Source organism: Rhinatrema bivittatum, chromosome 12 (genome assembly GCF_901001135.1).
Source record: "Rhinatrema bivittatum chromosome 12, aRhiBiv1.1, whole genome shotgun sequence".
In the NCBI taxonomy this organism is placed as follows: domain Eukaryota; kingdom Metazoa; phylum Chordata; class Amphibia; order Gymnophiona; family Rhinatrematidae; genus Rhinatrema; species Rhinatrema bivittatum.
The window spans coordinates 10,036,687-10,260,639 of NC_042626.1; the positions used below are offsets into that span (position 1 = coordinate 10,036,687).

Below are 223,953 nucleotides of genomic sequence, written 5' to 3' on the forward strand. Positions count from 1 at the left end.
ACTTGGGGTAGTCACTGGAGCACCTTCTCTGCCGGGGCAATGACCGCTGCCTCTGCAGTGTCACCACCCCTGGCCAATATGAGCCACAGAACACCTGGATCAGGAATTATAATAATAATCAGGAACCCAGGTCTTCTACACGCACGACCATCAAACCAACCACAATCGGTTTCCATAAACCAGGAGGTCATTAGCATGTAACCAACCAATTGTTTTTTGTTATTTTGGAGAGGCCGGGGTATAACCGTTCGAGGGTGGCAGAGCATCTAGAAACCTGCGTTTGGGAAAACCTTGAGGGATCCTTCATTAGCCTTTTGCTCGGGTTATGCCATTTGAGTGAAAGCTGATGCGCAAACACGAAATGTAATTCACCTTCGTGTACCTCTCAGCCCGTTGAGCTTTCAGAGACCCAACACGCCAGAGCCAATAAAACAAAGGAATCTTTTATAGAATTCAGGAAACAAGTACAAATTGTAAGATTTCCCCCGTTTTGCTCTGATCTGAATTTCATGCCTGAGGAGGCAGTCATGTTCCAGGGTTGGGAAGCTAAAAGGATTCAGGTACTGCGGTTTCACTCCTTGTCAGAAAACCATGCAGGAAGGAAAAAAAAAAAAAGTATGAAAATACGGAGAATAAAATATCTTAGCACGAAAAAGGCGGCTGCCCTATAAATAAAAACAAGAAAGGAGACGAGACCTGAGAAAGAGGCAAAGTCGATAATTGCCTGGTCAGGAGCAGGGTGCAACTGAAGTCTCTGGAAGTGAATGCTAGGGAGGGGAAGTAACACCCCCGAGGTTCCTGGAGCCAAATGACTGGGTTCAGATGGAGGATGCCAGGGAACTCGGTGAAGGTGACTTTTGGGGTCAGGAGGAGATGGAGGAAAACACTGAAGTTTATTATGGAGGTGCAGGGGTGAGACCATGGAAGTCCTTGGCGGTGAACGATGGCGTGAAGAGGTTGGCTGATTCCTTTGTGATGGGAGAGAGATGCAACAAGCCCTATAAATAGATTTTCTTCCTTGTTTTTAGGTTCCCAGCTGAACTTCCATGGGGTATTTTGCGCTGGGTCGCCTTCATTATGCTGGCCGTCTCTTGCATTGTGATCCAGAGGTGTTGTGCCTAACTAAGTGGTAAGTTTCTCTGACATTTCATTTGGTGCAGGTGACCCCTGTAGCACCCTTTTGTGAAGATGTGCCCTAGTTCATAGGAGGGCTGTGAATACATGTGCTTGAGTGCAGGCTGGGGAGGAAGGGGACCCACCTCATTTTCACACCCTTGGGTGATTGCTCGGCTGCAGTTCAGACAGACTGTGACAGCGGGTAAAGGACCCTAAAGCCCATCTCTTCTTTTCCAATTCTTTTCCTGGTGTAATACTGCAGACCCCCAGCTAATCTCGGGCTTGCCTTACCCCTAGAGGCAGCGAGGGCTTCTATGCCACAGCATTAAAATGGATCAAGAATTGTGCTGCTTCAATATAAAAAAAAAGATATGGCCAGATTAAAATGAATCGTAAAAAGGTACATAAGGGGGTACAGGAGGTGCACTGAATAATAGTGGAGAGACACAAAAGTCATCATAAGCTTGAAAATGAACAAACAGGTGATACATTAAACAATTTCAGTTAATTTCTTATACTCAGCATATTAAAGACCTGTGCAGCAGACTGACCTGGTCTCCTAGAGTCGACTCAGGAGGGCTTTACTCTCCCTCCTTCCACACTGATGGCACATAATAATGGATTTTTGTAGAATGTTTTTTTCAGCTTTAGAAAATGATGCCTAAAATATTCTTTTAATGCCTGATAAGGAGAAACTCTTTGATTTACTGCTGTTCCTCCAGTACCAGAATCAAACCTCGGGTCCTCCTGCGAGTGGCGGCAGCAGCAGCCTTTTTCTTGGCTGCCTCAGCATTTAGACTTTGTCTTGGCTACTTGTGCATACACCGGGAATTCCTCCGGCGGGGCGTCCGTGTGCTGGATGCTGGCGTAAGTAGTGTCATTGCCTGACGGGCTGCAGAAGTTGGCAGATGACTTTGCGCCGTTCTTGAAGACCACTGTAGAGTACAGGATTTCCTTCTTGTTGTCGGGCCGAGATCCGGCCGAGGCACCTTCCTGCCTGTCATTTCCTGGTTCTGGATGGTTCCCCTCCTTCTCCTTCCTGGAGGCCTGCACCATTTGAAAGAGTAAAATGGTTACTATAAGTCTCCCTTCTTTCTCCACGCTGCTCGGGCTTCCTGCTCGGTTTACACATTTACATCAGGGTGGGAGGGGTCCTGAAGTTTAAGATGCCTGGACCTTTCTTTTCCTGCCACCCATTCGCTTAGGCCCCCGACACCTTCCTTCCTCTGTAAAACAGCAACCTCCGTGAGGGTCCTCGCCAGGAGGCTTCCCTCGTTCTGTGGTGCGGTGATGAAGATGACCCCTGCTGGGAATTAGATCCAGGGTCTCTGGCATGAGTGTGCACAGCACTGTCACTGGGGGCATTTTAAACTTTAATTAGAATTTTTACATTGATTCACATTTGCACTATCAATCAGTTTCTGTCACCAAAGTTATTAAGGACTGAATGAGTTTATCTAATCTACTGCTAGGTAGCAAATACAGAAATTCAGGTTATTTTGAGTGCAACATCTGCAGAGATGTTTTATTTACTTTTTTTCTTTTTTACAGAAGTTTGTCTTGTAAACTAGAGGCCACACCCATGAAAGTTAAACTCGGCAGACAGCATGACACTTTATGTCATCTGCAGAAATACAGCGTAGGCCAGTAGTATTCACTCCCAGCCCTCAAGGGCCACCAACAGGGCAGGTTTCAGGATATCTCTAATGAATATGCACGAGACAGATTTGCATACAATAGAGGTAGTGGGCATGGAAATCTCTCTTTTGCATATTCATTAAGGACATCCTGAAAACCTGACCTTTTGGTGGCTCTCAAGGGAATACCACTGGCATAGCCTGTTATGCTGGTGTTAGGTACTCTCTGGATTAGGAAAGCCAGCTGGCTCCATGTCATAAGGAACAAGATAATCCAGTCCTGGCTTTAGCCCAGTGTAGCTGTAATAACAACTAATCGCACTTCCCAACATTATATGAGGCCAAAATTATAATTTTATTGTATCATGAATGAGCTACTATGAGTAGAATGGCAGAGCGCTCACAGTATCTTTCAGTCTGGGTGTTTTGCAGTCCAGTTTTATATTTTTCCTCCTTTTTGGTGCATTCTATTGCATTTGTGAAACTCGGGTGCTCACCCAGCGTTTAATGCTCCACCCAGTGCAAACTCAAAGCAGTGTAGGTTTTCTGCTTCCCTCTGTAAAGATACCCCAGTGCACTGGGACATCCATTTTAGCAAGAACCAGCCCCAAGAGTACTTATTTTTGGCACGGCAAACAACTTGCAGTCCAGGCAGTATCTTTTATTGCACTGGGTCTTAATCCTCTCCAGTACTTACCTTTCCTGGGTCGCCCAGGTTGTTCATTTCACCATTGCTGGTCACCTTCCTGTCAGCTAAAAAATAGAAAAAGGAAGCAGGTGAGCATAATGGGGTTGAGGGTGGTTCTTTATTTTAACACGGGGAGGGTAGGTGGCTTGGTTATGGGGATGATGAATGAGAGTACTCTATGGTTTGGAGGAGGAATTTATATAAAATGTTTCTGATGTTTTGAAATGTAAAACATTTCTGTAATGTTACGTTTTTAATTGGTTGTATTTTAAATGTTTTATCTTGCCTTGGGTGTTTTGTACGGGAAGGCGAACAATAAATAAAGTTTGATGGTGATGATAAATTCTTCTCCAAACCCTCTGCATCACATTTCTCCAGCACATGACAGATTGCATAGTGAATCCAGCAAAGACTTTGCTAAGTGCAGGCGAGACCTACCTAGAGCCTTCAGTTTCCTCCTCCTCAGACAGTATAATCCCATCACCAGCAACAGCAGCAGGAATGACACCACCCCAAAGGAGACAGCGTGATGTATCATACAGCTGCCTGGCTCGCACGGAAAGGGAAAAGACAAGAGCTGTTAGATGCATTTAGAAGCTGGGCGGCAGAGCTTTGGCATTCACAGATTGATATCCAGCACGCCATTTCCGTCAGCGCTCGGTGATCTCAGCGTTAAGTAACCTCACAAGTACATTTCCCCATGGTCTTCATAACTTTTTTTTTTTTATTAACACAGAGATCCATATTCAGTGCAACATAGCTGGATAAGTTTGGATTTATCCAGCTAAGCAGTGCTGTTTCAATAGTTGGCCTCATTCAGTGGCTGTGACCTAACTAGATAACTATTTATAGGGCTAAATAGGGGAATGGGATGGGGCATTTCAGGGCAGAGCTACTTATCTGGCTAACTTAGGGGGTCATTTATGAAAATGCCATAATGCACCATAACACATGGTGCGATGCTAATTTGGAAAAGGGGGAGGAGTTTGGGGTGGGATTTCTGTGAAGCCATATTGCAGAGAGAGAGAGAGAGAGAGAACACCTAGTTATAAGGGCCCTTATAGTATGTAGGTATTTATACCTCTATATGAGGCCCACCTAGTAACTCGAGGCGAGGTTTAGGTAGTAGTCGTAGGGGATAGGGGCCACTTTGACATTCAGAGTGAGATGTATGAACAGAACAGTTCACTCTTATGAAGATTTGATGTCCTTCGGAGTGAGGAAAGTCACTCAACAATGAGATTTGTACCATGTTCTGTCAACCTAGCTTGACATCAACCTAGAGTTGAGAGAACATGGTACAAATCTCATCGTTGTGTGACTTTCCTCACTCCGAAGGTCATCAAATCTTCACAAGACTGCACTGTTCTGTTCATACATCTCACTCTGAATGTCAAAGTGGCCCCTAACCCCTACGACTACCTATACCTCACCTCGAGTTACTAGGTGGACCTCATATAGAGATATAAATACCTACATACTATAAGGGCCTTATAGCTAGTCTGTCTGTCTGTCTGTCTCTCTCTCTCTCCTCCTAGACCTGCTATAGAGGTCTCAAGTTAGCTGGATAAACTTATATAACTAACTAGTAGATAGCCAGGTATATTCAGCAGCATGGTCACACTGCTGAATATCGTGGCCAGATATGTTTATCCACATGTCTATTTAAAATACAAAACATTTTTGGCAAAAGTAAAAATTTGTTGGTTAGGACACGTCTTGTGAATATTGATAAGGTGACCACGCAGTGCACATCATGCTACTATATCTACCTACCACTCTTATTTTCTTCGCATTGCGATGACTCCATCATTCACCCTACAATAATAATTACAAATAAGATTAATAGTCAAGGTTCGTTCGGCTCTGCCAATCCCAGCTCTAGATTTGCAGATATGTTTTTTTTTCAAGGTTTAATTTCAGACTCTATGAGGACACATTTTGGTGGCACAATTGTGATTAACTTGTATTCATGATCAATAAAAAAAAAATGCCTTTGAGATCGTTGGAGATCTGTTCCCTTTCATCACATATCCTTCCTAAAAAAAATTAGATGACATTTACTTTTCCCACTAATCTTTTTATATTTTATTTTTGGCTTAGCCAGGTCTTATAAGATCATCACATCTATTCTCCTGAATAATAACTTTTGAGCCGTTCATCCAATTTCATTCTGCATGCTACCATCTCATTCTGCATGCACCCCATGATCTCTGACTCAGACATTTCCTGTACCTTCTTTTTCTTTCCTTTAGAGAATCTGGCCAGGTCGGTTCAGTTAAAATCTCAGGGAGGTCAGAGCACATTGTGATGTCATGAAGCAGTTTTAAAACTGCTTTGCCATTGGTTGACTGACCATTTTTAAAGCTGCCTTCCCATTGGTCACGGTTCAATGCATGTCTTGCCCAGCTTCCTTTAGAGAAAAACTGTCTCTAATGTTGTACTTATTGCATAGAAATTCACAGAATGAACATTTGCAAAACTATGTGCAAATGTCTGTAGCAAAGAAGGAAACGAGACGTCACAGAACATCCACAGGTCTCCTTGTTTGTTAACTGCCTTCTATTTGTAGGAAATTTAGCTGATGGGAATCATCAAGTTCCATCAATCAATCGATCAATCCTTATTATCATTAACTTTCATCTTCAGAAAAAGTACGTTTGGAAAGATGTGAAGGTTGCTCTACCTGTTTTAGATTACAATATAGGTAACAGAATTCTCAAAGATGTGGGACAAAAATAGAGGATCCCAAATGGCAAGAAGGTAGTTGGGGTAATAATGACAGCAATGTGCTTCCAAAATGAGATGGGAGTAACCTGCATGAAGCAGCAGTTACAGTCCGGTTACAACAGGTGAGCCAGCTGTGCCCATGAAGAAATGCAATTTACCACCCGGTGTTAGTATGGTTAACGCTGGGAACAAATCTCAGTCTGCAAGAGGTTGTATAGTCTGTAACCTAAGAGCATCTCCTATCTGTGCGCCCAGCAGTTAAGCTGCATAAGCAGATTTAGGAAACAGGGATGGTAACTTTCAAACCGGCACGTGGGCGCACATATGTGCACACATGCTGGCCCGCGCTCAGGGACACGGTCATTTAATAACATACGCGTGCATATTATAAAATAGCCTTGCCGTGCACACATGCATGTCGAAGTTTAAGTGGCTGCGCGCCCAGGCGCGCATATCCAGCTTCTGCCACATAAGTCGGAGAATTTTAAAAGGCTCGCGCATCCATGCCCTTGCCAGTTCAACCAGTTCATCCACCAGTTCACCCAGTTAAGACCTAGGTCCTCCAAGCCCACCTGGTTTGATAGCCTACACTCCCCTCCAGTTATCCCAGACCCTTTAAACCCCTCAGAAATGGCTGAGTGCTTTTATTTTATGGACAGAAGTAAAGTTACGTGGCGGGGGAGGGGGGACCTTTCATGTGATGGGGAAACTGGGTTTAAACGCTTATCTGGATGCTTTTTAAAACAGGGTTGGCACGTGTAAGCCCAATTTATCCGCTCATCTCCCAGTTGGTGACCCCGCCAGGTTTTTAAAATTCATCTGTAATTACACCTGCCTTGCCTTGGGTGCACACTGGTGCAGAAAACCAGAGGCAAACTTTTCAGTGTTTTGTTGCCTCTGTGGTCTTTAGGCAATCATTAGGGAAAACCATATTTTCCAGCTGGCCTCTGATCTGCAGGGCTGAGGCCAATGATGAGTATTTCACACCTCAGTAACACTGTCCATTAGTTATTAAAACTTCTGTAGTAACTTGGCCTGGTGATAAACTTAGCACCTCAACGCACATCAACAGCAAATAGTGCTGCCCGACTGTCAAGGATTTCCTGTGCATTAATCTGGTACCAAACAGCTTAGGCTGCTGCTAGACACCAGGGCTCTGGCTGGACCAGTCTGAATAATAGGGGTGAGCAGGCAAAAAAAAAAGTTGTTTCATTTTTCCACATGTGCTATTAGTTTTGCTTTATCGTGCTCCACATTTTTACAATTAAATTTATGAATAGCGGAGACTAAGAAGTCATAGAGGACTAGGGTTGCCAACTGGCTCCAGATTTTCAGGACAGTTTGATCCAGTCCTGGTTTTACTCCCCTGCATGCAGGAACTTACAGTCTTGTTTTTCTTAGGGAATGCAAAAGGGAAATCATAATAAGTCTCAGCATGCAATGGGGTAAAACCAGGACTGGATCAGCCTGTCCTGGAAATCTGGAGACAGTTAGTAACCGTATAGATGGCAAACAATATTTCATGAGCTTTTTGGGTCATTTTGGAAGGGAAATGACACAAAACAAAACAAATATTGTTGATGTTTTCATGGCATTTTAAAACGCCAGCACAACCCTCCTAAACAACTGATGGCAAGAGGCCTGTGAGCAAGCAAGACTCTGCAGTCGCCTGAAACTCCCATCCCGATGGGGCTGCATGAATGTCAGTTCATTTTGGATCTATTTCATTGGGGGCAGGTTAGGATGGCCGACTTGGATCTGGTGAAAATGAGGAGACATGCCATGAAGCCCGACTTAAAAGCATTCAACTGGATTTCGTTTTTTTGTTTAATTATTATTATGCAGGACAAAGTGGAACGAAAAATAACTGCTTTTAACCAAATGAGAGACGGTCCTTTTCCAGATGCAGTACATTTCACAGGGTTCCTAAAGTCCTGTAAACTGAGCTTCTGCTGACTGTCCTGTCCAGTTTAGGACCTGCAAGCTGGTTTAAAGCAGATTTTGCAGCAGAACTGGGGGAGCAGAAGATATTTGTCCAGAGCTGGTTTTCAAAGCTCTCATCTGTTTTAAATCTATGACAAAACGTATTTGCAAGGGTCTCCCTGTGTCCAGATATTAAAATACAGCAAGCTGCATTTATACAAGGCAAAGGGATAGATTTTTCAAAGAACTGAAGAGGACGGTAGCATGCAGAATGAGATGAAATGAAATAGGAAATGAAAATGAATGCTTGTTAATTATGTCTGTGTCCAGAAATAACATGAACAATCTGACTGTTAGTGTTCTGTTTCTGTTAGCTAGGATGGGGAAAAAATGAAAGGACAACCCCCAGAACCTTCAAACAAAACCATTCTTGTGCTACACCGAGCAGCCTTTCCCTGGATCCAGATGTTAACAGCACGAGAAAGAAGGGAGCCATGGTCCTCATAGGGGCTGAAGCAAGGACCCAGTCAAGGAGGAGAAGATTCAGGGAAAATAAAAGTGAGGGGAGTCTCTCTCCCACAGTTCTGCCTGCTCCCTCCTTCTTACCTCTCTCTCTCCAACCCCCCAGCTTCCACTGCCACCCAGTCCTAAAAACGTCGATGCGGGGTTTCCTGTGGACAGCTCAGTTAGGACATGAGGAAACGTCAGACATTTATCAGGATATAATATAGGTGTCCGTTTGGTGAAAAGAGAAACCTCACGCAGTGTGGCGATTAGGGTCAAACTCTATTCTAGCAGTCACTAACCAGATGCAAACTTTAGTGGTTCCCGCCAGCCTATTTATTAACAAGCAAGCTGCATTCTATTTTCTTAAAGAAAATATTGGTTCAGTTTTACTTACCGATGACAGAATGCTGAAAGCAATGGGACGGAAGAGGAGAGAGAGAGAGATACTCTGCCACCTCCAGCATCCATCCAGACCCCTTGCTAACTTCCCCTTTCCTGCTCAGTTCCTCATTTGAGCTATGACTGCATCACAAGACAGCACTGCTGCGATTAATCTGATGGGCTTGGTTTAGTTTAACCAACCATCTCTGACACACACACACATACAGCATGCTCCTGGACTGGCTCTGAACTGCCAAATGCATTGATTTTCTACCCTGGGGGCTGAATCCCTTTAAAGACCTTTTTGCTGGGACTATTTTAGTCTCATATTTCTATACCCCCCTTCCTCAAAAAGACCCAAAGTGGTTTACAATACATCATTCGATAGCAATAAATGCAATACAGCATAACACAATACAATAAAAATATCGCAATGTATTACAAAAAAATACAATAAAAACCCAGTGCTCCCCATCACCCCCTGCTCACTCCAGTGACCCATTCATAACCCAGCCCTGAAAGTGACCCTGGGAAGAAATCCCTCCCGTTCCTCATGGGCGCTCCTAAAGGGGTGATCCGCTGGATGACATCACAGAGGGGGCGGAGCTACCAGCCAGGTTCTGTCCAGGAGCAGCAGGTAGCTCGCCAGCAAGGCTGCCACTAACTCAGTGCATTTCTGGGGGCTGTGCACAGACCCAGTGAGGGCAGCTCTTGAATGCTGCTCACAAAACTTATTAAGTTAGCCCAATAAAAAGGGATCATCTGCACTCTGTGTGTTGAACTTTGTTTCTACGTCTTCAAGTGGACTAACCCAGCAGCCACACTACTTTATTAAAAACTGTTCTGAAGCCAGGGTTGACTGAAGACTGGACTGCACGTTCCATCAGATTTAGGGAGGGAGGTGGAAAGGGGCCGATTAGTTGTCACTGACCAATACATGCAAGAGACAAGCGTCTGCCTTCTGCTCCACCCTGGCTATTTCTGCACGGCTTGTAAATGGTTAATACCACTACAAGGACACAATTATGTACCTGAAATCTGATAAAAGTGGCTCTGTCCAGCTTTCGGTCCCATATGTTTCAAAATTCAACTATTAAAGAATAGAAATTGAATGCATAAAGGGGAGGACGAGAGAGGCCATATCCCGGGGATGTCACTCACTCACTACTCTTCTTAGTGATGCCAAGGACTCTGAGTGACAACGCGTGCATTTCTTAGCTTATTTTCAAAATGATATGGTACCCTAAATTATCCAATCCTAAAAGTAATAGGCTTGTGCCCCTTCCCTGAGCCTTCCAGTAATAGAGGGGACAAGCTCTATATCCCCGTGCTCTTCCCCAAAATCATTGCAGCCCCTGTGCCCACCCCTCCCTCTCAGCCATGCAGCAGATGCACTAGCAGTGGTAAGGAACAGGGAAGGAGATTACGGGTGCTCAGCAGGCAGCGAGTGAAAATGGGGTCACAGAAGGGAACGGGCAAAAGTCTCAGTGTTCACAAAGTGACTTTAATCTCTGAAGACATTAAATTACATTACATTCAATCCTGTAAATCATGATCGAGTTTTGAAAATCTTTTCACGATTTCCTGATAAGAATGACAGATTCCTGATTCTTCAGTTGTAAAGGTGCTCCTGAAAGTGAAGAGTAATTGAAATGTTAAAAAAAAAAACAAACAAAAACCAACAACTCTGGAACAAATGATAAACCAGACTAGGACGTCTTTCATGAATTCTGCTTTCTGATTGGTCACTGAAGTAAAATAATTTTGATTTACAAATATACAATAACTTATCTACAGCTAGATGAAACTAAGCCATGGGGGAGATTAAGCGACTTCCCCTAGCAAAGTACAAAACGTGAAGGCAATTTAGATAAAGCAGAGTATTAGCTGGACACGGATCAGAAAGGAAAGTGGATCTGAATGTTGCAGTAAGTAGCAGCAATGCAAAGTCCCGGGTAGTCCGAGAAGAAACGCCAGAGAAGAGGGGAGTTACAGCCTTAGCAGCACAGCATTTCTCAGCAGCACCACTAACAATGATGTCGTCACTGCTCAGAAAGGCTACTCGAATTTGGAAATGAAACAAGGAAGTAACTTGCTTAATATAAATGCAGAATGAACTGGAGATGTGGCTGAATTAGTCAAGCATCCTAAGCTGTTGAGAATAATTCCCGTTTTTCCTTCTATGGCATATTATATATGTTACTGAACCTCTGTGTAACACCTATACGGTAGCATTAAATGTTTCAGATGGATTCTCCCTTTAGGAAAGCAGGCAAGAAGTGAAGTCTGGCGATCACAGGCACTAACCAATGGTAGGGCAGTTTTGAAAATGCTTGATGGCATCACAACGTTCGGTGGAGAAATGAGCCTCTCGGCCACTGCTCTGAACCTGCACAGTACCAGGGCATCAGCACTGTCCTGAGAACCCCAAACCATTGGTTTGTTCTAAGATTATGTAGAGACTATGAGGTCTGCACCAAGTGGCCTTGGTCCCCAGCCTTTAATGTTAGTCCATCTCAGCTCTGCTCCTGCCCCGGGTGGGTAGACCATGCCACCAGGCGGCAGTGGGCAGAGTAGTTTTCATTACAAGAAGGAAGGACGTGTGCCCAGAGCTAGGGCCTCAGCTTAGCAAAAGAAGGGGGAGGCACTGCCCTGCCAATTCTTGATGAGGGAAGCAGAGTTCCTACACTGAAAGTGAGGATTTGGACTGCACCGGAGGTGCAGGAAGGACCTGTGCACCCCTTCCACCCATTCAGAGGAGCTTGCAGTGCCCAGCCAGTGAAATCCCTTTTTGCTTTTTTTCTGTTTCGTGGGAAGGAAGGTGTTTTTATTGCCCCCATTCTTTGCTCAGTGAGAGAGCGACTTTTCAAAGAGGAGTTTGAGAAGAAAACCATCAGGAGACACCCCCCCCCCCCCCCCCACACCGGAGCTTCCACCCTGGGACACGCGACACAGGCAGGTGACGATCCAGAGAGCCCTTCTGGAGTCAGGGACATTGCCCCTTGGGACAGACATGGATGGATTTGGACATTTTATTTATACCCTTTATTGAGTTTCCTCCAGTCAATACCAGTAAATATTATTTTGAATACCCATCCAGCAAGTCCTGACTGTTTTGTCCAGGTACCTGTCCCTAAGAGCAAGAGTAACACACACACACAAGGTTAACCTTTAACCTCACAGGAAGAATCCCCCTTCTGGCAAAAAGAAGAGTTGGGGAAACAAACAAACATGCTAGCCCATGGAAAGAAATGATTTCATGGCCCTTTGGAATAATCACTATTCCCCGAAAAGCATGAAAGAGAAAATGATGGGATAAGCTACAATCCCACCCCCAGAATCTATAGTTTAACCACTTACCCATCCCCCCAGACTCTGGATGTGTGATGTCAGCTTTGAGTTTATGAAGGTGGTCATCGCAGACGCCACTTTTTCTCGCAGTTGGGGTGCTCTGTTCACCACATACTTGACGAGCGCCACGGTGACAGACAGCAGGGACATCTCACTGGCTGCCTCAGGGTGCCGAGCTGTCCAGGTGTTGCTAATGGTAGTACAAGCCTCTGGAAAGTCCAGCACCACCTGAGAAGGCAAAGAACGCATTCTTCTTATTATGCATTTCAAATTCTGAATCACTGACAGAAGACTGTGTTTCTTTTGCTTTAGAAGATAAAACCTGTTTTTTTCTCAGGTGGTCTATACTGGGATTGCCTTGCAATTAGTGAATGAGCTGTTCTAGGGGGGGGTGGTGGATAATTCTGGTCCTTGAGAGTCACAGTGAGGTTGGAGATATCAGGATAACCAAAATATGCAAATTAGCCAAGTTCTTAGGTCAAATGCATACAAATGTATTCATGAATATTCATTGTGCTATTTATTTTTACATCCTGCAAATTCCACATAAATGACTGATGGAGCTTAAAATGTAACAATCATGAACCATAAAACATATTCAAAACAAACCACAATGAAATTAAAATGCATTAATAAAACTCTGCAAAATGCAAACTAAACAAAACAATCAAATGCCTGTTTAAAGAGCATGACTTCCAAATCCTCTCTCAGCTTCAATGGCAGTGCCTGGCACAACATCAGCATGGGAAAATGCTTGGACGCCTTCCTTCTGCAACGTGTACCTGCGAAATGATAGGATGGACAAGAAATTCTGGGCAGATCGCAGAGAGCACGTGAGAACGTATGAGGTCGACAAGCCAGACAAGCAATGTGGGTCTTCTTTGGATACAATTTTGTAAATTATGGGCAATGTCTGGTCACTGTGACATATTCATCTTAGTGTGCAAGATGTTTTACAAGCCCGGCTGCTATGGTGGCGAGTTTACATCATACCAGAGTCACTGTTTTGTAGGAAGGAGGAAGGAAGAAACAGTTCTTAACTTGGTTTGTGGGAAAAGCTCGACAGCTGAACAGCTAATTAGGCCATGTAATCACCATCTTGGCAGACCGGACAAGACAGACTCTTGTCAAGAAAATATAGGTATGGTCCCCAATGGTGAGAAGAGCAGCAAAGGACATTTGTAGACATGAAGTGATTAATGAGCGGATTTCTCCATCAGTGTACCTGCATCTTATCTATCGCAAAGATGCTGAATCTCAGCTAGACCAGCATACCACCAAGAAACATATTCTAAACCAGTGACACTGCCCTAGGCAATGGAAATGACAACTTGGAGTAATCAATAATAACGTTTGGTGGAATATTTCTGCATGAAGCAGCACTTACAACCCTTAAACACCTTGCTGGGCAAACTGGTTGGAAATTTTGGTCTTCATCTGCCGTCATTTATGTTACTATGTAAACAAGGCAGAGTAACTGGTGGAATGGGTTGGCTCAAGATACTGCTCACAGGAAATCGAGGTGCTCTTCCACGCACTATACGCAACCTGGAGATCAGTAGATAAGAGGTTTTCCAGAAGAGAACCCTCCCCATTCTCTGTTTCTTACGTACATTATGTAAAGCAAAGGCCTGATTTCCTGCAGCTTTACTCAATTAGATAAAATAGCCCTCATCTTAATTAAAACCCACCTGCTAACCCACCTTTGCAACCTAAATCTTATTCCTGGTTCTCCCCAAACACTTGTCTCATTTACCTTTACCAGGTTGTAAGCTGCAAGGAACAAGGACTTCCCTTATATGTAACAGCACAGCACTACATATGCCAAGTAGTGCTATAGAAATGTTTAATAGTAGTCGCAGTAGTAATGTCTTGAAAACCAGACTTGCTGATGACCCTCAAGGACTGGAGTTGCTCACTCCAGATGTTTAAAGTCGTAGCTCAGTGCATTTCTCACTATCTTTATTTTGCTTTTTAGCACACAGTAAACATACTTTTTTTTTACAAATCTGTCTTAAAATGGTCCCATGGTGTTTGATGTTGCACAAATCAGTAGTAGGCTAGCCCATACTACTTCAGAAGCAGCTGTTAACATCTGCTTTGTATTGCCACAGCAGCACTGAAGTTTGCTAATCCAGCAAGCAGCTGTCTCAGATGAAGAAAAAAACAAAAACTTACCTTTTCATTCCCCCAGTCTTGAGTTAGCTGCTTCATATGCTCCTTGATCTCTTTATTAATGCGGTCACCCATATCACGAAGCTGGGTAGCAATAAGCTGAGGATCAAAAGTATCCTCATCACCTGTATTGGTCGAAAACCCAAAAAGAACAGGGTCTCTCATTAAAGCAAACAGCAGCCTTGTCCCCAGCAAGAGCACGTCCTGCTCAATATTCTCATAAGAGCAGTCAACATTCTGCCACGGCAAACTGTGCTGGCTTTGGCGAGGGTTCACCCCCATGCAAGTTAAAACCTTATTGTCTCATACTCCATACAGGAGCCCCGCACACCATTTCAAAAAGCTGGATGGCTTTGCATGGCAAGTGAATAATGGAGGAGAACTTCTCAAATACCTCCAGCAGCACAGAGTCAATGGGGTGCCTGTAAATATCTTTTGAGATGACCAAGTTGAAGACCCTCAAACTAATTAAATTCATTTTTTTCTGATTTGGAAGGAGAATTTATAATACTCCCATTCCGGTAGGAAGAAGTGTCTTTACAGCAGAAGTTCAACATAGCCCTCTTAACATTTCAGCACTTTCAAAGAGCTCTGCCATAGCTAGGGTGCAACTGCTGATAACACCGCACTCTTTCTGGATGAAAAGCAGCTTTTAGTAATTAAAGCAAAAAAATACAAAACTGTTGCACGCAAAGCAGTTTGATAGAAATGGATCATCGTCAACTTTAGCTAATAAGCTCTACAATCTTAGGTTTTTTTTTTCCTTATACCATGAGTATGTGGCACATCGAGTCAGACCAAAGGTCCATTCTCTGAGAGTGGTCAGTCCAGTTCACTTGGCAGTACCCATAAGATCCTAATGGGGAGCTCCATCCCATTGATCACTCCCAGAAGTAATGTGGGTGAGGTGTTTATCTGCTTGAATGGGTGTCAAAGATCAATAAACAAAAAACGTAAACAAGTTGATTCCTTTATATTGGACTAACCAGGGCCATCTTTTGCTCTGACCTGTTCTTTCTGTTTAAACTTGAGAAAAAAGCTAGCCAAGAAAAGCATTAAATTAGTGCAATACAAGTGTAACCCCTTATTTTTATTACTGATCTTTATTTCCTAAAATAGGAAAGATCTCACAAATAACACCTGTGGGCTTTATCCCAAACTTTGTTTCAAGTGGCTTGGCCCCGATGAACCTGATTTGGAAGGACAGAAAATGAGCAGGGCCATCTCGTTACTCAAATGTCCTTTCTATAAAGAGGCAGCAGAGGATAGCTTGGAGATAACTGGGTAAGGGTTTCACCCACTGCCGTTAGTTTTACAGAACCAGCAAGATTTTACAAGCAGCTGAGGGGAAGACCAGGGCTGGGGGAGGGAGATTTGCCTTCATCCTTCACTGACAAACTTAGGATCTTCGGAAGTTCTAAAGGGACATTACACCAAGACATCTGATAACCTTCAAGCTTTCAAACTATGCAACCCCCGCCTTACTTTCATTGCCTCCCAGTGAATCCGACTGAAGTTGGCGAAAAGATGCTTCTTCGTTCTCCCCCAGGAGTTCAGCTAGAAGCGCCTTCACAATACACTCCGTTTGTTCCTCAAACGGCCTCATGACCTTCTGAGGGAGGATTTCCCAGAGCAAGTAGATTGGTTCTGCTGAAAAAGCCTTCCCTGGCCAAAGGACATGGAGCTCCCAGCTGGATCCACGCTTGAAGTGCCTGCTCGTCAGGCAGTGGGCACCATGAATGCTGTAAAAGTAACCTCATTGATCTTATCTGGTACATCAGCACTAACCTCACAGCTAGGTCCAATAAGAAGCCAGAGGGAAAGTACCTTCCTTTTGCTTTCTTAATCTGGTTAAGTTTCTACTTTTCTCCTCTTCCTGCATGCACTGAGGTATTTCTCTCTGCCTTATAATTCTAAAGGTCATGGTGAAATGTGAGCAAACCTGTTCCGGCTGTCTAATCTGTATTTTTCTAGGGCGTGTCCAGCATTGTGCTGATAACAGACCCACCACCATGGATACAGTCTTGCTTTCACTTTCAGAAAATGACGACCGATAAAGACCATAAGACTCATTTATTTGGTCCAATATCTATAACTGTTTGTGTTGTACATTTCACAACGACACTCTAATCAGTGAATTTACATCATCAACTGAACTTAACCTTTTATAAAATAGGAATAGTTCATTGCTCAGGGCTAGTCATCCTGTTTCATCAATCCCTGGCATTTGGCAGATTTGCCAATGTTTTTATCTGGGAATACAGGGCTGGCTCAGTTGAAGCGAATGAAGAACGCTCAACAAATCTGTGGCACTACCACAAATTACAAACATAAGCAATGCCGGGAGACAAGGACCACTTGGTCCACCCAGTCTGCCAATTTGTGCCTGCCCACTACACTGTCAGTCTTCCTGGATCTGTGGTCTTTTTGCATCTATCTCATGCATGCTTGAATTCTGCATTATCGTGGAAGACTGCTCCAAGTGTTTATCCTCCTCAGAGTGGCAGAGTATTTTCTTACATTCCTTTTCAACTTCCCTTCCTTCAGCTTTGTATGATGACCCTTTGTTCTACACCATCTCATTCAACATGGCACCTAACTGATAAGTGAGTATGTGTATCATGTTTGTCAGAACATGAAAGCATTCAAGTTTTACATAACTCAGTTGTCTACTCATTGCCTTTAGATAATCCATTCAATTCCTTCAATCCTCAGAAAATGAGAAAAATATTTTCAAGAATCAGTTTTAGGGATCCAATCTGAATACAGTTGCTACTAGTACACTACCTATATTTTTACAGATTATAGCTGCACTGTTCATTCTAGATTATATGAGTTCCTGTGAGTTAGCCAACAAGGGTAATGAGAGATGTCTGGGGACATATTACAGATACACTGAGAACCCCAGTTCTAAATACGATTGATCAGGAAAAATAAAGCTGTCCAAAAGTTAAAAAAATGGAGCGTAATAATACAGAAAAATACAGAAAGTTCTGGGGGTGATGGAAGATACTTAATATTATTAGATAAGTCTGTAGAAGGTACTATGGCTATTCTGCCAGGCCTTCTCCTAGATTTCTTGGCAGAGACTTCCTTTCTGCCAGTGACTACCAGAATCCTAGACCATGAAATTGCATTATCAACTTCCCACAAGGCTTTCTCATTTAATGACTCTTCTATGCCTACACTTGGTGCTTGCATTATGTCTATTCACCTACACCTGTCTCTACAATTACTCTTTAATCAATATCAAGCAGACTGGTAATTTATTACATATTCTGCTGCATCCTATACAATCACTTATAATCTACCTCATATCTCTACACATATCTATTTATATGCCCTCTCTCATTGTCACAGATCCCATGATGATTGTAAATTGTGATGCAACTGTAATTATAAATCAGATTATAATTTTGATTGTAATCTGTCTTGAGTCTAACTTAGAAAATGTTAGACTAACAATGTTTATAAATAAAATAGTATTGATTTATTAACAGTTCAAGACACATAAGTACACCAGACATCAGCAAAATATAATATACTGGGAGTGGAAAATGCCAGATACTATGATAGCAGAATATATAATGCAAGGAAAAATATCAGAGATCCTATCAAAATATATAATACTTGAATCTTTAAAGAACTAAACAAAGGGTGTTTATTTTCTAGAATAAGGGAATGGTGAACTTGACTGCATGTAGAAATTTTTAATACCAGCTTTTTGCTACAAAGAAGATTACAGTCATCACAGACACCACCTAAGCTCCAAATATTTATGTAAGTTCTTCTGAAACCTTCCCCTGAAAACAAAGCAACATGATCACCACATATGCAAATGCATGTCCACATTCTTGCCAACACATAGGAATTAAAGACTGACTGAATTTTGCAAAGTATACTGTATATCCATACGTACAATAAAAAAATTCTAATGAACATTTCAGTTCTCTTGTAATAAATCAAAGTTGTATGTGCTTGCATTCAAATGCTACACCAAGCGGTCTCATCTAGACTTTAAATCCTCATTTTGTTGCAATATAAGCTTAGCTGGGTAGAAGATGTTTCAATATGAGCAAGCAAACTCTTATTTAACATGGAAGTAGTAATTGAAATAAGCTTTTCATTTCTCATAGATTCTCTACAGCAGTAACTGGCTTGAGAGGATGGGTCTATCCAACAACTATAAGCCAGAGCTGTCCGAAGCTGCATGAAATTACAAAGTGGCCCTCTAGAGACCCCAGACTCTTCAACCAACTCTTCAAATGACTTTAGCCTGCCATCCCGTTACATTTGCCCCAATGACAAGTCCACATAGCTGACAGTTACCGAAAATATCCAAGAACATGCAAGCAGAGATGCAAGGATCATTGGAGCAATTTACAAAATGTTCTCTCCACATATTCCAAGATGCCTATAGACCGCCCATCACATATGTATGAGAAATCATGGGACTCGCCCTACGCATCTGCCTCACTCTAGTGCAGTATGGTGCGCCTTCAGACCTGTTCAGGTGTGCCATGAAAAGTCACCACTGCCTGATGCTCAGATTCAGGCCAGTGCCTGAGCTCTGTTCTCAGTACTTCACAGCAACAAGAGTCACCCGCAGTGTCTCTTAAACACGTAGGAGCTTTTTTTTTTTTCTGAGGACATGTGAAATAATCACGCATGTCCTCCATGTTAAGCGGAGTGCCACAGGGATCGGTGCTGGGACTGGTTCTGTTCAATATCTTTGTGAGCAACATTGCAGAAGAGTAAAGTTTGTCTATTTGTGGATGATACTAAGATCTGCAACAGAGTGGACACATCTGAAGGAGTAGAGAGATTGAAAAGTGATTTAAGAAAGCTGGAAGAGTGGTCAAAGATTTGGCAGCTGAGATTCAATGCCAAGAAGTGCAGAGTCACGCATCTGGGGGTTCAGTAATCCAAAAGAGCTGTATGTGATGGGGGTGAAAGACTGATGTGCACGGACCAAAAGAGGGATCTTGGGGAGATAGTGTCTGGAGATCTGAAGATGGCAAAGCAATGTGACAAGGCGATAGCTAAAGCCAGAAGAATGCTGGGCTGCATAGAGAGAGGAATAACCAGTAAGAAAAAGGAAGTGATAATGCCCTTGTACAGATCCTTGGTGAGTCCTCACCAGGAGTATTGCGTTGGAGCCCGTGTCTCAAAAAAGATACAAACAAACAAAAAGGAACCACAACAGATCCTGCATACGAAAAACCAAAATATACAAAAGGCATCAAAACCAATAATTCAACCACCACCACTCAGTGATAATTATGTGTTGTTGTTCTTTCTTTGATTTTTTTTGTTGTTATTTGAATTTTTTAGTTTTTAGTTTTCAAACCACATCAGCAAGCCTGACAATGTGCTTTGTTGAAACCAAAGCCGTTCAGTCTGATCAATCATCTGCAGTTCAGAAAATCACATAAGTGCTTTCAATATTTGAAAATTTTAACCAATGTTTTTAAAGCAAGGTATATCTGTTCCCATAAGCGGCTCGACAGCGGCCGGTGTTTTGCAACAAAGTTGCTTCATCAGGAGCCATTGAAGGAACGAGAAAACATTGGGCCCAAACTCGTTGCAACAATGTATTAAATTCTTCTGTCAATAAAAATCACAAAACTACAGGCATCATTTCAATGAAAAGAACTAAAGCTACTTAACTTGTCAGGAGTGATGTAACAAACCTCTTCTCGGAAGTAATGTCTCTACTCGTCTTCCTTCAGGGACAGAGATCGTATCACATCTGCAAAAAAGTTTAAATGGCCCACACTCATGTGAACGTGATGACGTCAACCAGCGCATGCCTTTCACATGACGTAAGACAAATGTTAATAGAAACCCAAAAAATTACAGAAAAACATTTAGTTGGCTGTATGTAGATGATGAATCCATTGTTGCTCAGCTCCTAATAATTGTACATTCAGATCACCACCCTGCCAAGCGGTAAAATCTGTTGAAAGATGCAAACTTTCAAATCATCAAATGAATGCAACAGCTCAAGACAATATGTTACCAGTGGAGCATTGATCCGGCGCATTCTCAAACATGATCGGTGCTCTATTAGCTGAGTTTTTAGCACTCGTTTTGTTTTGTCAACATATAGCAATTTGCACGGACAGTGAATAATGTAAATGACACCTGTCGATTTACAATCAGTTTCTTGTGTTAAGTAAACTTGTTGTTTTAATTTAGAGAAAAACAGTACTGATGTATGTATCATAACATGACAGACAGAACATGCCCCACAGGCAGAATGAGAGCCTGCTTGATAATGAGTGCTCCGAACTGAAGAGTCAGAGTGCACCATTTGGTCTCTCAGGCTCCAGCCTCGGTTATAGGTGAACCTAGGTGGCTTGGAAAATTCTTCATGTATTTGTAGAATATGCCAATTATTTTGAATCACTTGTTTCATCGTGTGTGACATAGAAGAGAATGGTAAAACATAGGTCAGGATTTCTTCAGAATTTAATGACCGTGGTAAAAAGAGCCATTCACGGTGGGTGTACTTAGCACGTAAAAAAGCCCATCTGATGCAACGCTTTGGGTATCCTCTTGCCAGAAACTTGTCATTTAAAATGGAAGCTTGATGATGATATTCAGTGATGGTAGAACATAGCTGTCGAATTCTGAAAAACTGACTTACTGGTAAATTTTCCTTCAATGAGCAGGGTTGAGCACTTGTAAAATATAAAAAAAAAAGTATTGCTACTAACAGGTTTGCGATAAAGAGTGGTAATGAACCCATCTTGAATCTTTGAAATCATAATGTCCAAAAATGTAATGCACGTACTTTGAATATTTGCTGTGAAGTGGAGATTAGGATTACATGTGTTAAGCCATAGCACAAATTTCTCAAAATCATCCAAGGTGCCTTGCCAAATCATGAACACATCATCTATATAGCATTTCCAAGTGGTCATGTATAAATTGGCTAAATCTGGGGCCGTCTGGGGCCGTTGTGGCACCCATTGCAGTGCCACAAATTTGTTGAAAATACTGGTGTTCGAATGCGAAAACATTTTTGGTTAAAGCTATTTCTAGTAGAGCCAGTAAAAAAGATGATGGAATCCTGTGTGGTATAGGACGTTGTTCAAAATACCTAAACGCAATCTCCATGGCTTCGTCTTGTGGGTTACTTGTATACAGAGCTTCCACATCGAGAGTGACTAGAAAGAGGTAACTGGTTTCATAATGTTGTGCTTCAAGAAACATAATCATTTGTTGGGAGTCTCTAATGAATGATGGAAGAGAACTTGCAAACAGAGCAAGAAAATGCTCCACAAATTTTGATAAGGGCTCCAACAGTGATCCTCTGCTGGAAACAATAGGACAACCCGGGGGATTTGTGATATTTTTGTGGATCTTGGGTAATAAATAAAAAATAAAACACTGGAACCACAGCTTGTTTTCTCAAAAGGAAGGATGCTTCTTGGGATGTCAAAAAACCAGCTTGGGAGCCTTCTGTAACAAGATGTTCAATTGTGGTAATTAGAGCACTCGTAGGGTCATTAGGAAGAACTAGGTAAAACTTGCTATCATGTAATTGTCGTTGAACTTCAGTAACGTATTGAATCCGGTCCAAAAGGACAATCTTACCACCTTTATCAGCTGGTTTGATGATGAGATCTTGATTATGTCACAAATCCTTTAAAGCTAATGCTTCTTGTCTGGTCAAATTTGAAAAAGTGCGTTTGTCAGAGAATTGTTGTCATATTTCCTGTTACACTACTTGGTGAAATGAAACAATGCTTTTCCTCAAATGATCCATACCTTCCCAGAATTCTCTTCAGTTACTAACAAAACTATCATTAACATACTGTCAAAATCCAAACCTTCAAATTGTCCTTTCAATCCCTGTTCAGGTTTCTTACTCAGAGACTCCAGAGATCACTTAGCCCCCGCTATCACAAATCTAGTGAATGCCTCTCTATCCCAAGGAATTTTTCCCGACTCTTTAAAACAAACATCTGTTCTTCCCATTCCCAAAAAGAAAAATCATGACCCCACAGATTTAACTAACTACCGACCAATTGCCTCATTACCATCCATTGCAAAAATTATAGAATCTGTAGTCCTACACCAAATATCAGAATACATCGAAGAAAACAATATATTACATAATAATCAACATGGTTTTAGAAAAGGTCACAGCACAGAATCCCTGTTAATATCATCTTTCGATTCAATCATCAGAGGCTTTGATTCCAATACTAATTATATACTGGTACTACTCGATATCTCAGCTGCGTTTGATACGCTAAACCACGACATCTTACTCTCTACACTATCTCAGATTGGCATTACAGATCTTGCATTACAATGGTTCTCTTCTTTTCTAACCAATCGTAAACAAAGAATCACCGTTGGTCCCTACTACTCTGACTGGTACAAGACAGGAGTACCACAAGGCTCCGCACTTTCAGCTCTTCTATTTAATCTTTACTTACTACCTCTCTGCCGCTTGCTTGCTGGATTAGATCTTAACTTCAAAATTTATGCCGATGATATACAATTCATCATACCTTTCACTGATTCCTGGTCAAAAACTTTCTCTTTATTACACCTATACTTATCCACAATAAAAACATGGCTATCTCACAATAGACTCAAACTAAACACAAATAAAACAGAATTAATTTACTTATCCACTGTACCTGACTCAGCTTCTCGCCCTCCACCAACATTCACTTTTCAGAACCAACTCATCAATATAAAACCTCATGCAAAAAATCTAGGTGTAATGATAGATTCAAAATTGACAATGACCGATCATATATCTGAACTCGTAAAAAAATCCTTTTACAAAATATACATGATAAAGAAACTTAAACCACTCCTTCATCCTAACGATTTTCGATTAATTACCCAAGCATTAATTTTATCTTCACTAGACTACTGCAACGCTATCTATCTTGGTTTACCACAAACAGCTATATGACCATTACAATTGATACAAAATACAGCCGCTCGCATGTTATACAATACACCCCGGACAGAACACATCACTCCTGTATTACAACATCTGCACTGGTTACCAATTTCATACCGTATTACTTACAAAATTCTATCTACTATACACAACCTACTGTACAACAATAACTCCATCTGGCTATGTTCTTTACTACGAATCTACAGACCCTCCAGACAGCTCCGTTCTATTGATAAATGTATTCTTGAAGTACCAACAGTAAAATCTGTAAGTCTAGCACTGACCCGCAAACGAGCCTTTTCTGTTGCCGGCCCACTACTGTGGAACTCTTTGCCTGAACATATTCGCCTGACAGCTAGCCGCATAGAATTTAAAAAACTGTTAAAACCCATCTCTTCACTCAAGCATACAATATATATTAGGTTTATTACACTACATGATCCTGAAAAGTTATCTGATTATTTTATGAATTTTAATATGTTTTGTATATGACTTTATGAACTGTCTTTGTAACTGTACAATATTGTTTGTGTACGTACTAACATGTAAACCGCCTAGACGGATAGTCCCCTACCCATTGTGCGGTATATAAGAACTGTAAATAAATAAATAAATAAAATAAATGTGGAAAAGTGCAACTTTGTTGCAGATGTGATACGGTCTCTGTCCCTGAAGGAAGACGAGTAGAGACATCACTTCCGAGAAGAGGTTTGTTACACCACTCCTGACAAGTTAAGTAACTTTAGTTCTTTTCATTGAAATGATGCCTGATAGTTTTGTGATTTTTATTGACAGAAGAATTTATTTAATACATTTTTGCAATAAGTTTGGGCACAATGTTTTCTCGTCCCTTCAATGGCTCCTGATGAACAGGGCGGGAGCAAGGGTGTCAGGCACCTTAGGCAAACCTTAAGTCTGGCACCCCCTCCCCATACACAATTTTAAATTATGCATTTATAACATATTTTACATGAAAAATGACATTCTGTGGTAAAATTAATATACAAGTTGTTGTGATAATTTCATGCACTGTTGTGATGCCAGCAAGAAAACTTTGCATCTTAGAATTCATATGGCATCATACCTATTGTGATATATTTTGGCATGGTCCTTCCGTATCAACACAGTACTATTTGCCAACACTCAAAGAATAACAACCCCACCTATGAAAAAGAATACCACAAATATTACACCAGAATCTAAAATATCAAGACACCTCCTATCAGGAAAACAGAACAGGCCAAGCTACTACAGATCCCTACAGAGAAACCACATGCTAAAAGAATGCTTCATCTCAGTCTTTGCATGCAGAACACAAACCCTCTCCAAAATACAGAATAAAGCCACATAAAGTATAAATAGAAATGTGCAGACAAAAACTAAACTGTAAAATGTATCACGCTAGACTCTATACAGTGCAACAATGGAAAAACAAAAATGTCACCATTCCACATGAAACAAATCATGTGGAAGATATATAAATAATTAATCATAATTATAAAATTATACTAATAAAATAATTTCAAAACAGCTGATGGTTAAAAGGGGAGGTGAAAGAAGCTATTTTAGCCAAAAGATCTTCATTCAAAAATTGGAAGAAGGATCCAACAGAAGAAAATAGGATAAAGCATAAACGTTGGCAAGTTAAATGTAAGACATTGATAAGACAGGCTAAGAGAGAATTTGAAAAGAAGTTGGCTGTAGAGGCAAAAACTCACAGTAAAAACTTTTTAAAATATATCTGAAGCAGAAAGCCTGTGAGGGAGTCAGTTGGACCATTAGATGATCGAGGGGTTAAAGAGGCACTTAGAGAAGATAAGGCCATCGCAGAAAGATTAAATGATTTCTTTGCTTCGGTGTTTACTGAAGAGGATGTTGGAGAGGTACTCATAATGGAGAAGGTTTTCATGGGTAATGATTCAGATGGACTGAATCAAATCACGGTGAACCTAGAAGATGTGGTAGGCCTGATTGATAAACTGAAGAGTAGTAAATCACCTGGACCGGATGGTATACACCCCAGAGTTCTGAAGGAACTAAAAAAATGAAATTTCAGACCTATTAGTAAAAATTTGCAACCTATCATTAAAATCATCCATTGTACCTGAAGACTGGAGGATAGCAAATGTAACCCCAATATTTAAAAAGGGCTCCAGGGGCGATCTGGGAAACTACAGACCAGTTAGCCTGACTTCAGTGCCAGGAAAAATAGTGGAAAGTGTACTAAACATCAAAATCACAGAACATATAGAAAGACATGGTATAATGGAACAAAGTCAGCATGGCTTTACCCAAGGCAAGTCTTGCCTCACAAATCTGCTTCACTTTTTTGAAGGAGTTAATAAACATGTGGATAAAGGTGAACCGGTAGATGTAGTGTACTTGGATTTTCAGAAGGCGTTTGACAAAGTTCCTCATGAGAGGCTTCTAGGAAAAGTAAAGAGTCATGGGATAGGTGGCGATGTCCTTTCGTGGATTGCAAACTGGCTAAAAGACAGGAAACAGAGAGTAGGATTAAATGGACAATTTTCTCAGTGGAAGGGAGTGGACAGTGGAGTGCCTCAGGGATCTGTATTGGGACCCATACTTTTCAATATATTTATAAATGATCTGGAAAGAAATACAATGAGTGAGATAATCAAATTTGCAGATGACACAAAATTGTTCAGAGTAGTTAAATCACAAGCAGATTGTGATAAATTGCAGGAAGACCTTGTGAGACTGGAAAATTGGGCATCCAAATGGCAGATGAAATTTAATGTGGATAAGTGCAAGGTGATGCATATAGGGAAAAATGACCCATGCTATAATTACACAATGTTGGTTTCCATATTAGGTGCTACAACCCAAGAAAGAGATCTAGGTGTCATAGTGGATAACACATTGAAATCGTCGGTTCAGTGTGCTGCGGCAGTCAAAAAAGCAAACAGAATGTTGGGAATTATTAGAAAGGGAAGGGTGACTAAAACGGAAAATGTCATAATGCCTCTGTATCGCTCCATGGTGAGACCGCACCTGGAATACTGTGTACAATTCTGGTCACCGCATCTCAAAAAAGATATAATTGCGATGGAGAAGGTACAGAGAAGGGCGACCAAAATGATAAGGGGAATGGAACAGCTCCCCTATGAGGAAAGACTAAAGAGGTTAGGACTTTTCAGCTTGGAGAAGAGACGGCTGAGGGGGGATATCATAGAGGTGTTTAAAATCATGAGAGGTCTAGAACTGGTAGATGTGAATCGGTTATTTACTCTTTCGGATAATAGAAAGACTAGGGGGCACTCCATGAAGTTAGCATGGGGCACATTTAAAACTAATCGGAGAACGTTCTTTTTCACTCAACGCACAATTAAACTCTGGAATTTGTTGCCAGAGGATGTGGTTAGTGCAGTTAGTATAGCTGTGTTTAAAAAAGGATTGGATAAGGTCTTGGAGGAGAAGTCCATTACCTGCTATTAAGTTCACTTAGGGGCGGATTTTAAAAGGCCCTCGCACCTATTTTGCATAGGCCGCCGGCGCGTGTAAGTCCCGGGGCTTTCGAAAAGGGGAGGGAGGGGGCGTGTCCGGAGGCGTTCCTGAAACGATGTGGCATTTCGGGGGCGTGCCCCGGCATTTCGGGGGCGGGCCCGGGGGCGTGGCGCCGGCCCGGGGGCATGGTCGAGGCCTCCGGACCAGCCCCCGGGACCGGAGGACGCCGACAAAGGTAAGGGGGGGTTTAGATAGGGCCGGGGGGGGGGGGTGGGTTAGGTAGGGGAAGGGAGGGGAAGGTGTGGGGAGGGCGAAGAAAAGTTCCCTCCGAGGCCGCTCTGAAATCGGAGCGGCCTCGGAGGGAACATGCAGCTCGCGCCGGGCTCGTCGCGCGCAGGTTGCACAAATGTGCACCTCCTTGCGCGCGCTGACCCCGGATTTTATAAGATACGCGTGTATCTTATAAAATCCAGCGTACTTTTGTTCACGCCTGGTGCGCGAACAAAAGTACGCGCTCGCGTATTTTTTAAAAATCTGCCCCTTAGAGAATAGCCACTGCCATTAGCAATGGTTACATGGAATAGACTTAGTTTTTGGGTACTTGCCAGGTTCTTATGGCCTGGATTGGCCACTGTTGGAAACAGGATGCTGTGCTTGATGGACCCTTGGTCTGACCCAGTATGGCATTTTCTTATGATCTTATGATGAATAGAATATCCAATAATTAAAGACTCATGCACATTTTGAAAGCTTTACCAAACACCAATAAAATATTTCAAACAGCAGATACATCATATACTACCCAATAATTAAAATGGTAATCAGTCAAGAAAAATGAACTTAAAAAGCCACCTTTACTTACCCTCTCCAGCAGTTTTCCTACTCCTTTCCCTTGCAGGCCACACCAGAAGCAGCAGTAGCTGCTGAAGCTGTCCTCACAGTCCTCTTCCTTAGGGAGAGGACTGTGAGGACAGGACTGTGAGGACAGAAACTAGAAAGACGTAAGAAATGCAAAATTTCAGCCACAGGGAAAAAAAGGCAGAATTGAGAATAATTGATTTGGTGCACATACCCCCTGCATTATTCCTCTAGTATCTTTAAAAATGGAGCAGCTGACTTATCCAGTTTGCTTAAAAATAATAGGTCAACATCAGCCTACCTTATGAAATAGCTTGGCATGAATCCTCAAGGTCCATATTCAGCCGCTGGCTGGCTGAGCACGTTAGCCGGATAAACATATCGATTTATTGAGTAGCAGTATAAAAAATCTTTTTCAATAAACAGCATCATGTGTTACATGGAAGCGATGTGCTAGACAGCGTGATCTCTTATGATTGTGAATTAAATTCAGTTCATTGAGAGACCATTTGAAACCTACAGCCCAGCAGATTTATCTTCTTTGGGGTTCAAACACCATTGCAGGATGCATCTGCTCTTGCTTAGCACCGAGTGAATAAACACATTTTATAGGCCTCTCATCTCTTCTACCCTGAGACTTCTGGAGTTAAAGGTAGCAATAAACATTTGCCCCACCCCTGACAGTCTAAAGAACTTAATATGCACCTCCTTACTTAAGTCTGTCTCTTATAACAGAGAAATATCTGCTTATTGTGTCTTCATAAAATTAAAGATTCCCTTCCATTTGTGTCTCACATCAGACTTCACAGCTCAGAAAGGAAACAAAGAAAGGCCAAAGGAGATATAAGAAAAGAGCACTAGAATGAGAGGAAATGAGCATAAAGGAGAAATAAAAAATGCCTGCCATTTTGGCCTTGGTGCTACACATAATGAAAAGAAAAATGCCCTCCTCACAGTAACCCCCCCAGCCCCCCCCCCCCTCCCCCAGATATGCCATCCTTCAGCAGCCCCAAACAGCTCTAGCCTGGGGGGGGGGGGGGGGGAGGGGGCGCGTAGGCACTCAGGATCAGTAAAACACAAACCCACATTCCATACTTCCTAGATACAGACCAGAAAACGAAACTCAAAAGAGCAAAGCCAACACCCTCAGCCCCACCCTTTCTCATTTCTACAGAAAGCAAGAAGCAAATAGAAACTAGAAGATCCATATATCATGATAGATGCAGAACAACTACCCAATCAACAAGCAGGACAGGGCTTATGTAAGGAACGGCAAGAGGGGACATTCCAGCAGCTCTTCCCTCAGGTGTACGGCTTTTACGGATGTTTCCACTTCTTGCAGAGACATGAACAGGTAAGCCTTCTCGCCCTGCACCACCTGAAGTCCTGCTGGATACAGCATCGCCTGCTACAGATAAGCCTTCTCACCTTGCGCCACCCGAAGTCCTGCTGGATACAGCATCGCCTGCTACAGGTAAGCCTTCTCACCTTGCGCCACCTGAAGTCCTGCTGGATGCAGCATCGCCTGCTACAGGTAAGCCTTCTCACCTTGTGCCACCTGAAGTCTTGCCTGCTGGCATAGTGACTGCTTTATCTCATTAAAACTTTTCCATCTCTTTTGGAACTTGGCAGAAAAGTCAAGGAAGATCTTCCAATTCTAGAAAATCACCTCAACTTTAGCCCTGGCCATTGACAGTCTTTCCTTTAGCCTGAAAGTGAAGTAGTTTAACAATTATTCAATTACAAGCTTCACTGTCTCATGTGTTTTTGTACAGCTCTGAGTAGGTCAAGTAGCACTATAGAATTGATAAGTAATAGCAGTACTATTGTCTGGGGCTTAGCACTATCTGCTGTCATCAGGGCAAATGCACAGTGTGCTCTCTCCAGCTTTAGTTGACCATCTGTTATCCAAGCAGAGATCACCAGCCGAAATAACAACTGCACTCTCTATTTAATGACATCACAAAATACAGTATGAAGCACTCCCAGCTCCTGCAAAGTACTGCTGCTAGAAGTCTGGTGATTCTGTTTGCGAGGCCCTTTCTCTCATGCAGCACAAGGAGACTTTAATCTTAGAATAAATTAGGGTGTTCTTTATTATTAGGAAATTGTCAGTTAAAAATGCAAAAGCAAAAGAACAATCAGAATAGCAATAGCAAGAAAGCATATTTTCTCTTGGTGTTTCATTATATAGGAACAAATCACAAATTTACATAGCTCATTATTTTAAGTTTCTATATATGATAAGATAACAGATTAGTTATGCCTATATCTTGTGACAACACAATAGTGATTTAATATTGATTGGAAATTAATAATCATCTCACATTTAGTCAATCTACAGATGCAAACACAAAGCAAGTATGAACAAACTTGCAACTTTCTGTACATAAATCTATGGACTTTGAAAGCTAATCACATGAATGAGCATGCATAGTAGAATATCTGAATACCAGCATCCTTCACAGGCTGTATGTAGTAAGTGTGGCAGTGTTTGCTATTCAGTGGCTCATCTGGTACCAGACCCTGTGTTCTGATACTTCTCTAGCTCATTGTATGATTACAGGGAATTATTTAGCTGTTCTGGTTGTTTCTCTACGCTACAGATGTCTTTTGCTAACACAGAGTTACAAAACTGCATAAAATTATTAAAGCTTATTTTTACTCTCTCTAGGGGCTTGGTAAGCTGTGAAAACCACTGAACTGTGAGCATGAATGGGGCCCTTATACCCAGCACCCCAATTGCTGTGGATTTTTGGCAGATCAGGAAGTGTAACCATGCGCGCTTGTTTTTCCTCTCCCACGTGCACTCGGACCACACCATCGGATTATCTTCCACCTGGCACAGACCCATCTACTGCTCTCCCCTTACTGCCAAAATACTCCAGCTCAAGATACAGGTATGAGGGGCGCGTTTGTTAAAACAGAATACTCTAGTGTTAGAGCCTGAGACAGTTCAGTTTCATTTACAGAACTTGAAATGGAAAAGCATCCTGTCAGCTTCCTAGCAAGCAGACATGAGTAACTTCAGAAGGGAAGATCACTATTCATAGATGTCATTTACCTGCTCCAAATATCTCTGATAAGTTTCCCACATTTCTCGGGTCTGTGGATGTGGAGAAAAGGAATTTAAGTACGATTGCAAGAATCACTTATGCAGTAGCACTATCCTGGTAGGTTTTTCCAGCATTCCCTGGGGGTCCCACTTGTCTTGCTTGAAAACACTTAGGAGATGGTGATATTTTCAGTGGTCCTACTAAACTAGTTACGTTGAGCATACCTCTTCCAATTCAGGGAATGGTGGCATTTCAAAGGCAGGCCTTTTCTCTTGAAGCCACTGTGTGTTGGAATAACCAGTCCTTCCTTTTATTTAGCAAAATTGGATAACTGCCCACATGTGAAAAAGTTCAGGAAGGAGATAAAAACATTTTTTTTCAAGAAGCCTATGGTATTGAGATTTGTTAATTTTATGTAATTTTTATGTAATATATGGGTGTTATTTGTTATATATTTGTTGATACTTCTGTATTATGTATGTACTTATGTGATCTGCACTAGACAAATTTTAAATTTGGAAGTTTATTTTTATTTTATTTACACATTTTATATACCGGCGTTCCAAAAGAAGACCACAGTGGTTTACAAAAATGACATTCATATCATAGGTTAACACAACATCTAAAACATGTTAACTAGAGAGCTAGGAAAGAAATTATCACGACTATTTCAATAGTTTTCATATATTAGTCATAGACTTGTCATAATGCACTATACATCACTCAATACTTGTCGTTCATTCTTCTAATATTAACAGTGCTTATAATCTTGTACTTTTCTGCATAATGATATTTTATGTTAGATCATATGCATTTTTGAAGAGCCAGGTTTTCAGCTCACATGTGAAGCTCTTTCTGTCTGTTATTTATTTATTTATTTAACAACTTTTTTTTTATACCGACATTCGAGGGTACATCATGTCGGTTTACAGGGAACTAGGAAAAATACAGTGAACAGTAAAGGGAGGGGAGCAATTACAATGAGGTGGGGGGGCAAAACCAAGCAGGAGGCAAAAAATGAGTAGGTGGTTCAATGGAAGCAATTAACATGAGAAATAAGGTTACATAATGTAGAATGGAATAGTAATAAACATGAACATGACAATAACATAAAAACGGATAACATAAAGAAACATAGAATAATTAACATAATAATAATCATTAATTATCAGATGTAACTGACTCTGGAAGTTGAATTCCACAACCTGGGGCCTGCTATGGAAAACATTCCGTGTATTTGCTTTAGATGAGTACTTTGCTTTGTTGGCACAGATAATAGTCCTTTGTTTTGAGATCTTAGTGTTTACTGTGGTGTGTATTGACGACAATTCATGCCTATTAAGCATGGGTTTCTGTTGTTGATAATGTTAAAAATTAGTGTTAATCCTTTATAATGGATTCTGGCTTGTACTGGCAGCCAGTGCAGAGCTATCAGCCAGGGAGTGATGTGGTCAAATTTCCTTGTTCCTAATTTAAGTCTTGCTGAGGCATTTTGTAGTAATTGTAGTGGTTTTAAAAGTCCCAACGATAGGCCAAGTAATAGGAAGTTGCAGTAATCAATGTTTGAGAATATTCGTGTTTGTAAAACAGTGCGGAAGTCCTGGAATGATAGAAGAGGTTTCAGCCGATGTAATATTCACAGCTCGGAGTATCCTGTTTTAATTAATGTATGTGATTTTTCATTGTGATGTTCTCATTGACCTGTATTCCTAGGTTCCATACTTGTGCAGAGGGGGTAATGTGAATAGTTACCCAGGTCTAGGGGTGGCAGATTAACTATAGGTGAGTTTCTCCTTAGCCATACGATTTCGGGCTTTTTTGTGTTTAGTGTTAGTTTAAGCTGCAACACTTCTTGTTGTATTGCCTTCATGTATGTTGAGAGTGTCGATGCTGTGTTTTCAGTTGATTTGGAGAATGGAACGTAGAACTGTATGTCATCTGTGTATAAGAAGTTGATTCCTAGTTTTGCCAGAAGTGTACACAGAGGAAGCATATAAATGTTGAAGAGTGTTGCCAAGAGTGCTGAGCCCTGGGGGACACCTGTATCAATATGAAATGTGTCAGATATGTAGTTGCCCAGTTTGATTTGGAATGTCCTATCTGCTAGCAAGGAGGAGAACCAGTTTAGAACACTTCCGTCTATTCCAGTTTTTCTCATCTGACAGCACAGCAGGGTATGGTCCACAATGTCAAAGACTGCTGTTAGATCTAATAGAACCAGGATGTAAGACTCATTATTGTCAAACCCTTGTAGCACAGAGTCTATTAAAGATATTAGTAAAGTCTCTCTTGAGTGAGCTTTTCTGAATCCAAATTGGTTTGGGTATAGAATATCATTCTCTTCTAGGTGGTTTTCCAATTGGGATAACGCTGCTTTTTCTAGAATTTTAGAGATAAAAGGCAAGTAGGATATTGGCCGGTAATTTTCTCAATCATCAATTCTGCCATTTTTATTTTTTAGGATTGGTTTGATCACAGCTTGTTTCTCTCCATAAGGGACCAATCCTTCTGAGAGCAAGTGGTTGATTATGGTTGCGATTGTTGGAACTCGCCGGAATTGGGTCTAGTGGGTGGATAGCTGGCTTAATTTTGGTAATGATTTGATTTATTTTGATTTTAGTTACTATGTCGAAAGTGCTCCAAGTGTTCCATTTAGGCTGCTCATGTTTTGCTTCGAGTTCTTTAGTTGGTGAGTCGGTGGAGAATTGTGTTTTTAACCTATATAGTTTATCTAATAAGGGGGTGGCATACCCATTGCAGGCAGGCATTCTTTGAGAAGTTGTAGTTTCTTGTGATGGGGGAAGATGGGTCTTTGATTAAGCATTTGATGGTTTTGAAGAGGAATTTGGTGTTTAATATTACCCCATGAATCTGTGTTGCACAGTAGTCTTTTTTTGCTTTATTGATTTGTGCATGGCATTTTGCTAGGAGAGATCTGTATTTTCCTAGGGGTTCTTCAGACAGGCATTTTCGCCATTGTTTCTCAGATTTTTCTCAGTGTCTGTTTGGTTTGTCTTAGTTCTTTGTTGTACCATGATTTCTTTTGTTTAGAGTTATTCTATTCGTTTTGGAATGTTTTTGTTGATATTGGGCTTAGGTTATCTGCAATTTCTCTGTTGATCTTTTCCCAGGAATCAAAAGCTGAGGAGGTATTAGCTTAATTAAAGTCAATTAGCTTATTTTTAATTGCTTCTTCAAGTACATTAGGTTGTATCTCTTTTTCTGAAGGTGAAGGTTTGATTATTAATGAAATTTGTTTGCTTAGGGTTGAGGAGGGTTATGTCCGTTTTTATTAGATGGTGATCAGACCAGGGCAATATTTTGTGGGATGTATTGATTAGACAGTTGCTGTAGTTGGCAAATATTAGATCTAGGATATGACCTGCTTTATGAGTGGGGTTGGTTACATATTGTGACCATCCCATTGCTTCCATTGTATTTAAAAAGGTTTCACATGCTGTGGTTTTTGGTGTTCTATGTACATGTAAGGTAGCTTCAGGTGATGGAAACACTTTGGTGAATAGCTCTATCAAAGGTGGGCAGTCTTTTTGAAGTATTCCAGGGGAGCAATAAATCATTCCTATGTTAAGTTGTGGTGATTTTAATATTGCCATCTCCTAGGGTGGGTTAATCTGTACTTGGTAAGGCATACGTTTAAGCTCTTTTTTACAGAGTATTAGTAGCCCCCTGCCTTTACATTTAGGTCTAGGGGAATGAAAGACATCAAAGTTGGGTTGATGAATTTGATTTAAGACTACATTGCTTTGTCGTTCAATCAGGTTTCAGCAATGCAAAAGATAGAGGGATTTAACTCCTCTAACAGATCATTTATCAGTGGGGGGGTTTTGGACAGTGACTGGACATTTAATAGTAGGAGTGTAAACATTAAGCACGATGAGATTATAAGGGAAAGATCAGTCTTGTATTCCTTACTTGGTTCTTTTTTGTGTTTTCCTTCTTAGTTCACCATATATACCCGACCAGGTATCTGTTCAATAATGTGTATTTGTTCCATTGCTTCTAGCAATAGTAAAGGTTACTGTTGTATGCGCATCGCAGGCTTGCACCTCAGGTGCACATGAAGGGGATCACAAAGGGGCAAGCTCCTTTGAGTGCTCCTTTATGTGTGCGCCTCTGGCGTTGCCGCAATCTTTAGGACTGGGGGGAGGGCGGGGGGGGGGGAGGGATAGAGAGCCGCTGTGGCACTGACAGGTCCCTCCTCTCCCTCCTTGTTCTGGGGGGTGGGAGGAAGAGCTCCTAGAGTGTCCCGTCACGGTTCCCAGTGCAGGCAGAAGGCGTTGGTGCCCCGGCCTAGTTGCCCTTGCCTTCCTCCAGCATCGTTGCCTCGATCTTCAGGGCTGGGGGGAGGGTGGGAGGTGGTGGAATATAAGTATTTTAAATAAATAAATAAATAAATAAATAAATAAATAAATACTCTTAAACAAGTGTAAAAAACAGTTGTCAAATTAACTCATTATAGGTATTACGTTTAGCCTATAAGGCATGGATTACATTTGAATGATTATATTTGGGTGAAAGGAATCTAATCAAGCAATTAAATCATTAATGGATTATTTTTAGGGACAAGTTGGGATATAAAATGATAAATATTGCATCAGATTAATGTTTTGCTGGCAGCTTGCAATCAATGAAACTTACTAGCCTTGGTTATGACTTTCAGTTCAATGCCTCAGGCAAACTCCTGGGGATAATTTTTTTCTGATGGCATATTTCAATTTCTAACTCATAAAGCTTTAACAATAGGTGAGCCATTCTGAATGCAGGATTTCTTCTCCACTATTTTGAAGGCTTTCTAATGCTGCTTTTAGCTCATCTTAAACCCCAGGCCAGCTGCTGATTACTGTGTGGGTTCTTCCTTCCCAGGTGAACAGTGAATGGATCCATCCCTTGGAAGAGGGAGTGCCTCACAAGTTGAATCTGGATAACTTTGGCAAGGAGACACTGACGGTTACCTTGATCGATGCCAATCACTGCCCGGGCTCTGTCATGTTTCTCTTTGAGGGTTACTTTGGTACCATTCTCTACACAGGAACTGTGCGTTCTTCAAGATCCCTGTAGAATCTGTTAGTGTTGTGTTCGTCGCTGTCCGACGTCTCTGCTCCGCCGACCTTACCTCGTTGGCGACTCCCTCCGGGGTTGATGGAAGGCTAGCTGCTGCGGCGTCTCCTGGCCGTCCTCCTCCGGCGTTCCTGGACCGGCTCGACGCGGCAAGCCGCCATGTTGACCAGATGCCTATGGGCGCGCGCACGGCCCGACTGATGTACTGGCATTGGCGCGTACCTCAGGGGTGTCCCCCTGAGATGACGTCAGTAGCTCCAGATATTTAAGGTCTCAGTTTTCGCTAACAAGATGAGTTAGCAAGGGGATTCGCTACCTCCGGGTACCGTTGCGGATGAGATTCGCTCTCCGCAAACCTAGCTACTCCGCCAGTTAGACACTTAAATGCCTGGAGCAGCAGCTAGGAGGTGCTCATCCATTTAAATATAATCTCTGAAACTTATTGCCAGAGCCTCTGGAACACATTTTACCTTGAGCATTGGGTTCCCGTTAGTAGAGGGAAAGCACACACCCATAGGAATGAAGTTAAAAGAATACACAACAGTAAGGAAAGTTGTTTTTAGATTGCCCACTGGAGCATGGTTCCCTCCTGTCAGAGGAGCAGGTGAATCAGACAGCAGGATAAAAATGAGGCTTTAGGCAACATTCACAATGATTACACGAAAACCCAATAGAAGTTCATACTGCTGCTTCCGACATTGCTCTGGCATTCGTAAAAGGCATTTCTCCTCCGTTCCCAGGTGATTTCCGTTATACGCCAGACATGCTAAGACGGTCACCACTGAAAAACAGAAAGAAGATAGATGTTCTGTATTTGGATAACACAAACTGTAATCCTAACCACCTACTGCCTTCCCGACAAGAAGCTACGAGGCAGATAAAAGAGCTTATCAGAGACCATCCAGAGCATGACATCGTGGTGGGTGCGTACCTAAGCCTGTCTGATTCTTCCTGTCTTCCCCGGTCCCCTCACAACTTACTGTGTGCCTCATCACTTACTCTGTTCCCTGTCCCCAGCAGCGTGATGCTCTGTATCGCAGGAGGAGAGGCTTCCTGGTGTCATCCTTACGGTTTCTCCCTTCTCTAGCATTTTATTCCTGCATTTCAAAGCTTTATTATAACTTGCACAGCATTCAGCAAGGTCTCATAATAACTGTGTAAGAAGGTCTGCTTTCAGTCAGATTTGATGCAAAATGTCCTCATATAGCTTGCAAAAACTTTTACAGAGAATAATATTAACAAGCCCAGCAATTCACTTCCTACTGCGATCTCCCATTTAAAATGATTAACCCCTGAATGAGTAAATGTTATCCCTGCCTATATGAGAAAACAAGATTTTCATTTATCAGTGGTAGAGTACCCCCCAAAATGATTTTTAATCCATATCTCTCTGCACTTGCAAGTCACTCTTTTTTATACATCTACTGAAACCAAGGCCTTCAGGATTGTTGCAGTCGAGAGCACTGTTAGCTCTTACTTCCTTTTATCCTGGTGAGGATCACGTCACGGGAAAGGGGAGAACTTGTTTAAACTTGGTGACTTTTTCTCCCGTGTTACTGCAAGACACCACTACCTAACATTTTAACCTAGCTGATTTTCTACAATGACATTTTTGTCTCTAGCTCACTGATTTATGGGGCTTGGCTGTACTAGAACGTCCCGGAACAGAATGCGGTTTGATTTATCAATGATATGCCCACCTATTAACATGATTAACAGTCTTCAACCCCTGGCCAACCTTGCTGCTCCCCTTTCCACAGATCGTGTCTTGCATGGCTCAAGGATGAGGGGCAATGTCTACAGGAGACCCACCACCTTCTTCCCTCCCCTCCTTCTACGGGCCCAAGCTTAGCAGCTCCCCTGGTGAGCCAGCGGTAGAGGGTTACACAGCACTATACCCTCAGCAAAAGAGCCCTACAGCATTTGTAACCCACAGGTTCATTTGTGATGGTAGAGTTGGCGCCTGTTTGATTTCTATGTGTGGAATGCACTGGTGTCCTGGGTCCCAATGGATCATGGCACGGGCAATCTTTATATTTTTACCCTCTGTAAGGATTTCCCTTTCTGAGTTTAATAGCACATGGTCTGTCTTGCAGGTCTTTACAGCTTAGGGAAAGAGACGCTGCTGCGTGATTTGGCTATGGAATTCCGGACCTGGGTGGTTGTCAGTCCCCAGAGGCGCCAGCTGATAAACCTGCTGCAGCTTGAGGATGTGTTTACCACGGAAGAGGGGGCCGGGAGAATCTGTGCAGTGGACCAATCTGAAATTCGATACTTCAGCTTGACCCAGTGGAACCGAATCCACCCAACAATCGCTGTTATCCCTACAGGCAGGGATGTAAAAGTTTGGCACAAGAATGCTCATGTGGTTCCTTATTCGGACCATTCCTCTTTTCAGGAATTGTGTGAATTTGTGGATGCACTGAAACCCTGCGCCATTGTTCCTGTTGTAAAGAGCAATGCGTGCGAGGCTCACTTTAATCTGGGCTCCCCCCGGAAGATCTTTTCCAGTGATACAATTCCAGAGTCAGTACGGAGGTTTATGATGGAGCCACAGAGTTTGAAAAGATACGTCTGGCGTATTCCACACGTTCCCAGAGGGGTTGTGTATGATGAGCCTCTGGAAAAAGAAGAACATTGCAAGAATCAGTTACCATCTAGGATCGATGGTAACTGTTTCCATCTAGGAAAGAGAAACGAGGCACAACCAGGCAAAGCCCCTTCCGTTTCAGCCCGAAAGAGAAAGAGATTCAGCAATGGCTTTTTCGGTTAGCACAGTATGCAAGGGTGACAGTAGAGGTAGAGAGAAGACTGCCAGAGCAAGATACATTAGATCCTTTAATATACTGGAATAAGTTTGTTAAGCTTTCAGTAAACTTTCTTATTTTACCTCCTTTCTTTGTAAAATCAAAAACAGTTGACAAAAAAAAAAAAAATATATATATATATATATATAAAATCTAATCTATAATTACACTATGGTAAATCAGCACTCATGTAGCATCTAGAAAACATTATAACTTTATTAAGAGACATACAAAATTTCACAAAACCAGCAATTCAAAGGACATCAACTATTCTTAAGCGCAGACTTAAAGCACAAACATTTTCTGTGTCTGACAGATGCCGAAAGGTCTGTTACTATCTTTTACCAGCATTCAGCTCCCTCCTGACATAAGACTAGCAACTAGTTTTGCAGGCGCCTCGTTTTGGTTCCCGTGAAACCGTGATTCGCCAAGAAATTAACCGAAAACGTTTTGCCAGTAGTGAGTGCCACTGACTCAAGGCAAGCAGACATAAATCTTAATGAAGATCGCTGTAATGAAATGGCACTTTTTTAAAGAAAAAATTGACAAATTACTTGCTAATTTTGATAATATTGTTGTGGGAGTCTCAGTTTAGTGGACCCTTGGGCCGACCTGTCAGAGACTGGGAAAAGGTGTTCAGTGTCTCTAGCAATCCACAGGTCGGGAGGCAGATGTCAGGCAGGACGTAGATGGTGCTCTTCACCCTGGAAGCTGGTGCTCCCCCGGGAGGAGCCCGTAGGAGCCCAGCCGCTGGGACTTAGGTGAAGTATCACCCCTGGAAGATGAAGCCCCCCTGGGAGGAGCCCGTAGGGGCCCAGCCGCTGGGACTTAGGCGAGTAGACTGGAGAACTGGACGGGAACTGGTACCAGACAAGGACAGCAAACCACGCTGTAGCAAGGGACAGGAACTGGAACCAGGCAGGAACTGTAGCAAGACTCGGGTACTGGAACCAGGCAGGAACTGTAGCAAGCAAGCAAGCAGGATCCAGGCAAGTACTGTAGCAAGCAGGCAGGAACCAGGCAGGTACTGTAGCAGACAGGCAGGAATGGAGCGAGTACCAAGGTGACCCACTTTGGGGCACGGAGCAACTGGGAACCGGATGGTAACCCCGTTGTAAGGCAAGGACTGAAGGTCCGCGGCCGGCTTATCAAGACCACGGCGTCTGACGTCAGGAATTGAGCGGAGTCACCAGTGGCGGGAAACGGCCTAGATAAGCGCCCAAGTAGTGCGCACCTAGAGGCAGGGCGTCCACGATAGGCTTCCCGGTGGCATGGTCCCCGCGGGGACGCCGCCGAACAGGCCGCAAACCACGCCAGCAGAAGTGGGAACAGGTCCAGGAACTCAGAGGTAAGGGTCTGGTCGCGGTGCTCGCGGCCAGAACCATAACAAATATTACACAGCGAACAATAACGCTTGACACTAGAGATGGGAATAAGTGGGAGTGCTTTGATGAGATTTCTGAAATCGAAACCGAATCCTTGTTAAAATCTATGAATCCAGCAAGCCACCCAATAGATACTATAAACATAGCCGATTTAAAATTAATTCCAGAAGTGATAGTGCCAGCTCTCACAAAATTGATTAATTGATTAATACATGTCTAACTGAAGGAACCCTTCCCTCGAATCTCAAGGGTGCAATAGTGTGTCCTATTCTTAAAAAAAAGAACCTGGATTCTTCAATTTTGAATAATTATCGCCCGGTATCTAACCTCCCCTTCTTGGCCAAGTTAGTTGAAAAAACGGTGCTGAAACAATTAAATTATCACCTGGAAACTAATGAGATTCTGTATCCCTCTCAATTCGGTTTTAGGCGACATTTTAGTACAGAGACCTTGCTGTTATCCCTATCAGATACGGTATTAAGAGGGATGAATCACGGGAGAGCGTATTTGTTGATCTTATTGGATCTCTTGGCGGCTTTTGATACCGTTAATCATCAATGTTTAATCATAAGATTATCGGAAATAGGAATAATGGGAACAGTACTAAAATGGTTTGAAACTTTTTTAACTAACCGATTTTTCCAAGTACAAGTGAATAAGATGGGTTCCAGCAAGATGGAGTTAAAGACAGGTCACCCCCCCTGTTCAACATATATATGTTGCCAATCTGTCGGCTACTATCAGGTCTTGGACTGAAGTATTTTTTTGTACGCAGACGACATCCAAATTTTACTACCAATAGAAAAGTCAGTAGAGGATACAAGTAAACTTTTATCGATATATTTGAAGGCTATCAAACAAGTGCTTGATCAGCTGAGACTTGTATTGAATGTTGAAAAAACTGAGATTATTTTACTTGAGAGAAAGATTTCCTCTAGAGATATAAACCAGATACAGCTCCACGACAATATTACTTTAAAATTCACAGAATCAATTAGGGATTTAGGTTTCATAATTGATCCAGAATTTACATTTAAAAAACACATTTCAATAAAGGTGAGAGAGGGCTATGCGAAACTGCTAATGCCAAGAAGGTTGAAACCATTATTAGAATTAAATGACTTTCGCACAGTGTTGCAAGCACTTGTTTTCGGGAGTCTTGATTACTGCAACTCCCTCTTGTTGGGATTACCGGCCTCTACAATCCGTCCGTTGCAGATCTTGCAGAATACGGCAGCCAGAATCTTAACAGGGGCAAAGAAAAATGAACATATAACGCCCACTCTAATTAAATTACACTGGCTAGCAATCGATTTTCGAATCAAATTCAAAGCCATGTGTATCCTACATAAATTAATCTTCGCTGACCAGGTAGATTGGCTGAATGCAGCCATTAAATTACATGCCCCACACAGAAATTTGCGATCAGCAAATAAGGGTTTGCTGACCTTGCCAGCCGTTCAGTCAGCGCATCTTAATCAGGTGAGGGAAAGAGCGCTATCTTTGGCAGGTCCTGGAATATGGAATTCACTTCCAGCTCCCCTAAGGCTAGAATCAAATTTTAAAAAATTCAAACAGGAGTTGAAAACTTGGTTTTTTAAGACAGCTTATCCGGGCTAGTTAATACATATCTCCAGCTTCAGTAATTAGTTGAGCTAAAGTTTTATAATGGAAGGTTTTCATTGATTATTTAAACATTTTATAATTTTTTTTATGGGGTATTTAGCTAATTTTTCTTTGGATGCTTGTATTAATTTTTAGATATGTTTTTACGCTGGAGAAGACCTGGGGGTTGGTAGGATATAAATGGAGCTATATGTTAGGAACTTCTATAAATAAGGTTTTAGAATTTTATGTTAAGAGATTTAGTTTAGTTTTTATAATGTATGCTAGTTTTAAGTTTTACAATACATTCTGGTTTTAAGTTTCACAATGGATGCCACTTTTAAGTTTCACAATGCATACTAGTTTTAGGTTTTACAAGTCATGTTAGTCTTAAGCTTTACAATGTATTCTATATTTAACTGTTTTGATCTGCTGTGAACCGTTTCAATGGACTCTGAGCGATGGTATACAAAAAAATGTCAAATAAATAAATAAATAAACAAATAAGTAAATAAATAATAAGAGCTTGTGGCCAATGGGCTCATTCAGCAACGGTTTAACAAGTTGCCTTGCTATTTTGCTGGGAAGTTATGAATTGTCTTTTCCCCTACTTTAACGCTATCTTCTGGTTAGGTTTATAGTTTTTTTTGGAGCAAACTATTTAAGATTTTGTACCCCTTACCCTTCCCCTGTTACTTGTAATTTCCGTTGCTTTTGTTCCATGTAAACCGAGGTGATGTTTCGACTAACATTGGTATAGAAGACTTTTTAAATAAATTAAATAAATAAGATTTTGTCAAAATTACTTTTCTGTTAATTTCTTGGTGATTCACAGCGATTTTTGTTTTTGGTATTTTATACTTTATGCTAGTCACATTTTTGAATTTGGGTTTTGCCACTATACTTTCACATATACATACATATAGATATATATATTCACATATATACATATATATATATATACACATAGGGGTAGATTTTATAAATTTACGCGCGCGCGAACAAAAGTACGCGCGTATCTTATAAAATCCGGGGTCGGCGCACACAAGGGGGTGCACATTTGTGCAACTTGCACGCGCCGAGCCCTGCGCGTGCATAACCCTTTTAAAATCAGGCCCATAAGGTTTCCTGATCTGTTAAACAAAACATATCCTATTAAAAACTGCAAATAACACTAAATTAAAACAGACTATTGTCATAAAATGAGCAATATACACACAACCTATTATACAGCTAAAACATTCAATCTTAGGGCAATCAAATTATACAGTAAAAAGCCATTTGGCTGTTATTAGATAATTTCTTAAAAAGTAGGTTTGAATTCCTTTTCTAATCTTCATGTTATCTCTTTCAATACAAATTTCCAAAAGCAATGCATCTGATAGCAAAGGAGCTAGATAGGAGAAGCAAGTACATTGAGCAGTCTCCAGTCTAATTTCAGACCAAGACAGCATCTAAGCAAGACTTGCTAGGAGGAGCAGAGGGGATAAGAAATTAGCCAGGTAGTTTGGTTGACCTCTAAATAATATTAATCCTGCCTAAGCCTGAAAGCCAATGCAGCTTTTCCAGCAATCGAGAAACAATGTAGTCTTTTCAATCCAAAAATCGATGTAGCCACTGTACACTAAGAGGCAGACCCCAATAACATATTACAGTACGAACATAAGACTTGCCATACAATAGTCAATCCTCGACAAGACCATAATATATGCACCACCTTATGCATTGGGTGTTCCAGAAATGGTCTCACCCGATCAATTTAAGTAAAAGGATGATTGAATTATTGCTAATACTTGGTTAATCATCATAAGCTTGAAATCTTGACTCCTGGCCGCGAAACCACTGTGGTGAAAGTGAACCCTTGTGCCATAGCATGGTTGGCACAGCCTAGTAGGCAAACCCACTGGGCCCACACCAACAGGTGGCGGGGCAGAGCTGGACCTTCACTAATACCACCCCAGTTCCCTGCAGGTTGAGCCTTTGGGTTCCAGGGGCCGGCTGGACTTAAGCGAGTATTGCACAGGGCAGTTAAGAAGAGAGAGTCCTGGGCAGGCAGCAATCAGACAGTAACCAGGTTCAGGCCAAGGGTCAGGGCAGGCAGCGAGCAAGATGTATTCAAGATCCGTAGCAGAGGTCAATACTAGGCAGACAAGAGAGAGACTGGTATGGGGCAAGACTGGAGGCAGCACAAGGCAAGATGGACGGGATGAGGCGCAGCAGTATCAGGGAAAGGAACGTGGCTGGAGAAGCAACATACACTGCACGCCACAGGAGGACCTGTTGCTTAGGCAAAGACTGAGTGACTGAGCCTTAAATCCCCAGGGCTGGCTGATGTGGTCTGAGAGTTCCTGCCACCGGGCCTTTAAGAGGCACCATGCTGTGCGCCCCAAGGGATTCCCAGGGGACCGGCGTGGCTTGCAGTTTGGGGCACGTTGGTGGAGCCCTAGGGTGAGGTCGGACGTGACCACCGATGCGGCTGACCGAGTATCACACTGTACCAGCCATGTGTGGAGGAAAGGTCTCCAGGGATGCATTCTTTTTAGGTAGCCATAGGGCCTCTAATGTATCCAAGTCAGCTTTCAGTTTGTGATCCTTGAGTCATATGGCCACCTGATCCAAACACATTAAAACTCTGAAATTCTTTAGGACAGTTAGGATTACTTTGGCCACAATTTGTAAATCAGTAAAGAAAAATGAATTCAAAGCCAGGATTTTAGTTAAGGTAGCCAGAGGTGCCCCCCAAAAGGTGTGATAACATAGAACCCGGAGGAACTCGACTTTTAAGTAAACTATAATAAGCCTATGCCTCTATTGTGAATCCCACCTATATCAAACAACCAAACGGGGAAACAAAAAGATAATTCCCGAACTCTGGTGCCTGGCACTGTATTTATGGGTGATCACCGCTTCATAGGTTATGACTCAGGCTGTATGCCAGTACCGTTTTTACTTTAAATAGTGTTAAATTGTATTTTTTGTTAGCACCAGCCTTGTTTCTGACGAGCTTAGTCTTCCAGCATGCATCAGATATTCTTTTCGTGCCTTGCCAAGATACATTGAGAAACTAAGTTCGACTCCAGTGACCAAGGAGTACAGATAACCCAGGTAGGAACCTGTGATTTCTGCTGAGAAATGATTGGAAGGGACTTCATGAGTTCTCTACAAGCAGTTCTTATTTGTATTCAGTTATAAGAAGCTGCTTTTGTCTTTCAGAAGCACATTTCACTTCTAGCAGATCGCTTTCATTTTTCGAGGATAGCCTACAGAAATGCTGTTCATTTCTGACAGTCTTCTTCTCAACTTGATCAAAATCCTTCCTTTCCCATTCTAGAAATCAGCACTTCCCTGGCACTGGCAATTTTCATTCAGGGGATTTGCTGGAGGTAAAAACGATTCAGGTTCAGATTCCGCGTGCATCTTTCATTTTGTTAACTTTGTTGAGACAAACAGCAACTATAAGTTGTTCTAGGGGATGAAGTAAAAGAGGACAAATATTTTCTCTTGTTGCCTCTTACCTGTATTTTGTGTTTTTTTGTTGTTCATTACTGTTCTTACTGATTTTTCTTTGAGGAGATTCTACTCACTCCTGTCTCAAGCTGTAACAAAATAAAGTCTGGTTTCAAATGTGTGCTTCAGATTACTTGTTCCTGACTATGCAAGCTCAACCTGTAACAGCCTTTACAGAAGTAAGATTCTTGTTGACAAAAGTTAGTTCAAGCATTTCGAGTTCTTAACTTCTTACTTAAGTCTATTTCCTTCCTCTCTGGAAGAACATGTAGAGGTGTCTACTGCTTCTTGACATTGGATTGCCATTCACACACAAATATTGTGGCATGCAAAATAACATTGGGTAAGAAAGAGCATTCGCATACTCCGAGAAGAGATATTGCTCCAGCTCTGCATTTAAAAGCGCAACCTGCTGAAGTAAGAGTTACAGGAACATCTGAAGTGAAAATATCAGGTACAGTCACATTTACAATCGCTACTGCAAACTCAGTGCAAAGTGACGGCTACATCTGAATACCGCTTCACCAAGAGTGAAGGATCTGGGGGTGAAAGCGACCAGGTGTGGTGGAGTTTTGTAAAGGTTATCCTGTTGTCTCTTAACACTGGTGGTCCATTTTCGTGCCTTACATTCAATGCTCTCCTCTCCTTTACAAATTTAACTCATTTTCTTCCTATGATTCGGATGGTATATTGCCCCTCACCACATCACATCAAATGCAAGAACTGAGCACACCCCCTTCTGGGCTTTGATGGACCTGGTTTGAAAGGTACATCATTTGCAGTGTCTCCTTGTTTGCCAGTGTACATGCTGGTCCTGTTTATACAAAATCTATATATATATATTTTTTAATCAAAAGACTGTAGTGATGCCTGGTCCTCTGTTTTGGTTTCGCAAGCCATCGCTACCATGAGCATCCGTTAATGCGAGTCTTGAACTATCTTTGAAGCTCATCTGCCTCTTTATCTTTTGCTTTCTTTCCTATTCATTTGTTCACCCTCATTGCGAAGGAGTGAAGGGAGAGCCAGAGATCGATGGGGTTTATGGCATTGTGGCAGGATTGAAACTGGGTAGGCCTGATGGGTCTTGGGCATCAAGTTGCCCAGGCACCTAAAGATTGATGCCTGGCACATGCCACCAGCCCAGGGTAAGCCACTGCAGTGAGCTGGAAAAGGGCACTGCCCATGGTGGGCCTGGGCTGGTAGAAAGAGGCTCTTGTCATTGCCTGCAGTGGGCCCCAGCCAGAAGAGAGTTGCAGCTTAGGGGTGCACACTGGAATATATATACATTTTTAATTTCAGTTATTTTTAATTTCGTTTGTGTTTTGTTTAGTTTTGCTTATTTCAGAGGGTAATTTAGAACAGGTTGCATAAGGCTAAAGTACCTGCAGGTTAGTTAGCTTTGAAAATGTGTAGGTTGTTCTGGTATGCTTGCACATACCATATGCAGAAAGTTAGACCTGCTCCTAAGCATGTGGAACGTTCTGCATGTATATTTTGAAAATTGAAAGTATTAAGTGCTTTCCCTGTCCCCCTCCCCAGAATGCCTTTTGTGAGTGCAGATAAAACAATGGGGTTTTGTGTGTACTTTTACATGCATAACCCCGATTCTCAAAGCACCACTTACACTCAGAAAAGGTTTTATGTGCATGTTGCTTTGAATAACAAGTCCTTAATACAAAATAAAAAAGTAAAAAATGTGAGCACCCCTCTTACCACCATCAAAGTAAAACCAAAAAAGTGCCCCCCAAGGCTTGTCACTGCCACATCCCCATTTCTTCCCCCCAATCTTTTTCCATCTGCAGGGTTCAAAATGGTGGCAGGCGTAATCCCCAGTCACTCCTACCCTGCTAGTGCCATATCCAAAATGGTGCTGGTCCACCTAAGATCACCACCTGACTCTATTCCTGCCGATCTGGCTAGTCCATTTCAGTTTTATTTTTACACTTCATTCCATGCATGGACTTGTACTTCTCTGATTTCCTTAAGAAAATTAGGTCTAAAAGTTAGTGTTACCAACCCAGGTTAACCGAACAGGTTAATCAAGTTTTGATTTTGCCCCATTGCATGCATGGATTTGTAGTTTTTACTTTTCCCTATTGGCCTCCCCAAGAAAATCAGAATTACAAATCTGGGAGTGCATAGGGCCAAAACCAAGACAGCATTCGCCTGCCTAGCAGAAATGGACCCGAATAGGCTTCACCACTTCCTCTAGGCCTGTTTACTGAGTTTTTCTCCAGTAGACAAAGAATGGGAAAAAACCTTAGTGGAGCAGGCCCTCTATCTTCCACCACCATCTAGTGACGCTCAGGCAGCTATTTTTAATTTGGGCACAGAAATCTTTCCCTATCACCTCCACAATGCTCCTTATTGCCCCGCACAAAGATGGTTGCCAAGGTTTTTATCTCCCCTTTCTCGTTCCGTCATCGCGGCAGCCGGCCCAATGATTGGCCACGAGGGGGCGCCTGTTTACGTCAGCACGCTAAGGACGTAGCGATTGGCTGTGCCGGGGCTGTGGGGCGGTGGCGCGGCTGCGGGAGCGCGCTCGCGGAGGCGCCGTCGGTGGAGCCGGAGCGGGACTCGGGGTTGCGGGCAGCGCCTCCTTGCTCTCGCCCTTCATCGAGCTCCGGAAGTTTCCTGAGGCGGGCGGGGGAGGTCCCCTTCGGCGGAGCTCACGATGGTTCTGGGCCTGGCGGCGCCTGCTTCTCCCCGGGCTCGGAGTTAGAGAGAGGCCGAGGGGCGCTTCAGGGAGAGAGGGAACGAGAGGGGAGCCGGCGGGGCCTGCAACGCAGCGACATCCCCCGGGATCATGAGCCTGCTCCGGGACTCCGCAGCAACGCTCGTCCGCTCCGTAGCTTCCGTCAGCGGCTGACAGTCCAAACACACCGGCGGTGAGTCCCGGGGCGCGTCTGTAAAGAAGGGGGGTACCGGAGAGTAGGGGGATCCTAGGGGAGGTGTAAAGGAGCAGGTGGAGGGATCTCAAGGGGTTAGGGCTCGGAGAAGAACAGGTGGAGGGATCTGAGGGGAATAGGGCTGGGGGAAGAACAGGTGGAGGGATCTGAGGGGAATAGGGCTGGGGGAAGAACAGGTGGAGGGATCTGAGGGGAATAGGGCTGGGGGAAGAACAGGTGGAGGGATCTGAGGGGAATAGGGCTGGGGGAAGAACAGGTGAAGGGATCTGAGGGGAATAGGGCTGGGGGAAGAACAGGTGGAGGGATCTGAGGGGAATAGGGCTGGGGGAAGAACAGGTGGAGGGATCTGAGGGGAATAGGGCTGGGGGAAGAACAGGTGGAGGGATCTGAGGTGGTTAGGGGCTGGGGGAAGAACAGGTGGAGGGATCTGAGGTGGTTAGGGGCTCTGGGAAGAACAGGTGGAGGGATCTGAGGGGATTAGGGCTGGGGGAAGAACAGGTGGAGGGATCTGAGGGGATTAGGGCTGGGGGAAGAACAGGTGGAGGGATCTGAGGGGGTTAGGGCTGGGGGAAGTGTGCCTCATCACTTACTCTGTTCCCTGTCCCCAGCAGCGTGATGCTCTGTATCGCAGGAGGAGAGGCTTCCTGGTGTCATCCTTACGATTTCTCCCTTCTCTAGCTAGTCTCTAGCATTTTATTTATTTATTTAACGAGTTTTAGATACCCTCATTTGGAAATGTCAAAATAACGCCATCATAACGGTTTACAAAATATAAGGTTGCAGGGATGGGGGGGTTAAACAAGAGTTTCAAGGTACCATCTGTTATTAAGTGAAGGGGATAACGTGTAAGGTTATATATAGTTCAGTTTTATGTTTCACTTCTTATTTGTAAGAACATAGATGTGATGAATTTCATTTATTCTTGAGGATGGATTGGAGGGTGATGTAGTTGTGTTGTTCTTTGGGTGAGTTGGTATGCTGCTTTGAACAACCACGTTTTTAGATCCTTTTTGAAGGTTTTTAGGTTTTCTTGAGTTTTGAGCTCAGTCGGTAGGGAGTTCCAAAGTTTTGGGCTACCAAGGGAGATTGCTCTTTTTTGGGTTGAGGTGAGTTGATTTGAGTGCGTTGGTGGTGTTTTTAGGAGTCCCTTATTTGCTGATTTAAGGTTTCTGCTTGGGGTATGTAGTTGTATGTAGGGGCTTAGCCAATTTTCATGTTGTTCATATATAATTTTATGTAAGATGGATAGGACTTTGTATTCAATCCTGTATCTTATTGGTAGCCAGTGAAGTGAAATAAGTGTTGGGAGTGATGTGGTCATGCTTTTTTGATCCTGTGAGGATTCTTGCAGCTGCGTTCTGCAGGATTTGGAGTGGGCAAATGGTGTTTAGAAGTAAGTTGAGAAGAAGAGAGTTGCAGCAGTCTATGTTGGAGAAAATTAGTAATTGAAGGACTGATCCGAAGTCATTGTTTGAAAGAAAAGGTTTTAGATGACGGAGTGTAAGTAGTTTATGATAACCATCTTTGATTTTTGTTGATATATGTTTTTTTAAAGAAAGTTCTCTGTCAATAATTACTCTGAGGTTGTGGGCATGATTGATTGGAGATATTATCGTATTTTGGTTCATGAGGTTGGCGGTGGTATTTGAGGAGAGTTGTTCTTTCTGTCTAATAATATTAATTCAGTCTTGTTGAGGATGAGTTTTAGGTTGGCTAGTATTTCCTTTATAACGTTTAGGTAATTGGCTGTTAATTTGTATGTTTCTTCTAGTGATTTTTTTATTGGCATTAATATTTGAATATCATCAGTGTAGATGAAGTGGGTCAGATTCAGATTTGAAAGGAAGTGGCATGGTGGGAGCAGATAGATGTTAAAGAGTGTCGCTGTTAGAGCAGATTCGTGGGGAACTCCAGTGTTTAGGTTGATTTTCTTTGAGAGGGAATTATTAAGTAGCACTTGGTAGGATCTTTGTGACAGGTACGAGGAGAACCATTGAAGGGTTGTTTTGTTGGCTCCGATTTCAGATAGATGGTTAATCAAGATAGAGTGGTATACTGTATCAAAGGCTGCTGATAGGTCAAGCAGGATTAGAAGGTAACTTTGGCCTTTTTCAAAATCTTTGAGTATGAAGTCGTTCATTGCAAGTAGTAGAGTTTCAGTGTTCATTTGCTTTCTGAACCCAAATTGACCGGGTAGGAGGATGTTGTTTTCATCTAGATGGTCAGTGAGCCGAGTGTGGGCAATGAATGGGAGGTTTGATATGGGTCGGTAGTTCAGTGGGTTTTCTGGATCTAGATTATTCTTTTTTAGAATGGGTTTGATGATTGCCGATTTTAGGCATTCTGGGTAGTTTCCTTCCATGAGGGAAAGATTTACAATTTTAGTTAACGTCTTGGTTATTGGTTCGAGATTTTTTTATTGTTGTAATGGGTATGGCGTCAATAGGGTGTTTAGCTGGGTTCATTTTATTAATGATCATTTGGATTTCTAAGGACGATGCTGTTTCAAAGTTGGACCAGGTTTTTGTTTAAACGTTCAGTAATTTATGGTCTTGTGAGTCATTTTTTTAGGTTGTTCTTTATGAGGATTTTGATTTTTTCATTAAAGAAGTCTGTGAAGTCATTGCTATTGATCTTTGTTGAAAGTGTTTGATCGTCAAAAGATGATTTTGTTAGGCTTTTTACTATGTTGAAGAGCATCTTAGGATTTTGTTGATATTTGGTTAATTTTTTGGTGTAGAAGTCTTTTTTTTTGGTTTTATGGATGAGTTTTTTGTATTCTGCTAGTTGTGTTCTATATGCGTTTAGTAGTGTGGTTTTTCTCCATGGTTTCTCTATTTTTCTGAGTTTCCGTTTGGCTGCTCTGATGTTTTTGTTGTACCAGAGATTCTGATTTTTTGATTCTTTTATAATTTTCGTTATTTGGGGATTTATCTTATCTGCTATTGTTTTCGTTATGGTGATCCAGGAAGATGTTGTGTTTTCTGTGTTTGATAGATCTATATTTGTTCAGTTTGAAGATTTGCTTGAAGAGTTTTAATGCAGAAAGGTGGACGATAATAGAAGGATTTGGTTGTGTTTTTTCTTGTGGTGTGTTTATAATTTGAATATAGATTTGTGTGGATGATAGAGTGGTCTGACCATGGTATTTTTGTTATCTTCGTTTGATGGTTAGACCAAACTTGGTAATGATGATTAGGTCTAGTGTATGACCTGCTTTGTGGGTAGGGCCATTGATAATTTGATTGAGACCTAGTGATGATAGTGCATCAATGATTGAGGAGCAGGCAGGCGAGTAGGGAGTAGAGACAATGTGTAAGTTGAAGTCACCAAGAATAATTCTGGGTTTGTTAATAGATAATTTGGTCAGGAAAAATGTAATAAGTGGTGAGCAGTTTTTTTCGAGAGTATTTGGGGGGGGAGGGGCAGTATACTAGGCAAATTTGTAAGTGTGGAGAATCAAATAGTGCAATTTCCAGTGGAGAACAATTGCTTGTTGGAATTAGTTTCATCCGTAGGTTTTTTTTTGGTGATGAGGTGATGAGGCCCTCCGCCTTTCTTTTTAGGTCTGGATAAAGAAAAAGTTCTATAGGTGGAGTTGTTGATTTGGTTAATTATTACTGTGTCTGTTTTTTACCCATGTTTCTGTGATGGCTATAAAGTCTGGATTTTCATCTTGGAGAAGGTCGTTGATGATTGGTATTTTTTTGATTATTGATTGAGCATTAAAGAGTAGGAAAGAAAGTGTTAGATAGTTACAGAGAGGTGGTGTTGTTGTGAGTAATGGTTGTGGGTTGATATTTGTTTTGTTTTAGATTTCATACCTCTTTCGTTCCGGTTGTTGTCAGTGTTTGGTCCATCTCTGTTGTCCTTGCAGATTTTGGGGGGTTTTGATGGTTTGCCATTCTTATTAACGTTCGGAGAATATCTGGAGATTATGTATTGCTGGCACTGCGGATTGCATGAAGGGGTGCACAAAGGGGAGAGCCCCTTCGGAGCGCGATGCCTGGAGGTGTCGCTGTCTTAGCGCTCCGGCGCTGGCGACGTCGGGTTGGTGGACGTGGCTAGGGATTGCGATCTCACGCTCTAAGGTCCCAGTAATTTAAATTTTCTTTTCTCTTTTGTTTCTTTCCTCGCCGCTGTCAGGCAGTTATTCCTGAATTTCAAAGCTTTATTGGAATGTGCTTGCGGACACACAGGGAAAATATCCCAACGTCCCGCGCCCAACCGTCCAAAACTTTCTTCACCCTGAAACTGCTCGTGGGAGTAACCCTCCCTCTTAATTTCTGGAAGAATGCGAAACCGGCCAACTGCGATCTCACTGTTGCAACCGAAGTCCCCTTGTCGTTGGCCTCCAATATGAATTGGATAATATCCTGCTCCTTGACCTCATGCACGCTTCGCCCGGTGCGTCGCAAAAAAACCTGACACTGCTGCTTGTCCCGTAGTATACGCCTTCCAGGTTGCTGGTGTGACCGATCTTTGAATCAGCTCCCATTCCTCTTCCTCCCCTCAAGCCATGTCGTATGCCGAGCCTCCCTCTCCAGGTGACCTCATATGGGGACGTTCTGTCGCAAATTATGTGAACGAACGTTGGTGCTTACACCCTCCTATCCTTCCCTTACTCCCGTCCTTCTCCTCTCCTTAGTAATCCCACCCTGATTCCATTTGCATATTATTTTATTAATTTATTAATAATTTTTATTATTTACTTTTTTTTTTTTTTAGCTGATGCTTAACCTGGCTCGTCCCTTTAATGCCTAACGCCATACTCGTTATGGTACACTTGGATGCTGAGTGTGGCCCGCTACACAATGGACACGCATGCCTAAATTTACATTCGGGAAATAAGCAAGTAGCCCTGTTGAAACGCCAGCACACGTCAGATCCGCTCAGGGCACTTCTGGCCTTTTGCGGGGGGGGGGGTGGTGGTAACGTACCTCGTGAAGCCCCTAACTTCCCGCTGCCAACGGCGCTTACACTCACTACCCTACCTACTCCTCCCCTTTATTGGTCATTTGAGTCAACCACAAGTTTGTCTTGTGTACCCCACGACATAAACCGATTCCCTGCCATTTTTTCCCTAAACCGCTCATCATAGTTGAGCCAAGCCCAACCTTCGTAATCCTTATAAGCACCCAGGAGACTATCACCATAAGCTAATAATGCCCCGTACTGGTCAGGCTGGTAATGGCTTACCACACTGGCTAACCGGAGAAAATCTCGAACCCAATTAATTATGTTCTTGGCTATTTTAGGTTCAGTGTAATCCCCTCCTTTCTTCTTGTTTTTTCTGCGCGTCTTCTTGTCACCCTGCCTGCTTGCTAATAATCGAAAAATGTTAACATATCTCCTTTTCCTTATCCCATGTCTTACGCGCTTTGGCACTCCCTCCCACAATTCAGTCAAGGATGCTAAAGCCGGGTGACCCATATCCTGGCTGGGGCCTGCTCCTGTAGCCCGGTCGTATTTTCCAGCCGCAGAACTATCCGAGGAGGACGTAGTAGGCGAGTCCGAACTATCAGTAGTGCTCTCCTTGTGGCTCCTCCTCCTCTTTCTACCCTTTGCCATGGTGTTGACACTATTCCCTGCCCCTTCGTTACCTTCGCTCACTCTTCGCAGTGATCCGGACATAGGTTCTCCTGCTCCACGCTCCTGTGACTCTCCCCTCTGTGGCCGCCCACCTCTTGGCTCCTCCATCCTTCTCAGCATGACGGAGCCGGCGCCTCCTCTTCATTGTAACCTGAAAGCACAGGAAACCCAGCAGCAGCATCTCGCCCCGACACAATCCTCCCCACTGCGTATGTACTCTCCTTACCAAGCATCCTCCTGGAAACCGGAGCTGACCGGCTCTGGGTGTATTCACTCTGGTGGGAAACTTTCTGAGGGGATCCCTTCCTGCTACCCCACGTGGGCCCCGAGGCTGTCCCCATGAATTCCCCGGCCTTTTGCCTGGCCCCTTTTGCCCCGGCATCACCCCCATCCCCCCAGTTCTCCTGCCTCAGCCACCATAACCGAAACATTGGCCTGCCTCTTTCATTGAAGCATACGATAAGCCGCACTCATCACATGCAGTCCTCTCTTCCCCACTTGTCTGTCCTGAGAGACGCTGCCGTTGTGCAATCGCTCTGTGCTCTCCCCCTCGGGTGGCTCGTCCTCCCTTGTTTTTGTCCTCAGCTCCTGAACCTCGACCTCCTCTGCTCATGCTCAAAGACTCAGCTCTTGGCGCCATGCGCCCGCGCGCCGGCTTTCGCGTCTTCGTTCCAGCCGCCATTTTGTTCCTTGGCGCCTCGCCGCCTCACGCGCCAGTAGGCTGGCGTCCGGTCAGGCCTCCTCAGACGTGGGAAGGAGACATGAGCAGCCCCCCTCAAGAGATAGGAGATGAAGGGCAGGTCGTGAGCGAGTCCCCCAGGTGGACTCCAGGTGTCCCCCAGGTGGACAGTGCACCTACCCCCATGTCGCTGGGGGTAGGTGCGCTGTCCACCTGTCCTATCTCTCGCCTGCTCTCCTGCGGCTCCTCCGCTTCTTCATGGGAGTAGGCCTCAGGGCCGCTTTCTCCCGAGCTAACGTCCGCTCGCGGTGGAGAACGAATCTTGTGTGCAGCTGCGCCCTTGCTGCTTGTGGGGGGGCTCCGGGACCGTCGATACGGGCAGGGATTTACGCCCTTTTCTGGCAGGGATAGGCACTGTCCCTGCCGCAGACCCTTTGTCTTTACCTTTGGGCATGGCCGAAAAGCGTGGCTTACTCGAAAAGCCGGAACTTGCGACAGCAAGGACAAGTCTGGCCTCCTGTTCAGCTAACTGCCCTTAGCTGAATGGCAACAAGGGGCTTAGTTGCTGTGTTTTGACGTGCCCTCCGCCTATTGGTCAACAGTTCCCGCCTCGCTTAACCCAATCCCCCCCTCTCCCTGCACTACTGCTCACTGTCCTGCATATTCCCCCAGGTTATAATCCCAGCACCATACAAGCTGTTGCTGCTTTCTTTTTCTCTCCAGCTGGGAGTGCTTGCTGTCAGTACAGAATGCCTTATCTAGGATCTGAGGAAACGGTGAAGGACCTGAAGAGGGCTTTATCTAATCCTCATGTCCAGACGGACCGCCTCCGATACAGAAATGTCATTTTCAGAGTGATCAGGTATGGCATAGCTTCTGAATCTCTTTGTGGAATGCTCATACTTTGGAGAAACTGCATTTATTTTCTGATCCTGCTTGATAAATAAGAGTTATAGAAGGGCAGACTAAAAGAAAGAGAGAAAATATAAAATTCTTTGTATTCTAGCATTGTTAGCTTAGATTAGCAACACAAATGTCTGTGAGTGAAGAAAAAGTTGGAATTAGGGCCTTGCTGTTTCATTTAATAAAAAGCCCAATGAATCACAAAAGTAGCATGCATCAGTGCACTGAAAACGTACAACAGGAATTCATAAGATCTTTGCCCATAAAACGGCATGCAATGTGTACAAATCTGAAAGCGTTAAGTCTTTGCATTCTTTCTTGCCCCTCTCTTGGCACGTATATTATTAGGTGCATGACCCAGGGAGTGGATGTCTCCAGTGTCTTCACAGAGATGGTTAAAGCCAGCGCTACAGTTGATATTGTTCAGAAGAAGTTGGTGTATCTTTACATGTGCACATATGCTGCGCTGAAACCAGACTTGGCTCTCCTGGCCATCAACACACTCTGCAAAGACTGCTCTGACCCCAATCCGATGGTGAGAGGCTTGGCTCTGCGCAGCATGTGCAATCTCCGGTGTGTGCTCCGTTCCTTGCAATTACACAAATAGAACTTGCTATTTGTTGTCTTTCCTTTAGCCAGCCTTTAATCACTAATACTGACGTAGGATCTATTTATGCAGGATGCCAGGCCTCCATGAGTATATTCAGCAGCCCATTGTAAATGGGCTTAGAGACAAAGCTTCCTACGTGAGGAGAGTGGCGGTCCTGGGTGCTGCGAAAATGTACGCCCAGCAAGGAGACCTGGAAGTCGGTAAGCTGCTACAGCTTTCAGGAAGGGAAAGGGGCTTTGTGACATCAGTAACTGCCTGTGCTGCTGGAGATAGAAAATAGATGCAAGTACCTTCTGCAAGATGAACTTGTTCGCAACCCACTAGGGCATAAAACAGATCATTCAGCTAGGAGTGAACTTTCACCTGCCTATAGAGCTGACCTGGGCTAGCACCGTGTCCAGAATTATAATTTCCTGTCAGCTTCAGAGTGGAGCTGTGCCCTGCGGTGGTTGATTCGTCCCAGGCTGCCATGAATTTGGAAGCAGGAAGTTTCTTTTTAATGCTCTGGATTAATTATTTGGAAAAGCCGATCTGCTGAGGTTTTCCCTTAGCTGCTGCCGAGGGTCGTGCTGGATTATTGAGTCGTTGAGTTTGCCTTCCCAGATGGTGCCCTGGTGAATGAGCTGTACAGCCTTCTACGAGACCCAGATCCCATCGTGATGGTGAACTGCCTGCGGGCGCTGGAAGAAATCTTGCAAAAGGAAGGGGGTGTGGTGGTCAATAAGCCCATAGCCCATCATCTTCTCAACAGGTCTTCTCCTTTCCTTTTTCTTCATCTCAATGTTTTCATAAAGCTTTTGACAGCTGTGAATCACAGTTGACTCCTAAATTCAACTGTTTGGATGATTTCAAGCTTTAGAGCGTTTTGCTTTCTAAGTTATACTAAGATTTTTCACTCTTACTAGAAAAGCATACTTTGCTTTTTTTTCTGCAAAACTGTAAAGTGCTTAACCCTGGTTGTGCAGGGAAAATAAACAGAAATTGATGGTGTTTCTTTAAGGTTTTTGTTTTTTTTAAACATTGCTGCTTCCAGCTCGGTGGGAACTGGGGCTTCCTTCACAGCTAGCTGGGGCATTGCCTGTTTTTTTTTTTCTTCCTCTCCCCACTCTTATCTAGCCAACTGACTAAAAGGCACAGACTGCAGCATCCTGCAGCTGAAACACAGAACACGTGCACCCTGAGTCAGTCTGAGATGAGCAAAGCCATCTTCCCTGAACAGCCCAGGGTGGTAAAGAGGAAAACTGATCGATCACACAGACGGAGAAACTCGGGGATTTTTTAATGGGATGACTCTTTGCAGTGTTGAAAAGTGTTTAACCTCCGATTGTAAACTCTTTTTTAGTGGTGTTTTTATTACTATGTGGATTATCTTTTACTGTACTATGTATGCTAATGACACAACATAATATTCTTCCTATTAATACCTTAATTTCCTTTTAATTTTTTGTTCTAGGATGGCGGATTTGGATCAGTGGGGACAAAGTGAGGTGTTGACGTTTCTTCTCCGTTACAAACCCCGAAGCGAGGAGGAAGTTTTTGACATCCTCAACCTGTTGGATGGTTTCCTGACTAGCAGTAACCCGGGTGTGGTCTTGGGGGCCACCAAACTCTTCCTGATCCTGGCCCGGGGCTTCCCTCTCGTGCAGGCAGACGTGCTGGGCAGAGTGAAAGGCCCGCTGCTGGCCATTTGCACGGCGGAGAGCAGGGAGCTCTGCTTCACCGCTCTCTGCCACGTGCGGGAGATTCTGCGCAGCTTGCCGGGCCATTTCAGTACCCATTACAAGAAGTTCTTCTGCTCCTACTCGGAGCCGCACTACATCAAGTGTCGGAAGATGGAAATCCTGTGTCAGCTGGTGAACGACGAGAATGTGCAGCCCGTGCTGGAAGAGCTGAGGGGCTACTGCACGGACGTCTCTGCGGAGCTTGCACAGGCTGCCATCTCTGCTATAGGTGAGGGCTCTAGCCATAGGGCTCTGATGTTTTCTCCCACTCGGCTAAGTACACTAAAGGATTTTAAGGAATGATAAATGTCTATTCTTTGATTTTGCTCACGGCTAATTCAGAATGGTTCCTGTCCACAGCCCTCTCTTCCCCGAATAATGCGCTGTGAGCCTCCCCAAAAACAGGTCTTAGCTCTATATACCTAAGGTGACCATATGGCATCATGTCAGTGGGGAAAGGCTGAGCCGGTCCTGGTATTGTGCCTTGTATGCTGGGAAATGTAGTTTTGATTTCCCTACTGAGGTCAATTTCCAACCAACAATTGTACCCACGTTAAAAAGTTGAAAATGATCCTCCTGCGTGTTTGTTTTTCTTATTACGCAGGCCGCATTGCGAGAACGTACAGTGAGAAATGTATGCTTATTTTGACTGAACTACTTGATCTGAAACAAGAGCACATCACTTCCGGTAAGAAGAGGCTTGGCCAGAGGCTCCTGGAAAGCCTTGATGCATTGTAAAGCTAATATCGCCTTAATACAAAGAACATTTAGTGTCTGATTGCTTATTTATATTCTGCCTTTCATGACTGGGCGGCCACTTCAGGTTCCATAGGTAGTTCTGTTCTGTTCGGATTAAATCCAAAACAAGCATTTGGGCTATTGGGGGTGGACCCCAGAAATGAATGGATTTGCACAGAAGCAGAAGGCTGCTCCGAGCTATTAGCCTAGTGCCTTTTTAATACAAACAGTCTCTGTGACTGGCTGGACTGAGGGAAATCCAACCTCCTGGCTGTTTTGCTTGCTAGAAGGTTAAAAGTGTTCCTAATTTTTTTTTTTTTTTTCTGGCATTTTGTTGTGTGCTCCAGCTGTAGTGCAGACATTTCGGGATCTCGTGTGGTTGTGTCCTCAGTGCACCGAGGCGATCTGCCACACTCTGCCTGGCTGTGAGGAAAGCATCCAAGACAGCGAGGTAGGATATTCTTCTGGCTGTCTGAGGGCAGCTCTCCCTTCATAGAAACATAGAAATGACGGCAGAAGAAGACCAAATGGCCCATCCAGTCTGCCCAGCAAGCTTCCCTCATTTCTTCTCCCATACTTATCTGTTTCTCTTAGCTCTTGGTTCTAATTCCCTTCCACCCCCGCCATTAATGTAGAGAGCGGTGGAGGAGCTGCATCCAAGTGAAATATCTAGCTTGATTAGTTAGAGGTAGTAGGAGTAGTAACCGCCGCAATAAGCAAGCTACACCCATGCTTATTTGTTTTTACCCAGATTATGTTATACAGCCCTTATTGGTTGTTTATCTTCTCCCCTGCCGTTGAAACAGGGAGCTATGCTGGATATGCGTGAGGTATCAGTTTTTTTCTTCTCCCCTGCCGTTGAAGCAGAGAGCTATGCTGGATATGCATCGAAAGTGAAGTATCAGGCACATTTGGTTTGGGGTAGTAACCTTCAGTCTCTTTCTATGTAGTGCACACAGCTCTGTCCCTGGTAGATTCATCCGCTTGCAGTGCCCCTACCTCCAGGGAGCTTCCGGTCTAAGCTTGAGCACAGAAAAGGTTACATGGCTGCTGAAGGTCACACAGTATATAGCTAGAGGGAATGCATTTAGCCCTGTAGCTTTCCACTCTCACTGCAACACTGCATTGCCACCGTTACCGCTTATCATTTCCATAGCACTACTAGACATACCCAGCACTGCATGTCTGCATTTGCCAGCGTGGTTCATGGTGGCGCCCCCTTTGCTGAATCTGGACAGAGGCTATGAAACTTCTGAAACAGTTGCGGATCTGTCTGGGCCCTGCTCAATGCAAGCTGCTGTGGAACTGGCCTCATCTACTAATGGGCCTGGTTTACCTTACTATAAAGATTTGCCTCTTTCTTCCTCTGACATAAAACACCAATTGATGTACTGAGACCCTCCTTGCAGGAGGAGAAACATCAGCAGCTATCCTGAAGCAGCGTAATAAAAATGTTTCTCTGAAGTTGATTCCTCAGTGTTTTACTCAGCAGGCTGCTGCTAAATGGAAGTAAATTAGTTAGATGGGCCTTGCTGGCAGAGTCCGTTTCTGTCTTTGTGTACCGTCCTGCAGCTTCCTCTCCCCATCATAGGAGACCTGGGGATATTGGATTAAGTAAATCTTTGCTACGTTTCATTAACTGCTGGGACCTCTTCTCTTTCCTTCCTCTCCCCTCCCCCCATTGCTAGGGTAAGCAGGCACTGATTTGGCTGCTGGGAACCCACGGAGCGAGAGTCCCCAGTGCCCCTTACATTTTGGAGGACTTCGTAGAGAATGTGAAGACGGAGATGTCTGCGCTGGTGAAGCTGGAGCTGCTCGCGGCGCTGGCTCAGCTTTTTCTCGTTCGCCCAGCAGAATGTCAGGACATGCTCGGACGCCTCCTGCATTACTGCATAGGTAGGTGATGCTGCGGGACTCCGCTCTATCCGGAGCCAAGAGCGCTATTGTCTGCCTGGACTTTAGGATTAAATTACTGGCCTCAAGGTACAATAGTTAGTTCCCGCCCAAGAGGGTTTATGGTCTCTGTGAGAGGCTTAATGCCTGACAAGAAGGGGCTAGGACTGTTCCATTCAGGCCAGCAGAAGGAAGGCAGTGACGCGTAGAAATTGTGCTGTGACATGTTCCTCGGAGCAGGGCTTAGGTGAGGGCAGGCCAGACATGAAGGGGTAGTGAATAGGTTATTCTAGCCTCATTCGGTCAGTCCCAGTACCCCCAGGTTTCAGAGATCACGGCTCCATCAGTCTGCAGCTTCCTTCACAAGCCCCTGAGAGCTGCTTGTCGGGTTCTGCATCCGCTCGAAGTGGATAAATTGCTGCTGGGCAGACTGACTGGATTTTGTCTTTTACTGTGTTACTTCTGCAGTAATGGCCAATTTTTGCTTTCCTGGCACATAAAACCTGTTTCTCTAGAGGAATGTAGAGTCTGATTTGGTGAACCTGTGTGTTTTCTACATGAGAGCGTTGTATACAAACCATGCAAGTCAGTAGGGATGTACTTGTAAACCGATGTAAGCAGGGGTGGGGAACATCTGCTCTGGTTGGGTTTTCAGGATGTCCCTAATCATGGTGCAAAGCGATCATTTGCATATTCATCATCATCGCTTTTCCACCAAAAAGAGTCTCTAGCGCATTCATATTCATAAACCCAGGCTGGCCTTTGAGGCCTGGAAGATGGTGAATTACTTCACTGTGTATTGTATTTTCCAGAGGAAGAGACTAACATGGCTGTCCGGGACCGAGGACTGTTCTATTACCGTCTCTTATTAGCTGGCATTGAAGAGGTGAAACGGGTCCTGGCTATCCCTAAATCAGACCCAACCTTGGGGGTTCTGGAGGATCGAGCAGAGCAAGCCATTGATGTGTGGGCATCCGACTTTAACACACTGGTGCCAGTGTACGGGAAAGAGCAGTGGGCTGTCCTCACGGCTCACTGGGTGGAGGGGGCTGTGTCCTCAGAAGCAGGTACGCTGCTCCTCCTCAGGCTTTCTTCTTCTACTACTGCAAAATGTGGTTTATTTCTTAGCCTCCATTCACCCCAATTCTTTTTTGCCCTCTGGAGAACAAATGACAGAAAGGGTTTGGGGTTTATGGGGTAGAAGCTGTCACAGGAGATACTTAGCAAAAAACCAAAAATATATATAAGGATCTGTAAAGAGAGATTTCATATTTAAAATCTGTAGTGAGGAGCATCAGAACAGGAATAGCACAAGGAATAACAGAGGCAAAAACTTGAGAGTTCAGGAATCCTCTTTTCTCTTCATGTTACAAATTGAAGTCATCTCTTCTTTTCAAGATTAACTCTGCAAAACCAAAAGTATTTCCGAAATGGGTTGACCAAATTCAATCTCTACCCCCCAGTCCCTCCCTACTGAAGCAGCTGATTTGTCTTTTGGCTGCAGAGTTTTCCAAGCACTGAATTTGAGTGAAATCAAGCTTCTCGTGTATTTTTCAGTCCATCTGAAGTGAATTCAGAGTTAGTTATACTAACTAAGAGCTGGGTTTGTTTCTATCTTCTCTGCAGAGCCCCTGACTTCACAAGAGAGTAAGACGGTTCCCCAAGGTCAGCCTGACCCTAGCCCTCTGACCTTAAAGTTGGATGGCCAGATGGAGCCAGAGCAGTTTGAGAAGCACTGGATGACGCTGCCTGCTGCTTGTGTGACGAGTACAGGCTGGCGAGGAGATGCCCAGCCTGATGCCCTGCAGACAGCATTACGAGCCGTTGGCATCCACACCATTGCAATGAGCAAGGCTGGTGCTCAGCCCTGGAAAGCCTATCTCTTTGCACAGAAGGGAGAGGACCAGCAGCTCTTTCTAGCAGAGCTGCTCCTGGCAGACCCCAAGGCAGTGCTGCATATCACGGTGAAACAAAGCGAGGAGCAGGAAGAGAGGCTGAGAAACTTTGTTGCCTTGTTAAAAAATGCTATTGAGGTATTTGTAGGTTTGAAGTCTTAACTGATTTAGCACAAATGCCAGTTTCTTTTTACATTTTGAGGAAGGTACTTTTGGAAGAGGCTTAAAACAATATAATAATGTTTGTATTTTTAGACCACCTTTCCAAAGGAGGCTTTTACAGCATTATTTGCATTCAGGTACCATAAGTACCTGTTCCAAAGAGCTTATAATCTAAGTAGGTGCCCAAGGTCACAAAGAGTACTGGTGGAGGAAGAGAGATTTCAACCCTGGCTTATCTGGCTCTCGGCCCATTGCTCTAACCACTAGCGCTGTGCATTTGTCACATTAATTTTGGCAAGTACAGGTCTACCTGGCCGACTGTCTAGTACCTGCACGAAAGGGAGAGAATGCGTGCATTTTTAATAACGAGATACACACATACTATCCATTGGCGCGGGTCTACTAGAAAGTTGGTGAGGTACATGTGACCTGGCTGAGAGAGGCAGTGGTTCTCAACAGGTGTGAGACAAGGTCCTGGGAGGTGTTGGCACAGGGCCAGCAGGAGGCTGCAGTCTCCTTATCAGCCCAGCTGGGAGTCGGATGACTTCTCTTAGCTTGGGCCTGACAGGAGGCTCCTCTCACTTCCTTCTCCTCTTTCTGGCCCAGTGGGAGGCTGTTTCCTCTTTCATCCAGATCAGAGTGAGACATTGCCAATTCCTGCTGTTCTGGGTCCAATGGGACACACTTTATATCTTCCTCCTTCTGAGTCTGGGCGCAGTGCTGCTGCTGATCTCTTCACCCCGTGGAGGGTGGGGATGCTGAGCAGATAGAGGTGGGAGAGGGAATGTGGGGGCTGCTGAGCTAGAAGGGGTGGGGCAGCTGGACAGAGAGGGGGATGGGATGAAGGAGGTAGGGAGGGTCAAGCAGGAGAGAGAGGGAGTTAGAGGGAAGAGGATATGGGGGGGGGGGGTCAGGAAAGTTAGACAAGGATGTGCAAGTAGATGATTGAAAGGGACATGTCAGTTTTGGGAATGTTCATTTCTTCTCTTTGTACTTTGCTTAGTGTAGGAGGAAATTAATTTTTGAGGTTTCCATTTCAGCTTTTGTCTCCACATTTGTAATTTGTGATCTTTTATTCTGTTTTTGGTGAAAGTTGGAACTGTGTGGGTGAGTGAGGCGAGGCATTTTACTAGTAGGTAGGGATTTGTATCAGTCGTATTTGTTGTATTTTCTCGTTCTCACGTAGGTCATGCACTGGTGGTGCACTGCTGCCTTTTCAAAAGTCGGGATACTGCTGTCTGAGTTCTTGAAGTTAGTATTGCTATGGTATGGCAGGTTTGCTACAGCTGCTGAGTGTTTGGTTTTGGGTTTCTTTTTTTTTTTTTAGCTTTTGAATATTTACAATGCACCTGGTGCTAAGGGCATTTGTGTTTCTGTTACTGAGATAGCACCAGAATCAGCATCTCTCTTTAATATAGTGAGTTGTATGGGGAAATCTCTGCATCCATTGTTTGGGGGGGGGGGGTGAGTTCCTGTGGATGCAGAGTATATTTTTACATTCAACACTTGACCATCATGGGTTAAGTGTATCGTGCATATAAGAATTATCAGCCAGATGTGTTCCAGTAGAAAAAAGGTTGAGAACCACTGCACTAGGCCATGCTTCCTCTCATCATACAGGTGCAGAGCTGCACACTCACATTTAACTTTTCATTATAGTTTTAGCTAGCGCTAGAAGCAAGGCCTTCATTTGCTTTTTTTTCTTCCCTGGCTTTTTCTTCCCTGGCTGCAGTAGCATAGTTTAAGAGAGAAAAGTGCAGGAAGTAAAGTAAGACACGGGTATTTATTTATTTATTTATTTGCTAACAAAGGAAATTTGCCAAACAATGTATTTTATCACCAATTCAAAAAGATTAATTTACAAACCAGCATGTTTCTTCTTAGTTTATGAGAAGGTTGCCAGTCCCCACTGCTCATCACATAAAGCACAGTGGGAGTGGTTTCAACCGTGGTTTGTGGTTAGAAAGAGAGAAAAGTTCTTCCAACATTCCCCTCCCATGCGTCAGAAAGATTTTGTTGTACCCCTTATGTCTTTGATACGTTTTGCAAAATAAAATAACTCATGGTGCTGGCTGCTGTTTATTTATATTCTACCTTTCTGATACATTGTACAGTTCTGTGCCCCTATAGGACTAAAATAAAGGTTAAAAATAAAAAGAAGAGGTCAAGAGAGGATGATTCCTTTTTTGTTGAACTCAGGGCCGGTGCAGTGAGCAAACCTTCAGTCGTGCACGTCCCTCCCAAAATTGGCTTTTGGCGGCAGCTCCAGCACATTGCTTCTTCCGTTGGTGGCAGTGGCTCCAGTACAGTGCTCCTGGCTTTGTCCCATCCCTCTGGCCCTTGGGCGGGGTGGATTTTGCCAACCCAAAATTTGGGTGCGCTAGGTAATCACCCAGTTTGCCTACTAGAAGCACCGGCCCTGCTTGGACTATCGTATAGGATTGAATGGTGCCCTTAGGTTATGCCTTGTTTTATGAATCTCCATTCTCTGGATATGTTGCTGATTATTACATTGGTGAGGCTGTGCCCTGCTGCCATTCCAGGGTAAAAGACATGGGGTGATGTGGAGGAAAATCGTGTACAAAGCGGGCCCCCCACCCTGGGCTTCAGAGCCAGGACTTGGGGGGGGGGGGGGTGTCTTCCAGAGCGGTTGAGGAAATTGTTTGTCTGCTACCGCGTTCACTTTGATATCACCTTTACCCCCAAACTACATCAGTCAGGGAGGTTTCAATGCTCTTGTATGCACCTTCTCTCCATGTCAAGCAGCGTTGCCAGTTTGCATGAAGGAATAAGCAATTTTTCAAAAAAAAAAAAAAAAAAAAGCCCAAAACACATGAAATTGAAACACCAATGTCTGTGTGATGATAACATTTATTGTGGGCATCTGTTTAGTGGAAATTTGCCAGGAGGGTTCCGAGAGGCACTGCTAGGCCTTGAGGCCCTCTCTGAAATTGTCTCACACTTTATTTTTTCTGGTATCTATCTCTTTGTAGTTTTAGACATCACAATAAAGAGTTATAAAAGATACAGGTCTTCAAGGTTAGCTAGTGTTCCCAGGACACTTAGGAATGTTAGTGTAAGCAAATGTTTCTTTTCACCTTGTGATCCTAAATCAAAGGATTGTTGTACTAATCACTAGGGCAAAATTGTATTTAAGTCCAGTCAATGGGATATCTGATTAAGTCTCTCAAACTTAGGAGCTGACTTCCTTATGGGCATAAGAAATAAAGGCTTTTGATCATGAGAAACACACTGTCACTACTGTCCTTGGTAAACTTTTACATTGCATCTGTGAGTCGCATAGATGACAAAAGAGCTTAACTTTTTGCATGGTGCAGAAGGTCTGCATGATGTGCACGAATATCACACTTACAAACGGGCCGATATAGTAAAAACGCGGGAGAGCGGGCCAATGCCTGCTCTCCCAGCGCACGCACAGGCCACTCTCCTGTGCACGTGATTCAGTAACTTAATTTATTTAAATTAGGCGTGGCGGTAAAAAGAGGTGCTAGTGATAGTAGTGCGTCCCTAGTGCCTCTTTTTTGACGGAAGTGGCGGCTGTCAGCAGGTTTGAAAGCCGACGCTCAATTTTGCTGGCGTCTGTTCTCGAGCCCACTGACAGCCACGGGCTCAGAGGCCGGCAAAATTAAGCATCTGGTTTTCGACCCAACAGCTGTGGGCCCATTTTAAATTTTTTTTATTTATTTTTTTTTTTACTTTCGGGACCTCAGACTGATTTTCTGTGCACTTTCCTGGTGCCCTGAGAAATTAGCACCTACCTTTTGGGTAGACAATTTCTGAAAGCAAAATGTGCGGCTTGGCTGCACATTTTGCTTTGAATCGCGTGGGAATACCTAATAGGGCCATCAACATGCATTTGCCTGTTGATGGCCCTATTAGGTTCGGGGGGGGGGGGGGGGGGGGGGGGTTTGATCGCACTACTACCCCTTACTGAATAAGGGGTAAAGCTACTGTCGGCGCGCACTGTACTGTATCGGCCCGAAAACTTGTACATAGCCTTACTCTCATTGCTGACAACAGACTGACTCCATGCTTTTAGTTCACGTTCCTCTTCCCACACTTTTAGTTCCTTCCTTCAGCTATAGTAGATCAAATCCACTTAGTAGTTTAGCAGCCAATAACTCAAACAGTAGGTATGGACAGGCTTTCTTACAAAGGTGATCTGCTGCAGGGAGAAGAAATGAGAAAAAAAATTAGATAAAATTAAGTGGTGTAGAACAACGTAAAAAAAACACGAACCCCACACATTGATTCCCCCCCCCCCGAGCACATCTCTGGCCCCTAAACACTCATTTCCCCCTCCCCATTCTCTACAAACACATCTTCAATCCCCTCACGCTCATTCTCCCCTCCCAACCTACTGATTCCTCCCCTCCTGCTACCTGGTTGTAGCCGCTGGCTACCAGCGACCTTTCACGTCTACAGCTGCACAGAAGGTTCTTGGTCACTCGCCACGCTTGTTGCTTGCGGTACTGCCAGGCCGGGTCTGCCCATGGGCTTCAGTTGGTTTACTGCTGCAATAGGATAGAGTGCGCCTGCTATGGACAGACCTTACCGGCAACAGCAGCCAATCACTGCACTATCAGAGCACAAGTCCCGCCCACCAAGCCCAAAACAACGCGATTGGCAGTAAAAATCGCCCAATTACAGGCAACCCGCGAATGACTAGAAAAAAAACAAACCCCCAATCTCGCGGGAAATAAGCGAGGTTGGCAACACTGTAGCATGCGCGATGATCACTTCCGGAATCCGGACCCGAGTGGCGCCAAGACTCGCGCGAGACTTTAAAAACAACGCGGGCGCATTGGCACCGTGCGGTGTCCGCTGTCCGGAAAGGGATAGGTGGGGGCCGCTGATGCTACCGCCGCCAGCGCGATAAGGTGAGGGCCGAGGAGTGAGCAGGGGAGCCTGGCCAGACTCTGATACTGAGCCGCTGCTGCCTCCGTGAAAGCAAGCACTCGCTCCAACCCAAGCCTCAGCGTGCACGTCCCCCTCCGCCTGCCCACAAACCCCCAGCAAGCCCTCCCTCTCATCCCCAACTTAGGCCTCAGGTTACACTCCCCTCCCCCCACAAATCCCAGCAAGCACTTCCTCACCCCCAACTCAGGCCTCAGGTTACACTCCCCTCCCCCCACAAATCCCAGCAAGCACTTCCTCATCCCCAACTCAGGCCTCAGGTTACACTCCCCTCCCCCCACAAATCCCAGCAAGCACTTCCTCATCCCCAACTCAGGCCTCAGGTTACACTCCCCTCCCCCCACAAATCCCAGCAAGCACTCCCTCATCCCCAACTCAGGCCTCAGGTTACACTCCCCTCCCCCCACAAATCCCAGCAAGCACTTCCTCACCCCCAACTCAGGCCTCAGGTTACACTCCCCTCCCCCCACAAATCCCAGCAAGCACTTCCTCACCCCCAACTCAGGCCTCAGGTTACACTCCCCTCCCCCCACAAATCCCAGCAAGCACTTCCTCACCCCCAACTCAGACCTCCTATTGTATTCCATTCCCCAACAACCCCCCAGCAAGCCCTCCATCTCACCCCCAACCCAGAACTCTGATTGCACTCTCCCCTCCCCAGCAAGCACTCCCTCTCACCCCCAACTCAGACCTCCTATTGCATTCTCCTCTCCCCAACACCCCCCCAGCAAGCACTCTACCCCTGCAAACCCCAACAAGCATTATCTCTTCTTCACCCCCCCCCCAAATCCTAGTAATTAAGTAGTGGTCCTCTTCTTCACTCTAGCAAGTATTCCCCCCCCCCCCCCCTTCTCCTCAGCCTGTAGTTCCAGGCTCCTGTTTGGCAGCTGCTCAGGTGGACCAACACGAGCCTGCAGAACCGAGTGGCCAGATGTGTGGCAGCAGCTGATAACGTGTCTGCTGGCTTAATGATGCCAGGGGAGGAGGTAATATGGCATCAGCTGATATGTCTGTTTGCTGATGCCAGCCTAATGAGTCTAGGAGAAAGCCAGTAACTTCTTTTTGTGGTATCGGGCCCTTCAAATCACAGGGCCCGGGCCAGTTCACCCTGCCCTCTCCTCCACCCCCCCTAGGATGGGTCTGAATGACGTTCTGGCTTGCTGGTGGGGATGGGGGGTGTTTAGCTGGCTGACTCCTAGGCTGAAGGAGGAGTGGTGTGGGAGTAGCTGGCTGATTGGGCAGGATGTGAATGAGTTGGTTGTCTCTGGATTGCTCAACAGGACACAAACTGTCCTAATTGGGGGCTGGAGCCATACAGCCAGCTGGGATGGGGAGTGCTAAGGAAAGCCCTTGGCAGGGTCCCTGTACTGTGCTTCCTGGTGATGGCCCTGCACCTACCTCTTCCACTCCCCTCCAAATCCAGATCCTTCCTCCCTCCTTTTAATTGGGATTCTATCTCCCAGACACTAGAAAATCTCATTTCATCCCCTGAATTATGGAACTTCCCCCTTCTGCTGCCCTCCTCACTTCATCCCCAGTCCTGTCTCACTCTTCTTTTCCTATCTTCATCCCTGGTATCACCTCTGTATGTTGATACTCAATCGCTTTCTGTCACCAAACCCAATTCAAATCCCCTTACCACCCCCTGCAAAAAAAAAAATAAATTATAAAGAACAAGCAAGGATGGGAATGCTGCATTATTTTTGTAATGTAATATATCAGCATTTAATATGCAAAAATCTGCACAGTTGTGATTGTTTTAATTAATATTTTTCTGAAAATGTCTAACTGCCACCTCTCTTGCGTGAAGGAATTTGTGTGGCCGCTTGTGTTGCTTATCAGATGGAGATGGCAAACACTGTGTGAATGATTGTGTCTCTGTGTGTACAATATTTTGGTCTCTTGAGTAGATAAAGGCTGTACTGAGGTATGTATTGGACTGTACATGGGGAGAGCAGTAATTAGATGTGTTGGCTCTGCTGGAGAAATTCACAGAATCCTTCCGTGAATTCTGTTACAGGTTTTCAGTGACATTGTATCTTTGCTTTGGGTGCTCGTAACTTAATTCCAAGATCATCTGGAAACTGTATTTAAATTATTTAGCCACTGTTTCCACCTTAGCTGAACGCAGAGGATGCTGATCCAACCACTGAAACTTTCCAAGTTAAAATTTAGCACCAAGCTGTAAACATGCAGGCACAGACTAGAAGTAAAGTGAGTTAGGGTCAGACGTACTGAAGGGATTTCTTCTTAGTACACTCTGGCCCTTGGTGTGTAGACAAACAGGGCTGCAGTGACTGCACAGTATTGTACCTAGAAGCTGCCAGGCATCATCACTTTACTTATTGTCCGTGTTAAGATCAATGCCTAAATGGCAATTTGGACTGTGCTTTATTCCTGTATCGAATAATCTTGTGATTTGTACAGGTACAGTTGGGGTGCAGAGATCTTAAAATGATGCCTAGTGTGTGCTGGACTATACAAAAGGCACACACGGTTGGGTTTTTGGGATATCTTTAGTGACTATGCCTAAGATTTATATGCAAGAGTTGGAGACTGTGCATTAAAAAACCTAGTGTATACAGATCTTTCATGTATATTCATTTTGGATATTCAGAGATCCAGATGGTGTTGGGAAATGCTAGTTTATACTGCTGTAGAACTCTGTAAACAGCGTGGATAACTAAAAAAAAAAAAAAAAAAAAAAGCTGTTATCCTTGCCCATGGTTAAATAAGTCATTTTTACTGTACCAGCAGGCAAGTGTTTGACTAATGTTTGATCAGGGGTCAGAGGCCTGGTCTGGTTTTCACCTCCTGTGAGGTTAACGTGAAGCCTTTATGCAGTAGTGGCTTGGCTTGTACCCATCAGAAATGGAGACAGCTGGTTTGTTCCAGCTTTTTCTGCTGGATGGACCCCTTTGTATGTAAATATAAACAAGCCTTGACTAACCTGCACATGAAAGCCAACCCTGGGAATAAGCTAATCAGGTTGAAAGCAAACTAAGCTAAACGCACGTTGCTTTCTAACAAGAGTTGCAAAACTGCATACAATTATTATTTTTTTTTAATTATTTCTTTATTGAATTTTCATTTAAAAATTTTAAACAATTATTACGGGCTTATTTTTACTCTCTCTAGGGGCTTGGTAAGCTGTGAAAACCACTGAACTGTGAGCATGAATGGAGCCCTTATTCCCAACACCCCAATTGCTGTGGATTTTTGGCAGATCAGGAAGTGTAACCATGCCCGCTTGTTTTTCCTCTCCCACGTGCACTCGGACCACACCATCGGATTATCTTCCACCTGGCACAGACCCATCTACTGCTCTCCCCTTACTGCCAAAATACTCCAGCTCAAGATACAGGTATGAGGGGCGCGTTTTGTTTAAAACAGGATTCTCTTTACCGAACTTGAAATGGAAAAGCATCCTGTCAGCTTCCTAGCAAGCAGACATGAGGAACTTCCGAAGGGAAGATCGCTATTCATAGATGTCATTTACCTGCTGCAAATATCTCTGATAAGTTTCCCACATTTCTCGGTTCTCTGGATGTGGAGAAAAGGGATTTAAGTACGATTGCAAGAATCACTAATGCAGTAGCACTATCCTGGTAGGTTTTTCCAACATTCCCTGGGGGTCCCATGTGTCTCGTTTGGAAACCCTTGCACCACCAGAAGCATCGGGAAATGGTACCTGCAGTGGTCCTATTAAACTAGTTACGTTGGCCATAACTGGTTCAGTTCAGCGAATGGTGGGCATTTCAAAGGCAGGACTTTTTTTTTGGTTTTTTTTGTTTCTTGAAGCCCCCACTGTGTTGGAATAATAGGTCCTTCCCTCTAATTAGCAAAGTGGGATAATTCCCCACTTAAACATCTTTACGCTTGTGTCTAACTCATTATAGATATTATTTTCAGCCTGTAAGGAATGGTTTAAATTTGAATGATTTATATTGTGGAAAGGGCATCCAAACAAGCAATGAAATCATTAACATAAGTAATTGGATTATTTTTAGGGAGAAAAGTGATGCAAGGTACCGCCCCTGGGTACTGACTTGCTGGCAGTTTGTTTGTGGCCCGGCCTTTCCTTATTCCCTTGCAGCTGATGAAACTTGCTAGCCCTGGTTGTGCCTTGGGCTAACTCTTGGCGGGGGTAGGAGTCGCTGGGAGCTCTTTAGGATACGTTTCAGGAAGCCTAAAAACTGGGTTCTCTCTTCTGCTGTGACTTTACCAGTCTTGGCAGAATCGCCACAGGAGACCGGGAGCTGAGTTGGGCCTGGGAAGTGGTGGTTCTCCTGCAAACCGTGCGCAGCTTTCCCGCCCCCTCCCCCCACGAGCAGCGCCAGGTCAGGCTGCTGCCGCCTTCTGTGCTGGCGCTCACCACCACCTCCTGCCAGCTCCATCAGCACAGGAGGAGGGAGGGGGGGTGGGAAAGGAAGCAAACCAAAAGGTACCGGGGGTGTGTGTGAAAATGGAAGGTTGTGTATAAGAAAGCCAAGGAGGGGTGTTAAATTGGGGTTGAGGAGATGGGAACAGTGGTTGTGAAAAATGGGCTGATGTGAGGTATGAAAGAGGGATGGGGAGAATTGATGCTTGGGATAAGGGAGGGGAGAGGGACAATTTCCTCTCCCCTCTGCATCCTCCTGAGATCTCAAACATCCCTCCCCTCTTCTTCCATTCTCCCCTTGGCTTCTCCGGGATCTTACCTCCCTCCTACCTTGTTCTTTTCTGGTTGGGAATCTCGGGTGTCAAAGTAAACTTTACAGACCGAAAGGAAGACTGGAAAACTGTTAGGGAGTGGAGTAACTCAGTGCTTAGAGCAGCAGGGAAGCCAGGGTTCAAATGCCACTCGAACTCCTTGTGACCTTAGGCAAGTCACTTCACCCTCCATTGCCTCAGATGAACAGATTGTAATCCCTCTGTACCTGAACGTAACTCGCCTTGCACTACCAATGAAAAGGGGTGAGCTAAAGCCAAAAAAATGCTATATTTAATATATAAAATGTAAGTTTATGCAAACGTGCCGCAGAATTACTGCAGGAAACTGGGGGTTGTGCCTATAACTTAGAACCAACACGTGCAGGATTTCTTCTCCACTATTTTGAAGGCTTTCTAATGCTGCTTTTAGCTCATCTTAAACCCCAGGCCAGCTGCTGATTACTGTGTGGGTTCTTCCTTCCCAGGTGAACAGTGAATGGATCCATCCCTTGGAAGAGGGAGTGCCTCACAAGTTGAACCTGGATAACTTTGGCAAGGAGACACTGACGGTTACCTTGATCAATGCCAATCACTGCCCGGGCTCTGTCATGTTTCTCTTTGAGGGATACTTTGGGACCATTCTCTACACAGGTACTGTGCGTTCTTCAAGATCCCTGTAGAACCTGTTAGGCACTTAAATGCCTGGAGCAGCAGCTAGGAGGTGTTCATCCATTTAAATATAATCTCTGAAACTTACTGCCAGTGCCTCTGGAACACATTTTACCTTGAGCACCGTGTTCCCGTTAGTAGAGGGAAAGCACACACCCGTAGGAATGAAGTTAAAAGAATACACTACAGTAAGGAAAGTTGTTTTTAGATTGCCCACTGGAGCATGGTTCCCTCCTGTCAGAGGAGCAGGTGAATCAGACAGCAGCATAAAAACGAGGCTTTAGGCAACATTCACAATGATTACACGAAAACCCAATAGAAGTTCATACTGCTGCTTCCGACATTGCTCTGGCATTCGTAAAAGGCATTTCTCCTCCATTCCCAGGTGATTTCCGTTATACGCCAGACATGCTAAGATGGTCACCACTGAAAAACAGAAAGAAGATAGATGTTCTGTATTTGGATAACACAAACTGCAATCCTAACCGCCTACTGCCTTCCCGACAAGAAGCTACGAGGCAGATAAAAGAGCTTATCAGAAGGCATCCAGAGCATGACATTGTGGTGGGTGCGTACCTAAGCCTGTCTGATTCTTCCTGTCTTCCCTGGTCCCCTCACAACTTACTGTGTGCCTCATCACTTACTCTGTTCCCTGTCCCCAGCAGCGTGATGCTCTGTGTCGCAGGAGGAGAGGCTTCCTGGTGTCATCCTTACGGTTTCTCCCTTCTCTATCATTTTATTCCTGCATTTCAAAGCTTTATTATAACTTGCACAGCATTCAGCAAGGTCTCCAAAATGCGAATAAAGATTAAAGATCTGCTTTTATTAGGTTTCTTGTAGAATGTCCTAATAAAACTCGCACAAACATTTACAAAACAGCATTAATAGACCAGAACAGCACTTCGCTGCCTAAGTGTCTGATTTACCTGCTTGTCTCACCTGCACTCTCCATTTTAAAATGATTTAACCGTGGAATAAGTAAAGATTACCCCTGCCCATATGAGAGAGCAAGAGTTTTCTTCTATAAAGTGTCCGACTGCCTCCCAAATTGGTTTATGAGCCGGATCTACCTCTACCTTTGTAAGTAAGTCTTTCCTTGCAAACCACCCTCTGATTGTCTCAGTGGAGAGTGGTGGTCGCTCTCCCGATTCTTTTTTCCCTCCCCTCTAGTTAGCTTAAGGGATTCTAGTGCCACGAGTCTTATTCATAACTGCCCAAGGTTTCTTTATTCTGTACAGCCCTTCCCGCTGGCCCTAATCTGATCATTACAGCAATGTTCATGAGGTTGGGGGCCCTGCGTGTCAGATCTAAATCCGGGCTCTAGCTGTCGCCCTTAATGATCGTTCCCTCCCTCCCCAACAGAGGCTGTGACTGCAGACCTATTGGCCTTTTCCTGCCATCGTGTTTCTATCCCAGGCAATCCAGATGTGAGGCAGGGATTACACTGGAGACCTTCCCCATGTCCCTGCCACTGAGCTGCCCTGGTTCTCCCTTCTTTCATCCTGGTGAGGGACTTCATGATGAGCAGTGCAGATGTGCAAGGTTCCTGGCTGTCTGGCAACACTGCAGACGTGTGGTGCTCCCCCTCTGCTGGCGACACCGTTATCAATGATGCTGCCTGTCGAGCCTTCATCGCTCCTGATACCCTCTCTTCCTGCACTGCTAATCCATCTGCTCAGCTACTCGTATGTACAGGGGGGTGATTGCAGGGACTGCGAGCTGCCTCGTGGCCACGCCTCTTCCTCTTTTATATTGGAGGTGGATCCGTGGCACTGCAGAGGTCGTGAGTCTACCACAGACTAATCCACTGATGGCCAACTCTGGTCCTCAAGGGTCACAAACAAGTGTGGTTTTCAGGATATCCGCAATGAATATTCATGCAAACATTGCATGCGCTGCTTCCGTTGTATGCAGATCTATTTCTCGCATAATCATTGTGAATATCCTGAAAACCAGACTTCTTTGTGGCTTTTGAGGACTGGAGCTGGCCAGCCATGATCAACCAATATTGCAGTGAGGAGCTAGGGCCTTTCTGCTGGGTGCGCTGTGAGGCAGGCGGCAGCAGAGTGATTTTGACACTTCTGTAAGCTTTGCCACTCTGCTCTTGCCAGCTTTGAAAAGAAACTTTAATATGCACATTGAGACAAAACTGAAAATATACATATAAAATGTATTTAAAGCACCTAAAGCTGCATATAATACTTTTTTCCCTGCATCATATTTCTCTCTTCTTTCATCTTCTGTCTTCTCCTGACTCTTTTCCCTCTTTACTCTTCCTGCTGTGGTTGGCTCTCCTTTTTTCCCTACTCTCTCCTAGCTCATTTTCTTTTGTACCTGTCTCTTAAATTTACCTCACTTGCTCTTCCCCTTTCTTATTACTCCATTGCAGCTTCTCCTTTCCTGTCATTCCCACCCTCCCAGCCTTTTCTTTCCTTAAACCTGTGCAGTTTCCTTCATCCTCTTTCCTTGTGTATCCTCTGGTTTGTTAGACCTAAGTAGTGCCTACCCCTAAAACTTGTGCTTGTACATGTTAAGGGGACGAGGGTATTTACCCTCCCTTCCACAGGTGGCACGAGGCCTTGCGGGACTCACTTTCTAGACTCCCATAGTGTCCCTTGTTGCCTGCAGGGGCCACCGCATCAGCAGTCATCTTTCCTTCATCCCCAGGCCTGCTGTGGCCGTATCTGGATCCCCTGCAGTGCGCAGCACTATGTAAAAGAGCACTACAGCATTTGTAATCCACAGGTTCATTTGTGACTATATAGCTGCCTCCATCTGGAAACCATTTGTCATTATACATCATCTGGGCAATCTTTATATTTTTAGCCTCTTTAAAGGTTTCCCTGTCTGAGTTTAATAGCACATGGTCTGTCTTGCAGGTCTTTACAGCTTAGGGAAAGAGACGCTGCTGCGTGATTTGGCTGTGGAATTCCGGACCTGGGTGGTTGTCAGTCCCCAGAGGCTCCAGCTGATAAACCTGCTGCAGCTTGAGGATGTGTTTACCACGGAAGAGGGGGCCGGGAGAATCCGTGCAGTGGACCAATCCGAAATTCGATACTTCAGCTTGACCCAGTGGAACCGAATCCACCCCACAATCGCTGTTTTCCCTACAGGCAGGGATGTAAAAGTTTGGCACAAGAATGCTCATGTGGTTCCTTATTCGGACCATTCCTCTTTCCAGGAGCTGCGTGAATTTGTGGCTGCACTGAAACCCTGCTCCATTGTTCCTGTTGTAAAGAGCAATGCGTGCGAGGCTCACTTTAAGCAGTATCTGGGCTCCCCCCGGAAGATCTTTTCCAGTGTTACAATTCCAGAGTCAGTACGGAGGTTTATGATGGAGCCACATGGTGAAGGAACAGGCTCCGGCTTGGGGAAAAAGACGCTGACTCAACAGGTTCCCAGAGGTGTCGTGTTTGAGTCCCTGGAAGAAGGTATTACCGTGTCTAAGAACCTTGGAACCCTCAGGCGTGCGCCAAACTGGTCAGAAACCGAAATCCCCGGTCCATCGGAACCCGATGTGGAAGCATCGCCCCCGTGTGGCCGGAGGGAAACACAGCAGCCCTGTATGCAGTGCAAGACCAAGAAGCCGTGTGAAGGGACTCTGCCGGCTGAACTCTCCGTCCCAGCATGTCAGGGCAACAGCAGCGAGAAAAATGCACCGGTCAGTGTTCAAGGCAAATCCAGCGAGAAGCGTTCTCTGCCGTTGTGTCCCAGGGTCCCTTTATTTTCAAGCAGTGGCAATTTGGCTTCAAATGCAGAACTATCCGCCTTCTTAGCCACACAGAGAGAGAAGTACAGTGCTGGGATGGATGGCAGCTCCCAGCCGTCGGGGGAGAACGTTTCACTTTCCTCGCACCTGAATCGTGAGGGCTGGACAAAGAGAAACACAATGGCTGTGCCTCAAGAGAGAGGGGGTGGGTGTAGCCAGAGTCCCTGTGTTACCGATCCATCTCTGCTGCTGGATGACGGAGCACAAGACTTAACGGAGAAGTACCGTCTGGTTCCCTTCACCAAGAAGCGAAAGTCCAGGGCTCAGTGCTTCCACGACTGCGTTGAAAACTATTTTAAGAGGGTCCTAACGAGCCAGCAGCCCTGGTCAGAATGTAATTGAGAGCAATCAAGCTAAAACCTGCTTTCCTGTTTATACACAGTCTGGCTAATATGTTTAATAGCATTGTCTGACTTTGAGTATAACTCTTGGACATTGATTGCACTCTTTCACTGTCTGCACATGGAACAGCTCCTGGAAAACAGAGACAGACAACAAAACTGTGTTCTTATAGTATAGAAGGTGCATGTCAATGTTGTCCTCTTATGTTTGTGCCCCTGCTCCTCAGCAATCGTAGATGCTTCCATGCTCCAGGTCCATCAGGGCCCCTCCCAGTGTCTGGCTTTGGCGGTGGTTCAGCAGGTGTGGCACATTGGTACCACACTCATTTTGGTTTAAAAAAAAAAAAAAATCAGCCACGACGATGGGCCCTGATGGCTGCATCTGGCCTGCTAGCCAGACCCATCATGAGGTGCTCATAGTAAATGAGAGGATGGTGCTGCTGCTATGATTATTAAACAAAAGCTCACCCTCTCTGTTAGATGACTTGGATATTAAAGTGCTACATTAGAGCTTGCCTGGCCCTGCTCTTACATTCCACAGCCTACACAGTTACAGGTTTTAGGTCTGAAAGGAAAATTTAAAAATACCTTTTTTTTTTTTTAAAGACTTTAATGTTTCCTTTCCCTGTTTTTCTTTTGGCTTATAAAACTGTGACCTAGCTCAGTCGATTAGAGCCGTGCACTTGGTCACATGGCCAGGTGTGGCTTTGCTAAAGTGGCAGTCCTGAACATTGTGAAACGGGTAAAAAAGAGGTGCGTTAGAGCACTGACAGCTTGTTAACCAAGCAGAGGTGGGGGCCACCCCCTTATTCTCAACTTATATACAGATAGGCTGTCTCTGTTTTCTTCTAGAAAACCTCTCATGGCATTCATGGGCCTGTAATGTTTGTTCAGATTCCACCTGAAAATGAAACGTCCCTCTGCCACCCCCCATTTGGTAATTATGGATGTCTGTTCTAGAGCAGGTGCGGTGGTGATGCTCCTGCTGTCTGTTCTAGAGCAGGTGCGGTGGTGATGCTCCTGCTGTCTGTTCTAGAGCAGGTGCGGTGGTGATGCTCCTGCTGTCTGTTCTTATTCATAATGGGCCGCTCTCATTGTCTTGTCTGAGTACCTGAATGCAAACCATGAAAGTGGCCCACTGTTGCTGAGCTGTGGGCATGATGGGCGAGGAGGAAGCGGAGGGCTTGCCAGCTGTTTTTTCAATTGAAAGTTAATATTGTACTTATTACTTGTGGTGTTTTTTCTTAAAACAAAATATATATATATATTGAATGCTTGTGTGTGGGGATTCTTCTACTTTACTGCTGTGAGGATAGTCACATTTGTGCTGTTGGTACAAGGCCATGCTCTAGTAAGGTTTAAGCTGTTTATGCAATCCTGTAAACCAGTGGCTTTGAAAGGTGGTCCCTGGCTTTCTAGATATCTGTCACAAATAGGCAGGGCCCAGGTTTGGGCTGAGAGTTCTTACCCTGGAAACCAGACCCGGTGTGGGAGTGGGGAGGAGGAAGGCCGGCATAACGACCAGCTGCGGGCGGTACTATAAACTGATGCCCCACCTTCGTAGACCGAGGAGGCTGGTCAAACAGGCTAAGTGGTGGTGAAGAAGATACTTGGAAGATCTTGGAGACAGCTAATAGAGGCCAGAGCTGAGAGTGATGGGCTTGGGATGGTTGTTCCACCTCCAGAAGGGCCTTCTCTATGTGAGAAGCTTTAGCGTAGGCGTTTAAAGGGGAACGCATTTTGTAGAGCTAGTTCACTCTGCCTTAACTTCTTACTGCAAGCCACAGCGTCTCTTTGCTGTTTCACCATGAATCAAACTGTACTGCAATGGATGATGGGTGCACCATAAGCTCAGCTTCCCTTTTGGTTAATTACAAAGCTGGCCAGGTTAAAAAGAAATGAGAAGCCCATGACATTCAACCTTCTGCTTTGCTTAATAGCTCATCCTATGGTGGGAAGGCAGAGAACTGCTTTAAAACCCCTCATACATAACACTATTCTGCTAGCTGCTGCTGTAGCAGCGAAAAAAAATCTCTCTCCTAATTTTTAGTCTCTGGCTCACCACTGTAATGGTGGGTGGGACAAATCAATGATAATTGAAAACACAACCTTGTCTGTAAATGGCCTCTAACATACCCTAAATGGTGCGGTCGCTGTCTTAGTCCCCCTCGCATGCATGGAAATAAAGATTAATGTACAAAATTTAAGATAGGGTGTTACCTTTTAATTGAACTTAATACATTGCCCCACTAGTTTACACTCCCTTCCTCAGGTCCTAATGGGGAATGGATTCAGTTAATCAAAAGGTAGTGCCTTATCTTGTGTTTTAGTTTGTTTCCAGTGAAATAAAGGTTATCAAGACCTCCATCAATAACTACTTGCAATAGGGCTCTTGGCCTGTTGAAAATGAGCCGGTTTGAGAATTCCTGTTTTACTGGGGTCGTCTTGCACGGCTGTGTTTGCACAGAGGTTGATAAGGTGCGGTCCCTTTTGTTACTTTCTCTAGATTCAGCTCCCTCCTGTATCTGCTCTGCTTTGCTGGTTGATATTGCACTGAGGCGCCAGCAAGGGGGCACCCGTGTACTGTGTGTGAGACTCACTGCTGCATTCCCTCTGCTGCAGGGCTTCTGGCCAAGAGCAGGAGCGAGCTCTCTGTTAGAAGCTTTCTGCGCTTATGTAATTTTCGTTGGCTTTGCACTCTTAGGCTGATGGAATATTTTACACGCGGGCTAGCGCACAGCTTAACCAGCGATTTTAGATGTGCATTTTTGGACGTGCTACACCAACACCTGATGCAAAAAGAGGATTAATGTATCCAAAGCATGCTCAGCTCATAGTGCTCGTCACGTGTAAACATGTAGGTGAGGCTATTTGCTATTTTCCCCAATGCAAAAAATTGCCATGCGCTCAGTGCACACATTTAACGCCAGCTCCAAGGCTGCCATTAAGTCTTGCAAAAAAAAAAAATCCTGTTATGTGCTTCCTGCTACTTTTAGTAGTGGCGTGATACTAAGTAGGAGGAACCACTGAAAGCAAAATGCAAAAAAAAAAAGAGTCTTGGCAGCAGCCAACTTGTAAAAACGGATGCTCAAGTTACTAGCGTCTATTTTCCCAACCTATGGCACTAGGGCTGCACAATTGATCCCTAGCGTGACCCGTTTAGTGCAGCACCTCATTTCCATACTCTAGCGGGCGCCCAGGCAACCTGCCTGTGCGTGCATTAAAAAAAATAAATAAATAAATAAAACGGGCCCCCAGTTTGGATGCCCGCGTCTTATTGCATCGGCCCCTAACAAAACTCTGGGGTATACAATAGTACGGTGCCCAGAGCTTGCTTGCATCAGGTGAGCACAAGGAGAGAGCAATAGCACGCTAACGTCTGCACCCTGTGTGGAGCAAGAGGGGGCAGGAACCAGACTTTGATCCCAAGGCGTCACGGTTCTAAGCGCTGCAATGCTACAGCGAGAGCAGGGTCTCTCTCTCGCCGGGCGGAGATCTGCTTTATCCTCATTAATGGTCTCTTTCCTAGCCTGTAGCAAATGAACTCAGGACCAACGGGTATAGTGTACTCCTGATAGCAGTTGGAGATGGATCAGATTTCAATCTGACGTTAGCCCTGGTACATATACAATGCAATTATCAAGGGACCATCCTAACAACCCACACTGCTGGACTCAGTTTCACCTATGGGGTGCATCATATATAATCAGTCCACAAGCACAGTCACATTTTTTTGTTTAAATTTTAGAATTATGCAAATAAAACCAGCTCTTCTTTTAATGAGTGGTTCTTGAATCCCACTGCTGTAGACAGCCCTCCATAATGTTACGTTTCGAGGCATGGCAGCTCTGCAGCAGGGCTTCAGCAATGCCACGATGCCCCATGTTGACTAGGTAAAAGGAATAACACAGTTAGTACCGAAGGAACCTGCTGGTAAAAGACAATATAAATACTGCAGGGCTAACGGAAACTCATTAGTGAAGTGCATGTGGCACAAGCTTGGGCATGGTGTGCTGTGGCTGCACCTGCCTAAGTGAACGCAGCCACGCTCATAACGTACATGCTCGGTCAATGACGGCTGTCGCCAATCAGAAAAGCAAATGTCAAAACAGCAACATAAAAAATCTTAGTACTCGGGTACTTGCCAGGTTCTTATGGCCTGGATTGGCCACTGTTGGAAACAGGATGCTGGGCTCGATGGACCCTTGGTCTGACCCAGTATGGCATGTTCTTATCTGTTCAGAGGCAATACCTTGGGAAAAACGATGTCCATAGGAAAGATCCAATGTTGATCCTGGCTTAGTAAAACTTTTTTACAGCAAAAATGTGGGGCGAGCAATATACTGGACAACAACCATTGACAAAAAAAAGACTTTTATTTGTAAGGATGCACACATCAGTTGTGCATAATTCTAGACAAGTAGTTGAACAAATACATCTTTTTTTGTATATTGCGTGCCACACATTATTTTTGCTGTATTTTCTCCATATGTGTGAGCTGTTTACTCAGCCCATGCTCTGTGCTTTAGTAAAAATTTTGCCATATTACTCCTCTCAGTCATTCTCAATGATATCCAAGATAGCCCATTGAATGTCTTCAAATGTATGTGCCTTCTCCAAAAAAATGTGACACAGTTGGAACATGAATCTTCTTTTAGAGTTTTAAAGCAACTTTTATGTTCCAAAAGACATAGATGTAGTGGTCGTGTAGTCTTCCTAATATACTTCAGGCCACAGAGACATTGTAATAGATACACTACAAAGCTGAACTTACAAGTAGATACAGCGGACCCAGTTTGCCTTGCCCTCAGGAGAGGTGATGCAACTAGAAAATTGCATATTACAAATGGTACATTGTATACATGCTTCAAGGGCACTGGTCACACATAGCGACTCATTGTTGGGAAGGCTGGATCGCACTACCCAGTCACGAATGGTCTGACCTTGAGAAAAGTGAAATGTATGCTGACAGAAGAATCCAAAGTAGGACAATGTTGGTGAATAACCTGACCCATCCTCGCTGAAAATGATGAATGCATGAGGATGCAGGTTTATCAATCCACACTCCTTGAAGATGGGGGTCAATAAGAGGAACCGATTGTTGAAAAGAGCCCTGTAATAAGCTCATTTAATGATGGCTCCTGGATCACCTCTTTGGGCAAATCTTGCTGCCGTTCGTGTTGCCTGACGTTTATACTCATGCACATCAGAGTAGAGTCTCCGAAGGCAGAGGAACTGCCTGACTGGAAGATTTTGCCTTTAAGTGGGATGGATGAAAATTCTGATATGCAAGGAGGTTGTTTCTTTCATGGGGTTTTTTTTTACAGGGTAATCTGCAAAGATGAGTTGGATTTCATGATCCAAATATAAATGAAAGTAATCTGGTCTGTGGAGTAGTTTAAATAAAACTTCGTTAGTATTACAGGAATTTAATCATTGAAGGAGCAGTGATTGAAGGAACTCCTCCAAATGACGAAAACGTCAATATAACATTTCCAACCGACAAGGTACTCATCCCCAGTTCTGGTGTTAGATGTATGTAGGCTCAAAAGCAGCCGCATACATATTAGCAGTGTCGGGTGCCATAGTGGTGCCTTTAATCTGCATAAAAAATTGGCCTTGCACGGCAAAAAAATTCTTTGTAAGGGCTATATGTGCTAGTTCAACAATAAATTCAGTGGGGATCTGCTGCGATAACTATGCATTTCATCAAGGACCTTGTCCTAGGGAATAACAGTATAAAAGGACTCTTATCAAATGTCACGAGCAAATATTCATGGTCATCCTGTAAGTCTTTCAGTACTAACTTACTCTTTTTACCTAGTCCATGTAGGATATCATGGCATTTCTGAACCCCTGATGCAGAGCTGCTGTGCCTCGAAACGTAATGTTATGTCAGGTTGTCTACAGCATTTGGATTCATGACCCACTCATTAAAAGGAAGTGCTGACTCTATTTGCATAATTAAAAAATGTAAACTTAAAAAAAATAGTGACTGTGCTTGTGGCCCACTGATTATATATGACCCACCAGATAGGTGAAACGGAGTCCACCAGTGTGGGTGTTCAGATGGTCCCTTAATAATTTCATTTGAATGTTTGCTTTACCAACATTCACTGTATTAACTGTTGATGTCACTGATGTTATCCATCAAGAAATTCTAAAAATGCACTTTGAATGCTTGAACTATATGCAACTATTCTGCAACAGACTCTTTCTTTGGGTAATTTATATATTTAAAAAAAGGAAACCTGTTTAGCCTAAGGGTTAGGGGAAATAAGAGGACAATGGTGCAACATCTATTTGAATATTTTATTATCAAATGTTAAGCCTGCACAGTGTGCTTCTTAAACCAGTGATCAAATGAGAAAATCATTTTGAATGATGCAGAATTGCCTCGCAGCGCCAGCTGCTCCTCACACTTTGCAATGGCCTATTTTGTCTACCTAGAAAACATTTTGGCCAGCAGATAGGGCTGCATTAATGTGCTCAGAAATGTCAGTGTCTGAGAATCCTTTGGACAGTAAGCAGCCTGTGGTGGCGCAGACAAAGAAGCCAGTATATGTTTACAAGGAGCTCTGTAACCGTAACATCTCCTTTGATTCCTTAAGTGAGAACATGAGCCTGTGTCTCAGATATTAAGCAACTCTCTTGTGTACCTAACACCCAGTCTTGTACCAATGGACCTCATCACTGGTATACAAAACACTGGAACTCTAGTATAAAGCAGATAAAAGAACTCTGTCCTCCAGGCTAGTGAAGGGCCATGGCCAACCCAATCTAGGTCCTTCCATTCTAGTGAAGGGTTGTTGTGACTAACCTAGTCTGGAATCTTCTAGCCTACGGCAAGGTCATCATGGTCCATACATAGAAATGAAGGCAGAAAAGACCAACTGGTCCATCCAGTCTGCCCAGCAAGTTTTTTATTAGTTTGATTGATTTATATTCTGCTTTTCAAGCACTTTAAAGTGGATTAATACAGGTAGTGCATGAATTTCCCTGTCCCCAGAGGCTCCCAATCTAAGTTTTTGTACAGGTGGCAATGGAGGGTGACGTGACTTGCCCAAGGTCGCAGGGAGCAGCAATGGAATTTAATTGCCACTCTGTGCAGGTTACCCCCAAGCCTCATTGTTTTATGCAGATTGATGTATTTAAAATTAGGATGTTAAAAAACTTGTAACTCTTGTTTTTAATGAACTTTTTTTTTTTTTTTTTTTGCTATTCTATGTGTTGTGCAGGTGCTTGCATTTCATTTTGGTATTTATACAGCATTCTGCACCGGGGTGCTTCACAACAAATTGCATACATGTAGAAGAAGTCCTTTCTCCAAAGGGTTTACAATCCCACTGGGTGAATAAAGCAGGCCCAGGATCAGGAGGAACGTCAGTGGGAGATAAAGCCTACGAATCTAGCCTCCCACTTCTGTGAGGCTCCCTGGGCACCTCTAGTTCTGGCACAGAGAAGGGCGCTGGGGCCTGGGAGCTGTTTCCAAGCAGGAGGTGAGGATTTGTAGTTCTGGTGCTGCAGTATGAAAGGTATGAATAGATGGGACTGCTCAGCCAGTGCACTTCCCCCACCTTCGGGTCAGGTCTCTCTAAAACTGAATGCAAACAGAGAATATAGACTATGCCTGCCAGTCCTTTACAATCTTTCCATTTTCCCCTTCCTACTGCAACGCTGAAGAAGCCATCTCCTCTTCGGCTGTGTCTTTTCTTCCTCCCTAGTCCATTGTCCTTATCCCATCATTTCTTGAATTCCAATGCTGTTTAGACTTTCGTGAGGACCTCTTCTGCCCTTTTGCTTAAGAAATATTTCCTTTTAAGAGCCTAAGATATACCATACTGGGTCAGACCGAGGGTCCATCAAGCCCAGCATCCTGTTTCCAACAGTGGCCAATCCAAGTCACAAGAACCTGGCAATTACCCAAATGTCAAGAAGATCCCTTGCTACTGATGCCAGTAATAAGCAGTGGTTATTCCCTAATAGCAGTTTATGGACTTCTTGAGGAACTTATCCAAACCTTTTTTTAAACCCAGCTAAGCTAACTGCCCTACCCACATCCTCTGGCAATGAATTCCAGAGTTTAATTGTATGTTGAGTGAAAAATAATTTTCCCTGATTTGTTTTAAATGTGCTGTTTGAACTCCTTTTCACCCTCATGCGGTGTCCTCTTATTTCACAGCTTCCTTTCTAATGAAAAATATGTGCTTGTACATTAATTATACTTCTGATGTATTTAAATGTCACTGTGGTATCCCCCACCTCAGCCAGGGTCTGCATGTACAGGGGTACTAAGCGGAGAGCAATCATGGAATATGCCCAAATGGGAACATTGTCATTCTGGATCTTCTTTTGATCTCCAAAAAATATATATATAGTGTATATATATATATATTTAAAAATCCAACTAAAATTGAAATCTTCCACACAGTAGTACATAGAACCACTCCAGTAGTTATTAACTAACCTTTATTATGTACATCAACGCCTACCTAGGTGAGAGGGACCAGCCAGAAAAGATAAGGGGACAAGAACCAAGAGAATGTCTAGTGCAGAACATTCAGCTACAGCGCCCCCTGCTGCACACCCAGGGACCTTCCCTTTTCAGTTTTTATTTTATTTTTCCTGAGAATTTCAATGATATAACAAAAGAAATCCAAGGGACAATGACCTTTCAAGTGATGATGCGCCTGTATGTTAGTACAAAGTCATTTTTCCACTGATTTTTTGTTTGTTTGTTTGTTTTTTTGTTGTAACACTGAACTTTCCAGGAAAACAAATACAATTAAAAACTGAAAATGAAGATCCCTATGCATACATACCTTCTCAAAGCAATAAAGCTGTAACTCCGAGGGCAAATTCAGACTATTTTATAGATTGTTGTTTTGGTCTAGTCTTGTACTTTTCATTTTCCGGCTTGCATTACCTACCCGGTACCCTTGGGTAATAGTGCCCAGGGAAATCCAATAATAATTGTGTGTTACTGTGAGCTGCTTCATATACAGCAAAGCACAGTCTTAAAAAGGCATTAGCGCATCATTAAGAAAATTGGACCAGTATCATGAATAAGTAAAACAAATTATTTTTCTGCTTTGCCTAGCCAGAAAGTTGAGCGAGTCAATGAGCATTTCATGAAGGTCACTTTTTGTTGCTAAGAAAGGCTCCTTCCTCATCAGAGCTTTTAGCTAGCAGGCGGTCAGAGTCGGTACAAGTGAATTTGGAGCCCTAAGCAAACGTCCCTTCCCCAATTTTGCTCTTGCGGCGAGCGCACTCTCCTACCAGCAGCACTGGCTCCAGTACCACGGCATGGGCTGGTGGGATATTTCTCTCCCCAAACTTTTGCTGCTCCAGGTGATGACCTAATTTGCTAAGGGAAGCACCTCATTACCTGAGGGTTCACTGGAAAATGTGTCCCCTGTGGCCAGAGGTAATTTCAGATGCAACCATACTCAAGTAAGGCCATTTTGCAAAATAAACCAAACCATAAGTAGGGTGTAGGCCCATGGCAGTGCAGACTAACGGCTTCAGCACAGGTTCACATCCCACCTCCACCAATCACCATGGCCTCTTTTCTAAGAGATTTAAGAGGACTCTAAATAAACAGCTGGAGGAAATTCAAACATGGGTCTCCTGAACTGGTTAATCCTTGTATTGTTCTTTAAAAAAAACAAAACAACGTACTTTCAAGGGGGATGATACAATAAAGTGCACAGGTGGAGGCACTAGACTAACATCCGATGCAATAAGGGGATTAGCGCGTCTAAAGAAACGCGTAGCTAATAGCACTCATTACATATAAATACTATGTAGACGAGGCTGTTAGCTATTACCCCCGAGGCAAAAAATTGCCGAGCACCCGATGCGCACTTTTTAACACGGCAAATTTAACGCAAGTCCCAAAGCTGGCATTGTCTTGCCATGCGTCAAGGACTCAACTAAAAAGCAAAAATACAGCTTTCTGTCGTTTTGCTTTGTCTGCAGCTGTTTTCACCAGCACGTGCAGGGTTTTTTTTCTACCTTCTTGTCTGTAACAATTTATTTTTTCTTAAAGGGATGTAGCGCATCTCTATTCGCTTGCACTGCTGCTTCTAATCCCTTGCCTCACCCGCCCATACACGTTTTATTGTTTAGATTGGGTCACGCGCCTGTAAAGCCGCAGAGGGAGTGAGCCAGCTTACATCAAGGCGCGCGGTTCACAGTCTTCCCTGGACGCGGTGGGATAGAACGGATGCTCGTATCGAGCCTCTGTTTTCCTAGTCACCTCTGCTGGGCGCCCGATGCTTTGGAGCGCTAGGGCGGCACGATTTCCGCTAGCGCGCCCATTTTAGGGCGGCAGCACATTAGATTATTGCATCGGGCGCTCAGGAGCGGTGATGGTGCGCGCGTTAGGAAAATCGAGCCTGTTTCACTGCGTGTCATGTTGCGTTCTCCTGAAGGTCAGGGGAAAAAAACCGAAGTCAACAATTAAGAAAGATTAGATGTGATATAATTCACAAAGGAACTTTCAAAAAGAAGCAAAGTGATGACCTGGGTGCTCTTGGGAACTATGACCTGCACAGTAGGGTAATTATCTGCGTTCCATGATGCTTTCTTGACAGGTTCTTCAGGCACGATACCAGGTACCGGGCTCACCCCAGGTACATTTGTCACCTCCCTAGGTAACTTGTTCTGGTGCAGAACTTTCTTCCTAATAATGTCTAAATGTGAGTGACCTGTGTGCAGTTTAAGCCCAACACCTCTTATCTTGTGTCCAGAGAGGATGGATAAAAAAGCCTCAGCCCACCAGCATTTACCCCTTGCAGAGAGATCGGGGCCGAAATCCAGCACCTTGGCCTGCTCAGCCGTGCTCCTGGCAATGTCTCAAAAGATTTGCCTGGCGACTAGCAACACTCACAATAAACAGCCCTCAAACTGTCTAATGTTGAAATCTGCTACAGACCGAGAGTGATCATCAATAGCATCAAAAGTGAAGGAATTTGTTTCCAGAGGATGTGGTTCGTGCAGTTAGTGTAGCTGTGTTTAAAAAAGGATTGGATAAGTTCTTGGAGGAGAAGTCCATTACCTGCTATTAAGTTCACTTAGAGAATAGCCACTGCCATTAGCAATGGTTACATGGAATAGACTTAGTTTTTGGGTACTTGCCAGGTTCTTATGGCCTGGATTGGCCACTGTTGGAAACAGGATGCTGGGCTTGATGGACCCTTGCTCTGACCCAGTATGGCAGGTTCTTATGTTCTTAAGTACAGAGGATCCTAAGTTTCAGGGAAGCCAGGGGCAAACGTGGAGGTCAAGAAGGAACTGTAATTTTGCAACAGAGAAAATGGACTGACTAAATGGGTCCTTGCGGTCCTTATCTGTAACATCTGATGTGATGACTCAAACTCTAGTGGATTTCAAAATGAAACTGCAGAACTGTCTTCAAGGCAGGAAAAGAATATTCAGTCCTCAGAAATAGTGGTGACTCTCGCTATCTATAAGTAAGAGCATTAATTATTGACCCAGTCTTAAGTGGTTACCAGCTTTATCAAAGCCCTTATGGAATTGTACAAACAATAAATAATTTTTTCATTGTAACCTAGTTCCTTCGTGAAAGAGGGCTTGCACAGAGACTAATGTCTTTTTTTTCTGGCTATGCAAACGAGCCTTGCGCTGCCTAGACCATGCGTCTGATGAATATTTAGATCCATTTGCGGGCCTTCGCTAAGAACCCGTTGCCTCTTTCCATCTTACAAGAAGGGGCTTAACGCACATCTTACTCTCTGGTTTTCCATGTGACGGGTCTCCCTTTTCACCAAAAAAGAAACCTGTTTGAAAGAATTCTGGCCCTCCAAGAACTCTTAAAGATTGGGGTACCCTGAATGGCAACTATACGGCAGGATTTTGATGACATTTCTTTGGGTATTTGCCAATGGGGAGAGCTGGAAAGGTTCCTTTTTTTTTTTTTTAACTTTCACAAACTTTATTAATCACAAGAAAAATAAATAGCATCTCTGCTTTCCTTGGTAGTTCACAAAACAAAAGACAGCAATCTTTCTCAGCTTCTCAACATCCTTCTCTTCTCTGAGGCCCTCCCTTCTCTCCTAGACCTGGCTAGTTTTACCCCTTTCCTAGGGACCAGGAATCCCTGCTGTTATAAGGTTTAAGGTGAACCGGGCCAGATCTATGGAGCCAGCCCTTAAAGGTGTTCTGGGATTTCTACACAATAATTTGCCCTGTTTGTTATAAATACCAGCAGTATTGTAACTCAGCAATGAATGCAAGCAGCTGTGACAGCAGGTGTTATAGCAATTTGTGATCCTTGCTGTTGAGGGTTCATTTCAAGATCTACAAGTTCTCTCTTAAACAGCACTCACTCTGTAACCAGGACAAGAGGAGTGGGGCACAAGGTCCTGCTGAGTAGTGCTTTTCAACCCTGTCCTTGGGGCACACCTAACCAGTCAGGTTTTCAGGATATGCACAATGAATATGCATGGGATATAGTTGCATGCACTGCTTCCACTGTATGCACATCTATCTCATGCACATTCATTGTGCATATCCTGAAAACCTGAGTGACTACTGCAGAGGGAGGGTTTTAACCTGCTGTAAAAGGAGTGGGTGAGGATTCTGATGGTAGAGGTTGGAGGCATTCTGTGGGGTTAATTTTCAAAGAGTTACACACACAAAAATTAACAGGTACATCCGCAAGTAGCCCAGGCTCACATATTTGCTATTTTATAAACATTCAAAGAACGTGCATACTTTGGGTTTCGTGTGCAGTTATGATCACGAAAAAGGGGCGGTCTAGGCACATTCTGGGTGGGACCAACAGTTTCACGCGTAGTTGCTGTTTTATAAGAGACACGTGTACATCTGACAACTTGCTCGTGGAATTTTACACCTGCTAACTATCCCGCAGAACTGATGTCAGACTTGTTTATTGTGTGCTGTTGGCCGGGTGGGAGGTCTGGGTGAAGTGGAGAGAGTACAGGGTGAAGAACCAGGAAAGCCTTGATGACTGGAGTAGGTCTGGGTGAGCTGGTGAAGGAAGCAGAAAAACTGGTCATTTCAATCATGCACGCTTGCTTTAAAATATACTGACTTGGGCACGCAAATCAGGTCTTATATGAGGATGTGGTTAGTGCAGTTAGTGTAGCTGGGTTCAAAAAAGGTTTCGATAAGTTCTTGGAGGAGAAGTCCATTAATGGCTATTAATCAATTTTACTTAGGGAATAGCCACTGCTATTAATTGCATCAGTGGCATGGGATCTTCTTAGTGTTTGGGTAATTGCCAGGTTCTTGTGGCCTGGTTTTGGCCTCTGTTGGAAACAGGATGCTGGGCTTGAAGGACCCTTGGTCTGACCCGGCATGGCATGTTCTTATGTTCTCATTGAAATACTTGCTTTCAGAGCGTTGCATGTGTTCACACGTAAGCATATATTCACTCATACGTTGGGGGATAGACATGTGTGTATTTTATCTGATACACACAAGTTATAAAATACTGCCATAGATCTCCACACGGCCATATCCAGCATATGTGCATGGAGTTTTTTGAAAGTTATTCTCCAAGCGTGGGCAAAAAATAGCTTGAAACTGCTATGACATGATGCGCTGAATCTGCTGATGGCCCTTGGCTCAGGAGGACACAGCATTATTCTTAAGAGCGAGTGGCCTGCTGCTGTGGATTCTCTGGGAGCCACAGAAAAGCTCTTTGGACAGATAATCAGGAGCTCTCATGGATTGAGCAGGCACATCTATTGAGCAGCAGGAGACTAATTAACACCATTAAACCAAGGAAAGGAAGAAAATGCAGGCGCGCTTAGGTCCTACAAGTCCTACAGGAGCAATAAAACATGCCTTGGAGCCTGGTAACTGCAGAAAAATAAATGTTTCTAATGGGGAAGGGGTATGTGTGTGTGGGGGGGGGGAGGTTATTTTAATTCTGGTTATTAACCCAACCTTTCCTAAGATTTATCTTTTCAAAAGCAGGAACTAAACTGGAACAACACAGACCCTTGAAAGCTTTGGAACTGAACGAAAACTGTTTAGGTAGGGAACTGCTAAGCATCCAGGAGGAAAGCAGATCTTGGCAAAAATCTGCTATTGTGACCCCTTTTAAAAAAAATCTTTAGTCAAAATCGTACAAATATGCCTTTCCTTTTCCTAGTGCCACAGTCACAAAGTGGCCTTTTTGTGCTCATGAGATTTGCATTCCTTCCTCTAATGAACTCCATTATGAAATCTGTTTCAGGACGGCCCTGTATCATTTACTTTTCCTTGTGATTTTGGGGCACATCTCTTTCCGCCTACATTTACTGCCCACCCACCCCCTTGCTAGATAACAGCAAACTGTGATTTGATTCTTGCCCCACTTCTCTGACTTAGGGGATTTTGCAAAGTTAGTAAGTAACACAGTAATGATGGCAAAAAAAGACGAAAGGGTCCGTCCAGTCTGCCCAGCAAGCTGCTTGTGGTAGTAACTGCCTCTCCGTGCAGGTTACCCCCAAGCCTTCTGTTAAGGGTAGTAACTGCCCCTCTGTGCAGGTTACCCCCATGCAATCTGTTAAGGGTAATAACTGCTGCTCCGTGCAGGTTACCCCCGTGTTTCTCTTAAGGGTAGTAACTACTGCTCTGTGCAGGTTACCCCCATGCAATCTGTTAAGGGTAATAACTGCCGCTCCGGGCAGGTTACCCCCATGCAATCTGTTAAGGGTAATAACTGCCGCTCCATGCAAGTTACCCCCAAGCCGTCTGTTAAGGGTAATAAATGCTGCTCCGTGCAGGTTACCCCATGCAATCTGTTAAGGGTAATAACTGCCGCTCCAGGCAGGTTACCCCCATGCAATCTGTTAAGGATAATAACTGCCGCTCCATGCAAGTTACCCCCAAGCCGTCTGTTAAAGGTAATAAATGCTGCTCCATGCAGGTTACCCCATGCAATCTGTTAAGGGTAGTAACTGCCGCTCCGTGCAGGTTTCCCCATATTTTCGTTAAGGGTAGTAACTGCCGCTCCGTGCAGGTTTCCCCATATTTTCATTAAGGGTAATAACTGCTGCATATTTTTAAAGAAATCTCTTATTACTTTTAAAAGAAATACACAGCAAATATAAAAACCAACACTTGTTCAATACAAACATTGATCTTGGATGAGAACGGTATCAGAAAATATCTTTTTTGTAAGATCATTACTGGGAAAACATCCCTGGACAGAAAATATAGAAATCCAGTTTTACTTGCTCTCAGCAGGACCAGTACATGTCAAAATAGGCCACTAGTGGCTCCCACACTAAAATAAGATCTGAAATAGTAGGCTGCCTCCTCAGTGGTTAAAAGGTGACTCTAGCTCATGTTTTGAAGGCTGCCAATTGTACCTTCCAGTTTGGGAGACTGCATTTTGTGTACTCTCATTAAAGCCATATGTACAAAATTAGCAGAACACTTCTCTCTTGCAAAGACCTGGGCCTGATACGGGAAGCAGAAGTAAAGTTTAGTGTAATCTCTTCAATTTATCTATCTAAAAACAAATCTAAAATTGTTGCATACTCCCATCTGAGCAAATACACTCCCGTGCATCCTGGGAAGAAGCCACGGCCAGCGACAAACTCATCTGCCTGCACGCGGCAGGTTTTAGGATTTCATGCGTGAAAGCCTTTCAGCAGAAGCTTTTTTCCGTAATGGGAAGTTTTGCCTTTTTATTTTTTTAAACTACTTTGCGCCAGACAACAAGCACAGTGCACTTCCCCAGTGACTGCCAATGCAAGGAGGTCCTTCCCCATCCCCAGGGAGATGTCTGAAAGTTTCATGAGGCCTGGCAGGCTTCCTTAAGAACATAAGAACTTGCCATGCTGGGTCAGACCAAGGGTCCATCAAGCCCAGCATCCTGTTTCCAACGGTGGCCAATCCAGGCCACAAGAACCTGGCAATTACCCAAACACCAAGAAGATCCCATGCTACTGATGCAATTAATAGCAGTGGCTGGCTATTCCCTAAGTAAACTTGATTAATAGCAGTTAATGGACTTCTCCTCTAAGAACTTATCCAAACCTTTTTTGAACCCAGCTACACTAACTGCACTAACCACATCCTCTGGCAAAAAATTCCAGAGCTTTATTGTGCGTTGAGTGAAAAAGAATTTTCTCCGATTAGTTTTAAATGTGCTACTTGCTAACTTCATGGAATGCCCCCTAGTCCTTCTATTATTCGAAAGTGTAAATAACCGAGTCACATCTACCCATTCAAGACCTCTCATGATCTTAAAGACCTCTATCATATCCCCCCTCAGCCGTCTCTTCTCCAAGCTGAACAGCCCTAACCTCTTCAGCCTTTCCTCATAGAGGAGCTGTTCCATCCCCTTTATCATTTTGGTTGCCCTTCTCTGTACCTTCTCCATCGCAACTATATCTTTTTTGAGATGCGGCGACCAGAATTGTACACAGAATTGTGCCTCTATATCGCTCACCATGGAGCGATATAGAGGCATTATGACATTCCTTCTTCAACTACAGAGATTTCCACCTGGTCATGAAAAGGTTTGCTGTGTGACTTTCTGTACAAGAAGTGCAGCATTAAACGTTAGAGACGGTCTTTCCCTGTTGGAAACTGTGCAGGAAATGAGGTCATCTGGGGACCACAAGCACTAACCAATGGTAGGGCAGCTTACAAAAATGCTCAGTGACTGCCCAGTGTGCTTTGACCTCTCTGAGATTTCAGCTGGACTGGCCTGGTTTCCGTCTAAGAAACGTGCGAGCAAGGAGTCACTGGGCGCTGCGCTCTGCGGCACAAACTTTAAAAAGTTTGGATGAATAGTTCAGAAAGTATTGGAGGAGGGACGAACAGACAACAATCTTATAAGGCCATTTTCCCTAGGGAAAACTAGGCCGAATGCAGGCACTAATTACAGCCTAGGAAGCCTGCGAGCCTAGTGACCAGATACTAAATTGTATAATTACAGGGCCATGTGCAAAAATGTACCTGCAAACTACCAGGTGCTAGCCTCTTCCTGTCCACGTATCCTGGTTTGGGAGGAGAGTGGGGTCTATTGGTGGATGTAGGGTTGTACTGGCTCCAAGTCATCAGGGGCAAACACAGCCAGTTCTGGTATTGACCTACTGAATGCAGGGGCTTTTAAAATGTAATCCAGGTCAGTCATGGAGTTATAAACCTTGGTTGCCTTTGGTAGGGATCTTAGTAGGTGTACTGAGCTCTGTGATGGAAAATTCCTGATCCATCTGACTGACCCTGCATCTGGAAGTTTGTCTGAAGCGTGGCTTAGGTTGGCAATGACTGCAAATCGCTCAGCTGCCTGTCGGACAGCGGCTCCACTTGCAGGAAACTTCAGCAGAAGTGTTGAGAATGTCCTGGAATGTAGGAAATACATTCGTCTCCCACCCTTGCTATTGCTTGCTTCAGGTTAGGATTGAGATGCCTTGGTCATGACCTGCACTGCCCGCCATCCATACAGCATCTGCTCTGTGAATAAATGGTTACTAAGTGATTGGCGATCAGGCCAAACCAGTCTTTGTCTGAAATTCCCATCCCATGTCATTTGTGGACGTGCGGTCCTGCTTTTTATAGAGACAGCAGTAGTGGCCTACGAGTTCCCGTATGCAAGAAGGCCAGGATAAGTAGGAGCCATCTATAGAAGCTAAAAAAAAAAAAAAAAAGGGAGGCGTCTTTCAGAAGTTCTAAATTCACCAGAAGCATCTTTGTCTCCTGAGAGAGGCAAAATTCCTCAGCCCGTTTGCATGGAGATGTTGCAGGATTAACTGGAAAGGTCAGTGTTTGATTGAACCTATCTGTGCGATCCATATACTGGTAAACAATAATTAAAGCTTTTTTTTTTTTTTTTAATTTGGCAAATGCCTGTCTGCAGGCAGGTAATTAATAGCTCTGTGATGATTTAATGTATGCGTCCAGGCCTGCTTGCTAATTGTTGGTTTACGCAAGTCGGCAGTTGCTGTGACTTTTCTCCAGTTCTTTGTGACTTTGTGGCTCTCTCCCCTCCCCTCCCTGTTCTGTTCTGAAACGTTGCTGCCAATGAAAAGGGTCAAAAGCACAGCCAAAGAGATGGAAGCAGCTCCCTCCCTGTGCACCAGTGTGGCTGAGGCCAGAAGACCCTTGCCACAGGGTGACCGCTTGGACCGTGTCCAGGCTGAGCCACCCATCCCGTCCCGGACAAGAAGCTCCCAGCCCATGTCACACGTGGATGTGCAGCGCTGCTTTCTCTCAGAGAACTGGAACTGTGTGTGCAATAGGAGGCAGCAGAGGCGAGATCGGGGCTGGCTAAGCGCCCATCCCTGTTGACATGGAGCCGCACTGAGCTTTGGTAGAGACACCGAAAACTCAAAACACTGCTACCAACAACATGACGGCACCCGATTGGCCGAGGCCTTCTTGGCTATTTCTGAACAAACAATGCAAGGTGGCAGCCCTCCAGTTCTGAACTGACCTGAGCAGCGAAGCAGTGGAAAGTCTGACGTCAGCACAGGAGTTGCTACCTGCCCAAGAGCTGAAGCAGGGAGGTGTGAAGGCCAGGTCTTCCTGTGCAATCACCCTGTTTTCCTCCTGCAGTAAATCATCAACTAGGTTCTGGGTATTAAACCGCGCTTTCAAGATTTTCAGCCCACTTGATTTACATATTCATGTTCTCCTGAGAAACCAGCTCTGCCTTGTGACGTTTCAGAACTGGAGCTGGCTCGTGCCTGCGCTCTCCATCTGACAGGGGCAAAGGGCGCTCAGCACCATTTTGGAAAATGGCGTTAACTGGCCTGGAGCTCGGGGGCACTCCAGGCCATCACTGGACCTTGACGGATTGATTTCTTAGGTAAGAGGGCGGGCGGTTTGGGGGCTCCCATAGACCACCAGCTTCTATTTTTTTATGTTTGTGGTGGAGGGGGGGGGGGGCCACTAGACTATCAGGGATTATGGTTTATGTTGGGGGGGTGTCGGGACAGCCTGCTACTTGCTGGTGGGTGTCTTTGGTTGGGAGGGGGGGGGGTATAATTTTGAACAAAGGGGAGAGGATTGGGAAGGGGGTCGGGGCATCACCACATAACTTTAAATTTAATGTTTGTAACTTTTGGCCTGCAGGGCCGCCTCGGGGGGTGGTGTGGGCCTATTCAGCCCCTCCCCCCCCCCCCCCCGGAAGGTTTTTGCGAGATGTTTTCTGGGTCACATGGCCCTTTACAACAATAACAGCCCCAGGTGAAGTGGGCCGTCAATTCCCCACAATATTTTTTTATCGCGGGTTTTTTCCGCTGTCCTATTTTCCCAGGATGGGGCCAAGTATTGCAGGAACCCCACTCCCCTTATGATGTTTTGCCCCTCTTGCAATAAAATATTGTGGCATCATAAATCTCCGCCCCCCCCCCCCATTAAGACCGTACGCCCTCTGCGGTACCTGAATGTATTCTGCGTTGAAGTGCCTGAAAAATGAAATAAAAACCAAATAATTTGACAGTGACGGTGTCAGCCTGTTACAGTCCAGCAGGAACTCCCAGGGTTTTCGGTTGCAAAGTTTAGGTTTCTGGAATATCACACAGACGGAGTTCCAGATTTCATTCTCACTGATGACCAAAGAAGCAGGTTCTTCAAGTTCAGAATATAAAATAATAAAAAAAAAAAAAAAATTAGTTTTCCTTTTTAGATTTCCTCCTGATTTTGACCACTCGGCGATATTTTAACTTTTGAAATGCCTTTTTTTTTTCCCCCCTCCCTTACGGTAAGGCGATCAGATAGCTCCATGTCAGAAGAAACAGGCTGACCAGTCCTAGTTTTAGCCCAGTGCCTCTCTGGACAAGGACAAGACTCTACAACCCCGGCCACTCCTTCCCAGAGACGCTCTGGCCTGGCACGGCCTGGCCCTTAGGACATGCAGGCAATCCAACCACCGTGGGCGAGAACATAAGCAGGTTTTTCTCTTTTTCGTGCCTCTGCCTGCCTGCTCCCTTGGGCAGTCCCTGCCTGTTCTGCCTTATCCTCCTGTTAAAGCGTTCTGTGTACTTGGTAATCTGAAGGCTGCCGCCGCTGGGCGTCTTCTCCTGAGCTCTGCTCCAACATAAAACCGAAAGGAGCCCCCACTGGCAGCATTCAGCCGAGCTAAAGTTTTACTCCTATATCTTTTAGGAAATCTAATGAAATAGTTAGCAGGTTGTTTATTACTTATTTAATTTATTATTGTTACCAAATTCTGTTACTTTTTATTATTATTTTACAGTTTTACCATTTCTATTTTTATTTTCTTAATTGTAAACCATTGTGACAGTATATAAGAGTCGATAAATAAAATAATAATAAAATAAATAAATTATGTTACATGCTAGAAAGAGAAAGCACGCCCTGCCGAGGAGAGGGAGCATGCAGGTGAAAAAGCAGAGCAAAGAGGGAAAAAACCCCAAGAAAATTGTAATCCACGCTACTTTCAAGACCGATCACAAAAGGGTGGAGGGTTGTTTTTTTTTTGGTTAAAATATGTATCCCAATGCCTTTAAAACTACAGTAACCAGAAGCCATGATGTGAGAATTTGAAGGGGTAGACTCAGAAATAATATCAGGACATATTTCTGTAAGGAAAGGCTGGTGGATGCATGGAACAGCCTCCGAGAGGAGGTATTGGAGACAAAAACACTAACAGAGTTTAAACCCCCCCAAAAAAGCCTGAAATAAGCACAGAGAGATGGCTGAGGGGGGATATGATAGAGGTCTTTAAGATCATGAGAGGTCTTGAACGAGTAGATGTGACTCGGTTATTTACACTTTCGGATAGTAGAAGGACTAGGGGGCATTCCATGAAGTTAGCAAGTAGCACATTTAAGACTAATCGGAGAAAATTCTTTTTCACTCAACGCACAATAAAGCTCTGGAATTTGTTGCCAGAAGATGTGGTTAGTGCAGTTAGTGTAGCTGGGTTCAAAAAAGGTTTGGATAAGTTCTTGGAGGAGAAGTCCATTAATGGCTATTAATCAATTATACTTAGGGAACAGCCACTGCTATTAATTGCATCAGTAGCATGGGATCTTCTTAGTGTTTGGGTAATTGCCAGGTTCTTGTGGCCTGATTTGGCCTCTGTTGGAAACAGGATGCTGGGCTTGATGGACCCTTGGTCTGACCCAGCATGGCAATGTCTTATGTTCTTATGAGTGAAGGGCGATGCCCCCCTAACACATTTCTTCACCTGATGGCCGATTCTGCAGTATTTCTTCTTCTTACCAGGGCTGGATTTAAGATTATGGTACCCTTCGGCAGCAGACTAGGTGTGTGTGTGTGTGTGTGTGTGTGTGTGTGTGTGGGTTGCATGGCAGTGTCCCAGGTTTTGGGCGCCTTCAGAATTTGGTGCCCGGCCCTCTGTGCGTTTCGGCACAGCACAAGAATAAGCTGAGGACATACAGGGCACTTTCCTTTTGCCCTGGTGTCGTTCTGATCCGACCGACTGGACCGCCCTGAACATTGCTGCCGCTCGGGATCTGCTATAATGATTTCCCTTCAAACTGTGCATTTACAGTGAAGTTCGTTATTGGGAAGTTTTCTCACTTTCTCTCCAAACAGGAAACTGTTTATTGCTGTTGCTTTCACCCAACAGCCACATAACCAAACAGTCCGCCTGCTTTCTGTGTTTCCCTCCGACAGGCGCATGTTTACCATCCCATGGAAAGCCTCAGATGCAATCCATTAACTTTATAAATCTATATAAGTTTGAAAACCCCCATTCAGTGACACACAGCATGACAATAATATCTGTGCTCTCTGTATATGCTGCTTATAAACAGAGTAAACCCTTCCGGTTATTATGCTATTTTCATCTACTAGAGGGCTACATCCCTAACTAACTGTGGTGCTGGTTTGCATTACCATTGAAAGATTAAATTGACCTGGCTCGGAGATGCCCTATGTCTGACCCCTGGAACACTGGTTACTTCAGCTTCGCTGGAAAGCCCTGGCCTGGGAACTTTGACCTTTCATTCACCTTCAACATCTTGCAAGGTGTGTGAGATACCATAAACCCCCTCCTTTCCGCCCACTGTCAAAAAAGACAGGTTGACTTGGTCTACAGCCAGCCCGGTGTCCTCCTATTCACGCATTCTCCACCGAATGAGAGAAAGGCCTTGGTGAATCACGTCCTAAATCCAGTGCTGATTTTCGGCCAGGCCACTGACCCAGAAACCAAGGAGCAGCAGGAAATGCCAGCGACAGTGTAACATTTCAGATTTCTGTCATTTTCATTCCATTGCTTCAAGCATATTGCTCGCCAGGGTGGACAATAAATACCTACCTGCAACACCCAATCAATCAATCAATCAATAAGTCAGTCCCCATGGTACCGGCCACTGCAGAATTTTCTAAAGGAAAATCTGCAGTGCGTTCCCCTTTTGAAAATTGGCTTGCAGGCCCGTGAGGATACAAAGTAACTCCGGACCTGAAAGCTCTGCTGTTGATAAGAACATAAGGAATTGCCATACTGGGTCAGACCAAGGGTCCATCAAGCCCATTATCCTGTTTCCAGCAGTGGCCAATCCAAGTCACAAGGACCTGGCAAGAATCCAAACACTAAGAAGATCCCATGCTATGGTTCCAGCACAGGGGCAGTCCGGGGGCATGGACGCGGCCTCTGGACCAGCCCCCGGACTGGAACATGGCGTGCCTGCAGCCAGCCCGGCACGTGCAAGTTACGCCTGCCCGAGGCAGGGGTAACTTTTGAAATAAAGGTAGGGGGGGGAATTAGTTAGGGCCGGGGGGGGGGGGGGTGGGCTAGTTAGGGGAAGGAAAGGGAAGGTAGGGGGCGCCAGAAAGAAAGTTCCCTCTGAGGCCGCTCCGATTTCAGAGCGGCCTCGGAGGGAACGGAGGCAGGCTGCGCGGCTCGGTGCGCACAGGCTGCCAATTTTGCGCAGTCTTGCGCATGCCGACCCCGGATTTTAAAAGATACGCGTGGCTACGTACATGCGTGTGTACTTTTTTAAAATCTGCCCCTAAGTTTGTACCTGAGGCAATGGAGGGTAAAGTGACTTGCCCAAGGTCACAAGGAGCAACAGTGGGACTCAAACACTGGTCTCCTGGTTTGTAGCCCACGGCTCTAACCACTAGGCTACTCCCCCACTCCACTTAATTGTTTTGTCTTCTTTCCACCTTTCTTAATGCGTGGAATGCATCTGGACTGGGCTTCTAAAAGGTATTTTTAAACAATGTCCACACCTATTGAACACTTTTAACCTTTGCAGCTGTACCTTTCTTTTTTTTTTCTATTTTCCTCATTTTATCAAAGTTTCCCTTTTGAAAATTTAGTGTTAGAGCTGTAGATTTACTTATTGTTCCCCTTCCAGTTATTAGTACAAATCTGATCATGATCACTATTTCCAAGTGGCCCCACCACCGTTACCTCTCTCACCAAATCCTGCGTTCCACTAAGAATTAAATCTAAATGTTGTGATTTAGATTTTGCATCGCCTTTCCTAAACTGCACAAGGCGAGGTCAATTAATTACTCAATACAATAAATACAAAAGCAGCATAAAATCCAGAACACAATCAATAAAACAGCAGTGCTATAGAGGCAGAAGGGTTAGGTCGGCCGTCATAGTTGGTGATTCGATTATTAGAAAGTAGATAGCTGGGTGGCTGGTGAGCATGAGGACCTCCAGGATACTGGGCTTGATGGACCCTTGGTCTAACCCAGTTTGGCATATTTTATGTTCTTATGTATGTTCTATCTCCTTTTTAAAAGTTAGTGCCACTCTGGTTAAGGTGAAGCCCATCCTTTCGGAAGAGTCTTCCCCTTCCCCAAAAGGTTCCCCAGTTCCTTACAAAACTGAATCCCTCTTCCCTGCACCATCGTCTCATCCACGCATTGAGACTCCGGAGCTCTGCCTGCCTCTGGGGACCTGCGCGTGGAACAGGGAGCATTTCAGAGAATGCCACCCTGGAGGTTCTGGATTTCAGGTTTCTAATCCTAAATTTGGCTTCCAGAACCTCTCCCCCACATTTTGCTACGTGATTGGTGTCCACGTGTACCACGGCTCCTCCTCAGCACTGTCTATAATCCTATCTAGGTGACGCGTGAGGTCCGCCACCTTTGCAGCAGACAGATAAGTTATCAGGAGGTCCTCATGTTCACCAGCCACCCAGCTATCTACATTCCTAATAATCGAATCACCAATTATCACGGCGGACCTAACCCTTCTGCTTCTATAGCACTGCTGTTTTGTGTTCTGGATTTTATGCTGCTTTTGTATTTATTGTGTTGAGTAATTGCACATCGCTTTGAGCAGTTTAGGAAAGGCGATGCAAAATCTAAATCACAACATTTAGTGGAGGTGGCTCCTGATACTTGAAATAGTGCTGTCCAATCTTTCTAAATATATATAGTATATTCTAAGCATATTTATTTATTTATTTATTTATTTATTTATTTATTTAAAATTTTTATATACCGACATTCATCCAGGATATCATATCGGTTCACATTGTAACGCAAAAACAAACGCACGGCATGGCGCTTTACATTGAACAGTAAAAACATGATAACAAGGCATTAACGAGAGGGGGGAACAATAACATGGGAAGTTTTGCAATAAAATTATAAACAAAGTTTGCAATTATATACATATGTACAAAAGAAAGAAAACTATGAGGTTAATTTTAATCAGGCTAGGAGATAAGATGGGGAAGAGAAGGGAGGAGAGCGAGGAAAGAGGAGGGGCAGAGAGAAAGAAAAGAAGGTGGTGGAGAAAAGGGGAGGGGAGAGAGGGGCGGTAGAATGGGAAACAGGGGAGGAATGGGGAGAGTGGGGACAGTGGTGAGGTATAGTGAAAAATTAAGTGTATGCTTTTGCAAAGAGCCAGGTCTTGAGCTTCCGCTTGAAGGATTTGAGGCATTCTTCTTGCCGTAGTTCAACAGGCATTTTGTTCCAGAGGGTCGGCCCGGCTATCGATAGTGCACGGGCTCTTGTGGAAGTGAGTTTATAGAGTTTAGGAGAGGGGATAGGCATGGTTGCGAGATGTGCTAGTCTGGTGGGCTTATTAGACTGGTGAAAACGGAAGGATTCATTGAACCAGTTCATTTCGGGATTGTATAGGGCTTTGTGGATGAGAGAGAGAGCCTTATATTGTATGCGGGAGGCTATTGGAAGCCAATGTAGGTCTTTTAGAACAGGTGTAATATGGTCATGTCTACGTAAATTGGTCAAGATCCGGGCTGTGGTGTTTTGTAAGATTTGAATGGGATGGATGGCATTGTTAGGTAGGCCGAGGAGTAGGGAATTGCAGTAGTCGGTTTTGGCGAAGATTGTGGTTTGGAGAACTGTACGGAAATCGGGGGGATGTAATAAGGGTTTGAGTTTTTTTAGTGTGTGGAGTTTAAAGAAGCCGTCTTTTAGAATGTTATTTATGAATTTCTTTAGTGTGACGTGACCATCAAGAATGATACCCAAATCACAGACTTGTTGAGCAAATGGAACTGAGGAAGAGGGGGGAGGATCGGTTGGCTTTGGGGTGAGATGTAAGTTCTTCTTAAAGTCTAACAGAAGATCATAAAAAATATAGAAAATTACAAATTTGTAGTAGTGTTTAAGCACAGAAAATTAATGGGACCTGGTAGTCTGTGAGAATCCTACTGCCTGTGTTTTGAAATTCACTGTTTGTTTATTAGGGCCATGGAGAGCCCAACTATTGACCAGGATGGCTTGAATTTCTCATCTTTCACTTCCTTTCTTAACTGTTGAAATCAGCCAAGCCTCAAATGTTTAATTGTAGTTTCCACCTGATGTACACAGTCATTGGAGATGAGGCCAAGCTCAGAAAATAGCAATCTTTTTGGCCTAATCTGATCAAAGGGAGTGGAAACCAGAGATCAATGAGACTGAATGAAATCACATTATGGCCTGTAGGGATAGGTTCAACAAAGGCAAAACAATTTATCACAATACTCGATAGTCAGAGAAGTCTTATCAAATTTCACCCAGTACCAAATGGTTTTCACCCTTGTGTTTATAATTTCTGTTACTGACACACATAATGAAGTGAAAGTGTTTTAAGCTTTTATAGTAAGGATTCCTTATTGTATAGAAGATTGGTACAAAATGACTTCAGAAATCTGGGTACAAGATAAGTGAAGCCCCTAGATTGGCTAGTCGATCAATAGCACATGGTAAATGCATGCATACATCTCCTGGTGGAACCGATGACTTCAGAAAGTCACTTATGTTGATGACTAACAAATCCATCATCCGGCGCCGAAGACTGTTTCTTTTCAGCTATTTCATAATATTGTAATAGAAGATCCTAGACCATATCAGAAAAATAATCTTCTTCTTGTCCCTTTAGAGTTAAGGCCCATATAAAATTCCTATCCAGCAAAACTCTAAATGTAAAGGTTCTGGGGTGACACCAGTTAGCTCTGTAGCTTAAAAACTGCACTTTTATAGGGGATTAACTGTTTAAATGATTTCTGAGCCTTTGACTGTCTCCACAAATTGAATATCATAAGTGTATTATTTCTGAAAATAAAAATGAGGGATGTGCATTCGCTGGGCCATTCATGTAATGAATTGTGTGGGTACACGCGTAAGAACGGATGGCTCATTAATAGAATATGCACGTACCGTACATCTGCGAGGTACGTGAGTACCCATGAAACAAATGAAATGAACGACCCAGCGAATGCACTTCCCTAATAAAAATACAATTCTTTGTTAAGTCACTAAACAACCTCTTCAAGTCCAATGATGACTATTAGATGTGATATGAATAGGACTGTCTGACTTCATGTCACAAGGGACAGGCTGCTCTAGTCTTGATTTTACTTCCATAGATGAAATAGAGTAAATCAACACTGGCTCAGCCTGTCTTTTGACTTGGAGCCATGTAGTTGCCCTAGATTTGAAGTCAACTTTCCAGCCATGCCTGGCACTACTGGGGGGAGATGGAAGAGAGGGAGAGACCCAGTAGGGCCGCCATCAAAGCTCACCCTGACTGTGTTTAAAGACAGGAAAAAGAGATGCCTGCTAGGCAACCAGTGAAGCCCATCCTGCGGGCAGCCAAAGCACAGAAGCCAACTTTTCAAAATCATTCGGGATGCTAAATTCAAAGACTACTCCTTCCTGGAAAATGTTTGCTCAATATTGGGGGAGCTCAAGTACCCACTAACTCATAAAGCTGACAATTATGGGTTGAAGAACAAAGAGGGAGAGGCCCTAGCAAGCTGCCAGCAGAGCCCATCCCACCAGCAGCCAAAGAATGGAGAGCGGCCCCACATGATTGAGAGAATGAGCATGTTTGTGTGTGTGAGAAAGAGCATGTGTGAATAAGAGAGGAAGTGTATGTGTGAGAGAGAGAGAATATATGGGTGTGAGAGCATGTATGAGTGAGACAGCACGTGAGAGAGAGGAAGTGGATGAGTGAGCATGTGTGTAAGAGAGAGCGTGTGTGTGTGTGTGAGAAAGAGCATGTGTGAATAAGAGAGGAAGTGTATGTGTGAGAGAGAATATATGTGTGTGAGAGCATGTATGAGTGAGACAGCACGTGAGAGAGAGGAAGTGGATGAGTGAGCATGTGTGTAAGAGAGAGCGTGTGTGTGTGTGTGTGTGTGAGAGAGCATGTGTGAATAAAAGAGAAAATGTGTGTAAGTGAGGGAGAATATGTGTGTGTGAGAGCATGTGTGAATGAGAGGAAGTATTTGAGTGAGCATGTAAGAGAATGAACGTATGTGTGTTAGAGAATGTGTGAATGAGAGAGAAGAGAAAATTTGTGTTCTTCCCCACCCCACTAATCCACAACAATCTCAAGATGACTGGAAATCAATAGCTCCCAGGTATAGGAAACAAGGGATTTTTAAAATCACTATTAGTTTTAATTATTGGATATTATTGACATATCTATTGTTTTAAAATATTTTATTGTTGATTAGGAAAGTTTAAAAAATGTTTATATGAGTTTGAAGTATTGGAAGTTCTGTTTGACAGCTGATTTGAAATATTTATTCTTTTTTACTATCATGGTTGATGTTTTATATGTTTTATATTATTTTTTTGATATTTTATGAAGACTGTTTTTCTGTTTTTCCTTTGTTGCACTGCATAGAGTCTGACTTGCTGTGGTATCAATTTTCAAAGTTTGGATCGCTGGAGGGAGCTGGGGGGGTTTTCAGCAAGGAAGAGGCAGGGCTGGTGCAAATGTAGGCGCCCTAGGAGACTTCTGCCTTGCGCCCCCTCCCACCCCGGTTGCGCTGCCCCGCCAGTCTCAGCCCCCGACTCCTGCCTCGTTCACGCCACTGACTGTCTGCTTCCCAGGGCTGCAAGCAACGTGTGCTGCTTGCGGCCCGACGGATCTCTGCTCCTCTTTGCTGCAAGTGGGATAGGCTCCCCTCATGGCACCACATGGCTACTCTTTGGTGCCCCCTAAGGGTCGGCGCCATAGGCAGCCGCCTAATTCGCCTAATGGATGCATTAGCCCTGGGAAGAGGGGCCCAGCACAGAGACTGAGAATGACCGAGTGCAAGAGAGAGAGTGTGAGCCTGAGCAAAAATGAGACTGAGGTAATGGGACAGAGGCAGAGAGAGAGAGAGAGAGAAACTGTTTCTATTGTGGGTTGGTTTTTGGGAAAACAATAAAAATTAAGCATTAAAAAAATACAGAACAAGGAGGGGGCAACACAGTAATTGCTGGCACAGGGCAGCCAAAAAGCTAGCACCAGCCTTGTTTCTGACGAGCTTAGTCTTCCAGCATGCATCAGATATTCTTTTCGTGCCTTGCCAAGATACATTGAGAAACTAAGTTTGACTCCAGTGACCAAGGAGTACAGATAACCCAGGTAGGAACCTGTGATTTCTGCTGAGAAATGATTGGAAGGGACTTCATGAGTTCTCTACAAGCAGTTCTTATTTGTACTCACAGTTATAAGAAGCTGCTTTTGTCTTTCAGAAGCACATTTCACTTCTAGCAGATCGCTTTCATTTTTCGAGGATAGCCTACAGAAATGCTGTTCATTTCTGACAGTCTTCTTCTCAACTTGATCAAAATCCTTCCTTTCCCATTCTAGAAATCAGCACTTCCCTGGCACTGGCAATTTTCATTCAGGTGATTTGCTGGAGGTAAAAACGATTCAGGTTCAGATTCCGCGTGCATCTTTCATTTTGTTAACTTTGTTGAGACAAACAGCAACAATAAGTTGTTCTAGGGGATGAAGTAAAAGAGGACAAATATTTTCTCTTGTTGCCTCTTACCTGTATTTTGTGTTTTTTGTTGTTCATTACTGTTCTTACTGATTTTTCTTTGAGGAGATTCTACTCACTCCTGTCTCAAGCTGTAACAAAATAAAGTCTGGTTTCAAATGTGTGCTTCAGATTACTTGTTCCTGACTATGCAAGCTCAACCTGTAACAGCCTTTACAGAAGTAAGATTCTTGTTGACAAAAGTTAGTTCAAGCATTTCGAGTTCTTAACTTCTTACTTAAGTCTATTTCCTTCCTCTCTGGAAGAACATGTAGAGGTGTCTACTGCTTCTTGACATTGGATTGCCATTCACACACAAATATTGTGGCATGCAAAATAACATTGGGTAAGAAAGAGCATTCGCATACTCCGAGAAGAGATATTGCTCCAGTTCTGCATTTAAAAGTGCAACCTGCTGATGTAAGAGTCACAGGAACATCTGAAGTGAAAATATCAGGTACAGTCACATTTACAATCGCTACTGCAACCTCAGTGCAAAGTGAAGGCTACATCTGAATACCGCTTCACCAAGAGTGAAGGATCTGGGGGTGAAAGCGACCAGGTGTGGTGGAGTTTTGTAAAGGTTATCCTGTTGTCTCTTAACACTGGTGGTCCATTTTCGTGCCTTACATTCAATGCTCTCCTCTCCTTTACAAATTTAACTCATTTTCTTCCTATGATTCGGATGGTATATTGCCCCTCACCACATCACATCAAATGCAAGAACTGAGCACACCCCCTTCTGGGCTTTGATGGACCTGGTTTGAAAGGTACATCATTTGCAGTGTCTCCTTGTTTGCCAGTGTACATGCTAGTCCTGTTTATACAAAATCAATATATATATATTTTAATCAAAAGACTGTAGTGATGCCTGGTCCTTTGTTTTGGTTTCGCAAGCCCTCGCTACCATGAGCATCCGTTAATGCGAGTCTTGAACTATCTTTGAAGCTCATCTGCCTCTTTATCTTTTGCTTTCTTTCCTATTCATTTGTTCACCCTCATTGCAAAGGAGTGAAGGGAGAGCCAGAGATTGATGGGGTTTATGGCATTGTGGCAGGATTGAAACTGGGTAGGCCGGATGGGTCTTGGGCATCAAGTTGCCCAGGCACCTAAAGATTGATGCCTGGCACATGCCACCAGCCCAGGGTAAGCCACTGCAGTGAGCCGGAAAAGAGCACTGCCCATGGTGGGCCTGGGCTGGTAGAAAGAGGCTCTTGTCATTGCCTGCAGTGGGCCCCAGCCAGAAGAGAGTTGCAGCTTAGGGGTGCACACTGGAATATATATACATTTTTAATTTCATTTGTGTTTTGTTTAGTTTTGCTTATTTTAGAGGGTAATGTAGAATAGGTCGCATAAGGCTAAAGTACCTGCACGTTAGTTAGCTTTGAAAATGTGAAGGTTGTTCTGGAATGCTTGTAGATATGCATGCAGAAAGTTAGACCTGCTCCTATGCATGTGGAACGTTGTGCATGTATATTTTGAAAATTAAAAGTATTAAGTGCTTTCCCTGTCCTAGCTTTGCCCCCCCCCTCCCCAGAATGCCTTTTGTGAGTGCAGATAAAACAGTGGGGTTTTGTGTGTACTTTTACATGCATAACCCCGATTCTCAAAGCACCACTTACACTCAGAAAAGGTTTTATGTGCATGTTGCTTTCAATATCAAGTCCTTAATACAAAATAAAAATGTGAGCACCCCTCTTACCACCATCAAAGTAAAACAAAAAAAGCCCCCCCCCAGGCTTGTCACTGCCACTGCCATATCCCCATTTCTTCCCCCCAATCTTTTTCCATCCACGGGGTTCAAAATGGTGGCAGGGGTAATCCCCAGTCACTCCTGCCCTGCTAGTGCCATATCCAAAATGGTGCTGGTCCACCTAAGGTTACCACCTGACTCTATTTCTGCTGATCTGGCTACTCCATTTCAGTTTTATTTTTACACTTCATTCCATGCATGGACTTGTACTTCTCTGATTTCCTTAAGAAAATTAGGTCTAAAAGTTAGTGTTACCAACCCAGGTTAACCGAACAGGTTAAATCAAGTTTTGATTTTGCCCCATTGCATGCATGGATTTGTAGTTTTGACTTTTCCCTATTGGCCTCCCCAAGAAAATCAGAATTACAAATCTGGGAGTGCATAGGGCCAAAACCAAGACAGCATTCGCCTGCCTAGCAGAAATGGACCCGAATAGGCTTCACCACTTCCTCTAGGCCTGTTTACTAAGTTTTTCTCCAGTAGACAAAGAATGGGAAAAAACCTTAGTGGAGCAGGCCCTCTATCTTCCAGCACCATCTAGTGACGCTCAGGGCGGCTATTTTTTAATTTGGTCACAACAATCTTTCCCTATCACCTCCACAAAGCTCCTTATTGCCCCGCACAAAGATGGTTGCCAGGGTTTTAATCTCCCCCTTCCCGTTCCGTCATCGCGGCAGCCGGCCCAATGATTGGCCACGAGGGGGCGCCTGTTTACGTCAGCACGCTAAGGACGTAGCGATTGGCTGTGCCGGAGCTGTGGGCGGCGGCGCGGCTGCGGGAGCGCGCTCGCGGAGGCGCCATCGGTTCAGTCTGGCGCTGGTCGGCCGTCGGTGGAGCCGGAACGGGACTCGGGGTTGCGGGCAGCGCCTCCTTGCTCTCGCCGCCGCCCTGGCCTTTCATCGAGCTCCGGAAGTTTCCTGAGGGGGGCGGGAGAGAGAGTGCGTTGTCCGGGGGAGGTCCCCTTCGGCGGAGCTCGCGATGGTTCTGGGCCTGGCGGCGCCTGCTTCTCCCCGGGCTCGGAGTTAGAGAGAGGCCGAGGGGCGCTTCAGGGGGAGAGGGAGCGAGAGGGGAGCCGGCGGGGCCTGCAACGCAGCGACATCCCCCGGGATCATGAACCTGCTCCGGGACTCCGCAGCAACGCTCGTCCGCTCCGCAGCTCCCGTCAGCGGCTGACAGTCCAAACACACCGGCGGTGAGTCCCGGGGCGAGTGGGTACGGGAGATCGGAGAGTAGGGGGATCCTAGGGGAGGTGTAAAGGAGCAGGTGGAGGGATCTCAAGGGGTTAGGGCTGGGGGAAGAACAGGTGGAGGGATCTGAGGGGGCTAGGGCTGGGGGAAGAACAGGTGGAGGGATCTGAGATGGTTAAGAGCTGGGGGAAGAACAGGTGGAGGGATCTGAGGGGATTAGGGCTGGGGGAAGAACCGGTGGAGGGATCTGAGATGGTTAAGGGCTGGGGGAAGAACAGGTGGAGGGATCTGAGATGGTTAAGGGCTGGGGGAAGAACAGGTGGAGGGATCTGAGATGGTTAAGGGCTGGGGGAAGAACAGGTGGAGGGATCTGAGGGGGTTAGGGCTGGGGGAAAAACAGGTGGAGGGATCTGAGGGGGTTAAGGGCTGGGGGAAAAACAGGTGGAGGAATCTGAGGGGGTTAAGGGCTGGGAGAAGAACAGGTGGAGGGATCTGAGATGGTTAAGGGCTGGGGGAAAAACAGGTGGAGGAATCTGAGGGGGTTAAGGGCTGGGAGAAGAACAGGTGGAGGGATCTGAGGGGGTTAGGGCTGGGGGAAGAACAGGTGGAGGGATCTGAGATGATTAAGGGCTGGGGGAAAAACAGGTGGAGGAATCTGAGGGGGTTAAGGGCTGGGAGAAGAACAGGTGGAGGGATCTGAGGGGGTTAGGGCTGGGGGAAGAACAGGTGGAGGGATCTGAGGGGGTTAGGGCTGGGGGAAGAACAGGTGGAGGGATCTGAGGGGGTTAGGGCTGGGGGAAGAACAGGTGGAGGGATCTGAGGGGGTTAGGGCTGGGGGAAGAAAAGGTGGAGGGATCTGAGGGGGTTAGGGGCTGGGGAAGAAAAGGTGGAGAGATCTGAGGGGGTTAGGGGCTGGGGGAAGACCAGGTGGAGGGATCTGAGGGGGGTAGGGCTGGGGGAAGACCAGGTGGAGGGATCTGAGGGGGTTAGGGGCTGGGGAAGACCAGGTGGAGGGATCTGAGGGGTTTAAGGGCTGGGGGAAGAAAAGGTGGAGGGATCTGAGGGGGTTAGGGCAGGGGGAAGAACAGTTGGAGGGGTTAGTATTGGGGAGGGTTAGAGGAGCAGGTGGAAGGATCTGAGGGGGTTAGTGTTGGGAAGAAGAGGTGAAGGGCTCTAAGGGTGTTAGTGCCGAGGGAGGATTAGAGGAGCAAGTGGTGGGATCTGAACGAGTTAATGTTGGCTGAAGGATCTGATGGGTTTGTGCTGGGGAGGATTAGAGGAACAGGTGGAGGGATTTTACACCCTGGTGAAGGATTAGCGGAATAGTTGGAGAGGGATCTGCGAGGGTTAGTGCTGAGGGAGCAGATGAGGGATCTGGGGAAAGATCAGAGGGGACACATGGGAGATCAATGGAAGTTTCTGCTTTGAATGGTGGAGACCTGAGGAGCACTATCTGTTCTGCTTGTTTCTGGGAGGTGTCAGGCACTGGAAGAGGAATATCTGGAGATTGCTGTTGGGGAGTATCAGAGTTAGGGCCTTGATATTCATGGAGGAGAGTGGTTAAAAGAATTAGAAGATACTGAAAAGTGACCTCTATCCCTCAAATGAAAATATAATTTATTAATAAAGGTGAAGTATTTAAAATTAAGCATCCTTATGATGGAGCTGTAAAATTATGAAACACTGGCCGAGCTGGTTCTGTATGAGTTTTATTGTTTGGATTGACAAGAAATGTAATGCTACTGTAGGAGAGAAGAGATGTACTCTAGGGTGAACATGTAATCCAGTATTAGGACCTTCAGTTAGCTGGGCAGTCTGCTGGTCTACCCCCAAGATCTGAGAATGGAAGAGGCTATGAGGAAGTACCAGGCAGCTTGACATGCTGGTACAGAGTATTAGGAGTGGGTGACCTGTTTATTAGGATTGTTATAGATTTCCTGTGACAGAGCCCTAAAATGATATGTTTGGATGCAGTACATGTTTATACTCTTATTGTTTTAACTTTTCAACAAACCCATCTGCACTAGAGAGGGTTATGCCTTCAGTGGTGGTCTCGTGGGATGTTCTCACCTTAGTTCCACAAGTTCTGGGGGTCACCCTCATTGCCAAGGTTAGGATTCCCCATTCTCATTTTAGTCAATTTTGTATCTGTGTTCCCCGTCCCTCAGTGTAGCGTCGTGGAGTTGTTCCTTGAGGGGGGGGGGGGTGAGGAGAGTGCTGAGAGAGTCTGTGTTTGTGTACAGTGGGGCAGGTGGTTTCTGATGGACTTCGCTTTTCAGTGCGGTACCTCACAGGAGTTGGGGCCACAGTTGGTTGCTATTGTTTACAGAGCAAGGGCCACCTTAAAATAAGTAGGCCTTTAGTGCTTAGAGCAGCAGGCTGAGCCAGGGTTCAAATCCCACTGCCATTCCTTGTGACCTTGGGCACGTCACTTCACCTTCCATTGCCTCAGGTACAGATATAGATTGTAAGCCCTTTGGGGGAAGGGACATAGCTATGGTACATGAATGCAGTCACAAAATCAGAATATAAATCAAATGTAAAAAAAGGCTAAAAAGCTTGCAAAGAGGAATTCAAAGTGCCAGATTTATTAAGGAGTTTTTTCCATTGTGCACCTGCTTTAAAGGATGGCCTTGCTGTAAATCCTCTGGAGCAGTGAGTTGTGGCCGTTGATGTTATGCTAGAATAAGAATAAACAGAGGAATTTGCTCTTAGGTGTCAAAAGCAGCACGTGATCCTGCGCTTCAGAACAGCCCTGGGTGGAGGTTGAGCTTGGGGCACTCTTGTAATGAGAGCAGAGTTAGCAGAACGTGAAGTTCAGATATTCACCTGCAGATGAAGGGCACTGCTCACTGGCTTGTGCTGCTCTCCCGTTAATTTTTTTATTTCATTATGTAACCTAGGGAGAACGTTTGTAGTCAACATGTTTACATAGCGTGGCACAACGGTGCGTACGTTGTTGTGTGCCGAGGGGGGACTGAAGCTGTTTGAGATGGTTGACCACTTCCAGCCGAAGTGTTTGCAGTTGTGGCAGTTTAGGTGTTGTGATGTTCCTTTTACTTATCTTGTTTTTTTGTGACCTCATTCCTTGAGCAGTTCCTGCCACTCTGGGCTTATTAGAAGAATCCTGGGGGCCTGGTGGGAAACTTCATCTTTGTGTGTATGCAGATACTAACCTGGCCAGCTGGCTTGGGACTCTATGGCTTTTCATTGCTGTAGTCCCCTAGCCCTGACATGGGTCAAGCTAGGTAAGTTGCAACGCCCAGATGAGTGTTTTTTCCTCATGAACAGCCAGCACTTCTAGGGGATAGTGAATATTTCTGCAGGAAAGCTATTTTCCACATTCCTAAGGTATCATGCATGGTTGATTATTGCTTAATTCATCAACTACTTGGAAAAACAAATAAGAATTCCAGAAAGAAGACCACGGAATCAGATAAGTTGTCATGCTTGAAGCTCATCTTATCTAACATGAACTGCGGGCCGTACATAGCTACTGCTTTCTGTGAATAAAATGTACCAAATGTATGTACTCTGTTCCTAGGTGAGTGAACATAAGAAATGCCATGTTGGGTCAGACTAAGGGTCAACAAGCCCAGCATCCTGCCTCCATGAAGGAGATCTGTTTCTTGTTTCTCACTCCGCAGGGGTAGTAATGGCTTTCTTTAGCCTGCCTGGCTAATGTTTTATGGCACTTCCTCCAGGAACTTGGCCAAACCTCTCTTAAACCCTCTTAAATTCTAGTCACTTTGACCACATCCTCTGGCGCTGAATCTGTTAGTTTAATGGCCTGTTTTAGTATAATTTGAAAAAGTAAATATCCACCCCATTAGTGATTTTATACATTGATATCGCCCCCCTCAGCCATTTCTTCGCCAAGCTGAAGAGCCCTCTTATCATAGAGGAGCTGTCCATCCCATGCTTCTGAGATGGGGGGACCAGAATTGCACACAATAGGTTACCTTCTGCTTTTCGGATCATTCCTAATGTTCTATTTGCTTGGCTGCTGCAGAACGTTTTGTCCTTTTCCGTGGCAGTGACTCCTTATACAGAGTCCGGCATTGGGTACTTGTAGGTGGGAGGACTCTTCCCTATGCGCATCGCTTTGCACTTTTCCCTATTACGTTTCATCTGCCATTCAGATGTCCAGTCTGTGAGTCTCACAAGCACTTTCTGCAGTTCCTCGCACTCTGCTGCTGTTTTACCAACTTTGAATAATTTGATCACCTCACTCATGGTTTCCTTTTCTAGATCATTTATGAATATGCTAACAGGCACAGGTCCCAGTTCTGATTCCTGTGGTACCCTCTAACCAGCTTTCTCTGTTTGGAAAAGTGACATTCAGTTTCCTGGCTTATAATCCACAATAGGTACAGGATTTTATTTGATTTTCCTCTGGAATTTATCATAACCAACTAAAATGGGATGCAGTCAGTGAAAGGGGTCATCTTTTCCACTTATCTTTTTCCAATTTTTGTTTGTTATAATAAACAGAGGAAAATAAAATACAAACTGAAAATGAAGGTCCTTAACAATAGGACACTGCCTCTTATCCCATGACTTTTTAATAGCTTGCGAAGTCTGTCATGGGGGACTTTATGAAATGCCTTCTGACAATCCAAGTACTCTATATCAGCTGGCCCAGTTATCTACATATTTACTTACACCTTCAAAAACAATCAGTAAGGCACGGCTTCCCATTGCTTAAACCGTGTTGACTCCTCCCTATTAAGCCGTGTTTATCTGTATAGCCAGTGATTTTTTTTTTTAAGAACAACTACTATTTTGTCCAGCATTGATGTCAGGCTCACGGGCCTATAGTTTTCCAGTGCACCCCAGAGCCCTTTATAAAAATTGGCGATATATTGGTCACCCTCCAGTCTTCAGGTTACAGGTTTGCAGCTTTGTATTTGAGTTCATTTAGGACTCCGATTCTGCTGATTTGTTACTCTTTAGATGGTCGATCTATTTGTTACATCTTTCAATATTTGTTTTAGTTGCTCAGAATCGCCACCATTTAAAGAATGTTCCGGGTGTGTGTATGCTTCCAACATCCTCCTCTGTAAAGACCAAGGAAAGAATTCATTCAGTTTTTTTGCTATTTCCTTGTTCTCCTTGAGCGCACCTTTTACCCCTCACTCATCTAGTGGCCCCGCTGACTCCCTCTCAGGCTTTTTGCTTTGAATATACTTGAAAAAGGTTTTGTTCTTTGCCTCTCTGGCAAGCTTCTTCTCATATTCTCTCTTGGCCTCTCTTACTACTGTTTTTATATCTTGCTTATTCTCATACCTATTTTCTTCATTTGGGTCTGCTTTCTATTTTTTAAGCTGGCTTTCACCTCACCCTTAAACCATGCTGGCAGTCATTTGGCCTTCCTTTGATCTTTCTTAATGCATGAAATACATTTTATCTGAGCTTCCAAGAAAAGGGTCATGTACCAAAAAACATGAAGTTTTAGCAGACCCGAAGAAATTACAGAAAAGGTAAAACATGTAGTATCTCGACTGCCAACTTAACTGCAGAATTAAAGGAGTAGGGTGTTCTAGGGCTTTTCTCTTGTGCTCGGTCTCCTTTTTGGATGCCGCAGCTGCTTACATGCCTTGCTAGTCAAGAGAGACTAGGTGTTTCAGCGAAATAGCTCACATCCCCTGTGAGACCAAGGATATTGATTTTGTACTTTTAGCAGGGCCATCACTGGCAAGGTTTTCAGGGTATTCCTCAGAGAAGATAAATGAGAGACGTTTGCATGCACACTTATTCAATTGGATGCATATTCATTAGGGTAATCCTGAAAACTTGACTGGATAGGGGCCCACCCTTGTTTTAAAGGTCCAGGGCTATCTGCTGTGACTAGCATTGTAGTGGCCAGGTTTCATTTTTCTTGCCATAATGCAGATCCCTTTGAGTGATACCTGGGCCTTAGGATCCTTGGGGTAGAGTTCTGCTGGGGAGGTGTAGCAGTGAATAAATTGGCTTGTATAAGCTCTTTAACATTGGATGCTAATTTTATTATGCATCAAACTTGGTTCATAACTCTTGGCTGCACAGTTTTCTAAGTCCCACATTTTGGATGAACTGAATCCTGAATGTTTTGAACAACTTGTAATATTTAGATCATATTTTCTTTGAACATTTTTATAGATTTCTAGGTAAGATATCCTGACATCAGATCATACAGTCCAAATTAACATAGATGGCAAACTAAGTGTATTTGAGATTTTGACCAATGTAAGACCACCATAAAGGAGAGAGAAGATGGTCACAATAATGTAACCGAAAGCTGCTAATACTGATGTTCCAGCACCATTAAAGAGAGAGAGCAAATCGGAAGGGCAGTGAGATTTTCTTCTTATCCTGAAGGAAGGCAGCGAATTGGTAGGGTCCCAACAAAGATAAGAAACCTCACAAATTTAGACTTTGCATCTACAAGGATAGTAGAACACAAATTCAACCCCCACCCCCAGTAAAGTCTCCTGATTCAAACTTAAAATTGTTTTTCTTCTTAACTGAGTAACCTTGATTCATAACCAAACTTCTTAAAGAAGATTTTCAAAATCCAGTCCTTGAGTCCAAAAGAAATGTAATCTCCAGTCGCTAAAGTGTTTTTGAAACTGCTCGGAATTCCAGAGAATCCTGTTCCTGAGACTTTTAATGCAAAGTTGACTGCGGCTGCTAAGTTGGAAGATCAAATGGCCTTCAGTAGAGGAGGAGAATTTGTATCCAAATGGTCCGAATTGAGATTTCAGTAGATTCTGTTTCTTTTTAATCCATTGTTGTCTTTTATAGATTTGACCCTTTTTTTTTTTTTTTACACTCCCACAATATCTTCTTGAATTTTTTTCCCCCAGCTTAGGTCTGTGTTGTCCATGTACCTTTTATGTCCAGCCTGCTTTTCCATGGACACAACTCTACAAATCAAAACTTGCTTTATTGCCATAATAACTTGTCAGAATCCAGAGTCATTTCACGTTATTTGGCGTCGGGACTCATCATGTCTGACATAGAAGCCTAGAAACGTGATGGCAGAAAAAGACCGCATGGCGCATCCGGGCTGCCCCCCCCCCCCCGTCCAACTAGTTTAGCATTACAATTCCCATCACTTCCTTAGCCATCCCCTGTATTTATCCCAGGCTTTCTTGAAATCAGATACTGCTGATTTCCCAAGATGACTCCTGAGCCTACCCCCTTTCAAGCTCGTCTCATGAGCCCTCGCTCTAGAGCCGCCCTTCCATTGAAAACGGCTCGCCTCCTGAGCATGGACGATTCCATAGGTAGCATCCCTGAAAAAACGCTGCCGTATGCTGGAAGCAGCCCCGCGTTCACACCGATGGCTTCTGGAGTAGATGAATGCTTCCCCTCCAGTGGAAGGCATCAGTTAGCCCGAATCGAGTTAGAGAGGCGGCTTCTTCCCGTCCTCTTCAGTGATTCAAGTGAAATAGCAAACAGAACTCGGATAGGCTGGAGCACGGAAAGACAGCAGCTAGTTGCCTGCAACTATCTTGTTCCCACGACAACCTGTAATATTAACTCAAGTATATTTATATCACAGAGTCTAATCCCTATACAAATGTTTGTTTGTTGTAATTGTTAATTTTACTTTTGAGCTTTACTATTTCCATAGATGCAAAATAGTTGTCTTGAAAGCACCATGGTAAGTCACTGGATGAATCCTGCCACTTGACAATACCGTTGCTGTCTTGCACTAAAGGGGAAGGGCTTCTGTGTAATTTTTAGAAATCCCTGGTATATGCAACAGAGCATCTTCTATTCCATTGAAACTCCCTTACAAAGAGGTCTTTTCCAGTTTGGGTGTTACCTCGTTTCAGAGTGAATGTAAGTACTGGAATGATTTTTGTGTTTACTCCGCTCTAACTGAATCTTAAAATGTTCTTGACTGGTAAACATTGAAGAGGCTCGGTGTGACGTTTCCATCGGGTGCAGATCAGTAATGAGCGCCTTTCAGCGGCTTTGGGTCTCTAGACAATGTGCTCACAAAACAAATTGGGTCTCAGTGAGGCCTTCAGGTAACAGCCTCCTGCCTTTGCACCCTGCTATGAACCTAGCAGAGGGTTTTCAGCGTTTTCATGTGAGCAGCATCACTGCAATTTCTTCTCCCTCGGAGGGCAGCAAGCAATTTTTGCTTCAAACAAAACACATTTCTTATCTCTTTTGCTACTGCACTGAACACTCTTTCAATGAGATGTCTAATAGAGTATCAGTCTCTTGCCCAGCAGCTCAAGGGTACACACACACACACCGCTGTCTTGAGGGGAGATAGGATCCTTACCGCTATCGGCCCCACTCCTGCCTCTAGGACGGAGGGGCCATTCTTCCTGTCTCATGAGGAGGGGGCCTGCTCTTCCTCCTGCCTTTGGGCATTGGAGGGTGGGGAGAGGTATCTTGTTGCAGTTGGCCCATTCTTAGACACTCTTCATTGATACATGGAAACTGCTCATCTTGTGCATTGATACATGGAAACTGCTCATCTTATTTATCACTCCTTATTGTTATAGTTTAATTCTGCCCTATCTTCCATCTTCCATGTTTTACGCTCCCTGTTTTAATGTAACTTTTCATTTCTACCTAGATGTTAATTGGTTTCCCCCTGTTCTATTGTAAACCGGTACGATAAGACCTGGTCTTGAGTATCGGTATAGTAAAAGAAGTTAAATAAATAAATAAATTGTGCATCTCATGGTTTGCCGGCCCAAATTTTGGGCCATGGGTGGTAGATTGCAAAAGCCGGATCTAGAAGAATAACAGTTGCTTCATAGCTTAGAGATATTGGATACACGGCTTAAAGTGAATATGAAGCATTAGGTCGGGGTGTAGACAGTCACCAGTTTCTAGGAGCAGTACATGTGTTCATATGATCCAGAATGTACCGTGTTTTTGGTTTGTGTGGATTTCTGAAGTTGGAAGAGGTTGAGTAGTGTGTGTAAAGCTTGGATATTTAGTCAGATGCTCTCAGCTTTAATAATCCTTTTAGCCAAATCACACAAAACACATCCTCCATCACCATAAATCCCTATTGGCTGCATTAACTCGACCTGTGCTGTCATGCCAAGCACATAAAAGAGCACAATAGAACAGACTACAGTTTGTTTGAGATCTAAACACACTCTTTTTTGTACTGCTTAGTCACATTATTTTACTTGTGCTAGTTGACCTCATTTGAAACGTTAACAGTGTGCTAACTCTTGGTAGATATATATCATTGGGGTATGATCAGGCGACAGTAATATGCAACATTGAACATTCATTCCAGGCTTTATCAGAATGTATAGTGAAAGACAAAACATATTGCAGTGTTTTGGCAGGAAACAAAACCGCCTTGAGGATTTCCTTTGCAATTTTATTAACAAAGCACTGCTTTGCGTAGAAATATGATGGCAGAAAAAGGCCTTACGGCCTATCTACCCAACTGCTCAGCTCTGCAGTCCCTACCACACCCTCAAGGACTCCCCCTGTGCTTGTTGCATACTTTCTTGAATTTAGATCCTGTCCCTGTCTCCACAGACTCCACTGGGAAGCTGTTCCATGCACCTATCACCCCTTCTGTAAAGAAAGAGTTCATTAAATTGAATCTAGCACTTTCATCCTTCATCCCATGGCCCCTCATTCCAGAGTCGTCTTTCTGTTGAAAGAGACCAACTTCTGTTCATTGAAACCTTTGTATCATATCTTCCCTTTCTCGCCTTTCCTCTAGGGTGTATATGTTCAGATCTTTAAGTCTGTCCCCATATGGTTTAGAACAAAGACCTCTGACACTTTAGTAGCCCCCTCTGGAGCGACTCCATCCTGTTTTTATCCAAGGTGCGGTCTCCAGAATTGTACTCTGTATTCCTAGTGAGGTCTTACCAGGGCCCTATATGGGGCAATATCATCTCCCTTTCTCTACTGACTGTTCCTTTCCCTATGCAGCCAAGCGTCTTTCTGGCTTTTGCCATCGCCTTATCCACCCGTTTGGCCACCTTGAGATCCTGAGATACGATCATCCCACTTTTGTTTCGTGCACAGAAGAATTTTATCCCTTAGACTGTACTGCTCGGCTTTTGCAGCTGAAATGCACAACTGCATTTGTTTTAGCATTAAATCTTAGCTGCCAGATTCTAGACCATTCTTCAAGCTTCACTAGATCCCCTACTCACCACTTGGCCGTCTACTCTGTTGCAGAATTTGGTATCATCCACTAGAAACAAACCTTTCCCTATAGTCCTTCCATAATATCACGTATGAAAATGTTGGAAAGAACTGGTCCAAGGACCAATCCCTGTGGCACACTAATAGTAACCTCCCTCTTTTCCTTATCCCGCTGCTAGACCAGTCCTTACCATAGGAATGTCCTCCTCCATAGCTGGTGCAGACAAAGACCCCGCCTCCAAGCAGCTCGCTGTGATGTCACTTCCCCTCTAAGGGAGGCGAGCTGGCGTCTTCAGTCTCACAGCAGGTATGGATGAGTGCTGTTTGACGTCTTTCAGAGCGATTTTCCTGGTGGCTGTCTTCTCAGCCTGACGAATCTCTGAGGTACAGGCCCTCTCCTTCAGAGATCCTTGTTTAGTTTTTTTCCAAAGGGGCTGTAATTCTTTGCCCAGTCCCCTCCTTCCTGCCTGAGGTCTTCTCACTCTTTCACTTCAATCAGACTATTAATATGCCGGCTTTCAAGAAGTGCAAGCCAGACAAGGGAGAGGTGAGTTGCAATCCCAGGATGTCAGGTGGACGTTGCTGCAGTACCTCAAAGTACACCGTTAAGATTTTTTTTACAGGTTGACGGTATATAAAAGCAATAAATAGTCACAGACCCATTCAGAAAAACCGACAGACTGTTTGTAGTATTCGGCGGCCCACGCCTGTATATCTTCCTTACTTGCATGCAGGCCTAAATTTTGTTACCTCATCGACCCAAGAGCCAGCAAAATGTTTGATCCAAATGTAACTGCTACTGAAACTTAGAATGGATGGCTTTCTCCTGTTCCCTCTGCACTGGAAGCCTTCCTCTTCCAGCATTGTCAGGCATTCTGGAGGATGTTCATGGGGTATCGTATCCTGTGTCTTTGATAACTGCATCCTGTCGGAGTTCTGCCCAGCTCACCCTGGGAGAAGCCATGCTTGCTGCCTACGTTGGTGGCCAGTGGGGTGCATCTTTCCCTCTGAGGTGTGGCTTTGCACAGTGAGAGCTGGGCAGCATAGATCTTTGTCTAGAACAGGAACCTGGCTATCTCACTTCCTTATGATTCTGGTATTGCTCTCTCTTGATTTTAGAATAACAAAGTAAAAGAATGTCCCTGAACGTTTCAGGAACTTTCAGTGAGTGCCTGCATGTGCAAGGTTGTGGTGGCAGCCTCTGCTGTAATTGTGCCTAGGAGTGAGGTCTTGCAAGATACAATCTAGTTGCCATGGTTTACCTTTTCTAGACAGGCCTTGGAAAGCACATTCTGAAGACGAGAAGGATCTGTCGGCAGAATTGCAAAGAAAGGTTCACTGTTTTTCCCCTCTGAACTCTTCGCCTTGATTGCTCAGCGACTGCATGGATAGCGTCGGGGTGTGTGCGCTGGGCCGCTCTACTCTCCGAGGTCATGTCTTCTGCGAGGGGGCCCACCCACATCAGCGCAGCAGAGCGAACAAATGCAGAGCACGCTGGAGCCGAGAGAAAACTCTTCAAAGAGCAGTCAGACGATGTGACGCGGCGAGGCTGTTTAGGGGCTGCCCTTGATCCCTTGAGGATATTGGCAGCAGTGGTAAAGCTTTGTGAACCCTGAAGTAAGAGCACAATACTCGAAAGCCACTGACTTGGTGGGGATAGGTGGGGGCGCCAGCTTTGTCACTTCGCATTTGGTTCTGCTGCAATAGGAAATGGTATGGGTGCTTTGTGCTTGAGAGCTTGGGTTGCACCTCGAGCAGCTGTCCAGATCAGTGACTACATTAATGAGTGCACGCGGTGAAATGTGACAGGACCTGTTCGTTTTAGAAGCGGCTCTGGAGCAGTCGTAGCTGCTTACTGTTGCCAATGGGCCTTTTCCGGACTCTGGGTGCCAGGTAGACCGATTCCAGATGTGATTCCAGCAGGGAGTTTTTTTTGGACTGATTTTATTTAATGTCAGTAAGGAAGCAGTTCTCTGACTGTTTTAGCTTCAGATCAGTGGGTTTGAGCGTGTTAGGATGGTTTATTGAAAGCCGTGCTGCTAGCTAAGGGAAGCTGATCGGGGCTCTGCCATCGCGCAGAACTGGGCCTTTACAAGTTCTTTGCTTTCCCTTTTAATCTGGCTGAGAGCCTTCAGCAGAGCTGCCATGTCCCTTCCAGAATTCACAGGCTGAATTCCTCCCTCGCCCACAGCTGCTATGTTGGTGCTACATTTCAGATAGGCCAAACCTTTTCTTACCACTTGAGTATGAGGTTTAATTTGACAGACAAACCTAACTCTTGCTAAATATATTTACCAATACAGGCTTTAACCCATACTTAGGCAGCTTGGGGGGGGGGATCTTTTTCTTTTTTTTTTTTTTTTTAATTGGTTCCCAGTGGATGTATGAAAACGGCTAGGCCATGCTAAAACGGTATTCATTGAAGCTGATATGTAAATAGTATGCATTTTTGGAAGCATTGTCTGTTTTTCAGAGATTCACAATGAATTTGCATGCAAAAGCTCTGATGTATGCAAACACATCTCATGCATATTTATTGTGAATATCCTGAAAACTGGATTGTTTGAGAGGATACCCAAGGATTGGATGAGGTTGAGGACTTCTGGGTTACACACATTTGCCCTGGTGGGGCAACAGCAGTGCAGGCTTCCACCCTGCATGCTTACACTCCCTTTCCCTCTCTCTGTATTGTCAAGACAGCCTTGTTTGTTTGTTTGTTTGATGTATATTCAAAGGGGATTGCATCTAGGTACTGTAGGTATTTTTTCCTGACCTCTGAGGGCTCAGAATAAGTTCCTGCTTGGGGTAATTGAGGATGAAGTGATTTGGAGTGGGATTCGGACCACCTCCAAGGATGGGAGGCTAATTCCGTCGTCATACCTGTGTGATCTTTTGTCCGTTTGCTGAGGCTGTCAGCAGGGCTTCCGTTTAATGCCAGGTGTACGGCTGGGCTGGATTTGAATCTGGTGAGAGAGTCCGAACTTTTAAAGCTTGCTGGTAAGATTACATTGTTCAGTAGATTTGGCACCCAAAGCAATCTGAAATGTTTTTTTATTATCTAAGTGCTGACGTTTCTGGAGCAGGGTGAAGCTGCCCTAGCAGAAGATGCTTGAAGTTTCTGGAACTTTATTAGCGTTGGCGTTTTGTGTGCTGATTGTATCATGCATTTACTGAGCTGGCTCCGATCTCAAGGGTTTGAATAAATAATCTGAGGGCAGTTTTACTAAATGTTCCCGAGACCACCTCTCGCTCCCCCAGGCCATGCACCACTGTTATTTGCACCCTCTTGATTTTGCTACATGTACAGCTTTCAGTGTCCGAACTTTGAAATTCATGTACCAAAACCAGAATGATCAAGATCAGCTCCTAGTGTGCTTGGTTGCTCTGTGTGTGGGGAATATCTGAATATGATACAGCAGTTTGGTACCTCACGGCAGAAATGCACAAGAAACCTTTTTCAGTGGAATTGAAGTTCTACACACACACACCTGGTTTTCAGGATATCCCCAAAGAATGTGCAAGAAAGCGATCCCTGTACAATGGAGGCAGCGCATGCAAGTTTCATGCATATTCATTGGGGAGGACTGGAGCCATTCACTCTGCTCTAGAACAAAAGGTCATGGTGTGAGGCTGCGGGGATAGACTTGGGCGTGAGGTTAAGAAACATTTCTTTTCGCAAAGGCTGGTGGATGCACGGAATGACAAAAACACTAGCAGTTCAAGGTGGTGTGAAATCAACCCCGAGGATGCTTAGCCACCAAGAAGTGAAGATGAGTCCAGTCCTCATCTCCTCTTGTATTTTGTGTACCTCACTTAGTGTTCTGCCCATGTGCTGCTGCTGTGTAGCTTTGATGTGCACGCCTCGGAAATGTGACACAGAGCAAAGCAGTGGGGCTGATGTTGCTTCCAAGCTGTTTTTTTTTTAATACTCCCTTCCCACCCCAAGCCAAATTTTGAATTCAGCTTCTGCTACAGGTGATTAGCATGTTGAAAAAAGCCCTGAAATATTCCATTAATCAAGGTGAATGCCTTGCAATCTTAGTGGAATTTGTAATGTAACCACCTGTCTGAGCAGTGTTAAAGCTCGGGGAGAGGGGCCCAGCTGGATGGTTTCCACTCTGGCGAGGTTGCTGCTTGCAGGGAAGATCCCTACTTGAAGTGGCAAGGCAAAGGTTTTAACGACACATTGGGAAATGCTGGCGAGATTTAGGGCTTTGAATCAACATGCTGGGGCCATGTATTGAAAACGCAAGGGACATTGGAGGCCTTTCATAAGGCGATACAGGAAATCAAAACGTCGTCGTCTCTCCACTTAGCAGAAAATGCCAGAGAGAATGAGACCACGACTAAAAATGCACTTATTAGAAATCATTCTCGTATTAATCTTCGATTCCTGTTGGTTAAAGATGGCAGCCATAGGCTCTCAGGGGAGCCATGACTAGGGGAGGTCCTCTTGGTTTTGTTCCAGGTAATGTACACCCCCCCCCCCCCCCCCCCAAAACACAGCTTCAAGTTTAGATGAAATGAGGTGGAGGAGGTTGAAGGTGATGTAAGCGGAATAAATGTTTTCTCTTAGCCTTTTGAAAGCTAAGGATGATACTGTATGAAACACATTTTTATCTAGTTGTAATGCTTCTCTGGCATTATAATTTGTATTTGGCAACTTTTTAAAGAAAATAATCAACTGAGTTAAAAAAAAAAAAAAAAAATTGGCATGGGAACAAACTGAAATCCAGCAGTTGCCGTGAATAATGCCAATAAAAGAACGTGAGCATCAGATGATCCCCTTGTACTCTTTTACACTGTGCCTGCTGGGGACGATATGACGGCTTCCGGTGTCGCTCATCTCCCCCTCTCCAGCACGACTGATCACGTGGGGCAAGCTGTTTGATTTACAATTTATTTATTTAAATTTATAATTTCACAATCTTACAAAGTTGGTCAATGAAGGAACTCTGTAGAAAAGATTCTAAGAGGAAGGGAAAAAAAAGAACATAAAATAGTAAATCCAATATAAAAGGGGGAGAACATCAGAAGATAGGGAGATATAAGAAGTATAGAAATTGCAATTACACATTTTATACCTGCATTAAATTTCTATTTATCTCCAGAAAACTTAATCTGGGTTACAACAGTCAAACTTCTGGCATTTAAAGAAGAGCATAACTGCTCAGGGGCAAAAAACCCACAGTAATCTCAAATAAATGTAATATGACATTTACAGGGCACCCAAAGCCAAAACTTCAGATCTCAGTGCCAGAAACCTTTTCCTTCTCTCCTGGGTTGTTCAGACTAAATCAGGACAAATTCTTACTAACCGTCCTAAAAATACGAAAATACATCCTCGTAACATAACTTAAATCTGGCTTAGGATAAAAGGGTTAATCACTCAGAAACTTCGACATTAGAGTCTTCAAGGAGATTATATAGAAACATAGGTCATTTTCTGCCATCACTTCTAACGGTCTAACCAGTCTGCCCAGCAAGCTTATGGTAGCATCAGCCGCGCCATACAAGTCTCCCCCATAACGGTAACATCCTCAGGGGATGGCATCTGCCGCGCCATACAAGTCTCCCCCATAACGGTAACATCCTCAGGGGATGGCATCTGCCGCGCCATACAAGTTACCCAAACTGTCAAAGTCAGGGCGCTTGTTGGTTGCTGTCCGAGTCCAAGTCCCCATTACCTTTTGCCGTTGAAGCAGAGAGCAATGTTGGAGTTACAGCACAAGTTTAAGGCTTAGTGGTTAAGGGTAGAAACCGCCATACCAGCAAGTTACCCCCATGCACTCTTTTCCTCATTTCCATCCTCGAGCCTTTAGGGATCCTCAGTATTTATTCCATGACCCTTTGAAATCTTTCACTGTTTTTGTCTTCACCACCTCCTCCAGAAGGGCATTCCAGGCATCCACCACCCTCTCCGTGAAGAAATATTTCCTGACTTTGGTTCTGAGTCGTCCCCCCTGGATTTTCATTACATAACCCCTAGTTCTACTGATTTCTTTCCAACAGAAAAGGTTTGACGTTTGTGCATCATTAAAACCTCTCAGGTATCTGAAGGTCAGTATCATATCACCTCTGCTCCTCCTTTCCTCCAGGGTGTACATATTTAGATCCTTCAGCCTCTCCTCATAAGTCATTCGATGAAGACCCTCCACCTTTTTGGTCGCCCTTCTCTGGACCGCCTCCATCCTGTCTCTGTCCCTTCGGAGATACGGTATCCAGAACTGAACATGGTACTTCAGGTGAGGCCTCACCAAGGACCTGTACAAGGGGATTATCACTTCCCTTTTCTTACTCGTTATTCCTCTCTCTATGCAGCCCAGCATTCTTCTGGCTTTAGCTATCGCCTTGTCACATTGCTTTGCCGTCTTTAGATCACTAGATGCTATCACCCCAACGTCTCTCTCCTGCTCCGTGCACAACAGCCCTTCACCCCCATCACCTGCAACTCCTTTGAATTACCACAGTCAGATTCGACTTGTATATGGAAATAGGCGAATTCAGAGGTCTTTGTGAATTAGAAGAGAGAGAGTAAACTGCAGAATTAGCCATTTCTGTAAGGAGGGCTTTTTTCGAGCAGCAGCATGGAAAACGGATCACATTTAAGTCCTGATGCCTTGATTTTCTATGCAGGTTGTTCCTCCTGTCTTACTCTGTGTTCCTTTTCGGAGCAGTTTTACTTGCACAGTGTAAATACCGTGGTAGACATGGAACCCTTTGCAAGCATTCAGAATTGGCTGTGGTCTGGATCCTAGTTACCAGGAAAGGAAATCTGTTTTGTTCTGTTTTCCTGAAGCAATATATTCCCGACATTCCTGGATTCCTCCCTTGGTGATAAATCTTGTACAGTAGTTCAGATTCTTAAATATTTCCAAGCTCTTTCAGCGGAAAAGTTGAAGTAACACTCTTAGAAGTGGACTGAACTATTTGTATTGTAACCTGTTAAAATGATTGTTTCTCTAAGAGCAGCTCCAGAAATTGATATGGATTTGGTACTAAGCTTGCTAAGAGAGAAAGTCACTGTCCCGTGCAGCCCCTGTACTTGAAAGGTTTTTGGCATTGACTCTGATAAGCACCCTTTGGGGGGAAAAATGAGTCTTTAGGAGAACTGTAAACGGTCCGGTTTGCATTTGTCTCCTCTGCACAAACAGGACCTAACCGGCTCCCTGTTGGAAAAGCAATGAAAAGTGCTTAGTCCCGGTCACCTGGTTAATAAATGCAAAGCCATAGCAGCAGCCCTGAGATGGAGGCTTAATCAGTTTTTGTGACCCTAACAATACAAGATGTACACTTTTAATTCCCAAAAAATGCAACGATAAAGTGTATTAGGAGACATAGGGAAAAGGTGAAGAGGATGCAGTGAAACCTAGGAATAGACTTTTAGCTTGCTGGCTCCCTTAAAATATTATTTCACGAGTCTGCTAAATTCTTTGTGTTTCCTCGTGAATTGGTGGTAACCTAAGAAATTATAACTTGGTTTTCACCTGCTTCGAGCCATGTTTGGTAGTGATTCGAAGAGTCAGCCAGGGGTTTTGCAGATTACAAGAGAAATTCAGGGTTGCAGCTGGAGACCGTTTCTGGTAGCTTCCGTGTGCCTATGGGAGCTTTGAGAATTTAATGGGGAGCAATAAAAACATTGTGATGTCGTCTTTCTTTTTCCTAAAAATATTTTTATATTTGAAAATAAGCTGAAATGATCTCGTTTTACTTTGAATAAGATAATTGAGCTCACTTTCTTGCGTTATCTGCTTAAATCGCCTCGATTCTCCATCCCATTGCGTGCCATTGACTCCCAGAATCCCCTGCTTGATCCCTGAGTGGCGCCTTCCTCTCGTCTCATCAGAGGATCTCTCATGGAAAAGTGCATTCTCTGTAAAGTGTGAAAGATTGGACTTAATTTCCCCAAATCTTGTGTTGTACAAGACTTTGACCCCAAAGCTTGACTAACAGAGAACAAAATAACTTGCTTATCCTGCCATGAAAGGTCACTGCTGTTTAATTTATACTTCAGAGCATCAGCAGACATTGGAAGGCAAAGCCGGTGAAACGGTTTCCATGAGGGATACTAAATAGGAGGTACCGGGCCTTTCTTGCACATGAATCACTAGATAAGAACCATCTTCTTTTTATTGGCTTGGGTAGAGTGGGGACTCTTGACCTTTCTGTTCTGATGCTTCTTGCCGAGAGCCAAGGGATTCTAGGGATGTGGAAATGTTTTGCTGGCGTTGTGACCTGACAGGCATTGGTTCCTGAGCGTGCGTCACTACCCCAGGGAACATGCTGGGTGATGGGATCTAGGCTAGGGTCTGCATCTTCCGTCAGATTAGCTGGATCCCCTGCCTTTGATGCCCCAGATTGTCACTACGATAAGTGTTTTGTCAGTAGTTCATAGCGTGAAAAAAACCAACCCAGAGCAGATGAGATCTTCTTTTTAGAGAAGGAGCGTATGAGAGACATTCAGATATTTGAAAGGTGCTGTAGAACAAGAGGTCACGGTCTGAGGCTGCAGAGGGGTAGGTAGGACTGGGGAGTAGTATAAGGAAAGAATCCTTCATGGAAAGGGTGGGAGAGAGAAAAACAGCGCAATTCAGGAACACACGCAGAGAGTCCTGAGTCGTGACAAAGCGAGGGGAAAGCCAGCGATTAACTGAGGTCTACAGCATTGTACCAGGAAATAAATGGGGCCGCCTGGATGGGTCTAAAGGTCGTTATCGTTAAGTCTTGAGAGCAAGATCCCTTTCTGATACCTTCTTTCCAGGCTGTGGTCTCGGGATGTTGCCATTCCGGTGGATATTATGTGTTAATGTGAAATGTACCTGAAGGAAAGAGCTGCATGTACGCCAGCGATTGAGTATAATGCTGTGACTGTTGTTTTGTATATAGCTAATTGGTCCTTCGCTTTCATTCCCCCTCCAGGTATGGCATCACAGCTGCAGGTGTTTTCCCCTCTGTCAGTATCGTCCAGTGCCTTCTGCAGTGCGAAGAAGCTGAAAGTGGAGGTCTCCGGCTGGGATGTTTCAGGACCGAGCAGCAGCAAGTATTACCCGCACAGCAAAAACCTCCCAGCAGCTCCAGGCCAAGTCAGCTCCTCTCACCAGGTAGCCGGGTTCAACATCAGCGCCTACGAGCAGAACTTGCATCTCCCCACCGCTGCCGTGGAGCACATCGTGGTCACGGCTGCTGACAGCACGGGGGGCGGCGGCGGCACCACAGCGTCCTTCCAGAGCAGCCAGATCCTAACGCATCGGAGCAACGCGTCTTTGCTGGAACCGTACCCAAAATGTGGACTGAAAAGGAAAAGTGAGGAGGTGGACAGCAACGGAAGCGTGCAGATAATCGAGGAACATCCCCCTCTGATGCTGCAGAACCGAACGGCGGTGGGTGCCGCTGCCACGACCACCACTGTCTCCACAAAAAGCAGCAGCTCGAACGGCGAGGGCGATTACCAGCTGGTCCAGCATGAGATCCTGTGCTCCATGACCAACAGCTATGAGGTTCTGGAGTTTCTGGGGAGAGGGACGTTCGGGCAGGTGGCCAAATGCTGGAAGAGGAGCACCAAGGAGATCGTAGCCATAAAAATCCTGAAGAACCACCCGTCGTACGCCAGGCAGGGGCAGATCGAAGTGAGCATCCTGTCCCGCCTGAGCAGCGAGAACGCCGACGAGTTCAACTTTGTCCGGTCCTATGAGTGCTTTCAGCATAAGAACCACACGTGTCTTGTCTTTGAAATGCTGGAGCAGAACCTGTACGACTTCCTGAAACAGAACAAGTTCAGCCCCTTGCCGCTGAAATACATCCGGCCCATCCTACAGCAGGTGGCCACTGCGCTGATGAAGCTGAAGAGCCTGGGGCTGATCCATGCCGACCTGAAGCCGGAGAACATTATGTTGGTGGATCCTGTGCGTCAGCCTTATCGTGTGAAAGTGATCGATTTCGGCTCAGCTAGTCACGTGTCGAAAGCAGTGTGTTCCACGTATTTACAGTCTCGTTACTACAGGTAAGCCTCTCGGATTTAAGGTATCTGGCCGCTCGCTTGTCGAATCGGAAGGCTTTAAGACTTCCGTTACATGTTGGTTTGAACCATCCTGGATTTTATTCCCATCTCAGTTACTAGTCCCTAATGATTGATAAGAGCTGCAGGCAGAAAAGGGAAACATAATTCTTACTCTGCCAAATTAAACTTGGAGCAAAATCTGGAGGGGCTCCAGTGCTCGGCGTTGGGAGTCTTAAAAGCTTCTCTGGATTGGGAGATGGGCAAACACGTCTGGAGCCGTTGCCAGTGAAGTACCGGGTGATCCACAGTGGGTGTCCTGGATGGTAGTGTAGAGTGGCCGAAATCTCCTGCGAGCTGGCCTATTGCTCTCTCATCTGCATGTGTGGGACTATCGACTTCATTATTGCATGCAGTGTGCCCGGCACTCGCCGTTCTTCTCCCTCTTAGAGCCCCTGGTCAGTGCGTCTGGAGCCATTGCCAATGAAGTACCGGGTGATCCACAGTGGGTGTCCTGGATGGTAGTGTAGAGTGGCCGAAATCTCCTGCGAGCTGGCCTATTGCGCTCTCATCTGCATGTGTGGGACTATCGACTTCATTATTGCATGCAGTGTGCCCGGCACTCGCCGTTCTTCTCCCTCTTAGAGCCCCTGGTCAGTGCGTCTGGAGCCATTGCCAGTGAAGTACCGGGTGATCCACAGTGGGTGTCCTGGATGGTAGTGTAGAGTGGCCGAAATCTCCTGCGAGCTGGCCTGTTGCGCTCTCATCTGCATGTGTGGGACTATCGACTTCATTATTGCATGCAGTGTGCCCGGCACTCGCCGTTCTTCTCCCTCTTAGAGCCCCTGGTCAGTGCGTCTGAAGCTCGCTGACGTTCAGGAGCGAGGGATGACGTGGGACAGGCGGCTCTTTCATTCCACTTTCTGGCTGTCACACTGACTGCAATAGCTATGTCTTGTTAGGATTTCATCGGAGAGTCACGTGAAGGCAGATGTGAAATGTTGTTAAAAACTGAATTCTGTTCTGTAGCTGCTGAATAGATAGCGCAGCTGTGGCCAGATGTTCAAGTCAGGGTTGACGAGCCTTGGTCAGAAGGGGGGTTAAATCTTTCGGTGCTGGCTCTGGGGCCAGTGTATTGCAGATTCTCGATGCTATTCCTAGCTTTCACTTCTCGTCCAGACCTCTTTCCTGTCTCCATTTTTACAGTTTTGTTACATTTAAGGGCTCATGAGGCAGACTTATTATTTATAAAGCTTGCCTTCCTTTTTCCTGAAGTTGCATATCAGGAACAGGTGTTTGCAGGGGCATCTTGTGCAGGCTGAGGAAGTGGTGATTTCAAAGTTAACAAACAAAGAAATCTACATGTTAACGGGGAGTCTTAACTGAAATGTTTAAAAAAAAAAAAGATTCTGTGCCGTTGACTGTGGATTTACCTGGAGCGAAGGGAGCGTTCTGAGAAATTGCAGTGACTCCTTGGCTTTGCGTATTGATGTTACTTGCCACTTGCTTGGGCAGTTAATAAGTAAATTAAATTTCACCTAGTGTGCGCTGGAATCTCTCAGACACGCAACAGATCCGTTTTATTCCTGTGTTAATTATAAAACAGCCTGTGATGAAAACCTATTTAAGCGCATTATCTAATTTGTATATGATCTCTATATTTATTTATTTATTTAACACTTTTTTTATACCGACCTTCATAGTAAAACCATATCGGATCGGTTTACAAAGAACAAGGGGATAACTAAGACCATAACTGAGGAAAATAACAATAGAGGTGAATAAGGCAAAGTTACAATTAACAAGGAGTAAAAAACTTTGAAGCTTATCGCTGGAAGAAAGAACAGATAAGAAAAAAACATGTAGGAAGTGATTGCAACATAGTACAATAGTGCAATACAGATTATTGTATATCGTACAATAACAATGTGGGTTAAAGCTAAAGATGATTAAAACTGGAGGTGCCAAGGTCCACCGTTATGAAGGTGCCAATATACCTTCATATACTATATGGCCTCCTGTATCTTGTTTTCTCCTGCCCCTCTCTCCCATACAGTACTGCAGAGGCCTGCAGTGACCCGCTTTCAGTACTGCTTGATGGGGCACTAAGTGCCGTTCCCCGGCCAGCCTGAGGCAGTAGACGTGGGATTCAGTCTGCACCACTTGGAGGAAAATGGAAGCATTCTCTCTTCAACCTGAGAAACTGGGAGCACCCAGGAAAAATACAGACCACTAGGCCGTGACAATGCTCTGCCTTACAGCCCCGGTTTTTACTAGCAAGCTAAATATGCCAACTCCTTTATTCAGTGATTCTCATTAACTCTCTTGGTCTTACTCCTAGCTTTCCTTCCTTTTTTTCTCTACTAATATGATTTCCTTACAGTTTCACACTTTTTGGAATAAAAGGTGTGCAACTTTTATTTTGAATTACCTCCTTAAAAAAAAAAAAAAAAATCTAAACTTTGCCTTCCTCGAGCCTTTTGCTAATTTATGCACGCTTTTAGTGTGGGATGCATATGCGTAGTCCAGATGACAAGCAGCACAGCAACACCCTCATTTCTTTAGATCTTAAGATTCTCCATGCCGAGAGCATCTCACTAGGCAAACTGTTCAAAACCTTTAAATACAGGGATGAACTGAAGACCAGAATGGTGAAGGGAGAGATCTTATTGATTATTTTGTTTTTCCTTTTCACTGTCAGCTGAATTATCTCAAGGTGAAAGTGCTTTAAATTGGTTTAATGTAGAATTTGTATAGTTGGAAAGCGGTTTTAGCTAGTCGGTGTTTTCTGGCTGTTGATCAGTCATAGGTTACGTAAGTGTCCTAGCTTTGGCGAGATGGCCGGAAAAGCCTTTCTAGCTCCAGAGCAATCTTTCAGAAAGCTGTAAAACTCTCTGGTATGTGTTAAAACGGCAGCCTCGCCTGACTCACTTGAGCAATCCTGTGGCCAGGAGCCGCGTCTCTGTCCCGGCTTCTTCCCAGCTCCAGTTTCTCCCGGGTTCGTGGCTTAATAAAGATGATCCTGCGTGCTCTTCTCGACTGGTGCTGCTCAGGGAAGATGGATGGTGAAGGTGCCCAGACCTGCAGCTGGGCGTCGGGTAGAACAAGACCTTTATCCCCTCAGTTTGTGCGCTGGCCCCTCACCTCTTGCTTGAATGCTGGTTCCTGAAACTTGATGATCTTGATACAGTCTTTGCCAGTCCGCTCAGATGCTGGGGCTTAGATTCTCTGGGCCTGGGTTGTTGAAATCAGATTTTATTTGTCTACAGTTTGTCAGTTGATGTTTAAGCCTAAGTCCTGTTTGTGTACCTTTTAACCACACTTTTTCTCAGGTAGTTTGGAACGCCAGGCTCGGCAATATCCGTCGTCCCGCTTCCTTTGGCGTTCTGTCGCCCCCGAGACTTTTAGCTGCTGTTCTCCTGCTGCTTTTACTTTTACCCTGAGAGGGAGGGGAGGGTGTCTTCCTCTCTCAGCCTTTAAATCTCCTTCCTGTCTACCCTGAGCCAGGGATGGCAGCCCACAACTCCCTGTGCCCCCCAGGTCTGACCAGGAGGCAGTGGGCAGGATGCGCTGCCACTTCAGCATCCACTCTCTGCACCGTGTAAGCACGTCAGAAGATAATCCATGAGCTCTGTATCATTTCTTGGGGGCGTCGCTGGAGGAATTTGGCAGCTTTAGGTGCAGGAATGCACAGGAGGAAAGAAGAAAAGCAGAAGGTGTTCTTAAGTAAAGAGGTGGTGGTGAGTTCGGGAACAACTTGGGTTTGGCTGCCAGCTTGCTCGGGTTACTGTTTATAGTGCTGGGAACCAGTGTCCCCAGTACTCGGCCGAGCAAACGTTTGCCATCGCTGGTGAACCTATGCGGCCTCTTATTTATTGATTTAGTATTTCTACCACTTGGAAAGTGCTTTTTATTTTTTTTTCCGGTGTTTTTCTTCTAAAAACATTGAGCGTGCCAGGTCTGTTTGAATCGTGTGCCAAGCTCTCGAAGCCACGCTGCCCTCCCTGGCCATCTCCGCTCCTGCTGGAAGCGAGTGCCATTCCTTTTCTCCTGGGTTGTGTTTCTTCCTGCGGTGTCACACGCAGACTCTTTCTTGTTCTCGCAGGCCCCTGGAGTCTGGCTTCTGCAAAGCTGCTCTTCTCGCTCCCGGTGACAGTGAACATGGCAGTCCAGGAGGCCCTAGTATCAGCTCTGTACCGTCTGTATTCATAAAATACGGCGGAGACGTGGGAGATGTAGAGAATCAGCATGGGGGCACAGTACACACTTTGCAGAGGAAAGGATTGATGAGGCTGTTAGCTCTGTGCTTTTCAGCAGCAGTCGTGGTAAAATGGGGCAATAGTAAAGAAACTTTTTAAAAACTTCTCTCAGAGTTCAGTACTGTATAGCTGTTACTTAAGGTTAGAGGATAATATGGACAGGCAGGTGCAATATAGTCTAATATTTTACACAGCCTCTGGCACTGCTTGTAGGTTACGTTGGAGGCTTGTTGTAATTTTATTTTTCTCTGCGCAGAAGTGCACTGACTGGAAATGGTCTTCCTTACATTTGAGGCTTCACATTTGGTTGGTGATAGCTGGCGTTAGGTATGCTTTAACTTTCTTCTCACTTGTCCTGCGATAGTCCCTCCCTTTCTCTGCTGGGTGATTAACACGGCTGCCGTACCACATGAACAGATCCTGCCAGCATGCTGGGTCATGACAGTGAGGAGTTTTGAGTATCTGCAGATCAGATCTGAACAGATCCAAGTCCAGATTTTAAACGAGCCCTGCACACAGCCCCAGCTACCACACAAAAGAAACATCTGCGCTTCCCACAGGATGTCTAGTGCCAGCATGGAGGACTGCAGGAGAAAACAAGTCTATTTTCTGGGTGGGGTTCATCTTTTCACCTTCCAGCTGAGCCTATCAGGAAGCTGTCATGTAGGTGTGGGGCTCCCAGATAAGCTCGGCAAGAGCTTGGATGGGTGCCAGGGAGAGAAGAGCAGCGATCCCACACTAAAAGTTACTTCCTCCTCGGGCTTTGTGGGACTGTTCAGTGAGCTCGGAGGTCTTTGCTGGGGATGGATTAATAATCTTGATCTTGTGATTAGGCTTTGTGACATGGTTGGCCTTGGGGACTGTGCTAGGAGCTTTGCAGAGTACTTTGCATGTGGCCATGTTTGTCGATATGCAAGTTTTTGTTTTTTTTTACTCTTAACAGTGCTGCTGACATTTAACTCTCAGTCACAGCAGATGGAGAGCACGGGTGCAGAGTGTTTTGGTGGACGGCAGAGAAAGCAGGGTTTGCACTTTGGCTGCAGGGATGCGCCCCCAGCCTGCTCTCTGCGTTAGGCTGCGGTGTTTAACCTTCAATCCGGATCCGTCTCGCTCGACCCTGCTCTGCCTCAAGGTCAGCGAGCAATAGAACCAGTCCCTCCCAGACACCTTGGCAAGGGGGTCCTTCTGCTATTCGGGGAGATTGAGAGGCTTTATCTAAAGACTCAGCAAGCTTTTTGCTTATAAAAGGAGGGTTTCAGAAGGAGACCTCTTTCCCTTTGCTCTGGTTAGGGTGATGGGATCAAGCTCTTCTGTTGATGATGGCCCCCAGAACAGATTTGGGAAGTTAGCCGACCGGTTATCCCTGAGATGTCCAAGTTACCACAGAGCTTGCCTCCCTTTTGGTGTGGGCTCAGGCAAGCTCATGAGATGAGTGTGGCACAAGGGTTGGGGGCACAGACGCTCAGAAGATGGAGGGAGAAACCTCATGTGGCTGTGCTCGGGTGTAGCTCCAGAAGATGGGTGGATGACGCACATACCAGAAAACCTGCCAGAAGTCAAGCTGGCTTTGGCCATTTTATAGAGCAGGAAACCAGCTACAGTTCTTAGACCTGGGTTTGTTTCTAAGTAGGGCTTTGATCTCGTGCTCTGACAATGTTGACCACCATCTCTAGTTAGATGTCAGTTGTAGGGCGATTGCGCTGTAACTCGTCTCTTACAGTGAGAACTCTATCTGAAATCTTTTAACAAAGGCGGTGTCCAGGGGTTTTTCAGAGCTGGTGAGTTAAGTATTAGGTGCATTTAACAATTAAAATGCTTGGGGGAATCTAGCTTTGTGATTTGTCAGCCCACATCATGTGACTGAATTGTCAGGAGCCAATAGTAATGCACCTTTGATGGTTGATGACATCACAGAGTGTTCTGGCTTCAATGAGATTTTAAGGCAGACCCTGACCCTTTTTTTTTTTTTTTAACCGTGTTTACATGGTAGACACGCTTCTCAGGGCATGTGTGAACATCCTTTAACACACACCCTGCTTTGCATATATATATATATATATCTTACGTAACAGCCACTCTTGTGCTGACCTAGTTGTGGGTTTTTTTATTGTATGCTTGACTTCAGTTTTAAAAGTGGCAGTTTTGCTAAAAACACAGTAAAAAATCTGTTTCTGTCAGTTTAAATGTAATACACTAGCAGATAATTTCTGTGTCTGGTTTTCTTGATGTGTGGTCCACCTGAGCTTTGGAGACTGGCACCATAGGAGGGCATTCAACGAAGCAGCCAGGGATGACGAGGAGCACCTCTGAAAGTCTGCTATCATACAGCAAATGGGCGCGCTTGCTGTATGTGTGGGAGATTGTCTATGCCTGAATAAAGCAGAGTGAGAGTCTGGTGCAGCTGGATCCGTTGGTCTAGCTTGTAATCGTGTTGCTTTTCCCAGTAACACTGCAAGAGGGGATTGGATCTTTTAAAAAGGAACCAGATTGTGTTTTGGCAGCCAAAGTGACCTTGATTTATATTAATTGCTTTGCCTCACTTTTTCCAGCCCATTTTTGCCTGTGCAGTAAATTCATTTGTCCAGAGAATATTCTTGACCTGTGTAAGTGCAAATTCTTTTCAGCTTGCTGTGGCATTGGATTTTAATCTTGTTTTTACTGCATTTGAATTTCCCTCTTCCCCCACCCCATGTGCTTTCCAGAGCTCCTGAAATCATTCTTGGATTGCCATTCTGTGAAGCTATTGATATGTGGTCCCTGGGCTGTGTGATAGCTGAGCTGTTTCTAGGATGGCCCCTCTACCCAGGGGCTTCAGAATATGATCAGGTAAGTGGGATCTGTGTGCAAGGATGGGGCCGGGAACTACAAGGATGTTTATGGTTATATCAGCTTATTTACATTTATTCTTCACTTTTCCTAAAAGAGCTCAAAGATCAATAAACAAAGATAAGACCAGCCTTATGGAATCATAAAATACAGTCATAAAACAAAGATCAGCAAGTCGGAGAAATGGCCTGGGTCTACTTTTTGATAAGACTTGATCCTCATGCCACAGCCCATTCGGTAAAGGGGAGGATTTGCCTGTTTCTACAAGAGTGGTGGAAGATCACCAAGGTCAATTGGGTCTTCAGAATTGTGGAATCTAGTTACCATGTGTACTTCCTCAGTGTTTAGCCGTTAAACTGGACCTGTCTCACTCGACCCTGCTCTGCCTCAAGGTGGAGTCGCTTCTTAGTCAACAAGCAATAGAACCAGTCCCTCCCAGACACCTTACCAAGGGGTTCTACTCCTGCTATTTCCTTATCCCCAAGAAGTCGGAAATTGAGACCTATCCTAGATTTACGAAGACCGAACAAGAACCTGTTATGGGAAATGTTCAAAATGATCTCCTTCCAAATCATCTTGTCCTTCATTCAAGTGGGAAACTGAATGTGCGCCCTCCATTCATTGGACTCCCAACTTTTTGTCTCTTTTGACCCTAACAGACCGGGAATAGCTATTGTCCAACTGGTTAGCAGACGGTATCGCACGTTCCTATGCTCTAGCTGGCCTCCAGATCTCAGACTCTGTCAAGGCTCATTGGGTAGAAGCCATGGCAACCTCAGTGACTCATCTTAGAGCCATGTCCATTGAAGAACTTGGTTGTCAGCTCATGTTTTCACGTCCCATTACTGACTGCACAATCTCTCAAGAGCGACAGTAGCTTTGGACGAGCGGTTTTGCACAACCTGTTCACCCAGTAGTCCACTCTCCACGGAGGGGTCCGGGTTGCTTTTCAGTAAGTGCTCCATTGTAGCCTGCAGCTTGGGACTTCCCACATGTCATAGCTAATTCAGTCCTGCTTGTCGAGGGAGAAAGCAAGTAACCATGCTCCCTGGAGAGTCGACTGCCTATCTCTGCCATGGACTGAGGGGCTCACGAGGCAGCGCGGGCATGGAAACTCCCACACGTGCTTAGTAGTAAAACGTTACTGAGTGTGGCTGTCACCCGCGTGTCATGCTCATTCTTCTGTCTTCTGATCTATATAATTGATTCTTGTAAACCGTCTTGATCAAACTAGTTTGAAAAGACGGTATAGAAATATTTTTAAATAAATAAATAAATAAATCCCGTTTACGATGAGCAGGCTTGCTAGTTCTGCATCCTAAATGTACGATTTTGCATTTTCTCTTTCTTTAAAGCATAATAGCCTTACCTTTCACACCTTCACACCCCTCCCCGGCATTTCTGCGTTGTTGCAGATTTTCATATCATCTGCAAATCCCACTTTCCCTTCTAAAGACAATCAAGGAGGCAGCGATCCATCTGGCGCCCCAGTGGTGTCATTCCCTTTACTAAAGTGGAGCCCCTTGATTAAGACTTTGTTGTGTTGCAAAAGCCAAGCCCTCAGCCAGCTGATAATTTCTTGGACACGCTCCCGGAGGGGCTGGCTTGCTCATGGAAGAAGGTGGAAAGCCTTCCTGAAATCCAGCTAGGCCAATTCTACTGCAGGCCCCCACATGGCTCCGACTTTGCCCACTAGGACAGTCTAAAGCTGAATCTTTGTGGATAAGGCGGCTGCCTGCGTAGGTTTATGCTTTTAAAAAATACTGTTTTGTTACCACAAATGGTTACTATTTTTTTTTTCCTGAGAGAAGATGATTTTTCCATCAAAGAGGAAGAAATGTGCAGTTTCTGGGATCAGGACTTTGAGACTTTTTATATTCTGTGACCACAGGGTGTGGCCCTTTCAGTCGTGGGTTTTACTGCATGTAATTAGCAGAAGTCCATTTACATGGGAAGACATTACTGTTTAAAATAGGTTTGAACATTTTGTCCAGCAAGCATGCAAGCAAAGGACGCTCTCTAGCCACTGCATGGTATCTGTAAAGTAAACCTTTTATTTTCTAGTAGAAAAGAAGCTTGCCTGCTGTATTTCACAAGGGGGCGAGAGGAGAAAATCTGGGTATGCTCCTGGTTTAGCAACAGAAGTTCACATATCTTAACCTGCATGGTAGGATGGCCGGTGAGCCTGGAAACCTCTGGCTGTCATTAGAAAGAGCTGGAAGCCAGCTAGCGGGCCCTGACCTAGGTCATAGTGGAAGCTGGCAGCATTGCTTGGAAATGGATGGGATTTTCCTTTTTGGGAAGCATGGGGAAGTAGAGAGCCCACTTGTCAGCTTTATGTGCTAGCTCAGTGTGGCCTGCTTGCTAGACTAGAGTTAGTGGGCTTCTAAAATGATTTTTTTTTTTTAAACCTTTTATGTGGCAGTGAAGTTTTAGACTGCTAAGACTTGTAGTTGCTGTGTTAGTCCATTTAAATATGCCCTGATTAAGAGAGCCCGTCACAGATGTATTAAGTTAGTCCAATAAAAAGAGATGACAAGAAGAACTTTCCTGTGGCCAGAACCTTTTCTGATGGGAAATAACTGCTTTCCAAGAAATGTATAAGGAAAAATGTCCTATAAATCTTCTGCCACCTAACTCAGGGTCCAGTTCCGAGAACCGTCCCGTGGGGATGTGGCTGAGGAAGGGAGGCAGTTTTCCAGCCCCAGACAAACAGTCCGTGAAAGCTGGTGGCGTGGTCAGCTCGGACTCGCTGCCACAGAAGCTGCAGGGGGAGGAGCTATGAAATGGAAAAAAGCTTCCCAGAAAGTTTAAATCTGCTGCAGAGCCAAATAGGGAACTGTTTCCTTGTGGCATTGACAAGGTGGAAGTTTACATCTTATGCAGCTTCCTAATGTGCCTGAGCAACGTTCCTCAGGACCGTACCCTACAGAGATCATCTACAAATCGGGGATGAGTAGTGCAACGCCTGTATACATTCAGGCTTGATTTAGTGATGGGGCAGTAGTGGCCTGAGGCCAGCAGCTTCTTTCACATTGGTCGCCGGATGGTAATAGGGAAATAAAAGAAGCAGGCACACCAGTGATAGGTTCAGAATGAATAATGCATAGTTAATTAAACAGCTAAGCTGATATTTGGTCTTGTGATAAGGGCGGGTATCCTAGTGGTTAGAAAAATGGACTTGGATCCAAGAGAGTTGGTTTCAAAATGTGCCTCTGACACTCATTGTGACCTTGGGCAAGTCACTTTGTCACATTACGTCAGGTACCTGCGAATTATTATAAGTTCTCTGGAGAAGGTACTCATTATAATCAGCATTTAATGTTTTTGTGACTCACCCTGGGCACAAAATGTATTCCATTAAGAGGTGTGCAGTCTTCCACAAAATCTTATTGCCATGTAATAATGACACATTAGATCCCTGTCAGCGAGGGTCGATGTGCTGGCACATGGAGGACATGGCTTCTGCTCCCTGGGCTGGCCCTTGCTCACTGGTGACACCTAGTGGCCACGCTTAGAGTTCACCCTGTGGTTTGTGATGGCCAAGGATTGTTACTGCAACAGCTGGACTGAGTTGGGAAGGGATTAGTTGCCAGTGAAAGCCATTTCCAGTTGAGCTGAACATCCAAGGGTGTAGGCGAAAACTGCTGGGCCAATAAAAATAACAAAATCCCCCCTCAAAGCTACCTATGTGAACTGATGACCCAGAAGTGATACTCTCAGCTCCATGAGCCACCTGGTGCCACACTCGAGCCTCTTAATTACCTCTTTGCTCCGCCTAAGCTCTTTGAAGTGGTGGAGGATTTGTTTTGTACAGAGCTGTGTGCAGTGATGGCACTATGTAAACATCATTCATTGTTTCCTGTTCAGATTCGCTATATTTCTCAAACGCAAGGCCTTCCAGCAGAGTATCTTCTCAGTGCGGGAACTAAAACGTCCAGGTTTTTCAACCGAGATCCAGATTTGGGGTACCCCCTGTGGCGGCTGAAGGTTTGTGATTTAGATTATATCGTAACACTGTGGTCGACCACCAGACCATGTCACTTTCATAAGAGAGGTGTCACATTGCTAATGATATCGTTACTCGAGTGCTGTGCTGTACAACAATGTCATCAGGGTTGGAAACGAGTGCTATTTAAATGTTTTTTGTCTATTTTGACAATTTAAAATGCGATTTAACTGGAAAACACCTTGAGAAGAAGAAAAACCAGCAAATTCTCTATTAACTGAATTAATTTGAGATGCAAACAAATCAGGCTTCAATTATTACAATGAGAACCATAAACTCTGTGCTCAATATGCAGAAGTAGCTCGGCTTAGAAATTGAAAAAAAAGAAATTGAAAAAAAAAAAAAAGAAGTAGCTCGGCTTTTCAGGAGACAAAGTGTTCACCACCCTCCTGAGATTTTGCCAGCCAGGTCAGGAAATATTCATCCAGGAAGAACTGGAGAAATGAGAATCAAGCAAAATGTTTTGGGGCGTTTCAGTTAGACTTTGCCCGCCGTGCTGGATGTGATTGCATCCTTTCACATGAGGGAGGGACCTTGGTGGTGCCATGCGCTTGCATGCTAACATGCTCGTTAGCCTAATGAAGGGATCCCTTCCACCTAGCTACTTTGTGGATTTTTTAATCAACTAATTGGAGCTTAATGCTCCGCTCCCTCTGTCTGCTGTAGGTTGTTGGTGTTGGAAATGCTGAAACATGGGACCAGCAGTTGGTTGGGGGATGCAGGCGTCCTAGTTTCAGCCTTGGGAGCTTTAGGCAAGAAGGCTGAGGCTGGGGCGAGGGAGGATATCCACGTAGTGCTGGGGCAGTTCTCCGGGGCATAGGGATGGGTGTGGAAGATGAGTCTGCTAGTGCAGCAGAGCAGATTCCCAGTCGGAACGGTTGCATCCTAGGATTTACTTGGATTGGAAACCTTTATTTGTAACATTTATGTTTTAAGGTGAGTGCAAAGCCCTGATGTAATGTTTGCTGTTTTCAGACTCCAGAAGAACATGAAATGGAGACTGGGATAAAATCGAAAGAAGCTCGGAAATATATATTTAACTGTTTAGATGACATGGCCCAGGTAAGTGTGGGGTCTGGGTGTTACTGGTGCACCACCAGTTTACAAAGGCCTTACCAGAATGTGTCCATAATGGCAAACCTGATGTGGGCCAGTCCTAGTGTCATCGGAAACTGAGGACACACATAATCTAGAGCAGGATGATTGGAAAGGAGAGGGCTCCCTGGCATTGATAAGAAATTTGCAGCAGTGGGAGGCCATTAATTAGAAACTAGCAAACCCATCCGCTGTCAGGTGGTCTGAGATTGGACTAAAATAATTCTGAAACATTGGGGAAATGTGTCCTCAGTATACTTGGCAACTTGCGTATATTTTCTCCATTGGTTTCTTTGAATCCGATCTTGGATCATGATCCAAATGCACAAAGATTGAGCAGGAGTTTGCATTGAGATTGCAGGCAGCGAGGGCTTGACCTCGATTCCAAGCAGTGCAGAGTGTAATACACAAACTCCTTGCATTAACCTTGGGATTGACTGGTTCAGGGTTCGCACATGGGACAACCTGCCCGGCCCACAATTACTATCCAAATCATGAGTAAACCCCTAAGTGTTTAGAAATTGCATTGTGATATACTTAGTGTTGTCTCGGGTCCTTTTCATGAATGCAGTGAGAAATAGCCTTAATTATTCCCCATTCCCTGGGGCGCTTTTGATGTAAGAGCCAGCTAGCATCACCAGTGTGACGTCACAGTTCCCTGAAAGGTAAAATGAGACTTTAAATAAAGCAAGATTGCACTTTGCTGGGCCGGGATAAAATTAACCTGTTAAGGAATAGCAGCCTTGATGACACAATTTTTCAATTTTGTGTTTCTCTGATTAAGGTGAATATGTCCACAGACTTGGAAGGAACAGATATGTTGGCAGAGAAGGCAGACAGAAGAGAATATATTGATTTGCTGAAGAAAATGTTGACGATTGATGCAGACAAGAGAATCACGCCGTTAAAAACCCTGAACCATGCGTTTGTCACAATGAGCCATCTGCTGGATTTCCCACATAGCAATCAGTGAGTTGGATTTTTAAAGCCCCTTAGTATTTATTTATTTATTTTTTTATTTTTTTATTTTTGGTTTTTATATACCGGAAGTTCCTGTATAATATACATATCACTCCGGTTCACAGATAACAGAGATAACTATCGCCGAGATGGCGGTTTACATGGAACATATAGAACAGTTAATCTATTATAAAGTAGAATACAAACTAAGATCTACTAAGAACACATAAATAAAGCAAATAAACATTACAAAATTGCTGTGGGATGGGAGGGTTGTTATTCTTCCTGCTCTTAGCTCTTAGTACAGTGCAAGATCGGGGTATGGACCCCCCCCTTCTCCTCCACAGCAAACAGCTGTCGGCAGTTTACAGATGTGGAGAATTGTGGGTACGTTTCTTTGTTTTAAGCCAAGTGGGCCATGTGAACACCTGTTACAGGCATTTAAAAGTAGAACTGCTTTTCCTGCCCCAGAACTGCGTCGGCGTGCCTGCCGCCTTGTCCCAAAGCAGAAGCAGCACAAGTCGGGAGAGGGGGTTTGCTGAAGTTTAAGCTCGCATCATTTTTAACTTTCAAAATAAAAATGATTGTTATAGCCTGCCAGTTGAAAATGTATATTTAGACGTCTCTGTGTGCTGTCCATTTCAGCGTGAAGACCTGCTTTCAGAACATGGAGATCTGTAAACGGAGAGTTAACATGTACGATACCGTTAATCAGATCAAGAGTCCGTTTACCACCCATGTGGCTCCCAACACGAGCACAAACTTAACCATGAGCTTCAGTAACCAGCTGAACACCGTGCATAATCAGGTACCTGCTTCGTAAAATGGGGTCATTCAGGTGATCATCCCTCGGAAATGGTTGAGAGAGTACGTATGGGTTTTTAAAAAACTGATTAGTAAACAAGATAATCCAAACCAAAAGAATTCACCCTGACTGGCTAGGCAGGTCAAATCAAATCTTGACCTACAAGGGAGAGTTCACCTTCAGTACGGCAGATTCACAGAGTAGGAAGCTGGAAGAGCTGGCCTAAGATAGGTTTGCACCCTCCCCCGCTTCCGGGGCTGCGATTAACTTCCTGGAGATTTCCCCCTCCCCCCCATCCTTTTTATATCTAATAATCTGGACCTGGGTTTATGTTCATGGGCCTCGAATCTGGTGATGAGCACAGCTTTTGGCCTAGGACTGAGCTAAGAACCCTAAGCATCTTGTGAACAGACCCGGAAGGTTTTCTGCTGAATCAAGAGGACGAGATTGACAAACAGCCGTTAGTTTCTAGTGCTCATAGAGAATTGGCGAGAAGCACGGCTCGTGAAGAAGGTAGGATGCCCTTGTCCATAGACTCTCTGAGAAACGCCTCCGTGTAGCGCAGGAGAAGGCAGTTTGCTTTAATAGTGCCGTGGAAGGAAGTTACGCTCTCTGAAGAAGACCAGGGACCCGTTGTAGCCTATCATGGCCAGTTCTGTAGGTGAACCTAAAAGTGTCAACAGTTTTTAGTGCTGCGTATTTTTTTTCTTTAAATTTAAAGAATGCAAGAGACGTTCTCGCTATTATGTCTTACAACTATTTCAACAAACAATGTCTTTCTTTCCATATAAAGCTCTGAATTTGTTTCAGTATATAATTTAAACCTCGTTAAGACTGTTTATTGAGTTTCTCCCCCATCCCAATCTAATATATCAGTTCAGCTACTTGAGAAACTTTGTATAATGTGAGAAGTTCCCGCTAAGTCTGGAAAGGCTACGTGTGCAAAAATATTCTCTTATGCAGCTCTTCTTGAAGCTGAATTCAAATTTGTGCACTCCGAGCCAGTATAATGCAAATAACATTGGTATTTCTTGTGCGTGTCATGTTTTGCGGTGTGCACACAGCTTAGAGAAAACAGTCCGAGTGTGTGTTACATTTTAGTTAAAAACCTGTTTGATTATGGTGATTCAGAAAAGAGAGCGACTTCGGACGGGTTGTTGGGAAGTTGTGCGTCTCCTGTCCAGGAGGTTTTAGTGTAAAAGCCCAGAATGTGTGCCATTGGGTCCCCTGCGTGGCGAGACAGACAGGACGCTGCATTCAGTTCTTCCGGCCCTGGACCTCGATGGCAGTGGAGCCTTATTAACCCATCCTCCCCCATATTTGTCCCCGATATGTTGCTTGTGCACTAATCCCAGCGGAGAGGATGTGTCACGCAGGCCCTGGCAGCATGTGACAGCCCCCTGCCGCTGCATGTCCTTCTGTGTTTGCTGATGTTCTCTGTCTTGCGGTTTCTGACCTTGTTTTTATTTTCATTTTACCTTGTCACTATGTGTTTACTTGTTTTTAACCGTGGGATACAAGTCTGCGGGGTTCTGCCGACGCGGGAATCGCGTCCGCTCGGCGTCACCTGCTTGCACCGATGCTCGCACACTACCGACAGACTGTGCCAGATCAGATCACGAGTATATTCAGGGCGTCGGGAGCATTTCTGGGAAAAAGAAGAAACCTGCACGGAACAAAGATTTCCAGGAAGCCCACGTCTCCTGGAGCGAGGTTTCCCCCGTGATAGGAAGCAGGGAACCAGAAGCCAAGCTCTTACCGGGGCGTGAGAGGAAGCCACAAGTTTAACCTTGGGGTTTGCCTGATATTCTTTTTGAAGTCGGGCAGCTGCTGTTTCCTTTGTGTCAGGGCTGGAAGGGGAGGCCTTGCCGCTCACCGTACTCTGGGAGCAGAGCAGCAGCGGCGCTGCTAAACCCCTCGCCCAGGTGCAGTGCTGTGGCTGGGGAAGGTACAGGGGCGAGATCAGAGACGAGCCGGGCGGTAAACTCGTTTGGGGGGGGTGCGGTCTAAGTCCATAGAGGGCCCCAGAGTTCAGCATCTTGTATGTATTATTTTTAATGTTAAATACAGTTGGTGGGATTGGTTCAGCTGCCGCGGCTTTCAGATTATTGTATTGCATCGATGACGGCCAAGGTTGTGTTGTGTTTTCGTAACCTGAAGGATTTTGAGAACTTGACGATGTCCTGCTATCGGGAGCTGAGTCACTGCAGACTTCCCAGGAGGTTTAAACAGTCCCACGTTCACCTTCTAAGGGGAAAAGTTGAAAACACAAATTAACAAACATTTCAGGAATCCAGTTTACAAAAGCAAATAGTTCAGTGCTGGGGCAGGGCTTTGAGTGTGAGCACGTCAGAGCTTTGAGAGCACTCAGGCCCTGGCCGCCTTAGCTTTTCAACTCGGGTCATGGCTCCGTCCCAAGGGAGCTTTGTTGCATTCATGAAAGGGCTTTCTGAAGCCCGCATGCAGGCATCGCTGCAGATTGGTGGGAGGATTTTGTTCCCGCTTCCCCTCTCCTTTTTAATGGCTCCCAGGCACACACTTCATGTTATTTTTCTGAATATTTGATTTGGATGCAGATGTTTTCTGTACCCTGTTTTTTAGCTCAGTCTTACTGTTTGCACGCAGCCTCCGGCCCTGGACATCCAGGTGTATTGCCAAGTGCTGTTAATTTGCACAAATGTCTGCTGTTTTCCCCCAGCATTATCACAGACTGATCGCTTTCCCTTTAATTCAGCCACCGCACTAATGCCCGCCGTTTTATTCTATTGTTTGTATTTGTTTTTTTTGTAGGCCAGTGTATTAGCTTCTAGCTCAACTGGTGCTACCACGCTTTCTTTGGCGAACTCTGATATCTCTCTGTTAAACTATCAGCCTGCCCTGTACCCACCCTCCACAGCTGGAGTTGCTCAGCAGAGTGTGTCCTTGCAGCCGGCCGCCACGCAGCTCTGCACGCAAGCTGATCCTTTCCAGCAGACTTTCATTGTCTGCCCACCTGCTTTTCAAGGTAAGTGATAAAAAAAAATAAAAAATAAAAAAAAATCCCCTGGCCAGAGGCCACGGTGCATTGCTGAGGGGGTAGGGGCTTGAGGATAGGACGGTGTGGGATGCTATTCGTGCACCCAGCGAGTACCAGTAAAGCAAGAGGTCACAGTATGAGTCTGCACGGTTGTAGACTCAAGCAACATCAGGAAGGGGGTTGGGTTATGGATTAGCACGGAGGATCCCTAGTAGCAAATAGAAATCAACTGGGGTATATGGCACTGCACCAGGAAGAAAATTGGGTAGAACAGCTGGACATATGATGGTCCTGATCTGCCATCACATGCTCGTACGTAAGGGAGAGAGCAGTCCAGAGATAAGAGCCTGCAGCGTTTCAGTTATGCCTTTACTAGTTGGCCTGTTAATATCTGATATTTGACTGACTGTAGGGATGCATGGATTTCTGGAATGATCTTTTTAAGCTTGTTACACAGGAGGTGCAAGTGTACTGGATGTGTACATGTCTGTATTTAAAGATGTGCTGACGACCGTACAGGCCGCTGCAGCCCAGACGGTTGACAGAGATAAGGCACTGAAGAGCCAGCAGATGGGCAGCAGCCCTCTTGCAGCTTGTGTGGCGTCAAACGCTAGACATCTGCTAAGAATACCCCAACAGACCCGTGCGGCCTCTGCTTGCAGGCGTTCCTGTGGTCTCTTTTTGTCATCCTAGTTTATCCAACTCAGCAGACACATTTTCAGTCTTGCTGTTTACCCAGTGAAGAAAGTCACATACTGGTGGAAGGAAACTTGGTGGTTTTTTTTCCTCCTTTTGCTAAGCAACCAGCAGACAAGACGTTAGGTTTTCTGAGTTTCCCAGCGGCAGGGGAAGATTAAAAGAGTTGGAGTCTGACCCTGAGCAAAGCTGGCCTTGGGGGTTCTGCCCTCGACGTCCTTTTTTTGATTTTTATCCGTTTTTGTTTTGATGCTGTTTGTTGCTTATGGAATGCCAGCAGCTCTTACGAAGCAAATTGCATTCATTTCGACAATATCTGCAGTGCGAGGATCTGTGAGGGCAGTGCACTTCTCATGCATAGGGGGCAATAACTGAGGAGGTTGCAAATGCAATCTTGCAGCACTGCGGGTTCAGATTCATTGTGTGCTCTGCCTGCTCGTCCTCTTTACTTTGTGGTGAAAGTTTCTGAGGGAAGGGGAAGGCAGGTTTTTGCCCCCAGTTTTACCTGGTTTAACTCAAGTCAGGGAGGGTAATCTCTCAAAGTATTTATTACCTGCCCCAGGGTGCATGTGGCATGCATGAGACGCCCGCAGGCAAGTTTCCCCAGACTGAGTGGAAGCATCCCTGGGGCAGAGCAGGAGAAGGCTCTGGACTTATCCACAATATTTTTGGATGTCACCGCAGGCCGAATTTAAATGTCATCCTGCCATGGGAGGGGTGAAGAGAGCCTGCTGTAAGGGGAGCAGCAGTTCCTTGCCAGGTCGACTGCATGGAGCCTCTGATACTCCTCCCGCTGAAGGATGCCCGCCCTTTTCAGAACCTGGTGGTGCTGGTGACCATTGACTCGCTACTTCCTGCTCATGTCATCACAGGCCGACTTTAGGTGTCTTAGGGAGTGGATTGGGAGCATGTGTTCCCTTGTAATGTGATTCACTGGGGGGGAATATGTGACTTCTGCTAAGGGGAGGGCTATAGAAAGAAAGTGCTTGATTATTTGGGGTGGTGAATTTTTGTATTATTGTTTGGTTTCTTTTCCTAGCTGATCTCTTCTCTCTCTCTCTCCCCCTCCCTAGTGAGAATATGGTGTGAGTTTTATTATTTATGAATTCTTTGAATTGAATTTGAATTGGTGTGTGTATTTATGAATGTGTGTATTCTAATAAATGAATACAAAAGGTATCGCCACACCTATACCCAATCACACTGTCGATGTAAAATGTGAAAAAAATCTAATTGTATGAGCTTTGAAAAATTATTTAGAAAACAGGACTGCATCAGCAAGCCTTTGACAACGTGCACAATATAACCATATTGAGCCGTCCGGTCTTTTCAATCACTTGCAGCCTGTCATGTAAGCACGTATTCTCCAAAGTGTTCAAAAGCCCAAGAACATTGATTCTTTGGGGTAATTTCGCAATACATGGAATTCAATACATGGAGGACTCTGGTACCTCCAGGTTAAAGCACTTCCAAGCTTTAACCCGTTCTCTCTATCGTATCTTTCATAATTAATACTTGCCTTTATCTTCCTTCCAGCTTGTTTTAAGCTTCCAAGTTCTTGACTCCCGTTGATTGTAACTTTGACTTATTCCTATCTATGGTTATTTATTGTTTACCTGAATTGTTCCTTCAGTTATACCCTATGTTAAATGTAAACCGATCCGATATGGTTATTTACTATGAAGGTCGGTATAAAAAACTGTTAAATAAATAAATAAATAATAACTGTTCTGGAAAAATGTCAGAGAACAACAATCTCTTTCAGTAGTTTCCCGATGTATAGAGTTAAAGTAACTGCTTTAGTAGGATGAATTAATGAGAAATGCAAGACTCCAAACACTCTTATTAAATGCATTCATACGATTGAACATTGTGACAACTTGCTGTTATAGTCAGTGTCAGTGTCTGGAGTGCCGACTCGACAGCGGCCGTGTTTCGCAGCCTGCCGGCTGCTTCTTCAGGAGTCAGGTAATTCTCTTGAAAACAGGACCAGAGTCTCAAGTCATCCTTTGCAGCAAACGCTGTGGCGATACCTTTTGTATTCATTTATTAGTTTCGACAGGGTCGCAATTTTTGCTCTTTGTGTTGTTGCTGTGAATGTTCAAAGCCATTCCTTGATTATATCAGGTTACATTTTAAAAAGTATGCATGTACATTTTCACAGAAAGTTTGTGTTGGCGTTTTAGCAGGTGTAACTTGGGCTGGTAGATTTGGTGAGCAGGGGCAGATTGGCCTATCGGGGGATCGGGCATCCCCCGGTGGGCCGGTCGCTCTAGTCACGTGGTCTGCCGAGCGCGGCCGTGACATAACCGCGCTCGGCAGACCACGTGATATCTCCTGGGCTGGCCTGGGCGGCGAATCCCCGGGCCGGTCGTCATCAGGAATCCCCCCTGTTGGTGAGAGAGTTTTCACATTGGACATGCATAGAAGTCTACTTTGAAAATTGGCATGAAATTGCCTCAGTAATGCCTAAATGCCTGGGCTTGGGTGCAGCCTGGGTGCCATGGAGGAGGTACCTCCCATAACTTAGAGTGCAGGTAGAAAAATGACTTTCAAAAGCTGAAGGTCTGCTCCACCTTTAGTTTTGTTAAATAGGTAAAAAACCTGAACATTAACGGGAAAACGTGTTTCTCTAATTTACTGAAAATGCTGCTGATAGATTAAAAATGCATTCCCTGTAGTACCCCGATCAGTCCAGACTCCTGGGTTTTGCCTCCCTTCCAGCAGATGGAGACAGAGAAAGTTTCACTGACACTGTACATAACCCGGTGTGCCACCTGCAGTGTCTCAGTATTTCTCTGTCTCCAGCATATGGAAGGTGGTGCAAATCCTGCAGTCTGTGGGGAACAAAAAGAAAAGTTAAAAAGATTTTAAAAGTAGGGTTAGGATTACTACTTAGCCCTCCCTGAAGGTCGGTAGTTCCTGGTGGGGCCATCCTTTCAGGTAGAGGAGCGGGAAGGGTTTGGAAACCCCTGGGTCTGTCTGGATCCTTGACCCGCTGAGGCGGGGGGGGGGGGGGGGGGGAGATAACTGGTGGGGCCAGTTCCCGCTCCTCTCTCCTACAGCTGGACAGCTGGAGCCTGCAGCCACAAAAGGGAAGTCTGTTCTATAAAGTTTATTTGCTGTTTGTGGTGCTGGTTGGTTGCTTCGGCCGGTTTCGCGGCATTCCGATTCAGGGATGTCGGGTGCACTTGAGGTTTGGTTTTTTGTGGCGTTGGTGCAGGCAAGGTGATGCGGCGGATGTAAAAAGCGAAGTAATTTCATAACCATGCTGCGCAGCAGGCAGTGCGCGGAGTGTGGGGAGACGCTTGTGCCTTTCTCTTGCCAGCACTTGCTCCCACTGTGTCTCTGGGGGAGAAGGCAGCTCAGGGAGTGCTAGGGGAGCCTCGGACAGGCAGCGATCCTCCACGGGCAGTGGGAGGGGGAGCCAAGCAACCTGAAGTTGTCGTCCCGATTTCGGTGGGAACGGTAGCCATTCTTTCTTCTTTTGCTGCCACGACTGACAGCCTGCAAGGACGCTGCCCTGTCCCCACTGCTGTTGATGGCAGATCGAAGATCCTCAGAGCCCCAGGGGTCCCAGGATCCTCTGCTGGGGGAGGGGGAGGAAGACTTCCTGGAGCAGGATCCAGATGAATCGGAGATAAGGCTTTTTTGGCAAAAAGGGGTGGCTGGAGGTAGTCCTCCCAAGCCATTGGACCTGCAGGAGCCAGTTATAGCCAAGAGGCTGCATTTGGCTTGATCTGGTGGGGAGACCAGAGTTCAGAGAGTGTTGGCTCGTCAGTTGCCTTTGGGGAATGCAGATAATAGCTTGGAGAGCTCGGAGGCTGGTGATCCATCTAGGGTAGAACCTCATTTGGTCAGCACAGACCCTGATGATGCTCGGGATCAAGCATCTTCATTGGAGAGAGATGATCCGAAGATGGTCTACCTTTTTTGCTGGGAGGAATTGTGGCCTTTAATTACCATGTGTTCTTAATGAACTGGGTATTAAAGAGCCCCAGGCTGATTCGGACCACAAGGGAGTGGATCCGGTCATGCAGGGCTTGAGGGGGACCAACAAAAGCGTTCCCTTTCCACAAGTTAGTGAAGGAATTAATGCTTCAGGAGTTGGAGACTCCAGATACAGGTTTGAAGGTTGGCAGAGCCACGGAGAAGCTGTATCCATTGCCGGAAGACACTTTGGGTCTTTTGTGGATGCCAAAGGTGGATGCTTCAGTTTCCGCAGTGATGAAGACGACAATTCTGGTGGCGGGATTGGTGGCGCTTAAGGATATGCAGGATAAGAAGTTGGAGGTACACCTCAAGACAATTTTTGAGGTGTTGACGTTGGGCATTCGCAATTTTATGCTCCGGACCATTTTGCGCTGGATGCAGCAATTACAGTCCAAGAAGTTGTTATCCCTGGAGGACTAACGCAGGCCAAGAGACTGGAAGCCATGGTGGCCTACGGTGTGGATGCTTTGTATGATCTCATACACACTTCCTCTCAATCTATGATGTCTGTGGTCTCCACTAGAAGGCTTCTGTGGTTAAGGAACTGCTCTGTGGATGTTTTGTCCATGTCTCGGCAGGGATTGCTTCCTTTTAAGGGGAAGCTTCTCAGAGCTTGTGAAGCTTCTCAGAGAGACCAAAGGGTACAAGCTGCCAGAAGATAAGCTGAAGGTCGGCAGGGGTTTCTCTTTGGCAAGGGCTTGTTTCTGGTCGAACCAATGCCCCTGGCAGTCTCGTCCTTCGGGCGGAGGTCAGAGACAAAGTGCTGGGGGGCAGCAGTCTTGGAATCGGTTCTTTCAAGGCCGTAGACCAATCAGAAATGGTATCGTTCAGGGAGCCTCCAGTTCCAAGTCCTCCCAGTGAAGCGAGGCTCCTCCATTCCAAGAATCTGATGTCGGTTAACATTTTTTCTCGGAGTGGGTCCTAAGTGTGATAGAACATGGTTATGCTTTAGAATTTGCACATCCATTAAAGGATTTGTTCATAAGGTCCCCTCGCACTTATAAGCAAAAAAGATGTGTGGTTTGAGAAACTGTCAGTCTCCGTTCATTGGAGGCCATCGTCCCAGTGCCAGTTGAGGAGCAGGGAGCAGCAAGGTATTCCATTTATTTTGTGGTCTCAAAGCAGGACGGTGCTTTTCATTCGATTCTGGATTTAAAGAAGGTGAATGTGGCACTCAAGGTACCTCCATTTTCGGATGGAAACCTTGAGGTCTGTGATCGCTGCAGTGCACAAAGGGAAATCTTTGGCTTCTCTAAATTTGACCGAGGCGTGTATCCACATTCCAATTTGACCGAACTATCAAAGGTTTCTCAGATTCATGATCCTCGGAGATCATTTTCAGTTTTGCACACTGCTCTTTGGGTTAGCAACAACACTGAGGACCTTTACAAAGGTGATGGTCGTAGTGGCTGCAGCTCTTCGGTGTTCACCCATATTTGGATGACTGGTTGATTCGCGCAAAGTCAGTCGAGTGGTGGCAGCGCTTACGGTCCATGGGCTGGGTTGTGAGTTTGCACAAGAACCAGCTGATGCCGTCTCAAGTTCTGGAATTTCTGGGAGCGTGTTTCGACACCGGGCTTGGGAGAGTTTTTCTTACTGAGGGACAGATTGGCAAATTGCTAAGCAGGGCAGCTCCCAGGGTCTGTGATTATCTGCAGGTTCTTGGGTCTATGGCTTCCACTTCGGAATTGGATCCTTGGGCATTCACTAATATACGTCCACTTCAGTCAACCTTGCTCTCCAGGTGTGGAATCCAGTATCTGAGCAATTTCATCTACCGCTGCCTCTTAGAGAAAGTGCCATGCTGAGTCTGGATTGGTGACTGTGTTGGGACAATTTGGGCCGTGGGATAGACTTGGAGGTCCCGCGTTAGATGATAGTCACAATCAATGACAGGCTCTCCGGTTGGGGGTGCAGGGGCACTGGTCTCTGGAGGAGACGACATGGTCCATCAACTGTCTAGAGACGAGAGCGGTGCATCTAGCGTTGCAGGCCTTTCCTGCCTCTTTTTTGGGGCAGGCCAGTGAGAGTTTTGACAATGCGACCGGTGGCTTACATCAACCAACAGGGGGGTACCAAGAGTTGGGTGGTTGTGCAGGATGCCCAGGAGTTAGTCCACTGGGCAGAGTGCCATCTGGAGATCCTGGCAGCTTCCCACATAGCGGGGTTGGACAACATGCAGGTGGATTTCCTCAGTCGGCAGCAGTTGGATCCCAGGGAGTGGGAGTTGTTAGAGGAAGCCATGCTCCTGATTCATCGCAGGTGGGGGGAGTCCCTTGCATGGATGCCAAGGCTCTGCGGTTCTTGAGCCAAATGAGGGCGCATGGGGCAGAAGGAGTCGATGTCTTACTCCTGTGGCCTCGGAATTCTCCTGTATGTATTCCTGCTATGGCCGCTGGTGGGCAAGGTCTTGTGAAGAATAGAGATTCATCTGGGGCAAGTAGTTCTGGTGGTGCTGGAATGGCCTCATCAGCCGTGGTTCGCAGATTTAGTCAGTCTCGCAGTGGACGGCCTGCTAAGTCTGGCTCATCTCCCCACCCTGCTGTGCCAAGTTCCCATATTTTTGGATCAGACGGATCACTTCTCTCTCGCCGTTTGGCCTTTGAGAGGAGGCACCTGAGAGAAAAGGGTTATCCAGAGGATGTTGTTACCATTTTGTTACAAGCAAGAAAGAAGTCCACCTCCTTGGCATATGTGCGGGCGTGGAAGGTGCTCGAGGTTTGGTGCAAGGAGCATAGCGAGGATCCGATTCGACATTTTGTCTCTTTTGCTGCAAGGTTTGGGGAAAGGTTTGGCTTTCAACTCTTTAAGGGTCCAGGTGGCTGACTTGGGGTGCCTTAGAGGCCAGATGCACGGGGTGCCTCTGGCTGCGGGGTCTCAAACATTTATGTCCCCCGATGCAGAGAGTATGTCCCCTGTGGCGCCTAAACTTGGCTCTTAAAGCGTTGTGTGGGGCAGTTTGAGCCACTGTGCAGGGCGATTTTGAAGGATCTTACTTTAAAGGTTGTTTTTCTAGTGGCAAGTTGTTTGGCTAGGTGGCTTTCGGAGCTACAAGCTCTTTCATGTAGGGATCCTTTCCTAAAGATTTTGGATTTCCAAAGGTGGTTTTGTCCTTTCATTTGACTCGGTCCGTGGAGAACTAGCCTTTCCAAATCTGGATAGGATGGTTGCTTTGGATAAGGAGTTGAGGAGTCTGGATGTGAAGCAAACACTATTGCGGTATCTGGAGGTCACTAATAGCTTTAGAGTATCCAGTCATCTTTTCATTTTCTTGAGTGGTGCAAAGAAAGGGCAGAAAGCATCGAAAGCCGCCTTAGCGCGGTGATTGAAGGAGGCCATAGTTCTGGCAAACATTTGCGTGGGACGATCGGTGCCTCAGGGTCTGAGTGCTCACTCGACTCGGTCGCAAGTGGCATCCTGGGCTGAATGTCAGTGATTTGGAGAGCGGCCACTTTCTCCAGGCTCCAGATACCATGGGCTTTGGGGAAAGTGCACTTACTTTGAGCGGGACTCTCACAGTCCCACCCGGTTTAGGGCAGCTTTGGTGCATCCCAGGAGTCTGATCTGTGGTACTACAGGAACGAAAATTGGTAGGTAAGAACAGATTTTTTTTTTCTTTTTTCTTCCTTTCGTTAATGTCAAGAAAACAATTTCCAGTTTGATCCGGAAATAGTTTACAGGCTGCTTTTACACGAGACAGGTTCCAGCTCTTTGTGGGACTGTGACCACTTCACAACCAAACCAGATCCCTGCAACCCGGGCCTCCTGTTTCTGACAGCCCTTCCCACATAGCAAACTCTTCTCTGCTTTCTGCAATGTGCTATTTGCTCAGTGGAAGGAGGGGTGAGGAGTGACATTAACAGATCTTTGATTTTATTAAATTTTTTTTATATATTCTGCATCTCCTCCATTCCTTCAGCAGCCAACTCCCCCTTTCCCCCTTCCCTCAGCATCATCTCTCCTCTGCCTGCCCCCTTCCTCATGTTATGCTGGGCACGTGACACAGGCTAGTTTCTTTGGGTGCCCTTCAGTGATAACACCGGTCCGGGCTGCAGCCGTATCTCCCCGGTAAGTCCACATAGCAAAGGCAGATAGGACCGCGACCGGGATGGAACAGCAGGATACAGAGGCCACGCACAACGCAAGCGGCTTTTATTTTGTTGACCGCCAATGATGCACAGGCCCAGCCCCCTCCGACCCAGGCTTTGTGATGTGTGGGTCCTCTCCAGTCATGCACCGGCACAATCCATGCGGCGCCAGCTGTTTTTCTAGCTAACGTAGGCAGGCCAGAAGAATTGTGCTGTGTGGGATGGATGTGGCTCACAGGCTGTAGTTTGAGGATCCCTGCTTTATGCTAGCAAATCTGTGATCTCTTTTCTCCTATATCGTTGGAAGGCCAGGAATTGCAGCGTTCTACTCATGATTGACACAGTCTGACTTTTGAATGATGTGTATCCACAGACATAAATATAGTGTGTAAAATTTAGAGATGTATATTGTTTATACGAATTTCCCTGTATACCTTGGATTTATGTGATTTAAGGGAGATCAGAGTTGAGAAACAGAATGCACGCAGTTTTCCTTGGGGGTGAGCTCAGTTCTGTCTGTCTTGTGCCACGTTTCTGATTATATGCCCAGGTAATCTTTTTGTTTTGGGGTGTTCTTTTAGCAGGGCTTCAGGCAACCACGAAACATTCTGCGTTTCCGGTGCGAATGGAGAACACGGTTCCCATAGTACCACAGGCGCCAGCAGCGCAGCCACTACAGATACAGCCTGGAGTTCTCACTCAGGTAAACCTGTCACCAGCGGGAAGCCAGTTAAGGGACATTTTTGGTTAAATTAAATGGAGCTCCTTTTTTTCTGGAAAATATTTACTTCAGATGTCCATGGTAGGAGTTTTTTTTGTTTTCTAACATTCTATGGGAATGGGCTACTGTAGTAGGTGTCCTGGGTTTGATTTCCCAGGTTCCCGTTTGCCTGATGGTCTGGGAAGGTCACTGAAGTTGAGAGCGGTTCTTGCCTGATCACCCAGTGACTGATGTTTCAACAAACTATGTGCTACTGTGACTTCTAAACTACTAGATTCTCTTTCTGCTGTCCTTTTAAAGGATAAGACAGCACTTTAATCAAGAGCCAGCTATCTCTGATCATTTTGTTAAATGCATTCCAAACTGGTCGCATGATCTGGATGGAAGAGTGGACACAGGAGATGAACCTCTTCCTTTGGTCAGTAATAAGTACAACCAAAACTTAAAAATCCTGCAGAGGAAATTGAGTCATGCTTTTCTTTGTGCTCCTTACTGGAAGATCCGACCAGGTGTTAAAGCAAAGTGCTGCTGGTTTAATGAAGCTCTTTGCACAAGGCACATACTGGCACAGAGTAATGTCCACCTTCGGAGATGTGAGATTCACTCGTCTTCCCATCTGAAGATCAAAAACTCCTGCTGAAGGAACATGGCCAGGAGGTTAACTTGTGTGCTAGGTAGTTCTCTCTAAATTGTAGCGTAAAACACAGTAATTACCACTAGAGCAAAAAAGATTAAGCCAGAAGAGAAATATCTTTTAAGTCAAATCAAACTGTGATTTAAAAGCTTTCTCACATCCCTCCACCTGCCTTGCCTGCATGCTGGCCCATCTTTTCTATACTCTAGTGCAGGAGTGGCCAACTCCTGGTTCTCAGGACAGAAATGGGCCTGGTTTTCAGGATGTCCACAGTGAAAATGCATGAAATAGATTTGCATGCCCTGCTCCATTGTATGCAAATCTATCTTATGCATATTCATTGTGGATATCCTGAAAGAAGGACTAGGGAGCACTTCATGAAGTTAGCATGTGGCACATTTAAAACAAATTGGAGAAAAATCCTTTTCACTCAATGCACAGTTAAGCTCTGGAATTTGTTGCCAGAGGATGTGGTTAGGGCAGTTAGTGTAGCTGGGTTTAAAAAAGGTTTGGATAAGTTCTTGGAGGAGAAGTCCATTACCTGCTATTAATCAAGTTTACTTAGGGAATAGCCACTGCTATTAATTGCATCAGTAGCATGGGATCTTCTTAGTGTTTGGGTACTTGCCAGGTTCTTGTGACCTGGATTGGCCACTGTTGGAAGAAGGATGCTGGGCTTGATGGACCCTCGTTCTTATGTTCTTATAAACCAGGCCTGTTTGTGGCTCTTGAGGACCAAAGTTGGCCACCTCTGCTCTAGTGCTTAGCATTCTGCCCTGTCCATCACCCTAGCACAGTGACCAGCTCTTTACCCCTTCTTACTGTCACCAGAAGAGTTGGGGGTCACAGCACATGCACAGCCTACTGCATGCATGTGCCGGGATGGACTTTGTCCCTTTTATCTTTCCTTGCAAGCCCTTTTCCGTGGCTACTTGCACAAGAGAGCAGTCACATTGAGTACTGAGCAGGCTTCTTGCTTTCCTCCCCCTCCCACGTCTGTGCTAGAGAGCGTGAGCAGCTCCTTTAGGGATCAGCAGTGCTTGACTCACCTCTTCCCCAAGGCGATCCGTCTGAGAAGTGCAGAGGTGCCAGAGGACCCCCTTCAAGAGGAAGATCCCCTCCCCCTCCCCTTTTCTTCTTGGATCCAAAACCCTGAGCACTTTACCACCCCAAGTCCCCTGAAAAGTTCCCTGGCGGGGTGCGGAGGGATTCCAGAGCAGGGTTTGGGATGGGAGTCCAGTGCATCGGACAGTTCTTTATTCATACCTGGAAAGGGGCCCGGGCAGAACAGTCTTACCAAAGGTTTAAATCCCCTTGTACATTTACTAATTCTGTCTGTTTTGGGGTTATGTTGTTTGCCACATTTTTCTGCCTAGACCAGTTTGGTAGCAAATTAGAAGTGTTTGCTTTTTCCTTGCATCTTGTCTATGGTTTTTCCCTTCAGTATAATCCATTTAATTCTAGAACATAGGAACATATGCCAAAATGAAAATGTTATCTCTATGCTCATTGTACTGCACATGGTATGAAGCTCGGGGATAAGTTATCTGAAAAGCGAATTTCCCTGTACGTACCCGGATCAGTCCAGACTCCTGGCTTTTGCCCCCGCCTCTAGCAGATGGAAACAGACGTTTACCAACAAAACTCCGCCTTACCTAGGCTGGTGCCACCTACAGTCTGGCAGTATTCTTCTGTCTCCCGCAGGTGGAGGAGGTGCAAATCCTACAGTCTGTGTTAGGGCCTAGCCTAGTGTTCGGATAGAGTTAGGTTAAAGTTAAAAACAAATTAAAAAATAAATAAATAAAAAGTGTAGGGACAGTCTTTAAGGAGACGGACAGCAGTGTGTTCCTGCAGGTCAGGGTCTCCCACCTCCCAGGGGATTGTGAGGTCCTGAGGGGACCATCCCCCCCTGGTTACAGAGGCCGTTGGTGTTGGGGGTTGAGGACCCATTTGGCAACACACTCAGCTACTGGGGTGACATCGGGGAGCCCGGCTCACTACCCCCTGTAGGTTCAGGACCTGAGGCTGCCGGACAGGTACTTGTAAAAGAAAAACGACATTTTTTATTGGTAGTGCGACTCGACTCCCATGGCCCTTCCAATCACGGGGTGTGTGTGTGTTTTGGCTCCATTTCGCCGTGATTTCGGGGGGCTGGTGGCGGTTTTTCATTTGCTCCCATGCTGCATCAGGCCGCGTGTCAGGCCTGCGGCGCGATCACAGGATAGCCTGTGCGCCTCGTGTGTTTCCAGGGGTGAGGGTGCCTTCACGCCTCCGAAGGGGGTAGTCCTCAGGGTCCAGACCATTATGGGTGCCTTTGGGGAGCTGCCGGCCGCGATTCCTGGTCCATTTCCGAGAAGCGCGGGAACGGGCGCCATTTTAGGTCCCTCGGGGTCGGCGGTCCCAGTTGCGGGCGCCATTTTGACTCCTTTGGTGCCAGTGATTACAGCAGCGCCTGGGGAGCACGACTTCCCCAGAGTTTGTCCCCTCAGTGCGGGGTCCCTGAGAGAGACAGGCCCGCGGACAGTGGCAGGCCTAATGCTGAGGATACTGCTGCAGGGGACATGGATGATACATCATCGGAGTCGTCATTTTCCTCCGATTTTATTCTACTCATGCATAAGGCCTTTAAGGCTCACAAGGTGAGTAAGAAACGGCCTCTCCTCCTGGACTCCCATCCCCGGCCTCTGAAGTGGGCTCAGCCCCCTCAGGATGTGGGTTCCTCGACTGGCCAGCAGCCTAAACCCTTAAGAACCCTGGTGGCTGATCCCGATTCTTCCTCAGATTCGGAGGACCAAGAAGACCGGGAGTTACCTTTTCAGACCCCGAGGGGGGGGGTTAGAGGGAGAGGCCGAGCAGCAGCCTGGCAGTATGAGGGGGACCCATGGAGTGGTGGGGATGATCCGAAGGTGGTCCATCTCTTTCGCAGAGATGAACTGGGACCTCTTATCCCTGCTATTTTGGGGGAGCTGGGAATTCAGCTTCCTCAGGAGGAGTCTCACCTAGGAGCTACAGACCCTGTGGTGTTGGGTCTATGGGGGCCTCCTTCGTCCTTCCCCCTTCCATTTTTCAGCAACGGATTTACTTTTTAAGGAGTGGGACACTCCAGACTTGGGCCTTAAGGTGGCGAAGGCGATGGATAAGCTCTATCCCATACCCGAGGAGGCCTTGGAGCTCTTAAGGGTTCCTAAGGTGGATGCAGCAGTGGCAGCGGTCACAAAGAAGACCACCATTCCGGTCACTGGGGGAACAGCCCTTAAGGACCTGCAGGATCGCAAGCTGGAAATTCATCTTAAAGAAGATTTTTTTAAGTCTCCGCACTGGGAATCCGGGCAGCGATGTGTAGCAATTTTTCGTTGCGAGCAGGTCTGTGTTGGGTGCAGCAGCTCCTTGCTAACGAGTCGTCATCTCAGGAGGAAGCCCTCCAGGCGGGGCGTCTTGAGGCGGTCATTGCCTACAGTGCGGATGCCTTTTACGATTTGCTTCGCACATTGGCCAGGTCCATGGTGTCGGCAGTGTCCACACGACGTCTTTTGTGGTTACACAACTGGGCTGCAGATGTATCTTCCAAGGCTCAACTAGGCTCCCTGCCGTTTAAAGGTAAGCTGCTCTTCGGCAAGGAGCTGGAGAACCTGGTCCAGTCCTTGGGTGAGAATAAGGTACATTCGTCTGCTGGAAGATAAGCCGAAGTTGAGAGGAGCTTTTCCCTCCAGGTCTCGTTTTCACGTAGGTGAGAGGCCCCGGACTTCTCGGGGCTCAGTTTCTTCCTTTTGTCATAACGCCAGCAGGCAGCAGTCCTACACTCTGTCCTTTCGGGGGCGGCGTTTTGGTAGGCCTGGATCTGGCCAGGACGGGCCAGGTGGAAGGACCTCTTAATGATGGGTGGCCGGCTCATTCCTCTGTCCCAGTGGTGGGCGGCAGACTGACTCTGACCTACGAGGAGTGGACCAAAATCACGTTGGATCAGTGGGTCCTTTCTGTGATAAGACACGGTTACGCATTAGATTTTGCATGCATGCCCCACCAGCGGTTCCTGGTCTCTCCCTGCGATCAGGCACCAGAGCGCAGAGCAGTACAAGAGACTCTACAGTGGCTTCTTGACCTCGGAGCCATCGTGCCAGTGCCATTGGTGGAGATTCGAAAGGGCTGGTACTCCATTTATTTCGTGGTACCCAAGAAAGAAGGAACTTTTCGCCCCATTCTAGACCTCTAGCGGGTCAACAGATGCCTGCGGAATCCTTGCTTCCGTATGGAAACACTAAGGTCCGTCATTACATCGGTGCGACTTCCTCAGTTGACATTGTCCAGATCCCAGAGAATGGGAGCTCACGGACAAAGCCTTTCAACTCATCTGTGCCCATTGGGGAACACCCAGCATGGATCTAATAGCGACCCTCAAGAACGCCAAGGCGCCACGCTTCTTTGCCCACCGCAGGGAAACGTGAGCGGAGGGCGTGGACGCCCTGGTTCTCCACTGGCCAGTAGATGTCCTGCTTTGTGTTTCCACCTTGGCCACTCATTGGTCGAACTCTTCGCAGAATAGAATTACTTCCGGTGGAGGTGATTCTAGTAGCTCCCGAGTGGCCGAGCCACCCGTGGTTTGCGGATCTGGGCAATTTGGCCATCAGTCCTCTGAGGTTTCAGGAGCTACCAGACCTGCTCCATCAGGGTCTGGTTTGTTTCAACCAGGTCGAACTCTTTTGTCTAGCGGCATGGCTTTTGAGAGGAAGTGATTGAAGTCCCGGGGTATTCGGATGCTGTGGTAACTACGTCGTTGCGGTCCCGTAAGGTCTCTAAATCTTTATCTTACTTCCAAGTCTGGAAGGTTTTTGATGCTTGGTGTCTCGCTCGGAGTGTTGTGGCTACCCGGGCGGGAGTATCCGACATCTTGAGCTTCCTTCAGGATGGTTTGTCGAAGGGCTTGTCATGGAGTTCTTGCGAGTACAGGTGGCTAAGATTGGTTCTTTACGTAGTAACATACAAGGGGTGGGCCTAGCAGCTCATCCTGATGTCTCTCGTTGTTTTGCGGCGAGTGAAGCATTTGAGACCTCCAGTGAGAGAACAGAGTCTGTCTTGGAATTTAAACTTGGTTCTTAAAGCTTTGTGTGCGGCACCTTTTGAACCCTTGCGTAGAGCAACCTTGAAAGATCTCACGTTGAAGGTGATATTTCTGGTGGCGATTGCCTCTGCGCGCTGGCTGTCGGAGATTCAAGTCTTGTCATGTAGGGAGCCCTTTTTGAGGATTTCGGATTCTGGAGTTTCCCTGCGTACAGTTCCTTCCTTTCTTCCCAAGGTGGTGTCTTCTTTCCATTTAAATCAGTCAGTGGAGCTTCCAGCCTTCTCTGATCTAGAGAGATCTGACCCCTGTTCTAAGAATTTTCGGAAGTTGGATGTTTGTCGAGCTTTACTGAGCTACCTGGAAATTACCAATGGGTTCCGGGTTTCAGATCATCTTTGTGCTCTGGAGTGGACCTCGACTGGGTAATATGGCTTCTAAGGCTACGATAGCTCGCTGGTTGAAAGAGACCATAAATTCTGCTTATTTGTCGAGCGGTCGGTCATTGCCCGTGGGCCTTCAGGCTCACTCCACTCGATCTCAAGCTGCTTCCTGGGCGGAATGTCATAAGGTTTCCCCAGAGGAAATTTGTAGAACGGCTACGTGGAAGTCGCTCCATACATTTGCCAGACATTACCGTTTGGATGTTTAGGCATCAGGGACAGGGGCTTTCGGAGCAGGAGTACTGCAAGCGGGCCTCTCCGGATCCCATCCCAAGTAAGTGAAGCTCTGGTACATCCCAGGAGTCTGGACTGATCCGGGTACATACAAGGAAAGGAAAATTTGTTTCTTACCTGATAATTTTCGTTCCTGTAGTAGCACGGATCAGTCCAGAGTCCTTCCCTATTTTGGGTCTTAACCGAAATTGGAGAGTCCAGGCTATTTTTTCATGAGTTCTTTTTCTCGCAGATCAGTCGAGTTCTTCTGAGTACCTTGGGTACTGGTCCCATTTGGGGGTTTCATGAGCCGGTTTACAATTGTTAGGTTACTGTATGTAGTTAGTTTGGGTTTTTGGAATCCATTCTGCTGTGACATTGCGTAATACTGCCAGACTGTAGGTGGCACCAGCCTAGATAAGGCGGAGCTTTGTTGGTAAACTTCTGTCTCCATCTGCTAGGGGGGGGGGGGGGCGGCAAAACCCAGGAGTCTGGACTGATCCGTGGTACTACAGGAGTGAAAATTAGCAGGTAAGAAACTAATTTTCCTTTCCCCAGTATTAAACTGGAACGCAGTTGGGCGTGCACCTGCGGTTGTGTGTATGTACCACATGCTGACTTTGGGACCCATGGTTCTCTGCTCCAGAGTTACCTAACCTGTGTCCCTGAATGTTTATCGTTTGGGAGCCTCTAGGCAGGGCCATAACTGAGAGTGAGCAAGAGGGGCAGCTGCCCAGAGCGCAAAGCCCCTTGGGGGAGTGGAAAATTGACTGCAGCGCAAGCGCAAGCAGAAGAGTGCACTGTCCTCCTCCCAGAGCGGAGGAGGAGGAGTGGGATCAGGGGAGCGGTGCAGATACTCTTGCTTGCCCTGGGCACTAGTTATGGCTTCGCCTATGGGACTGGAGTAGGGAGCCACTGGGGGGAGGTTTACACGTGCCAAAATACCATAAGAAGCTTCTGTTCTGGATTCCAGCGAGGAGCTGCAGATTGGGGGAAAAATGCAAAGCAGTAAAGCTAAGAAACATTTTTTTACAGACTAATGTTCCTTTCCTCTGAAAACTGTGTTGTGCTACTTCCTGATGACGTGCATAATGTTTTGCTTCCAGGCTTCTCACAGTCCGTGATTGGCTGAACCTGATTTTTTGGAAGGTTTGTTCTCACTCAGGGGAGGAGCAAAAGACCATTTGACTGCAGTCTCTTGTGAGAGCATGCCCACCCGACATTTAATCCCGCAAAAGTGAAATGTATTGGGTGCTCCTGGTAGGGATGGAAGTGTCCCTTAGTGCTGCCCAGGCCCCTTGCCCAGAAGCAGCTTAACCTTCTCCATCCATCCCCGAGCCTGAGCCATGAAAGAGCGTGGAACCCAGCTGCGTTCAGTTTGTTTCACTCACTGCCTAATCTGCGTTTCAGGGAAGCTGCACACCACTAATGGTAGCAACTCTTCATCCACACGTAGCCACCATCACGCCGCAGTATGCGGTCCCATTTACCCTGAACTGCGCAGCCGGGCGGCCCGCGCTACTCGAACAGACTGCTGCAGTACTGGTAATTGTGTACACTAATGAGCTTTCAAACAGTTTGATTTCAGTTTGTTTTGTTCTTGTTTTGTTCCGTTTTTTTTTTTCGTAGATCGTGCGACAAGGTGTAGAAGCATGTGCCGTTTCGTGGCTGTGTTCTTGCTACATCCTTTAAGCAGCTCATTCTTAATGTCTCATTGGGGTTTTTGTGGTTTTTTCCCCCCCTCCCCCCCCCTGACACTGGCTGAAGCGCTATCCTGACTCTCTCTCTCTCTATTGTGGCTTGTAAGATAAAGGATCCCGGTGCTCCGATGCTCCTGTTTTCGGCAGAAGTACTTTGCAGGCCCTGGTACTACTGTTCTTTGCTTTCTCTTGTATCTTCGCTCCTTAATTGCTGAAGAAAGGAATCTGCCTTTAGCTTGGGTCTGCTTCCTGGATGGCCAAAATGCAAATCAGTGTTTTTATTCTCTAGTTGCTGTTAAAAGCTTCTTTGCATGTAAAAGTCTGTTCATGATGCTGACTCCCTTATTAACTTTTATCAGTAACACTTTTTAAATTCAGTGCTTTAGCAATCGAGATATTTTAACCCTTAATGGAGAATGACCTTCGTCTCTTCAGCCTTTTAGCTTGCCTTATAACCACTTGTCAGGGTGCCTTGTCCTGTTGAAGGAGCTGCTTTCCCACAGAAACCTCCTGTTTTTCCTCACATTGCATTTCTCAGATAAAACTAAAGGTGAGCTCAGAGTTAGGACTTCTAAGCCTTCCAGGGTTGAGACTTATTCAGCAGTGGCACTCCTCCCCCCCCATTCTGCGCCTGTGGAAATGATCCTTATTGCATAAGGCCTACAATATTTTTCATGGAGGGGGAAGAGCCGAGGCGGTTGGAATGTGACTTATGGCCGTGGGAGAGCTTTGGCCAGAACTAAGATCAGTTGTCCCCTTAAAACTAAAATGTTTAAATCAATTGATGCATTTTTTTCCATTCTGTCATGTTTTAATGTGCAATAATCATGAAATATTACCTATTTAATATAGTATGGGCTTTGTGTGTCGAGGGCTGTAATTAAACTGGACATCTCTTAATGGGGAGTGGGTATCCCCAGTGCTCCCAGTCCCCTGGTACACGTTGTCACATGACAGTAGTGCTGGGCACAGTGGGACAGCAACTGGAGCACAGCTCTAATACAAATAAGAATATCTTTGACTGATTATTAGCAGTCGATAGGTGAGGGCCCTTGAGAGAGGATCCTGCAGTGTTACTGTCCTTAATAAGGAGGTAACAACATAAAGCTATAAGTGGAGCCTCCAATCCTGGCCTACATAATGATGCATTAGACATGTCATTGCCTTGGAGGTTTAAGAGCCAGCTGCGTTGGTTGAATACGCTGTATTCTTGAATTTCTGTTTTAGTGCACTGACATTTTTTCCCCCAACATATTTATTTGGTGATCCATCGCTGTGTGAAAGCGACAGTTGAGCCTAGCTGCCATATAACTTCCAGGTCCTGTGTTCTGTTTACTTAACTCTTGACAGAAATTCGTTTTTTTTTGGGGGGGGGGGGGGGGGGGGGGGGGGGGGGGGGGGGCTTGTGACGTGGATATCACGGTGCATAGTAATGAAGGCAGAAAAATCGCAAATGGTCCATCCGATCTTCCCAGCAGGTTTCTTATAGTAGAAGCTGCCACTCCGTGCGAGTTAGCCCCAGTGGTTTTCTGTAGGATCCCTGATGGGAGTGCCTACCCCTTCCATAAATAAAGTTTTGGAAGCAACCACTCATGCTCTGCATTCAGAAATGACTCAGTTTAAGAGTTTTCATGTCCTCACCCTCAGCGAGCACCCACAGTCAACTGAGAACACTTCCAAAACCCTGAAAAAGTGAAACCAAAAAAAGTGCAATCAGTGCTCATCCCTCGTCACAGTCAGAGGGATCACTCTGTCAGAGACCAGTTACTAAGTGGTAGAACTGGAATCTGGAGCTCCAGATATCTTCTCTCCTTAGCCAATGTTGGTAGAGGGATGGATAATCGTTTCACATTGTGTGCGATCTATGGACATGGTAGCCTTTGATGTAAAACAGGCACACAAAGGCACCTATGAAGTTTATACAAAGTGACTTAACACCCAAGCTCCCAAAATGTTCCTAATAAATTGTACAAAGCCCTTGGATTATCTCTAGCTCCAGTATTATCAGTCTGTAAGAGACTGGCTTAAAATGCATTTGCTCCTATCTGGCCTAGACTGTTTCATTCAATTCAGCTTTTAGTATGAATCCAGATTCCATGCTGTCTACTAATTTTTTTAAGGACCTCTAAATAAGGATTTTTACATTCGATTTCAGGTTCTTTTTCCCTATCCCATTGTCTTCAGAAGCCTTCTTTTTTTTTTTTGCTCGGAAGGAAACATCCACCTTGACCCCACCAAGAGAGGTCCACGTGCCACTCGCTGGCTTTTTGTTCTTTGGTGGCGAAACACTGTTCCCGTGCCAAGTGGAGCAGCCACTCCCAGAAAGCCCTCAGTCACGTTCTCGCCTCTCTCCCCGAAAAGAAACCAAAGCATATAGGTTCATGTTTGAAGATCTGACTTGGGGCTCACCTTAAGTTTCAGAGTTGGCGGTGCTGGCAGGCCCGCTCGCTCCCCTTTTGCTGCTTTTTGCGTATGTTTGCCTTGGAGCCATTGCTGAGCTTTTGCATATTTTTTTTTTTTTTTGTCTCTCCTCTGTCACAACAGTTGGTCGCTTGGAACGCCAGGTTTTCGCAGCCAGCGGGGAACGTGGGCTCTTGCTGTGTATTAAACTATATGCTTTGTCTTGTGCAGGTGTTGGCTTTTGGAAAGACGCATGGTGTGACTCTTTAACTTCTTTATTTTTTTTTTATTTTACCTCTTTTATTATTTAATACTGCTTATGTCAGCAGAGGGTGTTGAAGGCTTCTTGTCCGGGACCAGTATGTGTAATCGGTGGATCGTTAACTTGCAGAAATAATCCGGCTTGCATACACATGTGCAGTGTGGCTCCTCCGATGTCCACCAGTGCACCGGACGCTTAAGGTCAATTGTATTGTACTGAAGAATCTCTCTGTATGGAGGAGATTTGATCCAAAATGGGCAGGTCTGCTTGTTTACCAGCAGCCATTCCCTGAAAGCGCACATCATTTATTTAGACACTGGACAATAGCACAACTGCCTTAGATGCCCCTCAGTGATCTCGCAATACATTTTTGCAGTATTCAAAGTGGAGCCTGTGAATATACAATTCAGGGATTTCCTGTTTTGATCACTTAGAGGATGTTTTCTGTGTGTTTCTGGACAGGATTTTGATTTGATCAAATTGTATATTTTACATACTAGAGAAAAGATGCAGTTTCAGCCTCTACAAGGTACCCAGAATAAGTATCTTACGTTGCTCTCTTCTCCCTGCTTTTGCTGTCTCTGTATTAATATTTTCAGTTGCATGTTTCCTTAAGACAGTTTGGAGCCAAGAAAACAACCAGGGTGACTTTTTTTGAAGGAGGAACTATGTTGAGTGTCAGGAGGAGGATTCCAAAGAGGCTGACCTTCAAGGCAGCAATTTTTTGTTTTCACTTTTTCAAAACTGTAGAATTATGGATTCTTCAGAAAATGTGAAGAATGAAAGGCTTTGGAACAGTTGAGGAAAAGCCTCAACTGGGCCCCCTAAGAGAGCATCTAAGATAATTCGGGGGAATGGGGGAGGTAAAAACCCTTCTTCCAGTATTTGGCCAGGTTCTCGAAGGTCATTTTTCAGTCTAAAATCCGCTCTGCCCTGGCTACCTTTGCTCATGCTTCCAAAATCATCTGTCGGTTTTTTATCTCTGCAAGTTAACGCTCTGCAAATGTTTTTGAATCAACTTTTGTTGTTCCTTGATGCAATTTAGTGTAAAGCCGGTTTTGTTTCCCTTCCCCTCCCTCAGCAGGCATGGCCTGGGGCGGCGCAGCAGATCTTACTGCCCTCCACCTGGCAGCAGCTCCCTGGGGTGGCACTGCACAACTCTGTCCAGCCCACAGCAGTGATGCCTGAGACCATCGGAAGTAACCAGCAGCTCGCGGACTGGAGGTGAGGAGCTCTCACTTCTGCTCTTTATATACGGAAGAAAGGGTCCATTAACTGACCGTTATTAATGCAACCAATCCTAGCCCCCTTTTCTGAGTTATGTCTTGAGGGGGACAGACCTCATGATTAGAGCAATGTGCTGGAAACCCACGGTTCAAATCCCACTTCTCCCACTGGCACTTCTTGTGATGTAGGGCGAGTCTCTTTTATCATGTTGCTTCAGGTACCCACTTAGGTTGTAAACCATTTTTGGCAGGGATTCGCTGTACCTGAATTACTAATAATGCTTTACGCCATCTTGAGCAGTATTTGGAAAGAAGGGCTGAAAATCTAAATTATCATTATCCATCGTTACACTTCATTGTTTATCATCAATTTATTGAATTTAATAAATCGCTTTTCTTACATAAATCAAAGCGATGTACATTAAAAGATTAAAAAAAAAAAAATGATTCAGTAATAAAACATAAAAATTAAAACAGTAATTTACAATAGTAAAAATCAGTATAAGAGTAATCAAATCATCAATCAGGTAAGGCCTGACAGAATAAAAGAAATGTAAGTGACTTTCTGAATTTAAAATACTCCCTTTCAAGGAGGACATAAACAGGCTGAAGGAATACAGTGCGCTCAGCTGAGCATACTGGTTAACCCATGGTTGGATGCACGTTTTGGACATGCATCCACAACCCCTTATGCTATGAGCAATTAGCGCTCATCACTTGTAAATTTATGTTGATGAGGCTATTAGCTATTCTCCCCCGATGCAAAAAAAAAAATGTACACCTGACATACCCATTTTTATTCTCAGAAATTAATGCCTGCCCAGAGCAGGCGTTAATTTCTGAGCAGTCCAAAAAGTGTACAGAAGTGCCTAAATTACTGCTTTTCTGTACTTCTTCTGACTTAATATCATGGCAATATTAAGTCAGAGGAACAAAAAGGAGGAGATCATTTAAAAAAAAATTTTTCTTTTAAAGTATGCCAGCGATCAGGTTAGGAAAAGGGACACTTAAAATTGAGCATCCATTTTCCTAACCGGCTGACAGCCACCTCTCCTGGGGCCCCCTGCCAAGTAGGGACGCACTATTTCTCTAGCGCCTCCTTTTTACCATGACACCCGATTTAAATATTAAATCTGGTGCCGTCTTCTCTCCCAATGCCGCGTTTTCCCTGTGCCGATATTGCCCGTAAGTGGTAAGGAGTTCCAAAAGTTAGGGGCAAGAACGACAAAAGCCATTTCTGGAATACACTTATAAACGATCTCTCTTAAAGAAGGAACTCGGGCCAGATCCTGCTGAGAAGAGCTGAGGGAGTGACCTGGGCCATAAAATACTAAAAGATTAGATAAAAAGATTTAAAGGCTAAACACCCAATTTTGAATTGAAAACGAAAGGAAATTGGGAGCCAGTGGAGAACCCGCAGTAAAGGAGTGACATTATCGAGCTTCCATTTTCCAAAAATCAGTTTAGCGGTGGTGTTTTTGCACAAGTTGTAATCGTTGGTTAGAAAATTATCACAAAAGATGTAAAAAAAACTTCAGTAATCTAAAAGATTAAGAACCAATGCATGCAGTAAAGATCTCGTCAGCCTTGTTTAAAAAAAAAAAAAAAAGTCTAACTCGCCAGATAAGTCATAAAAAGAAATAAGCTTTTTGAATCAATTTAGAAATTTTGGGGTTCAAAATTAAGTTTGGAATCAAAATTCCTAAAGATGAGACTAACATTGTAGGGGCTGTAAGGAGAGAAGTGTCAATTTTCCTAGAAAACCAAATGGCTTCTGATTTATCAGGATTGACTTTTAATCCGGCTGCAGAAACCCATTCTGCTACTTTAGAAAAGCAGTTAAAGAAGCAAAAAAAATCCTGATTATTATATCGAAAGAGGCAGTAATATGTATGTCATCAGCATAGACATAAGAGAAACCTAGACTTTGAATAAAGGTAGCCAGAGGTGCTAAGTAAAGATTAAACGTAGTAGAGCATAGAATTTATTCTTGAGGTACTCCAGATAGAGAGAAATGTGATGCTCCTTTATGGAGGCGAGTAGAGACTCTAAGACCCAGTGTGAACCTATTTACTGAGTTCATTCCTAAGATTGGATTGTTGCAAAGTTTTGAAAGTTCTTTCTACTTAGCTGCTCTTGCTAGGATGAATCTTAAGTAAAACGGGACAGGTCTACGTTAATTGTTCAAAACAATCCCAAGCAGGTATCACACTGAGAAGAGCAGACTCTGGGAAAGACATTTTTAAAGTCAAGGCATGTGGTTGTAATAAAACCTGTATCCCTTTTATTCCAGGAACAAATGCAGAATTAAAAAAAAAAAAAAAAGACAAAGTGCTGGGACAAAAGAGGAAGGAGATTAGGGAATAGGTCTTGTAATCTTAAATGTTTTTGTGTTACTGATGGTGTTGCTGTTCAGCTTGTACCTATAGTGGAAAGGCTAAATGAATTCTTTGCTTCAGTGTTTACGGAGGAGGATGTTGGGAAGGAACCTGTGCTGAAAGTGTTATTTAATATTGATGATTCAGAGGAAATGAAACAAATCATGGTGAGCTTGGAAGATATAATAGGGCAAATTGACAAACTAAGGAGTAGCAAATCACTAGGACCAGATGGTAACCACCCCAGAGTTCTGAAAGAACTAAAAAATGAAATCACAGATTGTTACTAGTAACTTGTAACCTATCATTTAAATCATGTATTGTACCTGGAAGTTGGAGGATGGACAATGTAATGCCAGTCTTTAAAAAGAGCTTCAAGGGTGATCCAGGAAACTAGAAGCTGGTGAGCCTGACATCAGTGCCGGAAAAAATCGTAGAAACTATTCTATAGAACAAAATTATAGAACATGTAGATAGATGTAGTTTAATGGGACACAAGCCAAAATGAAGTTACCCAAGGGAAGTCTTGCCTCACCAATCTGCTACATTTTTTGAAGGGGTTAAAAATATGGATAATGGTGAGCCATTGGACATAGTGTATCTGGATTTTCAGAAGGCGTTTGACAAAGACCTTCATGAGAGAGTCCTGAGAAAATTAAAAAGTCATGGATAGGAGGCACTGTCCTCTTTATAATACTTTTTTAAATGAACATTTGATGTTCTGCCTTTTCTCAAAGTTGATTTCAAGGCAGATTACGATAAATTTAAATGATCAGCGATATTAGAACTGGTTGTAGAATTTGGGAGCCAGGATAGGAAATCCCATTTGGGAATAGTTTCAAGACCCAGTTGTGTCCCTGTTGTATATAACACAGACCTTCACGGGAAGACCTGGCTGAAAAGCTTTCCTGAATTTAAGGTAGCTTGGGCTGCAGGTAAGAGTTGAAAGCGTGGTGTCTTGTGCAGGACGTTCTGGCAGCGGTCAGTGGAGGAGAGAAAACGAGAGCCTTTTCGGTGGACTGGAGTTCTTTTGGGGGACAAGTAAATGGAGAGAAGTTATTTAGGTGCCTGTGCTTTCTGAACTGATTAAAAGAGTAGGACCAAATGTTAAGTTTTCTTAATGGAAGATGGGAAATAGTGGCGTGGAAAAGGGAACAGTGAGTGAGGTGATCAGACTTGGATGATACAGATTTATTCCAAGTTTGCGAGAAATTGCAGGAGGACTTTAGAGAGTGGGAGATTGGGCATCCAGATGGCAGATGAAATTTAAAGTGGACAAGTGCAAGTAATGCTCATAGGGAAAAGTAATCCAAAGTCGTTGTACAAAATATATTGGCTTTTTTTAGGTTGTTTTTTTTAAATTTTATTGAGAACCAAATAGAAAAGTACAAATAGAAATTTACAATAAAGTATTCCAGATGCACATTAATACATATCTGAAAACTTTTAGTGTAAAACATTGCTCAGCAACTAACAGATAAACCTGACTTCCAACATGTTCTCAGGCTTTCCCTCCCTCCCCCACCCAAAAAAAAAAAGAAAACAGCCTTATAACAGCAACACTGCCCATAATCGGTAGGAAACCCCTCCACCAAGCCCAGCTATGTCAACATAAAGGAAGGGACGATCCCACGAACCTCTCAACCCCGGTCAAGGATAGCCTTAGTGCACTTAAATATAGGAGGGAAGATATAGCAGCAGAGCGATAGAAATCCCCTCCGTGAGGTAAAGGGGACCACAATCTATAAGACTTAGATAAGGTGTCTCGTCTGAGTGCAGTAAGTTTCTCCATATAATAATTCTGCCTCAGTTTTATGCACAACTTAGGTTGGGGGAGGGGGGGGGGGGTCTGAGACCTTCCATTGCGCTGCAATCGATAGGCGAGCAGCCGGCGTAATAAATATAAAAACTTTGTGGGACTCATCTGAGTCTGGATGGGGAAACCCCAAAAGCCAATAAGCCGCCTGCAGTGGGACCCGCAGCCTCAAAACTGCTACACCCATTTGTTGACAGTGGGCCCAGAATTGTTGTATTCGTGGGCACTGCCCGCTTTTTTAGTTTTAATTATGTGATTTCCTTATTAAGAATGTAGTTTGATTGTACAACTTGGATAGCCCGCTTTACAGGCGGGGTATACAATTTTAATAAAGGAATCTGTGCTGTGGCAGTCAAGAAAGCAAACACAATGTTCCCTGTACGTACCCGGATCAGTCCAGACAGCGGGTTGTGTCTCCCTTCCAGCAGGTGGAGTCTGTATCGCTCCATGGTGAGACCGCACCTTGAATACTGTGTACGATTCTGGTCGCCGCATCTCAAAAAGGATATAATTGTGATGGAGAAGGTGCAGAGAAGGGCGACCAAAATGAAAAGGGGAATGGAACAGCTTCCCTATGAGGAAAGGCTGAAGAGCTTAGGGCTGTTCAGCTTGGAGTCTATAAATCATGAAGGGCATGCAGTGGGTAAATGCAAATCAGCTGTTTGCTCTTACACTAAATAGCGCATTTAAAACAATCAGAGAAAATACGTTTTCACTCAATGCACAATTAAGCTCTGGAATTCATTGGCTGGAAGATGTGAAAAGAGACAGATAACGTTGCTGGGTTTAAAAAGTTCCTGGAGGAAGAGTCCGTAAACCTTTATTAATTAGGTAGACTTGAGGAAAGTCGCTGCTTTTATCCAGTATTGGCCACTGTTGTAAACAGGATACTGGACTTGAAGCTGTGACCCAGTATGGCAGGTCTTAGTTCTCATATAAATGCTTTGTATTCCTCTCTCAGGAGTGCCCATTCCCATGGAAACCAGTACAGCGCCATCATGCAGCAGCCTTCCTTGCTCACGAACCACGTCACGCTTGCTGCGGCTCAACCTCTGAATGTTGGGGTCGCCCACGTTGTCCGGCAGCAGCCCAACGGAGCTCTGCCCTCCAAGAAGAACAAACCACAGCCGGCACAAGCACCTGCCAAGTAAGTGACGAGGATTGTCAACGATTAAATGGATTTGAAGCTGGCATGCTGAGCACCAGGCATGGGCTGCCTGGTGCTGACCCAGTGGCACCAGTGAGAGCCATTTAGAAAGTCCTTGGCTCTATCCCCAAATTGTGCCTTCTGCTCCATGGGTCAACCGGGGCTGGCGAAGTTGGGGGAAGGAGGCAGCCTTCACAGCCCATGATAGAGGTGCATGGCCCTCAGCTGCAGTGACCAGGCTAGGAATGCTTGTGGGGGAGGAGCAGGATCGCCAAGTGGTTCATGGCACCAGAATCCCAGTGCGTAAGGAGGGTGCCTCCAGACCCCCCCCCCCAAAAAAAAGGCTCCCTGCTTACCCCACCTACCCATCTGATTTTTATTCCTGTGTAATTTGATAGTTGGGGTGTTTTTAAAGCAGGTTACAGCACCACCTGTGGATTCTTTTATAATGTCGCGCACGCCCTGTGATCCCGTGCTGGTCTCCTGCTGTTAGGGTGACCCGCACCAAATTCCAAGGAAGACTCTGCAGAGGCCTCAGATGGGGCTTCCCAGTCCTGCAAAACAGAGAGCAGCCGCCCGGAGTGCGATCCAGCATTGCTAATGCACTGTGTTTTGTCTTCCGGTAGGACCCTCGCTGCTTTGGATGTTATCCCCTCCCAGGTTTACTCCTTGGTGGGGAGCAGCCCTCTGCACGCCTCGTCTTACAATGGGCTCCTTCCAATCCAAGAACAGCGTCAGCCAATCGTAATTCCGGACACCCCCAGCCCCCCTGTCAGCGTCATAACCATTCGCAGTGATACGGATGAGGAGGAGGACTGCAAGTTTAAACCGGGAAGGTAAAGCACTGACGTGACTGCAGGGTGGGGGAGGTGAGCGCAGAGGCAACGAGGAACAAAGCTGCCTTGGGAGGGGGTGAAGGGAAACAGGCAGCGATGCCCAGGGTGAGGTAAGAGGAAAAGGAGAAAAGTTACAGAGGGGAAGAAACTATTCAAGAAGCCGTTTTATTGTTGTAATTAAAATGTATGAACTTCTCTTTTTTTTTTTATAAAATTGGTGCTTTCTTTGCATATTAAGTATTATAAAAACATATGCAAACATGCCAGCAGGAGAGCCAGAGAAACCCATGCCTCTGAATTTTCTAACCTTCCCACAGTAGTCAGCTGGGCAGCTGCTGCGGGACGCATTGGGTCGCTGGCTGGCAGCTTCCTAATGGTTTTCTCTATGCCTTGGCATCTCACACCCTCTCTCTGGCCACATGCCATGACATTCACATCAAAGAAACCCGGCATTTCCTAAGCATGTAGACAGATGGACTCAGGACCAGTGGGTTATGCTCCCCTGCCAGCAGATGGAGACGAAGCAAGCTGACATCACAGTGTATAGATACTCTTGCAGTGACCCCAGCCTGCCAGTATTCTCCGTCTCCAGCAGACGATGGACGTGCATCTCCCTATGGGGATTGCTTTGAGTTTTTTAGAAGGAGTAATTTGAAATTTGACTTAAGGAAAATAAAGCCCCGCTCTCATGCAGTGATACCAAAAGATCCCTCCCCAGGTTGAGAATTCCTGAGGTGATTTCCATGGTCCCTCAGACGTGTATCTTTGTCCGATAGCTGGGTTTCCTGGCATGGACTTAGCTGAAAGACAGTGGGTGCAGGAGGCCGAGTGCGGCGGTGACAGCAGATGCCCTCTCTCCCCCACAGCCAGACACCGTCTCTCTACTCAGCCGGTAAACACTGAGCTCAGGTAAGGTTCCTTTTTTTTTTTTTTTTGTTTAACCTTCAGATACAGAGATAGTTAGAGGGGTTTTAGGACTTCCTCCAGTCTCCATGCTCGGCGTGCCGTCCGAACGTTCATTCCCGCTCCCGTTGGGGTTGAGGACCTGGGCAGTCTGGCGGGTTGAATAGCCCTGGTGGGCTAGGCCCCGCAGTTAGTCTTTGTGCTTGCGTGCCGCATGGTAGGCCGCGGCGGTGTTTTCACGCGCTCCTGTGCATGTTTTGCTGTCCTCTGCAGGCCGTCAGTATGTGCAGTGTGTCGGCTCTGTGCATGCGTTGTGCGCTCCGTTTTGGGTATGCCGTCAGTATGTGCAGTGTGTCGGCTCTGTGCATGCGTTGTGCGCTCCGTTTTGGGTATGCCTTTCACGTGCACAAGTTTTGCACTGCTTCAATCGCTTTTCTTGGCGCATAAGGTGTGTGTGTGCCTTGCCGCGCTTACCTCTCCGGTGCATAAATGTTTGGGCGCCAGCCATTCAGACGCACGTTTTCTGCCGCAATGGTGCCGGTAAACAAGAAGCCCAAGCGCCTTTCTCTTTGTGCTGCCTGTCATATTAGGGCTTCTCAGCCTGACTGGTCTTGTAACGTGTCAGCGCTGTTCGGGCGCTCAGGGTGAGTTGTCTTCCTCGGATTTTGCTAAGCCTGGCTCCTCTCATTCTGATGATGGGTTGGTTACGGCCTTGGCTGGAGGGACACCAGACGTTGGTTCTCCCTTGACTGGCTCCTTCAGTGGAGATGGTAGTTCTGTGGGCCCCGCTCCAGTTCCTTGTGGACTTGGTTTGGACCCAGCTGCTTTTTCTTGGGTGGAATTTTTTCAAGGCTTACAAGCTTTTCTTCAGGTGCAGCCCTCTGCTTCACCCAATCCTGTCAGGTCAGACCCTCAGGCGGTGGCTCCTCCCTCTTCCAGTCCTATGCTAAAGCGACTGGGCTCGCCTCTGCTTCCTGCGGATAATTCCCGATAGGAACCTGAATGGCACTGATGATGAAAGCAGGTCCTGATACCCTGGAAGATGGGGAAATTCCTCCAGGGTTGGAACCGCATTGAACCATGTTGCGGTTCTTCCCTAACGATGAACTGCCGTCCCTGATTTCCCAGACCTTGAAGCAGCTGGGTGTTCCTGGTGTGGATCCCATGTCAGAGCCGAGGAAGAATCCCATTTTGGTTTCGTTGCATAAAGCCTCTTGTTTTTAACATGTGATGGACACCATTCAGGAATTGATTGATCTTGAATGGGATGCCCCAGAGGCAAATTTTAAAGGGGGTCGGATGTTGGAAGGCCTGTACCCCCTGGATCCAGCTGTGCGAGAGCATTTGTGTTTTCCCAAAGTGGATGCGCTGGTATGTGCCAACTCTAAGCAGACTACTATCTCCGTAGAGGGGGAGGAGCAGCCTTGAAGGATGTGCATGACAGAAGGTTTGAGGCTATCTTTAAGCAAGCTTTTGAGGCAGTGACAATGGCTTTACAGATCACTTCCTGTTGCTCCCTAGAGGCACAATCTTGTCTGCTTCTCTCTCAGGAGATTGATGATTCTGGAAGGAATTCCAGAGCGGTTATGGAGCCCGCTGCTGCCTTTTTAGCAGACATGGGTTCATACCTCAGCTGGGGAGTGGCTTCAGTGATAGAGGCCAGGCATCAACTCTGGTTGCGAAATTGGTCAGCTGTTACAGCCTCCAAAGCTAATCTTACAAAGATGCCCTTTAAAGGCTCGCTCTTGATTGGGAATGAGTTGTAGAAACTAGCCAGTAAGTGGGGCAAATCGCTGATTCCTCGGTTGCTGGAGGATAAGAAGCGCCCCTTTGGTATGAGGGGTTGTCTCCAGGGTTCCAAGCAGTTTGTCCCTACAGAGGGCCAACCTTTCAGAGGACTCGGCCTTTCAGAAGGTCTCTGTCCTTTCATCCCAGATAGCCCGAGAGAGAAGCGGGCTTGGGTGGTGGACCTTCCCAAGCTTCCCAATGAAGGTTTGCTGACCCACCTTCAGGAACGAGATGGGGGACATCTCTCTCTCTTTTTTATCAAAGGTGGGGCGAGATCACATTGGACCAGTGGGTCCTGAAGGTGATACGAGAAGGATATGCGCTGGAATTTTGCAGTGTTCCTTGGGACAAGTTCATGGTGTCTCCTTGCCCGCTCCCCACAGAAAAAGCAGGCAGTGGAGTCTATGCTTCAAAGGCTCCTCAAGCTGAGGGCTTTGGTTCTGGTGCATGGGGCGATATTCCATTAATTTTGTTGTGCCCAAGAAGGAGGGTTCTTTTCATCCCATCCTGGATCTCAAAAGGGTCAACCGTCATTTGAAGGTGACTCATTTTCACATGGAAACCTTACGCGATAATGGCAGTGCAGTCGTGGGAATTTCTGACATCCCTGGATCTGTCTTGAGGCCTACCTTCATATTACCATCCATTTGGAACACCAATGTTTCTATGTTTTGCAATGTTGGGACGCCATTATCAGTTCCGGGCACTGCTCTTTGGTCTAGCCACCTCCCCCAGAATGTTTTCTAAGGTTATGATGGTGGTAGCGGCGGCCTTGAGAAGAGAAGGGATCCTGGTGCACCCATGCTTGGACAATTGGCTGATTCGAGCCAAACCTCAGGAAGAGAGCCGCCTGGTAACACACAAGGTGATCTCCTTGTTGCAGGAGCTCAATTGGGTGGTGAACCTGGCCAAGAGCAGTCTTCAGCCATCCCAGTCGTTATAATATCTGGGGATCAGTTCGACACGGGACAGGACAAGGTTTTCCTGTCAGAAGTTCGAATTCAGAAATTGATGTCTCAGGTGTGTCAGTTGGTGAACACTATACACCCGATGGTGTGGTCCTATCTACAGGTGCTCAGCTTGCTGGCAGCAACCCTGTAAGTGGTGCTGTGGGCAAGGGCACATATGTGTTCTCTTCAGAGCTTGCTACTGTCTCATTAGACCCCTCGGTCTGAGGACTATTTGGTTCAGCTCCACTTGTCGATGGAAGTCTGTTCTCGCCTCCAGTGGTGATTGCAGGAGGTTCATCTGAGAAAAGGAGTTGCCTTGTTCTCCCCGACCTGGATGGTACATACGAGTCTCCAGGGTTGGGGAGCTCACTATCAGGAGCTGGCAGCCCAAGGCTGTGTTGGAATGCTGAGGAGTCCCACTGGAACATCAATCGCCTGGAAGCTCAGGTGGTCCGATTAGCATGCTTGCAGTTCAGCCACAGGTCTCAGGATCAAGAGGTCCGCGTGATGTCTGACAACACGACAACGGTGGCCTACATCAATCGTCAGGGAAGAACCAAGAGCCAGCAGGTGTTGCAGGAATTAGACCAACTTATGGAATGGGCAGAAGGTCATCTGTAGATTATCTCAGCCTTTTATATTGCAGGAAAAGACAATGTAAGCGCGGACTTTCTCAGCAGAGAGAATCTGGACCCAGGAGAATGGGTGGTGTTTGCTGAGGCATTTCAGCTGATTGTGGATTCCTGGGGCCTTCCATTCCTAGACTTGCTAGCGACTTCTCGCAATGCGAAAGTTCTTCGATTCTACAGTCACAGGTGAGATCCGTGGTCTCTGGGCATAGATGCAAAATCGTAGGCCGTAGGGGACTAGTACTCCTGGTGGCGCCGTATTGGTCCAGGCATCCGTGGTATGGGGATTTGTGAAGACTTCTGGTGGAGACCCCTGTTCAGCTTCTGCTGCACCAAGTTCTGTTATAGTAGGGTCTGGTTCTTCACGAGGATCCGACTTGGTTCTGTTTTACGATTTGGCCCTTGAGAGAACTTGCCTGTTGAAGCGTGGGTATTCTTCTGCGGTGATTTCCACCTTAGTCCGTGCTTGGAAGTTTTCCATTTCCTTAGCCTATGTGCGGATTTGGAGAGTATTTGAGACCTGGTATGAGGGAACGAGGTGTTCTTCCTCGTTCAGTTAAGATCCCGCTCATTCTGGATTTTTTGCAGGATGGGTTGAATAAAGGATTGGCCCTTAATTCCTTGAAGTTGCAGGTTGTGGCTCTTGCCTGTTTCAGGGGTCTGGTGAATGGTAATTCCTTGTTGCCCCATCCTGATGTGGTCTGGTTTTTGAAGGGAGTGAAGCATCTTAGGCCTCCCTTGAGGTTACCAGTCCTCTTGTGGAATTTTAACTTGGTGCTGGATTTCTTGGCGGGCCCTAAGTTTCAACCACTGCTTAGCCTTTCCTTGTAGTTGTTGACCTTGAAGACTGTTCCTGGTGGCTATATGTTCTGCACGTCGAATTTCTGAGCTTCAGGCCTTGTCTTTATAGGAGCCGTTCCTTCGGGTGACTCCAGGGGCATTACAGCTGAGAATTTTTCCCTTTTTCTGAGCCTTTCCGGAAGACGGATCGCCTGTTTGTCGTCAATGGTGGGAATAAGCAAAGCGCTCCAGCTTCGCAGGCTACCATAGCTCGCTGGATTAAGGAGGTGGTCACAGCCGCATATGTGGATGCTGAGAAGCCGTTGCCTACTCTGGTTCGGGCTCATTCCACTAGAGCTCAGGCAGTATCATGGGCGGAGGTTAGATTATTGTCTCCTGTCGATATTTGCCGAGCTGTGACATTATCCTGCTTACACACCTTTTCCAGGTTTTATCGTCTGGATTTGTAGGCCCAGGAGGATGCAGCCTTTCCCGGGCAATGTTGATTGGACTGTAGGCAGCCTCCCACCCCGTTCAGGAGTAGCTTTGGTACATCCCACTAGTCCTGAGCCCATCTGTCTACATGCTAGGAAATGAAGAAATTACTTGCCTGATAATTTCATTTTCCTTAGTGTAGACAGATGGACTCAGCTTCCCATCCATAGATTGGGGTACCTAAATTCTTATGCGAGTTCCCTGTTGCTTGTTGGTTGAGTACCGTTATGGTTGCATGTTTTTTAATCAAGTTTTTTGCTAGTCTGTCCACAGTAGCTTTTGCAGCGAATACTGGCAGGCTGGGGTCACTGCAGGAGTATATATATATATATATATATATATATATATATATATATACACTGTGATGTCAGTTTGCTCTGTCTCCATCTGCTGGCAGGGGAGCATAACCCACTGGTCCTGAGTCCATCCGTCTACACCTAAGGAAAACGACATTATCAGATTAGTAATTTCTCCAATCTCCCAGCAAGCTGTTAAGAGGGAAAAACTTCAGAAATGCGTTATTTTTTTTGCCGTTTCAATTTATGAATTTGTAGTGGGCCAGGGTTCGATGATGAATTCAATCATTTAGAGTTTCTTATCCATTTATGATTTGCTGTATCCTCAGGCATGGACTTGGCACTGCTTGTGCTCTCTCATAATTGCTCTTAGAGTTTCACTTTTGAGGTCCCAGGTCCTCAGGAGGCTCGCTTGAAATGGAGAAAATGTGATCCCAACAAAGTAGTAGAGACCTGGCTGCTTCTCTCTTAACCTAACACATTTTGCATGAGCAATGAAATCTCCTTTTACAGCCCGTGTGGGCTTAAAGCAAACCCTAGCTTTGCTAGGCTTTCAGAAGACAATAGCGGAATTGCTATACAATCAGTTTAAAACATTTTCCTGTTTTCAAGCTTTGACATTTGAATAAATGTCTTCAAAGCTTTGTTTTTGTGTGTTAGGGGTTTTTAGCTGGCCCTTTAAAAGGTATTACAACCTACAAGGTTATGCAACACTTTACCTTAAACCAATGTGGCAAAAGCCATTTTTGTATAAGGTATCTTCCTCGGTGACTAAACACACTACATGAACGGTTTACTGACTTCCTACTGATGTGCATATCTGTGCATTTACATTTCAAAGGAAATGACATATGAAAAGAGCTCAGTGCTTCTTCCATCACTGACAGCACTGTTTAGTTCTCTCCAGGATAGCTGCATTTGTATATTGAAGTGTTACAGAAAAATTTGAAAATCAAGAATATTTTCTTTCATTCTGGTGTTTTCCTGTTGCCTCTCTCACATCTCATCCGACTGCAGTCTGCATAATTGCAATGCCTCCTTTATAAGAGCAACATGAATTGATCTGTTTCAAAATTGAAACTAAAGTATTTAATTTGGTTCTCTCCTCAGCTCGGGCGTGAAGCAAAGATCCAATGTCATCAGCTATGTGACTGTCAATGACTCGCCAGATTCCGATTCTTCCTTGGGCAGCCCATATTCCGTGGACCCCCAGGCCGCGATCGGCAGCAGAGCCGGTGTTTTAGAAATCCCCAGCCGGGTACAGCAGAATCAGAGCTCCAGCTCTCGCACAATCATTGTACCGCCTTTAAAGAGCCAGATTCACGATTGCACAGTGGATACCCACCTCTCAGGTACCTCTTTGAGTCTCCACTCTCTTTCCATATCCAGCCAACCCTTGACTTCTCCAACGTCACTTACACTGGATACCCAGCGCTGGAACCCAAAGGCCTATATTTATACATAGAGCAGAAACGGCAGCTGTGCAAGCTTCCTCCATGTGCTGCGTTGCCAATATGCGTTGTGCCTGGGCAGTTGTCGGTATCCCTGAGACTGCCAATGAGGGTGCTAATTGTGGTGGTAGGTTCTAGTAAGAAGGACGCTTATCCACTCTAAATGAACTTGATCTACCAACGCATTTCATATAAGCTACAAAATGGCTTGTAGAAGTTAAACGCTTTCATTCACTCCTGACTGGAGTCCGAGTTTAACTGGCAAGTTCTATAGCCATTCAGCAAGAGATTTTCTCTACTCGAGGACAGACTCGTTGGTTTCAGTAGCTGAGTGATGAGAACTGCACTTCTCTTCATTTTTCAGGCATCCCCACCAGTGTTAGCAAGGCCAAAACTGCCACAGCCAGTGGCCTGTCGTCCAGAGGTTGTACATCTGGGTATCGCTCTCACCGTATGGTAAATGGTGTCCAGCCACTGAACCTCAGCCAGGTAAACCTTTCTGCCTTTCATTTCCTGATTAGATGAAATTTTTTTCAGTGAATGATTCCAAAAGGATGAGCATGGAGATGGTTAAATCGTGATCATCCAAGACCAGTATCCACCAGAATTCCTGTTTCTTGTGATGCAGCCTTTTTATTAGCATACTGCTAGTCTGAGCTGAGTAGATATTCATAGTGTGTGAGGACAGAGGATCTGAATTGGACAATTTGGATGAAGGCTAGCGGACTAGCTTGGTGGTTAGGACACAGACCTGGAGGCGTTAGGTGCAGTTCTGCTACTGCTGTCAAATTATTGTCCCTAAACTTATGGCAAGCAATTAAAAATTGGGATCCTTCAATCACGTCACTTATTTTCTCTAGGGGCAAGCAGGATACAGGAGTCCTACCAACAGAGTCTAGGTTGGAGCTTTTCTCAGACTCTACATTTCTAAAATTGCTTTGCTGAGCACGTGTGGGAGTTCCCGTGTCAGTGGGGTGCACATGATGGCCCCTATTAGTTTTGGTTTTCTCCATGGAGCCAGTGGTCATGTTTCTTGTTGGCTCCAGAGAGAAAAAAGAAATCTGGTCTTGGTTTTCAGTATAAAATCATCTTTTTCAGTTTTGGATGCCTCTCTCTCTCTGTCTGTCTCTTCCTTTTTAGTGACTTTTTTCCTTTGCTTTAAAGTTGTTTTTTGGTTGTTTTTTTTTACATCAGCACTCTTGAGGCCTAATGGCCCAGAAAGCTTAGCTGACCTTTTTAAATTTTTTTACAGCCACTGGTTCCTTTGATTTCACTGCAGCTATTTTGTGACCGATGTCCCTAAAAAACCCAAAACTGAAGGTCAGTGCCCTCAGTGTGACCACACAGTAGCAATCACAAATCCACATGATAATCCTATAGGTTGCCTGAAGGACAAATCTCTTGTTGTAATATGACTCCCAGAGGCCATCAAACCAGTTTTGAGCTCATGGAGAAGCCTATGGGTTGAGTATGACTGTCCCATCGGCACCGGAGACATGAAAAAGCCTGAGAACTACACTGGCAGTGACATCAAAGGAGCATCACCCTTCATTGAAGCAGAGTTCTGATGAAGGACAGAGAGAGACACATCTAGATCCTCCTATTTGACGACAGTGAGGGATTTTGCATCATTGGTACTGATATTGGGGGATTCGGCATCAAGCAAAGGCATAGAAACAGCGAAATCAATCCCTGTCGATGCACAATTTTAGGAACAGGGCCATACTTCCTCCTAAGCAAACCCTAGAGTGAGCCACTAACCCTCAAGACTGGCTCCAAGGACTCATGGTGCAGCCACTGATGAAGCTCAACTGCTCCGTAAGCCATTTTGACATTGGAAATTTTTGAGGATTTGAATAGAAAGGATTCAGATGGCGGATAATTGCAGTTTGGCTGCCATCAGTGCATCAGCATCGTCAGTATCTATGCAGGCTGAGGTCTACCCAATTCTGGAGGCTCTAACAGCATCTGGCAGAATGGCGTCTATTCAGAAACTTAGAGAGGAGTCTGCTTTATTGTAAGACTCTCCACCCAAGTGCAAGGATTCGTTGGGATCTAGATGCCAACAGTCAAGAGGAAACCCTCATAGAGGTCTTGTCTGTTAGCCAGATGCAGCCTGACACCTTATTCTGACTCGAGATTGAAGGCTCCTCGGGATAGGCATGCTTTGCAGGACTCCCTTCAGGAATCACCACGTTTAAGGCAATGACTGAGAAAAGGAGGGTAAACCCAAGGCACAAATGTCAGCCATCCCTCAATAAGGAAATGACAGTGCCACTCCATACAGCAAAGAATTTGGGAGACCCCTCTTCTCTGTACCTCCAGTTATGAGGAAGGTGGACTCAATGTATCACTTTCTGAAGGCTTCTGGATTTGAGAAACAATTGCTTCCCAGTTGGGTTCTCCTTTTCTCTCTCTCTTTTTTATTTTTATTTTAAGATAGTCTGTAGCTAGGGTTTTCCATCTGTGAGGAGACTCGTATCCTCCTTGTCCTCGGAGAAAGTGAAGTTGCTTGCCTGGAGCAGATGTTCTTCGAGGACAGCAGAATATATATAGTACCCACAGTCTCTGGTTTCTATAAATCCTATAGCTTTATATTGAACAGAGAGGGGTCTTGGCATGGTTACTCCCACACATGGGAGCTTGGGCTCCATTGGCTGATGTCACCCACGTGTGAGAACTCTTGTATCCTGCTCTCCTTGGAGAACATCTGTTACAAATAAGTAGCTTCACTTTCCCTGTGCTTACCTGGATCAGTCCAGACTCCTGGGTTTATGCATTCCTACCAGCAGATGGAGACAGAGAAATCTTCACTGACACTGCTTCATAATCCTTGGTGCCACCTGCAATTCCTCAGTATTTCTCAGTCTCCAGCAGATGGTGGATGGTGCAAAAATCTGCAGTCTGGGGAGTTGGGGGTTTTTTGGGGTTTTTTTTGAGCCTTTCTCCCAGGGGTTTGGGTTCTGGGGGACCCATCCCTGTTTGGTTGAGGTCGGGGACCTTTTTGTATGCTCACTTCATTGATCCATGGGGTGTAAATCTGGTGGTCCAGATCCCGCCCCTTCATGAGGCTGCTTAGGCAGCTCTTGGCTCAGGGTTGTGGGAGCTTGGTTCCTCAGCAGCTCTTCTTTTTGTCACCTTCCTCTCCTTCTTTAACTTTGCCTGAGCTGGACAGCTCTGTTTCAGCCTTAGGAGAGGGTTGGTTTTTTTTTTTTTTGTTAATTTGGTAAAGTTTAGTTTTTTTATAAAAAAAAAAAATAAAAAGTGAGCAGCAGGAGCAGTTTGAGAGGTAAGGCTCCAGGGTTCGGGCGGACAGCTTTCCTCCCTCTGTACTTTTGATCAACTGCGAGGGACGGGCTCTTTACTCTTCTTTGGTGCTTGGACTCGGCAGGGGGTTTTTCCCTTGCCTGCATGGTTATGGCTCGTGGCTCAGTGTGCTGCGCGGTGCCGGCACGCTTAAGCCGCCTCAGGCTTTCTGCAGCATGTGTTTCTGGGGAGAAAGGCCTTCAGAGCCCCCGGAAGCCGCGAAACGCAGAGTGCATGGTGCATACACTGCCACGATTGTTACACCTATGAGTGACAGGTCGGTGAGCACTGGGCCTTCGGGCTCTGTTAGCATGGGAATGGTGGCCATTTTAGGTGCTCGGGCAGTTTTACCCGCACCTTCGGAGGGGGAGGGGTATTTCCCCTGAGGCTTTCCTTGGTCCACCTGGGTCCTGTGGAGGGGGGCAAATGAAGTACATGGTTTGGATCTGCCTACTTCGGGATTTGCTAGAGCTCCAGCCATGCATTTCCCAATGGCTCCTCACTCTTTTTCCCCTGATTTTGTCCTGCTAGAAGCCAGGGCTGGGGTCCCAGGCTCCGTCCCTGGGGGGTCATGATGTGACTTCTGGACCTAATCAGACCCGTGGTATCTGACCTTCCATGGTGCAGCGTTTATTGGGCCGATGAGGACTCCAGTGACTCTGTTAGGCCACAGGAGACCGCCAGGGATTTGGGGGCGGTACTGGGGAATCAGGGTGATGATCCGGATGAGGTAGACTCGGTTCCAGGAGATATGGAGAATATTCCGATCTCTGAGGGGGATGACCCCAAGATACTCTGCTTGTTCCGGAGGGAGGAGTTAGGCCCTCTGATTCCTCAGGTTCTGAAGGAGCTGAGGCTAAAGGTCCCTCAGGAAGACTTTGACATGGAAGGGGCGGATCCGGTCCTGGATGGGCTTAGGGCCCCCCCCAGAGTGTTCCTCTATTATAAGTCTGAAAAAGATGGTGGATTGGGAGTGGGGTGCTCCTGATTCCGGCTTAAGAGTGGGAAGGGCGATGTGAAAGCAGATTGTGATACATTACAGGAGGACCTTGCGAGACTGGAAGATTGGGCATCCAAATGGCAGATGAAATTTAATGTGAACAAGGGCAAGGTGATGCATATAGGGAAAAATAACCCTTGCTGTAGTTACACAATGTTAGGTTCCATATTAGGAGCTACTACCCAAGAAAGAGATCTAGGCGTCATAGTGGATAATACTTTGAAATAGTCATCTGTGTGCTGCAGCAGTCAAAAAAGCAAACAATGTTAGGAATTATTAGGAAGGGAATCGTTAATAAAACGGAAAATATCATTAATATCTCTGTATCGCTCCATGGTGAGGCTGCACCTTGAATACTGTGTACGATTCTGGTCACTGCATCTCAGAAAAGACACAGTTGCAATGGAGAAGGCACAGAGAAGGGCAACCAAAATGATAAAGGGAATGGAACATCTCCCCTATGAGGAAAGGCTGAAGAGGTTAGGACTTTTCAGCTTGGAGAAGAGACGGCTGAGGGGGGATATGATAGAGATGTTTAAGATCATGAGAGGTCTTGAATGAGTTCATGTGACTCGGTTATTTACACTTTCAAATAATAGAAGGACTAGGGGGCATTCCATGAAGTTAGCAAGTAGCACATTTAAGACTAATTGGAAAAAATTCTTTTTCACACAACGCACAATAAAGCTCTGGAATTTGTTGCCAGAGGATGTGGTTAGTGCAGTTAGTGTAGCTGGGTTCAAAAAAGGTTTGGATAAGTCCTAGGAGGAAAATTCCATTAACTGCTATTAATCAAATTGACTTAGGGAATAGCCACTGCTATTACTGGTATCAGTAGCATGGGATCTTCTTAGTGTTTGGGTAATTGCCAGGTTCTTGTGGCCTGGTTTGGCCTCTGTTGGAAACAGCATGGCAATTTCTTATGTTCTTATGTTTATCCCTTGCCTGAACAGACATTGGAGCTTTTTTCTCTTCCAAAAGTGGACGTGGAAGTTTCAGCAGTCACAAAGAAGTCGACTATTTCTGTCGCTGGCTCCACGGCTTTGAAAGATGTTCAGGATCAGAAGCTGGAGATCCACTTCTAAAGGATCTTTGAGGTGTCCGCCTTGAGTCTGTGGGCCATCGTTTGCTCCAGCTTCATGCAAAGAGCATGCCTGTGCTGGGTGCAACAGCTTCAGGACGGGCTGGCGAAGTCTGGTGACGAGGAGGCTAAAGCTCAACACTTGGAAGCGTCAGTTGCATACGTGGCAGATGCTTTGTATGATTTGGTGAGGACTTCGTCTCGTATTATGGGATCCGCTTTGTCAGCCAGGCGATTATTGTGGCTGCATAACTGGTCAGCGGATGTGTCATCTAAGTTCCAGTTGGGTTTGTTACCTTTCAAGGGACATCTTTTATTTGGGGAAGACCTGGAACCCTTGATGAAGCAACTGGGTGAGAATAAGGTACACAAGTTGATGGAGGACAAGCCTAAGAACAAGCAGACTTTTCAGTCTCGTTTGCATTTTTGGGAAGGCAGAAGGTCATCCTGTGAGAGGAGCTCCAGCATTGCAGAAGCATTTTTCTCCTCAAGGTCAGGCCTGGGGGTAGTCCTTTCGTGGCGGTTGAAGACCTTCAGAGCTTCCACGGGAGGTGGGGCTACGGGGCTAAATCCGGACGATGAGGCGAGGCTGGTCCACTCCGTCGTTCCCTTTATAGGGGGTCGTCTAGCACGATTTTACTGGGAGTGGGCCAGGGTCACTCAGGATCAATGGGTTCTCAGTGTAATAAGAGACGGTTATGCATTAGAATTTGCATGTCCCGTTCCAACCTGTTTCAAGTCTCTCCCTGCGGGTCGTTAGAAAAACGTTGGGTGATTTGGGAGACTTTAGACAGGTTGCAGAGATTAGAGGTCGTGGTTCCAGTTCCTCTGGACGAATGGGGCAAAGGTCAATATTCCAAAGAAAGAAGGCACTTTTTGCCCCATTCTGGACTTTAATGCGGCGTTAAATGTTCCAAGATTTCGAATGGAAACCTTGCGGTCAGTAGTTGCGACGGTGCCCAATCAAGAATTCCTGGCTTATCTGGACTTGACAGAGGCGTACCTGCATATCCCTATTCATCGGGATCACCAGCATTTTCTGAGATTTATGGTACTGGGGCAGCATTTCCAGTTCCAGGCTCTTCCTTTTGGGCTGGCCACACACCTTCACCAAGGTCATGGTGGTAGTGGCGGCGGCTTTACTGCGTGAGGGGGTGTTGGTACACCCTTATCAGGACTACTGGCTCATCAAGACAAAGTCTGAGAGCAATTATCACACTGCGGTCCAGAAGGTGATTCATATTCTGGAATCTCTTGGCTGGGTGATGAATTTGGCAGTCACCTAATTCCGTCTCAGACTCTCAACTATCTGGGAGCTCTGTTCGACACAAGGAAAGGCAAAGTCTTCCTGACTGAGGCAAGAGTGTGCAAGTTACAAAAGCAAGTTTGGCGCTTGTTAACATTGCAAGTACCCAGAGCCTGGGATTTTTTTGCAGGTTTTGGGTTTGATGGCTTCAATGCTGGAGTTGGTACTGTGGACCTTTGTGCATATAAGCCCGCTACAGAGGGCTCTGTTAGTGCAGTGGAATCCGTTATCAGAGGAATTTCATTATCCCGTGTCTCTCAGTGGTCATGCGCGGGACAGTCTGTCTTGGTGGCTGCAGATGTCCAATCTAGTACATGGTATCGATCTGGAGGTCCTGGATCAGGTAATTCTTACTACCGATGCCAGTTTTTCTGGTTGGGGGGCAGTATGCCAGCAACAGTCGGCCTAGGGTGCTTGGTCAGCAGAAGAAGCCTCTTGGTCTATCAATTGCTTAGAGACCAAAGCAATACGGTTAGCGTTACTTGCTTTTCTATCTTTGGTTCAGGGCAGCTCGGTGAGGTTATTGTCGGACAATGCAACGACTGTAGCATATACCAATCAGCAAGGAGGAACCAAGAGTCGAGCAGTGGCCCAGGAGGCTCAGGAGTTAATTATTTGGGCAGAACAGCACTTGGTTCAGATAGCGGCATCTCATATTGCAGGGATCAAAAATGTCCAAGCAGATTTTCTAAGTTGCAGAATGCTAGATCCAGGGGAGCGGGAGTTGTCCAAGTCAGCAATGCAGCTCATCCGAAAAAGGTGGGGCTGTCCCAAGGTGGATCTAATGGCGACTCGTCTCAATGCGAAGGCATCTCGATTTTTCAGTTGAAGAAGGGAATATGGGATTGAAGGAGTCGATGCTCTGGTGATACCTTTTCCTCAAGGGGTTCTACCTTACATATGGCCTCTGGTAGGCAAGGTATTGCGACAGAGAGACACCCGGGAGAAGTGGTGTTAGTAGCCCTGGAGTGGCCACGTCGGCTGTGGTTCAAGGACCTGGTCAGCATGGCAGTGGATGGACTGTTATGCTTCAGTCATTTTCATGTCTTCAGCAAGGCCCCATATTTTCAGACCAGGCAGATCACTTTTGTCTAGCAGTTGGCTTTTGAGAAGGCGGCATTTGAGACGAAGAGGATACCTAGAGGCAGTCATTACTACTGTTCTGCAAGCTAGACGGACGTCTACTTCATTGTCGTATGTCAATATCGGTTATATGTAAGGGTGCCGCCCATAGGTTTTTGTTCATTGTGAACCGATGCGATGTGCGAACGACCATCGGTATATAAAAGACTTTAAATAAATAAATAAATAAAATGTCTGAGTCTGGAAGGACTTTGAGACATGGTGTATAACTAAAGGTGTACAGGCCTTAATGATCTTCAGTGTCTCAGATTTTATTTTTCCTTCAAGAAGGTTTGATCAAAGGCCTGGCTTTCAGTTCTCTCAGAGTACAGGTAGCGGCTCTGGCTTGTTTACGAGGTAAAGTTGAGGGTTGCACATTGGCCTCTCATCCCGATGTAGTTAGGTTTCTTCGGGGGGGGCGGGATTAAGAATTTGCACCCTCCAGTGAGGAGAGTTTGTCCATCCTGGAATCTTAATCTTGTTCACTGAGATTTGTGAGGCACCTTTTAAACCTCTCCGCAAAGCGACACTTAAGGATTTGACTTTAAAAGTCGTTTTCCTAGTAGCCATTTGTTCTGCGAGGAGAATCTTAGTTGCAGGCTTTATCTTGGTATCGGCTTTTCATGTTAATCAAATTGGAGCTTCTGGCTTTTCCGGAATTGGATGCTTCTACGCCTCGTGTGGGAGCTAAGGCTGTTGGACGTTTGTAGGGTTTTGCTGAGGTATCTCAAGGTAATAAATGATTTCAGGAGATCTGATCATAGTTTCATTTTATGGAGTGGTTCGAAGAAAGGTACCCAGGCTTCCAAAGCTACCATTGTGAGGTGGCTTAAGGAGGCTATTGACTCAAAGGCTGTCAGGTGCCTGAAGGTTTGAAGGCTCACTCTACACTGTCTCAGGCAGCCTCGTGGGCGGAGACCCTGTTGGTTTCACCACAGGAAATTTGTAGAGCGGCTATTTGGAAGTTGCTGCATACTTTTACAAGGCTCTACTGTTTGGATGGTGGGGATCCGGAGTCTCGGTCGTTTGGCGAAAGTGTCTTGCGAGCGGGACTCTCCAGGTCCCACCCTAAGTAAAGAGCTTTGGTTCATTCCAGGAGTCCGGACTGATCTGGGTACGTACAGGGAAAGGAAAATTGGTTCTTACTTGCTAATTTTCATTCCTGTAGTACCACGGATCAGTTCAGAACCCGCCCGATTTATGGAGGTGGAGAGTCGTCCGCTCAGCTATAAATTTCTTGTACAGTCTAAGATTTTTTTTTCTAAATTTTGTTTAGGATGTTTTGGCTATTTTTTTTTACAAGTTTTTTTCAAGTGTTTTTTGTTTGGGTAGAGGCCAATACTGAGAAACTGCAGGTGGCACCAGGGAATATGAAGCAGTGTCAGTGAAGCTTTCTCTGTCTCCATCTGCTGCCAGGGATGTATAAACCCAGGAGTGTGGACTGATCCGTGGTAGTACAGGAACGAAAATTAGTAGGTAAAAATCAATTTTCCTTTCCATGCAGTATGTACACGGAATTATATTATCAACAGTAACATTATTACTTACAAGTTGCATTGTACTTTCGAGGAGAAAGACCTGGATGCTACGTTTTTGGGGATATAGGACTAGGTAAATATTTTCTTAGAATGAGCCTAGTGGTTAGTGCAGCAAGCTGCGAATCTGGGAAGCCAGGGTTCAGATTTCCGCTGACACTCCTTTTGTCCTTGGGCCAAGTCACTTCCCTCTCCATTGCCTCCCTTGTTTTACTAAGGGCTTTCCCCATACGGAGAATGGGAGAAAAGCCTTAGTAAATCAGGCCTTAGGATTGTGAGCCCTCTGCGGATGGGGAAATACCTGCAGTCCCTGAATGTTACCAGCTTTGAAGTGGCTGACCAGTTACAAAAGGCAGAATATACATTAATTGATTAAAAACAATTTAGTATAAAAAAAAAAAAAGTGGTGCTGTATTGTGCTTCATAGCATGGGCTGCAGCATAGCGCCGCGGATAAGGTACCAGGCAGCCCAGTGCAGCCTCCCAGGTCTTCTCATGGCCCTTTCTTCTCGTTCCTCTTCACAGAACCAGCAGATGGCAGTGCCGGCCTCGCAAGAGAGAAGCGTCAACCCCGCTCCACGCAGACAGCAAGCGTACGTCGCGCCCCTGGCATCAGCGACTTCTCAGGCACCGTTCACCTTCCAGCACAGCAGCCCGCTGCATTCCACCGTCCACCCCCACCTGGCGGCCACGGCCACCACGCACCTTACCAGCCAGCCGCACATGTACACTTACGCGCCTACCACCGCCGCAACGCTGGGCTCTACCACCTCCATCGGCCATCTTTTCTCCCCTCAGGGCCCTACCAGGCATCCGTCCTATGCCGCCCACCCTAGTACTCTGGTCCATCAAGTCCCGGTCAGCGCCGGTCCCGGCCTGCTGACTTCGGCCAATGTGGCTCCCGCCCAGTACCCACACCAGTTTGCCACGCAGTCGTACATTGGCGCCTCCAGAGGATCAGCAATTTACACTGGATACCCCCTGAGCCCAACCAACATCAATCAGTACTCGTATTTATAGCCCTCCGAGCCTTGCCACTTTAACTCTGACTCCGCTGAGCGAGGAGGGAGCCGCTCTGACCTGCTGACTGCTGCAGTGTTTGTTTCTCATTTTGAAGTGATTGCCTTTTCAGGGTGTCCGTCAGTAAAGGATAACAGGCTACTGGGGGAGAGCTTTGTGTGCATTCTGCAGCCAGACTTCTACAATTGGACTGCGGACGTAATTTTACCAGCGCTTTTAACTCGTTTGGAACAGCCCTATTTCACAAACTTAATTGCAATATTTTTTCCCCCTTTATTAATGGCGGACGGACTGCCAGCACCCTATTTTAATGCACTTGCTCACACCTCCGTGGTTGGGGATGCATCCCCACCGTACAATTTAAAGCGCTCAAGTTTTTAGTACTACTTTTTTACCCTTGTGTTTCTGTTTTTAATACTTTACCGTTCTATTCTATAACATAGGTAGCTGCTGCCCCCGCCCCCTTTATAAAGTGTGATTTTTCTATAGTGACTTGCCACCATTTTTCTGCTGGGTCGTTCAAGCCTGCTTCCGTTAGGTATTTTGTCAAGCCATATAGAGATCGTCTATACTAGAAAAATCCTACTTTTCAACCAGAAGAAAGGCGGCTAACCAATGTTCAGAGCGCAGCCTGCTATTCATAATTGCAGAAAGCTGGTTTGTATGCTTAAAATGTCATTGGCTCGAGGCTTGGACTGGCCTGTAGAGAGTAGTAGGCGAGTGCTAGGTTTTTGGGGGACATCATGGTGGACTTGGTGGCAGCTGCTTGATGTTCAGTGAGTTTTTATAGGCTTCTGGTTTCAGTTCAGTATTGAGCCTTTCCCAGAAGCACGGCTGAAGCTCTGCGTCTCGGGAGGCTCGCTTATTGAGTAAACTTCTGCTTTCCCCTCTGAGCTCCAGGGGGTCTTTGCAGAATCATCCCTGCAGCTGGGATCCTGCCCATCATTTTGCTGTTGTAAATTGGGGTCCGCACGATATGCCACAGAGCTGGGAACGTTTCTGCTGGGAGCAGTCCAACGAGACTTCCTAAAGAGAGCCCCATTTAGCAGCTCTGTCACTACCATTTTGTTTTGGCCAGAAAAATAATCCCAAGAATAATCAGTATTTTTTAGTTTTCTGTGGCCTGTGTTGCATTGCAGCACAAGGTCACCAAAGTGCCATGTGTGTCAAGATGATTTCGCTGGTGTGTGTGTTCTTGGTTATTGATGTGGGGTGGTTTTCTTCTGGACTGTTGCTCTCGTAGACCGAAAGGGAAAGCTCGCTGGGTAAGAAAGAGAGCTGAGAGTTGCCTGCATATGGCCTTCCCTGTGACTTGAATCCACTATTGGCTTATCTTGCTGGTACAGAAAGGCAATCCTAGAGCCATGTCAAGAGGCGGCTTCGAGATAGCCGCCATGATTAAGGGTGATGTATGTTCACGATTGGTGCAGCTATCTCATGCCTATTTCTTGTGGCCAGTGTAAAAATCTGACCTGTTGGGTGGACCTTGAGGACCCATTCTGGCACCGGTTACTTAAATAACCCTAGCTAGATGTTTATCTGATCTACTGTCTAGCAGCCTCCACCAGCTCACTCAGTAGTACATTGACTATCATTAGAATTGTATAGCTCTTCCAAATCTTTAACCTAGTGACATAATTTGAAACGTGCTCTCTGTGCATTCGATGTTGTCAGTGCACAGAACCTGCATTAGCTTATTAGGTGTCAGGTACAGAAGCAGAGACCAACCCAAGCACAGATCTCTTATTTACATTCAGAGCGCAGGTCCCCTTCAGCAGACGCACATGGGTGTTTACCCCTTTTGGGTTGCCTGATCCTCCTGCAGGAACAGCTTGGGAGACTTTTTGAATTGTCATTCTCAGGAGCGCACAACTTTAAAACTGCGTTTTTATACCACGCGCTCTAACTTCAACCAGCGAGCTGCAAGCTCTGAGTGCTTATGGACTTACATAGGTGCATGTGGGGAATGCAAAGAAAAACAGATTTTAAAGTTTATTACTGAATCAAAAAACTATTTTGAAAGTTTTGTAATGGTGGCGTTTTAATATTTTCCATCTGATTGAATATGTACATATTAACTCGAATATAACGAGCAAACCTTCCTTTCAGTTCAGCCTGTTCTGTCTTTGTAATCAAACTGTAGTGGTGATTATACTTGAAGCTCTGTAGGTGGTATTTGTCTGTTAAGCGTTCTTGGGCAATGCATCCTTTCTGTTTTGAAACCAAAATGAATTGTTGGAATGTATGTGAGATGATATGTGTTCGCTCCTATCACAGTAGCACTGAAAATATTAAGGGCCAGGCTCGCATTATGCGGGGGCAGGCAAAGAGAGGATAATGTTCTGATTTTGTTTTGCACAGGTATGTATGGTGAAGAAATTGTTTGATGTAAGTCCTTCTTGTAGTGCCTTAAATGCTAACGTAGAACTTCTTAGCGTTTACAGTGAGCTTGCTTTCTAGGAGACCAGCAAGCCCTCCTCCTCCCGAAACACGAGCCGTTCACCCAGCTGCGAAGTCACAAGAGTAGTGTCGCGTCGTGTAGGCAAAGGGCCGCCTTCTCGTGTTCAATGCCAACAGAAAAAAGCTACTTTTTGTTTGGTTCCAAATTAAGCAATGTTCATGAAAGCTTTTTTTTTCCTTAAAATGACACAGAAACTGTTAGGTATGTTTTACCCATGAATTGGGGATTTACGAAGGAAATGCATCAGAATATTTAACCTATTATACATAAGCCATTTTCCTTTCTTTTACTTGTGTTGTCTCAATTTGTGTGCAATTTTTTTTCCTGTTTGTCTCTCTCTCCTCCCATGCCCGCTCCATTCCTAGAAGACCCTCCTTGTAAGATAATGTAAGTAGATAAAATGATTATACCAAAGAAAGCTTAGCGCACAGCGGTTGGTTTTCGGGCTGCCCCAGTGATCTGGAACATGATAGGGAGAGGCTCTGCCAATGTTATGGGGAGAAGCACTTTGCTTCCTCAGGTTTCCTGGAGTTGAAGTGGCTCTGCCTTCCGGGCGTTTCTAGAGCTGCAGGTATTTAGTGTGGAGCAAAATGGCTGCTGGCCTAGCAAGGATCTGCAGCGTCCCCGAAATGCTGCCGTTTTGTCCGCCGTGCAGGATAAAGACACACATTTAGGGAATGCCTCCCAGCTCCCATACCAAGACGACGGTTTAGAAGCTGTGGAGTTGGCTGTCTGGCATTTTACGACGACTAAAACAAGTAGCTCTATAGCGGCTGGACTTGGCAGTGGGAGACGATTTTGAGTGCTTAGTGCGTTGGAAAGATCTCCAGGAGCACATGGCAGAGAAGGGGCGGCTGTGCTCGAGCATTCCTTCCTTTTATTGGTTTTAAGGTAGTCGCTAAATGTTGACCTTTTTTTGCTATAAAGTTTAGGCTTTGTAAGAATGGAAAAAAAAAAGCAATTAAATAGTTTACAGCATTGGTGTTAGAACGTTTTGTGTGGCCAAATGTACGTCCTGTTAATTTTTTTTTTAATGTGTTTCTGCTTGTGCTAAGAGTTAGTTTTTATATAAATACTTATTTGTATTGTTCAGTACTTCAGTAGTGTGCATTGGGTTCATCGCTTCTTAATACAACATTATACCCTGGATCTCTATTGTATTGGCTCTCCTGCTATGGAGAGCGTTTGCTTCACTGGTAATTGTGCAAGCACGCGGCTTCCTTTAATGAAAAGATGTTTGAACATGTCTGACTGTTAGTGGAAGCACCGTAGTTCAGTTAGTCAGAAAACGAGATGTTTGTTTGCCTCTGCTGTCTGTTGCATGTTTCTGGCACGGTCTGAGGGAATGAGACTGCTCTCGCCCCATCAGTGATGTCTCCTGCCACGTTGAGCTGGTTTTCCTTCTGTTTCCTCCAAGGATGTCTCAGTCGGGCTCCTCGCACTCTCCTGTTGCCCCAGCTCATCTCTGGAAGTCACTCCTTCTCTGTTTGCCAAAGACCTTTCACCCGCATTTGATTCATGCTACACCTTCTTCCCTTCCCTTCGGGCTAGGATAAGAGAAGCAGGTGGCTTCATGACACCATGGATGGGCTGAGCTGCTCCTGGTTTTGCTCCATTGCATCTCTGGGCATGGGGTCCCATTTGGCTTACAGAAATTGGAAGGTCCCTAGCTGCCCTGGCTCAGCCCATTCCTTTGGACTTGGAGCTTACTGGGGATATTGTTAGTGGTTTTCTCATGCTATAAATGTTTTATTTAACACTCCTCTTCATGGACTTCCTCCCTGTGTGCAAAGCTGCATAGATCAATGGTGTATTATAAATAATATAGCAATTTAATGCTAAATTAAAGTTCACTATACGGTTTCCATGGTATTGTTAACTTAGACATGTGACGGCAGAAAGGGTCCATATGGCCCATCCGGGCTGCCCATCCTCCTATTTAATTTAGCCTTATAATTCCCATCACTTCCTTAGAGATCCCCTGTATTTATCCCAGGCTTTCTTGAATTCAGATACCGTCTTGGTCTCCTCCACCTCCACTGGGGAAGTTTTTTCCATGCATCCAGCACCTTCTCTGTAAAGCAGTATTTCCTGAGTCTAACCCCCTTTCGCCCTTATTACATGACCCCCTCGGGGCCGTGCTTCTCAAAACTTTGCCAGACAACAAATGTTAGCACATCCAGTTAAACCTTGGTCAGCGACTGCCAGTGCAACTTACTTAGTAAATCCGATAAAATAAAAATATGAAAAGCAGCATCACTTTGCATAATTTAGATTTGAACCCAGATCCATATAGAAGGCGTCTGGTGAAATCCGGCTGAGGGCTTTGTTCGTGGCTCTGGACCCCATTTCAGTTGCATTTCCGATTCCGAACCATCGCTGGCAGCTGGCGAGGTGCCCTGCAGAGCCTCCGTGCACTTGAGGCAGCGCAGCGTGTTCTGTCCTTTTATTACATGGGCAGCAGTAGGTACGGTGTGGCACATGTGCACTGCTCATTTACTAGAAGATATTTCACATGTAAACCTTCAGGAGGGATGGTGACCCAGGCCTAGGTAGCTGAGAAGGTTAACGTTGCTGCCGTTAAAGGCAGACTAGGGGAAGTTGCTGGGTTTTTTTTTTAAAGACTTGCACATTCTAAACTTTCCTTGTTGACTCATCTGGAAACAGGCTTTAGTTTCCCCATATATATGTGCGTACATATAAATAAAACACACACACACACACAGTGCTAACCTACCTTTGGTTTTAATAGGCGGGATGATAATTTTGGTGAAGCATCCTTGGGGGCCAGGTGTTGAGCGTAGACGAGTAGCCCTTCCATCAGAGATGCCAGGAAAAGGTCAGGAGGTTATGATCCCACACTGGTCACTTTTACACACCAGTATCAGTACAGCTTTCCAGTTTGGGCTTTATTTGAATCTGTTTTTAAAGTAGAACTCGGCAATTGGCAGTGAAAAGTACATTTCCTAAGGTGGGTTGCAAGCTGTCCTGGTTGGCTGAAAGGAAGTCAGATGGTGGGATTTCAGGTAGCTTTGTGACGTGTAGCAAAGGTCCTCACTACATGTCGAGTGGCCAGAAGGTGTCCGAAACAGCTAGGCAGGACCTGCCGATTTCCCTGTAAGAAGGGGGAAATCTCTTCAGCAGAGCCACGTGGTCCGAGAACAGCGAGAACCATCCCGGACTCCTGAATAACTACCGAAAGTCAAACGCAAGGCTGAAGAGCTAGAAAATGATTCTGGGTTTGTCCCCTTCTTTTCGGATCGTTCTGATTTGCTGCGACTGTCTTTGGTCAAGCCGTCAAATCGGTTCGTGCCCTTGTTTTGAGCCGAAATACCCTACCCTCCTCACCCTGGCAGCTCCTTGACGTGCAGTACCTTCTGTGCCCTGGATGATCTGCATGAGCCCAGCAGAAACGGACCCCCTGCTACAGAACCAAGACTGCCCCAGCAATAAGAAGAGGGAGGGGCCAATGAAGAGCATTCCAAACCCATTCAGAAATGGAACTCGGGGTAGAGGGGTCTTAAATTTGAAAAAGCTTTCAGCTGCCACCTTTATCCCTTTAATGCCGGAAGTTAGGCTTCTTCTACTGCCAGTATTCAGCGGTAAAGGTAGGATCCAAGGGTTAAACTCTGCCCTTGGACCTGTGCCAGAGAAGGCAACCAGCCTTCTTCATTAAAACCCAGTCTCATGTCAACAGGGGTTGGTTTATTTTTTTAACCTTTTGATTTTACTTTTCCTAAGCTAGCGGTCAATCCTGCATGTCTGTTTTATGTCGTTTGTTGAAGTTTTATATAACGTGGGATTTTGCATTCTGCTTGCAATGTGCATCACAATGTGTAGCAGCCCATTCTGTGTAATGTTAATATTCTCTTTTGGCTTTGAATCATCGCAGTGGTGGGTCTGCTTCGTTTATTCCGTGTATTTGATATGCTAGTTACTGTGTGAAATTTAAACTTCATTTTTCCCCTCTTATGGTGGTTAACTTCTTTTTTTTTTTTTTTTTTTTTTGTTTGTTTTTATCTTTAAAGCAGCTATGAACAGGTAGATTCTGGGAATTATGGATGTTTGTTTGCAATACGGATTTACTTAGATGGGTCTGTAAAGTAACCAGTTTAACAAACAAAAATATAGATATTTAAAATTTAATACTAACTATACGGGAAAAGGGTCCATTGTGAAAACGCTGTTTATCTTTGGATTCAATGTTTGTCTTTGGTTTTACAAAGTAGCTTTGTATTTTCTACATAATAAGGCAAAAATGTAGGGCAATTGCAATGCATCAATAAAAATGGATTAATTTTCTGTATTATGGTGGTGATGTCGCTTTTTCACTTTTGCTGCCATTTTTCTTTATATGGTGTGCCTGTGTGCTAGGAATATCTACATCTTATTCTCATCATAAACACTTCCACCCTTCTCCACGCCAAAAAAAGAAAAATTAGGAGTTCCTGATTTTAAAGCGACATGCTGTTGGGATTGGATGAAATTTAATTTTCCTAGCGTGTAACCAGATGGATTCAGGACCAATGGGTTATTCTCCCCTGCCAGCAGATGGAGACAGTCAGGTTTCAAAGCTGATGTCACCCTAGATACACCCCTGCAGTTGACCTCAGCCCTTTAGTATTTCTCCGTCTCCAGCAGATGGTGGACGTACCTCTCCCTATGGGGATTGCTGTACTTTCTGGAAGGAGAAATCCTACATTTAAATTGGAGAAAAAATTGAGCCCCGCTCTCCTGCGGTGATACCTAAATGTCCCTCCCCTAATTGAGAATTCTTGAAGCAATTTCTGAGATCCCTCAGAAGTGTGCCTTGGGGTCCGGTAGCCAGTTCCCAGCGTGGACTTTGCTGCCTAAGCAGCTGAAAGGCAGCGGGTGCAGGAAGCCGAGCGTGGTGGTGACAGCCAAAGCCCTCTCCCCCCACAACCGGAGACTGTCTCTACTCAGCCGGTAAGTGCTGAGCCCAGATAAGTAAAAAAAAAAAAAAATTTGCCTCCCAATTCAGAGACATTTGGAGGAGTTTCAGTAAAACTTCCTCCAGTCTACTAGCGTGGCGTGCCGTACTGACATTCCCGAGCCCATTGGGGTAAGGGGAAGTGGGCTTCCAAGCAGGTTGAGCGGCCCCCCGGTGGGCTAGGCCCTGCCTTAGGCTTGGTCTGCACACCAGATGGAAGGCTGCAGCGTCGTCATCTTGTGTGTATGACGTTTTGCCCTCCATAGAACATCGGTACACGCACTGCGTTGGCTCTGCGCACCCGCTATGCGCACAACCTACTAAGCACAGAATACAGGTGAAGCCGGGCGCAGGGGCTGTGCATGCGCCTCACCGCATTCCGCCTAGGCGCCTGAAATCTGTGCGCATAAAATTTTAAGCTCGAGCCGACAGAACACAGTTACCACCATGCTCTGACTGCCAAGAAGCATAAGTGCCTTTCTCTGCGCTGCTTGTCATATTAGGACTTCATAGTCTGACATGGATTCCAACTTATGTCAGCACTGTGAGGAAGCCCAGGGAGAGTTGGCCTCCCTGGATTTTGCTAAGCCCGGTTCCCTGTACGTACCCGGATCAGTCCAGACTCCTGGGTTTTGCCTCCCCTCCAGCAGATGGAGACAGAGAAGTTTTAACAGACTCTGCCCGATATCCTAAGGTGCCACCTACAGTTCATCAGTATTTATTTTATTTTTTTATTTTTTATTTTTTTTTATATTCCGCTTTTGCACTTTTTTCAGTGCTTCAAAGTGGATTACATTCAGATACTGTAGGTATTTCTCTGTCTCTAGCAGATGGTGGAGGTCCCATTCAGAGGATTGGTTAGCCACAGCGTTAACTGGAAGTATCCCCAGGACTGGGTCATCCATGGGAGAGGGAAATTCAGCGGCACCCCAGTACTTTCTGGGCTAGGCATGAATCCGGCTGCCTTCTCTTGGGTGGAATTTTTCCAGGGCCTTCAAGCCTTCATACAGGCGCAGTCTGCTACTTCACTTGCCCCTGTCCAGACAGAACCTCAGCTGGTAAGCCCTCCCTCTCCCAGTCCTTTTGGCAGACTTCAAGGCACGTTTCGCCTCACCAAGGGTATTCCTGACAGGGACCCAGATGGCATGGATGAAAAGGAGGATACAGATTCCTTGGAAGATGGGGAAATTCCCCCTGGTTTAGAACTGTATCGGACCATGTTACGGTTTTTCCATAGATACCAATTTGCCAGCCCTGGTTTCCCAAACCCTGAAGGTGCTGGGAGTTCCTGGGGTGCACTCTGATGGAACCAAAGAAGAACCCCATTCTGATTTCCCTACGGAAAGCCTCTTGCTACTTTCCAGTACTGGAAGCCATCCAGGAGTTGATTGACCTGGAATGGGATGCCACAGAAGCAAGTTTTAAAGGGGGACAAGCGTTAGAAGCTCTATACCCACTTGATCCGGCAGGGAGAGTGCATTCCCCCTAAAGTGGATACGCTGGTCTGTGCTGTCTCTAAGTGAACAACTATATCCCAGTGGAGGGAGGAGCAGCCTTAAAAGATGCACATGATAAACGGATGGAGTCCATCCTTAAATAGGCCTTTGACGCATTAGCAGTGACCTTACAGATTGCTTCTTGTTGTGCCCTGGTAGCTCGTTCATGCCTACTTCTCTCTCGGGAGTTGGATGACTCAGGGGTGAATTCCAGAGTGGATATGGAACCTGCCAACCTTTTTAGCTGATGCAGGCTCAGTTGTAGTCCATATTTCAGCCAGAGGAGTGGCCTTAGTGGTGGCAGCCAGAAGACAGGTATAGCTGCAGAATTGGTCAGCAGACGCAACCTCTAAGGCAAAGCTTACAATGATGCCCTTTAAGGGATCTCTTCTTTTCCGAAGCGAATTGGAAAAGCTGGCCGGTAAATGGGGCGAATCTCCAGTTCCCCAGCTATCAGAAGATGAGAAAACAGTTAAGGCACCCCTCGCCTGTGAGGGGTCGATCCAGGGGCTTCCAACGCTTTTGCCCCTACAGAAACTCGACATTTCAGAGGCCCTCTGGAACATCAACCACCTGGAAGCCCGGGCAGTCGGATTGGCGTGTCTACAATTCAGCCACAGACTCCAGGGTCAAGCGGTCTGCGTGATGTCAGACAACACAATGACGGTAGCCTATATCTACTGCCAGGGTGGAACCAAAAGCCAGCAAGTGTCACAGGAGATAGATCTCCTTATGGAATGGGCGGAAATACATCTACAGATGTTCCTGGTGGCTATATGCTCGGCACGTTGCATCTTTGAACTACAGGCATTGTGTCGGGAGCTGTTCCTCCGGATGACGCCAGGAGCATTACAGCTTCATACTGTTGCATCCTTTTTGCCCAAGGTAGTCTCTATGTTTTGTTTGAATCAGTCCATTTCGCTGCCATCCCTAGATAAGCACAAGGACATGGAAGAATACTGCCTCCTCTGTCATTTGAATGTCAGTAGGCTTTTGGTGCGGTATCTGGAAGTTTCAGAACCGGTCCGAAAGACGGACAGTCTATTTGTCCTTCATGGTGGAAGGAAGCAGAGCGAGCTAGCTTTGCACGCTACCATAGCTCACTAGATTAAGGAGGTGGTCATGGGAGCCTATATGGAGGCAGGAAAGCCATTACCGTCTCAGATTAAAACTCATTCCACTAGGGCTCAGGCAGTCTCATGGGTGGAAGCTGGACTGCTGTCTCCCGTTGATATCTGCCAAGCAGCGAAGTGGTCTTCCTTGCACACTCCAAGTTCTATCACCTGGGTGTACAGGCCTGAAAAGATTGTCTATGCAAGGGCGGTGTTAACTGGACTGCGGGCAGCCTCCCACCCCGATCGGGAGTAGCTTTTTGTACATCCCATTGGTCCTGAGTTAATTTGGCTACTGCTAGGAAATGGAGAAATACTTACCTGATAAGTAATTTTGTTTTCCTTAGTGTAGACGGATGGACTCGGCATCCCACTCCCGACTGCCAAGGATTTGCCTGTGGAGTGGATATCGATCTCTAGATCAGGGATCTATATTCTTACTGGGGTTCAGTGTTTGGTTGAGTATAGTTATCTGTTTTTAATCAGGGTTTTTCAATAGTATGTTCCTAGTGGCTTTTGAAGAGAATACTGAAGGGCTGAGGTCTTCAGAGGTGTAGGCAGGATGACATCGGCTTTGAAATTTGACTCCGTCTCCATCAGCTGGCAGGGAAGCATAACCCATTTGTTCTGAGTCCATTTGTCTACACTAAGGAAAATGAAATTATCAGGTAAGTATTTTTTTTCCAATATAAAAGAGAAAAATCTGAGGGAAAATCCCACAGTGAAATATAATCATTATCTTTATATATAAAAAGCTTATATTGGTCGGTCACACTGTCACGTCTGTGGCCACCAGGTGGCGACCTGAACAGTGGAAGATGCACTGTTCAGACAGCATGCTCTGGCTGCGAAGCCCTCTCTCTCAAGCACCCTATCTCCACCCCCACCTACACACATACAAGCTCTTCTTTTAATTTGTTGATAGATTACAAGAATATCTCTTCCACTTTTGTTTGGGTTTATTTTTTTTATTTAACTTTTAAGTCAACAACAATAGCCTGCCATATTGTGCAGTTGTAAAACTGACTATATACATAAATACACAATCAGTATGACCAATTTGTCTATCTTCCCACTCCCAGTTTAGACAGGAATTTATATTTAACTGTTCCTCTCGCCACTTCAAAAATGGATCCCATATAGCTGACAATTGCAGGAGAAGTTCTTTGCAAGTAGTAGTCATCTTATTACCATATAACACACCGTCCATAATTGTTAAACAAGTGTAGATGAGGTAGGTACATAATCCTATTTTATATCTTGCCACAATTATTATTTGGGTAATGAGCTTCGTTATCTTGCCAGACCAAACATCTGGAAGTAAAGAGAGTAACCAAATTACTTTTGCTTGGTTTTGAAAATGCAGAGATTTGGAACAAACTTCACTTATCCAGATTTTTGCTGTTCATGATGGTACATTTAATGGATTCAACAAACAAAGCAAATTTGCATCTTACAGACGAAACTGACGGTCCCCTGCCACGGACCGTGTTTCGGGAAACTGCATCAGGAGGGACCAGTTCTTAAATGTACAATTTTCAAAACACATGAACAGCATAGCCTCTGCTTTTCGATAACCAGTTTGGTTTGGCTTACCCAATGATTTCTACTGCTTGTGGTTTTGAAAATGTATATCAGGTTGTAAACAAGACAACCCAAGCACCACCAGGTGCTTTTGCTAATGTGCTCTACCTGCAAAGCCCGGTCTCAGGTTCCCACGTTCACGCATGCACCCAGGCTCCCCCTGGCATACAAATGCACAGTTTCCCACTCATACACACAGACCCCTTCAGCAGCTGTGGGTTTGGATCCAGCTGCCGTGGGATGGGAGCTGCTGGAGGCAGCCCAAGATACAGGAGCCTGAGCCCTAAGAGGGTGGCCCATGGCTATGCCACTGTTGTGGATTGTGACCTGGGTAAAAAAAAAAAAAAAAACCCAGGAAACTTCAGTAAGACTATGGTCAGTTCTCCCAGTGGAGGATGGTAAATAGCACGGTGCTCCAGGGATCTGTACTGGAACCGGCGCTTTTTAGTATTCCTCTGTAACTTTGCTATTTAGTGCTTTCTAAAGTTGGGCAATGAGAGATGTCTAATAAACTGTCAATGTCGTTTATAGAGAGGTAGGAAAGGTTAGGGAAAACTCCTGCCAATATAAGCCACTCAGAGTAGATATTAAATTCAAACGCTATTAAGCTGCAATATTAAAAGAACACAACAGCGATGCAGCTTAGGACCTTTCCAGTGGAATAAACAGGTGCTTTATGTAAAACTGACAGTTCCTGATAACTTCAAGAAAACAGTAACATCAGCATTGCAAAGTATAAGAGAAGGAAGACGGAAATGCTGAAACCACACTATCAGCAGCGATCTTCCCAATAAGGGCTGAGACATGGCAGCTTGCCTCGGGCACACCATTCGGGGAAGACCTTAATATATGTCCAAGGCCCCTCTACCAAATAGAGTAGAGAAGCAACCTATGGCGCACCTTCTGTACCCAAAGATGGACAAAATCGCCAAAGAACCACAACTGGGTCCAACCAATGAACGGAGAGACGTCATCTTGATAAAAAGGGGGCTGAGGGCAGTGGCTGCAGAGCTGGACCCCAGCCAGAGGAGTTTAGGAGACTGGGGGTATTCCAATAAGCACCAGTATTGTATTGCATTGATATGCTCTAGTAATAAACTGGTTTATACACTACCCATAGTCTTTAGATTTGTGCCAAAGTGCCGGTGTGAGTGTAGACTAGGCGGTGATAGGTACACAGGTGGGCTTCACCACAGGGCACAAGAGTTACACAGGGCACGTAATAGGCAGGTGCCCAACCTAGTCTACCATCATAAACTTCCTGTAACACTTAAAATCAAACAAATATGTACTATTGTCACTTTTGTTCAGTTTTAAAATGTATAGCTCCTTATGGATCAGAGAACCTGAGCAAGGCCAGGCAGTATATGCTAGTTTTATATAAAAGTCCTTTTTCAGGTTGAGAGAGTTTCTATTCCATGTCAACACTAGGTGGTGCTGTTATACCATGGCTGTGGGGGTCTGAGGGACCCTCTGAACCAGCCTTGCTTTGATATTCATAATATACACACCTAAAGGTTAATGGAAAGCCAAAAAAGCAACCTTTGGTATATATATATATATATATATATTTTTTATTATTTTTTTTTTTAAATGCCTCATGCACCATTACATCACGAGCTGTGCTGTGTGTTTATAAAACTGGCAGGTGATCTTGGCTGACAGCTAAGGCCGAGCAAGCACTGCACTCTGATTTGCACGAGTGAAATCCCATGTCAGCACAGACCAGAGAAGATGCAAGCAAAACGTTATCAACACTGAGCCATTGTGTAACGGCGGTGAGGCACTCCAGGGAGTGAATTCTGATTGTGCAACGGCACTTCTCCAACGGTCAAGATCGGAGGTTCCTCAAGGGCCTAAGCTGGTCTGATTTTCAGAATGTGCTCAGTGACTATTCATCAGCTATAGCTGCAGGGCATTTGGTCCAAGAGCCGAGTTCATTTGCCTGTTTTGGGTACTCTGAAAAGTAGACCCTGAGGTCTGCAATTGCAAGACCCCTGCTTTAAAAACTATGTAAGCTTCCGTTTCATACCTAGCATGGAACTGGGATATCTAACGTGCCGGTACCATGGAAAGACCTAAGTAAGCTGGCACCCATTGTAATGTGCTGCACTTGGTTGCTAAGCGTGTGCCTTTTCATGCAGGGCCCCTCTCTCATTCGCTTGCCATGTCTGGCACTCCTATTGCAGTGCAGAGATTATTTTAGCAATCAGAAGCCTGCTATTTGTTTCATCTGTGTGTCTGAAGGAGACCGTATGCTCCACAGAGCAAGGATTGTCTCTTATCTGTATGTACGGAGTAGCGCTCTAGCATTAAGTAGCAAGATATGCTGTAGGTCTGCTTGGAATGCGACTTGTCTGACTCTTAGTAATTGGACTGTTTGTTCTTCCTACTGTTTCCTAAATTATGAAAATCTGCTTGGGTTTCAAAAAGCTCTCAGTAGAAATGAAATGCCTTCCGAAGTACCGCAGGAGAAAGGAATGGTTAATGCCAGCGAGGATGGATGGTCTCCCTTTGCCAGTTATTGGTGATGACAAAGGGAAACATTGTGCTGAACAAGATCCACAACAAATGAAACCACTTAACCTGGGCAAACCCCCAAATCCTTCTGCCTCTCTCCCCTGCCCACGAAACACAAGGACGTAGCTTGAGCCAGTCTGTGTGTGGACACTTTGCACTTAAGGTCTCCACAGGTGAACAAGCATTAATGGCTTTCACTGCTACAAGGGTCGCCTGTGTTGATGGCGAATGGATGCTGTTTGAGGTGTTGGTCTTTGGCCCACTCTAGGTGAAAGCACCTCTCATTAACTTCTTGTGGCTTTTCCACAGATACCAGATCAGACTTGCCCCTGCAAGACTCATCCAAGACAGCTCATTCGTAGCGGGGATAATTTTTAGCAAGCGGCTGTGTCTTTACCATGCTTAGCCTGGCCTGCAGTGGAATTTTCAGAGGATGCTTGTCGCGTGGGTGCCAGTGTTCTGTGTCTTGTGTTTGAAATGTTTCCCGCCAGTCAGAGACTGAGACGCAAGCGAGACTAGAGGACATGGCAGACGGTTGAACATGGTGGACCAATGTCTTTGTGAGTATGATGTGTGTGTGACTGCATTCTTTGTTATCACCATACACCATCCAGTATTCTGTCCTAGCTGACTTTATGGGTCAGCCAAATTGAAATGCCTTCAAAGTAAAGTTTCTGGATCTTTGATACATATTCCTCAAAGAACTATGCAAGAGCTCTGGGTCATTCTACCCTCCAGAGGCCGCACCTACTTGCCCCCAGCTCCTGCTTAAGTTGCAAGACTTCATGAGAATATTCTGCACCAGCTCTCTGTTGGCCTTGCACTCTGCTGCATTTTTATTTTCTGTGCAATGTTTTATCAGATTGGTGCAACACTGCCAGGGGTTCCTCGCCAGCAGGAGCTTTACTTGCTTTGCAAATCCCTACAGCAGATGTTTTTGTGGGGTTTTTTTTTTAAACTCGGAGAGCTGTAAGCATACGTGACCATATGTTGCCTTGTGGCACAGGGAGAAATAAATAATGCACTTGTGTTGGCCTGGAAGTTTCTGACATTTTAAACTTCAGTTAAAGCCCGATGTCGATGTAGAGCCTCCAGTAGGATCTGAGCAATGAACCCAGTATCTTTTTTTTTTTTTTTTTTATTTTCGACCCCCCTCCTTTTCAAGTGCAGCCAAAGCTCACAAGTTTACTTTCCATGTTGAGTTGCGATTCTGAACTGAGTAGGAAATAAAAAGCGTTCAGCTAGTGCGCCAAAGGTTTGCTCTGGATATAGAATACAGACAGACAGAGCCTTTTTCAAACTCCGTTCCAATCTGTTCAGATTGGGCAACGAGGGTAGAGCGATCCTTTGAAACGGCAGCTATTAAATATTTAAGAATGAACTGCTTGACTCAAAGGACAATCAAATTATAAATTATCCCTAGAGCCTGCATCTGTTAAATCTTTTGTCTTGGAGGATTTGGCCAGGTTCCTAGCCGTGGTGCTATCCGACCCTTCAGTTAATTAAGGGTTCATTAAAGTGGAGGTTAATAATTGTTCAGTCACTGTGTAGGTTTGCTACTGGAATTTTATCCTAAACTTGAGATGACAAATACCCTATTTGATAAAGTCTGAGCTACGAGCCAGGGACGCTAAGAATGCGAACCTATAGGACATGGGAGGGAATAACGTTTGGTCACCCAAACCTGACAGGGCTAGGATTGTTACAACCCTAGGCAAAGCAGGAGAATTAAAACTCCTGTTATTAAAGCTAAAGTCCTAGTAATTATATCGCTCATCTAGAAGTATAATGAGTTTGCATAATGCTGAAAAAGTGAGTGTGTGCCCAAGGAAGGTTACAGAGGAATGACACTGCTGGGAAACCTGGATTGTCTCGATGCCGACAAGGAACCCAAGGATGGCTGAACCCAACTGGAGACAAGTCCATGGAGGCTCCAGGCTCTGCACCACCAGCGCGGAGGAATGGCCCAGTCTGCTGCCACCCTGCTTCTCTCACCCATGCTCTTTGGGACCTTGGACAAGTCACGTTGCCTTGAAAACGTAGCTTGCAAGCCCTCGGGGGGGGGCAGGGAGCTGCCTCCTGTACCTAAATGGGAATTGGCTTGAGCTTGGGCCCTGGAAAGGTAATTAATCGCAACGCTTCGGCCACCGATGTCTGTTCTTGGATGGTTTCCTCCAGCTCTCGAGCACCTTACAGGGCTTTCCAACATTTCGGCCCTTGGATCTAAGACTTTACTCCGACATCCTGTAAAAGTGCTGAGGCCTATATCTTTTAGAGAAACAAAGAGCCAAGGCTCTTTCTGTAAGTAACTGGGCTCCGTTCACAGGGTCCCCTTCAGCAAGCTGCCTCGGTAATGAATTGACCTCTACTGGAGTCTCACCTGCCAAGCGGCAGCCTTTTTTTTTTTTTTTTTATCACTGTGCTCCCTGGCTCCCGCTGGGGTGTTGCTTAATTTTGCAGGCTTCTCTCACAGGGCCGGCATTTGAGAAGCCCATCTTGAAGGTATCCGAGCCTGCCCGAAAGCTGTGAAAAATGCCCGAGGCATCTCTAAGAAAAAACGCATCGAGCTCCAGGCTTTTTCCAGTGCTTCACCCCAGCAGGAGCTTCTGGCAGTGAAAGGGTTAAGACATTTTTTGGAAACCAAAATCGGATTGTGTAGGAGCTTTATTCTCTGCATCTGGCTTTAATAAAGTTCAGGGGACGGAGCAAGCCCCAAGCAGCCATGTTCCTCCTCCTCGCTCCCTCCCTGCTTGGAGAAATTGTAAAAACATTCCAAAGCTGTGAGTTAAAACGAAAGAGGCTTACTGGTGGGTCAAGGGCCACTACTCTCGCAGGCAAGGAGGAACGATCCCTCGCTTAAAAAAAAAAAAAAATCAGCCGGACTGCGCAAAAGCCAAGGGACTGCTGCGCGCACAGCAAAAGGCAGAGTTCCACGATGGGGCCGCATCTTTTGTTTATGGTGGCGCTTGTTGCTTTTGTTTCCATGGGACGTGGCCAGCAGCCTTTTCTGGAGTACATGGAGCGGAGAATCGCTATCCTGGAGGTAAGTCTGCATCTGCAAAGCAGCAGCAGCAGCAGATCCATGGCAAAATGCACTGCGTGAGAAGCATGCGCCGGAGCGAGCCTGCCAGAGGCGAGGAGGCCAGGCTGGTTCCTGCTGCCTGACCCTGCTTTACTTACAAACCTCTCTATTATTTCTGCAGTAAACATTTTGGAATAGTCCACCCCCCCCTAGATAAGCCATTCTGGCTACTGAGTCCTCCTACCAGTTGGCTCTCTGAGACTGGTGCCCCTCTGTGCATGCAGCTTTATTTCAGTACCTGGGGCAAAGTTTGTGGCCAGGCTTAAACGTCAGGTGCCCTAAGTCGGATTCTTTCCACATGTAAAGTTTGCTAGCACCAATATCAGGCACCAAAGGGTTAAGGTGGTTTATCAAAAAAAGATTAGCATGTGGTCAAGTACCCTTTTTTTTTTTTTTTTGTTCCACGATTTTAGTATTTCTGCGACCAACTCCTTATCTCATGGCTCTCATGCTCTCTTGCATCTTTGACTGTACTCAGCAGGAACGCTGGAGATGGGGGCCAGACTATCAGAAGCAATTTCCAAGTGGATCCGATGGGAGGTGGGATCCTAGCTTTTACCCCAGGCCACGTGTACTCCTGGTTACGACCACATGTTTTCAATCTAGGCTACACTGCAATCTTCAGCTATGATACCTTTGATTGGCCTGACATAAAAAGATTTTGCAGCATGCGAACGTTGCAGACCATAAGGCCCCCTCTTCAGATGTCACTGCAGTATTCGGTTTTCTCTAGACCCAATACAGCTGCTGGAGCTGGCCCTGCAGCACACACATCCGTACGTCTTTCTTAGAAACCTGCAGTGCTCCCTGTCTCTCGCAGCTCTGTCGGTTGGAGGAAACCAGAGGCGACATCCTAAGAGTGCATGTACGAGAGGCCCAGGCATGCATGTAAACAATAATTCCTAGCGAGGATTTTTTTTATAACTCAAAGCCTAAATAAAGTGTTGTGGTTGCCAGGTCAGTCCCCTTGAATAAGGTGCAGCTGAGACTTTTTATTGGACTAGCTCTGAAACCCCAAGGCCTCATGGGCTTTTCAAGACTGTCCTCGTCTCTCCCACGCTGAGGTGGTCCCCAAATGAGGTCCCAATGCAGCCCTCTTCATTGGCTCTCCTGCTCCTTTACCCCCCCCCCCCCCCTGCTCTCTTTCCTCGGCTGCAGTTTCCTTTCCCTCTCACTATCCTGACATCAGTTGGATTGAGATGCTGAGATGTTCATACAACTGGCTCTTTCCCATGGAACCCCCTCCAAGTTGGGTTGAACCGCCACCAATAACAAAAAACCCCCCAATTCTCCTGCCAGTAGCCTACACCCAATGCTAGATATTAAACACCTGTCTGAAAGTTTGATCTTTTAGCGACTGGATTTTAAGGTACATCCCGACTGCCTTCCCATATTAAATGTTAACGTTTCTATGCTGAGCCTTGTGGCAAGCTTGACTAGATAATGGTCATGTTCCATATCAGATCCTTGTTAACACCAGATTCAAATGGTGTAATTTATTTATCTAGCAATTTCAAGTAAAGTGATAGGGTCAGTTTAAACCATTTCAGATTATGAACTAATAGAGTGGATGAGAGGCCTAGGCAAGTTTGAAGGCCTGCCTCATGATGCGTTGTGATAGGCAACGCTTGAGTTGGCCTCTGCTGGTTGACTTGCACAGTTCCACTCAAGAGACCATGAGGCAATCTTGGGCCTGAGAGAGAGCACGAGTCTGGGGCCTCTGAAATGGGAGGTAAGGGAGAGATAGGGATCTACAGCCAGATTCTGTTTTGTCCACCTACCTCTAGGGGACTTCCAGATGCAATTTTTCTAAGCCAAGCAGGGCGAGTCCATCGATGGAATGGTGGAGGCAGAACCAGGATTTGCTCAGCCTGTCCAGATGACCTGGATCTGGTCAATAACTCTGGGAGGGGCTCACATCCCCCTTTACCTATCAGATGCTTACGCAGAAAGCTTCAGTTGACTTTCTCCTAGAAATGGATACTTCTACATATTTGCTTACAACACTTCTACAATGAAGAGTGTGAAAATAGGAGCTGGTCCTCCTGTCTTACAATTTTGGGATCTTATATTGATTTCTCCCCATGCCCTCCTCTCCTTTCCCCCCTCACCTGCAGAATGAGAAATCTGCTAAGACTTTATCTATAGAATTATTTTATTTCCAAAAAATCTAAAATTAACAATATCTAGCTTCTGATTCCAGTGATCTAGACCCATCTGGTCAGGAGCTTTTCACTTCCAAGAGAGGGCCTTTTAATTACTACAAAGAAGCTCTCGGCTGTCCTTTATAAATTGTTTTTCGATAGGCTTTCAATCAGAAAGCATTTTTTTCCCTGTTTTCCCCTATTAGTACATAGAGAGCACCATTGGGCAATCAGATTGTACATGATAGATCGTGTGGGATACTTTAATTTCCTCTACCTTGGCTTAACAGGACCGAATCTCGCAATGGCATGACCAGAGCAGCCGCTATAGCTCCGATCTGCGGGAGTTTAAGAATAAGGTGCTCACTCTGCTGGAGAATCTCGAGAAAGAGAAAGACGCATGGCGGAGCGAGATGGAAAACACAAATATCCGCGTGGAGCGGCTGGAGCGGGAGGTGGACTACCTGGAGACGCAGAACCCTGCCCCTCCCTGCGTGGAGGTGGACGAGAAACTCACGGAGCTGCAACTCAACAAAGCTCAGAAAAAGAAAAAAGAGAAATACGAAAAGCTCACAGGTAAATAAATCCTTTCTAGAGCCCTGTACCGAGACTTTTATATGAGGGTCCCTGTTCTTAGAGTTTACAGGCCAGATTTATTTATTTTAAGGCACACAGACAAATAAGAGACTTTCAGGCCTGTCCGATACAGCGCGCTCACCCGAGCACACAGTTTAACCCGTGGTTGGATGCGGGGTTTGGATGCGCGTCCACAGCTCCTTATTCTAGAAGGGGATTAGCGCATCCAAAACGCACGTCCAACCGCCCCCGCCCCCCCCCCCCCCCGCGAAGCTAATAGCGCTCATCACATGCAAATTTATGTTGATGAGGCTGTTAGCTATTCTCCCTCAATCCAAAAAATAAATGTGCGCCCGACCCTCACGTTCTTACCCTCAGAAATTAACGCTTGCCCAGAGGAGCGCTAATTTCTGAGCAGCCCAAAAAGCTACAGATAACCAGAAAATACTGCTTTTCTCTACATCCTCCAGCTTAATATTGTGGCGATATTAAGTTGGAAGAACCAAAAGGACAAAGTTAAAAGAAAAAAAACCAAAAAACTGTGCCGGCGGTCAGCTGAGGAAAAGGGAGGCTCAATTAACGAGTGTCCACTTTCCTAACCTATGGCTGTGCACGCTCGTAAAACTGAGCGTCCGTTTTCCTAACCCGCTGGCAGCCACCTCTCCTGGACGCCCGCTGCCGAGGAGGCTCTGGGGGCGCACATTTGTCCCTAGCGCCTCTTTCGCAGCGCGACCCCTCATTTAAATATCGTATCGCGCGCGTTAGGAAAGCAGGCACTCAACACCGAGCGCCCGTTTTCCGTGCTGCTTTATTGGATCGGCCCCTGGGTGAGTTTAAACAGTGAGGCCATGATCGGGAAGGACTAATCGAGGGGGTTACAGGTGGGGTTAACTGAGGAAAGCTGCAGGGAAAGAGGCACATTTCCGCCTACTGGAAACCAATTTCTTGCATCATCGTAACGGAACCTACTGTCCCATTCATGATGATGTCATAGTTCACCTGTGTTGGGTCAGAACGATGATGTCATCCGTATGAGATTGCATTATGTGAGAGTGCGGTGATTGTAATTTAATTTTGGAATCAAGAAAACAGCACGAAGATCTTCCTGATAAATTAGGAACTCCCAAAAGTGCATTTCTCAACCCATGAAAGCTATGACTAAAGTCGCTTCTATTTAAAAGGAGTTAACTGCTTAATTTTCTCCTCAAACTTGCCAGCAGAGTGGGTCCATTTCAAAGTAAAAATGATTGTAATTCAGTTCTTTTTATAACCTGGAACTGTCCTCCACCACCTCCTCCTCCTCCTCCTTTGTACTTCCAGCTCAATGGGCCTTCCTTGTATCCTCTCCAACCTTAACTTTAGTTTGGTCCCGGGCTCCTCCCAGGAGGCTGCAAGCCACCAGGCGTCGCCACTGCGCAGTGGCTGGAGCTCCCCTCCCCCTTCCCCAGGAGCTGCTGTGAGCGCTACCTCTGCAGCACTGCCAGCCCCGGTTGACCCAATGGGCAGAAGGCCTGGGCTTGGAAGCGGGTCCTCCTGGGGGAACTGCAGAGCATCGCCCCCAAGGCGGTGCTCTGCAGTTCTAGTAGCTGCATTGCAGCCTTTGCTGACCCGACATGTAAACGTTATAAAAGATGATGCTATAGCTGAGTTTCTGAGACCGCAGAGGTCCCTTGCTGAGATGGGCACATCACCTGTGCAAATCTTGTAAGCGGACGCGCAAACATCTTCATGGCGTTCCTCTGAACTTGTGCTGGTGAAAAATGTCCACTGCCATTTACATTCCAGCTCGTTTACGATCTAATCAAGCTCAGGACGCTGCAGCTCGCATTCCCACAGGAAACTCTGCGTCAGGCCAGGTTAAAATACATCTGAAGGGAGCGCAATCATGTAATGTGCAAAATCTTTAGGTTTTTCTGGTTGGCTGTTTGATCTTTCTGACCTTTTATTTGCTTTGAATACCAGATTGCAGCGATACCATATCCCAGGTCACTGCCATGAAAATCCTAAAACGGTTTGGAAGCACTTCAGGCCTCTGGACAAAAGATCCCCTGGCCACCTCTGAAAAGATTTACATTTTCGATGGCAGCAGCAACGACACGGTGTACGTGTACCCAAGGATGAAAGAATTTACTTTGTCTTCTCCGCGCAAGGCAGCCAGGATTAAGTTGCCTTACTCTTGGATTGGCACCGGGCACGTGGTTTACGGCGGGCACTTGTACTACATCCGACGGCAGAATGAATTCCAGGTCATTAAATTCGACCTCGGCAACAAAACGGTCGTAGACAGCGCGGTGTTCCCCGTGGAGCAGCAGGTCCCCGTGTACGGCCTCTCCGCCTTCAACTACATTGACATCGCCGCCGACGAGGAAGGCCTGTGGGCCGTCTACGCCACCGCCGACAACGAGAAGAACATCTGCCTGGCCAAGATCGACCCCCTCACCCTCGGCATGGAGCAGATGTGGGACACCCCCTGCCCGATCGAGAACGCGGAGAGCGCCTTCGTCATCTGCGGCGCCCTCTACGTGGTGTACAACGCCAAGCTGCCCAGCCGCTCCCGGGTCCAGTGCGTCTTCGACGCCAGCGGCACCATGTCCGGCGACGACCTGCCGCTGGTCTACTTTCCGAAGAGATACGGCGCGCACTCCAGCATGAAATATAACCCGAAAGAAAAGCAAATCTACGCGTGGGATGATGGCTACCAGATCATTTACAAACTGGGGTTGAAGGCCAAAGTCGAGCTATAAAAGAGAAGAAGCAACAAACTGACCGCAAGAAACACAGCTTGTGTGTTGTATTTCATGCTCTGTAGCACATCACCATATAGAAAGCCATGGTTACTCTTCTTGTTAATTAGGGAGGAGGAATATACATAAAAGGATTCAAGCTGCATTGAATATTTATAGTTTCTCAGTTTAATGTCCTTAAAGATTGGAACTAGAAAGCACTTCAGAGGGCCTAGATGTAGCCTCAATGCATGTTTGCCTGGACCTTAATTTCGCTGTTGGCTTATAATGATGCTGTTCAGTATTTTTATTTTTAATTTAAAACAATTTATTTCCTGAACTTTCCACAGTTCAAAGGGGGGGACCAGCATCAGGGCACACGTAATAGTATTTTAAGCAATATCCACAAAATAAAGATATCTAAACAAACAACGAACATAAAAGCAAAACAATAACTAGAAGTAGGGTTGAATGCGTATTGAGGGATTAAGAGAACTGGGATAGGATAATCCGCTCCCTGGTGGTCTCCTGCTGTCCCTGGAAGGGGTGGGGGGGGGGAGGCACGTGAACAGGATGACTGCTCTAGGCCCCCCCTGCACTGCCCTGGTAGCGCCATCCCCCCCCCCCCCCATGATTTTCTGTCAGCCAATGTTTCAGGGCCCCCCCCCCCCCCCACGGACCTCAGGTCAGCTCTGCTCCCCAACCCCTAGACTGAGACGTGGTAACTCGCAGAGAAAAATATCAGAACCTGAAGTGCAGGACGTCGTGTCTGGGACACCCTGAGAGCTTTCAGGATTCAGCCATCATTTTAAGCTTGTTTCACAATGCTTTTGTCTTCACTCCTACAACCATGGACCCGGGTAGCAAGACCCTGAAGATATTCAAACAAGTTACATTCAATACAAGTGCTTTTGTTTTTTTTCTGTCTTTCCTCCTCACTTAATTAAATTGTCCTTTTCGTTAGCTAATTAAAGAGACATTGTCAGTGCTTTCTTGTCATCACATATGTCATATTTCCAGGGAAGAGTTTAATTGAAAATAACCGAATCCCCCCGGGAATGCTGTTCAGGGCTGACGGTGGTGGTGATGATGATGATGATGCCTTCTTTCTGCTGGGGCGGCTGTGGAGTGGTGCTGGGAGGAAGGGGCCGCCACCGGCTGTCAGCGAGGCTGACCCTACATTGCTGCTGGCAGCACTCAGTGGGGGCAGGAGCACAGCTAAGGCTCCTCGTTGGGATGCCCAGGCAGGTCACACAGCTGTAAATTCTAGCAATGGTAAGTTAAAATGACTATTTTTCTATAAATTGGTCTCTGTTATTCAAACACACTTTTTTTTCTTTTCTTGGATGCAATGCTGAGTTGACAGGGTACTTGTCTTCATGCCATGGATAGTATGAGCAGCAGTGAGATTTAACACTTTCGCTGCTAAAACTGATGCCGGAGTTTATTGTATACTGGTCCAAAATACCCGGTGTTGTCAGCAGACAGATGTGGTTCTTCAGCCAGAGCCGGAGCTTCTCACAGGCACCGCTCTCCCTTGGGTCCTGCAGCACTCGTCACAGCTTCACACTTTACTCCAGTTCTTTCTGCTTTGGATCGCTTAGGCCCTCTCTGTTTCTTCAGTCAACTCCTGTAGGGCTGTGTGGAAACCCCAAGTCTCCTTTCAGCTTCTTAATTTCTTCTGGATCCCCTTACCACGACAGGGCCTCCTATCTGTTTTAAAGCACTCTGAAGCCTTCTATTGGCCCTGTCACACCACCACGCCTACCCTGGCACACTCTTTCAAACACTCCACGTGACTTCCACATTTTAACAATTAGGCTACATTCACTCTACGCGATTTCTGACTGACTGTCACAAGCCTTTCTATATATCTAGAAAAGGTGCAATAAGTCAAGTTATTATATCTTTATATCCATATGCCATCTAGTGGCCAGAGTGCCAGACAACGATGGACAGATTGACTGACTGACACAAGCCTTTCTATATATCTAGAAAAGGTGCAATAAGTCAAGTTATTATATCTTTATATCCATATGCCATCTAGTGGCCAGAGTGCCAGACAACGATGGACAGATTGACTGACTGACACAAGCCTTTCTATATATCTAGAAAGGTGCAATAAGTCAAGTTATTATATCTTTATATCCATATGCCATCTAGTGGCCAGAGTGCCAGACAACGATTGACAGATTGACTGACTGACACAAGCCTTTCTATATATCTAGAAAAGGTACAATAAGTCATATATATCAATAAGTATATATATCAATAAGTCATATATATCAAATATATCTTTATATCCATATGCCATCTAGTGGCCAGAGTGCCAGACAATGATGGACAGACTGACTGACTGACAGACAGGCCTTTTTATATATCTAGTAAAGGTGCAACAAGCCAACAGTTATTAAACCTTTAATGTTGGACAGCTGTAGTCCAAGCTTAGGAATTTAAGATGGATACAACATACATTAGTGAACTTTGGCTAACTTTTCTTGTGTGGTTTATCCTAAACAGGGTTTTTTCACTGCAGTATGCAAGGGGGAAACCCTGTGTTTAAACCAAAGCCTTTGAGGTTTGCTGTTTGCTGTTCTGTTTCACTTTGGACTGCAGCAGTGATCAGAAGGGGAAGGAGCTGATGTGCTTTTCAGCAAAGCTAATCTCTTAACCAAGCCAATTTAAAACAAATTAGATTAAGCCATTAAATAGGAGGCTTTGTGTGTGCCCTGATTAGGCTACCCCTTGGAGACTGAGCGCACTACAATCCTCCAAGCCTATGCAGCCTCGCTCATGGTTCATCCCAACCTCCGGCCCTGGTTCTCGGACATGAAGGGACTCTGGTACTGGGCAGGGCACTGCAGAGCATTCACATTAACCTGACCAGATGGTCCATGGCATAAGGAAGAGGCTGAGCCCCTCCTTGGTTTGTCCCTATTCTATCTTCCAATTTCTATAAAAACAAACCAACCCCCAGTCCAGGCACTCAGTGGACTAAAAGCAGAAGTGGCTCAGCTTGTCCCCTTGTGACATGGAGCTAGCTGCTCCCCTCAAAGGGGAAACGGCCATCGCACGCCTCCCCTTCACTTCTCATAGAATCCCTTATCCACTCTTTCAAATCCCTGACAATATTGGATAAAACACATCAGAATGCAATGGGGCCAGGAAGCAGCTCCGTTGGCTTATTTCTGTCACTGCGTGGGGCTGGGTGAGGTACGGGTGTGCGTCTGGCATGGGGAAGGGGGGAGAGAGCGAGCGCTGGTGCCGCTTATTGTTTCGGTGCTGGAGTAACTGGCACAGCAAAAAAAATCAAAATCATGGAAATGGAGCACAGAGAAAGACAAAGAAGTCGGAAATATTATCGTCCAAGATTCTTCTAACCGGTGTTGCCATCACCAAACTAACGCCAAGCCATCATGTGATTTGTAGTCCAATCCTGGTTTTCTCTCTGCTGCAGCCCCCCCCTTCCCCAAATGCAGTCTGCTGCCTTCATTTTTTTTTTTTACCTTGGGGGAGGGGGAATGGGACTGGATCATCACAATCTCAGGATAACACCAGGGGGTGCTGGGCACTGTCAGTCCTGCTGACTGCTCAAGCAGTGTAACCTCATGGGGGAGGGAGGGGAGAAGAGCCTGAGATCTTATTTTAATTGCACCCCTGTTTCTTGTGAACCTGCATGATGGGACTATCGTCTTGAATGTTGGTATATAAAAAACTTAAATAAATAAATAAATAAATAAATCTTGTCTAAAATGGAATCGAGAAGGGCTCTGGCAGAGGATCAGAACGGATCAACATGGACCAGCAAAACGGGGGATATTTAAAAAAAAAAAAAAGAAAATCCTTTTAGATGCTACATGAGATATGTGATGGAGAGAGAGCAGAGGACAATCCAACCTCCAAAGCAATAAAACAGTTTGTAAATTGTTCAAAACCAGCAGAATTAAGCTCACAGCATTATACCGTGAAAAGTGTTCTGCACTGAGTGGGAAATGAAGGAAAAATCATTTGTGTTATTGTGGCACCTCGGGCACATTATCCAATAGCTGGAAAGTGGAGCCAGAAGAGAAGAGCTTGAGCGCCAGTAGCCTAATTGCTGCTATTAAAGGATTTCTTTTTTCAAACTATTATTATAGGTTTTGTGTTATGGGCAGTTTAAGAATGTCAAAGGTTGTGTGTAAGGTATTAACTGAAGGGGGTCTAAATTCCTCTGCCGCCTTTAGGCCTCTCCACCGAGAACCGGCCCACGTCGCCGAAAGCCGTCGGATGACCTTCAGTCTCTGCCGACCTGAGTCCGACATGGATTGGGAGACTTGGAGGTAAGAGGCCTCTACGAGGCTGGCCCAGTTCCCCGAGCCATTAAAGCATGTTCTGCTCTGCATCTGTACTTTATCAGGGAATGCAGCTGTTCTGCGTGTGAGAAGAGGATGGAGCGCAGCTGACAGATGTAAACGCCTGCCCTGGGCTTCATTTTACCGTTTACTGCTGTATGCATTGTCAGTAGTCCCCAAACTCTGTCCTCCAGGGCTCACAATCCAGTGAGGTTTTCAGGATCGCCATAATTAATATGCATCAGGTCAATCTGCATGCACTGCCTCCACTGTATGCAAATGGATCTCCCTCATCTTCATAGTGGAAATCCTGAAAACCGGACTGAGTCGTAGCCCTCGAGAGCCCTGGCAACAGCTCACGGCTATTGATCGATAAACCTCAAGGGAACCTAACAAGAGATCTATCTTTTAATAGAAAGCCAAACTGCGCCCCTCAGGAGACTGCAGAGCACTCCCGGTTTCCTTGCGTCTTGTTTTTGGGAAGGAAGGAAACAGCCACAGGGATCTGATTCCAAGCCCAGCAGGCTTGTCGAGCAGTTTCCCGTTTACTCCTGGCAGCTTAACGCAAGCTCTGAAATGTGAGGCAGTGATCACTGGGTGGGGGTTCATGAGAGATTACACGGTTTTATTTAAAACCAGGCAGAGGTCTGGCAGGAATTCTCCCAGCTGGATGGTGGCAGTGGGTTTTATGAACAGCAGATTTTCCTGCACAAGAAAGGTTTGGCTGTCTGAAGAGGGAGAGAGAGAGATGATAATCTGCTCTTTGTGTCTTGAATGCTGCTGGAGCTTCTGCGTCCAAGTGAAAACAAATGTTTAAACCAGAGAAAGTGGTGCGCCACAGGGATTGGAAACCTTAAATCTTCTAAGCAGAATTAGCGGGGTAAACAGCTTTCCAATTGACAGGTAGATGTAGCGCGGAGGTCCCACAGGCTGGACTTGATGTGTGGGGTTTGCAATTTCTCTCTTTTTTTCCAATGTTTCCTCCTTATGGTTTGAAATGAGAGGATGGCTTCCCCCTTACCCTGGGAGACGTGTTTAACGGATGAGGAGTACATCTGGCATTGGAAGATCAGCGCGCAGCACGCATCCTAGGATGAAAGCGGCCTTTGATGCTCATTTTGCTTGCAGGGGGCTTTAAGCTTGAATGTGCCTTTGTTTTGTGTGTGCGTGTGTTAGGGCTGAGATGGATGCAGGTGTGTGCGCACGCATGTTCGGAATCGTGTCCGGTGCGGATGCTGGCATGCACGTGTACAGCACCCCCCCCCCCCCCCCCTCACACACACACACACACACACACACACACATAGATGCACACTCGGGCTCACCTCCACGTGTCCAGTACAGGCAGGCAGAAATGATTTAGAGAAACACGATGGCAGAAAAAGACCATATGGGCCTATCTAGGTCTGCCCATCCACCCATCACTCCCTCAGAGATCCCCTGGGTTTATCCTAGGCATTCCTGAATTCAGATACCGATTTGTCTCCACCACCTCCACAGGGAGGCTGTTCCACGCATCCACCACCCTCTCTGTAAAGAAATATTTCCCAAGATTACTCCTGAGTCTGCCCCCTTTCAATTTCATCTCATGACCCCTCGTTCTAGAACCTCCTTTCATTGAAAATGGCTCACCTCCTGTGCATGGAAACCTTTGAGATAGTGGAATGCCTCTTATCATTTCTCCCCATTTCTCCTTTCCTCCAGGGTGTACACGTTTACATCTTTAAGTCTATCCCCACAATCTTTAGAAGGAAGACCACTGACCATTTTAGTAGCCTCCATCCAGTTTCTATCCTTCTGAAGGTGGGGTCTCCAGAACTGTACACAGTATGCACAGTGAGGTCTCACCAGGGACCTATACAGGGGCAACATCATCTCCCTTTTCCTGCTGACCCTTCCTCTCTCTATCCACCCAAGCATCTTTCTGGCTTTTACTATTGCTTTAACCACCTGTTTGGCCACCTTAAGATCATCAGATACAATCACCCCAGATCCTGCTCTTCCTTTGTGCTTAGAAGAAATTCTCCTCCAATACTGCACCTCTCCCTTGGGTGTTTGCCTCCTGAATGCATTACTCTGTATTTTTTAGCATTAAATCTTAGACCAGGGATATTCCCAAACTTTTAACCAATATGACCCCAAAATTCACACAACCCCAGATGATGACAAAAACAAATGAACAGAGGGCAGTCCCCTTCCAGAAATCACTCCTCACCCTCCCCACACTGCAGCTGATTCCCTTCCTCAACCCTCTCACCTCCCCAGCTCCACTAGCCACGCCCTCCCCTCCCCGGACTGCAGATGATTCCCTTCCTCAACCCTCTCACCTCCCCAGCTCCACTAGCCACGCCCTCCCCTCCCCGGACTGCAGCTGATTCCCTTCCTCAACCCTCTCACCTCCCCAGCTCCACTAGCCACGCCCTCCCCGGACTGCAGATGATTCCCTTTCTAAACCCTCTCACTTCCCCAGCTCCACTAGCCATGCCCTCCCCTCCCCGGACTGCAGATGATTCCCTTTCTAAACCTCTCATCTCCCCAGCTCCACTAGCCACACCCTCCCCTCCCCACACTGCAGCTGATTCCCTTCCTCAACCCTCTCACCTCCCCAGCTCCACTAGCCATGCCCTCCCCTCCCCGGACTGCAGATGATTCCCTTTCTAAACCCTCTCACTTCCCCAGCTCCACTAGCCATGCCCTCCCCTCCCCGGACTGCAGATGATTCCCTTTCTAAACCTCTCATCTCCCCAGCTCCACTAGCCACACCCTCCCCTCCCCACACTGCAGCTGATTCCCTTCCTCAACCCTCTCACCTCCCCAGCTCCACTAGCCACGCCCTCCCCTCCCCGGACTGCAGATGATTCCCTTTCTAAACCTCTCATCTCCCCAGCTCCACTAGCCACACCCTCCCCTCCCCGGACTGCAGCTGATTCCCTTTCTAAACCCTCTCACTTCCCCAGCACCACTAGCCACGCCCTCCCCTCCCCGGACTGCAGCTGATTCCCTTTCTAAACCCTCTCACCTCCCCAGCTCCACTAGCCACGCCCTCCCCGGACTGCAGCTGATTCCCTTTCTAAACCCTCTCACTTCCCCAGCACCACTAGCCACGCCCTCCCCTCCCCGGACTGCAGATGATTCCCTTTCTAAACCTTCTCACCTCCCCAGCTCCACTAGTCACGCCCTCCCCTCCCCGGACTGCAGCTGATTCCCTTTCTAAACCCTCTCACCTCCCCAGCTCCACTAGCCACGCCCTCCCCTTCCCACACTGCAGCTGATTCCCTTTCTAAACCCTCTCACCTCCCCAGCTCCACTAGCCATGCCCTCCTCTCCCCGGACTGCAGATGATTCCCTTTCTAAACCCTCTCACTTCCCCAACACCACTAGCCACGCCCTCCCCTCCCCGGACTGCAGCTGATTCCCTTTCTAAACCCTCTCACTTCCCCAGCACCACTAGCCACGCCCTCCTCTCCCCGGACTGCAGCTGATTCCCTTTCTAAACCCTCTCACCTCCCCAGCTCCACTAGCCACACCCTCCCCGGACTGCAGATGATTCCCTTTCTAAACCTTCTCACCTCCCCAGCTCCACTAGTCACGCCCTCCCCTCCCCGGACTGCAGCTGATTCCCTTTCTAAACCCTCTCACCTCCCCAGCTCCACTAGCCACACCCTCCCCGGACTGCAGCTGATTCCCTTTCTAAACCCTCTCACTTCCCCAGCACCACTAGCCACGCCCTCCTCTCCCCGGACTGCAGATGATTCCCTTTCTAAACCCTCTCACTTCCCCAGCTCCACTAGCCATGCCCTCCCCTCCCCGGACTGCAGCTGATTCCCTTTCTAAACCCTCTCACCTCCCCAGCACCACTAGCCACGCCCTCCCCTTCCCACACTGCAGCTGATTCCCTTTCTAAACCCTCTCACTTCCCCAGCACCACTAGCCACGCCCTCCTCTCCCCGGACTGCAGATGATTCCCTTTCTAAACCCTCTCACTTCCCCAGCACCACTAGCCACACCCTTCCCTCCCCGGACTGCAGATGATTCCCTTTCTAAACCTTCTCACCTCCCCAGCTCCACTAGTCACGCCCTCCCCTCCCCGGACTGCAGCTGATTCCCTTTCTAAACCCTCTCACTTCCCTAGCACCACTAGCCACGCCCTCCTCTCCCCGGACTGCAGATGATTCCCTTTCTAAACCCTCTCACCTCCCCAGCACCACTAGCCACGCCCTCCCCTTCCCACACTGCAGCTGATTCCCTTTCTAAACCCTCTCACCTCCCCAGCTCCACTAGCCATGCCCTCCTCTCCCCGGACTGCAGATGATTCCCTTTCTAAACCCTCTCACCTCCCCAGCTCCACTAGCCATGTCCTCCTCAAGCTCCTTTTGCCTCCCTCCAGCTGATCCTCTTTCCCTTTAACCCTTCTTATAGCCCCCAACTGATCATCTGCCTTTCCTTTCCTCTGACCGCATCCCCCATCCCTTCTCCCAGCCTCACTTCCTTTCCTCCCACAGCTGATCCCCTCTCACCCCACCTCCTCTTACATACCCTAGTTGATCGTCTGTCATTTCCCACCCCTCGCCCTCCACCACCAATCCCTAACCACCTTATCTAACCCTCATACCCCTCAGGGCCAAAGGTGAATGACAACTGGTGGGAAGAGAAGGCAGGCTGATGACAGGGCAACACTTTTCTATTGGGTAGGTTCAGTGGTGGGTAAGGAGAGAGAAGTAGCGTCAATCTCCTCCACCAGCCCATGCACACTCAGCCTTCCCCCTCCCCTCATGGCTGGTCCCAATCCTGACAGTGATCTACTATCAGCAGCACGAGGCCTGTGAGCTAGAGCAAGCTCACGGGTCCTGCGGTGGCACTGGTCCCTCCTCCTCATGCAGAGCTTCCTGTTACCACAGCCACTACTGCTCACAGGCCCCTCGCTGACTTCCACTACCTAATGCTTGCGACCCACAGCTTGGGAAACCCTGCCCTAGATCATTCCTTGAGCTTCGCTAGATCCCTCCTCACGTCTTCCACACCTTCCTGGCTCTCTATCCTGTTGCAGATTTTGATGGTATCGGCAAAAAGGAAAACCTTTCCCGACAACCCTCCTTTTAGGGTGCTGACAAAAATGTTGAAAAGAACTGAATTCTTTACATTGCTGTCTGAATAGCATCCTACAGCAGGGACTTTGGCAACACATCCGGTACAGGTGCAACAGTCCCCTGCCCCTAAAAGCTCACAGTCTAACTTGGTATGCGATGCAATGGAAAATGGAGTGATTTGGCAGAGGCAGGATTTGAACCCGAAATGCTAGCGGCATCAGTTTGGCTTTGGAGCTAATGCCATGCAAGAAGGATTTGCTGGAAAATAGCCCAGGGTTGGAGATGAGGGCACGAGAGGAGTGCTCATCCCTAGGAAATGTGACCAGAGCCTACTGCTGTGGCTCCTTTTTAAAATTTTATGCACAGGCTAATCTATCTCGCCGCCATGGCGATGACCCGGAGGGTTCTTCTCACACGTTCCAATTTCTAAATGTGTGCAATCCTAAAAAAATTATTAATGAAACAATTTAATCTCTCATCCTACCTTGTCGCGGTGGAACAACAGCGGTGATGTTCATTACCAAATAAACTGCCGCTCTTTACTACCTCGAGTTATTACAAACGTAAATCGTAATGTTCTCATTTAATCGTCCCCACCGAAAGAACACTTTCAGGCAGCAATTTTTTTTTTTTCATACAATTTAAAAAGCAGCCTTTAAAAAAAAAATCCCCTTGT

General features: G+C 45.6%; 6 protein-coding genes across 15 annotated transcripts; 5 read left to right on the forward strand and 1 right to left on the reverse strand.

The window, feature by feature from the left end:
• Positions 1 to 10,478: 10,478 nt before the first annotated feature.
• On the reverse strand, positions 10,479 to 16,426 carry BCL2L15 (BCL2 like 15). Its single transcript, XM_029574124.1, has 4 exons — positions 15,994 to 16,426; positions 14,512 to 14,633; positions 12,343 to 12,561; positions 10,479 to 10,612 (listed from the first exon to the last, which is right to left on the reverse strand). The coding sequence occupies exons 1-4, from the start codon at positions 16,112 to 16,114 to the stop codon at positions 10,595 to 10,597; spliced, it is 480 nt and encodes a 159-aa protein (XP_029429984.1). The 5' UTR covers positions 16,115 to 16,426; the 3' UTR covers positions 10,479 to 10,594.
• A 14,050-nt stretch (positions 16,427 to 30,476) lies between these two features.
• LOC115074191 (5' exonuclease Apollo-like) lies at positions 30,477 to 38,726 on the forward strand. Its single transcript, XM_029573439.1, has 4 exons — positions 30,477 to 30,672; positions 35,713 to 35,878; positions 36,648 to 36,830; positions 38,004 to 38,726. The coding sequence occupies exons 1-4, from the start codon at positions 30,484 to 30,486 to the stop codon at positions 38,678 to 38,680; spliced, it is 1,215 nt and encodes a 404-aa protein (XP_029429299.1). The 5' UTR covers positions 30,477 to 30,483; the 3' UTR covers positions 38,681 to 38,726.
• Positions 38,727 to 47,716: 8,990 nt separating this feature from the next.
• Positions 47,717 to 63,119, forward strand: AP4B1 (adaptor related protein complex 4 subunit beta 1). 2 transcript variants are annotated; one of them, XM_029573457.1, is made up of 11 exons: positions 47,717 to 48,099; positions 55,115 to 55,253; positions 55,643 to 55,867; positions 55,974 to 56,104; positions 56,508 to 56,655; positions 57,358 to 57,854; positions 58,230 to 58,313; positions 58,711 to 58,814; positions 60,052 to 60,259; positions 61,069 to 61,323; positions 61,883 to 63,119. In XM_029573457.1, exons 2-11 carry the CDS (start codon positions 55,141 to 55,143, stop codon positions 62,311 to 62,313), a joined length of 2,196 nt encoding a protein of 731 aa, XP_029429317.1. In that variant the 5' UTR covers positions 47,717 to 48,099; positions 55,115 to 55,140; the 3' UTR covers positions 62,314 to 63,119. The 2 variants fall into 2 exon arrangements, with proteins under 2 accessions (XP_029429317.1, XP_029429318.1); XM_029573458.1 differs by lacking the exons at positions 47,717 to 48,099; positions 55,115 to 55,253 and having other exon boundaries at positions 55,689 to 55,829.
• A 3,945-nt stretch (positions 63,120 to 67,064) lies between these two features.
• On the forward strand, positions 67,065 to 78,589 carry LOC115074329 (5' exonuclease Apollo-like). 2 transcript variants are annotated; one of them, XM_029573670.1, is made up of 5 exons: positions 67,065 to 67,214; positions 70,390 to 70,615; positions 72,429 to 72,594; positions 72,998 to 73,180; positions 75,492 to 78,589. In XM_029573670.1, exons 2-5 carry the CDS (start codon positions 70,427 to 70,429, stop codon positions 76,721 to 76,723), a joined length of 1,770 nt encoding a protein of 589 aa, XP_029429530.1. In that variant the 5' UTR covers positions 67,065 to 67,214; positions 70,390 to 70,426; the 3' UTR covers positions 76,724 to 78,589. The 2 variants fall into 2 exon arrangements, with proteins under 2 accessions (XP_029429530.1, XP_029429531.1); XM_029573671.1 differs by lacking the exon at positions 67,065 to 67,214 and adding an exon at positions 67,637 to 68,237.
• A 29,816-nt stretch (positions 78,590 to 108,405) lies between these two features.
• On the forward strand, positions 108,406 to 197,977 carry HIPK1 (homeodomain interacting protein kinase 1). 8 transcript variants are annotated; one of them, XM_029574004.1, is made up of 17 exons: positions 108,406 to 108,841; positions 127,899 to 128,979; positions 135,935 to 136,058; positions 139,929 to 140,048; positions 141,043 to 141,129; positions 141,947 to 142,131; positions 142,768 to 142,930; positions 145,718 to 145,931; positions 155,302 to 155,423; positions 163,195 to 163,329; positions 167,228 to 167,370; positions 172,528 to 172,713; positions 173,340 to 173,549; positions 180,501 to 180,742; positions 181,206 to 181,330; positions 182,094 to 182,161; positions 190,716 to 190,836. In XM_029574004.1, exons 2-16 carry the CDS (start codon positions 127,901 to 127,903, stop codon positions 182,142 to 182,144), a joined length of 3,186 nt encoding a protein of 1,061 aa, XP_029429864.1. In that variant the 5' UTR covers positions 108,406 to 108,841; positions 127,899 to 127,900; the 3' UTR covers positions 182,145 to 182,161; positions 190,716 to 190,836. The 8 variants fall into 8 exon arrangements, with proteins under 8 accessions (XP_029429864.1, XP_029429860.1, XP_029429863.1 ...); XM_029574000.1 differs by lacking the exon at positions 182,094 to 182,161 and having other exon boundaries at positions 155,305 to 155,423; positions 190,716 to 197,977; XM_029573996.1 differs by lacking the exon at positions 182,094 to 182,161 and having other exon boundaries at positions 108,407 to 108,841; positions 190,716 to 197,977.
• A 10,095-nt stretch (positions 197,978 to 208,072) lies between these two features.
• OLFML3 (olfactomedin like 3) lies at positions 208,073 to 214,846 on the forward strand. The gene is made up of 3 exons (XM_029573841.1): positions 208,073 to 208,377; positions 210,851 to 211,136; positions 213,099 to 214,846. The coding sequence occupies exons 1-3, from the start codon at positions 208,270 to 208,272 to the stop codon at positions 213,878 to 213,880; spliced, it is 1,176 nt and encodes a 391-aa protein (XP_029429701.1). The 5' UTR covers positions 208,073 to 208,269; the 3' UTR covers positions 213,881 to 214,846.
• The last annotated feature ends 9,107 nt before the right edge of the window (positions 214,847 to 223,953 follow it).

What these genes read in the sequence shown, in the direction of transcription:
- BCL2L15 (XM_029574124.1), bottom strand. Translation starts at nt 16,114, where the DNA reads ATGAGGCCGTTTGAGGAACAAACGGAGTGTATTGTGAAGGCGCTTCTA. An exon ending in TTCACTGGGAGGCAATGAAA is followed by an intron (nt 14,634 to 15,993) that starts GTAAGGCGGGGG and finishes CGACCAATACAG; the next exon opens with GTGATGAGGATACTTTTGAT. An exon ending in AAGACTGGGGGAATGAAAAG is followed by an intron (nt 12,562 to 14,511) that starts GTAAGTTTTTGT and finishes TTGCCTTCTCAG; the next exon opens with GTGGTGCTGGACTTTCCAGA.
- LOC115074191 (XM_029573439.1), top strand. Translation starts at nt 30,484, where the DNA reads ATGAATGGGGCCCTTATACCCAGCACCCCAATTGCTGTGGATTTTTGG. An exon ending in TACTCCAGCTCAAGATACAG is followed by an intron (nt 30,673 to 35,712) that starts GTATGAGGGGCG and finishes CTTCCTTCCCAG; the next exon opens with GTGAACAGTGAATGGATCCA. An exon ending in TGGTACCATTCTCTACACAG is followed by an intron (nt 35,879 to 36,647) that starts GAACTGTGCGTT and finishes CTCCGTTCCCAG; the next exon opens with GTGATTTCCGTTATACGCCA.
- AP4B1 (XM_029573457.1), top strand. Translation starts at nt 55,141, where the DNA reads ATGCCTTATCTAGGATCTGAGGAAACGGTGAAGGACCTGAAGAGGGCT. An exon ending in GCAAGGAGACCTGGAAGTCG is followed by an intron (nt 56,105 to 56,507) that starts GTAAGCTGCTAC and finishes TTGCCTTCCCAG; the next exon opens with ATGGTGCCCTGGTGAATGAG. An exon ending in GGCTGTGTCCTCAGAAGCAG is followed by an intron (nt 61,324 to 61,882) that starts GTACGCTGCTCC and finishes TCTTCTCTGCAG; the next exon opens with AGCCCCTGACTTCACAAGAG.
- LOC115074329 (XM_029573670.1), top strand. Translation starts at nt 70,427, where the DNA reads ATGAATGGAGCCCTTATTCCCAACACCCCAATTGCTGTGGATTTTTGG. An exon ending in TGGGACCATTCTCTACACAG is followed by an intron (nt 72,595 to 72,997) that starts GTACTGTGCGTT and finishes CTCCATTCCCAG; the next exon opens with GTGATTTCCGTTATACGCCA. An exon ending in AGAGCATGACATTGTGGTGG is followed by an intron (nt 73,181 to 75,491) that starts GTGCGTACCTAA and finishes TCTGTCTTGCAG; the next exon opens with GTCTTTACAGCTTAGGGAAA.
- HIPK1 (XM_029573996.1), top strand. Translation starts at nt 127,901, where the DNA reads ATGGCATCACAGCTGCAGGTGTTTTCCCCTCTGTCAGTATCGTCCAGT. An exon ending in CAGCAGCTCGCGGACTGGAG is followed by an intron (nt 167,371 to 172,527) that starts GTGAGGAGCTCT and finishes TTCCTCTCTCAG; the next exon opens with GAGTGCCCATTCCCATGGAA. An exon ending in CCGGCACAAGCACCTGCCAA is followed by an intron (nt 172,714 to 173,339) that starts GTAAGTGACGAG and finishes GTCTTCCGGTAG; the next exon opens with GACCCTCGCTGCTTTGGATG.
- OLFML3 (XM_029573841.1), top strand. Translation starts at nt 208,270, where the DNA reads ATGGGGCCGCATCTTTTGTTTATGGTGGCGCTTGTTGCTTTTGTTTCC. An exon ending in GGAGAATCGCTATCCTGGAG is followed by an intron (nt 208,378 to 210,850) that starts GTAAGTCTGCAT and finishes TTGGCTTAACAG; the next exon opens with GACCGAATCTCGCAATGGCA. An exon ending in GAAATACGAAAAGCTCACAG is followed by an intron (nt 211,137 to 213,098) that starts GTAAATAAATCC and finishes TTTGAATACCAG; the next exon opens with ATTGCAGCGATACCATATCC.